At 44.3% G+C, this 288,358-nt stretch overlaps 2 protein-coding genes across 4 annotated transcripts; one reads left to right on the top strand and one right to left on the bottom strand.

Annotated features, from left to right (window-relative positions):
• Positions 1–77,734: 77,734 nt before the first annotated feature.
• Positions 77,735–202,310, top strand: Fhip1a (FHF complex subunit HOOK interacting protein 1A). 3 transcript variants are annotated; one of them, XM_051157388.1, is made up of 12 exons: positions 77,735–77,821; positions 116,744–116,967; positions 129,411–130,037; positions 140,213–140,371; positions 142,188–142,274; positions 175,094–175,261; positions 179,548–179,627; positions 186,878–187,068; positions 189,669–190,838; positions 196,793–196,971; positions 197,292–197,430; positions 201,757–202,310. In XM_051157388.1, the coding sequence occupies exons 2-12, from the start codon at positions 116,863–116,865 to the stop codon at positions 202,008–202,010; spliced, it is 3,159 nt and encodes a 1,052-aa protein (XP_051013345.1). In that variant the 5' UTR covers positions 77,735–77,821; positions 116,744–116,862; the 3' UTR covers positions 202,011–202,310. The 3 variants fall into 3 exon arrangements, with proteins under 3 accessions (XP_051013345.1, XP_051013344.1, XP_051013343.1); XM_051157386.1 differs by lacking the exons at positions 196,793–196,971; positions 197,292–197,430; positions 201,757–202,310 and adding an exon at positions 105,332–105,445 and having other exon boundaries at positions 77,744–77,821; positions 189,669–190,928; XM_051157387.1 differs by lacking the exons at positions 116,744–116,967; positions 196,793–196,971; positions 197,292–197,430; positions 201,757–202,310 and having other exon boundaries at positions 77,743–77,821; positions 189,669–190,931.
• Positions 202,311–208,913: 6,603 nt separating this feature from the next.
• Positions 208,914–285,107, bottom strand: Gatb (glutamyl-tRNA amidotransferase subunit B). The gene is made up of 13 exons (XM_051157389.1): positions 284,902–285,107; positions 283,270–283,420; positions 255,964–256,077; positions 253,289–253,487; positions 252,749–252,871; positions 245,048–245,161; positions 242,711–242,795; positions 240,867–240,911; positions 238,816–239,005; positions 227,556–227,689; positions 221,929–222,007; positions 210,634–210,768; positions 208,914–209,305 (listed from the first exon to the last, which is right to left on the bottom strand). Exons 1-13 carry the CDS (start codon positions 285,075–285,077, stop codon positions 209,177–209,179), a joined length of 1,674 nt encoding a protein of 557 aa, XP_051013346.1. The 5' UTR covers positions 285,078–285,107; the 3' UTR covers positions 208,914–209,176.
• Between the last annotated feature and the right edge of the window lie 3,251 nt (positions 285,108–288,358).

The following is a 288,358-nucleotide window of genomic DNA, read 5'->3' as shown; positions in this document are numbered from 1 at the left end:
GCCAGCCGGTGTTCTAGATGCCGAGGGTGTGACTGAGAGCAAGGCTAGCACAGTCTTGTACTCACTGTGTAAGTGTATCTACTTTGAAGGAGAGAAGCAGTACGCAAAACAATGAGAAAAGACTAACCCATGCAAAGAAGCAAGATGGACTGTAGGCGGTGACTGGCTGGGGATGCGTCTGATGGCAGAGATGCCCTGGAGGAGGCAGGAGAATAAACTGTAAGCTACGTCATGATTCTACGGCGAGACTGAAGTGGACTTGGTGCTGTGGGGGAAAGCCTGCGATGTCCTTGCGAAGATACTGAAGGATGACACCAAACATTGAGCTGACGGGACTAGGGAGGATGGAAACTGAGAGAGCAGTATGAAATCTGGGCTACCCAGGAGAGAGATGGAAAGATGTGATGCTTATACTCTGCTGCAGTGAGAACCCTGAGGTCGTGAAGGCAGCTGGAGGAAGGAAGCAGCTGCTTCCCAGGAGAGAACTAAGGGACTCTTCCTGGGTGTGGTGACATTTAAAGTTGGCCATTGACTTTCAGAGATGGAGGTGGAGCCTGTATCCCCGCAATGGTATTACTACGAGCAAATGTGGATAGATACAGCTTATTTTGAGATGAGTGGACTGATGTAAAGGTGATAGCTCAAGGTGCCAGAGGGAAAAGGCCACTGGGAAGTATGGACTCAAATAGCTACTTGCTTCAGGAGTGCAGGAAGAACTCAAGTAGGCACGTGGGGAAGCTGAGATAGTTATAGCGTTAGAACTTTATTCCGATAGCGTCTTACAAATAAATTGGAATGGAAGACAGAGGTAGCCCAAGGGAACTGTGGAGGCTTTTGTCATGATCCTGAGGGACTGGAGCCCTGTTCTGGCATACAGATGGTGACCTTGGGGTAAGAACGGACATAGTGGGATTGCTGAGGAGGTAGAAGTGAAAAACAGATCGGATCAGGCATGGGAAGAGAGGAAAGAGAAGACAGAGACTCCCACACAGCATATAAAGCCGCTCTGTGTCCCTATTCACTTGTTCGGACACCATTGGGAAATTTTGTTGTTGTTCATTTGTTTGTTTGTTTTTGGCTTTTCAAGACAGAGACAGGGCTTCTTTTTGTAGCCCTGGCTGTACTGGAACTTGCTCTGTAGACAACAGTGGCCTCAAGCTCATAGACCCACCTGCCTCTGCTCCCTAAATGCTGGTATTAAAGGCGTGCACCAGCACAGCCTGGCAGGGAAGTCTTTTGAATCTCATCTTGGATGCCATCTCCTAGAACAGCTAGAGGAAATACCTTTGCATACTTTGAGGAGGGCAAATGCTCATTCCTGATGGAACATCATAAGCAACTGTGCTTACACACTCACCCTGACTTACTACGAAGCAGAGCCTCAAATTCATTCTTGAACTGTAATTGTGTAGGGGTTGAGCCTTATGGTCTCCATATTTGAATTCTATTCCAACTTTTCATATTCTCCCTGGAGCCTTTTTTTCTACTCTAATTTATACTCTCCTTGATCGCAAATTTTAATTTTCCACCCAAATGCATGCATTTATTTTAAGCTGTCTATAGTCAGCTTAGGGCCAGTAAATATAGTATTTCCTATGACATATTATTAGAACATTATTATGGTGGGATATAGGGATATGTGGAATGTGGTGGGATTATGGGTATGTCCCCTGTGGTCTTGGGCATTTGAACCCCAGTTGGTGGTGCTGTTTGGGGAACTTCGGTGTGACTGGGCGTTGAGATGAAAAGCCTAGAGCTGCTGCTAGTTTTCTCTCCCTGCTTCATCCCTGTGGTTGAGGATGTGCGCTGTCAGCTTCATGCTCTTGCTGTATGCCTGATGTTTGCTGCTGTGCCTCCCCCCGCCCCCCACTGTGAGGGACACAGACTCTTCTGGAATCACACACCCAACAAACTTTCTTCCTTACAGTGCCTTGCTTATGGTGTTCTGTCAGAAAAGTAACAGATGCAGATACAGATCAGTCTGTTAACACACGACTCATCATTTAGGTGTGTGTATTGTATTTTCCACGATCTTTGTCTTAACTGCTTGTTTTCATAGGTAGGTTTTGAGAAAGTGGCATATAGAACCCTGGACTGTAAAAGCTAAGTGAAAGATGATGCAACTCGAGGGCCAAGTTCATGGGTAAATATTTGCACACTGACCTAAGCCACTCTGTCTCTTGGTCAGTTTACATTCTCTAGGTATATTACTCTTTGCAAAAAGAACTGAAAAAAGAAAAACCATTCATTCACAAGTGTTAGTAGTGGCTCCATTTGGAAACTTAAAGTTCATGTTGTTTATGGCTAGGAGCTAATCCTTAGAGGTGAGCTAGCTCAACTTGGTTTTTTTTTGTTTTTTGTTTTTTTGGTTTTTTTTTCATTTCTAGTAAGTTTATGCAGACTTGCCTTAGCAAACCAGAGAGAGTTTTAGCATTGTTTACTCCTGCCTGCTTAGTAGGCTGCTGGCCAGTAAGTAGGATCGCTTTCTTGCTGCCCAGACTCTGCTGTATAAAGAGAGGTCTCTCTTTTTTTTAAACACTTTCTTTTGGTGGTCAGATGATAAAATAGATACCATTATAACAAATATATTTTTTAATTAAAATAGCCTAAGAGGTAAGTAGTTAAATACTTAAGCATATTAAATACTTAATATCCAAATAAATAGTTGTGATGGCTAGGTTAATTCTGTTCACTCTCCTGCAATCTCAACCACTCTTTCAGGTCAGGTTTTTGTTGTTGTTGTTGTTGTTTTGTTTTGTTTTTGAGACAGGGTTTCTCTGAGTAGCCCTGGCTGTCCTGGACTCCCTCTGTAGACTAGGTTGGCCTCAAACTCAGAGACCCGCCTGCCTCTGCCTCCCAAGTGCTGGGACTAAGGTGGATGAAGTCTGGAATGGAGAGACAGTTTAGCAGTTATGGACAGTGGCTGCTCTTCCATAGGATCCGGGTTGGATTCCCAGTGCATAGTGTAAAAATAAAACTTCCTAAATTGAATATACTTTGCTTTAGGTTGGTGACCTATTTTCTGTTTCTATGGAGGGCCCCCGGAGCTTTTGTGATTTACTTGATATGCGAAGGAGTGAGTTCCGTTCAACAACACACTGGCCTTCTCAGGCCCCAGCTAAGTCTGATCCCAGCTGGAGAGCTGCAGTTGTTTGGAAGGGGTCAGCAGTGCTGCGGTGTCTTCTGTGTGGGTGGCACACACAGGGAGCTGAGTGCTCTCCTGATTGTGTGTGCGTTGAGTGGCCTGTTTTAAAACTGTAACTTCTCATAGCCATGAAAACTGGTTTGGTGTGGAAGCTATCTGCAGGATTTTTTTTTTTTTTATTATAACATTATCAGAATCCTCTATTATGAAGCGCAGGAACAATTTCTCTCTGATCTCAGTATCAAAAATAGTTGCCCTTTCTCCAGATCAACTGGTTTATTTTTACCCCGAGGACATGCATACTCGAGCAGCTCACATATCTGTTTGCATGCAGACTGCAGCAAAAGCCCAGAGCTCTTCCCTGTTACACTTTGTTCCTGCACAGGTGTTTTCTATTGTTCTTGGCTCTCTACTCTTGGGGCCGCAGGTGGTGGGGTACCTGCCTTCCCTCACTTTCTTAAAATCTGCTTGAGGACGGCGCCTCCACTAGTTATAATTCTTTGAAGTGCTTTGCAGACATTTGACACCTTGACACTGGCTGGATGAGTATTTGGAAGCTGTTTAAAAATAGTTCTGTGGCTGGGGGCTTAGCACAGACCTTGCCCAGGGCTCAGTTCCCCAGCACTGTCCAAAAAGGTTCTACCAGCGAAGCTTTGGAAACATGCCATCGATCATAGGATTTATGTTGGCGAGAATATGGTGTGGGGCTGGGGATGCAACTCAGTTGTTGGTGTGCTTGTGTAGCACGCATGTAGCCCTGGGTGTGAGCCCTAGCACTTGCAGAAGCCAGGCGTGGTGGCTTTTGGGAGACAAAAGCAGAGGAAGGGGAAGTTCATTGTCATCCCCGGCTACATAAGGAGTTAGAAGCTATGTTGGGCTAGAGACGTTGCCTCACACTCTGCACACCATAAACAAATACCTCAAAACACAACAACAACAACAACAAAACAGTGAAACTATTAGAAGTGTTGACTACAAGACCTAAGTGAAGCACTAACAATAGAGTTGGCTTGGGGGTGGTAGTGAGGTGATTGGGTTCAGTATTCCTGAGAGGAACAACTGTCTGGCACGAAATAAGTGCAGCATAAGAATCTGCTGCTCGCTATATTATTGCTGTTACATAGCTCATGCCCATTATTTGCGTAGTTAAAACCTTTTTATTACCTTACCTGCAAAAGGACTTGACCTTCTACCTTTGAAGAAGTTTCTGGAAAGCTGGAGTCTTGGGTCTCCCTTCCACTCTCAGCCCTCTTCTGCTCTAAGATAAATCATTTAAATTTTGTGTGTCTCCTTTTCTCGTATGTAGGGTGCTGTCTTTCATGTTGACAGTTCTTCAAGGAGAGGCTTAAGTCCCAACTGTTCGGCACTCCTTTGATCTTGCCTTGGCTGAAGCGCAGGAGGGCTGGGGGATGCTTCTTTCTGACTCTTTGATCTAGGATGGTAGAATTCCAGATCTGGAAGGGACATGGACCAATCACACCACTCCTGGGGACGCTTCTTTTGCTTAGTCATAGTGTTTTTCTTCTTTTGATGCAACTTCTGTGTTCTTTTAAAGCATTTTTGCACGCTATATAATGCCTTAGTCTCTCTCCCCCTGCCTGAACCGTTTGACAAATGAAGGGATCTTTGTCTTTTGTTTCAAGTGCCTAACATACAATAGGTGGATGTAGGGGCTCAACTCTATTTTTGGATGGTCAAATATATGGACATTTATTTATTTATTTGATTTTTCGAGACAGGGTTTCTCTCTGTAGCCTTGGCTGTCCTGCACTTGCTTTGTAGATCAGGCTGGCCTCAAACTCACAGCGATCCACCTGCCTCTGCCTCCTCAGTGCTGGGATTAAATAGATGATGTGGAATGGATATTTCTGGTAGTTTCTCATGTTTATTATCTTCTAAAATAATTTGTTTTTTTCTGATTTCCACCAGTGACACCATCTCCATGTTACCCATCAGGCGCAGACACCTGAATAAGCAAATTAGTTGAATTTTCAGGAGGATGTGGACAGTCATATGGTTCTAGATGCAGACACAGTTGGTAGCATTTTTCTCATACAAGGAAGATGGAGCTGTCCTCTCAAACAGAACCTTGAGGACGATCACACGAGGCAGCTGGACTCTAGTTCAGATCACCAGAATTTGTTACCAAGCTCCCAGCATCTTCTGGGTTCTCCTGGTACGCTGCCCATGTCATAGGAATTCCACCGGAGACTTTTGGGCTTTGCGGTCTGAGCTCCACAGCTGGTGTTCGTTCAGTGCTACCCCCAGAGCGTTTCCATTGTGTCTCACACTCGTGCCCTCTGCTGCCCAGGCAGGTGCCTCCTGAAGCGGTCTGCTGCTCTGCTGCCCAGGCAGGTGCCCCCTGAAGCCTTCTGCTGCTCTGCTGCCCAGGCAGGTACCTCCTGAAGCGGTCTCCATCCTGCTCTTTTCACTGTGGTGGTGTTCCCTACACCCATCTGTCTTACTCAACTAAAGAAAAATTTCATCTCTCACTTGCCCAAAGCCCTCAGATAACGCCTGTGGTGCTCCCTAAACAGCCATCGTCCTTAAATATTCTCGTTTATTACTTATAATATTATTATATCATAATGCTTATTGTTTTCCCTACTGTGACTGCCGTTTGAGGGACATGGAGTAATGGGAGTGGGGAGCAGAAAATGAGTCATGAGTCACAGCTGGGATGAAACCCAGTAAACTGGGCTACAAAGCTGACCTGATGCCAATGCCTTTCTTCTGGGCCATAGAGTTTCAAGGGGGTTAGAAAATGCTGATATCATGCCCTTCCTACTTTTGGGGGGGCATTAAAGTATCTTTTAAAAAATTACATGATTGTTAAAGTATCTAACGGCAGTAATGGCTTCAAAGGAATTGTCTTTGCTTGGAAAACCAGGAAATTGGCAATTCAGCCGATCAAGTATATGGGTGCTTTTCACACTCACCCACCGCGTTTCTTCCTTCCTTACCCCCAAGCCTCTCATCCTGGCACCCTCAGCTGTAGTTATCAGTCTAGCACACTTGGGAGGAGGGAACCTCGGCTGAACAATTGCCTTAGCCAGATTAGCTAATTTGCTAATTGGTATTGGAGGGCAGGGCCCAGCCCACTGTGGGCAGTGCCATCCTGGGGCGGGTGGCCTGAGCTGTGTGAGAAAGGGAGCTGTGAATGCCAGAGGAAGCAAGCCACTATGCAGGGTTCTTCCTTTGGTTTCTGTTTCAAGCTCCTGCTCCTGAGTTCCTGTCTTGGCTTACCCTCCATAATGAAACCTGTAAGCCCTTCCCTCTCCCAAGCTGCTCTTGGTCAGTGTTTTATCCCAGCAACAAGGAAGCAGATTAGAACATTCCTCCTCATGTATATTTAAAGTAATTTGCTGCTCTAGGAAACTAGAGTCCAAATGGCTGCTAATTCCAGCCGCATGCCTCCAATGTCTTTACTCTGTTCAGCCATTTTTCAGGGTCTTTTAGACATTGGCTCAAGATTCTTGGGCTATGGTTTGACTGTGCTTATCCAGCCAGGAGAGGAATGGATGTAACCTTTCCCATATGCAAAGGTGTCACCTTCCTATATGCAAAAGAGTTTCTTCCTTTCTTGAGCTTCCAAGAATATGTTTCTTTTCTTGTTCGGTGCAGGTTAATCTAGACAGTGACGGCCTGTGCCCTTTTAAAGTAAATCAGCTTTATGCAGGTCACCAGAAGAGAAACTTTGCCCAGCTCTCTAACTTTTCAGCTGATTAAAGAACTCATCAAGGATACAGAAGACACTAATTTGCTCATTTTCTTTCTAAAGCTCAAACTATTTGTTCTCCCGTCCCCTATTGTAAGGCAAGTTAACATTCTTCTCTTCTTAATTGTTCCACAATTTCAAGTTTTCATTGAACATTTCATCAAATGCACTGTATATTTACTGTTGGATTTTGACATGCTAATTATTAGGAGTGTTTGATCACATAATTCTAATGATGTTCAACAGTATCACACAGCTCCCATTTGTACAAAATGCTGTCAGAGTGACAGGCAGCAGGAGCCAAGACTGTGCTGTCAGTGCACAGCTGCTGAGCGGAGTGTCTATAGGAGATGTGTGCTGTTAGTGTTTTAAAGAACAGATGGCCAGTCAAGGTAAAAAAATAAATAAAAAAAATAAAAAAAATAAAGGCGGGGTTCAGCCCCCAAACTCAATGACACCAGCAGTCCCCATTTGGAACATGCGTAGGCTAGCAAGTCAGGAGTTCTCTTTCCTGCCCACCCCACTTCATATTCTGCTTCTTTGTTGGCTCTTCTTTCAAGTTGTCTACATCTGGTGACACCCCATAATCTTTTGGTTTCAGGCACTAACGACCTTGATTTTCATAAGTACAATTCTCCGAACAATTTGATGGACTCAACCAGAGGATTGGTACCCTGAGTGGGCTAGCCACCCTGGTTTAGGGATCTTCTTGGGGGGCTGGTACAGGGAGAGCTTTACAAGACTGAAATTGGGCAGCTTTGAGTTGGGTCTTATGGCTCCTGCCTGGGCTCTTGGTTATTAATCTGTTCTTTCATATGTCCCGTCCTTTTTATTTTTATGTTTCACACTTTGAGAACTAACTGCCTTTGTAGTACTTTTTGAATTTTTATTTTGGCAATCATACTTTATTGTTGTCCACAATCATTTTATGTTGTCATGTTTTAATCTCACTTAATGGCTGCAGTGTCTTGAGTCTCTGTGGTTAGTAAGTTCTTTTTAAAGCGTTCTTGTGTGTGCAGAATTAACTGCGCAGTGAAGATCTGCTTCTCCCCCTCCTCCCCGCCCCCACTCCCTGTTACTGGTTTTCGTGGGTCGCCTGTTCATAATTAAACATGAAGTACCGGGGCTGTGTGTGTGTGTGTGTGTGTGTGTGTGTGTGTGTGTGTGTGTGTGTGTGTGAGATCAGTGTAATGCTTGCTGTGCAAACAGAAGGACTTGAGTTTGATCCCCAGCGCTCATGTGAAAAGCCAGCTCCAGGACATAGGAACGGTTGGCTCCCTAGCCAGACGATCCTTTAAATTTTTTCTCCTGCTGTACCTTTCCCTCTAATTGGAACTGTGTGTGTGTGTGTGTGTGTGTGTGTGTGTGTGTGTGTATGTGTGTGTGTATCTTTGGTATAGTACTGGAATATATGATAGCCAGCTTTGGTGTGTGTATGTGTCTCTGTGTGTGTGTGTGTCTGTGTCTGTGTCTTTGGTATAGTACTGGAATATGTGATAGTTGGCTTTGGTGTGTGTGTGTGGGTGTGTGTGTGTGTGTGTGTCTTTGGTATAGTACTGGAATATGTGATAGCCAGCTTTGCTTCTCTCTCCAGATGCCCCAAGGATGAAGGATTTATTTTGAGTTCCAAAATTTGTATCACAACCCACAGCTCAGTCCCTGCTGCACAGTTGGTTTGGTTTCTTTAGACATGAGTGCTGACATGTTTGGTCTGTCAGGGCGCACGCAGGCTTTGTTTGGGAGAGGGGGAAGATGGTGGGAATGTTAATACTCAATGACTTCAACCCTCTTTCCTGTCCTGCATGGTTCTCCCCTCCTCACCATGGACACCTGTTGGCTAGCATGGAGCTCCCTGGGACTCAGCCAAGCAAGTTATGACCTCCACAGCCTTGGGCAGCAGCTTGCTCCTATATTACCTGTCAGCACATTCCCACCCTCACTTTCATTTTCCAGATATTTATTGAGATCTTTTGTCCATTGAAAATTCTCTTTTGGGTCAGTGAGATGGCTTAGTAGGTAGAGCTTTTTGCTGCCAAGCCTAACAAGCCGAGTTCAAGACTGACATGGTGGAAATAAGGGACCATCTCCCCAACTTATCCTCTGACCGTCACCTATGAGCTGTGGCATATGCTTTCCCAATTAGTAAATAAATAAATAAATAAATAAATAAATAAATAAATAAATAAATGTACGTAAAAACTTCAAGTTCTCTGGCAACATCCTCTGTCAATCCTATGGAATTCTTCTTCTGTGGTATTTGATGCTTTTATTTTATTAGGCACTCAGAAGGGACAAGCAGGCCACCACTAGGTGGTTCCAACGAAAAGTAGCACCTGATATTGGCTTCTAAGATGTTGTATACGTATTTTGCGTGTGTGTGTGTGTGTGTGTGTGTGTGTGTGTGTGTGTGTATGTGTGTGTGCGTGTGCGCGCGCGCGCATGCACGCACTCATGCGATGGAGTACTTGTGGAGGTCAGAGGACAACTTTTGGAAGTTTCTCTTCCACCCTCTAAGGCTTGAACTCAGGTTGTCAGCCTCACTAGCAAGTCCCTTACCAACTGAGCCACCTTGCCAGCCACATTTTGTTTTTTAAACTGAGAACCATGCATATACATACACTAAAGTGAAAGCCTAGCTGGATGCAGTGCTCTATGCCTCTATCCTGGCACCCGGGAGGCAGAGGCAGGAGGATTGCTGTGAGTTTGAGGACAGCAGGGTTAAAGAGCCTCAAAGCAAAGCAAAGCACCAGCACCACCAAACGCCGCCGCAAATAAAGGTACTTGCATCCTTACAGAAAAGTAGTGAAAGGAGCCCAGTCCCTATCCCCATAGTGTAGGAAATGGAGTTCTCTGTTAGCATACTGAGGCGCTCTTATGTTTCCTCTTGTGGATATCACCTCTTATCTATGTCGCCTCCTGTGATTACCATTAGCATATGTTTTTTCAGTCATTCTGTTGACAATTTTTCTTTCTTTAGAAAATGGATTTGCCTCTGTGTGTTGCTTCCAAACAATATAATGTTTAATTTTAGTTGTCTTTTTCTCCCTCTGCAAATAGACTCACAAAGCCTGCTTTGCTGTTTAGGTTATGTTTTGAGGTTCACAATTTATTCATGCAGCTGTGTTTTTAATCTAATTTTGCTACTACTTACTGCTGCACTGTAAGCAGTTACCTATGCTGCAAATTTAAAAGAGGCATTGTTTGAGAATTCCGTGTTTAAGTACTGTATTTACATCGCTCTCCTCTTCTCATTCCTTCCTCATCCCCTCCCCATTTCCTCTTAAATTCATGGCTGCTGCTCCTTTAATTATAATTGCTACGGATATGTATGTAAGTTCATAAGTGTAAGCTTCTGAGATTATTTACTGTCGGCCACCTGCGTTTAGGGCTGACCTCTTAGGAGCTCTTACTCAGCAATGGCTGATTTCTTCCTCTGACAGATGAGACTGTACGTACTTATGGGCCAGGGAGATGGCTCATGTGGTAACATGCTCACCCTACAAATATGAGGATCTAAGTTTGATCCCCAGAACACATGAAAATACTGGGTGTGGTGGCAGGTATACTTTTACAATTTCAGCTCTAGGGAGGCAGAGACAGGCAGATCCCTGGAGCTCCTTAGCCAGCTGGAGACGCCATCTTTAAAAAAAAAAAGAAATGTGGTGGAGCCAGTGTCTGAGGATAATTCCCGAAGCTATCAGGGCCCTACATACGTGCACACTTATACATACCCATGCACCTGCAAGGACATGTAGCATACATGAAAACTTACATGTACTTACGTGTATAGCATGATATTGTGAAGTTTATGCATAATGTGAGATGGTTGAGTTTTCATATGCATTACCTTACATAGATTTTTGTGCAAATGCACTTTTAGCATATTCCTTTCCATGTTTTCTATTTGCAGTGCTGGGGGTGCCACCACGGCCTCATGAACTCTAGCTAAACCCTTGTCTTTGATATACCCTCAGCCCAGCACTTATTGAGGACACAATATTAGTTATTGTCATCATGTCACACAACAGATCTCTTGAACTCAACTGTCCTAATTGAAATCTTTATCCTTTGACCAAATCTCACTAAGTCTCTTTTTAAAAGAGGATACATTTCTTCCCATATGGACCCAGAATGATGCAATCCAGTTCTTACGCAGTTCTTGGTATACGTCCTGTAGTTTTAACTTGTTCCCTGTTCCAAGCGCCTGGAGTCATTGCAGACCTCCAGGTTGAGGGGTCGGTACTACAAGAGTGCTCTTATTTCAAATGCCAGTTGCAGGTAACAGGCCACCAGGTTACCAACGACTTCTGCCCAACTTCGCTATAGTCAGGGATCCAGGGGGGAAAGCTGACTATGGCCAGCTTCTTACAAACCGTGTGTAAAGTGTACAAAACCAGTATCCAGATGACACTGGTGAAGTCTGGAAGGGTCTGAGCTTAGGAGTGTCTCTCTATTCTGCTGGATTTGTGCTTTCTCCCCAGTCTCTGTCTTTTGGACACGTTCTTGTTCACATGTGAGGAAACTACTCTCCAGACACTTTTGTTTAATGTTTTTTACTGCATGTGCTTGATTAGGTCATTGGCCAGGTTTGGTTTTTGTTTTTGTTGAGACAGTCTTGCTATGTACACAGCTCAGATTGTCTTTGAACTCAAGACCCTGTTTCTGCAGCCTCTTGAGAGCCACCATGCCTATATTGATGTCCTGTCTCCTGCCTCTCTTCCATCCCAAGAGGTCATGGATTGGAGTATGGGAGGGTTGGGGTAGAGGAATGGGGGAAAAATTGTAACTCAGTAATTGGTCACGTCCTCCATCCTCCAAGGGTCCCTCAGCTCATCACAGAAGCATGCAAGATACCTCTCTCACCGTTTCCTTTAGAATCCCAGAGGTTCTAGGAATTACGTGCAAGGAAATCTGGGAGGAAGTGCAAATGTGTCTTTTCTGCTTTATAAATGATCACAGCTGTGTGCTGCGGATGGCTATCTGTGTTGGCATGGCGTTGTATTCTCACGAGGTAGATTGCTATGGACAACTTTTCTGCCGGATCTGGACCCCAGTAGTTTCTTCAGTGTATCACCTCGGAGTGCAGTTATTTCTGTTTGTTAACTGGTGGCAACCCTCTGCTAGTGTAGTTACGTCAGGTTGGGTGCAGTTTCCTGCCATTCCTCCTCATCCCAGATAGCATGCGCTGTGGCTATACTTTAAGAGGCCGGCTTGCCGTCCTAGTTCTTTTGCTGCTGTGATAAACGCCACAACTGAAAACAGCTTGTTGGGGGAAAGAGTTTGTCTGGTTTGCAGCTTTCAATCCATCACTGAGGGAAGCCAAGGCAGGGACCTGGAGGGAGCAAGCAAGCAGAGCCATGAGGAAACAACAGTGCTTACCACTTGCTTACCTTCAGGCTCACACTCATCTACCCTTTTCATATAGCCCAAGCCCAGCTGCCTAGGGATGCCACTGCCTACAGTGAGCTGGGCCCACTGACACCAATTAGCATACAAGAAAGTGGGCTCAGGAAAAGATGGCTCAGAGGTTAAGAGCACTGGCTGCTCTTCCAGAGGACCAACGTTCAATTTCCAGCACCCACATGGCAGCTCGCAACTGCATGTAGTTATAGAAGGGATCCAATGCCCCCTTCTGGCTTCTGTGGGCACAAGTCACATGTGGTGCACAGACATATATTTAGGCAAAGCATCTATACATATATATGTGTAAGTATGTGTCTATGTATGTATATGTATATATGTGAAAAAGCATGCCCTAAAGACATGTCTGCAGGTATCTGATGGTGGAAATTCTTCAACTGATATTCTGTCTTCTTGGGTGTATCAAGGTGATTGTAAAAACTAACCAGGATGCCTGTGGGTATAAAATAATTTCTTAGTGCGTGTTTTTAAACTTGAAATGTAATTTATCTGTAGTAAAATTTATCCTTTCACCACTTTAATTTTTATGTATCTGCTTATTAATGAGGTGAAGAATATGCTGTCATGTGGCTCTTAAGTTTTCCTCTGTCTCTTTCTTGTAATGTTGCCATGTCATCCCAGCGAGCTTTCCATACACATTCTTAGTGTTAGGGATTTTTAGTTTGGATGGGCAGGACCCATCGCACCAGGGGAGAAAGAAGTTGTGCTCATGTCTTTGGCTTTCTACAAACCTGAATATGGCACCCTTCCTTTTCTGGTGGTTAACCTGAGATTCAGTTAGGAAGTAATTTTGGCAGTGTTCAAGCTGCAGTCTTTTCCCTTTCACGCCCTGCCCCCTACAGTCTTCTACCCCCTGTGTGAAACAGTTCTAGATGAGAAAGTGTCTTTGATATTTAGTAACTTAGAATGTTTTTGTTGACGTGCATATATTGGAAGTGTGGTACAAATTTATTCTTTACTATTTTTGACAGAGAGAGAGAGAGAGAGAGAGAGAGAGAGAGAGAGAGAGAGAGAGAGAGAGAGAGAGAGAGAGCATGTGAGCATGTGACTGGAAGTGCCTTTGAAGGCTAGAGGTGTCAGATCTCCCAGACCTGGAGTTGTAAGTGGTTGTGAGCCATCTGACCTGGGTGCTGGGAATTGAACTGGAGGTATAGTATGTGCTTTTAATCTTCAAGCTGCTCATCTCATGACTATATTTTAAAGATGGTTCTTTGGGTATAGACATTAAGTTTGGGCAGGTGAAGTCACTTGCTCAGGATTAAGTAAGTTAATAAATGTTAGTGATGACAGCTTAAAAATTGATTTAATTTAATTATTTTAATTGTGTGCATGTACCTGTAGAAGCCAGAGATGTTGGGTTGCCTGGAACTGGGAGGTACAAGTGCTTGGTGGGTCCTGGGAACTGGTTCTCTGGAAGGGCAGTGCTTGCTAACTGCTATGTCATCTTTCCAGCCTTTGGAAGTGGCATCTTCAGATCCATTATGGCTGGGTGTTTTGGTGCATGCCTGTAATACCAGCACTCACGGAGGCAGAGGCAGGGGGATCACTGTCAGTTCAAGGCCAGCCTGGTTTACAAAGTCCAAGACAATCAAGGCTACACCGAGAAACCCTGTCTTGAAAAAAAAGATTAATTTATGTTTGCTGTGGACATGCTGTGGCCTTGAAATATGTTTAAATGCTACTAAGTAATGTTGCATGCTCATTTTTGCTTTTGATGAAGTTATTATCTATAAAAGTTTTCTCTAGACATATTTTCTGGGACAAAGCCTTGCTGTTTAGCTTAGTGTGGCTTCAGATTCGCTTGGCAGCTCAAGTTAGTCTCCACAGTGCTAAGATTACAGGTAGACACCACATGCTTGCTCCATGATATATTTTTAAAATGTGTTTTTCTGTGATGATTTTTAAAATGCTCTGTATTTGTGGATTTTGCACCCTTAGTGTCAACCAACCTCAGGCTAATTATAGTGAAAGGAGAAAAAGCTGTGTCTGTCTGGAGCTTGTGCAGACTTCCTTCCTCATCATTACTCTAAAGGCCACGTCATAGGAAGCATCTATGCAGTACTTCTCTGTGTTGTGTATTGTGTGTTCTCTAGAGGAGACAAAGTGCACTGCATGACGTGTGCCCCCGCCTCACAGTGTCACATAAGGGAACAGAGAGCATCTGTTGAATTCTGTCTTCAGGGGCTTCTGGAACCAGTTGCCTTTACTCTAAAGTCCTTCCAAATTTGGAGTTTTCTAAGTTGGAAGTACTTTGATTGTGTTGCTGACATGATGCTGAGCAGGCATCTCGTAAAAGGTTTAGATGTGTTTGTTGACTGGTGATAGGAGACCCACGAGTGGCTTTTGAATATGTGGGCATGTACTTATTTCGTATGTAGCCCACTATGTAGTCCAGCCTGGCCTGAGACCTGCCATGTAGCCCAGGTTGCTTTAAATGTGTAATCCTCTTGCTCCACCATAGCTGGCTTGAAACAAAGTTGTCGGATTAAAAACAGTGTCTATACATTGTAAGAAGTCCAAAAGTATGGAAGTATATAAAATGAAAATGAAACCTCATTTCATACTTGAGTTTAATAGTTTGTACATATTCTTGTTATCTATTTTTTTCATTTAATCAGATAAGATCATATATTCAAATTTTCTTTTAGTGATGTCTTTTGGCTATTCTCCTTGACAGCACACATAGGTCTGACATGTATGTGTATGTGTGTGATGTATAAACACATGTATTGGGTTTTAAACATATTTATTGGCTATTTAGATTTTTACATTTGTACCATTTGCCCACTTTCCTTTGCTGTTTTAAAAAATTTCTTTTTCATGTTGACTTGTAATTTCTCTTCACTTGTTTTTATTTTGGGGGTTCTGAAGATTGAGCGCCAAGCCTTTCATATGCTGGGCAAATACTCTTTTCCCCAGCTCTGTTATCTTTTTATATTAATAACATTTACATTATACACTTTAAATATTTCCCAGAGTCTCTTTCAGCTTTATTTTTGCTTAAACTTAAAATGTATGTATATGTTCATGTGTGTATGTGCCCATATCTATTCAGATGCACATGTGTGCATGTGAGCACATGCATATGGACCTCAGAACAGGTTCCTCTGTGGTCTTCTAACTTTTCCTGTGAGGCAGTCTCTATTTGGCGTGGGGCTTCAGCAGTCGATAAGCCTAGCTGACTGAGGCTAGCTCCCGGGGCTTCTCGCTGGGATTGCATGTGTGCTGTCCTGCTGGTATACAGGTGTGCTGTCCTCGCTGGGATTACAGGTGTGCTGTCCTCGCTGGGATTACAGGTGTGCTGTCCCTGGGATTACAGGTGTGCACACATGCCCAGCTTTCCTGTGGATTCTAGGAATGTGGATTCAGTTTCTTGTACTTCCAGGCCAAGTACACTGCTGACTGATCATCTCTCTAGCGCCTACCGTTTTGTGGGGTGGGATGCAGCAGTCCTGGGGATTTTAGCCTACTTGTGTTTTCTTCTCGTGTTTGTTTTTATGATGCTTCCTTAACCTTTGAATTTTGCTTAGTGAGGAAAATTTATAAGCAATGCTTAGACATTTGAACTATGATTTTAAATAGGAGGTTGGGTCTAATGAATCTACTATTCTTTCTGACTTTCTGGTCTTTGCTGGGACAGTGCTCTTTTCCAGAGCATTCTACCTCCCCCGCTCTTTGTATAAGTAACCTATGAAAATATAGCCAAGCAGCTGGCTTCTTCCTTCCAGCCTGTCGATTGTCCGTAACTGGCTGATTTTCTTTCCTGATGCCAGCAGGGCAGCATGTGTATTGAGAACTTTAATCCCAACAAAATTCAAGTGCACCAGATGACCTTTCTATAACAGATTCATTTTCTTTCCAGTTAGATGTATTTTTAAGTCAAACCTCACAGGGCCTCTTTTATTAGTGAGTTTCATGGAGATCAGTGTGTGGATCTGACTAACGATGTTCTTACGGGAGAGTTCATTAAATGTGAAGCTTGAAGATGTTGCTTTATGTCAACACTCATCTGAAAAACGCCGCGGTTTTCAGTGTGGCTTTTGCCAGGCCAGTATGAGTGAGCTTGGGCAGTGTGAGCATGTTAATGAAAGGAAGTCGGCCTCCAGGCCTTCACCAAGCTTTTCAGTTTCTAAACACATTTTTTTTTTCTGGTTATAAAAGTAATGCATATACATTCTAGAACCATCTTGAATACTTAGAAAGACATTTTTTAAAACTGTCCCCCAAAACGACTCTACTCTCATCAACTAGATGAATTACCACGCTTTTCTTTGTAGCGTTTACTTTTCTTCTGTGTCTGTAGACAGACACTGAAACACGTATATGCACACAAACACGCATAGCTACTTTATAAAGCCAGAATGTAATCAAACATTTCTATTTGCTATTATAGCAGAAGGGTTTTTTTTTTTCCCACGCCACTCAGTATTGGTCTATGCAAGTCTACAACTTAGCTGTGCAGTTTCGGAGACTCACGTAGCCTCTCTGTGCCTTACTGTTCTTTTTGTGACCAGAGCAGTAATACTAATGACAATGACACCTACCTCAAAAATTTGTAAGCACTAAGGTAATGCTTACAATGAATTTGTTAATGTATTTAAAATACTCAGAACAGGCTTGACCTATTCTGAGTGCTGAGGATCCTTCCCTCTTTTAATTTCTTTTGTCTGAGGTAAGGCCTTGGTCTAAACTAACAATCCTCCTGAGGTTGCAGGTGTGCATCACATGCCCAGCAGGTCAGTGCTATTCTTACTTAATAACGTGGTGTATAATTGTTCTGCATTATTTCATCATGTGAATGTACAGTAATATATTTAGCACCTGTTTACTGGACACCTTTTACATTTGCAGATAATTCTTTGGGGACTGCACTTCTCGGGAATGCTGTAGAACTGGGGATCCAGGCTTTCGGGTATGATGCAATGGCCTTTTTATTTTGTTGTGGGCAGGTGATAAGATTTGGTCTTTTAATTGCTGCTGGTCAAACCAGTTGCTTCCCAGAGGGGTTTCTATAGCATTAGACTGCCTCTTGATTCGGGCACTTTGCCTTCGAGGCATGTCAGCAGCCACTGCAGTTATGGATGGGGAAGGCTGCCATCTCCTGACTTCTCTTTGGCTGAGGCTTTGTCCTAGAAGGTGACAGTGGGCCTGAAGATGTCCTAAGGACCCTGGAGGTCAGAATGTAGCACCCTGCAGATTGAAGCAGGCTCTCTGAAGATTGAGGAGGCTGGCGGGCTGTGGCGGGCTGTGGCGGGCTGTGGCAGGCTGTGGCGGGCTGTGGCAGGCTGTGGCGGGCTGTGGCGGGCTGACTGCCGTTCCTTCCCTGTGTCATATGGCTGTGTAGTTGTGGCTATGTTTGTTTTAAACAATCATGGACTTGGAAATTATAGTCTAGGGAAGGAAACTGAACAAGGTTTAGGCAAATCAGGCCTCCGGAATCTGAAGCAGCATTTATACTCAAACACAAAGAACCCTGGGAAGCACACAGGTGTTTCCCTGAGGGCATTTTTGAAATTGCAGATTGATCTTGCTGTTGCATTACCACTGCTCGAAAGATTAGTCACAGAAGTTGGATTAGAAATACCCATGAATACGTCCCTCAATTTCTAGCTTGTATGTGAACATGCAAGAGGCTACATGTTTTTATTTCTTCTTCTCACTTGTATGGTTTACCCTCACCCCAACAGCAATTCTTCAGGCTAAGGCTGGCAAACCACAAATCATCCTTTTCTGTGTTTTGGCACAGAAAGAGCTGCTGGGTTTCATCGGGTCAAATCCCAGACACCCTGGACTCCTCCCACCAGCCACTCCAAACCCTAATTTGTACAGATGACAACTTGATCTTTAAGCCACTCAGTTTGCTAATTAGAAGTTCACCGTGTTAAGGAAACAGCAGCAGGAGCATCACAGGATCTAGTAAAATTAATTTTACACACACATCTCATATTTTTCTTTATGTAATTTGTATGCCAACTGGTTTGAGGTTTCACAGAAATATAATTAGAGCTATTGAAGCCAAAGATGTTTCCCCTGTTATTAGCTAGTCTTCAGCATCACTGTGATAATAGCATCTTGTCTAAAAAGACTGGAAGCCCTGCCAGGCCTTCATGGGTGCTATAAACCGAGACAGCCACAACTGTCATTAAAGGAGGTCAGGTCATCGCCGGGCAGGGTTAGCTACTCCTCCTGCCTTGCCACGTTTGCTGGCTTAATTCTCTCTGGAATAGTAAAACTGGGTGTTCCAGTTTCATTTCTGTTGCTGTGATAAAGTACCCTGACAAAAAGCAGCCAAGGGAAGAAAGGGCTTATTTTAGTTCACAGTTCCTGTTTATGGCCCACCATTGTGGGCCAGTCCCTCAGAAGGAGCTTGAGACAGCTGGTTGCGTTGTGTCCATAGTCAGAGACAAAGAGAGATGAGTGCATACAAGCTCCCTTGGCTTGCTCGCTTGTGCTAAGCTGGACTTTTCTACCCTTGAGACAGTTCAGGAGCCCCCTGCCTAGGGAATGGTGCCGCCCTCCGTGGGCTGGTTCTTCCCACATCCACTGGTTAATTAAGGCAATCCCTCAGGGACATGCCCACAGGCCAACCCAATGCAGAGAGTCCTTCACTAAGTCTCTCCTCACGGGGGATTCTAGGTCATGCCAAGCTGGCAGTCGAAGCCGACCACCACAGAGAGAAATTGTGTGCCTGTGACCATTGCACAGAGGTAGCATGCCTGTACCAGGAGCAATGGAGGGAGCAGACATGGATTACAAAATGCTACTCTTCCAGATGCATGCCTCCTCTTCATGGAGCTAGTCAGAAAGTGCTTTCTCTTCCTCTCAAGCCATAGTGAGTGTGTTCTGTGAGTCCCACCAGGGGACACACACCTACCGTGTTATTGTACAGACCACAGCATTGCTTCTAAAAGCAGAGCAACAGAGGGCTGGGCTCACTGTACTGCCCATTAATTAGCTGGCGAGTTGTGTTATGTTTAACAAACAGATATCACAGTTTTACTGTGGGTTGGAAGCAGAGTTCTGTAGAGACAGGTAAAACAAACATAAAACACAATTCCTGTTGAGAGCAACCTGGACGTCTAGACGGAAGCATGAGGCACTGAACAGCCCCACCTGGCAGCACAAAGGGCCATTGTCTGATTCAGAGCTTAGTTCTGGGGAATGTGGGGACCACCCTTGTCACACACATACCCCCAGAAGTGGAAGCAAGGCAAGCAGAGGGTGATTACCGGGTGGGGAGCCTATTTCGGCACAAATACTCTCAACTCCTCACTTCTTAGTGGCCCTCTGGGAAGTGCACCCGGGTTCTCTAAGCGTGGCCAAGCACATTATTGCTTAAAATGCATACATAAACATTTTCCACCTCAGGATGAAGCTACTACCTCCACAGAGCAGAGGGCACAAAAGAGAGCTGGACCTAACGTTACAGGCCTGAAATGCAGCAGCAGGAGAAACTGAGGCTGGAGGATCCCAAGGTTGAACCCCTTCTCTGACTATAGAGTGAGTTCAAGGACAGATTGGGCAACATAGTGACACCTGTCTCAACATTAGGAAATAAAAATTTAGAAAGAGGACTGGGGCTGCGGCTCAGAGCTGGAGCACCCATCCAGCATGTTTGAGGCCTTGGGTTCAATCCCAGTACTACCCAAGCCAACAGGTTAGTAAGCGAGCCATTTATTATCAGGCCACCTGGAAAGAACCAGCATTCCGCCCTCACTGTTTTTTAGTGTTTGGAAGTGAATGGCATTATTTATATTTTAATGTGATGATCGAGCCGGAAGCCAGGTGGTAGCCTTTATCCTTGAGTCTTACCTTCAGCACTTATTCCATTTTAAAGAAAATGATTCCAGGACTGAGTAAATGGCTCTTTCTGCACAAACCTAAGTTTGCATCCCTAGACCCCACATAAAAGTTGGTCTCAGTAGTGTTGGCTTCCATAATCTTTGTCTGCCCCTACCAGAAGGTTGGATGTAGAGAAAGGAAAATGGGAGACAGAGACAGAAAGAAAGGATAACTGCTTTCAAAGTTGTCTTCTGATCTCCACACATGTGCGCCCATCTACCACAGAGAGAGAGAGGGGGAGAGAGAGAGAGAGAGAGAGAGAGAGAGAGAGAGAGAGAGAGAGAGAGAGAGAGAGAGAGAGAATATGTTTTTAATGAGTAGATTTTAAGAAATGATGGAAGAGATGGAGAAAATGTCTTGTGATTGTCTCACTTCAGGCTTCCTCTATTGCCCAGGTGTGGGATTACAGGTGTGCATCATGAGGAAAGTTAATGTGTGATATGCATCAATGTCAGCAGTAGGAAGGTATCTTGATAGGCTTTCTGGTGTTTTCTGCAGTTCTTTTTCAAGAACTGATAAATGTTAAGATGACATTTATATGTATTCCCCCCACCTTTTTTGTTTGTTTGTTTGTTTGTTGAGACAGTGTTTCTCTGTATAGATTTGGCTGTCCTAGGACTTGCTCTCTAGATCAGGCTTGCCTGTCTCTGCCTCCTGAGTACTGGAATTACAGGAGTGTACCACCCAAAGACGGAGAGACCTTAGAACACTCACCCCTACATGGGATGTCTCCATCAAATGACTCCACTCAGGGGTGAGGGAACCCTGTGGAAGAGGAGAGGGATGGAGGACACTAAGGAAACAAGGCCTCTAAGTCAACAGGATTGATGCACATACAAACTCACAGAGACAGCATGCACAGGGCCTACTTGGGTCTGTACCAGGTGGGATCCTAGAGCAGTAGACACATGGCCTCATTCCTGACCTAGAAGCTATGTCCAGTCCATAGTCGCTTGAAAGTGGAAAGTTAGTTTTCTCCAAGGGAGTCTCACTGGGAAAACTACTCTTAAGGGTGGGCTGCGGGCCCAGCAGTTGGTGGTTAAAGGAAAACAAACTCAACAGCATCATTGGAGGGTTCTTGTTTCATACTGTTTTGTCAGGGCTTTGCTTATTTTTGTTTTAAGTTCATTCTATCTATCTATCTATCTATCTATCTATCTATCTATCTATCTGTCTATCTATCTATCTGTCTATGAAAAATATGTTTACCCTATAAGACCTTTGCATATGCGTTACAGCTTCCAGTTCAGTGTTTTTATGGGATTCTCAAGTGTTGGAATGAGTGAGTTTCTGTATCTTAGTATCCTTTAGAAGTCTGGTTATTTTTAATAAGAGACAGAAAGGGGGTGGATCCAGATGGGAGGGGAGGTGGGAAGGAACTGGGAGGAGTAGAGGAAGGGGAAACTGTAATCAAGAGAATAAAATCTATTTTCAATAAAAGGAAAAATGTGAACATGGTAAATAAACATCAACCTCCCCCCAAACAAACAAACAAACAAAAAAGGAGTACACATAATGCCTGGCTTATATGTGTTTCTTAATTATTCATTTTGTCTTTCCATCACTAATGGAGATCTGTATAGGCTAAATTAATAATAGGCCTATATTAAGAAGCAGGCTACCTAGTTTCCTGGCATGCGCAAAGTCAGTGAGTTTAACACTGCGACCATCTATAGGTATTCTGGAAAGAGTGCTCCCTGTGTAATTCCAGAAAATGGGAGACAGAGACAGAACAATTGTCAGGCAGCCAAACTGGTATAAACAGCAGCAGACAATCTCAAACATCTGTTTTAGAGGAAGAAACCACGTCATGGCCAGGTCTGATGGGAAGGTCAAGTTCTGGAAAATTCTTCCTCAGGTGTTTTAGGAAGCAATTCCTTTGGTAGGGAGGAAGTAAAGAAAGCAATAGTTCCCATAGGGTGCGGAAGAGGTGTGTGGGGCATGACCAGCACATAGGAGTGGAAAATCAGACCAAATAGGAGTTTTTTTATATTTCATTTTTAATTTATATGCTCATTTTACATCTTGATCATAGCCTTCTCCCTCCTTTCCCCTCAGTTCTTCCTTCCCAGCTTCTTCCTCTTCCCTCTTCCTTCTGTCTTCAGAAAAGGGACCCCCCCCCCAACCCACACCAGCACATCAAATTGCATGAGGACTGAGCTCCTCCTCATCGCCTGAGGCCAGGCAAGGCAGCCAAGTTAGGGCAAAGTGATCAAAGCAGGCAACAGAGGCCATGTCATAGGCAGTACACACTTAACTTACAAGGGAACCACATGAAAATCAAACAGCCCATCGGTTACATATGTGTAGGGGGCCTAGGTACAGTCCATGCATGCTTTTTGGTTGGTGTATCCATCTCTGTAAGCCCCCCATGGGTCTATGTTAGTTGACTCTGTTGGTCTTCTTGCAATGTTCTTGTCCCCTCTGGGTCCTTCTATCCTTCCATCCCACTCTTCCACAGGACTCTCAGAGCTCCACCTAATGTTTGCCTGTGAGTCTCAGCATCTGATTCGATCAGCTGCTGAGTGGAGTTTCTCAGAGGTCGGTTATGCTAGGCTCCTGTCTGCAAGCATAGCAGAGTATTAATGGTGTCAGAGGTTGGCTCTCTCCCATGGGGTAGGCCTCAGGTTGGGCCAGGCATTGGTTGGTCATTCCCTTACTCTCTTCTCTTTATTTTATTTTTTTATTACACTTATTATTATTATTTTTTTAATTTATCCACTTTAATGTTCCGATTGTAGCCCCTTCCCTCCTGGTCCTACTCTCCCTCCATATTCCCTCCTCCCCACCTTCACCTAGTCCTCAGAAAGGGGGAGTCCTCCTCCTCTACCATCTGATCACAGCCTATCAAGTCTATCAGGACCGCCTGCATCCTCTTCCTCTGTGGGCTGGCATGGCCACCCCACCAAGGGGTAGTGGTCAGTGAGTGGGCACCAGGGTCCATGTCAGAGGCAGCCTCTACCTGCCCCCCCTGCCCATATTATGGGGCTCACATGGAAACTGTGCTGCCCCCTCAGTCTCTTTTCTATCTTTATCTCTGCACATCTTGTAGGCAGGGCAAACTCTGGTGTGACGGTTCTGCAGTTGGCTTGGTGTTCCCCTCCCACCACTACAGGTCCTACCTGGCTAGAAGGCCAGCCCAAATGGCAGTTTTGAAGCAGCCTGTAACGTAGTTTTGGCAGATGGAAGCAAGCTTTGCATGGCTATTTTGTGCTTGGTTCCTTAACTGAGTATGAGGAAACTATCTAGAGCTGACGAATAAAGATCTAAAATGTGTGGGGGGTCTGAGATTTAATACAGGGCTTCCTGTTTCAGTAAACTTTAAAGCTAAATGAAGCTTTAGTCAGATGCTTTTGTCTGGTCTGTCTCCCCGGCTGTCTCCTACTCCACGCAGCCAGCTGAGTGGCTTTTCTGGGGCATAGTGGATCTCTATCTGGAGCTGGCCTTTCCCATGCCATTCAGGAGAGCGAGCCCCAGGAAGAGTGTCTCCTCTTAAACCCGCACTTGTTGGACTCAGCAGGGCCTCCGGAATGGTCCTCCTGTTAACATTGCACCTTTAACAGATACCTGGCTGACTTGGGTATCCAGGTTCTCAAAGCCTCTCTGTCCTGGGGGCTTCAGGATGAGGACATGGAAAGAGAACTCAGACTGCTGCCAGCGGGCTGCCTGGGGCTGAACCCTAGGATCAGCTGCCTCAAGGAGACCCTGCCTGCACAGCCTTACAGAGTTTAAAAGAACCGGGATGAAAAAAAAAATGCTACACACACACACACACACACACACACACACACACACACACACACACTATCTTGACTAAAAAAAAAAAGTGAATTTACCACAAAAGTATATGAGAAGGCAAAACTGATGGAATTTGCTTTCTGCTGCCTAAAGGCTTTAACATAAGCAAAAAGAAGGGAGGAGGCAAGAAATCTAATCCTGCTGGAAGCTGGTGAGGGTGGGGACAAAAATAGAAAAGGAGCGGCTCCAGGGAAGCCTTTCTGTTGATTGTTCCATTGGTTTGAATGATCATTTTCTTAGAAGCCACAAGACAAACTGGTCCAGTTTGTTTTCAGAGCTGGAAGTAGATGGTTCTGTAGCCAGCTCCCGGCTCTGCGGCGTTTCCACCTGGAATATCATTTAGGAATTTGCCTAGATCTCAGTGATTTGTGTTTAGCAAATAAGATTATCTCCAGCTTCCTATTGTGAAGGAGCAAATGGTTTGGGGTTTAGTTGCAGCTTTTCGGCCTTTTCTAATTGCTTCTTCAAGGTAACACTCTGTTAATCTCCGTGACTTATCTCCAGCATCGACTTGCAGTGGTGGTTTTCTAAAGCGCTAAGTGGAACAGCGGTTGATGCAGGATGGCTTACAGTATTAATACCTTTGTTGTTGGGCGACCCCAAGCCACAGCTGGTTAGGGAGCCAGGAGGAATGTTTTCATACACTTGGAATTAGCATCTTACATCTTTTTGCACATTAAGACCAATTATTGTTTGTTTCATGGATGCTATGAGATAAATGGAATCTAAAGGTAGCTATTTTAAACTCAAAAGTTTTTGTATCTTAAGAGTTTAATTTTCTCCTAATATAGGGACATATTTATTTTTGAAGTAATTTACTTTTGAAGAACTGCAGAGAAGTACATTTCTTCTGGGAGTTGAGGATATATCATCACGGCAGTATGATTATTGATGCTATCGTAATTGGGTTCACTTAAAGATATGTAAGCTTGCTATTGTTATGAATCATATATAAATATCTGTTTTCTGATGGTCTTAGGTAACCCCACATGAGAGGGTGCTTAGGCCCCCAAAAAGTCACAACCCACAGCTTGACAACCACTGTCTTAGGCTAATGGTCATCTTAGGCCTAATTTTGTGAGAGATGAACACTTTGGTAAAGAAATGACTATTCTAGAAGTTGAAAAAAATTATTTCAGAGCACACAGTGCAGGAGTTCTATAGGTCATATATTTGGTAGTCTGCAGATAAAACAGGTGCTCACATCTAGTGAGTAAATCTTTGCTTCACTGCTAACCATGGCTACCTTTCACTAAATGTTGAAGTGAAAGCCTCTTCCTAAACTACCCCATATTTTTCATTTTGTCCCTGGTATACAGTATCAACCAAACAAAAGATAACGTATAGCTAGCGGTCACTCTGACTCTCAGCTCCGTCAGCTATTTTGAATCTAGCTCTCAAACTGTTTGTGATATCTTGGCAGCCAGCCATGCAGCTGTCATTTTGTCCCATTACTTAAGTCTAGTCCTGTTAAGACCAGGTTTGCTAGTCCTTTTTTTTTTTAATTGCCTGCTTAATATTTTTTATTTCCAGGATCAGCTGAAGAATTTATGCTGGTGATAACTGAGGACTGAGGGCAGAAGTAAAAGCCGTGAACAGATAGAGCTCAGTGGAGGAGGCAAATGAAGAGATGATGATTTCAAGGCTCCTGGGGGAGGAATGGAAGGTTCCTGAAGCATTGGTAGCCAGGAAAACAGGGCAGGGATTAGACTGTGTAGTTATATGGAAATATGTTGAAGGTTGTGTGACTGGTATAAGTAGTTTTCTTTGTGCAGTTTTGCATTTAAACATGACAAACTGTCTTCCAGGGAATGGAGGCCAGGTCTTAAGATGTTGGAAGGTTGATTAAAAATGGGTGGACTATGGGAAAGGACAGAAAATGGCTGTATTATCAGTAAAAATGATCTGTGCTAGTATGTTAGCTGGAGAAAAGCTGAGCTTCCGGTCCAGAGAGGAGCAGAGATAAGAAGTTGAAGTTGCCTCCTCTCCTCCCCTTCCCTCCCCTCCCCTGTTCTCCCCTTCCCTCTCCTCCCCTCCCTCCCCTGTTCTCCCCTTCCCTCCCTTGTTCTCCCCTCCCCTCCCCTCCCCTCCCCCTTTCATCCCCTTCCCTCTCTTCTCCTCTCCTCTCCTTTCCTCCCACCCCAGCCCTTGAGGTATTCTGGGACTCTGTGGAGCTCAATTTGCAAACCACAGTTCTGGAGCCATGAAGGGATTTCTAAGTGGGTGAGTAAATCCTCAGAGCGCCGATTTGCTATCTATTGTTTCCTGGGGGTGAAAACTTAATACAAAAGTCACTCCATATCTGTTCTCTGTATCTGTGGCGAGGATTTCCAGCAGCTTACTGTGTTGTGTGCCTTGAATATCCAGGCTAACCAACAATGCCACAGTGGGTACCACCATTGAGAGAGAGGCTGGTTTGGATGATAGAGCGGGCACTGCTAGCTTTTTAAATTTACCTTGCTCGCTGGGTGGTGCTGTGGAAGCACTTGAGGGGTTAAAATAGTCAGAGGTGGGCTCCAATTGTATAGGTTGGTGTCATGGCCAATGTTAATTGTTAACTTGATAGGGCCTGGGATCACCTGGACAGGCCTCTGGGCACACCTGTGGGTGTCATCTAGCAAGGGCTGGTCTTTCAGAATAGCCATGAGGAATGGTCTTGACTGGGTTGGTGACGTCGGAGGAGCCGTCTTACCTGTGGGTGGGACCATGCCCACTGTAGAAACCCAGGACTGTACAGCGTGGAGAGGTTGAGCTGTGTCCTGCTGCTCATTTCTCTATGCTCTCTTACTATGGAGTCACTGTCACCATCTGCCCCAAGCTCCTGCTGCCTCAAATCCCTGCTGTGATGAACAGTGAACCGAAATAAACCCTTTCTTCCACGGGTTGCTTTTGCCAGGTTGCTTCACTGCAGCAACGAAAGCAAACTAAAGACACAGAAAAGGAAAGGAAACTGTGACATTTGGTGGTTCTCAAAGTGTAGGATCCAGGAATACCAGCGCCAGGCTGCCTTAGAACCTGTCACAGTGCTGGTACCCAGAGCTGCTGAATCAGAAACTGTGAGGGTGGAGCCCAAGCCTAGCAATTTGCATTTAATAAGCTAGCTGATTCTGTTGCACACAGAAGCTTAAGAAGGACTTGTTTCAGCCGGGCGGTGGTGGTGCACACCTTTAATCCCAGCACTCGGGAGGCAGAGGCAGGCATATTGCTGTGAGTTCGAGGCCAGCCTGGTCTACAAAGTGAATCCAGGATAGTCAAGGCCTCACAGAGAAACCTTGTCTCAAAAAACCAAAAAAAAAAAAAAAAAAAAAAAAAAAAAGAAGGACTAGTTTCAGTGATCCCAGTGATGGTGCTAAGAGCCAGCCTGGGGTTCCTCATCTTTTTTCCCTCCTCTAACATGCTTCTTGGGTTACTGTGAAAATTAAAAATTGGAAAAAAAAAAAAAATCTAACAAAGCTCAAGCAACTTTAGACTCATACAAATCCAATAGCTCAGGCCTCTAGTTTGGTTGTTCCCTTGGGCCGTGTTAGGTAGAGAATGCTGAAGCTGTTACTGGGTGTGCATAAACATGGATTCCTAGGTGATGCCTTAGTTGGGGAGCCTGCTTTTCAAAGGAAGTGGCTTTTGTGTTTGCTATATGAGGTCCTAATTTGCTTGAAATCTGCCTTGGATCCCTAGGACTTTCAGCTTTATGTCTGCAGCGGGGTCTGATGGAGGGGGCCCTCAGCATATAGCCTGTGTGACCACTGTCATCTTAGCTAGGAGACTTTTATAAGCCTATTTTTTTTTCTTTATGGCTAATCAGGCAGCCACTCAGTAGGCTATGGCTGAGGATTCCTAGCTCGTGGTTGCAAGCGCCAACCTGATAACAGAAAAATAAGCTTTAGCACTGGGAGCGTAGCTCAGTAGTAGAGCGTATCTACTGTATTTGAGAGAGAGAGAGAGTGTGTGTGTGTAGTGTAGTGTACATGTGCGCATGCGTGCATAGATGATGTGTCTACTGGAAAGGATCTACGACTCTGCACTCCCTACATCCCATCCCCCACCCCCCAAAAAAGAAGCAGGTTGGCTATTTCTTCAGTATCACTGTTTTAAAAAGTTTTCCGAAGCCCCCCGTGGTTCAGAGGTGGGGGCCCCATTTTCAGTCCTGACCACTCGAGAGTTGCTGTATACATGAAGTAGAGCAAGGCCAGCTCAACACTGGTACGATCTTGCTTTTGCACTCAGGGTATTTGGGAAGGATGCACAGTTGTCGCGGCCATGTTCATTACTGCATTGGATGGTGCGTCCTGATATATGTAATCATTTATGCTAAAGTTTTAAGTACTTTTTAAAAAAAAGAATTTCATAGATGAGTATACTGTGCTTACGTCATTTCTATCCCCTTCTTTTCTTCCTCCAACTTCTCCTGTGTCTTGTCTCGCTCCCTCTGGAATTCATGATTTCTATAATTGTTGTTACTGCACACACATATATACATATGGATACATATATACACACACATACATATATACACACACACACACACACACACACATACACACACACATACACACACACACACACATATATATACCTCTGGAGACCATTGGTTTTCATTGTACTTGTGTTTAGGGCTGACCACTTGGCACTGGATAGCGTATCAGGGACTTGTTCCTGGAGAACACGGATTCTCTTCCTCATAGCAGCCATTGACCATCTGCAACTCTTCACCTAGAAGTGGAACCTTGCAAGATTCCCCACCCATATTGTTGAGGTTTTGTGGGTGTAGCATCCCTGTCTTGCGGTTGGAGTCCCACACTTATCTCTGGGTATGGGATAAGTGCTCACTACGCAATCGGAAGCTATATCGACTTAGGAAAATGGCAGTAGTATCTCCTCTAGGGTCTGTGGTCCCTCCAGCAGTGGGTAGGTGGCTAGCTTTAGGTAAAGTAGTTTTGTTTGTCTGTATGCTTGCTTTTGTTGTTGTTTGGTTGTTTGTTTTTTGTTTGTTTGAGACAGAGTTTCTCTGTAGCTCTTGCTGTTATGTATGTATGTGCACCATGTTTGTGCCTAGCATCTGCAGAAGCCGAAAGATGGCGTGGCAGTCACTGGAGCTTGACTTACACATATGGTTGTGAGCTGCCATGTGGATCTGGGAATCAAACCTGGTCCTCTGGAACAGCAGCAAAGTGCCTTTAACCTCCAGTCCGCCTGTCCTGCTCCCAAGGTTTATTTTTAAAGTTCGGTCTTGTGGGGTGAACAGAGCAGAGGAGACTGCCTGTGTTTATAGACTGTGCTCTGAGGCCGACAGTAAGAGGGAAGCAGCGTGGCCAGGGTTGCTTACTGTGTTTGCCCACAGCTTTGCCTGGCTATGCCTACTAGGCTCAGGCTCTAGTTTGTCTAAATGGTCTAAGCTGTTGTTGAGTCTGGGGAGGGCAGGGAGCTCAGCGGTGGTGTGCATAGTATGTGCAAGGCTCCAAGTCTCATTGCTAGAAAGGGAAGGGCGAATGCCTAGAAAAGTCTCAGAAGTTCACTGTGTCTGAGACTGAGTGCTTCTCAGCGTGGGGAGTCATTACGATCTATAGCAGCAGTTCTGAACCTGGGGGTCGAATGACCCTTTCCCGTTGGGAAGCACTGTTGTTTACATTTGCGATTCATAACAGTAGCCAAGGTTACAGTTGAAAACTAGCATAATCTTATGGTTGGGGCTCACCGCAGCCCGAGGGGCCGTATTAAAGGGTTGCAGCGATAGGAAGGTTGAGAGCCAGGCATCTAGAGCAAGTGCATCATCTTAAAATGTGTATTCTATTTCTGCTATCTCTTACTTAATGCTTTTTAAAAGAGCAAAACGCTGTAGATTTAATGTCCCAGTAAAAGCTGGCTCTTGCCTCTCTTCTTTTGTCCTCTTTCAGAGTCCGGCCTCTCCTGTATTTTTTTATTTTATTTTATTTTTTAGCCTGTTAGGTCAGGAGGGGCAAACCCCCAGCAGCTGGGATCGTCACCTCAGTCTCATCCTTCTTCAGGTTTCAGAGACTAGTGCCCTTGTGATGTACGTTGCACGGCCCTAAAGTTGCACATAAAAGTTTGCCGCGGAAGATAAATTGGGAAGGTGAAGGGAAAACTGTGTTAAGAGCGTCTCCTAAATGAATTCTCACCATAAAAGCGCAGTGCTTTCTCCAAGTGACAGATGCACTCGAGCCTTGTGCTTTGCATTTTTAAATAATGTGCGGCAGCGGCAGGGTAAGTCCATTTGTGCTTAAGCCGGAGGTTAAAGCCTCGGCTTCCCTTCACTTGTGCTTCGGCTTAATAGCGTAGGAAAGGGAGCTGCGAGGGTAGGCATTGCTTTAGCTTCTAGATGAACAAGGTCGGGCCAGAACATTTTCCAGGAGGAATAGCGTGCTTAGTTGTCTGGTAAAGGCTCCCATTCCGGCTTGAATTACTTTCACTTGGCAGGGGCACTGGAAAGGACATCTCGATGTCAGCCGTTTGTTTTAGTTCCCCGTTAGTTGGCGGGTAGGATATGTATTTGTGTGGGTGGTGGTCTCTCCCTGGCCCTCAAGAGGTTCAGTAACTCTGAGCTAGGTGATCACGTGAGAGCTCCTGTATTTGTCCAGTCACTGGTGTCCGTATTATGAGTTTAGACTGGATAATTGATGGTACTATCTGTGCCCTCTGCGTTCCACTAAGGTTTTTGCGTCCCTTCTTTTGGCCCATGGCCATCTCGTTTTTGCTCTAGGAATTTACTCTGTGGCGAAGAGACAACGGACTTGATGTTCACTAATTGCCCCAAAGGCCAGCTGGTGCGGACTTGACCTTTCTGGGTTGGAGCATGATGCCAAAGGTCACAGTTTCACTTGAACGAGGCTTTGTTGGTTTACTCTGGGCGCGTGGGGGGTGCAGCCCATGGAGAGCTGTGAGCAGAGCTGTAGAGGGGTCACTGGTGAAGGCAAAGCTCGTGCTCAGGGGCTGCAGGGCCCTATGCCAGCCAATCGCCCAGCCAGCGTCGGGAGGGAGCCTGAATCAAAGGTGGCTCTGGAGTCCCCTGAGGTTTTCTTTCATGGTCTGGCATTCACTATGTAGGCCCAGGCTGGCCTAAAAAAAAAAAAAAGAAAAAAAAATTCAAACGGAGAAGTCCTCCTGCCTCTACTTACCCAGTTATAGGTGTGAGCTACCCCTGACCACCTCTGAAGTTCTATTAACTCTGGATCCTTCCTGGTGACCAATATCTTTTTTTCTTTAAAAATTTTTGAATTTATTTTTATTTTTTCCAACAGGAAAACAAAGCCAAAACAGACCTCTAAATCTCTGCTTTATGTGGTGAAAGCTGGTATGATAGAATCGATTTGCATCTAAATAGAAAAGGTAAATCCAGCTACTCTAGCGACTATGACATGACAGGAGGAGCTAGTGGTGTTTTTGTTTTTTTGTTTTTGTTTTTTGTTTTTTGTTTTTTTGTCAGCTGACACAAGCTAGAGGCATCTGAGAAGCAGAAACCTCAATTGAGAAAATGTCCCCATCAGATTGGCCTGTAGGCAAACCTATGGGGTATTTTCTTGATTCTTAATGGAGCTGGGAAGGGCAAGCCCACTGTGGGCGGTGCGGTTCCTGCTTCAGTACCTTTCTCCAGTTTCCTGCCTTGAGCTGCTGCTCTCACGACTTCTGTCACTGTCACAGTAAAGTGACATAGACCCTTCCTTCCCCAAGTTGCTTTTGGTCATAGTGTTTATCACAGCACTAGAGAGCAAGCTAAGACAATCTGCGATTTCGTTCGTTCGTTTGTTTGAAAGGATTTATATTTATTTATTCACATGTATATGTGTCTGTGTAAGTGCATGTCGTATGTGGGCAAGAAGTGCATGTCAGATCTCCTGAAGTAAGAGTTACAGGCCGTTGCAAGCCTCCTGATGTGCATGCTGGAGCCAGACCCAGGCCTCTGGAAGAGTAGGGAGTGCTCTGAACCACTGACCCATCGTTCCGACACCTGGTTTTTGTTTTCAAGCTTTTATTTACTTTGATAATTTCATACACAAATTCCATATTTACATCATTTTCATTTCTCCTTCTCCCTCTTTCATCTTTCTGGGTCTCTCTTCCCTTACACTCTCTCATGCTCATGACTTCTTTTTTATTATTTAAAAGATTATATTTTGGGGTGGGGTGGGGTTAACAGCTTGTCTTCATCACTTTAATGTTTTCTGAGTTAGAGATTGCATTTGACAGTTGGGATTTTGTCAGCCACTTACAGCTGTGAACATCTCCTGCTTTCATGATTCCAAGGCACTGATGGATGTGGTTTGTTAGGATTATAAAATAGCACATTCAGCTGGGTGTGGTGGCACACGCCTTTAATCCCAGCCCTCGGGAGACAGCAGCAGAGGCAGGCGGATCTCTGTGAGTTCGAGGCCAGCCTGGTCTACAAAGTGAGTCCAGGACAGCCAAGGTTACACAGAGAAACCCTGTCTCGGAAAAAAAAAATAGATATGCACAGGGTACTTTTGAGTGTTGCAGTGATTCTTCCAACCATGTTGCTTCTGTAAGTCTGTGGCATGCACAGCCACAGCTATCCTCACAGTTGGCCGTATATTGCATGTGTTTCCTTTCTTGTAGTATGATTTACCTCTCTCCCCTCCAAAAAGCCCAACCCAAAGAAAGGGCACGTGCACTATTCTTTTCTTTGAAGTTTCCTAAAACACAGATTCCCTCTGTAGTTCTCATTGCTAAAACCTGCTCCCAGTCTGTGAATGATAATAACAATCTCTTTTCCTCCGATAAAGGTAAATGAGGGACAAACTAGATGATGTTTATAATGTCTAGAACTCTTAGATAAAGGACAAAATGATAATATTAATCAAGATGGGAAAACGACTTTCTGTATTAAGCTCTGTCTTCCCTCCCCACCCCCCGGCCCCCGCCCCTTCCCCATTCCCCTCTCCCATCTCTGTGTCAAGTAGCTTCAAGGTGTCACATAGCCCAGGTTGGCCTTGAACTCCCCACGGAGCTGGGGATGACCATGACCGTGATTTCCTGCCTCTGCCTTCTAAGTGATGGGATAACAGGTGTGCACGCCCACAGCTGGTGTATGTGGTGCTGGGAATCGAACCCAGGGCTTTGTGAAAGCTAGGCAATTGTTCTACCACCGGAGCTACACTGCTGAAGTAACAAGCTGAGTTTCATGAAGGTTTTTCTCAATTTCTTTTTAAACAAAATTTAAGACTAGCCTTCATTTAAAAAAAAAAAAAAAAAAAAAAAGCAATTGCTGTTTAGGTTCCCTACTTCCCAATGCTAAGGTATTTCTGACTTGGTGTCATTGTCATATCCCCTAATTTAATGAAGTATGACATCTTTAATATGTTACTTTAAAAATTAATTGTTGGCCCATTAAATGTAAAAAAATGGGAGTTGACTTTAATAATCTTTTAAAATTTTGAGTTAAGTGCTAGAAAATAATTTTTTATGGTGAAATTTAAAAACCTTAGGTCTTGGTTTTCTGTTGTCATCTTACACAAACCTAAAAAACAAACACACCTGATGGCATGCCACACTTATACAGAAAGATCCTTTTGTTCCTCACCGACAGAATGGCTTGAGAGAATGGGAAGTTGCTGGGTGCTCGGGAATCTGCTCCCTGGTGAACATCTGTGGCACACAGCGGGTAAAAGGCTAAGGGACAGGAGCTTACTCTGGCTTTGACCAAGGTGAGAATTTGAGGGGCTCCGCAGAGGCGGTGTTTAGTCACGTGGCCAACCTTCAGTTTTGTTACCTGCCATTGGAATGGAAGATTAAGTGAAGGTGATGTAATTTCACAGCTCACAACGCAGCTCTAAAACAGGTTTTCTTTTGGTTGATGCATTTTAAGTAATTGGATATATTTCCCATTAATTTTACTGCCTTCCATTTACCTTTGAATAGAAGCCAGTAAGGAGAAACTATTAAAAGAGTCTTTTTGTGGTTTTTTGTCGAGTGAGTGCCAGCAGAAAAACTACTATAATTTGATAGTGAAATGTTAGAAAATGATATATTTACTGTTTAGAAATACTACAAATGGGCCATGCCTTTTAAATTCATGGGCTCGCATATTTAGCTATGCCTCACTGCTCAGTCTCTGCTTATTATTATTTATATCGATGGAATTAAATGTGACATGTAGCCATGTTGCATCAGCTGTGCAGTTCTACAATATGGAGTTTGATTAAATCCTGGAAACGAACTGAAGATACCTCTAATATCAAGCTTGGAAATTTGTGCAACTTTGTTTTTAGTCTGAAGCTGCTTTGTGGAAAGAATTAAGGAAACAAAAACAAAAGCCAAAAAAAAAAAAAAAAAAAAACAAAACACCCTAGAAGGGTACCTGGTTCTAACTTGGCTGTTGGAACCAAAACAAAGTCAACTCTGAGAGAGTTAGTAGTTTATTAAGGGTCAGGCCCTTGTTGGCCGGGAGGTAGCTAGGTAAGTCTCCTGGGAAGCAGAAGTTCTAGCATGTGGTTCAGCAACAGTGAGCATGTTTCTCGGTCTCTTGGTCCTAAAATATCCACTTCTATCTCTCGGATGTTTAAGTCCATGCCTGGATGCTCTCAGCGTTATGCTATGCTGCTTGCTATGATGGTCACGGCTGTTGGGAAGAAAGCCAACCTAACACGATGCCTATCATTTCCAGGAGGCCTTTGGAAACATCTACTGATGGGTTTTTCCTCACTCGTACATGGCCTGTCTGCCCAGCTTTGCTCTGACTTTTGGTCAGTGATGCGTTTTTTTTTTTTTTTTTTTTTTTGGTATGGCCGTTTCTATATGACTTATCACCACGCATCATTTGTTTTGATGGTTAAGGGAAGGAAATGGAGAGTTAGACTACAGATGCAGTTGCAGCTTCGCCTCTGCAGGGTTTTAGCAAGTTTTTTAAAGCTTAAGGATCTTCATTCATTCTCTTTTATTGGTGCATGCAATGAATACTAAGCTTCTTTTTTGTTTTTTTTAAAGCGTTGGGCTTGTTCTTCATGCTGGGAAGCTAGGGGCAAGGGACAAATCAGGTAAAATGTATCTTTCCCTGGGGCTTGTTTTCTGCTGGGCACAATGCAGTCTGGTGATGGATACACATTCCACCAGTGAACACATGGTAGATGGTGACACAGCTGAAGACACACTGAGCCGGAGTGAGGGTAGTGTGTAACACGACTGGAAGGTGTTTGTGTGGTGCAGGCAGGAAAGGCTTCTGCAAAGAGGCCACGTGTGAACCGAGTCATAAAGAGGAATGTTGTGGGGGCATCTGGGGACAGTCAGGGCACAGTGTGCATGACAGGTGCAGCTTACTCTCTGAGCCAAGAGAAGTCTTGGCATATGAGGAAGCCAGTGTGGCTGGCTATGGGGCCGAGTATGCAGGATAGGAGGACCCAGTCTAAGGGTTGCTTAGGAAACTGAGTAAGATAACATTTTAAACATGTACTTTGTATACTTATAAAGAAATAAAGATCCAAAGCAAGTGAAGTTTAATAATGCAAGAAAATATACTATAAAATTTATTAATGATATTATAACATATTATATTATATTATATTTTTTGTGGTTTTTCGAGACAAGGTCTCTCTGTGTTAGTCTTGGTTGTCCTGGATATTATCTTTTATTATAATAGAAAACTTGATTACTTTTTCTGATAGCGGCATTTGATAAAACTCAGTGTTTATTGTTGAATTTTTTTTTTAAAAAAGAAACACTCGAAACATCATAGGAAAATATTCCAGAAATATAAGTTATGCTCATTCTAACCCCTAAAGCATTTCAGACTTACAAAAAAGTTTGAGAATATTACTATTAGATTTATGACCACTTAAGGGTAATCCAGTATCTCCACCATTCTCGAGTGTTTTAGAACTGCAAAAAAATGCCTCTAGACAACCAAAAAATAGTTAAAAAGTAAAAAAAAAAAAAAAAAAAAAAAAAAAAGATAAATAATTACTACTTGCAAATAATAGAATATAAGATTCTAACAGAATCAAGTGAAAGACTAATTATAAAGAACAAAACAATAAAAGTCCTTGCTGGCAAGTGATGTGTCAACATCCGTAGCTTCCAAATAATACTAACAACAGCCAGTTAGAAGACTGAAGAAGTAAGACCATTATCATTAAGAAGAATAAAATGCTTAAGGGGGCGTGTAAGGGGGACCAGTGAGATGGCCCTGCAGGAAGAGGTGCTGCCATGGCAGCCTGGCAGCCTGTGTGCAATATCTGGGTCACCGAAGGATGGAAGGAGAGACCTGACTCCACTCAATTGTCTTCTGACATCTACATATATGTTGTGACATGTGCAGACACACACACACACACACACACACACACACACACACACACACACACCGGGGAATAATCTTAAGCAATATGTATGCTGTATATGAAGGCATTCGTAATGCACCTGAGAGTTCCACAGAGCTATGAAAAGTTAGAAAGGTTTCCATATTCCTGGATGTGAAGATGTCAGTTTTCATTAAATATCTGTATGTTTTATGTCAGGTTAGTTAAAAAAAGAAATCAGGAAGGTTTACTTGGAGTGTCCAACAAGCTATTCTGTGTCCAGTTTGGAAAATGAATACAAACAGCTAGGAACAATCTGAGAGACTGAAATCTGGCTTCAGTTATGGTAATTGAAACACTGGTGTTATCACATGCTTTATTTGCTGTAGGTTAAAGGTGGGATTGCACGTTTGTGGGGAAAAATGTTCTACTGAATAAACAGTAGTGGGATCATCAGGTTACTGTCCAGTGGAAAAGTACTGTTAGGAGCAGTGGCCTCAAATGTTCATCCCAAGTCAATCCATATTCAATAGGAAATTGAAAAATTAGTTAGATTAGAGAAGATTGGGAAATTACTTTATAATCTTAGAGTACATATGGGCCTTTCTCATAAAGTTGAGAAATGTATTTGATTATACTTATAAAAACCCAACACAATGGAGCTGGAGAGATGGCTCAGCAGTTAAGAGCACTGGACCTGGGTTCAATTCTCAGCACCCACATGGCATCTCACAACTGTCTCTAACTCCAGTTCCATGGATCTGACACCCTCACAGAGACATGCATGCAGGTAAAATACCAATGCACATAAAATAAAAATAAACATTAAAACCCCAGCACAACAAACTTTGAACCAATTCAACATCAGTCAGGAATTAAAAGAAAAAAAAAAAGCCAGAGACAATATTTGCTTTTCATTTCATATCTGAAGGAGCCAGGTTTTAGAATAAAGAGCTCCTACAGCTATATAAGAAAAATGTAAGAGTCTGGTGGAAAAATGAACAGAAGACACACAAATAGTCTATAGGAAAGGAACAGCAGTACTTTTTAAATGTATGGAGAAATGAATAACTTTACTCATTCTAGAAGGTGTGTGTGTTGTAATTTTATGGAGGGACTGTTCACTATGGTTAAACAAACAGTTATTAAGGTTTTACAATATTTGTAGAGAGAGCGTGAGTGCAAAACAGTAGCATCTCTTTAGCAGACAGTTTGGCAAAATTTACAATATAAAAAATGGCATATTTCTTAGGCGAGGAGTTTCCATTTTAGAAATTTATTCTAGGAACAAATTGTCCTAGATATACCTACATTAATATAGTCTGTCAAAATAATTCACATATATACATATTACATGCCTGATAAAATGATTTATATAAGAGGATACTCATTGTAGAAGTGTTAATAGTGGCTAAGGATTGGAAACAACTCAGGTGTTCAGGTGTGGGTTGCCCAGTAAATTCATTATGTTACAGATGAACGTTAGAAAGGGCAGAGTCATAAAATAGCACTGAACATCTTTAGTAGTAACTTGTAAGTAATGCCGATATATGTTGCTTGCCAAAAATGTGAGGTATAGAACATTGTGTGTAGAAAGCTTATTTGTGTAAAAGTGTACATACAAGATTTATTTGTTTGGAGACAAGGTCTCACTATGGAGCCAGGCTAACCACAAAACTGGGTTAATGTGTGTGCCACCATACCTGGACCCAGACAAGATTTTTTTTTTTACACAGGGCTAGTGACAGCTTCTGGGGAGAATAATTTGCTGGCTGAAGACAGTCCTATCCTCCTTAGGTGGAAAAGGTGGTAACTTTTCATTTAACCACAAGGTTCCTTGCCTCCCATGTAGAAGAGGAAGGCTGTTTGACTATAAATACTGCCTAATGGGAGTCACACTCAGGTTATTCATGCAGGAATATACTTCCTGAAGTGTTTCCTGGTGGCTGACAATACAGGTTCTGCAAATAAAAGCCTCCTGAAACATTGGGACTGGGTTGAACAAAACTAGGCCATTTTTCCTGTACCTTACAGGAAGCATATACAAAACAGAGCATTTTCAAAATTCATTTGATCATAGATTTTAAACATTAACGTAAAAGAAAGCTTAATTTATACGTACAGGTGTTTTGCCTGCATGTATGTCTATGCACTGTGTGCCTACCAGTGCTTGAGATCCCTGAGACTGGAATTACAGATAGTTGTGAGTGGCTGCGTGCGTGCTGGAAATGGAACCCAGTTTCTCTGGAAGAGCACCCGATACTCCTAAGAGCAGAGCCAGCCTGAACCAGTAACTTTTAAAAACGAACATGAGTAGCTGTCACATTGTAAATATTTCTTTAATAGTTGAATTTTGTTTTTATTTTTAATAAATAAGTATGCTTGTACTGTTTTGTTTTTTTGTAAACTTGACACAAGCTGGGGTCATTCAGGAAGAGGGAACCCCAACTGAGAAAATGCCCCTATCAGACTGGCTAGTAGGAAAGTCTGTGGAGGCCATTTTCTTGATTAATGATTGATGTGTGAGAGCCCAACCCACTGAGGATGGTGTCACTGCTGGGCAGGTGTTTGCGAGTGTTATAAAACAAACAAGCAAGCAAGCAAATAAACAGATTGAATGAGCCATGGAGAGCAAACTAGTAAGTAGTGTTTCCCTGTAGTCTCCACTTCAATTCCTGCCTTTGGGTTCCTACCTTTCCCGAGGTCCTGTCGTGGCTTCCTTCAATGATAAATTATAATGTGGACATATAAACCAAACAAACTCTTCCCTTCCCACGTTGCTTTGGTCATGCTGTTTTGTTTGTTTGCTTGTTTTCACAGCAATAGGAAGCAAACTAGGACAATGCTTTTTATTGTAATAAATCACCAATGAAATATAAGCTATTCTGAATGAGTAAATGGCACACAGAACTCTATTTTCTCTGTAGCAACATCATTTTATAAATGACCTATAAATCAGTGCATTTGATTTATTATTTTATTTTTGTATAGCATTTTAATTGATTATTTAGAAATTTCACATAATACACCCCCATCACATTCACTTCTCAGACCTCCCAGGTCAGTCCCCACCTTTGTGGCCTTCCCCAAAACAAACAAACAAACAAAAATGCCAAGTCCAAATTGTGTTGTCCATATACTCACTGGAACATGGCCAAACTCCCAACGGCCAGCCTCTTAAAGAGGACTGAGTCCTTTCTCACCTCCCATTTCATGAGAAGTCATCAATTATGAAGGGCTACAACTCAACATCTGTATCCTAATTTTTAAGAGTACTCTTCAATGGCTTCCTGTCTAGATGGTCTCTTTTTGGGGGGTCAGTAGGGGAGAGAGGTTGTCACGGAGGCCTTCTATGTGTCATTCTCAACTATGAGTCTGCCGTCATTGATGCCACTGCAAAGAAGCTTGCTTGTCTTTTATAGTCAGCAGCAGCACAGATCATGGACTTCCACATGTTTTTGACTACTGCACGGGACATAGACATCAACATGGATTCATAAATCTCCATGGACGTTAGTAGTAACATGGGCCATGGACACCAATGTGGCCCCTGGCAGATTACAGATATCACCATGGTCTCTGGTGGCAGTATAGCCCATGGACATCAACATGGCCTCAGACAACAGTATGGGTCACAGACATCAACATGGCCTTCAGTGGTAACACAGACCACTATCACCAACATGGCCTCCAGTGGGAGCACAGACCACAGACATCAATGCGGCCCCCAGTCACAACACAGGCCATGGTCATTGACATGGATTCAGGTGGCAGCACAAGCCACAGACATTCCCATGGCCTTTGGTGGTGACACGGACCACAGATATCAACATGGCCCTTGGCTGCAGCAAGGCCACAGACACCGACCTGGCCTTCAGGAGCAGCATAAAGTATGGCCATTGAATGATTTGTTTTAAGATGCTGTGATCTCTCCTTTTTCTCACATCCTTCAACTTACTAGTTGGTCGTGTAATTGAGACTTCCTCAGAGTCGTAAGTTTGCACTAACAGGACATTACATCCTATGGATCTGGAGTAACAGGTGGTTGTGAGCTGCCCATTGCAGATTCTGGGAGCAAACCCAGGTCAGATTATATGAAAGTTTCTTGGCTAAAAAAGAGAATTCTGTATTATTAATAGGATGTTTCAGGGAAAGCATTAAAAAGGATTGCTGGTCATGGGAGGAGTGAGAGGAAAGGAACAGGTGATTGTTGAGGAATCTTGACCTTTCTTAGACCTAGCGTAAGTATGGGAGGCCAACGATAGGGCTCCTGGCCTGTGTTCACCATTTTCCCTCTGCTGGCATTTGGACATTTTATCAGGCCACTTAGTTGCCCAGGCTGCAGTTTTATCATTCAGAGACTGGATTTTGGAGACCAGTGCGGGTTCATGTATTTAAGACTTTATGGTATTACTAGGGTGTTCAGTGGAAGTCAGTGAGGATTGTATGTCTGTGTAAAGTTTCCACATGTGAATAGCATCTATCACCTGCCCCAGTGCAGCTATTTTGGAAAAAGAAATTAGTCAATAATGAGCTTGTAGCCACCTTCAGGTAACGAGAACTTGTTGAATTGTTTGACAGTTTTCTCGGTGTTGGTTGATTTCTTAATGACCCTTTGGGAGAGCATTTGTTGATGTCACAGTTTTATTAAAACAGTGCTATGGGTGAATCGGGGCATCCTGAGTCAGTACCCTGTATGCGTGTTTCTCATACGTAGGTGGAAACTCATGATGTGGCTGTGAGCCAGCGCCAGTGTTCATTTGGTGATTTTCCTGTCTTCCTGTGAATCCCCTGCCTGTTAGCAGATTTTCTAACTGGCACAGTTAAGGTCTTAATTCATTGGATTTATGCCACCTGGAAATGAGCTTTAAATTTTGTTCCTGTGTTGAAATTAGGGGTGTGACATAGCTATTATAAGGGACGGCTGTGAGCCCGAGTTTGATTTTGTTATGTGGAGGTTAGGATGCTTTGTTGGAAGGAAAGAGCTTGCCTGGGGAGAGATCTGAGTGTGACTGAACTGTTAAACTGCCCTCTTCCTCCCCCCCCCCTTTTTTTTTATTTTTTTATTTTTATAGCAGGAGACATATTTTGTTTTTAAATGAGATGACAAGCGAGAGAAATTGTCAAGACCCAGTGAATTTTAAGAATCTCCTTTTCAATTTTTTTCCCAAGTTCCATTTAACCTTGCTTCTGATATTATTCTGTACATTACTGTCAAAAGACCAGCTGCCTTTGAAGTCGGGAAGCCTCGCTGCTGCCAGAGTCATGATGGTAAAAGATAAGCAAGGCTTTCGGGAAAGTCCTCGCTAATACACAGCGATGCCTCATTACCTGTGTAAGAGCATGCGCGTGTGCTCGCGCACCTAAAGACCCGGAGTGCGTGCAGCGGATGTGTGATAACGGGCACCGAGAGGGAGGACTCGTCTCATGAATTAGGCATGCGCTTTCATAATTCATGAGCTGCAGGCCGAAGGAAGACGTGAAATCACCTGAAAAGCATCTGGAAGCAATTTGTAATTTTTAAGAGGCAGCCAAAGAGCCTGGATCTCTCCAGTACATGATGATAAAATTGTTTGTGTGGTATTATGGGGAGGAGGGGGGTGGGGAGGCACTTGTTACCAGCTAAACGTCTCACCATTAAGTGCCCCGGGATTTGATTGAGGTGTTGCTGTCTGTTCCTGGGCACTTAGTAAGCGAATATTTGATTAAAGTGAAGAAGTGGGTTAGGATTTCTTTATTGGCACATGAAACCTATTTTTACTCTCATATTCAAACATGAATGCTACTGGTTACTACCAAAGTGTGTCCAGTTTTGGATTAAAAGTCATGACCAAAGTTATAACTAAAGACACTACATTCCAAACCCTGAATCTATCTATCTATAGATTAAACACAGAATCTCTTTTAGTAAGTTCTAGGAAAGCATCTTTTACGTTGGACTATTGCAGAAAATCGTGGTATCAGTGAGTGGTTTAGCATCTGATCTGGGTCTTGGGAAATTCTCAGGATACAAGGCTATGGAAAGGACGCATTTGTTCTCTGGCTTGAATTCTTAGTTTAACCTGCTAGAGATGGAAAACAGTAAACTCAATACCAAGACAAATTTGCTTTCTTTCCCTGCATTGTTTATGATTATGAGTAGCTGTGGTCATGTGTGATTACAGCCCAAAAACCATCTTGAGCTGCCTCCCTCTCTCCCTCCCTCTCGCTCCTCCCTCCTTCCCTGCCTCCCTCCCTCCCTCCCTTCCCTCCTGTGTAGCCCAGGCTGACTTTCAACTCATGCGCTTCCTGCCTCAGCCTCTCCTAGTGCCAGAATTAAAGGCATGCGCCACCAGGACTGTCATTTCTTTCTGCTCCATAGCATTAATGTCATTTACTCGTCTCATTATAAACTCATAAAACTTAAAAATAGCCAACAGAATTATGTGAAATAAATCATTGTAACAAATTTACTTGGCTGTATCTCTGACACTGGGCATTTAAATGTTTTCCATTATTAGATTTATAGCACTTTCTATTTTCTTAAAATTTGTTTTCCTTGCAAAAATTTTTCCAGCTTTTCACCCATTGTGATGTTGAATAATAGTTTGTGTTTGTTTTTACCTTTCATACCTCTAAGCATCTGGGGCTAGTCATTTTAGATAGTCTTATTTCTGCCTGGATACCTCCAGCTTATTTTATTGCGCTATAGGAGGGAGTCATGTGTCTGTGTTGTAAAACTCACATTGTTTGCAGGGCCTGATGCTAGGAGACAATGTCTAAGGACAAAGCAGACTGGCCAGGGGAGACCAACAACTAAACTTTCCATTTTTTCATCTCTAGATAGGGACTAGTGGACATTTTGGGAGTATAGCACATTTTTAAAAAAAGTTTTTCAGAAAAGTTATTCTGACCCCCTTTTTACTTAACATTATCATGTAAATGATACTGTTTTACAGTGTGGATTTATTTAGCATCATATATTTTTATTCTCTTCTGAAATCAATATATTATTATTTTATAACACTTGGGCACAACAGAGTTGGTGAAATGGCTCAGTGGCTAAGAGCACTTGGCTATTCTTGCAGAGGACTTGAGTTGGGTTCCGAGCACCCACCTCGAGGAATCTCACAAGCACCTGTAATTCCAGCTCCAGGAGACTCAGAGCCCACTTCTGGCCTCTGTGGTCACTGCATGCATGTGACTTTCTCTCACATAGACATATAAATAAAAATAATAAAAATAATAAAAATAATCTTAAAGAAGACAGAAGTATCCTTTGCCACTTCCTGCTGCCCAGCAAGATTTACTTATTTTTGGCTAGATTCAGATTTCAAAATAAAAATTTTCTTTTCACTTACTTAAAAATTAAAAAATATGGGCTGGAGAGATGGCTCAGAGGTTAAGAGCACTGGCTGTTCTTCCAGAGGTCCTGAGTTCAATTCCCAGCAACCACAGGGAGGCTCATAACCATCAATAATGAGATCTGGTGCCCTCTTCTGGCAGGCAGGCACACATGCAGGCAGAGCACTATATACATAATAAATAAGTAAATCTTTAAAAAATTATTTACCTTAAAAATTTAAAAAATATTTATTTTGGATCATTTCATATATGCATATAATATACTTTGATCACATTCACCACCCCTTTACCCTCTCTTATACTCCCCTCCCCATAAATTATTTTTCCTTCCTGTCAAGTCCCTACCTACCTTCATGACTTAAAACAATTTATTAGGGTCGCTTCTATGAGTGTGGGCGTGGGGTTGTTTACTGGACAGAGACCTTAGTAGTGGCTATACCACTAAAGAAATGTCCCCAGCAGCCATTAATTGCCCAGAGCTCCTATGTTGTGGGTGGGGCCTATGAGCCCTTATTCATCTATGATGGAATATTGAGGATTCAATTTTTTTTGCAAGTCTTGTATAGGCAATCACAGCTTCTGTGATTTCATGAGTGCAACAGTCATGTCATGTCTAAGAGATAGCATTTCATAGAACTTCTTTGCATCTACATAATTTTGCCCCTTCATCTAAGATGTTCTCTGAGCCCTTGATGGGGGTGATGTGGATGGCTCATGTAGGGTGAAGCACTCAACAGTCATTATCAGCTGTTTTACCAGTTATGAGTCTCTGCATTAACCATTGACCATTATAAAAAGAAGCTTCTCTGATGCATGGATGTTGTAATGGCTAATCTTAGTTATCAGCTTGATCTAAAGTCACCCAAGAGAGATACCTCTGGTGTTGCCCTTGGGGATTTTTTTGACTGAGTACATTGATGGGCACCATTCCCTGGACTGAGGATTTTAGATTATAAGAAGACAGCAAGAGCCGGGCATGGTGGTGCATCCTGTAGTACCAGAACTCATGGAGGCAGAGGCAGGCAGATCCCTGTGAGTTCGAGGCCAGTCTGGTCTACAAAGGGAGTCTAGGACAGCCAAGACACACAGAAACCCTGTCTAAAAAGACAAAACAAATCAAAAATCCCCCCAAACACACACACACACACACACACACACACACACACACAGTGAGAAAACAGTCATTACTTTCTGTTTTTTGACTATGGATGCAGTGTTACCATTGGCCTCTGATTACTGCTCTGTGACTTCCTGCCATAATGCACTAAACCCTGGAACTGTAAGCCAAAATAAAACCCTTTCTTCTTTAGGTTGCTTTTGTCAGGATATTTTTTATCATAGCATCAAGAAAAAGTAAGAAAGACAGGTATAAATATAAATATTTGAAGACCATTTGACAGCATATTCATTTAGTTAAAAAAAAAATAATAATGTGTTCCCCTACTAAGCCTATTGACTAGATTTTTGACTAGGTTTGCATTACCAGGCATAAATTTTCTTCTGTGGAGTGGGTCTCTAATCCAATTAGAGAGCATTGGTTACCTTCATAACAACTGTGCCACTATTGTACCAGTGAGCATATCTTATTGGCAGGTACACCGGCTTCACCACTGGGTAAGATTATTGATGACTTTACCTTAGTGGCCTGCATAGCACTATGAAAGACAGCCATCGGGGAAGAAGCTTGTAGCTCAGTTCCAGCTTAATTTCTCCATGCCCTGCAATCAAAGGGTGTGGTGTCTTCAGCAATAAGGTCTCACCGTTTAGCTCAGGTGAGCCACCAAGAACAAGGGCAATGTCTCTGAGACCACCTCTGTGGTGTGTGTGTGTGTGTGTGTGTGTGTGTGTGTGTGTGTGTGTGTGTGTGTGTATGTAGTATGTATGTATGTATGTATGTATGTATGTATGTATGTGATGAAGACAAATATGACCCGAGGACAACTCAGCACCCAGTACACAAATGGGAGAAATGTAGATTGGGATTTGCAATTTATTAGTGAGATAAGGCATTTTCATTCCTTTCTATAGATTTTGAGTCTTCTGTGGGCTTCGTGACAGAACCAAGGGTTACGTAAGTCCTTTTCATTCCTCTGAAAGGCAAAGTGAGAAAATCTGACCCAACAGTAAGTATGCTACTGAAGAAAGCTTTCACGGGTCACGTCTTTCTCACTGTGCTTGCCAGTGTGTGTCAGTTGGGAAGAGGGAACCTCAGTTAAGGAACTGCTTTCATCAAACCAGACTTGCCTGTCAGGACTTTTTTTTTTCTTTTTTCTTTCTTTTTCTTTTTTAATTACTGATTGGTGTGGCAATGCCCAGCCTACTGTTGTTGGTTCCATCCTTCATGGGTGGTCCATAGCCAGCCATGGAGCAGATGAGTAAGCAATGTTTTTCTGTGGTCTCTGCTTTAGTTTCTGCCTCTAGGTTCCTGCCTTGGCTTCTCTCAAATGATGGGTTGTGAGCTGTGAGGTAAAATAAAACTTTTTCTCCTCACATGGCCTTTTCGTCATGGTGTTTATTGTAGCAACAGAAAGCAAACTAGGATATTTACGTGTTACTATTGGTATGTATAAATAATCTTTAATAAACTAGTTTTCAAATCAAGCATACTTAAACATATCTACATATCTAGATGAACTCTATCATGTTTAAAACAGAGCATTTGAGAATGTATACTCTATTTTCTACTCAAATGAATCCTGGACCCCTAGTGGCATTCTTTTAAGCATTCTGTTTTCTGTGGAGGCGTCTGTCAGCACTGTGACATTGTATTTGAGACACAAAGTAAATGCCTTTGGAGTGGGATAAGTAGAAACACTATTACATTGACCAAAACCAAAAGGAAGAAATAATATAAGGCACCTAGTTTTTCTCTTTGTTGTCTGTATATGTAGTTGAATCCCAGGAAGAGAATGTGTGTTTAAACAATGATAGTTTGCTAAAATAAGTGATTAGACTTTGCCATTTACAGAGAAACATTATTTATTTGGCTTATAAATATTGTTGCTTTTTCTTATTAAGATCAATCAATCTGTCATGGTTATAGAAATGCTCCTGTGTTAATCAGGTTAAATGAAATAACATCCAAACTCTCTTATGCTGTATACCTCTCAGGCTTTTTAATTTGCCCCTTATGAATGACTCCCCGCAGGTGTTTTGGAATGTTTATCAAAGTGTTATCAGAGTGCTTGTTATAAAAATTTCACATCACAGGCATGGTAGTAGAGAGCATGCTTAGCATGCGGGAGGCTCTGGATTTAATCCTTCACACGCTTACAATTCAGGTGATTAGATTCCTGTCATGTCAGCATCAGAATGGTATGGGACAGGGCTGGGAATCTGTATTTCATGAGTGTCCCCAAATATTGACACTTTGTAAAGAATAAAACCAAAGTTCTACTTGATATTTGTATGTATGTATGTATGTATGTATGTATGTAGGTATGTACGTATGCTAGTATGTAGTTTGTATCTATGTATGCATGTATATATATATGTGAGAGTATATATATCCAGACATATATATACCCACACACATTTGTTTTATAATTGTTTACTTGACTTTTGCCTTCAATGCAGTAATTTATTATGCTATTTTGACAAAGGATTGTATTTCCAAGCAGCTTATAAGATCAAATTGAAGATATAATTGAATAAAATAGTTGAACTCTATAGCTACATTTGAAAGTGAAATGTTTTTCCTTGGATGTAAATGGGTGTCTACTTTTTCTCATCTAGATGCAGCACACTAAGTTGGAAACATCTGCTTTTCAAATGTCCCAATAAAACTAGGACAAAGAACAACAGGACAGTGTCAGGGGCCCTTGGAATCCATGCTGCAGCACATCCAGCATCCAAGCAGCACCTCTCAGCGTGCTGCAGGCTGTGCTGTGCAGCGCTTCTCAGTGTGCTGCAGGCTGTGCAGCGCTTTTCAGTATGCTGCAGGTTGTGCCACGCAGTGCCTCTCAGCATGCTGCAGGCTGTGCTGTGCAGTGCTTCTCAGCGTGCTGCAGGTTGTGCTGTGCAGTGCTTCTCAGTGTGCTGCAGGCTGTGCCGTGCAGTGTTTCTCAGCATGCTGCAGGTTGTGCCATGCAGTGCCTCTCAGCATGCTGCAGGCTGTGCTGTACAGCGCTTCTCAGTGTGCTGCAGGCTGTGCTGTGCAGTGTTTATCAGGGTGCTGCAGTCTGTGTTGTGCAGCATTTCTCAGTGTGCTGCAGGCTGTGCTGTGCAGCGCTTCTCAATGTGCTGCAGGCTGTGCTGTGCAGCATTTCTCAGTGTGCTGCAGGTTGTGCCATGCAGTGCCTCTCAGCATGCTGCAGGCTGTGCTGTGCAGCGCTTCTCAGCGTGCTGCTGGCTGTGCTGTGCAGCGCTTCTCAGTGTGCTGCAGGCTGTGCTGTGCAGCGCCTCCTAGTGTGCTGCAGGCTGTGCTGTGCGGCGTTTATCAGGGTGCTGCAGTCTGTGTTGTGCAGCATTTCTCAGCGTGCTGCAGGCTATGCTGTGCGTATGCTTTGGAAAGACACAATGCTTTTTTCCTGCTGCACTGAGATCTTGTCAGTGTTTCAAACCCTCCAAATGAAAGCCAATACTAACATGAGACAAGGCAGCTGTTTTGACAGGAAGCTCTCTTCATTATATTTCTGTAAGTCTAAGTTCTATGATGCTTCTATGTTTTAGGAAGCACTAGTTTCCAGGGCCCAAGTGAAGTCAACATTGTGACAGTAAGGAATGGCCACTAAGGAATCCTACCAAAGTCTGCAGCCATCTCCATCTGGTCACCTTCATAGATGCTGTTTGGGACCTGTTCTTGCCTCTTTACTCCAGTAGCCAGTGTTTGTTGATAGGATGATTCTTAACAGTGTTTTGTTTTGTTATTTTGTTTGTTTTAACACTCATAGAAATGAAGTGTTTTGTTTTATTTTCTGCTGAAGGGCAGGAGGACATAAGGAGGGCCGTAGACAATATGAAAGCAAATATTATAGCAAATGCACTTATGTAAGGATAAAGTCTGAGTAGGGATACCTAGAGGACGGAGCAGTGTGTGCGTGTGTGCGTGCGTGTGTGTGTGTGTGTGTGTGTGTGTGTGTGTGTGTGTGTGAAGTAGAAGTGACTTGGTTAAAGAAGGGATCTAACAATCAGAGGTATCATTGTCTTGGGAGGAAAAGATAACAGACACTAAAGGAGCACAGCAGGAACCACAAATAAAAATGGATTTGTAAATGGGCTTTACAGCATCCGAGCCAGTACGGCATGAAGCATGCGTGGTCGCCCTGAGGAACTGCTGTCGGCGGAATGCATCTGGTATGAATTTGGATGTTCTCGGAACAGTAAGACAAATAGCAGGTAGACAGAGGCAATTACAGATATTCCGAGCTGTTGAGAGAGAATTATGGGTCTGAATATACTATTTCAGGGTTAAGAGCTGTCTGTGTAAGAGAGTAGCTGTTATAGCAGCGTTAGAAGGCAGCCTTTGTGGTAGAGTGCTGGGGATGTGAGTGCCGCTACACAGTGGCTCAGTGATGGGACCTCCTCTGCGGCCCCTCAGGCTCTGTGTGGAACCAGTGGGAGGCCGTCTTAACAGAAATCTATTCTCAAGAGTTTCTTGGGACTAGGGTTTTCTAAGTAAATAGCACCAAAGGATCTTCCAAAATGAGTTAGAGTTGGATAGTCAAAGAGCTGAAGTTAATTTTTTTTTTTTTTTTTTTTTTTTTTTTTTGCACAGACCTGTTCTTAATCTCACAGGTTTGAATCTATATCTACTTTCTTTTGTGCATGTAGTGCTTTTGTTTCTTTAGCTACTTTTGTCTTTTTATACAGTTCATGACCTTCGTAATTTTATTCTGTCCTGTTTGGTTTGTTTCCAGCATTTCATGTCACTTCTAATAGACTTGAATAGTTTAGACTATTTATTTATAGTTTGGTCATGTGTCCTGTTGTTTCGGTTGTTTTCTTGTTTGTTTTGAGACAGGATTTCACTCAGTAGCACAGAGTAGCCTTGAACTCATGAAACTTTATGTTGCTTCAGCCTCCCAAGTCCTGGGATTACAGGTGTGAGCCACCGTACCTGGCTCCTGCCTTGTTTTCAGCATAGTTTTTGAAATACCTTATCTTTTTGGTATTTAAGTGCTCGGGTCACCCTCCGAGAACAACATCTCTACTGGCTCCAATAACTCCATGACAGGAGTTCTTTAAAAGTGGGTCTCAGAGGAGCCTGTCAGCCTTACAGGGAGCTTGTTAGAAGTGCACATTTGGGGTTCAATCAGAACCCCTGAGGGCAGAACCTGGTCTGTGTTTAAGGAGCTGTCCTGTGGATCCCAGGGCAGGCTGGACTCCGACAACTACTCTAGGCATATTTCTTGGATAGCTATGAACTGCTATTGTTAAAGTCACATTCCATAGCCCTTCATCTCCTGAGCAGTACGTTAGTTAGGGCTCTCAACCTTTCTGATCTTGTTCACAAACAACCAAGTCACCCCCTCAAACAAAAACAAGACACCAAATCCAGCAAACAAAACAAAAACTTCCCCTCACACAACCTCAGGAAGGAATAGCCTTCTGAGCTCGCTCTATCGGCTGTTTCGTTGATCTCGGATGACCCAGTTGTCTGCAGTTCAGTCAGCTCTTCAAACTAGTTCACATAGCTGTGGTCTACAGTAGGTGGCCATCTCTCCCCCAGAGCCAGTGTGGCTTAAATGGCTTCCTTGGGCTTGCTAACCAAAACCTCCAGGCCAGAACTTTATTTGCTAACTGCAATTTGAATTATTTTTTTCACAAAAGTCAAATATGTTCTGATTTCCTTCCTTGAAAAATCTGATTTTTTTCTTATTTATTCAGATAACTCTGGCTTGTTTGCTTGTTTTGTGTTTCTGAGACTTATTCTTACTATGAAAAGAGCTTTTTAACCCTTGTAAACTTGGGATTTCCTGAGCACTTGCTCTAGGTGGTTCATAGAAATGTTTAGACAGTGGCTCTAGGGAATGTCACTCACTGCTCACTGCCCCAGCTCTGGGTGGAGTCTCCTGAGCAAGCAGTGCTCGTGAGTCATGCTTCCTTCCTCTCAGTATTATTTACCTTTTGAAAAAGTTTTAAAGTATATTTTTGTTAGGATTGACATTTGCATGCCTTTCTCTTGTCTTTTCAGTCTTTTCCCTCAATCCATTCCTTGACTAGAGGAACTTCCTAAACTTTTTTCTTTTTCAGTACTGTGGACAGAATCCAGGGCTCCGCACACGCTTAGAGTGCATTCCACTATTGACCTAGGCTCCCAGCCCCTAAGCCTTTTCTCTATGTTTCGCCTACAGAAACTTCCAAGTTCTTCCATGGTGCCCATTTCCTTGTGTCTGCTCGATTTTCCCTCAGATGCCACCTTAACACTAGTCTTTATCAAGGTGTGTCCCGTTCCCACAACTCTGTCCTTACTGACTCCATTGTTAGCCACCTACTAGATGCTCTGATCTAAAGGCACCTCCAAACCTAAATCTACCACTGTCCCCTCCATCTGTGCCCCTTTCAGTTTCCCGATCTCAGCAAGTGGCACCTGTCACCTCAGCGGAGTGTTTCCGGCCTTTTCTCGGCATTTCCCACACTTCAAGCCCGTGCTCAGGAGCTTTCAGGCCGTCCTTCTGGACGTGCCAAGATAGATTCTGTTGTTCTTGCTGTTACTCTTCCAGAGGGTGGGGCTGCAGGAACCAGAGTGCATACAAGCCCAGCCGTGTTTGCGACGCCTCAAAACTAAGCCAGACTGCCTTTATGCGGAGCACACGGTCCTAAATGCTGAGCTCTCCTTCTTTCCTAAGGTGCTGCCCTAGTTTGGGTCACCATGGCTGTGATGAACTCTGTGACCAAAAGCAACCTGGAGAGGAGAGGGTGTATTTGGCTTAGGCTTGCACATCACAGTCCATCACTGAAGGACGTCAGGACAGGAACTCAAACAGGGCAGGAACCTGGAGGCAGGAGCTGATGCAGGGGCCATGCAGGGGCCCTCATGGCTTGCTAGACCTGCTTTCTTAGAGAACCCAAGACTACCACCAGGAGTAGCCACACCCACACTGGACTGGGCCCTCCCCCATAAATCACTACTTAGGAAAATGCCTTATAGGCTTGTCCGCAGCCAGATCTATGAAGACATTTTCTCAATTGAGTTTCTCTCCTCTCAGATGGCTCCAGCTTGTGCCAAGTTGGTGTAAAAGCAGCCAGCACTGGTGACAAGGCTAGAAATCCATGATCACTCTTTACCCTTCGCTTTCCTGCTTGGCTGGTTGAGCCTTTTGACTCCATCTTCCTTAAAATGTGTCCCCATCTCTGCATTACATTGTAAGGATTCTAGATTGAGTCTCCGTTGTCACTGCCTCTGCCACTATACTTAATGGCTCGTCATTCATGCCCCACTCTCTTTTTAAATAGCCAGAGTGTTATTTTTCTTGGTGTTCAATGTGATCTGAACACATTGGTTTTTGTTGTTGTTGTTGTTGCTGTTTGTTTGTTTGTTTGTTTGTTTTTTAAAGTATCCCAGCTCTTGTACTGTCGGTTACCCACAAGGCAGCCCTTCTCTAGAGTCCCCCTCACTGTTCAGAAAGCCCTACCAATTTTGGGGAACAGTGTGCTCTGGATGGTTAAACAATGACAGCATAAGGCAGATAGCTGCAAGACAGTCAGTAATACTTTAGTGATACCGGGACACTTTGAAGGGTAGAGAGTTAAAGATAAGTGATGGGTTTTGATTAGTCTTCGCCCATTTTGCTCCTTATTGTGACAAAGTCATAGCTGAGGAAACCGTCCATCCTTTCTGTGGGACCCAGAAGAAGGATGCTCCATTCCACTCCACTGCCTGATATGTTTCAGCCTCTGTAATTGACTTTGCCTTCCTGAAGTACATCACCGTCCCTCTCCTCCCGCTGTGGGATGCATGTATACTTCTGCTTAGTGGATACTCTTCTTTCAGGAGCCTGCTAAACACCCCCGCCTCATCGCTCAGGTTCCAAACTAAATTCCCCATCACCCTGGACGGCCATCTCAGATCCCATTGACTTCCTTCACATTTGGGTGAACCATTTTTTTTTTTTTTGGACGTGCTGCCAGGATCCCATTCTTTCCATGTCCTAGGACTTGTTAGACTTTGCTTTAATTGTCTAGTAGTCTCTTTTAGACTTGGTGCCGGGTCTTATTTCTTTCTGTGTTTTTGTCACCCGGTACAGATGCTCAATAGTTATCGATTGTATGAAAGAGCCAGTGAGTATTTAAATGACCCAAACAATGACTGCCACTTACGTATGCTTTTATCTTACTAAAGTGCCTAGCAGGCAACGTGTCGGGCTAGGGTTAGGTTCACCTGTAAGTAACCGTCAGAATCAATAACCAAATAAATTAGAGGACTATTTTTCTTCGAAGTAAAATAAGAATGGAGCCAGGCTCTGCTTGGAGTAGAGCACGTCTTCGTCAGGCTCTGCTGCCCCCAGCTCTCTGCTCTGCTGTGCTGGGATGTGATTCTTGTCCTTATACCGGATTCTGGACATGAATGGCAGAACCCTGGCTGACTGTAGGCTCTCCTTCTGGTAAAGAAGAGAAAGACCAAAACGCCAGTGCTTGCCAGCCTTCTGTCACTACCTGTCCCCCACCCCCTCTTAAGAGCTTTCCTCAAAGGTCTTTCAGGAGAGCCCGGCTTTTATTTACCCATCAGGCTTGTCATGGCTTCACTGCTAGCTGCCAGAGGAACTAGGAGGTTGGGGTTTTGCCTGCTTGTCATTGGAGTGGAGTTAACGGTTGGGCAGAATAGATGGTAACCGCTGTCCGTGTCACATAGGGTAATGTGACTTCCCCTCAGTGATCATAGGCAGCTTGTGTGAGTAGCTTGCAGAGCTGACCTCCTCCTTCCCTCCTACTTACTCCCCCTTCCCTTCCCTTCCTCTTCCCTCAGGTCTACCCACTTTCCCTCTTCAGTCCTTTCCTTTCTTTTGCAACACAGGGGTTTGAACTAGGTAAGCATTCTCTCACAGAGCCACGCCCCTTTCCTCTTTCAATGCCTGTGCACTATGTGTAATGATCAGATTTGGTAACTAGTATATCTGTCATCTTAAACATTTGTCATGGCTGTTCCTTGGTTGTCAACTTGACTACATCTAGCATTAACAAGAACCCAAGCAGCTCAGCACGCCAGTGAGGGACTTTTTTTTTTTTCTTAATTAAATCACTTGAAGTAGGAAGACCCACTTTTAATCTGGATCTTTTGGGGTGAAGATCCATCTTTAGCCGGGGCCACGCCTTCTGCTGGCAGCCTCTATGAAGACATGGAAGAAGGAAGCTTTCCCTCTTTCCCTGTTTGCTCTCACCTCACTGGCAAGTCCGTCCCTCCACTGACATTAGAGCCTACTACATCTTTCAGGACACCTCTGTCATATTCTGAAGACGAGTGAGACATCCAGCCTTGTGAACTGAATGACTACTGGATTCTCGAAGCTTCCTTTAGGTGACAGCCATTGTTGGATTAGCTGGACTGCATCCTGTAAGCCATTCTAACACGCCCCACCTCCATTCCTTCTGTAAGTTCTGTTCCTATAGAGAACTCTGACTAATACACAAAAGACTGCAAAGAATTATCATAACCCTAAGCTGAAAAGAAAATCTGAAATCTTAAAAGCAGTTCATCCTTTGTGGTGCAGGGTGATTTTTTTTTTTTTTTTTTTTTTTTTTTTTTGTATCATGTTTTATGATTTCTGTACTTTTTCTGCTGTGGCTGTTGTTAAAAAGAGAATGTTTATTAGTGAGCAGCTGTTGCTTTGCATTTTTATGTGAAAGTTTTTGTTTGTACTTGAGACAAAGTTATCTTCTGTGGTCCAGGCTAGTGAAGAGACCCTTAACTAGCTCAGGTTGCAGTGCTCATCTTACCTCAGCCTCCCTAGTACGTGGGACGGCAGGTAGGAGCTCTTAGCTGTGTGCTCACGTCTTTAACCCCAACAGTTGGGAGGCAGAGGCAAGTGGATTGCTGTAAGTTTGAGACCTGGCTGGTGTACATGGAGATATATAAGGCTAGCCAGAAATATCTCTATCTCTATCTTTATCTATCTATCTATATAATACACACCTGCATGCACAGAATGTAGTTCTTTTTGTACTGTGCAGTCTAGCCTTGAACTTTGGGTCCCAAGTATTCTTGTCTTTTTGCTTCATCCTCCTGAGTAGCTGGGATTATAGATGTGAGCCTTTGTATCTAACAAAATTGAGATTTTGATGTTGATATTTTATCAAAGAGTACATGTGTGGGAGTAAAAGTCTGTGGCTTGTGACTTATATATTAGACATTTGCCCTGCATTTATTAAGAGATTCTTTTCTCCTACTAATTTAGTTGTCACCTTTTGAAACCCAGTAACTCGAAATTTTAAGAATTGTCTGTGACCCTTTTTACTTTGTTGTTGAGGTCTCTCTTGAAGCTATTGGACATAACTATGAAGTTTAAATTTTCACATTCAGTAGTGGTGTTTTATACACCCTTTACCAGGCTTACCATGTCACAATTTCCAGGGTAATCTTATTAATATATAAATATGTAATTGTCTTAGAGGCAAAGCTGATGGTGTGAGTTTCATGTGAGACTGTAAAAGCAGATATGCTGTTCCAGTGACCTACTTCATACGGTCTGTTGCCAGGAATAGATACACTTTAGAGATGTAATACAGAATGTGAGATAAGGAAAGAGAGCATGAAACATTCTAAATATAACCCCAAATACTGTCGTTAGTTAAAAAGAAAAACAACAACACTCCACCCCAACAAAATTTATGTGGCAGTTTGGAGAACTAGGAAGAAGAATGCAAGGTTTGGGGCATAGCCAGGGGGAAAAGGAAGATTTGTGCGAACCTTTTAGAGACCTTCCTCACAGGCTGTTTGAAAAGGACACTATTATGTTGAATTATTGCCCAGAGGCCAGCCACCTATTTAATTTCCTTCCTTCCTTCCTTCCTTCCTTCCTTCCTTCCTTCTTCACATTTTTTTTTTTTTTTTTGAGACAAGGTTTCTCTATGTAGCTTTGGCTGTCTTGGACTAGCTTTGTAGACCAGGCTGGCCTCAAACTCAGAAATCTGCCTGCTTCTGCCTCCCGAGTGCTGGGAGGCCTGAACCACCGCACCTGGCTCCTATTTAGGTTTCAATGATGTAGCAACTGAGAAGACTAAAGCATGGAGGTTGTATACTGTAGAAACTGAGATATTTCCTCTCCGTCTCTGTATGGAGAAAGTCTGTTAGCCCCTTCTAAAGCAGGGTATTTGGCAATGTGTTCAGACGTCTTTCGCTGTCATAATGTGCATTTGTGTTTGTGTGTGCTAGTGAAAGCGGCTATTGTACAATAAACAAAATGACCCCCCCCACACACACACACAGGAAAGAATTATTTGTTCTAAAATGTTGAGAGAGGCTCTCCTTGACTGAACTCTGTGCTCCCCTGAGCCCTTTCCTTGACTTGCCTTAGTGGCTAATCTCTCTCATCTCGGTTTCAGGCCAGCCAAGTTCTAGCAAGACTCCTGCTGAATCAGTTTAGTGAAACTCCTTCTCCCCCTTGGTGTTTGATCAAATTTCTCATTTTTGCCCTTGATATCTGATCACTCTGGCCTATTTTCAGTCAGAGTCCTGTTAGGTCTTTTCGTCAAGAATCCTTACCCTCAATGTCTCCTCTGTCGTTTTCCATCTACCCCTTTATTCTCTCTCCGCCTTTCCCCATTCCCCTCTCCTCCCCTCTTTTTTTCCCTCCTCTCCCCACAGTTTCTCCTCCACTTCTCCACTTACCTGCAATAAATAATCTTGAGACCTATTTTGTTTGTTCTAAGAAAATCTTTTTCCTTACCATTTAAGAATAATTTTTCTTGCTGGCCATGGTGATGCATGTTGTACTTCAGCATTCGGAGGTGGAGACAGGATATTTATGAGTTCAAGGTCAGCCTAGGCTATGTTGTGAGTTCCTGGCCAACCTAGTCAACACAGATCCCTTTATTTCAAAAAGCCAAAAAGCCAAAAAAAAAAAAAAAAAAAAAAAAAAAAAAAAAAAAAAAAGAAAGAAAAAGGAATACAAAAGTTTTTCTCTTCTCAGTGTCAATAGTTCAGAGGCTTAGAAATCCTGGGCTAAAATAATGTTTGGGGGCTGGAGAGATGGCTCAGCAGTTAAGACGGCCTGGGTCCAGTTTCTGTCACTCACATGGTGACTCACAACTGTCTGGACTCCAAGTCCAGGGGATCCACATCCTCCTCTGGCCTCTGTAGACACTGCACACATGTGGTGCATATATGTACATGCAGGCAAAACACTCACACAGATAAAACTAACTAAATGTTTAAAAGACAAGTAATAATGTTCTGCTGACATGATACGTTTGTCCAGCGGCTTTCTTCCTTTTAGGAGCCACACTGTTCAGTGGGGTAGGGGTGGGGCCTGCACAAACATGTTGTACTTGGAAAAGTCCATTTGCAAAGACATTCTACTCAGAGCTTGAGTGTAGCTCAGTGACCAGCATGCAGCATACACAGGACAGAAACTCAGTCTCTAACACCTGGCCCCAGGGGAAGGCATTTCCTTCCGAGAGTGCCAGGGTAGGACAGTCCAGATAGGACGAGTGTGGTGTGTTTGGCCCTGGCCCTCCTCTCTGATATTCTTAAAAGTAAAATAATGTGGACAGTCTCAGGCTTTCATTATCAGCTTTCTCTCATCTCCAACATTTTCCTCCTGCTGGTGATTTCTTTACAAGATGGGCTCCTGTGATCTCTAATTCAAAATAAAATGCTAAAAGGTAAAAATATGAAGTCTTTTGGATGGGTTTAGTTATTAAGCAATAAATAGGAGAGAGAATGGTAACACATCTGCTGCTCGCTTGGTGTGGCTCGAGAGAACAGGAGTGCCCATGGAGCCTAAGAACATGCATTTTGGGATGGAAGTAAAGGTGAGAGCTCTTCACTGATGGTCCAGACGAGATGGTGTACACCTGTGATCTCAGCACACTCAGGCAAGAGAATTCCAAATTTGAGGAGAAGGCGTCTGAACAGAAAACAAATAAAAGAGGTCTTCGTTGGTAGAGGAGAGGCAAGAGAAAGCAAAAGACAAGGTGGGCACTTTCAGAGTCTCCCTCCATCGCCCTGGGCCTGCACTTCCTCTGCCTGCTTTCCTCCTGAGACCAAGAGCCCTGGCAGGTCTTCTGTCAGTGTAGGTTCTGAGCGGCACTTCCTTCTCGGCACAGAGCTCCATCCTGTGGCTTGCCTAAGTGACCTCACTTCTCTTCCAGACCACGTGCACTCAGTACAAGCTCAGCCCTTGGACCACTACAGTGGCTGGCTCTGCATCTGTGCTTTTCTTTACTGTCCTTCATAAAGTAAGAAGAATTACTGATGGCCAGTGTCCTGTGCATGTTGCATAGAATGTGACTCTGCCTTCCCTTCCATTTTTTTTTTCCTGGACTTCCATTTTCTTCATTTTGATTGATTGGAAATCATTAGAGCAGCTCCTGCTTCTGTTTATAGCCTTTCTGCTATTTTAGGTGGCAGAAGGGACATTATGGTCACTATGAGGCCATTACGAGAGGCAGTTTTAATGACTTGTATTTGCCAGGGTAGAAAATGGCCAGAGGACATGGAGAAATTTAAAAATTTACACAGAGAAGGGAAAGAACCACACAGAACATTTTAATTATTAACAACGGGAACCTGGTGGCCAGTTTTTACTTTTTCTAGGCCTCCAGAAGACCATTTTTGATTTGACAGCGACTAAATAAAACAACTGCTGAGTAATTGGGTAGAGCCTGCTAATTTATATTTGTTATTAAGTTGCTAGACATAGAAAAATATGTTTCCCCTCTCTTGAATTGGACTGAAGTCATTTATTTCACTCAAGTAAAAAATCTTCCACCTTAAACAAAAATTAAAGTATTTAGAGTGTCATATGTAATGCTGCAAAAGCAAGGCTCACTTGGGAGACGGTCTGCTCGGGTTAAATCCTCGTTCCTTCTTTTGTCATTTGGAGCAAGTTATTTAACCTCTGTGCCTCAGTTTCCTCAACTATAAACTGGGAAATAATGGTATATTCTCTCATATACCATAGTGAGCGAGGAGTGGCTGGTTTACATGTAGAGTACGCAAGCTGTTGTAACTACGACTGGAGCCTTATCTGTTATTACTTATTTTATTGTTTATTGTGGCCTTGGAGTTAAGGACTTAATCTTGCTTATGGTATCATCAAGGTATTCAAGGCAGTATATTCAGACATTTCCAAATCTAAGCCTATTTCTATGATGTATTGTTAGTCATAAGATGACTAAAATCACAGGAGACACTACATATTTTTCAGTAGATTGTCCATCATGGATACAGCTTATATTTAAAAGCTTTTTGTAGCTGGCAGATTGCCGTGGCACTGGAAAGCAATGCCATCTTTGCCCTCAGGATCTCAGTGATATGGGCAGAAATGACAGCAAGTTGAAGTCAAGTTTTCACTATGCAAATATGGATTTGTAACTATGAAGAGCATAGAAGTGAAGGTCCCTGTGGGCCTTAGATTTGGTGTAGGAAGCGAAGTACATAGGATTTAAACTTCAGTGACAGAAGCAATTTAAACAGCCAAATTCATGCCCCGTCATGGGGGCGGGGCTTTCCCTACTTTGGACTGTAAATATGAATATAGATGCTTAAACACTTGTAAGAAGTCTGTCTTTGCTATTTTGCTATAGAGAACATTTCCAAATGAAGTGGCCTTGCCTAGAACACCAAAGGCAGTTACTAAAGCTTTGCATTCTAAGTGTCCTGTATATCTTGTATGTGTTTTATAGTCAAGTGTACCTGTGTTACTATGCACATGTATACATGTAAAATAATATAATTATGCTGAAAACATATTGTGGGTTTATTTGGGGTTTTTTCTTAAGATTTCTTTATTTTATTTTATGTGTATGGATTTTCCTGCATGAATGTCTGTGCAGCACATACATGCCTGGTGCCCACAGAGGCCAGATGAGGGAATCATATCTCTTGGAGCTGGAGTTTCACATGGTTATGACTAGCCATGTGGGTTCTGGGGACAGGTTTTCACCCTCTGAGCCATTTTTCCAGGGCTGAATTTATTTTTTTAATACTTTTTATGTTTTTACATATACATTTATATTATTACACATAAATAAAATAAACTACACACAGCAAGAGAACCATGAAACAATCAGAAATTATATTAATGTTGCATTCATAGTGTTTTGGCTATTTGTATTTGGCAGCCTTGAAGAAAACATCTTTCCTATCTTGGTGAGTCTAAAATTCTGAATGTAAATTAATATCTATCATATCTCATCTCTGTCAACTTAAAACATCTATCTAGACCTAAAAACATCTTAACCCCTAAACAACTAGGCTTAATTGTAAGACTAAGCTACCTGGTCTTCAATCCCATCAGAGATTTGAGAAGGAATAAAATTAATTACCTGAGTAAACAGGAAGGGTAGTTTGATAGCTTCCAAAGTGAAAAAAATGACAGAGAGTTTGCTGCCTGAACACCCAAAACTCTCTATAAAGTTGGAGCATCATCTTCAGCCTTCAGGCCCCGTGTATCTGACAGACATATTTGTGAGGCAGGAACTATTGAGGACTTGCTCACCCTGTCTTGGCAGAGTTTGGCCATTGACTCTGCCTGCAAATAAATGAAGCTCCTTTCTTTGAAAGTTGTTTTTAAGCACCCACAAAAACTGTGAACAGCGCTGTCAGTTAATGTTCTGTTCTGTTTTGTGTATTTTGGTGCTGACAGTCCGACCTCTGGCCTCACACTTGCTGAGCAAGTGCTCTAGGCTTACACCTCCAGCCCTTACTAGTCAATTTTCCTGAAGGGAGAAACAAATACTCCATTGATCTTTGATGCAGCCCTTTGGTTAGCTGGTTTTCTACACCAGCAGAAGGAATTTGATTAATTGCTGTGAATTTTGACAAAGCCCATGGGTAATGAAATTTTTTGGTCTATCTATTTTTTTTTTCCTCCTTTATTCAAGCAAATTGATGAAACAGTCTGTCAGAACACTGTAGCAAATAAATATGTGTTCTGTAAAAGTACAGGACCACAGTGCTGCCCAGTGCTCACTTGGGATGTAGAGAAGCAGTGTCCTGCCATTGCTGGCATGGTCTGAATCCTGAAAGCCGCTCTCCTGGGACCTTCTGTTACTGAGGTACTTTACTGAGGTGCTTGCTTAGGCTTAGACCTGCAATCTGTCATCATTAACACCAAGGAGGATGTGAACCCAACCCAAGATTAAACCTTTTACTTAGATTTCAGTAACTCTCAGCTTTCTAGTTACCCAGGACATAGGTATTAAATGACTGCTTCTTAAATGGAGACAGCGAAAGAATTTGATGTGCAAATAGCATATTTTTTCCTCACGTGATTTAATGCTATCTGGGCAGACAATCGTCAGTTATAAAGCTAAATAACTGGGCAGTGCTATTAAATAGTACGTGATGTAACAGGACCCCAGCCCCGTCCCTTCCAAGCCCAAATAAATGTATTCTTTCTTTTATTTGGGGGGAGTAGCGGGTTGAGACAAGGTTTCTCTGTGATGTCTGGCTGTCCTGGAGCACACTCCATAGAGCAGGCTGGCCTCGAACTCAGAGATTTGCCTTCTGCTGCCTCCATAGTCTGCACTTGGGGAGGATTAAAGGTGTGTACCACCCTGCCTGGCTTCCAGATAACTTTCTTATCCCTTTAGACCACATCCATCTTTTTTTCTGTCTGTCTTCCTTCCTTCCTTCTTTCCTTCTTTCTTTTGAGCCTAAGCAGGGCTCACAACTTGGGGTAACAGCACCCTCTTGCCTTAGACTTCCAAGTAGCTTGTGCCTTTACAGATCCACATGTTTTTGTCCACACTGTTGGATTCTGTTTACTAATATTTTCTTGAGGATTTTTTTTTCTATTTTTGTTTGTAAAAAGATGCTGGTATGTAGTTTTCTGTCTTTGTTTGGTAATGCTGACCTCATAGAAGATTAGAAGCATTGTCTCTGCTGTTTTCTGGGAGAGGTTATAGAGAATTGGCATGACTTCTTCCTCCAGTGTCTATAGAATTCACCAGTGAACCTGTCTATAATTGCTCCTTGCTGGTATGCAAGGTTGCTGGACATTGCTTTTCTTTACTTGGATCATCTTCTTTCTTTATGTGAGTTTTTGTAGAATTTGTTAGAAGGACTTTGTTCATTTCACTCAAGCTATTAAATCTACAGACATAAAGTTGATAACACCATCCCTTGATTATTTTCTCAGGGTTTGAGGGATCAGAAGTGATGGCCTAACCTTCATTTCTGTTATCGATAATTTGTGTTCTCTATCTTTTTGTCTTAGTTAATGGGGCTGAGCTAAGGATTATCAATTTTATTGATTATGCCAAAAGGCAGCAGCTGGCTTAGTTGACGTTCTCTATTGTTTTCCGATTTTCAGTTTCATGGATTTCTGTTGTTTTTTTTTATTATTATTATTTTCCCCCTTCTGCTTATATAACCCTGAGTTTTAGGTTATCTCCTTCCTATTCACTGCTGTAATTTTCTCCAAAGCACTACTCCTGCACCTTGCAGGTTTTTTTTTTTTTCCATTTAGTTCAGAATCTTTAAACTTTCCTTTTGAGGTTTCTTCTTTGACCTATGTGGTTTTGGAACTGTGTTGTCTAACCTTATAATATACTTTTTTGTGCATTAACACGCTCATGCATTTTCCCAAAGTGCAATTAGAGAATTGTTTCTACTGATAAAAAATTGTGTACATTTAGCTTTTAATGGAGAGGCAGGCTGCAAAGTGAGAAAGGAAGAAAAAGTTACTGAGTCTTTTTTTTTTTTTTTTTTCCTGGTCTCAACTGTGCTTGTTTATATATTGGACTTAGGCCAATAGTAAAACACCCATTTAATTGAACCACTATTAAAATGATAGAATTCTGTGGTAAAAGGAGAGAATAATTACATCAGAGGCTAGCCCCGAGCTCCCCGTGGTTTTAGAGGGACAGGTGAATTTGCTCAGGGGTTGAAATACTTTGTTCTTGCAGAGGGCCCAGCTTTGATTCCTAGCACAACATGGCAGCTTACAACCATCTGTCACCTGAGTCCCAGGGGATCCAATTTTTTTTTTTTTTTTTTTTTTTTTACCTCTGTGGGCAGCAAGCATGCATGTGGTACATAAGCATACATGCAGGCAAGACACATACATAGAGTAATAGAATCTTAAACAATTAAATAAAAGTAGATGCCAAAAAAAGAGAAAGCTATAAACAGGAGATAGTTTCAGATTAAGGTTTTGGTAAGCACTGTAATCACTGAAGGAAAATTGATGCAGTATTTTGGTAAGGAAACTTACAGAATTTATTTGAAAGATCATTACCTCGGTGGCAGGTCATTCTTAGCATTGCGCAGAGGGCTACTGCTGTTAAACCTGGAAAGAGGTCTTTCTCTCTCAGTTCAGGTCTGTAAGATGACAGTCGTTTTCATTTCCCCATCGTTTCTATTTCACCATGTACCTGTTCCCTCGAGAAGATGCTGTGATAGGTCAGTAGGTTTCCTGTACCTGGATGTGCTGTGGACATAAACTTGTAGTCATTCAATGGATGCAGAAGCTGGAGAGCCAGGATCCTGGGGGGCCCGAGCCCCACTAAACCGGAGGCACCTGACAAGCCTCGGCGTCCAGCACTGACGGTTTCCTCCAGTCTGCTGCAGCTGCCTGACTTAGTGTGCTGATTCTTTGTGGTTCCTCTTTTCTTCTCAGTTCAAATACAGGAGAAGGAAGGCATCATCCTGACTCCACTCTTTTCTAACTCAGGCCATCTGCGGCACAGTTGGCTGGGTGTCCCGTGTGTGTTTTCCCAGAAAGGTCAGCTGCTCAGCTCTTGGAAGGTGACAGGTCCAAGGTCTTGGTGCTTAATCTAGAGGTTGGAGCAAAGTGAGCGAGCAGAACAGATTCCAAGGAAACCTGTGACGTGACCGTTTACATGCCACACAGAGCCTTTTGCATAGTAGTCGTCAAGGAAGTCTTTTAGGAGTTGAGGCCTGGGAGAAGTTCATGCCTGTGATTGTCTGGCAGTGGGAATCAGAAAGATGCTCCAGTCTCTGCAAGAATGGTTTACACATAGCTGCTACCGTTAATGTCCCCGAGTCCAATCCAAGCACAGGGAGAGTGAAGTTTAGCAGAAGTGAACTTACCTGAACGTGTGGCACTGAGGGTATCTGAAGCTCTGGCGTTTAGGGCTCATTTAGAGATGTGGCTTCAGTGACATCAGTGCTCTTCCTTATAGACACAGGTAGACGCTCACATGGTATACAGTTAGCTACTTCAAATGGCAAATGCAGTGGCACTGAATGTGCAACCACTGCCTTTCTAACTTCAGACTTCCTATTAACCCCTCAAGAACCTTCTGTAGCCATTGAATGGCTATTCTCCATTCAGTCTTCCCCCAGTCCTCTCCCAGCTCGAAGTCTGCTTTCCCTGTGATTATAATGGTCTGTTTTGGATGTTTCCTATACAATACTCAGTAAGTGACCATGTGTGTGCTTCTTTTACTCATCATCATTTTTGAAGCTTATTTAGAAGTTCATTCATTATTTTATTCTTGTTTATGGTTGAATAATATTTTACTGTATACACATATCACAATCTGTTTATGTGTTGATGAAATAACTTTGGGATATTTCTGCCTTTCGGTTACCATGAGTTGTGATTCTGTGAGCGTTCATGTTTGGATAACTGTATAGCTGGAATTACTTATTAATTTGTAACTAGAGAACATGGCAATTTCATTAGCTCGTTAAGAAGCCACCAAACTTTTCATGGAAGCTATACCATGATATATTTCTACTAATCATATATGATGGCTTCATTTTTCTGTATCCTTACCAACAGTCGTTACAGGCTTATATTTTAAATTGTTGTTCTTTTATGATAGTCTTTCTGTTAGGTGTGGAATGGTTTCTCATTGTGTTTTCCACTTGTGTTGTGTTGTTAATCAATCATGTATTTGATTATCTACTTTAAAGAAAATTCTATTGAGTTCTTTGCTCATTTTTGAATTGGATAATTTTGTTTTGTTTTGTTTTTGAGACAGGGTTTCTTTGTGTATCCTTGGTTTTCCTGGACTTTCTTTACTAGGCTGGCCTTGAACTCAGGGACATCTGCCTGCCTCTGCTCCCCGAGTGCTGGGATTACAGTTGTGTGCCATCTCGCCCAGCTGAATTGGATCAATTTTGTTGTTGTTGTTGAATTTTAAGAATTATTTATATATTTTGGATACTAAGACAGCTCTTAAGAAAAAAAAAATGCACGTAAAGAAATAGTGCATTATGATCCATTCATAGAAACAGAAGAAAGTGACAGAAACAGTAAGTTGGAATTCATAATAGTTAAAAAACTTTAGTGTATCAGAGATGATGAGGGAGGAGAAATCATGATTAGAAAATATTATATGAAAGCAAAAAATATATTTTCAATACAACAAGTCAAGTTAGGGGAAAAAAAAGATGAGTGAAGAGGTTGGAATGTTGGAACCTGTTGAGTTGGAATTACATAGTCTTGTGAGCTGCCATGTGGGTGTTAAGAATTGGACCCTGGGACCTCTGGGAGAGTAGCCAGTGCTGCTAACTGCTGAGTCATCTTTGCAGCCCCATAGCCAGCTGTTTTGACCACTGAACCACCCTCCGGCCCCTCCATAAAATCTTTTAAATGACCACTGTATAAGCAACTATTAATTTTTAAATGATTTTAGTATTTTTAGCACGCAGTACATCTGTGACTAAAAATGTGAAGATCTGTGTGTGTCTGGAATTTTTTTCTAGGGGAGCAGGCACTTTTGAGGTAGAGTTCATGAAACCCAGGCTGGTCTCAAACTCCTATGTAATTGAGGGTGACTTTGGACTTACAGTTCTCATATTTCCATCTTCCAAATTCTGGGATGATAGGCATGCACCACCATGCCCAGTTTACAAAGTGCTGCCAATGGAATTTACAGCTTTTTGTCCATTAGGTAAGCATTCTGAATTGAGTTACACCTCTAGCCTGTATGTCTGACAGCATGGAAAAGTATGTAGAGATGAAGACATGTAAGCGTACTATAAGCAAAGTAACCAATAAGTGTGTTTTGTGTACAATGTACGTTGTATCTAGATTTTTTAAACATAGAGATACAAAATTGGGCAATAATTTTTTTTATATTTCTAAACAAAACAAAACTTTAGTGTATGTCTTAGTCAGTGTTCTATTGTTATGAAGAGACACCACGCCCATGGCCATTCTTATAAAAGAAAGCATTTAATTGGGGGCATTCTTACACTCAGAGGTTTAGTCCACTAGTCCTAGTGACACACTTCCTCCAACAAGGCCGCACCTCCTAAAGCGCCATTCCCTGGTGACCAAGCATTCAAATATATGAGCCAATGAGGGCTGTTCTTAGTCAATCCACCACAGTGTATCAAGAGATATCAAAGTGAGAGGACAACCAATCAAATGGGGGTGGGCATTTACAAATCATATATTTGCTAATATAGATGTTTCCTTAAGTGCCTTTTGTGTCTGGGCTGATAATACAACCCTCAGGAACCATAGACTATGTAACAAAAAAACCAATTCCAGGCATAAAAAGCTCCCTTGTGCATTATTGGTCAGGGGAGTCCCAGACATTACAGGCTATTGCTGCTGCCCTTGGTTGCCTCGCAGAGGTCGAAGAAAAGGCTGTATCACTGACGACACCATGTGCCTCAGACCCAGGACCCAGAGGACCTGAACTCAGTTTGATCTGAAAGCTTCCTCCATGATAACTAGCTTTCATGGTACTAGAAGGTGCCATCCAAGCTTCCAGGGGGCAGTCCACCAACAGCCCTACCTGGCTATCACGCTTATGAACTAAAAAAACAACCAGCATGGCAAGCTAATGCTGAGGTTGTGGTAGCCATGTGCATATCTTGGCAGTAAGCAACCAACAGCTGTCTAATCAGACTTAAGGCCCATTCAACAAGAGAGAAATCACTCCTGGTGCTAGAAAGCTAGCCAACTACCTGGGGCCATGGATCCAAGAGGACAGTCTACCATCACCACTTTATTCAGCAAGAATAATCCCTGACTGTATTCTAAGTATTTATCACCATACTTACAGGTAAGCGTAGCTCTCATGTCTTATCAAAACCGAATCTGTTTGCAAGAGATGGCGAGCGTTACAGAAAAGCATAGCCGATCACACTACAGAGAGCAAGTCATCATGTGCTCAGCCTCAGCTGGGGCACCTATAAGAACCCTAGTACTGAAGGCTCAGGGAAATCATGGTAGAGGGGCTGGACAAAATTTAAGAGGCAGAGGAACAGGAAGTCAGCTGTGAGATTGTGTCTCCTAGACATGCCATGAAGTGTCAATGACAGCCTAACAAGATCTGATCAATGGCTACATAGCAAGACACATATTAACATCCATGGCGGAGATCTTCCCCAGGACCAACCCCAGAGAGAAAACCAGGCAACTAAGAAATGCTGAAATAGTCTTCCTCAGGGAAGAACCCCCAATACAAAATGGTCAGTCATACACAATGAAGACTGAACAGACATTTATATATTTAGGAATAGATGTACACTCTCTCTCTCTCTCTCTCTCTCTCTCTCTCTCTCTCTCTCTCTCTCTCTCTCAAAGAAAAAGAGGCCATGAATTTGAGATAAAGTGAGGGGAGGTGCATGGAAGGAGTTGGAGGGAGGAAAGAAAGGGCTGCAATAATATAATTATGTTTTAATTAAAAAACTAATAGAAATGAAAAATTTTCATTTGCTTATTGAGAATTTCATGCATGGTTACTAATTTGCATCGTTTCCTCCCTCTCTCCAACTCCTGCATCCCCTGCCTCCTTCTCAAATTCATGGCCTTTGATTGCTACACACATGCACACTCGTGTAAGTTTATAAACACAGCCTACTGAGTTCACTTTGTGTTGCTCATGTGTATATTTGTTTAAGACTGGCCACTTGAGATCGGGGTCACTCCTCAGGGGTTCATCCCTGGAGAAGACTGACTCCTCCTCACTCATCAATCATTCATTGCCATAGCACTTAGTCGGGGTGGGGCCTTGCGGGTTTTCCCTATGTTGATGTGTTGGTTGGTGTTACCATGTTACATACAGGTCTTGTTTAGGCGTCTGTATTGTAGTTTCACAGATACTGCTTCCCTGTCATATATAGGAGACACTATCCTTGCGGCAGATGCCGTGGTCCTCTGGCTCTTAAAATATTCCCACAACCCTTTCCCACAAGGTTCCTTGAATCTTAGGTCTAGGGCTTGTATGTCGATGAACTAATTGGTGTGTGGCAAAGCTGTGGTCAGTTGTTCTCTGCCTTTTGTCCAATGTGTCTTTCTGTAATGACCTCCACCTGCTGCCATGAAAACAGCCTCTTTGATGAGGAAGGAGAACTACATTTACCCAACAGAGGCAGCATGGGAACTCAAATAACTGAGTTTCACAATCAATGCAGCTCTGTTTTTTCAAGAACATTGCCCACAGCGTTCTGGGATGTCAGCCACCTGCCTGAAGAAGTAGACCTTTCCAGAACTTCTCTGGTTGGGCCTTATACTCATAGCAGTAAGCTTTGTGTGTATCTGTGCAAAAATTACTTAATAATAGTATAAGTTAACAGTTTGGCTAAGTGTATATAAACCAATTAAATAGGAGAGCAAAGGGCAGTCAGTCAGATCTCTATGAGTTCAAGGCCACCCTGGTCTGCAAAGCAAATCCACGACAGCCAGGGCTATTACACAGAGAAACCCTGCCTTGAAAAAACAAAACAAAACAAAAAGAAGTTTCTCGGCAAACAAAGTTTAATCCTTTAGAAAAACTTCCTGAAGACGTGCTAACAAAAATTGCTTTTTAATTGTTTGTGGATGATCCAGCCATAAGCTGCTCTGAAACCTGTAGGAACTTTACAAAGATTCTGCACTCACGTTGTGCTAAAGGCTTTGTAATCTACATTAAAGTTACCCGTCTGTTAAAAGACACCAAACTGTAAGCTATGAAATGTATATTGTATGTCAGAAAGATGATATCAATACCGATCGCCAGGGTCTCAGGCACAAAACAACTCCCTATGTTGAAATGAATGTAACTTTTACAGAATTTTTATAGCACCATTGAGGAATCAGCTTTTTAACTTCGTTATGAACTGTCCACTGTGGTCATTCTGGCTATAGATTTTTGGCACATGTGTCATCACAAAGTCTGAGCACTCCGTCCCCAACTCATTAACTTAAAGGACACTGTGTTTCGCAACAGGTACGTCTATGCTAGATTTTAGGGCGGCCTGGCTCCACTGTCATAAGGAAGTACCTTCTCCTTCCTCCTGGCTTCCACACGGTTCTCTTAGGCTGGTCCCTGACTGAACCCCAAAGTGACTGCTGTATGTTCAGGGGTAGAAGAAGGTCTATCCATTCTTTGGAACTTAAAGGCTTTCCCCGGAACCCTCTCTGCAGATGCCACGTTTCATCGTCTGAAATGAGTCACTCTTAACCTGTCCCAACAAGAGCCCATTGGCCTTTAATCCTGAGAGTAGAGTAAGACTTGAGTCATTTGAGGCAGCATGAGTTCCTTGATAAAGCCTGTCCTGGTTAGGGGTTTTGTTTTGTTTGTTTGTTTCTTTGTTTTTTGTTATCTTGTCACAAACAGATTCACATGGGAAGAGAGAAACTCAACTGAGAAAATGCCTTCATCAGATTGGTCTGTAGGCAAAGCTGTGAGATTATTTTCTTGATGAATGCTTGATGTGGGAGGGTCCAGGCACCTGCCACCACTGAACGGCTGGCTGGTCCTGGTGGCTACGAGAAAGGTAGCTGGACATGAGTCTGGAGGGCAAGCCAGTAAGTAGCAGTCCTCCATGGCGTCTGCTTTACTTCTTGCCTTCAGATGCCTTTCCTGCTTGAGTTCCTACCTCGGCTTTCCTAAGTGATGGACTGGGGTCAGGATATAGACCCCATGTTGCTTTCGGCCTTGTCTTTATCACGGTAACAGTAAGAAAGCTAGGACAAAACCAAAATTTGTTAACAGGAAGCCAAGGACAAGCTTGGCGGTAGAATGGCAGCCATTTTTACAGTGACAGATCTTTCATGCAATGCACTTTCCTTTAAGCTTTTGATAAGAGCTGAGCAGTAGCGAAACTAAGGCTATGTCTGTGAGCATCTACAGTGCGACCACATGGTGCTGTTGTTCAGGAATGTATTTACTTCACAATAGGTACTCGCTGCGAGGGGCAGGTTGCCTTGCCCTTCTGAAAAATGGTATAAAGTCTAGCAGTCACACCCGAATAGATGGCCTTGCCACCTCGGCGTGGAAAGGTCAGTGGCAATCTCGAGTTGCGGATGATTGTGGCGGTTCAGAGAGTTTCGCTCTCATTGTCACTTAGTCCCCTTTTCACTGGGGACTTCTTTCCCATTTCACGTGGCTTTGGAGGAGAAAATAATTGTGCTCATCTATAACCTATTTCTTTCCTCTTATTCTTAGCCATGAGAATAGCATGTGATTTAAGCCCCGCTAGTCAGGGGCCCTATTTTCCAGGCTGCAGCCATGTCTTCAGGGAAGGTGTGGGATACAGGTAGAGTTATGAGAGCCATTCTTGGGAATTTTCTTTATGAGATAGTGCTTGAAATGTTTATGGTCTTCGGATGGAAATGAAGGCCAAACGATAGCTTATTTCTGAGGTCACTGAGGGGGAAGGCTTCCTATGGTGTGGAAGAAAAAAAAAAAGCACCTGTAGGCAAAAAAGCCATGATAAGTAGAGGGTATGTTGCAGATGTGTAAGAGCAAATGAATTTGGGGCACCACAATCCCAAGACCAGTTATCTTCTGTGTGGTGAGTCACCTCGATGTCCTTCTGTCTGGATGAACTAAAATTCTTCCTGCTTTGTTTATGTGACTGTGAGTTGGGGTCCTGTCACCTGTAGCTTCTAACATCCTGATTAATTAGAGGATGTATCTGAGAGGATATGTGAGGACAGTGCTGTGATATTTCTTAGAAGGTTCACTTTAATACTTAGTATGCTTAATGAAACCCGTGGTCCATGCCGAAGGGCCCACTTATGTTCAATTTAACTCATGGCCATAGGAAAAATAATCTCAACCTGGAAATGGTCAGTGATCAGTTTAAATACTGAAGTTTGTTTCCAATAAATGCTTCTGGGTAAGTGAGTGGAGAGATTATCTTTTTCTGAGCGAGGCATACATGATATATGTTTTTAAAATATCTGAGGATGCTTACTAGATTGAGTGGAATAGTTTTTAAATAGTTGGACTTGAGGTTGGTGAGACTCACTTGATATCACTAGTTGCCTGTCTGGGATACTCATGGTTGATGAAATACAACCCTAAAAAAGCTGGGCAAGGCTAGCATAGCAAGGGATCAGAACACTCACTGCCAAACATTGGGGGGAAGTTAGGGAGTCTTGTGAAAGAGTCGGGGGAAGGATAGAAGGGCCTGGAGGGGACAGGAGCCCCACAAGAAGACCAACAGAACCAACTAACCAGGGCCCAGATGGGCACATGGAGTCTAAAGCACCAACCAGGGACCATGCGTGGACTAGACCTAGGCCCCCTTCACATATGTACCCGACGGGCAGCTCAAGCTTCATGGGGATCCCCTAGTAAGGGGAGCAAGAGCTGTCTCTGGCAAGGACTCTGTTGTATGCTTTTTGGTCACTTTCTCTTGGCAAGGCTGTGTGGCCAGGCCACTGAGGAAGAAGACGCGCTCAGCCTTGTGTGACTTGATGTGCTGGGGTCGGGGTGGGGCTGCTCTCTTCTGAGGGAAGGAGGAACAAAAAACGAGAGGAGGGAGGGAGGGGACTATGATTGAGATGTAAAGTGAACAACCTAATTATTTTTAAAAAGACAAAGAAGCTAGATGAAGATTACTGTGAACCGCTAAAAAAACAAAAAGAAAAAGAAAAAGCTGGACAATGGTGGTGTATGCCTTTAATTCCTGTACTCAAGAGGCAGAGTCAGGCAGATCTCTGAATTTGAGGCCAGCCCGCTCTACAGAGCTAAGTCCCAGGATAGCCAGGGCTATCTCTGTGTAGAGAGACACTGTCTCAAAAATGAAACAAAACCAAAACTAAAATCAAGAAAGAAAAATAAAATAAAAGGAAAGAAAAGAGAAGAAAAAGAAAAGGAAAAAAAAGAAAAAGAAAAAGAAAAAGAAAAAAAGAGCATAGTACACACTTACTTTTAGGTCCTTTAAATCTGAGATTCACATGTTTTACACTGAAAGCAAATCTGAGTAGAATTTTAATTTATAAATATGGAGGATAAGAGCAGAATTGATTAGGGATCTGAGAATGTAGGTGTCTGAGCCCAGAGGCCCCCTGTGTCTAGCATTGCCACAGTAAAGTAGTTTGAACTGTGGACCAGGGACACTCGCGGGGAAGCTCAGTTAAATGGAACCTGGGTTGGATAAGTGTGTCAGAAGAACTCAGCTTTTTTCCCCATTGTCTAAGATTTTAGTAAAGTTACAACTTTTACTTGTTTCTTCAAAGACAAATAAGGGACAAGTGCAGAGTGACAGAACAGGCCTGGTCCAATTTTAGGACGAAAATGTGAAGTTAACGTAGTGAAACAAATGTTTCAGTGTAGCAGCCTTTAAATTCTTTAACTGTATTGAAAAACGTGGGGCCCAACACCAACCGTGTAATGACTGTATTAAGACAGGGAAATGACCCTGCTCCAGCACGGCCTGGTGTGCACCCAATGGGGTGTGTTAGTTGTCCCAGCGTGCTGTGGACCGACAACAAAATTGTATGTTGTTCAAGGGCATTGATAATAAACTGAGTGGTCACAAATAAAACTGTCCTTTCGTGCTCTGTGACTAGCACTGAATAATTTGGGGTTTCTAAAAACAGGAAGCCATTTGATAATCTTCCGAGCTCTGGACCATCTGCAAGCCAATTTCCCTGGCTTAGAGTCCGATATGGAAAGAACCAGGAGTCAGACTTGAAAAGGCTCTTTTGACAAAGTGGGACAGATGACGCTACACCCAAGAGAATGACCGTCTGCCAAGACTTGGCCAACGGCTTTTCTTTAAGCATGTCTTGCCATATGGTCTCCTCCAAAAGCTAAAGATCAGGTTTCAAAGTCTACACATTCACATTAATAAATCATGTTCTTGAACTAAGGGCAGGCACTACCTGTGTCTGGGAGGTAGAATTCAAATGGGGCTGTGGGAGGTGGAGGAAGGGATTGACCTGGGCCGTGAGTAGATGGAGAAGGCAGTGTGTATTAGGAAGGATGTCTAATATAATATTTACCAGGACCATAAGGCTCTAGTGAGTTTTCTATGACCTCTGTCAGGGAAGTGTTTTCACCAACTAAGAAAAGACACCCCTCTAAGAGTGCTGAATTTCAGAGGTAAAAACAGTGAAACCAGTTGGGAAAACATTTGAAACAATCATTTTTAAAACTTATTTACAAGCCAACTTTGCTTCTTAGGACAGAAGGCACATCTTCCCATCTTTCCAAAGGAGAAATCTGTTGTGACAGTTTATTAGCATTTAAGGCAGGACTGAGACTCTTCTACAGCATCGTGTGAGAGCCAGATGATTCTAGCTGAGGTCTCCTACCCAGGGCAGCTCCCAGTGCTCACAGCTTCCTCATGCTGGGGCAGCTACACGTGCCTTGTCAAGGGAAGGTGTGCTGTGAGAAAGAGACCAGCTATTATAGAAGATAATCTTAAAAAGTTAGAATACCACATTTAATATTTTAAACTCTGGTTATCTGTTTATTACCTTCTTCCATACAATATGTATTTATTAGAACTTGATGGTGATTAGGCTGGCCGTAGATCCTGAATCCAAGCAGCCTTTCAAGTGTCTGAGACTACAAGTGTGTGGCACGGTTTCCAGCTTTTAAATAAGCCCATGGTATTGATAAACAAACGGGCATCTATGACTATTGATTAACCAGTTGATTTTGGGGGCTAGAAGAGAAACCAAGGACTTTGTGCACACTAGGCAGATGTGCTATCAGCCCTGGTGTTTATTGATTCTGAAGGCTCCAATGGCTCACAGGCAAGCTCTGCTGTTGCTCTCTCGGGAGTCTGAGAACACTGAGAACTAGTCTTGCCTCTGAGAGACAGAGGCCTTCATGGATCTAGAGGGCATCTTGAACTGAAAAGCAAGGTACAGGCTAGTAGTCATCAGAGAGACCATAATATATTATTTAAGCAGAAGATAGCTCTTGCAGATCTTGGACATGGGAGTAGTATTGAACTCAGAGTTTTTTCTTTTTTTCCTCCCTGAGGTATTTTGAGTCTGAAAAAGTCAAAGGAAGACAGAATCTAGAAATAAAACCTGAAGGAACTGTTTTGAGACGAAGCTTGGAGGAGGCGGTATAGGAGGGCCAAGTGGGGAGAGGAAGTAGGGGCTGTGTAACAAACAGCATTTCCTCGTTCTGATACACTGTGCTTCATTTAAACGTACTATTGGAATAACTCAGAGATGCAGCATTTACAAATGAAAAACGACCTCTCAGAAACTTAAGACATGGGGAAGACAAAGCCAGGGGCGGTGACCCTGGGGCCTGCTTTCATGCACAGTCTACTGCCATTAAGTGTACTGAGGTCTGGCCATTGCCCAGCATTGTGCCTCCTTTGGAGGCCTTAGCCTTTTGCCAGGATCTGGCAGTCTAGGTTCCTGAAAGCGAGTTGCTGTTGCCCTGGCCCCAGGCTGGAGCTTGGGTGGGAAAGGACGTGCTGCCTTGTAGACTGTCTCTAGGTGATCCGCAGCATGCTGTTGATTCAGAGCCTTTGACTGAAGCAGAAACTCAACAGTGAACTAGGTAGAGAGGCTCTCAGGAACACTAATTGATCTATGTACCCTTGAAAGGCTTAGCATCCTGGGCTCACCCCAGATTAGTAATTTGGAATCAGGACCCACAGCGTTCTATAACAAAGTAAGAGCTGACTCTATGGGTTGGCCTGGGAAATTCAAATGATGGAAAGGTCTGTTTCTCCACCAGTCTGCTCTTATAGACTCGCTTGTAGACCTCTATACGCCCTCCCCATGGGCTCTCTCTAGACATTATCCATGACTTTGGAGGACTAGTCCTTTTGATATATCTGCCCCCAGCCCCAGGCAAATGCAGGCAATGCTTACAACATTTTCTCCTCTGGAGTTCTAGGGAAGTCTTCTCTTAGGGCGGTACACGTATTTAGCATTATTTAGAAAGAATGTAGACATCATTAGCATAGGCCCAACCTTGTACAGATGAATGCTTAATAAACATTACCTGAGGAAAGCAGATGAGCTGAGAAGAAAGCTGACTCTAGCTGTTGCTGTCACTGGGAGCATTTATTAAACTCTTTACCTTCATGGGGCACTGAGCCAGGCATGGTACAAAATACATTAGCAGATGTGGCTTGTGCCTTTGGAGACCCAGGGCAACATTTGCAAGCTCATTCTGGTGTGAAGTGTGAAATTTACCTCTGTTGTCGTTCTCAGCTGACAAACTCGTAAATAGTGGTTGGGGCAAGAGTAATGGTGGCCAATGGAAGGCTGGTACGCAGGTAGACTGCACCCAGGGCACTCTGTTATTACTCCATGCCCCTGGAAGCACTTCCCAATGCTGTGTGGTGGTATACTGTACTCCTAGGTATCGTAGCATGTTGTATTGTACACTTAGGCTTACTCCTAAGGTTTTTGTGTTTGTAGGTATAAATGCATTTTTAAAAAGATTTATTTTTGGTATGTTGTTTGTCTCTGCCAGGAATATTAAGGTCTGGATTGGCCAGAGAATGATTTACCTTTCTTTGCAGGTCAGGGGTCTTTGGGGAGGTCCAAGAATTTCCTTACAGTGGGAAGTATTGTAAAGCCTGACTGGTCCTTGACGAGGTTGGGGACCAGAAGCTGAGGTTTGTTCTTTCTCCTCAGGCCTCTGCTGTTCCATGTTTCTAAATACAGTTGGCTTCCCCAGTTTTCTTTTTTCACATGTGGCCCAGGCTCCTGCCTTTGTCAGTGATAGAAACATTCCCTTATTTTGAGGTGATTTTAGGTCTGTAGTAAATCTGCTAAAACCATATGGAGAATTCTCATATACACACTCTAACCAGCTCCAGTTGATGCTGACCTCCTCTGTTCTAGGGGCCTTGCTGCTCACAGGATGATGGGCACATGACCTTCCTCTGATTTCCAAGGACCCTCCAACTGGGTAGTGGATTTTAGTTTTTAGGATTTAATGTTTTGGCTTTTCATGAGACATTTGATACTTTAAAATGTTCTAATTATAGCAGTAGGGAACTCTAAGGTGGTTGGTGTTCATGGTTGCATTTCAGCTATGTAGCATTGAGTGAAAGGAGAATTTTGACTTGAGAGTCCTTGCCTGGGGGTCTCGAAGTACTGTTTATTGATCTGTCTGTTTACTTAACATTTAGTGACTACCCCATAAGTGCCAAATAGCATGCTAATCTCTCGAGACGCCAAGTTGAACTTCAAGTTGGGTGGTTTTGGTCAACAGTGTACAGATGCTGCGGTGCAGGTACACCCAGTGTGCTGTGGAGAGCATGGTGCCCCTCCCTGATGCTGCAGTCTTCCCTCCGCAGCAACAGCTGGAAGGAACGCTCACGTCAGATGGACATAATCTGTTCTGTTTAGTCCACACTTAGACTTACGGTGGCTTAGGTAGATTCAGGGAGCTGGCAGTGCTTTGTCATCTTACCAGTAGGTGAATACAGTGTTCCCCTTGAGGAGAGTTAAAACAGTCATTAAATGTGGTGAAAGGCTGATTGGATTTATCTTCCCAGTGCTACCCGCTGTTTTCCTTTACCAGACACATCACAGTTTACAACCATTATTTATTCAATTACTCTTCAGTCACAATAAGGCAATGGCATAGCAATTTAACAGTTATCTTTTGCTTTTTTATATAAAAATTAGAGCAGACACTCATACTTTCTAGAAAATGATTGCATATAGATAGACCCTTTTAAAAATGCATCCCACTGTATTGTTTAAGTGACATTACTTGGGGAAAATGTACCTCTGGACTTGTTCCTTACGGATGCCAATCTACAGCTCTGCTTGGTGTAAAGCATGGGGTTTTGTCATTGGTATTTGTGTTTCTGCATTCATACACCCTTAGGGCACATGGACACTACTTTGTTCCTTAGTGTCCCATTGATTCATCAGTTAGCCCTTTTTGGAGGCTTAACAGTAGATGGCGTGGCTGTGCCTTTCTCTGTGGACCTTGTGGAAGATGTTCTGGAAATGGGGGAATATCATCACAACAGACTGGAAACTCCAAGTCCATACCAACAGTTTCAGTGGAGACTTTCCTCGTAATTAGGGCTTTCTGCTGTGCTTGCATCTGTTAAGAAACACAGACAATTTTTTTTTTTCGAGACAGGGTTTCTCTGTGTAGCCTTGGCCATCCTGGACTCACTTTGTAGACCAGGCTGGCCTCGAACTCACAGCGATCCACCTGCCTCTGCCTCCCGAGTGCTGGGATTAAAGGCGTGCGCCACCACGCCTGGCTTAAAAGATTTATTTATTTATTTATTTATTTATTTATTTATTTATTTATTATGATGTATACAGTGCTCTGCCTGCATGTACACCTGCAGGCCAGAAGAGGGCATCAGATCACATTACAGATGGTTGTGAGCCACCATGTGGTTGTTGGGAATTGAACTCAGGACCTTTGGAAGAGCAGGAGGCACACTTAACCACTGAGCCATCTCTCCAGCCCTTTGAAACACAGACAATTTTTAACGTCTCTCTATAAACTCAGATGTATATCTCTCCATGTTAAGTATTAGTTGGTTGAGAGTGAGTTCCCATGAACACAACTCAAAATAGAGGAATAGAAACAATCGAAATGGTAGGTAGACAGGTTTGAAAACTGTGAGGGTTCTGTACCTTTGTAACCAGCAGTAGGCAACCTGATGCCATACACCATGGTGTTTAGCACACACTGTGTTGGGATCAGAGTCTTGCTTCCAGGTAGAGATTCAAGATAAGAGGCATAGAAAGTGATCGGCAGACATAGTGATCAGCCAGATACAAATCTATGATCTATCTAAACACTCATGACATACTAAATTATCCAACAGTCTAATACTAGCAGCGGGCTTGGCAGTTAAGATGCCATATGGTTTTCAATGTGGAGAATTTCCTCCTGATGAGTCAAAAGCTTTGATTGATTCCTCTTCAGTGAAATAGAATCTATTTTTCATTTCAGTATTGCAGTGGCTGACCCTCGTTCTGCAATTTCCACTGCATGTTCAGTTTGTTGAGACCTGTTGTGAGTGCTTCAGACGGTGACATCACCAAACCAGTGGTGAAACAGGTAAGAACCCAGATCTCACTCTTCCTCATCCATTCCTCTGTTGTTGGGCATCTGTGTTGGTTCCATGACATACTGTGAAGAGTGCTGACAGCAAAACGCTGCCGTGCAAGAATATCTGCTGTAGGTTGACTCAGAGTCCTTGGGCAAATTCCTAGGGATGATGTAGTGGATCAGCTGGTAGATCTAAGGTTAGTTTTTCTGAGAAACCTCCACACTGATTTCCATAGCGGATGAACGTGCGGACCATCTCATCAGCAGCATGTCAGAGTTCCTTGTAGTCGGCACTCTTGCTAGCATTTGTCATTTGTTTTCCTAATGACTGCCATTCTGACTGGCGTGAGAGGGAATTTCAGTGCAGTTTTATTTTCCAATCTCCGCTGCCAGTTAGTGAGGGCGAGTGTTTTTTCATGTTCGTTGCCCATTTATATTTCATCTTTTGAGAACTGTTTGTAGCTCCTTTATTGACTATTATGCTATTTGACTTCAAGTTTAGTTTTTGTCTTGTTTTTCACTCTTTGTTCTGGAACTGAATCTTCTGTTGGCTATCAAAGCTTTCCTCCTGCTCTGTAAGCTGTCCCTTCACCTGATTAGCTATTTCCATCAGTGCTGGAGTGTTTTAATTTCAGGAGAAGCCATCTAGTTGCTGTTGGCCGTATTTCCTAAGCAGCAGGAACCCCTACCCACCCCCACCCACTTGTGTTTTGAAGCTCTTGACTCTAGTTCTGGAACTTGCTTCTTCATTTTTCTTTTTCTTTTTCTTTTCCTTAAGATTTATTTATTTATTTATTTATTTATTTATTTATTTATTTATTTAGTATACAGTGTTCTGCCTGCACATACTTCTGCAGGCCAGAAGAGGGCACCAGATCTCATTATAGATGTGAGCCACCATGTGGTTGCTGGGAATTGAACTCAGAACCTTTGGAAGAGCAGACAGTGCTCTTAACCTCTGAGCCATCTCTCCAGCCCTACTTCTTCATTTTTCTTAAGTCCATCTTCAGTGAACATTTCCATGTTGGTGTCGTACTTGCTAATCATCGTCTAGCTCTGTAAGCTGCTGAGAAGCCTTTACCCATATCATTTTTCATTTGTTTTCCACCAACGAAGGAAGCAAACCTTTGTAGTTTTATCACTTATATTCTCATTTGGATTACCTGTCGAGTTAGTTTTTGTGAATGGGGTGGTTGTGGTCAAGGTTCATGTTTCTAGTTATTCTGTGAACATTTATTGAATTTATTCTTCTTTATGTGTTGTATTATGCTAATGACTTTGTGACAGTCATGAGTTTGTATGAGGAGGTCTGTTTTGGGGACACTCTATTCTGTTCCATGGTAGTTCTTTGATGGTCTTGTACCATTTATAAAAATATTGTTGTGTGCATGTTTGTGTGTATAATGCATGCGTGTGAGTGTGTGTGTAGGTCAGAATACAACTTCCAGGAGTCGATTCTCTCTTTCCACTGTTGTACCCACTGATCCATTTTTTTTTACTTGGACCATTTTTAATAGTTGTTATCATACAGGTGGGTGTTCCATAAGTCACATGGAATCACAAATTTGAAGTTTTATAATTTTGCTGTTAAAAGCAATAGTGTGCCTATATAGCTATTGATATTTGAAAAGAAGTAACTTATATACAAAATCCAAGGCAAATATTTGTAAGTACAATGCTACTATTTAGCTTTATGTAATCAGTCTAATTTTTATTTCTTCAGCAAATGAGAGCACCTGCTCTCATATTTACAAGAGAGTAGAAGAAATGCTGTGATCAGTGCCCATGACGCTCTTGCCATCTGGGAGAGGGCAGTTTATTTTGCTTTTGGCTAGTCAGCTTTCTGTCTCTGTAATGAAATAAATGATAAATGTAACTTATGCAGAGAAAAACATTTATCAAAGGTTTGTTTTCTTTTCTGGTTCCAGAGATTTAAGGCCAAGGTTGGGTGGATCCATTACTTCAGGCATCTGGTTTCTACTGGATGCTGGGTGGGCAAAAGTGGGGGGCTACCACTGATGACTGGTGCTGATGGCTTGCATCTGGAGGCAGGAATCCAAGCTAGAGGTGGAGAGCTCCCTGGCTCCCCTGAAGTGCATGCTCCCAATGACCTATGGCTTTTCATAAGACCCTACCTCTTAAAGGTTTTACTGCCTATCCTGGGGACCAAGCCTTTAATATATTGGCCTTTAGGGACACCTTTTAAAGCCATAGAAGCTTTTATATATATCATTTTTATATTGTTTCTTTTATACACCAACCAAAGTTGTTAGAGAATTATAAAAACCAAAATCTTCAATGGAGGACTTTCCTAAAACTTACTATTCTCCATGGGTCTCATGATAATATATATATTTACATGCATGCCAGCTGACTGATAATAAGAGGTGAGTATTTGCCCAGTTGTCTAAAGGCATTCACTCAATTATAGAAACAGAACAATGGCCATAACTCACGCTGTGTGTGCTGTCAGATGTGAAAGGTATCTGTCTTAAGCTTTTTTATATGCTAATCAGAAAGCCATTTAGTTCTGTAAATGATCCCTGAGGTACATGCTCTTATTTTATGTGGGTATATACATAAAATTATAGCGCTGTGTGAAGTGTTTGTAAATGTTTAGCAGTTTTATGTGATCATTTATTCACTTAGAGGAGCCATTTGCTGTGGAAAGGCCACACTAGATCTCATTTTAAGTATTGTGTTGCTTTTCTTGGGGTAGATGGGTTTTAAGGGAGAAGCTGTTATTTTTGGCAAATGCTTAATATTTTTAAATGTCTTTTTCTGTATTAACAGTAAAATAATTGTATATCATGAAGTTTTAATATGATTTCTTATGTTTACTATAACAAAGTTAATATCTGTGATAGACTACTGGTCTGGAAACTACAGATTTTATAAATTATTTCGTCATCCCTACAGTATAATCAAAGCCTGATAGTTCCAACTTGTGCTAATCTACATATTAGCACACAGGATGCAGAGGGCAGAACACAGGAAGCTGTGTAAGAATAGCTTTTGTAGACCTTACATATGCCTTTTAATTTGTCAGTGAGTTAGAGACTTTCTTTGTCGGCCATGTCAGTTATTGTAACCAAGTAAAAATTCTTTTTTTTTAAACTTTATTTGACTATTATCTAGTGTAAATAGATGAGAATTGTTTGGAGAACCACTCTCTTTTATTCTTTTATTCTTTCTTTTTTTCCTATTGGGTGGCATGAAAACAAAAACAAAACAGAAAAAAAAAAAAAAAAAAAAAACAAACCAACAACAACCACCACCACCCCATAACACAGATGGAAAAGCTTTCATTCTGGCCTCAGTGCTGGCTCCATCTTTCAATGCTGACGGTTTCTGGGTCCCTGTGGGTACCAGGCATGAGGACCACTCTAAAACGAGCCCAACTCAGGCTAATTCATGAGATACTTTAAGATAGAACTGGTAGGTTTTGTTGCATTGGCCTTCACATTCTAAGCTATGTTCCACTGTGCCTGGATACTCTGGACTTAGCCTAATCTTTTTCTGGTTCTGATGATAGAAACATTTTTTTCCTTTTATCAAGGCAGTGGCAGGAACCGTTCTGAGGTTCTCTTGAGAAATCTCTTAGGGAAGTCAGTGGAGATGTGACCAAGTTGACAGGAGAATAGTCACAGCTCGCTGCTGGCCACCGTGTATTCCCTCAGTCACCGAGTCTCCTTTTTTCCTAATGGGAAATAACCCAGAAAATAAGCCAGAACCAAACCCCAAACCAAGGTAGAGAAGATTAACTTAAAATGAATTTCATCCTCTGGCTCTCCGTGTCATAGTATCATTCTGTTTTCAGTAACTTTTGATAAAAGGTGTATGAACAGTTAATGTGTTTTTCCCTCCCGAGTGTAATTGTAAACCAGAAGCTTAAAACTGAGAGTTTCTCCTCTGTCCCTTCACACTGCACTCTGTAACGTCACCCTCAAGGAGGGTGTGTTCGTTTTGTGATCAACTTTCTGTTTGGTGCTTGAGAGTTTGGTCAGGCCTGACTCTGCTGCTAGTGAACACGTTCGTTGTATACTGTGCCACTGTAGTACAGGCATATTAAATAGCTGACTGGGCTGTGTCAGGTAGAGAGCGGCAACTGCATTCCTTTCGTTGCTATGGTGATGCTTTTGGTTAAGGGGCCTGTCCGTCATTTGTACCACATGGATGTGACACGTGAGGTAATTGTGGTTGGTGTGGTGGCAGGAGAGGATCAGCGTAGGAAGAGGTGGCATTTGAAGCAAACGAAGATGCTTGGGCAAACTTGTGGGATGACTTACACTGTCCCATTAAAAGCTTCATCTCAGGTAATGCGTCAGCGTGGAGAGCAGGGGAAGTGACAGGCTTGTTTGCTTTGATCGTGGTAGCATTTGATCACTTACTGTTTACACTCTTCCGTCTGTCATCTTAGGAGGGCTTCCAGTAAGTGGAATTGATGCTGTCTTTAGTAGAGGTTCTGAGGGGAAGGATATTTCTTTTATCCTTTGTTAAAAGCAAAATCTCCAAGCTGTTAGAGGAAGTCATTTTGTCTATGTACTGTCCCAGCAAATAGTCACTGAGCAGTCAGCAGGGGTCCTGGAAGGCTGAGGGGCAAGGGCACAAAGCAGATGCAGTCCCCCCCATACTGGTTAGTCTCTAGTTGTCAGGATCTGTTGACCTTTACCTCTTCCCTTTTAGTGCTATCCCCTGACTTGAAGAGGACTTTCTTACTGTGTGTGTGTGTGTGTACACATACATGTTTATATAGGTGCATGGAGAGGCCCGTGGACAACCATGGATACTGTTCATCAGATGCTGTCTATACATCTTTTTTTAATGAGACAGTGCCTTTTGTTGACCAGTAGCTCACCAAGTAGGCTAGACTGGCCGACCAGTGAGCCCTGAGGATTCACCTGCTTTCCACATGCATAGGGCTGGGACTACGAGTGTAGCATGGCACTCCACTCAGATTTTCAATGTGGGTCGTGGAGGTGGGATTCAGGTCTCAGGCTTCAGCATACTACAGCTGAGTGACCACCTTTGCCTCCAGTAGTTATAACAAGCAGCATGCAAACGTCACTGACATAAGTGGGACTTTTGATCTGCACCTTTCCTGTCACTGAGCCAGCTAAGTCCAGAGCAATCTCTTTTGGGTATTTTACTCAACTAGATTCCAATACAGTTTTTCTGATTATGTTTTTTCCCCTTAAATTCTATTAATTAATCTTATGTGTGTTCTTATTATTCATGGTAGAAGTGTTGGGGAAGGAAAAAAAAAGTTGAAACTTAGTAGAGAGGCCCTAGCATATCATTTTTTTTTTAATGTTCTCATTCACAAAGTCTGTCTTCTTTGCTCTTGAAGGAACCACCCACTCCTCCTTAAGGACCCCCATTAAGGCCAAAGTCTGGGAAAAGTTGGCCTACCCAGTCCTCCCCCTTAAGGACTCCCATTAAGGGCCAAAGCATGTAAATTTCTGGAGAGTCCAGCTTGACTCAAGGATAGCCAGTTTGTATTACAGCTTGTGTTTAAAATTTTCCACTACCTCAAAATTGTACTTACCCCTCCCCAACTAAGAAAGTCCCAATGCTGGTCTATTAATGAATCAAGTTTCTCTGCTAAGTTCTGCTTCTCTAAAGGGTATAAAAAGCCCATGCTTCTACTCCTTGGAGTCTCCAGCTCGAAAGAATTGGCAGACCCCGTTGTGGCAGCTCAATAAATTCCTATGCATTTGCATTGACAATGGACTCTGTCTCTCATTGGGGACTCCAGGTGTAAACTGGAGATCTCTCTGGAGATCTGAGTCTTGCAGGTCTCCTTGGGCCATTTCTGAAAGGAGGCACCAGCAAGTGCCATCCTGTCATCTTGGAGTGTAAATTCATGTGACACTGAACAGTAAACAAGAGTACAGACACCGGTCTGACTGTGAGTTTAGGCATATTTGGCTATGGCAGTGCCGGGGTAATACACGGCTAATGTACATAGCGCTTACTGGGAGTTTAGTTGTGATACAACAGAAAGTCGAGAACCACTATGGGATTCTGAGAAGCTTAACATGAACAGCTTGCCCTTGAGTTTGGGGACAAGGAGGTCAGCTAGAAGTGCCCTTGGAAGTGTTAAGTATCTGGCATGTAAAAACTCAAGGCCATTTGGTTTTTGATCTGAGAAACTCTAATAAATAGCTGACAGAAATAGGAATAGTTTCAAATGGCAGGCCGGCTTCATCCCTTTTGATCCAAGTAGGCTTCTGGCTGGCTCTGAGCTTCGATGGTTATCTTATGTTCATATTCTGAAGAGTCACTCAGTACTGCAGAACCTCTGCATTCAATAGAAAGAGAAATACACCAGAAGGACTCTGGAATTCAGGCACAGCTAGAGCTCTGCAGGAATGGCCGTGACAGCTCCCTGGCTTGTAGGCCACAGTGCTAAACCAACCTTCGCTAGGTGTCCGTCGCTGAAGCAAGGAGAAAAGCATGGATGGCATTTTCTGATCTGATTTAAATGTCTGGGTGAGGAGTTTGACTGGACCAGCTTCTCTGTGGTCCAGTCAGCAAGGGTGAGAGGCAGGCAGGCTCATGGGATGCCTTGGTGGGCAGCCGTTAGGCTCCATCTCTGGGTGGAGGCACTGTTGGGCAGAGAAGGTAACCTAGACAGATGCTTCTAACAAATCGAAACTTCCCAACTTTAGGCTTGCACAGATTCCACAAGGAGCACTTGCCACTGGTTGAAATGGATTTTTGAAATCTCCTTGTGGCACAAGGAATTAATTGTATTCTGTCCGTCTTATTAGCTATGTCAGAGAAAAGCAATTCAAATACACAACTGTCTGTTGAAAGCTGGTGCTTTCTGTTCACCTCGGTGCTCTTGGAAATTGAGCGGCTGCTGTGATTGTTGCATTTCTTCCTGCAGCACAAGTGTCATGAAATGGAAAAAAAAAATCTCCAATGCCCAAACAATTAGAATGTAGTTTCTTATGTAACAGGAAATTTTTGTTCATCATAAACCATATTTCTTTTTATTGAGTTTGTACCGTTCACACAATGAAGTTTGGAAGCAACCTTGAGCTGCTGAGATGTAGAAGGATTGCTAGCTTTAAAAACAAGTATTCTGTTTGTCGGCTGGAAAAACAAGAACAGAAAAAGGCTCTCCTTTGAAGTCTGCTGTGATTTACTGCTTACCACCTTGAGCTCTTGCCGTTCAGTGCCAGGAAGGCATTGAATCTTAGCCGGAAAATAGAGTAAACACTGGAGCTGCAAACAGCGGGCTCGAGTGCTGTTCCACCAGGTGTTTCTCATAGCGTGTTGAGCAGCAGGCCCAGGCCAGTGGCTTTGGGTGTGAACTTTTCTGCCCAGCCCAAGGCCATTGAGAGGCAAATACCTAGTTCATATACAGCAGCTGCTTTTGAACCTGGTCCTTTTGGGGACTGCAGGAAAAGCTAATGCGAACAACTGACCTTGGGCCTGGCTCAGTAGTGGTCCTGACAAAAAGTAAATGGAGATAAATTATGCTTCAGCCTACTAGAGCACCCCTGTCTCCGTCTCTGGGCTTGATTTATGCAGGCGTGCTTACTGCTGCCTTTGAACATACAGCAAACAAACTTTCTCTATTATATGCAGATTTGAGGAAGGCACTGAAGCAAGGTGCATTGCGTGTGCATCCAGGGTGCTTGGAGAAACCCACCATCCATTCTGCGGCAATAAGGAACTCACATATTTAAATCAGAAAGCATGAAATGGAACAAACTGGACTATAAGCCAGGCACTACGGTAACTGCTAAGTGGGAAGGGACCTCAAAGTGCTCTAGGAGAACTGGTGTGGTACTAGAGACGGGACCGAGAGGTGGGCACTGTGACCCATGTCAGAACTGGGGAGTGTGCCATTTTGACTGTCATTTAAAAAAAAAATGATTTGTGTGGAGATTGTGGGAAGTGTTGCTTTTAAGTTTGGGTGTTGTTCGGGGAGTTGTTTCATGGATGTCTGGCAGTGTTTATATTTTCATTCCTTAATCAAAATTTATCATAAAGATAAGACCAGCAAAATATGGCTTTGTTTCTATCTCAGGAATTACTCCTGTATGTTATGGAATTTCTTCCTCCTCCTCCTCCTCCTCTTCTTCTTCTTCTTCTATTATTATTATTATTATTATTATTATTATTATTATTATTATTATTATTATTATTATTAACCTTTTGGACATAGTCCCATTTAGTTCAGTCTGGCCTCAAACTCACTGTGTTGCTGAGGAAGACGTTGAACTTGAGATCCTCCTGCCTCCACTTCCTAAGTGGTGAGATTATAGGCTTATGGTACCACCTACTTTATGTGGGGCTGTGCCTACTGTGCAAGCGCTCTGCCTACCAAGACACATCTTCAGCCCTTCCTGGAACTTCCTAAAGATGCCATTCATTCATAAGGGATGGTTTGCACCCCTCTCCGCCACACAGATCAGATGGTTCTTATGGCAGACTGTCTGTGGGAGGCATCTTTAGCCTTTTTCAATGGAAGGACTCAGTCTCGCCCTCTCTGCCCAGCCTATTCAGTGAGGTTTAACAAATAATGCTAGTGACTGCGTCCTTGTGGCCTGTTTCCCAGGTGGGCGTAGGCTTCCCACGCACCTTGTCTCTGGTCACAGAGAACAGAGAGAGCATTCTGTGACCCAGATAGTAGGCAGCTCATTGTAAGATCCTAGGCAAAGGCAGCAGCAGGCTTTGGGAAAGGCAAGGACTGAGGGGAACTGGATACCCAGCGGCTGGAATCAAAGGCTGTTGGATCCCTGAAAGTTCACCAGACACAGCTGCCACTCCTCACTGAACCCAGTTCCTTTCCAAGCTGCCATTCTGTCTCAGGCTTATCGGCTTCATTGCCTGCTACCAGGGCTCTTCACCACTTAGCTTTGAACTAGGCATGTCAATGGCGAAGCTAACGGCTCATCATCTGATAGTCAAGCATAGCGTAGATTGGTGGCCAATTTAGAGTTGCATCGGATCAGATTCCCACGCTGGTTTTCTCTGGTTGTGTTCCATTTGGCAGGCAGGTTGATGGTGTTGTTTGTGGTTGGTGTTGGTGTGTGTGTGTGTGTGTGTGTGTGTGTGTGTGTGTGTGAGAGAGAGAGAGAGAGAGAGAGAGAGAGAGAGAGAGAGAGAGAGAGAGAGAGAGAGAGAGAGAGAGAGAGAGACTGCACCGCTTTAGTGCAGGAAAGCATTGTTTAAGGCTGACCCCAAGCAGTGGCTAGACATATTACTAGTGCCTTTCAGAAGGGGCCATGGCAGGACATTACATGGCCTCGTGAGGCGCAGACTGTCATGCCCACAAGGTTGTTATCTCCATTATGAAACTGCAGTTATTGGGGCCACAGAAGGTTAAGTGCGTTGCCTGAAGCTACAGACTTAGTAGGGTGCAGAGCTGGAATTTAAGGCCAGATTTATTTGACTTCACTCGATTATAATGTGTTTTTTAGACACTGGCAGAGCAGGGCTGGGTGGAAGCATCAATTTAACACTGGATCTTTCTGCTCCTGGAGGGCCGCGCCCTACCGTCGCGGAGCCCTTGTCAGTGGCTGACTACTGAGATGGTGTTTCGTTTCCTCATCTCTGGGAAAAGCCCTTCTCAGGAAGATTTCACGTTTCCTGTTGTTGAAAAGAAATGGTTAAGACTCAGGGCTTTTGGAGTGGCTGTGCTCTCACTCTGTCACAGCTGGATTAGGGTCAGAGGGGGAGCTCTCCATCTGGGAAGTCTCAGTCTATAGGCAGGTGTTCTGGTGGCCCCAGTCCTCTGTGACAGGCTCTCTTTCTCACTTAGGGTGCTTTTTGGCACACAGGCACCTGGCGGCCAGGGCAGCACTTTGGGCCGTGACACAGAGCAGGCATGCGGTACATGTTTGAATAACTAGGTAGAAGTGTGCACCCTGTGGTTCCCCCAAGAGCAGCTTTGGTGAATCACCATCTCCTCAGGCCTCAGTCTTGCTTACTGTCCGTTGTTCAGGTGCCACAGCCCTGAGTGAGTCCTTTTTATCCGATGCCTGTTTACCTGTCACTCATGGGTCAGCATTCATCTTGCGTGGTCTCTGCCTTTCATTTTTCACATTATGCTCTGGGAAGGTGCGCAGTGGACAGCCCGTCCTCCCTTTCGCCCCTGCTCTCTTTTAACAAAAGCTCTTTGGTGGCACTGTACTGAATAGGGGTGTAGGTTTTGGAGCCAGATGGACCTGGCCAGTCCTCTGCCCTATGGAGTTTGAGCTGGGGAACCTATGTAACTTACTGCCCCAGAGCGTGAAGTGATGTAAAGAGGCACTTACTGCAGTGTGTGACTCAAGAAAGCTCCGATGTCGCCAATATCACTGCAATAATCTCACTGCTCTCCTTTCCCTAGCCTGTGGCTGCTCCCTACTCCCAAAGGGGGAGCTCTTAGCTTTGGTCCGCAGTGGTATAGTGCTGGACCGCAGCCTTAATTCATGGACTTTTTTGTTTATATTCTGTTGTCACCTTAGGATTTGAAGCACTTCAAGTGTTATAAAGCAAATTTTGTATGAAGATAATTATCATGCCTCTAATGTGGAGGGGAGCTGAGGTGCTTTAATTAATGATGTGCCAGGCACCCTTTCAAATAGGGTGAAGTATAATTTTAAGGCCTTCATCTACTTGGCCATAATTAGGGACATTTGGAGCATGCCAACATAATGTCTGCTGATTTGCACACTTTCATTAAGCAATCAGGATTGAGTGACCCAGTGGCCAGACTTGGATGGGATCAGGTTCCAGCTTTTGAGGTGGAAAAGCCTGCTATGCTTTCTCTTCTCCCGGGCCTGCTTGGTAGTAACCTCTACCCATGTTCCTTGTCCATCTGAAATAATGCTGTACACTTTTTTTCCCTTTTGGCACCCTGGTTTTGCTTTGTCTTTTATAGACTCTCACCATTGTGTCTTCCTGTCTATATTCTGATCTGGTTTGGCTATATCCAGCTGAGTGTGTAGTGCATGCCTGGGCTCCCTGCTCTAGAGGCTGGATTAGGAGAATTGTGAGTTCAATGCCAGCCTGGGCTATACACTGAGACCCTGCCTTCAAAAAATAAAGTATTAAACTCTTTATATGATACATAAATGTGATATACACACACACACAAACACACACACACATACATAGTTTTTCTTATTGTCACAAAAATAATTTAAGGGAGGGAGACCTTGAGGGCCACAGGCTGTTGTTGTAGGTAAGACAATCAGGAAGCAGCAGCAGCAGCAGCAGCAGCAGCAGCAGCAGCAGCAGCAGAGAGAGAGAGAGAGAGAGAGAGAGAGAGAGAGAGAGAGAGAGAGAGGCGCTCAGCTCACTTCCTCCTTTTTTTTTTTTAATCTGGTCTGGAAACTCAGTCCATGGCTGGTGCTGTTTGCATTTGGAGTGGACACTCCCTCCCCAGTCACACACATACACACACACACACACACACACACACACACACACCACACACACACACACTCAGGGGTGGTGTGTCTGTGGTGACTTCACTAAGGTAACAATGAGGAGTAGCCATCACATATGGCAGTGGTTATTTTGAGGGGATTAGACGTAATTAGTAATGGAAATTGGAAACGTGAAGCCAGAGCCATAAAAATGAGAAGAAAAGGAATAGTGAGTTAAAACTTGGGAACTAGAATGGACCATTGATATCATATCTAACCCTTCATTTTAGACTGAGCCCAATAAGAACAGGAGCAACCTGTGGCCTTTTCAGTACCGTATTCCTTGTACCTGTTACCGTACCTAAGTTGATGAGCAATTGGCACACTGATCCCTGTGTAAGGGATGGAACCTGGATTCCCATGGACTGGTAGGAGATGTATTAGGAAGGAAGGAAGGAAGATAAAGGAAGCATGAATTTGGAGGAATAAAAGTCAGCATAAGGATACTTAAGGAATGTTGCGAATTAGGAAGTGTGAACTTCCCTCCCTAGTGATTCATACGGAAGAAACAAAGTGTGCAGACACACGTGGCATCACAGAAAGCAGTGCCATGTGACTGCTTTAAAAAAGAGGCCTCTCAGGTCTGAGAGGGCTCCCTGAGTACGGTGCACTGCAAAGCCCGATGACCGGAGTTCTGTCCCTGGGACACACACAGAGGTGGAAGGAGCCCAGCGCCACAGAGCTGTCCTCTGACCAGCACATGTGCACCATGGCATGCTTATGCCTCACCCCAATAAAAATATACCAAAGATTTTTTAAATAGCCAATTTACAGTTTTCCCCTGTCAGATCTCGGTTTTCTTCTTGGTTTTGTCATTTTATTGCTTAAACTGGGGTGGCTTCTCAGGCTCAAAATCTTCATTAATTTTCTCCTTATTCTCCCTTAGGTTTATAATTCCTGTCCTGAATTCCATTAATTTTTTTAAAAAAATCTTTTTCCTTGCTGTTAGTTTAGATTATGCAATTTTAAATTCATTTCCATCCATCAAATCCCATCTGTCATGTGAACTTAAAGGAGTGTCTCAGGTATCTTCTGTTCATCAGCTTTGATTGCTTCCTACTCTCCCACCTCCCATAGGCCAGGTGGGCAAGTTCGCTCTAACAAGGATAGCAGGGCGCCCTCCCCCACAGCAGTGGGGAGAATGAGCAAACCACTTGCTAAAGTGCTGGACCATTTAGGCTAAAGGGCTGGACTGTTTTATATGAAAGAGTCAACGTCAAGTCTCTTTAGGGGTCTGTAGGATGCATTTCCTTTAGCTCCCTGAAACATATACCAGGACTTCCAATTATGTGGGTGTCTAGAAAAATTAGTTTTGAAAACCTCTGAAGTACGCCTGCAGATATATTTACCAATCCACTGTAATTATTTATTGATCACATGCCACGTGACCAGGCCTGACCAGCCCCTGCTCAGATAGAATAGTAAAATTTGGCCTAGGGTTTCCTGCCTGTCATTCCGTTTGTGATTTACATTATTACAGAAATCCCATTTCTGCTGAAATCAAGACGGATTGCCGATGGGGTTCTGAGTGGAAATTCATCTGTTTTCACTGTCACTTTAGAGGCTGTGCTGCACTTGTACCTTCTGCGGCGGATTATGCACAATCAACAGTGATGAACATATGAGGGCTTTTAATTAGTCTTCATGCCCTCTGTCTAATGCAATCAGAACCCCTGTACCAGAGCCGGGATTTACAATCAGTCGTTCATCATCTTCCGAGGTAGAGAGAAACCCACTTGCTCTTAGCCTGCAACTTAAAATACCTGCCTTATGTAACCAGGCAGACATCTACAAACCGAGTATATTTTTGAGCATGTAGACTTAAGTCTCAGATTGCAGATTGCTTTGATTAAGTGTAATTGAGAGAATTAAGCTGTCTCTGGCTCCCAGTCATCAGGTGGAAAGCTCTCAACTGGCAGCACAGCACCAGAGAAAGAGCTTGAGGCCACCATGAAGGCTCTCTGGGTTCTAGGCCCAGCTCCGCAAACCTCATTTTCCTTATTCTGGAAGTGAAAAGAATATTGCAACAGTCGCTGTGGGCATCACCATCATACTATGCTGAAGGTTTTCTGGGTATTATGGATGTATTCTAGGTGCACTAATGGTGAACCAGGCCTCCCACACTGTCCCATTTGTACCCACGTTCCCATATGAGGTGGCTACTGCTAAAAGGCATGTCTGTCCTTATACAGTTCTTGCTGGGGAGGCTGACTGAGACAATATTGGAGACATGAATCCATAAATATTTTCAGAATAAACATCACTGAATTGAGAAAAAATTCCTACAGAGGTGATGGGAAAACACACATCTGAGGAGATCTGGCTGAATTCTGCTATTTAAATAAAATTGACAATTTTTAAAAATGTAATTGAAAAACATGTACATTTTGATCTACTGTTAGAAACAATTTCCCCTTCAACAGTAGACTTCTAGAAAATGCAAAAGCATGTTAATCCCCTGTTAATTCGTAGCATGAGCAGGCACTGCTAGAAAGCATCATAAACTGCTGGGGTATTAGTGCAGCTTTTGGGAGCCCAGAAGCCTTACATGTGTATGCCCTTTGATACAAAATTTGTACTTCTGGGATTTTTTTTTCTTTTAAACTGAAAGACAAAATCATGACTATGCTTAGATATCTACTTAGAAGACTATTCTTTGCATACTGAACTTTCACACAGAAAACCAGGAAGCAAACCGTATGTCCAACCATTATCAGATTAGTTGACTGAATATATTTAATGTTACTATAGTTGTGCCATCAGGGTAGAATATATTAATAAGGAGGAAGAGTTCCATATTGATCTGCCTTTTTCTTCTCCACAGATAAGCTAACTAATACAATTATGTAAAACGCACATATAATCTCACTTCCTAGAAGTTACCACTATTTATATTTTGGGTTATATCTTACAGAATTTTAGATTGTCTGCACTGTACATCGGTGTATGTTTTTGTGTGTATCCACATCTGTGTGTATGCATATGTAAGTGTATTTGTAATTAGACATAGAGAGATATAAATGTTGGCTTATTTGCACCTAGTTGGTCAGACTGAACATTTTAATGCGCACAGAGATCTAGCTTTATTTGGCATGTTAAAGATCCTAGGGCAAAGCCAGGCAGGGCGACTTATGCCTTTAATCCCAGGTCTTGGGAAGCAGAAACAGGCAGAGTTCTATGAATTTGAGGCCAGCCTGGTTTATGTAGTAAGTTCCAGGACAACCAGGGCTACATAGTGAGACCCTGTGTGTTGTTGTTGTTGTTGTTTGTTATTTAAATAAAATAAAACCCTAGTGTAGAACAGTGCTGACACACAGTAGGAACTGAATAAGTATTAGTGAGACAGCTGAGTGTTTCTGGACCATCACTTCAGGTCAACTGTTACTTACTTGGTTATCTTGATGTCTGGCTAGTACCTGGCACTGTGAACAGGCCTCATCTTTTTTTTTTTTTTTTTTTTTTTTTTCTTTTCTGAATCTGTAATGGCCACTGCTAAAATAAATGCTCTTGTCACTAAATGCTTGACACATGATAGATTATTAATTAAAATTTCTAGATACAATTAATTATTTTTAGGATTCAAAGAAGCACTCTTGGCAAAGGTTATGTATACTTTTCCACTTTTGATAGCATTGCCAATGCCACTGGTAAGGGCACCCTACATCCAAGTGAAAAGCATGCGGGATCTGGTATTGCCTAATACACTTGGGAGCATGGCCTTTTCTTTTTCTGTTGGGGTTTTTATTGAGGCAGTTGTAGGTCCACATGTAAGGACCGATACCAAGAGATCCCTCATACTCTTTATGCAGTTTTCTCCAACTAGCATGATGTCTTTTGAGAATTCTTTAGGGCATTGTGGGCATGCTCTTAAAGAAGATATTGGGCCCCTTTCCAGGCTCCCCACTTTGTCTGCTTCCTGGCTGCCAAGAGGTGAATGGTGGCATCTCTCCATCGTGTGTTTCCAGGTATGGTGTACTGCCTCGCCTCGGCATAGACGGAAACCTCTGCAACTGTGCAGCAGGATAAACCATTGCTGCTTGTCTCTGGTGTGTTGTCACAGTGACAGAAAGCTGAGCCATATGTCAGGATTTTTTTTCTTACTCTATGCTTTGTTTTTAAAATTTTTAAATCACATTTTCCCTTTCCTCTCCCTCACTGCCATCTCTCCTTTCTCCCCCTGCCTCTCTTCCTTCCTTTCTTTTTGAGGCGGGTCCTGCTATGCAGTGCAGGCTGATCCTGAGTTTTCCATGTAGCCTATGATGGCCATAACTTGTCTTACTCCTTTCTTAGCCTTCCAAGTTCTGGGATTTCAGTTATGTGCCACCATACCTGGCTGGCTTTTAGAAATATTCCTCATAAAGACTTTTACAAAGCAAAAAAATTTTAATTCTGGTGAGGTTCGGCTTATCAGCTTTCCGTCTGGTGGGTCATGCTTTTGCTGTCATGTCCGAGGACCTTGCCTGGCTGGCGTGGGCTCTTGACTTCTTAGGAGACTCTCTCTCATTTTGATCCTAATTTTGTAGTGTTAGATAGGAAATGGGGTTGGAATATCCTTAGCTTAATCAAGACTTGTTATCTTTTCCATTCTCCTATCTTGAGTTGGGATAGAAAGGAACGATTTTATTTCATGCTGTCAGAGTTTTTATGTTTATATGTTTATAAAATGTCGAATCTCGCTTCCGAATGGAATGGGGCTGCGAGTCTAGACATTCACCCTTGTTCTTTCTCGGTTTCTCTACTTGTGAAGTGTACGGTCCATCCTTACCACGAAGGTGGTGATGAATGTGACGGTGGAAATACTCCAGTAGAGGGCTTTACCTTGAGTTTGTGTTTAACAGGCTCTCAGAGGCCCCTATAGTATAGAACACAGGAGTATGGCTGACTGAACTGTTCATGGAGAGGGCCTGGCTTTTCATCCTGGCTCCTCCCCTTCCTAGCTTTATAGACACAGTTGCTTTTCTTAACCCTTCCCTTCAATTGTTTCATTTGCACAGAGGGGGAAAATTGTTAGTTCCTACCTTGTAGGATTGTTCCAAGGGTTAAGTCACTGTGTGAAAAGTACTTGAAGGAGGGTCTTATGGCCTATCACCTTGAGTACTGTGGAACACAGATTCCTGGGTCTCCAGTCTCACACTTACAGACTCAGAAACTGAAGGGATTGGCTCCCAAGGATATGTGTCTCAGCAAGACTGCCCATCTTGTTTTTATGAATGCAATTAAATGATTGTGCATGCGTGTGATGTGGTGTGTGTGTGTGTGTGTGTGTGTGTGTGTGTGTGTGTGTGTGTGTGTGTGTAGAGGGCCACAAGATGCATGTGTTTGCATGTGGAGATCAGAAGGCAACTTTGTAGAGTTGGTTTGTTTTCCTTCCACCTTTATATGGGTTCTGGGGCTCAAGCTCAGCTTGCTAGGCTTGTGCAGCAAGCTCCTTTGCCAGCTGAGCCGCCTCAGTGGCCCTAAAGATTTTTAGTAGCCACTTTTGGTACTTCTAAGTCATACCTGTTTCTCCATGGAAGGTGAACTTCAGCATTTCGATAGTGATGATGTAGATATTTCTGTTAATGTGAATATGCCTAGTGTTGCAAGGTTATATAGTTTCTATACAAAATGAAACTGTACTGGTACTGTGCATGCAGCCAGAGCACGGCCCTTGGGTCAGGGCATCACAGGGATGGTGGGGGTCAGTAACAAACAGGTTATAGTTACTGTTCCCAAAGGTCACTCAATACAAATGAAAGTAAAACAAAGTATACCCGTAGGCTGTATCCAGTATTCTGTCTGCCTATTTGTAGCATCTTTAAGAATGCTCAGAACAGACTTAGGAGGAAGGCTGCATTTGCAAGTCTCTCTGTGGCAATATTCTTGTTCTATCCTGTAATTTTTCTGCCAGCCTGTCTATTAGGGATTATCCCCCAGTGTAACTGCTATGAATTAAACTCTCAGGATGATCTCAAGGTCTGTGGGAAGCGGTACATTCTTCCCTTCCCGGAAAGAACTCCGTGACACTTCCCCCCTGAGCAGTGTGGCAGAAAGGCCAAATTTCCTTTCCTCAAGGGCTCAACTCACATTTCCTCTGAAGGAAAACCATAACTGTCTTTTCTGTATAATATAATGGATATTTTCTCAGCGCACTGGGGCAGTAACCGATCGCCAGTGCTTTCCATTCCCACTGGAAACACCTCAACTTAAGGAGGCACACTCCCTGCAGAATGACCTGTCTGGATGGCTGTTTGTCATGAACTCTCAAAGCTGCAATTCCCTCTATTGCTGATCTGTGTGCAGTGTTGCAGTGATCACATGATTTCACTCAATAACTCACAAATGGACTCTGTGTGTGTGTGTGTGTGTGTGTGTGTGTGTGTGTGTGTGTGTGTATGTGTATGTGTATGAAGGGAATTACTTACTTCCATGAAGTTGTTCTCTGGAAAGAACAGAGGCAAGTGGCTACACGACATTGCAGCTGTCATATTCGATATAGAAGAGACAACTCTAAGTGGTTGAGAAAGATGCTTAAAATATGGAAAAGGGGTTCAGTGGTAGTGTGCAAGGCTTTGGCTTCAGTTTCCAGCACCACAATAGCAAGCAAGTGAACAAAACAGAAAGGTTTTACACTGAGAAAGGTTTTACAGTAAGATTGATTCTCACTGAGTCTTCCCAGCCTCAGGCATCCCAAGTAGGGCATCATTGGTTATACCTTTTATGAGTATAGTTTGTGAAAGAAAGACAAATGTCAATCAATAGACCTGTGGTTGAGGAAGCATCATTGGTGTTTGAAATAACATTGAAAATATCTTTGCTTTTTTAATTTTTCATGATAAAACACTTAAGCTATATATATGTGGGTTTTTTTTTTTTTATGATTTTCTGTCTTACGTGACAGTTTATTAACCTACTGACCACCATCTCCTTGTAGTGGGATTTCTGTAAAGGTTCTACCCTTTACAGAGTTGTATGCTAAAAAATTGAACAGTTAACCAGCAGCAGTGTTTATAAATATGTTAAGCACATGATCACTGAAATTTTGTTTGATTCTTTCACTTTATACCATAGTTACATCTATAGTATAAGATGAATAGTTTTAATATTTTAAATACAAGTAATTATGCATGTAGTAAAATGGAAAATTTATCTCATTTTATACTGTATTACTTCTATAGTGTAAAATGAATAGTTACTGTTTTATGTACTTAAACACAAGTAATTATACATTTAGTAAAATGGAAAGTTTCGCGTTTTCTATCCCCATGAAAACTTTCTCCTATAAATGATGCCTCCTGTTTGAAATTGGGTCGTATAGAAGGACTCATGTTTCAAGTTTAGGGGTTTTTAAAATACTCAAGAGTCATAAAATTGAGACAACAAACTATTATTACCTAGACATGAGCTGATAGTTTTACAAAGTGTCTTGGTGGTGAGAACAGAGCTTTACTAAGTGAACGACGGTCCTAGTGCACTGGCACCTCTGCTCTACACTGCTGTGCGCTTTGCCTGCGTCTTCACTTTCACACTAGAGACAGAGGCCTGGCTGATGCGGCCGGTCTGCCCCCACCATCACCCTGGCCTTGCCTCAATCCAGGGCTTTGTGAGCAGGGCTCCCTGGGTCTCTCTGGCCCAGCTTCCCTCCAGGCAGTTAATGTTGCAATCAAAGCAGGCAAAACAATTTGGATGAACAATCATTTATAAGATTTTCTTCATACCATATTTTCTTTGGCCTGAGTGCATGAAAGACACACAGATGAATAACATTCTCCCTGAAAGAGAATACCTGCTTTTGGGTAGCTAGTCACCCCTAAAGGTACCCAGTGGGTGGGCTACCTACCCCTTGTGCGCAGCGGGGTTAGATGGAGCTTTTTGTCATTTTTTTCTTGTCTCTAGATGCTTTTCCCATTAAGGCTCTCCCATACAAACTGGTTTTAAGACTCTCTTGCACCACCAGCAAAAGACTAGATAATCCTTTATTACCTGTGAATAGTAAATGCCCAGGAATATTTGTTGACTGAACGAAGCACTTTGCCTGTCTCCACAGACCTGTATTTGCTAATAACACTGACTGAAGAGAGGCATCGTCAGGTCTGTTAATAAAGCAAGAAGTGCAGAGTAGGGATGCTAATGCTGGCATAATGTAGTGAAATCGCCAGCCCGAGCTGGTAATTGGACGTTAGCCACTGCACATACATTTTTATAGCCCTTTACATTTCCTCCTTTCCACTACGAGAACACATTCTTTTGAGACTTGTGCCTGTGTCATCACCATCCAGTAATATTCATTAAGTTCCTCCATGCTGCGGACTGTCGGGTTTCATCCTTTTAATGAATGTGGATGTTGAAGCCAAGGGATAGGCTTTTATGTAGCTTCTCTTTGTCCTGGAAGGAGTCATCTTGGAGTGCCCATGATTTGGGCCCACTGTTTTCCTCAGTTCAGAGCACTAATTAAATCAATCACATATTTTTTGTTGGCAAGCTAAGGCTGCTGCTTTAAAACAAGAGGCAAGTCAGCTGGTCTGGGTGCTGGGAAATGTTAAAAGGCAGGCTCTTTGTCAGTGCTAGCCATTAGGCAGTTTTTATTCCCTACTTTGTAAACAGCTCCTTTTCACACAGTGGATGTCTCTGCACCTCCATCTGCTCTGCTCTTTGGTCGCTTGTTGAAGTCCACTTGAGCACACACTGGGCTTTACTTGAGTGGAACGTTGGCTTAGTTGGTGCTTTGTTTTGATTTACTGCTAGGCCTAAGTGAAGTATTTTCAAATTAAGCAATGGCATAAAACATTGGACAAAATGGGCAGGAATCAAAATGGAAGGGCACTTAGCCCTCGGTGGATTGTGAGATGAGACTGCCCTCCCCTCCCTCTCCCTCCCAGCATTAGGTGTTTGTAACTTCTCTTAGTTTCCCCTTCAAAACTTGTTGGTTGGTTTGTTTGTTGGTTGGTTTTCCCCATCCCTCAGTGACATTTCTCTGTCTGGATTCCTTATGCAGAATAAGTTAGTACTTGCTAAAGGCCAGCCTGTATTTTACAAAGTGACTTGATTATAATTACTGCGTGTTATTGTTGAGAATTTGGAATATGGAAACACCAAAGAAGAAAATAAATACTTTTAGAGATAACTGCTCCTCACAGTTTACCTGTTCCTTAAGTCTCTTTTGTAATACATATGCACAATACATAGTTATGAACACTCATGTATTTTATTTTTCACTTGCCTAAAAGTGTGAGAGTTTTCCTTTATCATTAAATAACATTCTAAATTAAAACAATGTGAACAGTTTAACTGCTTAATTTATAAAGACCATATTGCTTATTTTCAATTTTGCAATGACTGCAAATATTTTTGTAGTGAAATACTTGCAAGGTTCTAGTTGTTAAAAGACTTCTGATAGCCATGTAAAGTTACCTTTCAAATAGTTCAATCAGTTTATCCCTGTCTCTGAAGTAGGGAGACTCTAGAGTAGTTCTCAGCTTTTGTTGACCTTTTTAATTTTTACAAGTCTTTTCTAATGGTAGGCATGGGCCACCATTTGAATTGCAATGAGCCAGAGGTACCATGAGTGATAACATATGGTACTCTTTGAGTGTGGCATGCTCGATTTTAAGCAGGGATGTGATAGGCCTTATAAAATAAAGTTTTTGTGTTATGCTTTATCCATGAGCCTATTGGGGGTAGAAAGCAGAACGTGTTGGTTTGAATGAAAAACATCCTCCATGGGTCAGGTGTTTGAACACTTGGTTTCTAGATGGAGGCACTCTCAGGGGAGGTTATGAAGCCTGTCTGGAGGAAGTGTATGCCCAAAGATGTGCTTTGAGAGATTTTGGTCTTACCCCACTTCTAGTTCATTCTCTCTGCTTCATGACTGTGGTGGAAGATAAGATTTTTCATCATCCTACTTTGGCCTCCTGCTGCTATGCCTCCCCCACCATTAGAGATTCTTCCTCTGGAACCATAATTCAAAACAAGATCTTTCTTCTATAAGTCGCTTTTGGTTATGGTCTTTTATCACAATAACAGAAAAGGAGCTAATAGAGAAAACAAAGTAGGACAGAAACTGGTACCAGGGTGTTACTGCAAGGAACCCAACTGCATTGTCTTTTGAAGGCAGGAGCTATATATACTTTTATTTTTATTTGGCAGAACCAGGCATGGGTTCTGAGACCTCACACGTTTTAGGTAAGCACTCCGTCCTTGAGTTTTACCCCAGCCCCTAGCCCTGCATTTTGAAGGCAAAAAAGACACAGAGAGCTTTAGTGACTTAGGAACAATGTGACAGTAAAAACCCAGTGACTGAAAACTGAAAACCAAATATTTGTTCTACCCCTAGGTCTTCTAGGTTACTAAGTTTTTTACTATGTCACATTTCTTATTTATGTTAATACAATCACATAACTGGCTGGCTTCACTTACATGAAACATGGCTAGCCAAACTTGGAGGTTCAGCTTATGACCATAGAATGAAATAGCCAAAGCTTTCTTTGACCTCCTCAGGACTAAGGTAAAGGGATTCACAGTAAATTAATCTGGTAATCCAACTCTGTCACAATTTAAATCCTCTTTTCCCTGTATAGGGCTCCCTACATAGAGTGTCGATTTTTAACAGATCACAGGGCAGGAGTGTGGAACCTGAAATGCCACTGCCCCTCAGACAGAGGTATGGGCACCCCTTAGAGTATTCACTGCTTCTCTTTGTACATTTCTTTGTGGCATGGAGGCAGACATTGGAGATGGACTCAGCTTGATTCTTCCCTGTCTTGGAGAAGTTCTCTGAGCCATCCCTGCTTTGTAGACTCAGAAGGGTAGGGGAAGTGCTTCCCCGGGAAGGTCTGCACAGCATGAACAGATATTTATGTATTACTAACATAGGATGAAAAGCTAATGCAATGACTCAGATGTCCACTATATCCGTGGTATTGTGACAATCATAAGCCATTATAAGGATAGCCATTTCAAGGCTGGAAACATGTTAAATTTATATTTCACCTTTATTACCAATCAAAGTGACTGAAAATGTAGAGGCAAAATATTGCTTTGCTCTTTTCAGTCTCTGCTTAGAGTGGATTATTTCTATTCAGGAGCCAGGAGAGTGGGATGTTGGACGTGCCTTCATAAATGGGGCATTGATTAGCTCTGTTTTGTCTTCTGAAGAGTTGTCATCAAGAACAGTAGGCCCTTGGCTCCATTCTGTACAAGAGGCGGGATAGCCACAGGTACAGCTCTTCTCTAATATTTAGCTCCACTGGCTTAGTTTGTTACTCTTTGTTCTTGATGCTATTGCTATTCACGTATTTATGAATTAGCCAAACTAATTTTTTAGCCTAACATGAAGGATGAATGCCTTCCAAATGGAAATATAAATATGCAGGGCTTTACGTGACACAAAACTTGTGTTACTTCCTGAGGTAGTTTGGTAGTCAACTGGAACTCTAAAGGGCCCAGTGTTAGAAAACGTCAGTTGAGCATACTGAAGCAGGCTTCAGTTGGATTTGCCAGTTTTCTTAGCAGAGGTGGAGATGGCTCCATGTTTGAAGGCTTGTATCATTTAAAATAATATTTAAAACCTTTCCCTTCCCATCCTTAGAAACCTCAGAGGTATTGTTTCTTAGATGATTGATGTAGACTCTAAGGTGGGTTTTTGTAGTTAGGAAGTGTGCTCTGATTCTATCCCTGGCCTGAGCAGAAGGCATTTATTACCAGCCACAAAGTCTCGAGACCTGGGATGGCCCTTCAGAATGCTGGGATGGTGGTGGTCTCTCAGAGATGCTCGGAATAGGGACTATCATGCATCTTAACCATGGGTATGGGCTGCCCTCACGTATTCAATAGAGGGAAGAGGGCTGGTAGCAGCAGTGCTCCTCCCAACTGAGAGAAGAAATCCTTCAGTCCCAAGGAGACAGGGCCAGCTGCTCACACATCCATAGCAAAGCTATTGACTCTCAATCTTCAGTAAAAGGGGAGAGGAGGAGAATCCCCTGTGTGTGCACCAAAACATTTCTCCCAACTATGTATTAACACACATAGTAAGTGTTAGAACTAACCAAGGAGCTGCTTTTGGTGAAGCCATTCAAAGCTCTTTCTCTCAATTACAGCTGCAGACTGATTCTTGACTTCTCTTTTGCCATCTTCCCAACTGACCTGTATCCTGCCAGCAGTGTGACTTCCTTAAACGTTAGGAAAGGCAGCCCCCATCTTACCGGGTGGCTGTAAAGATGAACCGACAGTGCCTGGTGGTGTCTGGCATGGAGCAAGTGCCCAGTGAATGGCATTGCTACCATATGCTGGGGCGAACACTTCCCCGACGTCTCAGTTACTGTTAGTTATTGTTCTATTGCTGTGAAGAGACACTGCGGCTAGGGCGTGGAATCAACTCAGGAGCAATGGAAGATAAGCTCCCCACCTTCCAAAAGACCTGAGTCAAGTTCTGAAGAACTGTACCACAGCCTGTGTTGCCATGGGGAGACATAGCTAACTTAAGAGGCTTAGAAAAGAAAGATGTCCATGGTGTAAGTGGGCAGGCTGAAGAAGCTGCCATGCAGTAGGCACATAAGCTCAGCACAGTGTTGCCCGGCTTGGCCAACAGGTGGATGCTTTGCTGAAATTATAATGGGCAATGTTCTATTTTTTATTTTACCACTTCCTTCTCTGTGTGTCTCTTTCTCTGTGTACGTGTGTATATGTGTATGTCTATATATATATACACACACACACACACACTCTCACACACTCACACACACGTATGTGTAGGGGCCAAGGTCGGTTGATATCTTTCTCTGTTGTTCTCCGCCTTATTGTTTGAGACAAAATCTTTCACTGAATCTGGAGTTTGTACTTTTAGCTATGCTATTTGGCCTGTGTGCCCCTGGGTCTACCATCATGTGCTCTTCAACACAAAGGTTACAGGCTCAGGCCACTATGTGCAGTTTTACCTGGTGCTGGCGACCTGAAATCAAGTCCTCGAGTTTATGCAGCGAGCACATACCCAGTGGACCATCTCTCAAGGCCTCCCATTTGAACTTTTAATGACAGCTGGTTCTTTGAATCATATGTGGGACAGGAATGTAACAATCTCCTTTAGTCCAAACAAGTAGAATTAGATTTTAAGATATCAGTTAAATGTGTCCAGTTACTTCTAATAAGACTGTAACTGTGTTCTGAGGATGTTATGGTACCGAGCAGATAATTTTATATACCTACTCATAGTCAGCGCATGGAACGGATTTGAACAGTTTTGCTTTTTTTTTAAAACTTTCATTATATAGTTTTCCTACTTAATGATTTTGAAAAGATTCTTTTTCCAGGGATAGAACCAGACTAGAATTAATTATTTTTAATCACATTTTTGTGGATAGCACATTCTGCTTTCTGGTTCTCCCACAACTGCATAAGCTAGATTGAGGAGAGGAGTCACAGGGGATCTGTTCAGACGCTTACTTGTTTGAAGCCCCCAGAGGCACTGGCTCTTTGATCTCCTTATGGAGTGACTCTGATCTTTTATTCTGTAAGGTGTTTGTGTGTCTGTGTGATAGATGTTTTCACTGACCCTAGTAAATGGAAGAAAATTTTCCCTAGCCTTTAAAGATATTGCTTTCCTCGCTCTTTCCAAGATACAACTCTCCTTTGGTAAGAACACTTTAGAGACATTTGGCACCAAATCAACATGACTGTGGCCTTTAATGGACTTTGAAGTTCTGAGAAGTGGTTTGATTGATAAGAACCCATTTTTGTTTCCTTTTCCTCAACTTCATTCCTCAAATCTGGGAACAAACACAACCCCTCTCTTCTTCCTCATCCCTCACTCACTGCCCCTCCCCCCAAACAAGAGCATCAGATTTCATTGAATTTGGTACCTTAGCGAGTGTCCTCACGTTCCTTTCTTTCCTTGGAGGGAAGAACAAGCTCATAGGTGTACAGAGTAAATTAAATTATTAAGAAGACGGTCTGTGAGCCAAACAAGACCAGCCAAGGTTTGGGAACAGACCTGGAAGGAGTGCTGTAATATTGTGAGTGTCTAATCCATGATTCAGAAAATGTTACGATGTTGACAGACCACTGATTTGACTAATTACTCCATAGGCTGGGTGGCTGATTCAGTCACTCAAGTCACCTAGTAATTTTGATCAAATCAAAGAGTAATTATGGGTTTTTTTTTTTTTGCAGGCAATAAATATAGAATGCTGATTATATTAGATGAAGCATGTTACTGTGATAGAAGCATGTAAAATATTTCCAGCAGTTTCTTTTCCTTCCTTTCCCTCATCTTATGGATGAAACTCTCATAATGGATAGTAGAAAAAAAATCTGTGCAATTTTTGAAGACAGTCTCTCAATTCTTTCAATAAACAACATATACGATGCTAACTAAATATTCAGCCTCTATCCATCTTTAGCTATGATAAATATAGTTTTGGAAGCCCAAAGGCCCAAACATGGCCAGATTTGAAATAAAAATTCTCTTTATTATCTCTCACAGAAGGAAGCTATAGACTAGCTGGAATTTAATCACTGCTGGTTTCCCTGCTCATTTATTAGATGGATACCAGTACCTGAAACCCAGATGCTTGTATTTGCTTTGTTTCTGTTCTATGATTAGCCTTTCTCTTTCTTTTGAAAAATATGTATCACTAGAGCACCCTGTTTATTGCTGAATTCCTAACTGCCAGTGTTTTCAATACTATGTTTGTGTCAGCGGATTTAAAATATCCTAGAAACAGAGACATGTTTACTTAATGGGAAAGTCTGTCCTTTAGTTTTATCTGAGCTGCACCTTGGCTGCCTTGCCTGCTTTAGAGTCTCATGTATGACACGGAGACGGGGAGTATGTGCATGTGTGAGGTACGTGGAACATGGTGGTGATTTTGTTGTGTAGAATTCCTGTTTGTGAAGCTTCTCCCGGGCGGCTGCTGTGAAAGCGTCTTGTGAAGTCCATTGTGCATGTCCTTGGTTCCCTATTTCTCCCCCTCAAAAAGCAGCAAAACAAGCCCAGAGGTGGAGGAAGAAGAAAGGATGGTGATTTCTGAGGTTCAGGCTGTTGTGAGTATATTCTTGAGGATCTGTAAATGTCCACAAGCTGTGTCCTTGCCTGGGTGCAGTTTCTACCTACCGTCTCACCGTGCTGAAAGTAATTCTTGCATCCAGTGGCATGCATTACTTTGTACATCCTGACCCATGCACTTACTGCTTTGTGGGGTTTTCAACTGTTTATCCACCTCAACGAGAACTATGTTGGTTTCTTTAAAGTGCCTTGCTGCATGGATACTTGGTCATAATCCTGAGTATTTTCATGCCTTGCTTTTTGTGCTGCTGTAACCTAACTCCCAGAGGAGCTGCAGGCATGCATGCGTTCTAGTAGTACCAGGTCTGGTCATCAACTGTGAGCAATTCTCTACGGCAGATGGGGTGAATAGGCTGATATTATATAGAAGTATTTTGGGAAAAAAAAAGAAGAAGTCCTAGGTTTCCTTTTTGTTTCCATGTTCTGTTCACAATGTCTTTGATTTATAAATTTTATTTATTCATTTCTGTGGTGCTGGTGGGGGGGGGGTCAAACCCAGGGCCTTATTTCTGCTGGGCAGGAGCCCTGCATCTGAGCTGCATTCCAGGCCTCCTTTGCTTTTGAAAGCTAATTGAGTCTAAGGCGCAGATCCCTTTGTAGTGGAAACAGGAGCCCTGCCTGTTCCTATGCCTGCTTCTACCTCCAGCTCCAACTCTAAGAAGAGAGAAGGGACCAGTGTGAAACCCGACTCAAGCGCAACTTAATTTAGAACATAGTCTTTGATTTTTTTCTTTTCTTGTTCCTCCCTCCTAATAAAGACATTTCCACACATGTATTAATTTGGTGAAGTTTAATTAAAGAAATATAGGTAGCCAGAAACCATGCAGTCCATGCCAATTGCTGCAGAGGCAAGAGTATACAACCCGAGGCAGATGTAGGATAGCTGCCACCTCCGGTTGCTTCGGGCCTTTCTCCTCACGAGGCCAGCCTTCTTGCAGGTCTGCTTGGCAGGTGGCAGTGGCAGCCAGCCAGCCAGCCAGTCTTACTGTGACAGAGGAATTTCTTAATATAAGTCATTTTAGCATTTGCTATTATTTCTTGCAGAAGTAGGAGGCCTAAATTCTGGACCCGGAAACGGACGTTGGAGCCTCCATTACTGCTCACAGCAAATTAAACAAGGCTTCTTCTGTTGTCAGGTCTCTGAAAAGTCAGCAACAGGTGGCTAGCCCTCATCTATGTGTGCTGAGCGAGGTGTGCACGTGTGTGCAGGCATGTAACTGGGCACGCGGGTCTATGCGCTTCACTCTGGCGTAGCACCACACTATGAAGGGATAACCAATCTCTTGCCAAATTCTGCCTCAGAATTCCACAAAATGATGCCTGTGGCAGAAAGAAGCCACCCTTCAAAGCAGTCAGCTCTGCTCTTAATGACAGAGTGTTTTGAAAACAGAATGCTTAAGAAACATTCAGGATCGGCAGGGATGGCTCAGTGGTTAAGTAATAGCACTGGCAGTAGCCTACCCACATGGCAACTCACAACTCTTTGAAACTCTAGTTCCAGGGAATCCAGTGCTCTCTTCCGGCATCTCTGGGTGCCAGGCACACGGAACACAGACATGTAGGCAGGCAAAGCCACGCACTCACATAAAGGAAAAGAAACATAGTGGTAGGTCATGATATTTGACTTTTTATCAAGTTTTGGTCTTTAAAAAAGTATCCAGATTTTATAAAAGTCTTACAAAATCCCTTAAGAAAGTCCAAAGAGGGAGAGTTGGGAAGACAGTGTTAAAGCCACTGCAATGTTAGTGTGGGAAGCCACAGTGCAGACTCTTGTCTGTTGGGAGACACTTTTGTAGTGAGCTATATTTATATTGACTCACTTTGATTTTTCCTTTCCTTCTCTCTTTCTTTCTTTAAAAAAAAAATATTTTTTTTGGAGTCAGCATCTCACTATGTAGTCCAGGCTGCATTTGAACTCACAATGCTCTTGCCTCTGCCTTCTAAGTGCAGGGATTACAGGCAGGTGCCACTGACCCCAGGTTTATTTTCATCCCTCTTAAAAAGAGAGCCTTGAAAAAAATCCAAGAGTCTCTAGAAGTCATTCTGGGGAACCTCAAAACTGTTATTTGGAGACCCACTGATCTGTTTGACAGAAAGCTTGACAAAGCATCAACTTCTTGATTACCAGAGCCGTGCATGCCATAGACTGAAAATAAGCTGCGTAAAATTAATTCTGCTGGTGTTATTGCACAGTAATATTAAAGTAGCCATTAAAACCAGTGCTCTGTAAAACTGAAATCACCTCTCTTCTGAGCCCTTTCCTTTTTCCCAACATGTGAGTTTTGTCTGTGTTTATCCTGCTGGACTTTAACTGTGCAGACCTCTTAGCAGGTCCACACCCACAGATTCAGCTAACTACAGATGGAAAATACTCAAGGGAAACAAATGTTGCATCAGTGTTGAACGCATACAAACTTTTTCTCCTTGTCTTTGTTCCCTTGACGACACAGTGGCTTGACTATCCACATGGCTTTATGACTCTAGAGATGATCTGTGTGTCAGGAGGGTTCGGCTTGGACATCTACAGATTTTGGTCATGGCCCCAGTCCCCTGAGCGCTGAGGAACAGCAGAAGTTGGTTTTCCTTTGTAGGTGTTTGTTTTAAATGTCCTTTGAGCATTTTGTGGCCAGCAAGCATACTGTATTAAGCTACTCAATTTCCCAGCAGACAGCTGTCATTGTGTGGTCGCTCTGATTTTCTCCAAGGACTCAGAAGAGATGGAAGACCGTTATTATTATGGCTGTACTTCAGTTGGACTTGGGAACTTTCCCTTTTGTTTTGGATGTTCTTTTGCTATTTCCGTTTGCTTGTTAAATTAAGAACAGCTCAATGAATAGGAGTGCTTGTCTCATAAGCCTGACAAGCTGAGCTGGATTCCTGGAGCTCACCTGAACGTGGGTAGAAAAAAACCAACTCTATCTAGCTCTCTTCTGACTGTCATACATGTACCATGGCACACCCTCTCCAACACACACACACACACACACACACACACACACACACACACACACACAGACACATGATTACCTTTGCTAGGTGGAAGTTCCTTTTCACATTGCTGTGATGATAGAATATATGGCGGAAACAACTTGAGGGGAAAAGGTTTGTGGGATGCAGCCCCTCATGTTGGGGAGAGATGGCAACAGAGTGGCTTGTGCCTGTAGAGGCAGAAGCGCGGGCTAACTGGTTACATGGTAGAGAGCTTGGCCTGGAACCAGAGCCAGGTTAGACCATGAGATCTCGGCCCCACTCCCATGTGACCCCCTTCTCTATGACTTCTCAAAACACTGCCACTCATTGCAGAGAAACAACTGTTCAGACACACAAGTCCATAGTCCATGGAAGACATTTCACCTTCAACCATAACATTTTGCCCCTGACCTCCATAGCTGTGTGTATGGCCACCTCATACTGTAAAGTACATTCTGCATAACTTTAAAAGTCCCCAATCAACTCTAGCACTGTTCAAAGTCTCCTCCATAACTCAAAGTAATCTTTTAACTATAACCCCCTGTAAAATCAAAGGCAAAGATCTGCACTTCCAGTTTTCAGTGGCAAAGAGTCACTGCTCTCATTCTAAATGGGAGGAATGGGGCCATAACAAGAAAGAGACTGGATCTAAACAAAACCCAAAGCCAGCAGGGCAAACACCAAATCCTGCAGCTTCGTGACACCTAGAATTCAAGATGACATCATCAGGGTCAACAGCTGAGTGGCCCCGCTCTTACAGCTCTGATTTCTGTAGCAAATTCTGACTTCTTGTTGGGTCAGTTCCACCTGGAATGTCGCAGTGGATATGCCGCTGTGCTAGCATCTAAGACATCTGGAGTTCCTATTGAGACTTGGGCTTCAGTGCTGTGCCTTTATACACACTCCCACTGAGGAGCCCCATATAGGGAACACCACCGAGGTACACAGTGCCTAGCTTCAACAACTTGGTAGAAGCCTTCGCAACACCATAAATCTCATATTCTATGGTTTTGCTACCAGCTTGTGATACAATCTGGGGCCAGTGGTCTTTGAGCGTTGAGCCAGTAAAGACATTTCCTTTGCCAGTCTACACAAGGCTATCCTGGAACTGTACTTTCTCAGGTGCTGTCTATTTTGTCCTTTCAGGAGAATGTGTGGTTTTATACAGAAGATGGTTGGAGTCTTGCCATCCAGAGGCCTTCCCCGCCATCCCAGTATAGAGCAGGAAGTTTCTCTTTAATTGCACTCAGTCTCTCAACAATAACAACCATTTTGTCTATGTCCTTACACTTACTTACACTCTTTCCCCTACCAAGCTATGCATTTTCACATCTTTCTTTTCTGTGTTCTGTGCTCTTTCATGTAAATCCGATTAAGAGCAGTGAACAGTAATCTGAATGCTATACTGTATTAAAATTTTCTCCAACAAGCAAGAGCTCTTATAGCCCTCTAATATGGCACCAACATAAATGTTACAGTGCATTTGCATTGGCATTGCGGTCTTCTGAGCTCCCAGGAGCATTCTAGGACTTCTGTCCCCTGAAGCCCCAAACTCTTCCACATTCCTCCTGCTAACTACAATACCCTTCAAACCACATGGTTATATATTTTTTCACAACAAAAACCTATTCAGTGATATCAGTTTTCTACCTTAGTTGCTTTTCACAGCTCTGTGACAGAATATCTGACAGAAATACTTAAAGAAAGATTATTCTGGTTCATGGTCCTGGAGACTTGGTGTATTGTGGCAATGATGAGAGGCTTGAGGCTGGGTGGCTGGATGGCTGGGGTGTGGTCAGGATGCAGTGTTGAGCCAGAACCTGGCATGGGCTGTCACCAACTACTTCTGCTTCTCAGCAGGTCACTTCCTCCAGCTGACCCAAACACTCAAGGTTCCCAGCCTTTCTGAGTCACACACCTCCTGGAGAGCAAGTGTGCAGATCTGTGAGGCTGTGAGTGACAATTCGCGTTGAAACTATAGTATTCGTTCATGAGTTAAAAAGTGAAAGGGTCTATAGTGAAACTGTCTCCTTCCCATTGTAGTCCCCTGGCCACCTAAGGCTCGACATCCTTCAGTCCCCGTGAGTCTTCACAGAGACCGTTTCAGGTTTTTAGGCATATGGAAGAATGCACTGCTTGTCCCCCCTAAAGTATGGCATTCTACACACACACACACACACACACACACACACACACACACACACACACACTTTAAGAACTACCTCTTTAAAAAATTAGGGCATTGTGTTCGCTGTATGGAAATACCATACTTTTTAAGAACGAGACCGTGTTGATGAATATGCAAGGTCTTCCCAATTGCTTGCTACTTAAACAGAGCTACCGAGTATGTTACTGAAGTTAGCGAGACTGTAGTGATTACAGACATGTCTGAGGCCTGAATTAGACAAGTTCACTCTCTGTTTGTATAGGTCTTTGTTATCAGAAGTCACAAAACCCACGATTATCACCGAAGTCATAGCTTTAGGATTGGCACTATTAGGCTCTTTTGAACTCTACATAATTTTTACAATGAATAAATCTTTGAAGTGGCTCTTAAACTTTATTGAAGGAGAACAGCCGATATATTTGGTGTCAAGTCCCAAACCAAATTTCAGGTATGAATTTACACATTCACTTAGATTTTTTTTCTTTTGCCTTTGATTCTGCTTATCACTGAGTTATAGGGACCTTGGATGTGACCTCATTGGAAGGAAGCCTGTTCTTGTGAAATTAATGTGTAAAACATAGTGGGATTATCCCTTGGTTTATTAACAGTGCTCTGCAATCTTGTTAACGGTTCCAAAGCTTGCATTTATCACAGCTTGAAGCCATTTGGAATGTGTGTGTTGAGAGAGTTTTCTTTGTGCATGTTCTGTATATTCAGCAATGACCTGCTAGGTAGCAGAATAAAAGTTAGTTCCTTGCTGAAATGATGGCCACGGAGCAGTGAGTGGGTCAGAGTCAGACCCTGGCAAGTTGAGGCAAGCACGCAAGAACCTGGGGCCTGCTCTGTTTCTCGCAGTCTAGCATTGCCGTGCAGTACTCTGAGAGACGCAAGGGGTGGACTGGGCCAGAGGATTAAAGCATGGGGCAGTTTTCAATTTAATAAGGTTTTGTTAGACTCTAAGAAGAGGTTGTTTGAAGTAGTTGGCTCCAAAATAATGCCCCCCTCTGCTATTAGTTATAATTGAGGGCAACGAGTTCACCTCTCTTCAGGTGTTCCCAATATTTGAAGAGTCGTCACCCTTAGATAGAATTTTATGTGGTAAGCACATTTACGGTAATAGACTTTTTATGTATTTAGTAGCAACCAATTTAGGGCATTCCAAATGTGTATTTTAAGACAATGAGTTTTTCTACTGACAGTTGCTCAGAACAAGGCCAAAGCAATGATCGCCAATCACAGAATTACCACTGAGTGGTTGGTTTTTAGGCTGCAGATTCCTTAAAGGAATTGTGTGTTGATAGTAGAGACAATATAGTTATAGCTAAGACTTTTTTGTTTTTCAAGAAAGTATTTCTCTGTGTAGCCTTGGCTGTCTTGGACTTGCTTTGTAGACCAGGCTGGTCTCGAACTCACAGTGATCCACCTGCCTCTGCCTCCTGGGTGCTGGGATTAAAGGCGTGCGCTACCACGCTTGGCTCACAGCTAGGACTTTTTATAAAGATTGCTGTCCAGGGGCCTTTATCGTTCTTTAGTGGTTATCTGATTGTAACAGCTGTGATAAAGTACATGGAATATTTATTTGAGGTGGAAGAGACCTAAGGAACAAAGATTGAGCCCTAGACCTTTGCCTAAATGGTTTTTACAGGGAGACCTCCTCCCTTTGCCCCTTGGGGTCTCCCAGCTCTCAGAGGCAGAGCTAGAGCCCCGTGTCCCATCTGCGTGATCCAAGGCCAAGTTCTGAAGTTGAGACGCAATGCTTTTAGCCCCCAGGCTTTGGAACAGCACTGGCCTCATGGCTCTTACCTTCTCTGCACAGCAGCAGAGCTGTCGGTTGGAAATGAGATGGAAAAGGAAAGGGAGCCAGCCTGCCCCACGTTTCCTAAAGTTTCAGGCAGGGCTCTGACCTGGTAACACTAGAAGATGCAGCTCTGCATGCTCTTTCTCTCTGGGAGTCTCCAGCCTGTGTTCCTGACCTATCTGTCTTCTGCTCCTTTTGGTTCATTGAAACCCTTTGTCATATATTGTCATATATTTTCCACATATTCTAAATAAGCTTGCAAATATGGGTAAGTTTCCCCTTAATAAAAAACTTACCTTGGCTCTGCTTTTCTTAAGGGTAGCCATCTCTTTGCTTTGCTTTTTTTTTTTTTTAAAATAATTCATTATGAGAAGTTATTTTTAAAAGATAAAAGAAGCAAAGAACAGTATAAGGTTGTATGTGACTAACTACCAAAACACTCATGGTTATATTATGTCTGCTAGTGAGAAAGTGATAATGTCAAAAATAATTACTGGAACTTCTTGAAAGACACGTGATTTTTGACTTATGCCTAACTTTACTGAGTGTTGTAGCCTCCGAAAAATAGGAAACCAGGCTGCCTGGCATGAGGTAGAAGCAATTTCATGTTGGAACAGAGTGTAATTGGGGAAACAACAGAATCTCAGCTCATTCCCCCCCCTTAAGTTAGCTTACAAGGGCTAGAGAGATGACTCAGTAACTAAGAGCACTGTTTACTCTTCCAGAGGTCCTGAGTTCAATTCCCAGCAACCACATGGTGGCTCACAACCATCTGTAATGAGATCTGGTGCCCTCTTCTGGCCTGAACGTGTACATGCAAGCAAAATACTGTATACATAATAATAAATAAATCTTTAAAAAAAAAAGTTAGCTTACAAAGCACCTGACTTCGTTGTGACATTTTTATACATGCATGTATGCATATGTATATACATATATGTGTATATGTATGCATGCATCTTTGTTCTTATTCATCCAGTTTTCTTGATGGTCTGCTTCTGAGGATGTAGGGAAAGGAACCTTAGGACCTCTTCTTTAAGGATTATGTCTCATGTTGTATAATTTTGTGATATAGAACATATGTTTATTTTTCATAAACAAATACTAAAACATATAGCCATTCAAAAAGGGCCAATAAAATCACATATGATTCTTATGCTGCTAGTCCTGTCACCATTAATAGTTAATATAAATTTTGTTTCCATGTTGATGAGATAAAATATTCCCATACATAATATTAAAGGTAGAAATGTAGCCAATCAGTAATGTCTTTGGAAATAATATAGATGGTTCTGTCTTTGTTGTGAAAAATTTGTGTTGAAATACTAGGCTGTTATAACTGTATTTTGACAAGCTATTTCTTTCCTGTCTTTATTTGTTTTTTCTTGTTTGGTTTTTCAAGACAGGGTCTCTCTGTGTTAGTCTTGGCTGTCCTGAACTTGTTTTGTAGACCAGGCTGGCCTCAAACTCACAGCAATCCACCTGCCTCTGCCTCCCAAGTGCTGGGATTAAAGGCGTGAGCCACCACCACCCAGTACTTTCCTATCTTTAATCTTCCAAATAAAGACTTTAGGAACTATACATGGAAGCCTGTGTGTGTTATCACTGGTACAAACAGTATTCCTGGACTCCTCTCTCTCTCTCTCTTTCTCTCTCTCTCTCTCTCTCTCTCTCTCTCTCTCTCTCTCTCTCTCTCTCTCTCTCTCTCTCGTGTGTGTGTGTGTGTGTGTGTGTGTGTGTGTGTGTGTGTGTGTGTGTGTGTTGGTGGTGGTTTGTCTGAAGAAAGAAAAAACAATCACTTGTTAAGGTCAGAGAATTCTGTGGCGCTCTCTCAAGCATGAGATTTGAGTTGCCAGGCATATATATATATATATATAATTTACGGGAAGTGTTTGGCTACGACTGGAGAGTGACAAGTGTCACCGTAGCTCTCCCAATACCACATAGCTTAGCCTGAAGAGAAGAGAGGGCCCAGAAGGAGAAAGGACTACCTTGCTTGTGACTCACACGAGCTAGTGACCGTCCACCCATTTCTAGCTTTGTGTTTACCTTTTATTCTTCATTTGTTTCCTTTGGTCCTGATCTGGAAATACAATAAAATGATGAGAATAACTACAAGCAACGGGAAAAGTACAGGAAAACGTAGACAGTGTATCAGGAAACTTTGGCAGTCAAGGAAGTGTGTGTCCAGATATATCTTTCAAAACTACGGAGCTGTCTCTGTCAGCTTTATATTGCCGCAGAGATTGCCAGGGCTTTAATCCTCTAGTGCTAGACAATAGAAAAGCAATGGCAGCATGCGGCTTCTTGGCGCTTGGTATATCTTGTACTGTGCTGGTGGGTGTGTTGGGGAATCTTCTGGCACAGATTTCCCGGCCTCCAATTTAGGTGATCTAACTTGCTTCATTTCTTTTTTTTTTTCTCTCAAGGTTTCTTTATGCTGTTGTTTCTTTAGGCTCTTGACACGTCTTGAATCTTTGGGCGCCTGTCTCAGAAAGTGTGGTTGGAAAAGCATAAACCCAAAGAGATGCTTTTTTTTCCCCCTAGAAAAGATAGATTCCTTGAGGGAGTGGGGCCAGGGACTGTACTGTAGCCTGAAAGAAGAACATAACTTAGAAAGGGTTGTGGACTTGGGAGCCAGCAGCTTAACGCTTTGTTTCTATCAGACAGGTATGTCCTCCTCTGAAATGCATTCTTCCATCTCCAAGAAGACTAAATGTACTTTTTTCCCCCTGAGAACCGAATTAAATCATTTTAGAAAACAGCTTACTTCCCTTTTTTCCTTTTTCTTTACTTGGAGGCAGTTAGCGGGATGTATGTTCTTCTTTGCTTTGAAGAAGAGTTTTAAAATCCTGGAGTTGGAAAGTATCTTAAGAAGTCTTGCAGTTTTTCAACCCCTGGGATAAACTTTGATTGTCTTCTTTATCACTGCATCCTCTGGATAAAGGTATTGCTGGTGTCTTAGACATATAATGCTTAGGGCAGTGAGGAAGTTGACTCATAATCTGGTTTTATAACCTAACACACAGCTGCAAACTTAAACACTGATAAGCCCTAGCCAGGTGATCTAGGCCAAGTAAAGAGACCAGGAGCTGAGGTCATAGGGAACAGGAGAATCTATGCTCTGCAAATATTGGATTGCTGTTATTTAAAACATTGGCTTGGGGATGGAGAGATGGCTCAGTGGTTAAGAGCACTGGCTGCTCATCCAAAGGTCATGAGTTCAATTCCCAGCAACCACATGGTGGCTCACAACCATCTATAATGAGATCTGGTGCCTCTTCTAGTCTGAAAGCATAACATAGAGGCAAAACATTGTGTACTAAAATAAATCTTTAAAAAAAAAATCAGCTTGATCCAGTAAAGTAGGGCCATGGCTATTGGTGGACAGTGTTCATTGAGAACACCCATTTGTATTATTAGGAAATACAGGTTGGGGAATTCATATATTTACAGTAAACACAACTATAGAAGTTCTCACAGGCTGTTTTTCTCAGGTATGTGATGTGTGGTCCCTATGGGCCTTCCTTTCTGCACATCACAGTAGTATACTTTCTAGTCCTCTTTGGAAGCACACTCAAAATTATTTATTCTTGCAAGTTGTCCATCCTTAGGACTAACCCCTTTTTGAAAATTCTTTCTTTTTGGATTGTCCTCCCGCCTATAGAAGTACTTGTTTTTGGATGTTTCATTTTTATTTTTATTTTTTTACCCATAAATCCAACTTGAATTCACACCAGATCTGTCCTCACATTTTATGGTTGGTGGAAAGGAGTAATTGATCATTGTTTCCCTTGTGACAGCCTTCATGTAAGTTGAAAATAACCAGCTCCCCCGAACTTGCAGAAGTCTCTGGTTATTTTTATATCTATCTATCTATCTATCTATCTATCTATCTATCTATCTATCTATCTTCTTCTTCATCATCACTATCATCTTTCTATGTGTATGTGCATGTGTACAAGCACACTCACACATGTGCATGCCATCTAATGTGTACATGCACACATGTGCGTGCCGTGGCACGTGTGAAGAGGTCAGAAGATAGTTCCCAGGGCTGATTCTCTCCTGCAGCCCTGTGGGTTCTGAGTATTGAACTCAGGTTGTCTGGCTTGGGAACAAGTGCCTTCCTGCTGAGCCATCATGCAGGCCCAGTCTGACGACTCTTGTCATCGGCTGTTCCCCGGTGCTCTGATAATTGTAATTACTTTCTTCTGGACTCTATCCAATCTGTACACCAAAAGAACTAATATTCTGAGCTCTACCCAGTCCTTCTCTGGGACGATTGAACTGGCTACAATCTTATTACTCTTGTCAAAGACCCCTACATATTCAGGGTACAGTCTGTGATCTCATTTTTTTTTTCAATGATAGTATTGTTATAGCTAGGATATCTTCATATTTTATCCACACAATTCATTTTTTATGTCTAATTTTGTTGCCTCTCTTTCACAGCTGATAAGACCCTGTCTTGTTTCTGATGGGCCGTTCCTAACCGATTTGTCAGAGTTACTTGGAATCCTATTATACTTTAGAAAAACTAAAAAACTTCACATAATATATAGCCAAAAAAATAAAAGGAGAGAGAGAGATTAAGAATCAATCTTCCATCCTTCTTTCTTTCCTTTCTTTTTTTTTCCCCATAGGGTCTCATGTAGCTGAATGTTCTCAATTTCATTTTAAAGTCATTGAGAAACACTAAAGCAGCAAAACTCAACTTTATGGGCCAAGGAGTCTGGATGAGTGTGTTTGTGTGTGTGTGTGTGTATACCTGTGAATATGGTGCACATGTGTGTTCAAGTTCACATGTGTGCATGCATATGTGTGCTGGTATGCGTGCCTATGTGTGAGTGCATGTGGAAGTGAGAGGGTGGTGTCAGGTGTCTTCCTTGGCCACCCTCTGCTTTTATTAGCTGAGGTAGGGCCTCTCATTTGAAACCGGAAGTCACTCTTTTGGCTAGTCTGGCTAGCCAGTTTGCACTGGGCTATCCCATCTTTTCTTCCTGAGTGCTGGATAAGAGGCCCCGGGACCCGCCAAGCTCTTCTGTAGGTTTGGAATCTGCATCACAGTTTTCACATGTGTACAGCATACACTATGAATTCTGACCTCTGGAGTTCATCCCAGGGGTTCTTAAGCCATCTTTTCCTGTGACTGTTAATACACAGTTTTCTTATTACTAGGTGTTTCTTAAAATTCTATGAAAGTCAATAGCACAGTTTTTTATACTAAACTTGGGATTTGGCACAATAACTTGTGGGTAGTGAATGCTGTTATTAGTGAGAAGAAACGTGTAATTGTTAAATGCATGCATATAGCTTAGCAGCACTCTAGTTTACGATTTTTCAGTAACAAGGTGAGTGAATAAGAAAAGCTTTAAATTGAGTGTAAATAATATGGTCTAACTATCATATCGCTATGGTCTGCATTTGAGGATGTCTAGCCTTTTACCTAAAACTTTAATAACCACTGTCCTGTTTAATATATGAACATACGATGCCTTTTTAATTATTGTCATTACAGGTTTTGGAAAGTGACCATGAGGACTGAGAAAGTTACATTTTTAACATGATACTTGAAGTTAATGACTGCCTGCAATACTTTCTTGAAAATTAAATATGACTTAGAAGCGTTGAAGGCTTATGATGTCATCGGTTTCGACAGAAAGCAAACCCCAGCAGGCTGTGAGCCTGAAGGGAGCTGACCCAGAAACATGCATGATTGTGTTTAAGAACCACTGGGCGCAGGTAACGTATGAGCTCCACTTTGTCTGCAGTAGGCCGCTCTCCTCCAACCCCCAACCCCCAGCCTCTGTCACACTGAGGCAAGGTTTCCTACTCGGTGACAGCTAGCTGGCTTTTCCATCTAGAGGGAAGCAGCTTTCTCCTCCTGATCTCCTATAGTATATATCTGATTAAAAACGCAGTTTTCACAAAGGACTTGCTTATGAAGCATTTACTAAGTACTGGTTTCTCCAGAAACCAATAAGGTTGTTGGTTGGTAGGGAATGGAGACTTACACAGGCCAAATGACCATCTGCAGGTTCTGCGGCCAGTGAGTTACCGAGCCAGACCATGTTACTCAGGCTCAGGCTCTTGAGTCCAAAGCCCACAGCTCTGACCTCAGTATTCAGCCCTTGTCAGGCCTGTGGATCCCATGCAATGCAAGGAAAGCTGTCTGGCTGTGTCTGAACCCTCGTCTTTACTAAGCACATTAGTTCCTATGGACACTTCGTTTTGACTTCTCCATGGCTTTTCTCTAATCTATTGGTGTGAATAATTAAGGGTTGAATGGGTTTTCTTGTTGTTGTTGTTCTGTTTTTCCAAGACAGGGTTTCTCTCTGTAGCCTTGGCTGTCCTGGAACTCAGGCTGTAGACCAGGCTGGCCTCGAACTCACAGAGATCCACCTGCCTCTGCCTCCCGAGTGCTGGGATTAAAGGTGTGCACCACCACTGCCTGGAAGGGTGGAATGTTTAGAAAAATGTCTCGGCCTGCTCTTTCCTCGGGGAGCTTGCAGGTAGTAAAATAAACAAAATCGGTATTTCTTTACTGCCTTCCCACCACTATACTCCCCGGGGGAGCTGGTCCGTGGCTGTTTATGTGACAGTTTTTTAATAACTACCAGGTACCTTCCTGTGTCCGGAAACGGCACATGGGTTAAAGCCCTGAGCCTGTAAATCACAGCAATTATAGGGGACATGGTTTAGATCAAAAGGGAACAAAATCAATTCTGCTTCTAGATTGTTCACATCGTGTAGTTGCTTTTCACCATCCAATGTAAAGCCTCCATGACTTTTTTTTTTTTTTTTGGTGCTTTTCCATTACTCTGAGTTATTGTTCAAATTTTAATGGATTTACTGTGGGCATTGAGGACACCTCTACTATAGTGAAGGAAAGAAAGTAATTCAGGGCTATTCTTGATAGTTAGATAATTTCCTTTCGCTCTGCACTTTTTAAAGCATTTTAATGCAGTGGCCCCCCTGTAGGCTAGTGAAACCTGAAAGATGTGGCCAGCAGTCTGCAGGAGGCCTGCTTCTATCTTTATCTGTTTGAACCTTTTACCATTTTGTCCTTATGTCATACGGAATACATCTTTGTATTACTACATGCTTATTTATTGATTTACATAAATGGTCATGCCCACTTTTAGACTAGGTGACCACACTGATGGAATTTTGAGCCTACCATCCATTGGACTGGTGAAGTCTACCTTTCTAACGTGAATTCTTTCCTCCGAGGCCCACTGTGTTTGCGTATGATACATTTGACTATGTATGCATTCCTTCTGAGGTTACTGTGATGGCATCCGTTTGGCTTTCTGTGCTGTCCTTAGAGACACAGATTGTCACTGACCTCCTAGCTGTGTGTAGGTAGATCATCTGCCCTGCTCAATCCCATCTCTTTCTCTAAAGCAGCTGGAATGCTGCTAGAATGTCCTGTGTCAGAATTGTGTCTATTTTTTCACATTGTTGAGAGTAAGTGTTGGTCCTAGAATCCTATTCCATATGCAGTGTGAGTCAGCACTGTAAGACGTTGTGGGTTACCTGAAGCACAGTGCAGGGTTATAGTACCCTCCTGTTGAAATATGTGGAGCAGAAGGTGAGAATATCTTGTCAGAGTAGAGGCTCCTCGTTAAACAATTTCCTTCTTAAAGTGTGAGCTTGCCTTATGATGGTTCAGCCATTTTTAACTTTGGAAACTTTCTTTACAAACAAAAGAACAGACCATTTTATTAATCTGTTAATATCTGGCTTTTCCTTCTAAATAAATCTGCCCTCAGTCTCTGTCTACAGAGGCTCTGTGGACCTTCTTAAACTGTATGAGTGAAAATACTGGTTGAGAAATCAATTCAGGTGAGTGACTAAATGGCTATTTTCCCTTAGAAGCTGGGTTAGCCGACAGTTGGAGCACATCCCTGGTGGGATGACTACAGGAGTTAAATCAAGAGAAGGGACTGTTACAGGTGGGAGTGGCGAAGAAAGTCATAGTTTGGGCAGTTTGACTGTTGAAAAAGTTTTGATGTCAGAAGAAGGGAACATTTTAAGAGGAATATTGGTAATAAATGCTGCTTTGACGTTTTTTTTGGTGAAAAAGAAGGTTGGGAAGGCAAACTCAAGGGCAAGGCAGAGCTGTGGGTGGGGCAAGGCAGAGTTGTGGGCAAGGATGAGTCCTTCAGCTATCAAGCCTGGTTGCTGTGCACTCATCTCAGGGCTTGCATATCTTGGCTCTTCACTGTGGCTTCTCCTGCTGGGGTGAATAAAGGCCACCTCGGGGGAAACATGCTAAACTCTGACATGTTACCTCTGTACCTGCTATGACTATAGCTTCCAACTCGGCTGAGGCAACCAAGACAACCTGAAAGGCCTCTAGGAAATGTGGCACAGTCAGGACTGAACAGCCACATTTTATTTACTGGAGTGTGCCATTAACTGCTCAGTACAATGCTTTTGTGTACCATAAATTAAGAAAAATGAAGGCAGCAGAAGTCTGTGCTATCTAGAATTCATCTCTGTTAGAATACTTCAGTGTAAATCCGACATAACTGACGCGCCTTTGACAGGCTCTGCTGTACTATTTATGAGTTGCTGCTACTGCAAGGCTTGAGTTACAAAGCTAACATGGATGAACAGGGAAGCATGGCTTCTCTCTGTCTTGGCCTCTATTGTCAAGGGCAGCTCGTTCTACAGTGAGCTCAGCTCATGTCCAAGGCAGTCCATCACTCAGTGATGAGGCCTTGAGTGGCCTAGTAGTGCACGTGAATCTCCAAAATGCCCCTGAGCATGATATCATGGCAAAAGAGTGCTCTGTAGACTCCTTCCTAATGGTGACACCATGGCAACCGAGGCCTAGGAAGTTGTCCCTGGCCTAAAGTCCAGATCTACTTTTCTTATGCCTCCAGTTGGCCGTTTCAGTGGTGTGTGGCCACCCACAGGCCAGGTCGGCACAGACAGGTCCTTAGAGCTGAGCTTCTGTGACTCCAGAGTTGAAGTTGCTTGCCATTTGTGTCCACCATCATCCTTGGCAGATGTCCTGTCATCCCACGCCTCTGTGCTGCTTCTCGTTCTACTTGAATGTTCATCCATGCAGTTAAGTGCTGCTGTCTACAGGGCTCCTCTGGGGCGTGGCTTCCCTGCTCTCTCTCTCTCTCTCTCTCTCTCATGCTTTCACTCTGTGTCTCCATTTCACCCCAATCTTTTCTTTTGCTGCCCCGTCAGTCACATTATATCACAGTGGTATTTATAACCTCTGCCTCCCAAAGCCACTGTGAAACTCCTCAATATCAGAGGCTGTCTGTGATGACTCTCTTGTATTTCCTGTGCTATACCAGGGATTGTGACGCATTGCAGATGCTCAATACATGGTTGGAGAGCAAGGCAGGGAATGAGAAACACAACTTTAGCAGGCCCAGGCAGTCCAGGAGGCCAGTTTAAACAGGCACTAATTTTAAGCCACGTTATAATACGCTCCCAGGAGGATCTTTGGACTTGGCCTTCAGCGATAAGGAAGAACATGTGCCTGTGCCGGATTTTTATAGTCATTTACAAGAACAATATATAATATGGCAGGTTATTGCTTTTATCTCCTCTGTGTCTTTGAATTTTCTGGATGGAAGAGGGTCCAAATAGAAGGAAGCACTGACCTATCAGTTAACGAATTGCTCAGGTATACTGGCAGGTGAGCTAAGCCACCCACCATGGTTACCTTCCATGATGTGCTTATACTTTGTGACTCCGTGGACCACGTAGTATTTATTTGTGTCCTTACTTTTCCTTTCTAACTTCGTGGACCACATAGTATTTATTTGTGTCCTTACTTTTCCGAGCATGAGAACGGAGGAAGTGGAGTGGGATGACAACCAGAGGAAGCTAGGCTAGGTTGTGTATGTCTTTATTTCTAGTGCTTTTTGTAGTAGAAACAGGAAGAACAAGAGTTCAGAGTCAGACTAGGCTATTTAGTGAGTTCCAGGCTAACCTGGTCTACATAGCAAGATCCTGTCTCAAAAAACTAAACAAAACAAGACCAAAAAAAAAAAAAAAAAAAAAAAAAAAATCCCAACAACAATAGAAAAATGCATTTCTACCCATCTAATAGATAGTCTAGGTCTCCTTTTTACCCAAACTTTTATATTTCAAAAAATATTTTTAAAGTTTTTTTGTTTTCTAGTATAGTTATACTTTGTAACTATATGGACCTTGCTCTATGCTTTGTACATGGAGGAAATGAGTTTTTAAAAACTGGAGAAGCACTCGGGAGGCAGAGGCAGGCAGATCGATGTGAGTTCGAGGCCAGGCTGATCTACAGAGTGAGTCCAGGACAGCCAAGGCTACACAGAGAAACCTTGCCTCGATAAACTAAAAACCAAAACCAAAACAAACAAACATTGGAGAAAGCTAAGTATGGTGGTCCATTTCTGTAATGCTAGCCCCTGAGTGGCTGAGGCAGGAGGATCATGAGTTTAAGGACAGCCTGGACTAAAAGTGAGGCCCAGTACAAAGAGTAAGGAAGTGAGAAAGAGAAAGTCAGGACCGCATTACAGTGAAGATGCTTGAGGAAGAAAGCACAGCGGGTTTCCTTTATCATCGCAGAGGAGCTGGCGGCAAGAAGAAAAGGCGTGCACACTGCTTATATCACACACCTTCCATGGCAGTGTAAACTAGAGGCAGGTTTTATGTCTACTATGTAGTGTAGAGCTCCGAGTGCCCTAAACCTGTTAAAGAAACATAGAACATGATGCCTGGATTTGACATGCGGGTTTGTGTCTTACTTCCTTGCTCTGTTTAGCTTTGCTTTTGGTATGCGCCTTGTCACAGACTAAATGGCAGTGAACACTGAAAGCTCTGGGGGTGGCGTGGGGTGGGGACAGAAAGTTTAGAAGGTTTAGAAATCCCTGAATAATTTTCTGGATATCTTAGAAAATTGGGGTTTGCTAGCATTGTAAACGCTTATATCTCTTTCCAGCTTTACGAGTGACTCTAAACTTGACAGCTGAAAGAAAAGTAGACAAAAGCCATGTATCTTAAGAGAGGGCCTATCTATCAGCCGGGCGTGGTGGTGCACGCCTTTAATCCCAGCACTTGGGAGGCAGAGGCAGGTGGATCGCTGTGAGTTCGAGGCCAGCCTGGTCTACAAAGTGAGTCTAGGATGGCCAAGGCTACACAGAGAAACCCTGTCTCGAAAAACCAAAAAAAAAAAAAAAAAAAAAAAAAGAGGGCCTATCAGCTGGTGCTTCTAGGAGACCCGGAGAGGCTGGGCCTGCTGCAGTGTCAGCAGCTCTCCTGCTGCCTGTTCACCAACCCCATTGGGCTGGGGCTGAAGCTGATGCACAGTTTAGTGGTGTTTTTACTTGGCTCTTTCTTCCTTATCTATCTTTCCAAAGGGCTTTTATTAGCAGGTATCCTGGCTAGGTTATTGTGAACTTGACACAAGCTAGAGGGAGAGGGGCTAGGTTATTGTGAACTTGACAAAAGCTAGAGGAAGAGGGGCTCACAAGGGGAAAATGCCTCCATAGACCTTTTATTTATTTATTTATTTATTTATTTATTTATTTATTTATTTATTTATTTTTTGGTGGTCAATTCTGTAGTGCCCTTTCTTAATTGGTGACTAATGTCAGAAGACTTAGCCCATGGTGGGTGGTGTCACCTCTGGGCAGATGGCCCTGGGTGCTATAAGAAAGCAGGCTGAGCAAACTATTAGGAGCAAGTCAGTAAGCAGTGTCCTTCCATGGCCTCAGCTTCAGTTCCTGCCTCCAAATTCCTGTCTTCGGGTCTTTCCCTAACTTTGGATTCTGCACTACCAATTGTAAGATGAAGTAAACCTCCGCCCCCCGCCCCCCCACCCCTCACTCCCACCCCATGTTCCCACCCCCCAGCTGCACCCCCACCCTTCACCCCCACCACCTACTCCCACCCCCCATTCACACCCCCTCCCATCCCCACCCCCACCCCATGTTCCCACCCCGTCCCACCCTGCCCCCACCCCCCCACCCGCTCCCACCCCCCATTCCCATCCCCTCTCACACCCCACTCCCACCCCCGTCAGCAAGTTGCTCATAGTCACGATGTTTTATCACAGCAACAGAAACCCCAACTAAGACAGTATGTATTAATTATACCTAATAATGAGTTTCATTATGGTATCTCATAATGTTATATCATGTATTTTTATCATATTCACCTCCCACTCCTATTGACCCCCAGAAAAAAGAAACCTCTTTGAATAAAACTGACAGAGTGGCATAAACAAATGATTAGAAAGCATTGGCAGGCATCTTATGTCCACTTAGCAACACAACAGTAATAGTTTCCCCGGTAGCCTGTGTCTTCAGCCCCTTTTTGGTTTTGAACAGTCTCATGTAGCTCACATTGGTTTTGAGTGCTTGGTTCTCCTGCCTCTCCCTCCTAAGCCTTGGGATTAGAGGTGTGCACCACCACACCCTGCCTTTATCACATCTTAGAATCCCAGATTCAGACAAGTCTGTGTGGCTTCTGACTAGAGGTGCTGTTGTGCAAGCGTAGTAAGTAAGCACATTTTACAAGGGTTTTATCATTTTAATAGTAGAAGTAATAAGGCCAGGCATGGTGGCACATGCTTGCGCTTCCATCCACTTAAGGAAACTGTGAACTCAAGATCGGCTTGGACTGCATAACACCATCCCAGGTGACTCAGATTCTGTCTCAAAAGCTACAACAAACAGAAGCAACAACAAAACAAACAGTAGATAGAGGTTGTAGTGTTAGTGCTATAGCAGTTGCCAGTGCAAGGCAAGGCCCTGGCTTCAATCTCCAGTCCTGTGCAAGGCAAGGCCCTGGCTTCAATCTCCAGTCCTGTGCAAGGCAAGGCCCTGGCTTCAATCTCCAGTCCTGTGCAAGGCAAGGCCCTGGCTTCAATCTCCAGTCCTGAAAGCAAGGGAAGGCAGGCAGGTAGGCAGACAAGAAAGGGAGTAGGTGATGGAGGGAGGAAGGATGGATGAAAGGAAAGGAAAGAAGGAAGGGAGGGAGGGAGGGAGGAAAAGAAGGAAGGAAGTGAGAGAGGCAGGCAGGCATCTGGCTTATGGCCCTGGTAAGACCCTGTAGACACAGGTACTCAAAGAATGGCCCGAGTGGAAAGACTCAGCCATTGAGTAACGAGCAGGACACAGTTGTTTGGTATATAAAGTGTAATTTGGCCCATGACAGTGAAATCCTCCCCTTCTGTGCAGTGGAAAATGTTGCTTGGTAACTTAAGTTTTTCCACAATTGCCACTTTAAATTAGCGTTCCAAAGGGTTTGGAACTGCAAATTTTCTTCATGTGGCTCTCTCGAAATAAGCAAGCTGCAGCTGAAGCACCACAATCGCCCGTGTGTGGAAAGGCTTAGACCAAGAGTAGGGCTGCATGGAAGCAGGTCCCTGGCAGAGAAGCGCTTGTATTTATCACAAAGGACAATCAGTTGCTAGCTTGAGGTAAAATTATGTGATTAATGTGAACCTTTCCTTTGTTTCCTATTTAGAATTTATCGCCCTTTAATATCCAGGCCCATTAACACTGACTGATGGGACCATATTAGGGACCAAGGGTAGGAATGTCTGATATTCCTTATGAAAGAAATAGGCTATTTTAAGATTTTTATCCTTAACCGGCACTCATATCAAAAGGTCAAATGGCTTTGAAAATAGGTTAAATTAAGCTGTTTTGATCTGATGGTAATTTGAAAGCCATGTTCACACTGTTCATTTTGTGTTTGCTTTTAAATTATGTTAATTTAAACGGAGAGTTAGATAGGATCCAGGCTTATCACTGTGCCCCCCCTTACACACACACACACACACACACACACACACACACACACACACACACACACACGCCCTCTAGAGATGAAGAAGGTGTTTGGTTTTGATCACCACATCTATTATTTTTAACTGACCTGGCTGGCTTCACAAGTGTGGGCTTTTATCAAGTGCTGGTTAGTTTATTAAATATTATTTTTGGTTTAGTAAAGTGAACTTCTTTTGTAAAGGAAATGTTTACAAACTCTGTGTTGTTCGCTTTTACTCTCTCTCTCCTACTGTGACTTCTCCAGCCTTTTTAGCTGAGTTCCCCACCCCCCACCCCCAGAGCAGACTCTGCACAGCTGACAGTACACAGCTAAGAAAAGGCTTGCTTGATATGATGTAGCAGGCAGTCACAGCAAGGGCCAAGCCTGCGGAAAGCACCATACGCGGTGGATCTCACTACCCACCAGTCTAGAAGGCCAGAGTCAGTTTAGCAGGTAAAATTAGGCAGCAGGCAGAGGAAACAGAAACAAGAGCATGGCAGTGATGGCATGTGATGGCAGTAATATAAAGATAGGGAACAAAAGGAAAAGAGAAGGCAAGTCCAAGTGACATCAGAAGTTCGTCCGCAGCCGCTGAGAGGACCATGGACCATTGGGATAGAAGCTCTTTGGCATCTTAGCACAGACTGAGCTCTAGCCAGGAAGCTTAGAGGCTCCTCCTAGGGTAGGAGCCAGTCCCAAGGTGTGGCCTCAGAGCCAACTTACAAAACAGGTCACAGTATGTCTGCTGGCAGGGACAGAGGGAGAGGGAGCCTGGGAAAGTCCTGCTGAGAAGCAAGGCTCAGGATTTGTAACAACATGGGCACAAAAGCAGTCAGCGCTTGCTAAACTTGGGTGCTCTGTGACAGCCTTGGTTACAACACACCCATCGCCCAGGGAATAAAACTGCGAAGGGGTGGGGTGGGGTGGGAGTGAGTAAAGGGCATCGGAGGCGTCTGCTCCCTTCCAGGTCAGCAATCCTTTAGCCTCTGTGGATTATTTAAACTCTGCTCTCAGATTTCTCTGCTCACTTACCCCGGAGGTTGTAGAGAGCAGCTGCCCTAAGGAAAGCCAGCTTACTTTAGTTTAGAAACTGCTAACCAGGGCCAGAGTGGGCCCAGTGTTTGAAGGAGCATGCTGCCCTTGCACAGGACCAGAGTTCAGGTCCAGCAGTGCACAGGTGCCTGTAGCTTCAGCTCTAGGAGATTTGGCGCCCTCTGACCTCCAGAAGCACCTGCACCTGCTGGAACATTCACACACCCACACAGAGACACATAGTTTGAAAACTAAATTTAAGAAATGAAAAGAGGCTGCACAGTTTCCATTCTGTTATAGAGTTCTCTGTCTGCTTCTTTCCTTCTTTGTGCCCTCTTTCCTTCCCTTACAGAAACAGGGTCTCACTTATGTAGCCCTTGCTAGTTTGGAGCTCACGGTCTAGACCACGCCAGCCTTGAACACACTGAGATCTGCCTGCCTTTGCCTCCAAAGTGCCAGGATTAAAGGTGCGCAGCTCAATTATCTCTTAAAGATGTCTCCTAATGGGACTGGCAGTGTGGCTCAGTGGTAGAGCTCTTGAGCTGGAAGCAATAACACACACCAGCACAGGCTGGTTAGTGAGAAGAAAGTGATTTGTGGTTGTATGACATTTGCTGTTTATTACACACACACATGTCAGATACACAAAAATATTTGCTTAAATATGTGTGGCATAAGTGTATATCCCTATTTATAAGTTTATATTGATTAGGCATTCCAGAGAATGGGATTTTCAATAATTGTTTCATCTCAGTGTTTTCCTCCGCCTTTTAGATATTACTACAAAATAACCTCTTTTACTTTTATTTTTAAATTTATATTATGAACTCACAGCAACTTACAGGAAAGAACGAATTGACCTTAAAATCTCGTTAGTCTTTGTTCTCTCCTCTCCCTTCCTTCCCTCTCTGATTTGTTAGACAGGGTCTCACTACATAATCCATGCCGCCCTGAATATGGGGTCATCTCTCCAGGTGTCGGCGTTGTGGGCATGTACTATTATGCCCAGCTTTGTTTGCTTTCCTTACATTTTTTTAAACATTTATTTAGTGCATACGTGTGCTAGCCTGCGTGGATGGATGTGCATTGTATGTTTGCCATGTACCTGCATAGGCCAGAAAAAGGTTCTGATCTCCTGGAACTGGAGTTACAGACAACTGTGAGCTACTATGTCGGTTTGGGAAACTGAGTCTGGATCCTTTGCAAGAGCAGCTAGTGCTCTTCACTGCTGAGCCATCTCTCCGGCCTCTTTAGCAAATTATTCCATGTATATTATATATAATTTATGTGCAATAGTATGATTAACTTACATAGCAGTAGTTATATTGTGTGGTGATATATTTTGGATATAATTCTCTTATTCTTGACCATCTGGGTCAATACTATTTTTTTTTTTCTGTCATTATTGGAAAAGAGCACTGACACACACAGGCTAGGCGTCTTCCCTCAAGTCAGATTAACAAGTCACGGGGCAAGAACAGTTTCACAACTGTTGCTGTACATTGCCAGATTACTTTTCAGAAAGACTGAAGTGTTCTGGCATTGCCGCTACCCATGTATAAAACAATATCCAGTGTAGGCAGTTTACACGGTGAGCAGCGTGAGAAGTGCAAATTGCACTTTACCTGGAGGCCTAGCTGTAAATGCTCTCCCAAGCTCTCACCAGCGTAGTCAACATTTGGACTTCAAAATCATAACAGAGACAAAGCACTAGCTGATTTGTCCTTCAGAATGTAGAACCTTCAAGCTAGGGACTTTGGGGGCTGAGGGGATGGGTGGCGGGTGATGGTGAAGAAAAACCTCTTTAGGACCAGAGTGTTGCTGTGATTCTCCCTGTGGAGGTTTTCAAAAACCTACAGCCGCAGTGTGCTCAGTAGGCTTGCAGAGGGTTCTGCAGCACCCAGGAAGATGTAGGGTAGCACGTGCTCTCTGGGAGTCCATGGCAAAGAGGGTGCCTAGTGGCTGCCTTGAGGCCACCGGTCAGTGGGCCATATAGCAGTTGGGTAGCTGCTCAAGAAATGTCCTTCCTCATGAAAATGTCAACTCAAAAATGCTGGGACACTCTTTTTTTTTTTTTCCCCCTTTGGGACACAGTGACAGAAATTAGCAGAGGTCACAGGCAGTGTGGAAATGCATTTCCTCTGTCAGGATATGTCCAGCTGGTCCATAAAGATCCTTTTCCCTTTCTTTGATGGGGGAGCAACGCAAACCTTTCCCTGAGAAAGACTCTCCCTGATTGCTCAGGCATGCTGACATGGCATTGTCTATGCGCCAGCTTCCCCCAACGACTCAAAGAAACTGTCACCTAAATTCAGAACATGTAAAACACATCATAGAGCTGGGCTAGGACGGAACCGCCTAAGGCAAGCATGGCACTAGGTGCCGTTCCGAAGGGCAAGGAGAAGCAAAGTCAGAGCCACTAGTAAAATGTCAGGTGGCTTTTTAAAAAAGTACCAAGTGGAGTATTTTAAAGGGAGTAAATTGGATGGGATTATCATGGATATCTTATGTCACCAAGGTAAATGAAATTTAAGATGTAAAAATTGTTTAAATTTCCGGGCACCCAAGTAGAACTATCAGTGGGCAGACAGCGGTCAGAGCTTCAGAGTCCAGCAGTGGGAGGAAGGGAAGCCAAGGATGTGGCATGACGCATAGCGACACTGAACAAAATGTATTTACCTCAGCCCTGTGTTAGGTGCTGTCTGGTTTTCTTTCAGTAGCTACTGTGTCCAAAGCCTTTGTATCCCTCCAAACTTCAGGAGTTTATTTTGTAAACGATTCTTTTGGAGAGGTTTCTGTTTGTTTACTTATTTTTGGCTTAAGGAATGAGATGGCCAAACACTTCAGAGCTTAGGCCTTGTGTCTCTGCCTTCCGTTAGACTCCATCCTACCTGTGCTAGCCCTGCAGCTGCTCGCTTTCCATTTATTGTTTCTCTTGCTGTGTTGTGTGTAGTTGGAGAGGACGCCCCTCCAAGTGGAGAAGCAAGGCATGGTGTTTGTGGAGGGCATGTAAGGAGTTATGTTGCTTCCCTGAAGAAGTCTTCAGAACAACTGCATTTACGGGGCAATGTGCGTAGCCATGGTTCCTTTTAGTTGTCTAGTGCAGTTGACACTTAAAGGGCCATGTTGTGTTAGAGATAGGTTAGGGGGAAAGTTACTTGTTATTTCTTTGTATATTAAAGAAATGATTACTTTTGCATTTTTCTTTTCTAAACCTTTACACTATTGGCATATTTGATGAATATAGATATTTTGTATCCAGTAGCACCTGTGTTTTTGTGCCAGTTTGGTAAATCTAGTGGTGGTGTGTTTTGGGAGTTATGGTAAATATCAATGGATGACAGGTGCTTGCTATGTTGCAGGTTGTGAAAATCTTAGAGAAACATGACCCCTTGAAGAACACCCAGGCAAAATATGGGTCCATCCCCCCCGACGAGGCCAGTGCCGTGCAGAACTACGTGGAACACATGCTCTTCCTGCTAATCGAAGAGCAAGCCAAGGATGCCGCCATGGGGCCCATCCTGGAATTTGTGGTCTGTGAGAACATCATGGAGAAGCTCTTCCTTTGGAGCTTGAGACGAGAATTCACCGATGAAACCAAAATTGAGCAGCTAAAGATGTACGAGATGTTGGTCACCCAGTCATACCAGCCTCTGCTGCACCATAAGCCCATCCTGAAGCCCCTGATGATGCTGCTGAGCTCCTGTTCGGGGACAGCCACCCCAGCTGTGGAGGCGAAGCTAGTTGTTCTGCTCAACCAGCTCTGCTCCATCCTTGCCAAAGACCCATCCATCCTGGAACTCTTCTTCCACACAAGTGAGGACCAAGGGGCCACCAACTTCCTCATCTTCTCTCTTCTGATACCCTTCATTCATCGCGAGGGCACAGTAGGCCAGCAAGCTCGGGATGCTTTGCTGTTCATCATGTCTCTCTCTGCGGAGAACAGCATGGTGGCCAACCACATTGTGGAGAATACCTACTTCTGTCCAGTAAGTCTCTCTCCTGGGTGTGCTTTCCTCCCACCCCGCCCCTCCCCTCTCCTGTGCCAATAGTAAATGCTTCTGCTCCTTTTGTTCCAAGTTGGACCTTCTGTAGCAGGATGCTTGGAGGCGGCAGAGCTATTCAAGTTTCAGTGCTAAAATTTGGCTGAATAGTGGCAGCCCAACATACAGCTCCAGGCTCGCTACCATTTCTCAGCTCGTTTTTGTGTTATGCAGAGAGGCTGGTGAAACTTGCTTGTTTAAAATTCACAGCCTTCCAGGTTGACTTTGCTCCACTGAACCAAGGCATGAGTTAAGATAGCTAGTTTCACAAGCTAACTTGTTTCTCAGCAAGATAATGACTGTTAGTTGTAGGTCAAACACATTGATTTTATTTTTTTTTAATGGATACATATTTGCAAAGTTCTCTGCTTTGTATACTTTTTAGTCGGTGGTGCGGAAGCAATGTGGTATGCATTGGAGAAACCAAGGCCCAGTCATCACCAGGAAAAGATGGAAGCAGGACGGGCTTTTCAGGGGTTCATAGGTCTCTGAGTGGTTTGGCTGTTACACTGGTTGGGCAATAGCTATCAATACTTCTTAAGCTTGGTGAGCACTTCTATTGCCTATTGTTTTTATTAGTCTTTCTAATGTAGCCTTAAATATGTGGGGTAGTTTGGAGGTTCCTGATGAGGTGTTGGAGAAAGTGAATAAGTTGTTATGGGGAGATAAGGTTTGCTGGTGCTGGTGGTGGTGCTGGTACTGCTGCTGCTGCTGCTGCTGCTGCTGCTGCTGGTGGTGGTGGTGGTGGTGCTGCTGCTGCTGGTGGTGGTGCTGCTGCTGCTGCTGCTGCTGGTGGTGGTGGTGGTGGTGCTGCTGCTGCTGGTGGTGGTGCTGGTGCTGGTGCTGGTGCTGGTGGTGGTCGTGCTGGTGCTGGTGTTGTTGTTCTTGGTGCTGGTGGTGGTGGTGGTGCTGCTGCTGCTGCTGCTGCTGCTGCTGCTGGTGGTGGTGCTGGTGCTGGTGGTGCTGCTGCTGCTGCTGGTGCTGGTGGTGGTGCTGGTGCTGGTGTTGTTGTTCTTGGTGGTGGTGGTGCTGGTGGTGGTTGACACCACATGGGTGATTTTAGATCAGGAGAAGACCACTCCCTAGAGGACATTTAGAAACATGGATGTGTGTGGGTGTGTCTGTTTTCATGGGGTATGAGATCAGGAAGGAGGGGGCACCAGCTGTCAATGTTCACAGACTATACTAACAGTAGCTAGTATGGGCAAGGATGTGGGAATAGGAATTCATCGTAATTACTACTGGGAATGCAAATTGGTGCAGCCCCTTTGGAAGACAGTTTGGTAGTTTTTATGTGTATAGGTATCTTGCATGCATGTATGTAATGCCTGTGGAGGTAGAAAGAGGGCACTTCAGTTCCAGAGGGTTGTGAATCACCCTGTGGGTTCTGGGAATCGAACCCAGGTCCTCTGGAAGAGCATTCAATGTTTGTAACCACCAAGCCATCTTTTTTTTTTTTTTATTAATTTATTCTTGTTACAACTCAATGTTTATCCCATCCCTTATATCCTCCCATTCCTCCCCCCCCCCCATTTTCCCATTATTCCCCTCCCCTATGACTGTTCCTGAGGGGGATTACCTCCCCCTATATATTCTCATAGGGTATCAAGTCTCTTCTTGGCTACCTGCTGTCCTTCCTCTGAGTGCCACCAGGTCTCCCCCTCCAGGGGACATGGTCAAATGTGAGGCACCAGAGTCGTATCACACTCTCCACTCAACTGTGGCGAATATTCTGACCATTGGCTAGATCTGGGAAGGGGCTTAAAGTTTACCTCCTGTATTGTCCTTGGCTGGTGCCTTAGTTTGAGCGGGACCCCTGGGCCCAAATCTACCTATCATATTGTTCTACTTGTAGATTTCTAGGACCCTCTGGATCCTTTTATTTTGCTGTTCTCCCATGCGTCTCTCATTTAGAGTCCCAATAGGATGCCTTCCCCTCTGTCCCAGTTTCCTGGTAAGTGAAGGCTTTCGTGGGACATGCCCCTTGGGCTAGTATGCAGATATAAGTGAGTATATACCATTTGATTCTTTCTGCTTCTGGGTTAACTCACTCATTATGATCATTTCTAGCTCAATCCATTTATCCACAAATTTCGGGAATTCCTTGTTTTTAATAGCTGAGTAATATTCCATAGTGTATATGTACCACAGTTTCTTTATCCACTCTTCTACTGAGGGACACTTAGGCTGTTTCCATGTTCTGGCTATTATGAATAAGGCTGCTATGAACATGGTTGAGCAAATTTTCTTGTTGTGTGCTGGAGCATCTTCTGGGTATATTCCAAGGAGTGGAATAGCTGGGTCTTGAGGAAGCCCTATTCCCATTTTTCTGAGATAGCACCAGATAGATTTCCAAAGTGGCTGTACTAGTTTGCATTCCCACCAGCAATGAAGGAGTGTTCCTCTCTCCCCACATCCTCGCCAGCATGTGGTGTCGCTTGAATTTTTGATCTTAGCCATTCTGATGGGTGTAAGATGGAATCTCAGAGTTGTTTTGATTTGCATTTCCCTGATGACTAAGGAGGTTGAGCATTTCTTTAAGTGTTTCTCAGCCATTTGATATTCCTCTGTTGAGAATTCTCTGTTTAGTTCCAAGCCCCATTTCTCAATTGGGTTATTCGGTTTGGTGGTGTTTAATTTCTTGAGTTCTTTATATATTTTGGATATTAGACCTTTGTCAGATGTAGGGTTGGTGAAGATTTTTTCCCAGTCTGTAGGCTGTCGCTTTGTTCTCTTGACAGTGTCTCCTGCCTTACAGAAGCTTCTCAGCCTCATGAGGTCCCATTTATTAATGGTTGACATTAAGGCCTGGGCCATTGGTGTTCTGTTCAGGAAGTTGTCTCCTGTGCCAATATGTTCCAGGCTCTTTCCCACTTTTTCTTCTAAGTCACCAAGCCATCTTTCTAGCCCCACAATTTTGTATAAAACATGCTTTTACCAGGGCTGGGCGGTGGTGGTGCACACCTTTAATCCCAGCACTTGGGAGGCAGAGGCAGGCGTATCACTGTGAGTTCGAGGCCAGCCTGGTGTACAAAGTGAGTCCAGGACAGCCAGGGCTACATAGAGAAATCCTATCTTGAAAAAAAAAATGCTCTTACCAAATGGCCCATCACTTGCTTTCTTTGGTATTATGCAAAGCAATTAAAACTTATATCCACACAAAAGCCTGAACATGGATGTTTCTAGCTTCTTCATATTATTTTAACTGTGGAAGCAACCAAGACGTCCTTTAGGAGGTGAATAAAAATGGATCTATCCAGATATTGAAAATACTACCCAACTAAAATAAATGAGCTCTCAAGTCATGAAAAGACCACAGGAGCCTTAACCACACACTACCAAGTTGAAAGCAGACAATCTATCTGAAAAGGCTGCATGCTGTCTGATTCCCCTAGATGACACATCAGGAAGAAAAGGTCTATGCTACAGTCAGAAGATCAGCCTCTTCTAAAGTAGCCAGGCAAAGCATGGGGGGGCTTGGCTTTTAGGGTAGTGGAAATACTCTCTGTGGTGCTATTAAATGTGCGTACATGCCACTGTATGTCTATGCAAGGCCACAGAATGTACAGCTTGGAGTTCGGGTGACTAGAATGTGCTCACGTGTTTCAAGATGTGGAAGAGACAAACAGACATATTAACTGAGGAAAGCAACATATGTGTGTGTGTACACACCATATATATAGATATGGTTACTGACATCAAATATTTGCATGCTTTCTGGCCCTGAAGCTTTATTATAAACATTGGCACAAGGATAGGAGAGTCATTCAGCTGAACAGTTATTTAAAGAAAATAAAAGTTGAAATATATGAAACCAAAGATAATTAGACGATGGTACTGTGTATTAGCATGTATCTACACCTGTGTGCATGAAGGCCAACATATCTAAAATCAGGTTGCATAATGAATAAGTAGCAATGTGCTATCTACCATGTTAGCATTTACATAAAATTTATATAAAGCTTTAGAGTGGTGCCTACCATTTTTTAGATACACACATATAGTTAAAGCAAAAAAAAAAAAAAAAAAAAAAGGTTAAAGTAAGCAAACAAACAAACAAACAAACCCCAAGAACAAGAGTATTACGGATTAACTTCAAGACTGTAGTCAGACTTGAGAGTGAAAAGTGGAAGAGAGTGGTCATGGGAGTGGAGTAGAATTTGTCTGTTTTGTTGGCGCTGCGGACTGACTGAACCCAGATCCTCACCCACGCACTCCACCACTCAGCCCCACATCCCAGCTGATGCTGCATCAGGTTTTGAAAACCACATAGAATACTTTGAAGAGACTACACCAAATTTATAAAATCTGGTAAGTATTGCTGATGGTTTCCAATTCTGTTATTTTATGCTTGTCTGTAGTATTTCATAACTTGAAACTTCAAATGTATTGGGAGAAGAATGTAGTACGATCTTGGTGTTTAAATTTCCTTTAACTGTGTTTAAGCTGATTCCGCTAATTGTTGCTTTTATTAAAATGCATTTTAAAACATTGTACAGTTCATTAAAATCGGAGGGAACACAGCATTGCCAGCTGACCTCATTTGCTAGAGTGGAAGGCAAGTTTCTTGTGTTAGATTGCCCCTCAGGATAGATACCATAATCTCATGTATACTCGGCTTTCCGTTATTACATCTGACAACATAATTAAAATAAAAAAGGCCCCTTTATGTTGCAGACAAAAGCATATCCTATTAACCAACCAGCTAAGGGCCACAGTTGAGAAAAAGCTTTCTCTAATTGGTATGATTGTCGGTGTGTGTGAGCATCAGGCTGTTGGAAGAGTGATGATTCTCTTAGCCTGATGGACCTCTTTTGGAAACCTTAGTCTTCAGAGTTGATAGAAAGCTGGCTGCTTCTGCTCTCTCTTCTCCTCATTCTCAAGGAGGAGAATACGGCAGTCTGGTACCGACAAATGGTTGGGCACTGCATGATCCTGCCTTTCTTTTTGCCTTCTGTTTTTAAAATCCAAATGTTGATGGTTACACTTACACTGTTTTTTTCACATGTTGGCAAAGTCTCGTTTATATAAATCAAGCAAGGCAGATCAGAGCAGCTGACCTTTAGGTACAGAGCCCAGGTAGGAAGTTATTTATCCCATAGCCAATGTTTTTGAGGCTCTTATTTTGGCAAGTTATATCAAACGGTCTCTACCAGGTGTTTTGCTGCTAGCTTCCAACCAAAGCCATCTGCTGAAAATCTTGCTTTCTGCCACCATGGGATGTTTAAAGGTTGGCCTTAATTGCTCAGTGCTGTATACATGGCTTGTCCGTTCTCCACTACCATGTGTAAACCATTGCACCAGTCTTGCACGTCTTATTTTCTTTAATCTTTATAATAGCTCACCTCATTTAAGTTTAGAGAGTTTAATCAGAATCTGGCCCAAAACCACATTTGTCTGATACTAAAACTGCTTGTTGTAGCATTACCACACCAGGCTGTTAAGGAGTTAATTGCTTTTCACTGTTCTTATTTCTGATGGCCCTTAATGGTGAACTGTGCCTCTCTCCCTCCCTCTCTCCCCCTTCTTCCCTCCCTCCCTCCCTCCCCCCTCCCGCTCTTCCTTCCTTCCTTTCTTTTTCCTGGTGCATATGTGCGTGTATGTGTTTCCATGTGTACAGGTACATACATACATGCATACATACATACATACACACACACTTGGGTGCCTGTATGAGTGTGCGTATGTATATGGATGTGTTCCCATGTGTGAAGGTACATACATACATACATACATACATACATACATACATACATACACATATACACACATATTTGGGTGCCTGTATATGTGTGTGCATGTGTGTGTTTCCATATGTGGAGATACACACACATACATACATACACACACACACACACACACACACACACACACACACACATGCACAGACATGCGCACCTAAGGCTGATGTCAGATTTCTTCCCTGATCACTGTACGGTATGCACTGAGACACTCTTTCACTTGAAGCTATGTAGTGCCACTTTGGCTAGTCCAGCTGCCTAGCTTGTCTGGGGACCCACGTCTCCACTTTCTGAGCCCTGGGATCACAGCTGCCACACCCCTTGGCTTTTATGTGGGAGCTGGGATCAGGATTCTAGTCTCCTGCCTGTGCAGCAAGAACTCTACTTGCTGAGCCATCTCCCCAGCCTGTGATGATCTCATTTAAGGATACTTTTGGGAGATGATAAGTGAAAACTACTTGGTTAATATTTAATGTATTGAGAATAAACATAATGTTTTCCAGTTTTGTGGTTTGAATCAATAAAAGGCTAAAGGAGTAGATGGGTATTTTACTTTTAATTAGCTGTTAAATGCAGATACATGTGCCCCTTTTATAATTTAGTATTCAAGTTACACAGTGAAATTTAAAAGTAAATCATTTTTGATGTTCATTCTGGGACCTAAAAACCAAACCAAACCAAACCAAACCAAACCACCAAACAACCAAACAACCAACCAACCACCACTTCCATGTCTCCATTTGCCTCCCCTTGTCCCCGTCTGCTCCCTTGGCGCTGTCTGTATTCTTGAGGGCAGCGGTGCCCTTCTTGTGATCATTAACTTGGAGGCTGGCCTTTCCATCTCTCCTGGCTTGGCCTGTTCCCTCTGTAAGCACCAACGTTGCCTACGCATGGCCCACACCCCATGCTCTGGAACTGTGTGTAATCCGAGCAAATGAATCTGGACTCAGAACCTTGGAAGGGAGTACAGTTGTCAACAGCTGGGAAGCCTCAAAATTCCTGTCTCTAGGGATGTGTAAAGCTTTTTATTTTGCAGAACATTTTTTCTCATATTCTTCTTGCCACTCTGAGGGAAGTACTGGGCTATTTATTACCTAGCCTTATCTGAGAGTGGCAGGATCATGGTGGCACACCCTGCCCTACCAGCTGTTACTTCTGCATGGGGCATGTCTTCTGTCTGAGCATGTTACCTTCTGTTCACATCCTATCCATGCCATTTTAGAATACTCACTTAAAAAGTGAATATTAGGTATGTGTTATTTTTAATTACCGTCACTGATGTATGTAATTTGAAAATTAATGTTGCTGTAATTATATTGATATACTGAATAGTTATTCCCAGCTTTTTAGTCAGACAAATTAAGCTTGTCTTTATGAATTCATCTTCAGAGCCTCAGAGTGGTTAAGGAACCAGGAGAACACAGAATTAAAGGCTTTGTTCTGTGGTTAATTTAGCATGAGTTAGCAAATGTAATTGATTTTTAAAATGTAGCATCAAGATTACACTTCACTTCTAGGAGGACTTTTGGCTCCATATGCTTTTGCCAGGGGTTTCTAATTTATAACAGACAACTCATTTGGGTCACATTCAAAACCAGTATTAAAGTGATTTGTATAGATATGTTGACAGGGAATTAAGTACTTTAAATAGAGGACATCTTCCTTGGGGACCACAGGTGCCCTGATTTTTAAAGAGATAAAGGATCAATCTTACTTATTGTTTTGTTTCTCATACTTAGCACCTGACCTGAAATTAAGCAGTCAGGGTTGGGTTTTTTGTTTGTTTTTTGTTTTTTGTTTTTTTTTAATGAGTGAGTTAATGTATGGATGATGAAGGTTACTAAGAAATATAATGAAGATCTATCTATCCATCTATCCATCTATCTATGTATCTATCATTTATCAATCTATCATCTCTCTATTATCTATCTATCCTCTGTCATCTATCTATCTATCTATCTATCTATCTATCTATCTATCTATCTATCTATCGTCTATCTCTCTTTGTCTCTAGTGTTGGTGTGGTTCATCTGTTTTACTGTCCTTTATTGGACAACTCCGGCTCCTGTGTCTTCCCAGCTCTTCTCAGTTTTTCCTATGGCTTCCTCTGGTTTCTTGATGTTAAGACCTCTCAGCTCTGTACTTTCTTATCACTGAATTCATTCTGTTACTCTTGGTCACATTTGAGACTCAACGCACTTGACTTCATCAATTATTCACATCTCCACTGCGTATTGATGTGACCAAGTCAAATCAGGAGTGATGGGGAAGACAGACAGTAACCTAGCGTATACCAGAGTTAACTGTGGTACCAAGAGGGGGGAGGACAGGAGGAAGGAGAGGTAACAGGAGGTCTGTGGAAAAACTTTCCCCTGGAATTTAGCATTCCTGGCTCCAAGGCCTCTGTCTCTGTGTTCCTCACACCGGGCTCCATAGATTATTTCTCTCTGTCTTACTTTTCAGTCTTCCTTTCCTCATCCTTTTAGGTTTGTATGTTCAGGTGCCACCTCCACATGGATGGCCACTTCTAGCCCAGAGCACTCTCCGGGGAATCAGACCCATACAGCTGTCCATAGGGCTCTACAAGCTTTCTGTGTAGGGCCCTAGAGCCCTGTAGGATGTGGCTCGTACTTACCTCTTTGTTATGTGGTCAGTCCATTCTGCTCTGACAGCACTGGGCTTCTCAGTCCTGGAGGAGACCATCTCTTCTTTCTCCTTTCAGCTCTTGTACAGGCTTCCCTCTGCTTGAAATATTTCCCCTTCCACCACTCATTTTCTGTCTAACTCCTGTTTACTCTACAGTAGCCTAGACAGCACTCTGAGACCAGTTCCCGTTTTTCACCCCCACCCTCACAGCTGAGCGAAGTTATCACCAGCATCTTAAATCTCCTAGTGTGTGTCTTGAATGTTTCTAATGCTACTGTAATTCCTTGTTTGTCTTCTGACGGACTGGGAGATCAAGGAAGTATGTCACTGTTTCTCTTCTGGGCCCAACTCAGAATACTTTCTTGAATGTTTCCATTCATTTGAGTAACTTCAGGATCTATGCTAGAATGGCGTCTTCTGTAGCTGGCTCTTTTCTTTCAATTTATTTGCTTATTTAGTGTAGGCCTGTGAGTGTGTATGTGTGGGCACGCACATGCTGTGGTGTGGTGTAGAGGTCAGGCAATAACTTGAAAGGGTCAGTTTTTCTTCGTCTACTGTGTGGGTCCCAGGAATCAAGTTCAGGTGATCGGGATTAGGGCACCTTACCTCTGAGCCATCTTGCTGGCCCTATAGCTAACTTCTCGTGTTCAATCAATCTATGCCATCCTGTAGATTTGCTAAGTCAGGATGTCCAAGATGGCTGCAGAACTAGCATCCCTTTCCAAGTCGGAAGCCCCTGGCCTTGGGAAATTCACTGCTTTCACCATCTCCTGTCCTGTAGGCACTTGGCATGAACAGTGATCCTTTCCCACACATCTCTTTTAAAGCGTGTATTCATGATGACTAAGCTGGAGACCTGACAGTTTGAAGTTCTTAACCTCACTTGCCAGGGCCAGATATTGTCAGCATGGTTTTAAGAATTGGGTGCAAAAGGGGAAAAGTAGATGCCAGGTTTTGGCTTAAAGCCAGATGTCTTGCTTAGGTCATCCTCATCCGTTTTGCATGTGAGACTCCACTGACACTTTAGTGTAGACTCCCACTAGGCTGTTTAAACTTTTGTTACTGTGTCTCAGTGAACTCTACCCTTCCTCCGCCCCAGTCCTTTCTTCCTGTTACACTGTTTGTGATGGTTGAAAGAAATAATATACACGAAAGTATTTCCTAACATGTAAACTTGCTAGTGTCAATCAGGACCCTTAACATGTGAGGAGCCTTTCTCATAAAACTACTCAGAGCCTTATTTATACAGTCTCCTCTCCTGGACCACCTCCATCCAAGGCTGCCTCCAATACACTGGAGCATTTGCATTGGCATACTTTCCTATTAGCCCACACCACATTGTACTGAACTGTGTTTCTTATGAGTTCGTCCCTTCTCTGAGCTTCTTGGGTATGGACTCGGATTTCATTTGTCTTTGTGTTTTGCCTTCTCACTTGCTGGACTCCCAGTTCCTTATGATGCCTGACATAAAACACGAGTCACGCTCACCAACCCCTTGGCTGCCCGCTCTGGTTTCTGCCCTGTTGTCTGCTGGGATGGCCTTCCTCTCCTAGCCACCTGTTTAGCCCATCCCAGCTAGTTGCTTCCTTCTCCCATTATTAATCCCTTGCTGCTCAGAGATCAGTCTGTGGACCAGTGGTCTTTGGGCCAGTAACATGGGCACCCTTGTGAGCTGTTAGGTGGGAAACAGGAGCTTCAGACAAGACTGTTTTGCTTTTTTATTTCTGAATGCAGGTACTTGCAACGGGACTCAGTGGCCTCTACTCTTCCTTGCCCACAAAACTGGAAGAAAAGGGTGAAGAGTGGCACTGCCTTCTGAAGGATGACTGGCTCCTGCTACCTTCCCTCGTGCAGTTCATGAACTCGCTGGAGTTCTGTAACGCGGTCATCCAGGTACTGCGGCAGCGCAAGCTGTCCATGGGCCAGAGTCCGCCCGAAGCTCAGCCCTCGCTGGGCATTAGCTTGCATAGCACCCTTCATTATTCAGATTTCTTCACATATTAACCATTTGTTAATCTCAAGACGTTCCTATGGAATAATGATGCTTTCCTTGAATCCCATTGGATAGCCTCAAACGAGCGGACAGTGTTTGGTAGGCTTCTGAGAAGTTTCAATTGAGAGCAAATGAAAGGATTTTATTTTCTCTATAAAAAGTGTTACTCTGTTTTGATTATCCACTTACCCATCAAAAATAAGTTCAGTGGCTGGCTCATTAGATAGATATTTTTAGGCTGCTTAAGTACTCCAAATTACAACACTTTTACTTCAAGGTCTTCCTGGGAGCTTACAAAGGAAAACACTTTATTTTGCTTAATGGTGCAAACTACATAAAGAATATTGTTATCCCAATTGAATTTGGAAGAAGTTAACAATCTTCTTAGCTACACAAATTAAATTTGCTTTGAAATTGGCTCGCTTCAGGGGAAAAACAGCCACGGAACTCTTGTGTATCTACCTTTTTGATTAGATATTTTTACCTTTGGATTTCTTGGTACTGTTTTCAATAAAAATCCAATTTTATATATGTTTAAGGGTGTACTAAGTTTTCATCAAAAATTTCTTTTATGTAGCATAAATATTACCTTCATATTGGATTTATTAAGAAATCAGGTTTGCTTTATGGTGATTTTTTTAGGGTGAAAAATATCAGTTATAATCTGTTTATCTACTAAATAAAGAAACAGCTTCTGAAGGAAAGTGAAAGTAAATTGTGTTAGTTCCCATCTCATTTTTATTGCTAAGTCAAAGGAAGTTTTATTTGTATTTAAGATAAGTGGATTACATTTTAAAATTATTTCCCTTTAATATTATAGTCTATCAACATTTTATGCAGAAATGTATGGAAGTGAAAATGATGGAACTACTATTAGCCCCTCTTCAGATGTACAGAGAAGGATTGCCAGTAATTTAAGCAGCTGCCTTACTTCCCTAGAAACTGCTTTTTACTTTATGTTTGATTGACTCTCTCTCTTTCAAGAGAAGTAAAGCTTATGGGCATGGTGCTGAACAGAGAAACTACACACTTATTTGAAATTAAGGGCAAACATCTAAAAACAAAGTGTTTTTAATTAAAACAGTATTTTATTTAAGTGAAAATTATTTTGTTTAAATAAAAAAAAAATAGGTAAAAATATTAGCAAAGGTTTGTCCATGTTGTCTGTGTTTTGAAAACCAAATTTGGGAAGTGCCCCAGCAATGTTTTGTGCTGTTGATCAGCAACCCACTTTTTATGAGACCACTCCACAGATCTTCTCCTCCCTAATGTAAATATCAGAAAACACATCTTCAAAGTTCTCTGTTAGCAAAATAAATGCATTTAATTATCCTTTCTGTAGTGGCACTCCTTAAAAAGGTAGTCCCAGGTATATTTGGAGCCTAGAGGGAGTTAAGGGGAAAAATTATACTTCAAAATGTATTCATTTTAACTTATAAATATTTATGCATATTCAGTCTATTCATTGTCTGTCTTTTTCAAGTCAACTTTAAAATTAACTCTTTTTTTTCCCCCTATATTTGGAAGTATAACTTTAGCTACTTATGCTGTAAAAGATATTTGAAAAAAGTCACATCATTGTATGGTCTAAGCTATTATTTAGCAACTGAAACATGGCCCAAATTTAGGGTTCCTCTTTGAATGTAAGACGTGCACAGAACTGTCTGGCTTTAAGGCACCCCAGAGGGTGAACCCTGTCATCTGCTTCTGTCTCAGGTGGCTCATCCCTTGATCCGCACTCAGCTCGTCAGCTACATTTACAATGGATTTTTGGTACCAGTATTGGCTCCTGCCCTCCATAAGGTCAGTGGTTGTCTAAGGCCGTCTTCTATCTGCTCATAGTATGAGGGAAACCGAGGGAGGTAAGCACAGTGTAAGTGGATGCAACCTCACTTTTCTTCTCGTTCCACGCAAAGCTCTTAGCAGTCTTAAAACAGCCATGGTGGAAGTTGTATGGGTCCATTCAGTGTCGTGGGATGTCAAGCAGGACGAACTATAGGAGAGGTGACGCACGGTCTCCCACTCTGAGGTTGATGTCAGGTCATGGGTGGGTTGCCGTGAACGTTCAGCTAAGCTGTCCTATGAGGCGTGTCTTTCACAAAGAGTGTGTGGGCTGCTGTGGGCGAGGGGAGGGTAGAGGGAGCACGGGTGCCACAGCTTTACCGTCTCCTTAATAGAACACGATTTTCTATTATAACAATTTTGTGATGGCAGAAATTAAAGTGAAGCCTTGTTAAGGTTCCATCGAAGGTTGACTGTTTCATTAGCGCCACTCTGAATTCCTTATGATTCTCATTTTATATTTAATAAATCAACTGGTATCTTTTCCATTGTGAGTTATTATGAGACACCCATGGAACTAGAATTCTAATTTTAGGGAGGTTTTTTTGTTTTCCTCCCCTGATTGGGAGAAATACAGGAATTAATTCACAATGTGGCTTAGATGAAGTGGCCTTCTTTCTATACATTTAAATTACATTTTATTTGTTCTTATTTTATGAACAGAAACTCTGGACTCTAGCAGTGCTGTGGGCTTATAGTATGTGCTGGTGAGGTGTCTGGCGCAGAGCAGCCAGTCCCAGTGGAGCTGTTTCTCTTTTGCTGTTCAGTACCCTTCGAGCTTAGTGGACACATTTTGTGAAACAAGCTGTAGTTGGTCTGATATGGATTTCCTCAAGTTACTTTAGTGTTTTATAGACACAAAGAGGCCAAGTCTGTGGAATTAGGGGTGTCTTGGGAAATGCAGGGCATACCATCGGAGTGCACACGCCTTCTGTGTCGCTGTGCTGTCCTTCTGTTAGCCAGCATTCTGCGGTTCAGGGATGGGCGGGTGTCTGGCTTTGGCGATCTCTAAGTCTGCGTGGGGAAGGACTTCGCTTTTTAGCGGGATGCAGTAGTACTACTGAAAGTCTGTAGTAATTGCAAATGCCCTCGCGTAGGCTTCCTTCTTCCTTTACTCCTAAGCTTTCCCTCACTGACTTACTGACACTAAATAATGTTATTTATCACTATTATAGTTTTCACAGTACTATAATTAATATACTTTAGTGTTATGAATGTTGATGGAAATTGTTTTTGCATATCAATGGGGTATCAAGTGGTGTTTTGACCCACATATCTATATCAACATAACACTGAAATCAAGTTAAACGTATTTATCTTCCCAAACATTTGTCATTTCTTTATGATGCAAGCAGTAAACATCCTACTGTGGACTGGCACAGCAGAGCATCTTGCTGTGATCTCACTACAGCTTAGCACAGTGAGTTCTGTACAGGGATGAGGTCCAACTCACAGAGCTGTCAATGGACCATTCTGGCTCAGTACTTCACAGCACTGAGGAATGAAGGAGGAATTCAGGCATGAGCCAGGCATGTTCAACATCCGAATCCACAGAGCTAAGCAAGTTCAGGGGTGGGGGAGGGCTCCTGTGCGTTTTCTCTTCTGGGGTATGTCCACTGTGAAGTGTGCACATGTCCTTAGACTTAAAAAGTTTGGAAAACCAAATCAATCAACCCACAGAAAAGGAGACAAATGGCACACAATGGAATATTTACGAACGCACAGGTACAACGCTGGCATGAGAAATACAAGCAACCCAGGAAGCCCTGAACAAGAGAATATTTTTGTTTGATTGTTTGTTTGTTTTTAATCAACTCATTTGGCATAGCACATAAGCTCTGCTGAATGCACTTGGTGTCTGGTCCTACCTACAGCATCTCAAAGTTGTTGGTTTTAACCTAGTCATGTTAATATTTGTATGCTCTGTGGAGAAAATATCAATATATCTGACTTAGGTTGCTCAACCAGACCTTCTGAGGATTTTATATAAAACATAGCAAGTAAACACATCATTCTTCTAAAAGTTTTAAATTCCCAAATACATAACAGCCTCCAGAGCTTGGAATAAGAGATGGCAGACCTACTTCGGACATTTTGGAAAAGGGTTAATTTTCACAAGTGGTTGGAATCATGCTTTTGCTAAAGTCATATTAAAGAAAATGATATTGGTGGGTGAAATGAACAATTAAATTCAGCTGCAGACACATTTGTAGGCATTCCAGACTGGTTTGTTCCTTTCTTCAGATTAAAGGGTACCTTACACACAGGGAAAGCTATTACTCTTGTGACTATTTGGTTAATTTGTCCGAGCTAGTATTTCAAAGCTGAATGCTCATTGGTTGGTTGCACTAGCCTGCATTCTCAGAAACACAGAAGCCAAGGAAAGATTCAACAAGCAGGGATTTTATTTCAAGGAGCAAGACAGGAGATCAGATTGACAAAACTGGCACCACTGGAGCTTACATCACCTGTCACGGTGTCAGAGGGAGAGACGTGTAGCTTTTATCTGAAAGTGACACATGTCTTTCTATTCCCACTTCACCCTCTGAAGGTAAGCAGGGCCTCAGGCCACATCCTCCCTCAGAGAGAAGCATGGCTCTCCTGCTTTATCAGAAGGAATGTCTAGGGTGTGAATATTTGCCCTAATGGCTGTCATTCATTTTGTGTCAGGGTCCCAGCAGGAATGGTAGGCCTCAGATTACGCTGTGAAGGAAGCTGAAGAAGTAGGTAGTTTTGAGAGGGTGATGCTTCTGTGCCTTAGTGCTGCCTTAGAAACCATCCTCAGAGCTGGTGGCTTACAGCAGCCATTGGTTGTCAGTGTCAGTCACCACCTGTGTGGTGTCTCAGATGATGGCTCTAAGGCCAAAGGGCATTTGTGTCTACTGTAATCAGGGCAGAGGGAGTGCATGTATGGGGCCCAGGGAAGGCCTGACAGTAACAAGACAATGAATTGTGGGCTGGAATTCTGAGAGGTGTGGAGGAGAACAGGAAAAAAACCCAGAAATCTAGGTGTGGTAGCACTAGCCTGTCATCCCAGTATTGAGGAAGCTGAGGCAGGAGGATTGCACATGAGTTCAAGGCTAGCCTACATTATATAGTGAGTTTCAGCTCAGCATAGGTTTTATGTTAGTCTGTGTCTCACTCCCTCCCCACTCAGAAAAAGAGAATCGCTTTACCACCGCTCTGCAATGCTTCCCACTCCCTGGACTGAGTCACCCCAGACTTGAACTCTCCTTGCTGTCTTTGCATCCGTCTGCTACATTGGCTGACTTGCTCCTCTTGAATGCTGGCACATACTGAATGAATTGGCCCTCTGCTGATGGGCTCCTGGGATTACCGAGCAGCTCTGCACAGATGGGCAGACGGCTAGTGGGTCTGAGAGTTCAGCCACTGGTTTGATTCAGTTCCCATAAATGGACTATAAAAGTCCAACGTTTTAGCACACCTTTCTTTGTTCCTGGGCCATCTTTTTGTGGTTAATAGAGGTTTTCCCAGCTTCTCTGAACTTTTCTATTATATTCTCTCTCTCTCTCTCTCTCTCTCTCTCTCTCTCTCTCTCTCTCTCTCTCTCTCTCTCTCTCTCCATAATCTACTTTTTATTTCTTCTCCCAAAAATATCACCTTAAGTGTCCATCTCTACACATCTTGACCAGGGTTAGTTTTTACTGCTGCAATGTCTTTTGCCATTTTCTCACACACTGATGGATTCAGGTTTATAAACACCTTAAAGTATGTCACCCTTCTCCTGTCACCCTAGGTAGCTCTGTTTCTCTTAGTGTCAGACTCCCTGGTGTGCTGAGCCCTCCCAAGCCTGCCTGCACTCAAGCTGGCCTTGGCTGGCTCTCTTCCTTTGTCTTCTAGGGCCATGCCAGCTCAACTCCCACACTTCCTACTCTCTGTAACTTTAGAGGGTCTAGGCTTCTTGTTATCTAGAGATTTTGAACTCCCAGGATCTGTCTTGAATTGTCATTGCTGAACACACATCTCTCTCTAATGTCGGGAACATATTGTTTTGGACCCTGCCAGTCCTCTGTCCTGAAAATGCTTAGATCTCTGGTTCCCAAGCTATGTGCCCAGGAGCCCCAGGGTTCTGAATTTATGAGGGAAATACAGTGACACCTGTTGGATGCTAGGGGAAACACTAGTCAAATGATTTGCAGTTTCAGCACTAAGCCATGTGCATTCCTTTCATGTGATAGGATGAAAACTTGGTGGGTGCTATACTTCAGAGGAAGTGGCTCATAACACCCAGGGTGGAACAGGAAAGGAGTTTGTTTGCAAGTTCCAAGAGCTTGCCCAGATCCAGGGTGTCTACCAGGTTGTTAGACACTGACTAACTGTTATGGCGTTTCAACTTAAATATTTAATGATTAGCATGACTGGGTGGGTGTTCTTTTTGGCTTGGGTGTGCCATAAAAAATTGTGATGTACATGGATCTTTGGGGCTAAGATATTGCAACCTCTGCTCTAGGTTTTTGTTTGCTTGCTTGCTTAAATTCATTTGCCTCTAGAGCAAGGCTTAACAAACTGGAATTCAAAGACCTACTTTAGCTTATGGCCTTTTTTATATATCTCCAAATTTGCAATGGTGTTTATATGTATTAATAGAGTAGTGGATAAGCAAAATATGGTAAATGCAAGCAAATATTATTCAGCCATTTAGAAAAAAAGGAAACTCTCACATACTACAGCACAATGAACATTGAAGGACACACACACACACACACACACACACACACACACACATATGTGTGTGTTGTACTACAATTTTAAAAGATGGAGTAGTGTTTTACATTTTTCCAAGTTTTTTTTTTTTTTTTTAATGCTAAAATATATAGGTCAGACTGTGACCCCGCTCTAAACCCTAAAATACGTCTGGAGCTAGGCCTATAACGTAGTGGTGCATGACTTGCTTGGGTTGTATGAGGCCCTGGGTTCTACCCCTAGCAATAGTAGCGGCAGCAGCAGCAGCAGCAGCAGCAGCAGCATAAAAGAACTTAGCTATCTGGATCTTTATAGAAAAAGTTTGCACACCCCTGTGTAGGGGCAGCATGGTGTCCTGTATATTTTAGGTGAGTAGCAAATGTTTGGATATGACGGTAGTGGAAGAAAGTCCTCAAGCAGTAGTAGGAAGAGGCATTGAGAAAAGGTTACTAGTGAGTTTTCTCTGAATGCAGCCATCAGGACCAGGAGCAGAGGACCCAAGTGAGGCTGCCTGACTGGCTGTCACCAGCCTAGACTCTCCGCTGGTCTAGGTGTTATTGGCGGTCCTGTGATAGCAGGAGAGCAGGAGCTAGGCAGTATGCCATAGGAGACAACGCTGACTTTGGAACTTGGCCTGGTCTCTAGCAGGATCAGGAGCAGGGTTGGTAGGGAGTCCGGGTGGGGAAGGATTGTCTAAGCAACACCCTGGAGCACTTGCAGGGTTTCCAGAAGTGACTTTGGGTACTCCTTGTTTTGGAGGCTGCTGTGGGTCCATCCCTCACAGGCCTTAGGAAATAAGGGAAGAAACTTGGGACTGTCTCTGTTTGAGGGAGCTGAAGACCTTGAGGGCTGTGTGCTAAGGGCAGCCAGTGGTGGCAAGAGAATCAGTCACACACGTCCTTTCTGCATGCAGCGCACAGGCATTAGCCATGGAAACTCTGACCTCAAAGCCCGTGCCTCTGGTTTTGCCGAAGAACAGCCAGCTATATTTCCTTTCCTGTAAGTGTGCTTGGAAAACAGAAGCAAGAAACCCACCAGAAACAAACAAACAACTCAAAAGACAATTTCCCGCCATCATCCGTGTGCTAAAACTGTGCTTCTACATGGGTAGGCTAATTTCAGGCATTCCCGAAAGGGCGTGTGTGTTGGCCTCCTGTAAGCCACCGAGGAGCTCATTTGTTTTACAGTCTTGCCTTCCAAACACATACATACATATTCATGATCTACAACCTGCAAGCTCAATAATTCATGGTTTATTGACTTAAGTTGATGGATGGAAGTTTTTGGGTGATTGAAAAGGAAAGATGGAAATTCCAAGGGGCCTGGCACGGCCACGCGGGAGTTGCCCACTTACCAATAATGTTCTTCGTAGGTGGGGTGGGGCAAGGACTTTAGTACAGCCCAGTTTGGTTCTCCAGGCTCAGCATACTCGGGACCTTAATGGCCAGTGCAAGTCATGACTGGAAACTTTTTTAAACAATGTAATAGCATCTTCAGATTATCATCATTATGAAATATTAACGGGCCTCAGCTGGGTGCCGAGCTTACTAGAGGAGCAGTTTGCCTCACCCCATCCAGTTCTGCCTCCCTCTTATCTTGTTTCCTGGTCTGGGTGACAGGAGGGGAAGGCTAAGGGTGGGGGGAGGGCAAACAGGTCCCCTTGCTTGCTCTTCTGGAACACTTGTTTCTGTAGTTTTTGGTTGTGTGGCATGTTTGGGTCCTTTGTCCTTCTGTTGCCGTCTCTGCTGCTTCCTGGCGGAAAGCACTCTGATACTTTGTGTCTGGTTTCCAATAATGCAGTGGAATTTCACTGGGGAAAAAAATGCCTTCAGTACAGAATTGTAAGAAAGGATTCCAAGCATGGAATTAGATGCAGCTATGCTCATCATCAGTGCGTCCAAAGCATGGGATTTGTGTAGGGTGTTGCCTGTGGAACCTGGGGTTTTTCTTTTTCTTTTAAACTTAGTGGTTCTCTGCTGTGCCTTTTTTTTTTTTTTTTTTTTTTTTTTTTTTTTTTTTTTTTTGGCTTCCCTTGAGTTATTTTGTCACCAAATGAGACTCTGGCTCTGCAGTGAACCATAATGAAAGTTTTAGAATGGTGGTGTTGCTGCTTTTTACGTTTTGTAGTTTTACCTACATATTTCAGTGATTTGCTTTATAAAGTCCGTTGTCTGTATTGGTGACCGCGGCTTTTAATTTCTAAAGGTTCCTGAATATTGTCTTATTTTTGCTAGGTACTCTTTTCTTTTTCTGTAATAATGTTGCGGTCTAATTATTTTTGTTAACTTCCTCCCCCACCCCACCCTTTTGACTCAGTGAAGATTCTGTCCCTAGAGCAAACTTGCTGTTCACATTGGCCACTAGTGTAGTGCGAGGCAAGGCAGCCTACAGGCAGCCTGAGAAAACAACCACATTCCTTGAAGAAGTTACTGCTAGGGCCAGCTCGGGCTAGCTCCAGGACAGGCAGGTGTCTCCTGCATCATTTTCTAGAAACTGGGGAAACTGTAAGCTGTGGGTGCCTGAGCGTGGCAGGACAGCTTGTAGCATCTGTTGCGATGGCCCAGGCAGGTTGTTATCATGTCTGTGTGCAGCACTGGGGCTGTGACCACAGGTAAGGAGGCTGGCTCAGCTGCTGTCTTGGCTTCTTTTCCTGTTGCTGGTGATAAAAATCCTCTGACATAAACATCTTGAAGGAGGAAGGTCTCATTTTGCCTTACACTTCCAGGGTGTCACACATCACCACAGGGAAGTCACAGTGGCAGGGGGTCAAGGAAAACAAGGAACATCATATACACAGTCAAAGTGCAGAGAGAGGAGTGTGTTAGTGTTCCAGTCACGTGCTCCCTTTTATACAGTCCAGAATCCCTTGCCCAAGGAATGGTCCCTCCTCCAAACTCATGTGGCTCTTCCCTCCTTAATTAACATATTCAAGATAATCCCTCACAGGCATGCATAGAGGCCTATCTTCGTAGGGATTCTAGATTCTGCCAAGCTGACAAATAAACAGTTGACCAATAACAGTTGCAGTGTGAGGGGAGGGGTCCAAGTGGTTGCTCTATCTTAAACAATCCCGTGAAAGTGGAGGGCCAGTTGTAAAGATTACCAACATGGGCAGTGAGTGCAGGTGAACGAGATGAGGAGAGGGCCCTGAGAAACTTACATTCAGCAAGGCGGCTGTGGACAGACTAACCAATGGCTCTGTCCAGCTAGCTGAATAGACCCAGAAGAGTTTACTGGCAAATATAAGAGGCTCTGTCTTGGAAATACCTGATTTATTAATTGAAAACTATGACTATGTATTGCCTAATACATTCATTCAGGAGTTGGCAGAAGCGATGTAGATTCATGTAAAATATACCTCGGAGTGGGCTTAGGGATTAGTCAGTTCTTGGTTTGCAGGCTGGTCCCCGGCTACTTTAATCAGCTCTGACTGTGGGAGCATCCTTACCCATGTGTGTACACAAAATGATACACACCTCCTCGGGATTCTGTGAGGACTAAATACATATTATATTTGAAGTAATTATTACTGTCACTGATACTTAGCCCTAAATACATACCACCTGTTGTTATTCATGAAGGTAACCAACCGACTTTCTAAAAGGAGACGTTGTCACATGATGTGGTGTCACCACCCAGTAACTCTTGCCCCATTTTAGCCGGTAGGACAGTTTGAGCTGACACAATATACTTCATAGTTCTTACTATACTCCTGGTTCATGAAAAGCTTTAGGTTTTCTCTTCCCCTGTTTTTTGTGGGATATGGTATCAATTCTGCTGTCCTATATTTACTCTATTTATTCCGATTCTCAAAAACAGTTATATTGGGTATAAAGACTCTTAATCTGTGGGGGTTCTGATTTGGCAGGACGGTAGAATTCTGAGAGATTGGACCCCCAGCCACCACCTAAGCTTCCAAGGACCACACTTGGATGAACACTGACCCGTGCCCTGACAGCACTTTATAATTTGTGTCATTTCATTGAACTAAGAATCAGAAGACAATATGGTGGTTGATGTTAACGCTCAACTTGATAGACTCCAGAGTCACCTAGCTGTGCCTTTGGGCGTATCTGTGGGCCATAGGCTTGACTTTGTTCATTGAGGTGGGGAGGACTGCTCACTGCAGTCAGCGCTGTTCCCTGGCTGAGATCCTGGACTGTGGGGGACGAGAGTGGACATCAGGCATTCGTTGCTCTCTGCCTTCTGATTGTGGGGTGACGTCACCAGCTGCTTCAAGCTCCTGTTACCTTGACTTCCTCTTTGTGAGCCAGGACAAGTCCCTCCTCCTTCAAGATACTGCTTTTTGTCAGTATCTTACCACGGTGATAAGGAAGTGGCTGAGACACCCAGGCTTTAGTTTTATGTGTAATCTCCAGGGGTTTTAACTCAGTTATGGACTGACCTCACCCTGCATATATCACTCCCCAATAAGATGACAGTGATTTGTGAAATGAATTGTTAGAATGGGTAAGGTCCTCTTGTCTCCCTATGACAGGTCAAAGTATTCTGCTTCATTTAAGGCCACAGTAGTTGTACTAGCAGTTGTAGTTGTAGTTAAAGATGTGTGGTAAAAGGAGATGGTTGGCTCCAGAAAGGTGTTTCTTCTCTAATGTGTGCGAGGACTGATGGGGTCCCTCCCTTTGTTGAGGATGGTGGCAAGTTTCCACTCCTTGCTGTATGAAGTCAACTCTGCTCTACTGTGTGGTGCTGTTTAGGTATGTGTGCAGTGTTGTCAGTACCATGGACACTTCTCTCAAAAGTAAATAGTATCAGCCAACGATGATGGTGGTGGCTACTCACTGATGTTACGGATATCGCAGAATATGGTAAGGTTTCAACCATTCCCACCAGATGGCTGTGGTGCTGTGAGAATAGAGAAATGTGTGCTTCTTTTAATGTGACTTCATAATAAAGGGGGCCAGAAGAGTTCAGTTGTCACTATCACTGTTTTGTTTTTTACTTCTGATATTTCATGTGATTGTGTGGAAAGATGACACACACACAGATGTCCAGACCCACGTAAAGCACACACTTCCCTTCAGCAATACATACAAAAACTTAACAGTCCATTCTGTGTCCTCCATTACCACTTGTGGGCCAACTGTGAAACATAAATGATTAATGTTTATTGGGAAAAGCCTTTAGGAATATGGAAATGATGATAATAGAAGCCGTTGGAGTATTTGCTTCCTTCTTTTAAAAAAAGAAAATATTGTAATTAATATCTAAGGTCTTGTTGCTGAGTTTCTAGACTAATTAAGTACCATATTGTTGAGTATCTGTTAGTCAAGGCAGCTCCATCGAAGGCCACTGGCACATCCTCAGCTGAGAGTAGATATATTATTCAGGTACTGGAAGCCTAAAGCTTTCCACTCATATTTTATTTTTACAGAATAATAGTGAACTGATTCAATTATAGCCATCTGTGATCATAGAGTCAATGGTCTCAGTGTGGACCAACTTCACGATATCTTGGAGGCATCCCAATTCCTATAATGCTTGGTCTAATAACAAGCTTAGCAAAAATAAATAAAACTGGCAAAAATAAATAGAATTAAAATAGAGAGTGAAGAGGCAGAACATTAATTTATATGGATGACTGGAACTCAAATGAGATAACTCTTAATTGTGCAAACCCAAAAGAAAGTCAGATATAAGATAGATATTCCTTTAAAAAAAACATGAGGGAAGACACAAATTTTCTAGGGAGAAGGAAAATGATCATGTACAGTATTACTAAAGAAGCACTGACAGCTGAAAAAAATCATACTTGGAACATGTCCTCTGCATGCAGAAACAAATATTTGCTTAAGGTGAACTTTACTGCACTGGGTTTGAAGTGCCTGTAAAATAGTAAGGGTAACTGGCAGCATGCTGTTGCCATGGTTGTTTGTCAAGATATTAACTATCTGAATAAGCCCTGTGATATTTACCTTTGTGTCAAATGCTTTAATATAACCATAAATTGATCATCTCTAATCCCCAAGCTCCAAATGCTTTGAAACCTCGGGCTGCAGTTTGGCTGTGTGACACTCGATGCGTGGTAGGCTTACCTCTCCAGCTTCCTTCTGAGTGTGAGAATCTAGGAGTTTAGAACTCTCGCGTCCCAGTGCTTAGTGCCTAGGTATTCTGGGAGATTTTTGTTCTTTTTGACTTTAGTAAATGGATTAATAAGGTCTCAGTGTTTAAGCTTTTCTCAGAGAGCACAGACCTGTGCTTCCAGCTACTTGAGAAATTGTTAAGGTAGGAGGATTGCAAGCTTAAGGCTATCCTGGGCCACAGAGTGAGTTCAAAGCCAGCCTGGACAGCATAGTGAAGCCCCGTCACAAAGCAATAAGTAAACACTGGGCTGGGGATATGACTCAGTGGCAGAGCTTGCCGAGTGTGTGTGATGCCCTGGGTTCCATCCTCAGTCCTACAAAGGAAACAGCATGTGTGGACTTCATGAAGCGTTCTTTGTGTTTAAAGTTCTTGTTGAATCTGAATAGAGTAAATTAGAAATAGAGATGTAACATGTTACGAACACTTACAGAATTTTAGTAGTGGGCATAACTCCAGAGACTGTGTGTAACTCCATCAAAGGCACCGAAGACCAAAGAGGGGAGGGGCCTTGACCATGTTTATTTACGCCCATGTTACTGATTAATCTTGAGCCAAACTCAACTCTTTAGCGCTGTCCTTATATATTAGCTTTTTTTTTTCCCCTTAAAGTAAATCTTAGGTTCATGGGCCCTTCCATGACATAAGTTTAATTTCTGAGTCCCCAAAGCAGAATTTAGAGAAAGTCCTCCTTCCTGTTCTCAAACACAAAATAGATTTTCCAGGCTCTAGTACAATGCAGGGAGTTGCTTGGATGTGCCAATATTACTTTTTAAAGTCCTTTTCTCTAAAAGGAGAGTTTGCGCCACCTAGTGGATTGGAGAAGAGGCTTTTGGGGTGAAGGTTTTGGTGGGGCCCTCCCCTAAAGAGAAGAAAGGAACTCTGTTTTAGCTCAGGAATCTCCACTCTCTCCCATGGAAACCTTTGTGTCTTCGAAGTGGTGTGTTCATAGCCCAGCATACATGTCGGGTCACTTTGTACCCCCACTGGGCTAAAAATAAAGCACATGGTGCTTTGTGGTAGAGGAAAGAGGTGACACAGTAGGGACTACCCCAGCCCTATTTGTCCTCCCACTCTCTCTTGTCTGGATTTTTTTCACTCGTTAATTTAAGAATTCTATAATGGGCTTTCTCAGCATTGTTGGGAATCAATTAAGTCTGTTCTTCCCAGGAATTCCCCGATGGCTCTTTTGGACAATTATTCAGGATTGTACAGTATTCCAGGTTTTGGATGCTTCCAAATTGCTCCTTTGTTGTCCTTCAGGAGAGATGCTCAGTCTTCCCGAAGCTCTGGGGAAAATTGGTTTTGAGTGGCAAGTGGTAGAAGGTAGCATCCATCTGCAGGACAACTTGAAGACTGAATGGCCAGGACAGGGCCGTGTTTCTCCATACTGATTTCCCTATGATTGGGGGTGCCTTTTGTCCTCTTGCACTGAATATTTTCCTTGAGAAGGATACTTGGTCCTCTTTATAGGTAAGAGTACAGCTCTGCAAAAATCAGATTTCTAAACCTTTTTTTTTTTTTTTTTTTTTGCCTACCAGCAGAAGTGCCTTCATGGTATGGCAGTGTCTGGGAAGTTTAGAGGCCTGAAGGTCAGAAGGACCATGTGGCCTTATAGTGGTACAGGTGACAATCAGAACCAAGAAGAGAGTAGCCTAGCAGGAAGGCTACCCCAGCAGGAGGGTTAGCCTCACAGACAGGCTGACGTAGCTGGGTCAGGATGGTTCATAAGCAAGGGTGTCTTTGGGAGAGTCAAAGGTGGAAGTGACAGTGAGAACCACCACCAAGTTCTTACCCAAGTGTTTAGGGTAAATGCCTGGGCTCTGGTAGCCCCAACAAGTGAAGTTCCATCACCTGTCACCAGCACGCTCATTAAAGAGAGTACTTTTGAAAAGCAGAGAAAGGTTGTTTATTAGGTATGGCCACATTGGGGGGAACAACAAATAAAGGTCCGGTAACACCCAGTTAGGATGTGGGCATGAGGTTTAGACTTACACAGAGGGCGAGAGCTTGGCAGAATGGAATAGTATTGGTCAAGTCCTATCTTTGGTCTCCACTTCCTGTCTGTTCTGTGCCAATATCCTACAATACTTTGCTAAGAATGGAGCTTTGCCTTCGTAGTTAACTGGCCTCCTCTGAGTTGGCCTTGGAAGCTTTGTTTTTCCTGGAATTGAAGGTAATGCAACAGGAAAAGTTAAGGACAATTACTTACCTCTGTGATGTCTGCCAAAAGACAGACACAAACTGAAGGCAGAGATGCCCGGTGCTCATCCTGTCTTCAGTTATCCTGTGGGCTGAAGTGAGGAGCCCATGTTTGTTAGCAGAATCCGCTTCTAAGTGCCAGTTTCAGTATGATGGCCTTAAAAATGGGCTGTGAATCACTGGAGTCCAAGTTTGCTGGCCTCTAAGACTTTTAAATTATGTGCACATTGGAGATCCCTCTCCGAGGGCTGGGGCAGGGCAGGACTGCGCCAATGTTTGCATGCTACTGTTGGGATTGCGGATAGAGGGCTCCACGTTTACTTCTAGGAGAGGAGCTTCTGGGGTAGGCTCTGAGTCTGACCTGGGTCTGAGGGATGAGTATGAGGGTCAAAGATGTCTCCCTGGGAGTGTGTTGTTGGCATTGTCCTTGACTGAGAGAGCTCATTTGATACTGTTGGTCCTGTCCCAGTGACTGTAGGGATGTGGGTGTCTCACAAAAAGCTTTGGTTCCTTCTGTTGGTTTAACACCAAGGTTCAGCTTTACCAAGAATTCCAAAGGTAGTGTGCCCAGCCAGTTTTTGGAAGAAGCTTCTGGAGTAGAGGCCTGATATGACACTTGGAGCTGTTTTCTTTGGCCTGGGGGAAAAAAAAAAGGTTGATTTGCAACTTTATCACAGAAGATCTTGTCCATCTACCTGGTCCAAGCAGTCGATACAAAGGTTCAGGTCTAAGGATTTTTGTTCTGTTTTCAGAAGAGACGTTAGAATGTTGTCCTGACTTCTTCTCAAATAATATAAAGAATATGAAGCATTGAATCTGGTCTCTTCAGCTTCTTGTGTATTGTGGGGGGAGCAAATTTATTTTGAGTCTCAGTTTTCCTACTAATTACCTTTAAGGACCGAGGACCAATACTGAAGTACCTAACACGTTATCGACAAAGAGCTGGGACTCTGTGAACAGTAGTCATTTGGGGAGCTATCAAATCATGTATAATTAATGAAGATGATAATTAACAACAGCATTCCTTTCTTCTTTTGGAAATAGCAGCTCCGTGGCCTGTGTGTAGTTGTTGTCTCGTAGGGATGACAAAATGGTCTTGGTAGAGCCTCCCCCCAAGGAGGGCGTCCTCAGAATGTCCCTCCCCACAGAGTCAGCACATAACTGCCCACCATGTCATCACCCAGCAAGTCCCTAACATGCAATTACCTGAATTAGTCACTTTTATTGAGGAGGCAGAATGTTTGAGTAAACAAAGTGGGGAAGGGTGCATCTTGCTTCAGGGTTTTAGTCCATGGTCACATTGGCCCCATTGATTCTTGGCCCTTGGTGAGGTAGACCATCTTGGTGGGAAGCATGTGGCTAAGGGAGAGAAGCTGAGCTGTGGGAAAGGATTGGGCAGAGCAGGCAGGCAGGATCTAAGAATAAGATACACCCTCAGGGGCTGGAGAGAGCTCAGCGGTTCATAGCATTTAGACCCAGATCCAGTTCCCAGTACCCACATGGCAGCTCACAGGAGTCTATAACTCCAGTTTCCAAGTATCTGATGTCCTCTTGGGACCTCCATGGGCACTGTATATGCACATGGTAAACATATATATTTATTTATGTGTAGGCAAAATAGTTGTATAAATAAATAAAGAAGAAAGATAGGCCTTTCATGCCTCCAGTGACCTACTTCCTCCATCCAGGCTGGTTCCCAATCGCAGTCACCTATGAACGCCTCAGTGGATTAGCTCATTGATGAGTTCCACTGGTGACGCTAGTTGTCCACAGGATCCAATCACCTCCCAAAAGTGTCACCAGCTGGGGCATCAACACCATAGAGCCTTTAGGGGACATTTTATATTAAGCCATGGTGTTCCCTAAGAGAATCAATTTTACTGTTCAGTCATCTTGTTAGGGCCATTTGGAAAGCTAAGAAGCAGAGTGGTGAGGGCCCCAGTTTTGGGTTCTGTGTAGACTCCCTCTTGGGGTCGCCTGTGTTCTGTCATGAGCCTGTCTTGCTGCTGTCATTCACCATGACTTAGCAGTATGTGGAGGACAGTGATGCCCTCGGCATGACAGTAAAAAGCATCTGTGTGGATCAGTGTTAATGGAGTTTGCAGTCAAAGCAACCTGAAATAAAGGCAAAGTCAGTATAGTCTGAGTCGTGGGTCTTCCTTACTTGTGTTCTGAGAAAAATGGGAAATAGGAAAAATCAGTCAGGCAGGTGGATCACCAAATCGCATCTTCATTGCTGGTAAAATCACGCTGGAGAATAGGGCTTTCTTCTTGTACATGGTATTTCCTGATGTTAGGAATTAGACACGCCACAGAAGCTGTGGCAGGAGGAGCACAGAAGAACCGTGCTTCCTGCCAGAGGCCTAGCTTCCCAAGAAAAGAGTGGGAGGGATGGACTCAGCCTCTTATCATTTCCTGGGGAGAAAGGCTGGAAGAGGCAGCCGGAAGCACTCTGCCAGGAGACCATGAGTGTCAGAGAAGCCTTAGGACTTCACTGTCCTGTGCGCAGTCTTCAAAAGGCTCAGCTCCCTTAGTTCTAACAGTTTAAAGGTGGTAATACACATTTTTAAAATTGCCTATTATTTGTTTCCCCCATCCCAAAGGACACTTGATGGGCCCCGTTACCTGCAGAAGACAGTCTGGACTCCTATGCCTGGCTTTGCAAACTGCATCTAACCTGGCCCCATCCGGCTTGCTGCTCTGTAATTTCCAAATGGAAATCTTAAGTCAGAGGTGTCACCCTCTGCAGAGTCTCTGCTTGTTCTTGTGTTCCTGCTGGGTTGTCCCTTCTACCTCCTGCCTGCCCACCCAGAGTGCATTCATTTAAGCCCCAACGCAAGCCCCACACTGCAACAAGCGTTGCACTTGAGCACACATTGATTTCTGTCATCTCTAAACCACCTCTGAACAGCCATATGAGTCAAGAGTCTGGGCTTAGCCCTCCTGTCCTTGTATGAGCTTTGTCAGCCAGTGCACATGTACCTCCAAGGATAGACGCGTTTTGTCCTTCTGTGTATCGTAGCTGCATGTGTGTGTGTGCAGTTCACTCAATAAGTTCACAATTGGCTGAAGAAATGGAGCAGAGGAAGTGGTGGGTTCCCTCTCACGACGCTGGCTGTGTGTTTCGTACGCTGGGAAGTAAGACAGACAGAGAACTCACATTAGCTCTGAGTCTCATGTCAAACTGACACAGAATGAGAGACTCTCAGGCCTTCAGAGCTCAGGTTGCACTCCTCTAGGCCAGCACCAGCTGTTCACCGCTGAGGGTAGTTGTGAGAGGAACAAGGCGTCTTACTGGTTGTAGACCATCTGTCAATCTTTGGCCTTAGATCAGCCATCGAAGGGTTAGCTGTCAGCTTTATGTTTGCACTAGGTTGATCCTGTGAGCATTCCAGAGTATGTTTCTGTTATCTACCAAGCCTGTTGCTTACGGTTCTGCCAAATTCTGTGGTGGGAGGCACTACATGGGTGCTTCTGCCACACCCCACTGTTGCCCGTGCTTTATTCTGTGTGTGAATCTACTGTGGAGGACTCCAGAGTGTATAAACTTGCTCTATACCTGTAGCCGCCAAGACAACAAAAAGAGACTTGCCTTGCCTGTGGCCCCAGACCCTAAGTGCAGGCCATTTTGTACTACCCCAGGATGCTCTTAGCTACCTTACATTGTCACCCAAAGTCCCTGGGAAAGAAAGCTCATTGGCATTCGCTGATCAGCCAAGATCAAGAGGACTTACCACAGTACTTAGTCACCAGGGCAGGCCATGAGGAAGTAAGCTCCTCAGGGCAGCAGCTTGGATGAGTGCTGAGAGAGGAGGAAGTTCTTTGCCCATATGGACCAACCCCAGGAGCTGGGATAGGAGGAAGGGGAAAGCTGGCTAGCCAGCTCCCAGCACCTGTATGCTGGGGGAAGGCATCTTCACTTGTGTAGTGGAGTGTTGTGTTGTGAGTGTAGTGTGGTGTTATGTAACGTAGTGTTGTATAGTGTACTGTTGTGTAGTGTACTGTTGTGTGCTTTCACGTCCTTAGTGATCACGTTTATCTTTTATAGGGAAATTCCAATCACAGCTAAGCATGCTGTTTTGGTTATTTGTGCCACTGTTCCTTTTCATTAAATTTAGAACTTTTTAGAATTCTAACTAAGAAATTAAATGTTAGTGTTGGCACTTATTTGTTAGCAGCAGAAAAGTCAGTAGAGAAGGCTATATAGACACATAAGTTGTAAATGGAGTTTTTAGACACTGAGTCATCATGGTAATGAGTTATAAAGTAAGCTTGGTAGGTCATGATTAGCATTTAAAATAGAATCAAATAATAACTATCGGAATGCACTGTTCTTAGCCCTGATGAGCACCGTGCGCTGTTCCATGTGCGTTTTTTGATGAGTCATGGTGTAATTAATCTTGGAAGCACTGCTGTCATGCGTTGGAGGATTATTTGGAGGCGGGGTCACAGCAGCCATTCTATTTCTGCTTTATTACAAACTGTCAGTGTTGGCTGCTCTTCTCTTATTATGAAACATTTATTAATTATTTCAACACATTTATTTTGAGCATCCAGTATATGCCAGGCTCTTCCCTAAATGCCAGGGAAGAGAGCTCTGTTAACATTTACAATGCAAATCATCTTAGTTTCAGAGAAAGCCCTGTGTTGGTCTGCAAGATGAATCTGTAGATCACAGAACTCTCCCTTCCCCTCTCCTCACGTGGATTTCACTCACAGTTTCTTGATCAGGACATAGGTAGCCACAACTAGATCAAAAGGAAACTTTTTTTTTTTTTTTAACTACAAAGTCAGAGTTTCTTCCAAAGCAGGGGGAATGCCCACAGGGAAGACATTTCCTAGTGTCTCCTGTAAACTCAGAGCTTCTTAGGCATTAACAACTGTTTCTCTTGTTGGGATGCTGCAAGTGTCTGTGATTGTAATTACAGGAAAGACCCAGGCTCTGCAGAGCCGCAGCTTGGAGGTGTGCAGGTTGTCCACTGCACAAGAGCAGCCTGCTGCACTGCAGGTAGGGATGAGCTCACGTTTTGCCTGCCAGACTTCATGCCTTGTCGAGGGGCTATGTCCACAGACAGCAGAGGCAAATCTTCAAAGGATAAAATGCACATTCTACTCTGGCCAGACCATCAGCCAAGCAAACCATGTGCCAAGGAGAGCTACCCCTACCCAAAGAGACCCTTTCACTAATTGCGGAAATGCCCCGTGAGGGCTACTGTTGGCTCAGAGACGGGTCTCAGGAAGCCTACAGGTGGCCTTAAGCAATTGCCCCTAGATGTGCCTGATTCTGTCCCTCCGGCTCCACTCTTCTTGCCTGCTTTTACTGTTTTTATCATCATAGCAGTGAGGTGACCACACAGATGGGCACGGAGCTCCATTTTAGCGCCTGAAGCAGGTTCTGTGGCAGCATTATTTGCTGGCCTCTCTCTGTCCCGCCTCATGTCTCCTCACTCCCATTGGAGGAGAAGAAATCAGGCTGCTAAATTAAGCTTCTAGTTACTTCTGATTTGAAGTGGGAAATTAGATTTCTCTCTTTAATTCCGACAAGCACACAGAGGGGCCCACCCTCCCTCGCACAAAAGACAAAAAACATAGCTCAACACAAAGCCTCGCCTTGTCTCTGGAAACCAGGTGGTGTTCACCTCAGAAACAAGTGCGGACACAAGAGGGAAAATGCGGTCTGAAGTTTAGTGTGAATCAGTTTTTCTTCCTCATGCGTCACTCAAAATTGATCAGCAGAAAACGCCCTGTGAGTTACTCTTCAGGCGGGTTGTAAGAAAGCTGTAGGCTCAGGGGCCCAGCAGAGAGGGTGCTCGCTACCATCTTGCTATGGTTGTCTCTTGCCCCACGTAGGCTTCCGGTAAGAAACACTGCCTCTTGTTTCTGTCTGACTTGCACTGTGATGAGATGCCGTGGCTTTGCAGTGCCAGATGATGAGCAGGTTCGTGAATAAGGGAAGCAACGACCACAATGACTAGAATTATTGAATTTGTTGTGACAGACACCTGTGTGGTTTGTCCCACCACTGTGTGGAGATTTCCTTGGCGCTCATGGAAAACAAGCCAGGAGTGAAATCTGTCCTTTGTCATCGGAGCCTGCTCTTGTTATAGCTTTCATGCCTGGGGAAAATTGGCATAAATATAAATTCCACCCCAAAACGATACACTTAGCCCGGCAGGCAGATGGAGTCTCCTGGGTGAGCGCAGACAGGAGACGTGACCCATGCCTTCCTGTAGTCAGCTGCTAGCTGAGACTCTAACCCATGCATTTCCCTTCCACTCTTGGGTTGGAAGTTAGCCTTACCAGAATTGACTAGGACTGTTGTGTTCATCTGGAGGAGAAATGAAGGGAAAGCCCGAGGAAGCAGTTCTTTTCCCAAGTGGGTCGCTTTTCTTAGTTGCTCTGATTCAAGAGCGTGGCCTGAGTCAGGCTCTGTATTTTCAACGAAGTGTTATTCACTGTAAATGGAAATTTTCCTGTTACTCATATACCTGCAGATGGGTGTAGCTACCCTGCCAACAAGGCATCCCCCAACATGGAAATCAAGTTTTATTTCCTTTTCTTCGTTTATAACAGGCTCCCCATGTCCGTCTCGGTCTATTTATCGATTATGCTTTGAGCACGTGACAGTGCACCATGACCTTTGAGAATCGGCTCAGGAGGTCAGATGTGCATGATTCTGCAGAAAGTCTGCAGTCATACAGGAAGGCTAAACACATGAAGAAAGCAGAGAAATGACACTGACCTGGACAGAAAAACGGAAGTGGTGAAGATTAGTCTAAGAGTAAAGTTGCATTTGGGCTACACTTGTTTTTCATTGCTACCTCTGCATCTTGTTGTTCTTCATTTCCACGTTTTCTTTCTTTTATTTTAAAAAGAAAATACTTATTTATTCATGTATTTTATGTATGCGAGTGCTCTGTCCTTGTGTGCACCAGAAGAGGGCGTCAGATCACATTACAGATGGTTGTGAGCCACCACGTGGTTGCTGGGAATTGAACTCAGGACCTTGGGAAGAGCAGGAGGCGCTCTTAAACATTGCACCATCTCTCCAGCCCCCAAATTTTTATTTATTTATTTTATGTATGAGTTCTCTATGTGCATGTACATCTGCATACCAGAGGAGAGCATCAGACTCCAGTATAGATGGTTGTGAGCCACCACGTGGTTGCTGGGAATTGAACTCAGGACCTTTGGAAGAGCAGGCAGTGCTCTTAACCATTGAGCCATCTCTCCAGCCACCCCCCTCCCCACATACCCCATCCCTTCTTAAGGTGATGGCAGGGCAGGGGACACTGAAATGCATCCATAGGGTTCCCCTTGAGACCATACTGTGTGTCCAGAGATGGTCGTCTGGTTTCCGAGTTTGGAGGAGGCTTTCGCAGGATCTGTGACTTGGTGGTCCAGCCTCAGACTGCCTTTCTTCTCTCATCCTGTTCCTAGAGGAACTGTCTTTCTAGGAGGGACTTTTTCTGTCTCAGTTGTGGGAAGTCAGGTCTCATAAGATTCCATGGATGCCACAGACAGCAATAATATGTGTAGCAGAGTCCTTAAGTACACAGGGGAGATTCAGCAACTGATGGATAATGATGCTTGTGTCATTTTTTTTTCATGTTGCAAACAATAAATTTAAGTCCAAAAGCAACAGTATTTCTCAAACAATGAGTAAACAAGAAAGGAGTTGAAGTTATTATCTTTGAGATATTTCTCCCATCTTTGCTTTTGAGTTCCTCCCACCCCAGTTACCTCACTAATCCTGGCCTGAGAGTTCTCCCGTGATGTTCACTCTTATATACTATCCGGGGTATGCCCTCCCTCCCTCCTTCCTCTTCCTGTTTAGCATGTATAGGCAGGCCTAGATTGCTGTTCAGCCCAGGCTAGCCTCCTTGAACTCCAGTCCTCTGCCTTGGCCTCCCACATGCTAGAATTACAGGCATGGATCACCATTCTCGGCTTGGGGTATCTCAGTAGCCAAACTCTATTAGATGAAGTTTAATTATACTGAATCACTTATTAAATTATAGTCTGCAAATCAAATTTATGAAGCTAGGGGATGCAAATAATATGCATACAATTCAGGACAAGAAGCTTTAGAAGTAGCCCTCTGCTAATTCCTCCAGAGAGGTGGAGGAGGTGGGGTTGTGCTTTGTGATGGGCAAGAGAAGAAAAAAAGAAAACATCTTGGTATCATAAGAAGAGTGATTTCAACTTGACTAAGTCTGATGTCAGCAGAGGCCTCTTGGAAATGGTCATTTTTTTTTTTTTTTTTTTTTTTTTTTTTTTGGCAATAACATCATTATTTCTTCTCTAAAGCATTGTTTAGCTAGTCCTGTGGAGTTAGAATATTATTTAAATGGATGACCATGGCAAACAGAAAAAAGATGTTTCAGAGAACCCAGTGACCCCTGTAAGTCCATCCTATCCTAGGACACATTTACTCTTCGGAGTCCCCAGTCTCTTCTGTTGTAGCTATCACAGTCCCTCCTAATTCTGCGAATGCTGATAAGGGGGCAAGGGAGAGGAGGAGAAACAGAAGGGCTCTCTGCTGTACTTTCCCTCCACATCCCAAAGTGTATTTAGACGAGCATTTTGTTCCATCTGTTACCAGTACCCCTGCTCACCCCATGTTCATTTAGATTATTTTAAATGGACACCCCCGAAATCAGAATATAATAGTCATTTTTCTTGTTAGTCCCATCTGTGCATTGAGATGTATATTCATTGTTTTTAATTCTCAAAGAAAATTTAACTCTCAAGAGAATCTCCATTTTACAGAGGAGGAAGCAGCTCAGAGGGATTAGGTGGCCCAGTGCAGTCCATACGGCAAAAACTGTTAGGTTTAAAGCCAAGTCTGCCCACCTAACAGTCCTGTGCTCTTTCTGGAGGCCACTGTCTGTTCAGGGCTGGCAACTGTGCTCTCTGGGGCTCGAGTGACTCCCTAACTCCCTAAGTCCAGGTCTTAGAATTCCCCAGTTCTTTGGCCTTGGTGTACAAAAACAAACACTTAGAATAGTGTTTCAGCTGGCCTTCCACCCCCGTCACTAAGTGCTCAGTCTTCAATGTGCTCAGCAAACGTTTGTTAAAGAGGACCATTCCTTAAATGTGGGTACAGTTAGGAACCACGGAAAGTGCAGTCTCTATGTTGGTCAGCAGCATGTATGGCAGGCCATCTCCATGTATGCTGAAGACAGAATGGGGTGTAGAGAAAAGGCTGATCAAATCCCAAACAACCCAGGTGCATGTGGGGCAGAGGTGGTCAGAAATGACAGTGTTAATCCTTGTGCCTTGGGCCAGCTGAGGACAGAAGTGCCCCAGTGAGGAAGCCTCCAGCCTTGAAAGTACCACACTGTCCCCGGAGTGTGTCTTAGTGCCCACTTTCCTGGTCAACCCCAGCCACACTTTCCACTGGGTGCATGGGGAGGTAATCATCACCCAGAGGCTGCTTTCCTCTTCTGCCAGGTGTTATGTTTACACACACATACACACACACACACACACACACACACACACACACACACTCATACATACATACACATACATACATACACACATACATACATGCACACGTATACACATACATACATACATACACACACACACAGAGGGGGAGGAAGGGAGAGAGAGAGGTGCACACACTTATTTATTACATTTATTTATTTGTGGGTGAATGCGCACACATGCATACCATGTTCCACATGTAGAGGCCAGAGAACAATTTGCAGGAGTCAGTTCTACCATGCGGGATTCTGGGATCAAACTCAAGCTGTCAGGCTTGGGAGCAAGTACCTTTCCTCGCTGAGCCATCGCCGTCTCTGCTTACGTATTTAATGTATCACGGATCCACTGAAGACGTGTGGGGAGCAGGAGCCTGAGACTGGCTTTCATTTTTAAAGCATTTTCCTTAGAACATGTTGCAGACACCCTCGCTGTAGCCATCCTTTTCCTTTCCCGCTTTGAAACACAGTTCGGGAATAAGTAACTCAATAGCTTTGAATGTCACCTCATCCTTCCCAGGCTGCCTCTGGCAGTGGCGTCAGTACACGGTGTGGCCTTAAGGTGGAGGAGCAGAAGGGAGCCAGCAGGGGGCCTGATTTCATCTACTGCAGACTATTTTCAGACCTTGAGTAATTGGATGTTTTCTTCCCTGAAGTTTTTGGCTGGAGTGTGGGGCTGGCCACCGTCTGGGAGCCAGGGTATCTGTCCTCCTTGAACGTGTTTCTGGGTGGTCTGTGTTCTTAGAAGGAAGAGGTGCCTGTGAAGGACCCATCTGGCTGCCGCCCTTGGCTGCCCACAGTGGACAAGCCTCCAGCCGTTGGCTTGTTTCTCTGGCCACAGCTGGCAGGCTCCTGTGTGGGTTCAGGAAAGGCCTTCTTACTCCTGGTTCCTGAGATGCAGCAGGTCTCCCCTCTCCCTCGGCTGGGCCTACTGTTTCTCCACACTGGCTAGCACCAGGAAGTGGATGAACTCACCATTAGACCTGTGAGACCAGCTAGTTGGTTTTGTTCCATGACGTCAGAGATAAAGAAAGATACAAGGCAAAGAAAGGTGGCTTCTTGTATCTTCTAGGGGATGTATGTCACAGTCACCTGACCCCCACTGCCTGCCACCTACCTGAGTGACAGAAGGTAGGATCCATCTGTTTGCTCCAATGTGACTGGATCACAAAGAAACAGTTAGCAGATGGAAAATTTATTTTTCAAGACACATATAAACCTGCCGTCACAGGGAGGACTCTGGTGCTAATTTAGATGCAAATGGAGTCACCCAACTAGAGCTGATTACAGAAGGGTCAAGGAGTCTATATGCTCAATTTCACTCCTACGTATCAAGTTAATGTGCTGCTGCAATTGTGGGCACCGAGGCTGGGCTTTTTTTTTTTTTTTTTTTTTTTTTTTTTTTTTTTGACTTTGTAGAAGTAGAATATGACACTTATCCACCTCCCTTTTAAAAGAAAACTAGCTGTCTAGTTGGTCCATTTCTGAAAAGCTTGAAATTCTAATGTAAACAAACAAACAAAAAGGAACACTTCTAGAGCTTTTAGACCAAGATAAAGAGAAGTGGGATGGCTGAGAATTCGGTTGGCATCCTGCTCAGAAAGCCAGGGTCAAGTCTGTGCTCTTTGCTGAGTTGTACAGCTGTGGAAAGCTGGTGGGTGCTGGGCTGGCACAAGTGACTTTGAACTGTCGGGTTCAGAAATGTGTCAATGTGGTGTTTGTTGGACGACTGTACTTCTTAGTCAGGTTTTTGTGCCCTGGCATATTATATTTCCTGGGCATACCCTCAAAGCACCCACACATAAAGCATTGCAATCTGTATGTGTTTCTAGCAAAATATATACACCTAAGTTCCACAGAACTGAACTTGCCCTTCCTACATGCGGGCTACACTAACATTTTCTATTTGAAAATGGTCGAAACCATTAGTGAACCAGCAAATTGAATTCACTCACCCAGCCTCAAGCCATATTTTTTTAGAAAACACAACTTTAATGGGCTGGCAAAAGCGGTTGGCATGAAGAAAGAATCAAGCAAGGGCTGGAGGAAGCTGGAGAAAGTAGGTAGAGAAGGATTTGCTTCAAAGGGTGAACCGAATTAGACTGACGAGCAATAAAAGCAAGTACCCAAGGCAGGCTTCCATCCCAGCACTTGGACTGGGGAGCAAGCAGGGAGAGTGCCTAGGCAGCAGGGCCACCCTCAGGGTTAGAGCTGTGTTTTTCTTATCAAGGGTAATTTTGGGAGCAGGTCTGATCTGAGTTATCACTCAGCTACTCCAGATACTGTGGCCCACCCTTACTATGAAATAACAGACCTAAGCCGCACTATGTATCAACAGTGTTGATTTGAATGACAAGGTAATTTGTGTGGCCTGCCATCATCTATAGAACAAGGTCGACCCTGATAATCTTATGAGACAAAGGGCCCTCCCTCCTTAGGTCACAGCTCCTTGTCCTTCATCATTGACTTTGTGTGTTTTTTTGCTAACGCCACTCTGGGGCCCTGGGAGAAGGCCCCATTTTACATTTCTCAGGCTGAATGTCTTTTCCTCTGTGGTTATCGTTAGCTTTCAAGTGATCACACTTGGGCTCTTAGTCTTATCCTCATTAAGGACGTTGCCTATTTGGGAGGATTAGAAGAAGTTTCTGAAAGTATGATAATAGGGCAGGAAAAGATTTTCTGGGATAAAAGGCTTCTGAAGGATACAGTGCAGAGAAGAGTTGGAAGAAGGGAGCTACGTTTCCCTGGTTGGGGTATTAGTTTAAGGTAAGTGTGACCTCCATCTATAAAGAGTTTGCAACTGATATTTAATGGGATTGGTTTTTTAATATTTATAGCATGTTATGTAAATGCTGCCCCCCAAGTGCTTCCTTAAATCCTCTTAGCTTGTTAATGACAGCTTTGATTTCTAAAAAGAAATAAAATCTTTCCATTTATCCAGTCTCAGAGTAGTAAACAATAGCTTCTCAATGCCCCTCTTTCATGTTGGCCCCTGGGGACAGACTTGGATTCTAGCAGTTGATTGCTGGGCTTTTGAGCTTATTAGGGTCACGTGCAACCCAGTGGGGGAAAGCTGGGTGCAACACCACTGCTGAAAAAGCAGCTTCTGGGGTGTTCAAGACATGTCAGGTCAGCCGTGCTCAGGAAAGCATCAAAGAAGCTACCATTTAGCCAGTTGAAGCGATTTCACTCTCTACTTTTTCTATTTAGATTTTTTTTTCCGTGATCATTTTAGTTGAGGTTTCCACCGAGCGACCCCACTGTTGTGCAGTCAAGTGGATGTGAACAGTGGAATGGCATGTTTGTGGTCGAGCATCACTTCCTGTTTAGCTTTGTTTAATGGCATTAATTATTCTGGAGCTCTTCACTAAAAATGTACCCACAGTCGTGTGTGGTGGTGTTCATGCTTTGGAGACGGAAGCAGGATTACAGTTAGAGGTCAGCACTTGGGAGGCGAGTCAGGCAGATGATTAGTTAGGGTTTGCCTGGTTTACACATGGAGGCCTGTGTCAAAGCTAAGAGACAAGAGTGCAGCACAGTGGATGATGCTAGAATTACACACACACACACACACACACACACACACGGGGCGGGGGAACAAAAGGAAGGGCGGACAGGGCAGAAGGCCATCCATTTCCTATGCCTGTGGGGCACATGTAGAGCAAGGCTTCTTAGATTTTTTTTCTAGTTGGAATCCTTTTTGCCTGAGAAGTTTTACCTGACCCTAGGTATACAAGCGTATGTCTTCCTTTTCTCATTGTGGTCACCAAATATCCAACAAGAAGCCACTAGAAGAAAGAAGTGCTTATTTTGGCTTTTAGTTTAGGACCAGACACAGCCCACCATGGTGGGGAAGTGGGGCATGCAGAAGAGACAGTCAGTCTCTTAATATCTGCAGAAAGGAAGGAGACCGAAGGTAGGAGTCAGGGCTGGCTCTACACTTTCACGGCCTGCCGTCAGTGAATGACTCTTCTGGGATGGCTCGCCCTCCTAAGCAGCACCTCAAACACATGAGTCTATGGGGGACATTTCACATTAAACCACAATAGGTATATAAAATAGATAGGCAAATCAAACAACTATATTAATCATGAATTTATTTTCAAACAATTATTTGTTTCACATACAATTTTACCATTTATTAGGATGTGAAACCAAAGTTGCATGCTGATGAGTGTACCTACATAATTTTCCATAAAAATAATTCTTGACTGAATATTTGTTGCTACAGGAGGTAGAACATTTTCAGTGTGTTTCAGGGTTGACTGGTGCTTTGATTTTTATAATTGTCAGTTCTGAGAACACCACTTCAAATAACTGCACAGTACAAAGTGCTAGCACTATGATTTAGGATCATTTCAGAAACTGTTGGAAATTCTGAGCTAATTCCAATTAAAAATTTATTTAGCAATTTTTCTATGAAACTCAACAACTCAAGCAGCAGTGTTTACAAGTTGGCATTGTAATGTACCGTAATCCAAAGATATAGTAATTCCATACTTACATATTAAGGAATGACAATGGGAAATATTGAAAGTCTCTCCATGAGACAAACTGTTCTGTTTCTGTATGGGCAGAAGCAAAACCACCACTATTCATCCCATATGACAGTCTAGAATCTGAGCCAATGTGTTCCAAAGCAGAGTTTCTTAGTGTTGTGTGGCATGACAGTATGCACAGTGCACATGCAAGTTTTCAAAACCAAGGCTGCACGAGATACAACACAGGCGAGTAGTGCCAGAAACACCTCAGAGTCACTATAGATTTTATTTTAAGGTAATTTTTACTAGCTATGTATTCAGAGACTCTTTTATTAGTCCATTTTTCCCACAATCTCCATATTTATATATGGGTTCCCAACCCACAGTTTACAAAGGTGGGGTATAGAGGATGTGGAAGAATTAAGTTATGCTCAACTCTGGCAGATATCAGTTTCTGGGTCTTTGGGGGGTAGCTGCCATTCACCCATGAGAAACTCTGTATGCCCAGCTTTGTGTGCTCTAGTGGGGTGACTCGATATGAACCTCCAGGCTAGAGCAGCTAGCTGCAGAAGTAGGGTGGCTTATGAGATGCACTTTTCTCAGTGTAATTTATTTGCCCAATGTTGACCTTTCTCGTTTCCGCTTCCTTTCCTATGTTTGGGCTGTGGAGAGCTCATGAGAGTGATCAGAAATGAAAGGGGAGACATAACAACAGACAATGAGGAATCCAAAGAATCATTAGGTCTAACTTCAAAAGCCTATATGCCACAGCATTTGAAAATCTAAATGAAATGGACAATTTTCTTGATAGATTCCACTTACCAAAGTGGAATCAAGATCAAGTAAACAAATTAAATAATCCTATATCTCCTGCAGAAATAGTAGCAGTCATCAAAAGTCTCCCAACAACAACAACAAAAAGCCCAGGGCCAGATGGCTTCAGCACAGAATTCTACCAAACCTTCAAAGAAAAGCTAATACTAATGCTTTTCAAAGTAAGTAGTCCAGAAAATAGAAATGGAAAGAACATTACTAAACTAAATCTATGAGGCCACAATCACCTTGATACCAAAACCGCACAAAGACTCAACAAAGAAAGAGAATTTCAGACCAATTTCTCTTATGAACATTGATGCAAAAATACTCAATAAAATACTTTCAAACTGAATCCAAGAACACATCAAAGATCTCATTTGCCATGACCAAGTAAACTTCATCCAAGCATGCAGGGATGGTTCAATATATGGAAAACCATTAATGTAATCTACCATATAAACAAATTAAAAGAAAAAAAAACCCACATAATCATCTCCTTAGATGCCAAAAAAGCATTTGACAAAATCCAACACCCATTCATGTTTAAAGTCTTGGAGAGATAGGGATACAAGGCATATACCTAAACATAATAAAGGCTATATATAGCAAGCTGATAGCCAAATTAAATTGAGATAAACTCAAAGAAATTCCACTAAAATCAGGGACTAGACAAGGCTGGCCACTCTCTCCATATCTTTCAATATAGTACTTGAAGTTCTAGCTAGAGCAATAAGACAGCAAAAGGAGAACAAGAGGATCCACATCAGAAAGGAGGAAGTCAAAGTATAACTATTCTTAGATGACAAGATAGTGTACATAAGTGATCCCAAAAATCCCACCAAAGAACTCCTACAGCTGATAAACACCTTGGTAAAGTGACTGGATACAAGTTTAATTTTTAAAAAATCAGTAGCCCTCCTATATACAAATGACAAACAGGCTGAGAAAGAAATTAGGGAAATTGCTTCCTTCACAATAGCCACAAATAATATGAAGTATCTTGGTGTAACTCTAAACAAGCAAGTAAAAGACTTGTATGAAAAACAAAAACAAAACTTCAAGTCTCTGAGGGAAGAAATTGAAGAAGATATCAGGAGATGGAAAGATCTCCCATGCTCATGGATCAGGAGAATCAACATAGTAAAAATGGCCATCGTACCAAAAGCAATCCCTATCAAAATACCCACACAATTCTTTACAGACCTTGAAAGATCAATTCTCAACTTCATATGGAAAAACAGAAAATCTAGAATAGCTAAAACAATCCTGTAGAATAAAAGATCCTCCAGAAGAATCTCCATCCCAGATATCAAGCTGTACTATAGAGAAACAGTAATAAAAACATGGTATTGGCATAGAATTAGGCTGGTTGATCAATGGGATTGAATCAAAGACCCAGAAAAAAACCCCACACATATATGGACACTTGATTTTTGACAAAGAAGCCAAATCCATACAATGAGGAAAAGGTAGCATCTTCAACAAATGGTGCTGGTCTAACTGGATGTCTACATGTAGAAAAATGCAAATAGATCCATATTTATCACCCTGCACAAGACTCAAGTCCAAGTGGATTAAAAACCTCAACATAAAACCAGATACACAACGCCTGTTAGAAAAAAATGTGGGCAAAGAACCTTGAACTTACTGGCACAGGAGAAAACTTCCTGAGTAGAACACCAATAGCTCAGGCTCTAAGATCAACAGTTAACAAATGGGACCTCATGAAACTGAAAAGCTTCTGTAAGGCAAAGGACACTATCAGCAGAACTAAATGACAGCCTACAGAGTATGAGAAGATCTTCACCAATCCTATTTGCAACAAAAGGCTAATATCCAAAATATATATATTTAAAAACCTCAAGAAATTAAACACTGCCAGACCAAATTATCCAGCTAAAAAATGGGGTACAGAGCTAAACAGAATTTTCAACAGAGGAACATTAAATGGCTGAGAAACACCTAAAGGAATGTTCAATGTCCTTAGCTATCAGGAAAATACAAATCAAAATGACTCTTTGAGATTCCATCTTATACCTACCAGAATGGCTAAGATCAAACACTCAAGTGACAGCACATGCTGGCGAGCATGTGCAGAAAGGGAACACTCCTCCATTGTTGGTGGGAGTGTAAACTTAATACAACCATTTTGGAAATCAATCTGGCGCTTTCTCAGAAAATTGAGAATAGTGCTACCTCAAGACCTAGCTATTCTACTCCTTGGCATATACCCAAAAGATGCTCTACCATACAACAAAGACATTTGTTCAACTATGCTTATAGCAACTTTATTCATAATAGCCAGACTCTGGAACAACCTAGATGTCCCTCAACTGAAGAATGGATAAAGAAACTGTGGTACATTTACACAATGGAATACTACTCAGCCAATAACCACAAAGAAATCTTGAAATTTGTAGGCAAATGGATGGAACTAGAAATGATTGTCATAAGTAAGGTACCCCAGATCCAGAAAGACATGCATGGTATATACTCACTTATAAGTAAATATCAGCCCAACATAGATGTCCTCTGAAAGACTTCACCCTGCAGGGATAATAGGGAGAGATGGTGGGACTTGCTTCTGGACTCTGGGCAGAGCACTGAGTGGTATAGAAGAATTCAGGGATGGAAGGACCCAGAAGGTTCAGGACCCCTCCAAGGAGACCATCAAGGCTGGTGGATCTGGACCCAGGGAGGCCTGTACAAACTGTTGCACCAACCAAGGACAATGCACGCAGTGAACCTAGACCCCCTGTTCAGATCTACCCAATAGACAGCTCATTCTCCACGGTTGTAGGGAGAGCAGGGACTGCCTCTGACATGAACTCTAGTGCCCCAATTTGATCATTTCCTCTTGGTGGGGTAGCCCAGCTGGGCACACAGAGGAAGGGGAAGCAGGCTATCTAGATGAGACCTGATAAGCTGGGGTCATATGGTAGAGGAGGAGGTCCCTTTCTGTCAGAGGTCTAGGGGAGGGGAATGGGGTAAAAGAGGGAGGGAGGGTGGTAAAGGGAAGATAAAAGTGAGGGGATAACAATCAGGATGTAATCTGAATAATTTATAATAAAATAAGATTAAAAAAAAAAAAGAAAAGACCACATGTGCAACATATTTTAAAAACAAAAATAAAGTTGAAGAAGAATTAAGAAAGAAAGAGAAAGAAAGTGATCAGATGACATCATGTGATATTATGAATGCTTGAGTGCTCAGACTGCTGTAGCCACTCAGAAAAACATCAGGGGCATTCCAGTAGATTCCGAAAGAGTAAAATCAAATGGAGTTTGTTGTCATAAAGTCCATTGCTTATTAGCATAAAGAAAGGAGACAGCTGATTTATAATATTTTACCCACCAGACTCATCTAATCCACAACACAGCAGAGCCACCAAGAACCTATAAACAGAAACTCAAACCGCCAAAGCGATAGCACCAAGCCTGTTTCCACAGACACAGCCATTCATGGCTTATCTACTCGTGTCTCGAGGCTCTGGGCATCCTCTTTCTAAACTCATCTGTGGGGTTTTTAAAGCTGGAAAGGAAAAAGAAAAGAGGGATGTAATATAAAAGGAATGGCCCTGGGAATGGTACGCTTACAGTGACAGTGAGCACTGCTAAAGGAAAGGAGAAATAACACAGAAGCTGGAAAGGAGGAGATGTCCTCATTCAGAAAGTATCGCCATCTGCTTCATTTAGAGTGGCGTGCTCTGGGTGAGGTGAGACATTTGCAGGGTGTGGCGCTGCAGAGCTTGAGCTGTGTGCATTGGATGGTTTCCATGCACTCAGGGGCAGATGTTTCTGTGCCCAGTGGAGACTAACAACCTGGTGATGAACTTTAGCTAGAAAGATCTGCATTCTGCCTTAGGAGAAAAGGGAGCATATAGTAGCTTTTAGCATCAATGTGTTTAAGGTTGAGGGGCTGAGGACGTGGCTTGGTGAGGAAAGTGCCTGCCGTGCAAGCACAAGGACCCAAGTTCAGATCCCTACCATCCATGTAAAAATGCTGTGTAGCAGTGTGCATCTGTACCCCTTGGCGTGGGTAGCAGACACAGGCAGATCCCTGAGGGGCTACTGACCATCCTAGTGGAATAAGTGAGCTCCGGGCTCAGTGAGATCGCCCCCCTCCGACAAAGAACCCCACAAGGTTTAGAGTGATCGAGGGATACACCTGACATTGACCTCTAGCCGCCACAAACACAGCCACACCTGCTCCCATTCGCGCATGTCTAAGGTTACAGTTTTGACACTGTAAGCCTCTGATCCTCAGCTCTGTGAAAAACCTAATTCCAGTCTGATTCACTGAAAGACTGACTGTCTTTTCTTTTTCAATAGGAAAAGCACATAGGTAGAAAAATCTTAATTTGTATTATAAAAAAGTCACCATTACTCTATTAAGCAGTGAGTTCTTATGGCACCTTATAAATAATGCTTTATGTGCCGTACTTATTTATAAAAATGTTGGCTTGCTGCTCTCCAGAAGCGCATCTGAGTGAACATCTGTAGCACTCCATGACTGCACCTCTCTTTTACAATTTATTATATTATCATTTAACTTTCTATAGCTCACTCAGTTTCCTGAACATAAAGTATGTTGTTACGTTTACAGCTCCTTGTACATAAAGGAACCCAGTAAATGTTTATTGAATGACTAATAATGCGACGAATTATACCAAACTTTTTAATTAATCTTTATTAACCATATAAATACCTTTCATACTCTCCTGCACTATTTTTGAGTGTGTACTAAAACATTTATGGGGCTTAAACTGCACTTGACTCGAGCTGTCAGAGCATATGGGTGCCTTCCCTGTGGCGTTGCCTTCCCTTCCTGAGCCACAGGGCAGGAGCAGCGATCCATGGACATGCTGTTGGCTTCAGCTAACAGTTTTCATGGCAGTGTCCCTGTGCCGAGGTGGGGTGTTGGGGTGAGTCTCTGGCGGTCTTGAGAAGATGGTGACCTGTGCTCACTCTGCCATTGGTCTTAGGTGACGGTGGAGGAGGTCATGACCACAACTGCATACCTGGACCTTTTCCTGCGCAGCATCTCTGAGCCAGCACTCCTGGAGATCTTCCTGCGTTTCATCCTCCTACACCAGCATGAAAATGTCCACATCCTGGACACTCTCACCAGCCGGATCAACACCCCTTTTCGGGTAAGGAGGGCTTCTGGGGAAAGAGGCATTCAACTCAGATTCCAGAGAGCTGTTGGGGGATGAAATTATGCCTATTTCCCTCCCTCCATTTCCATTTTCCCTGCAGCTGTCATCCTCTTTCCATTTGGATAGAGATAATTTGATAACGTTTTTCTTATCAGGTGTCCCTTTGTTAGGGAGGTGGCATTGCCCCTCACCCTCTATTTATTCTCAATTCTATGTCCATGCTTTCTTCTGTTTAACTGGCAAAATGTACTTCTGAAGGAGCAAATTCTAAGGACATAAGACTTAAGTGCAGGGAAGGCCAAGGAACCCGAGTAATCAGAGCACGAGGGAGCAGACCTCTGTCCGTTGTGTTCTGGAGTGGAAGTCAGGCAAGCTGTGGCCTTAGGCGTTTATTCTTTCACTTGGAGCCCCACTCAACTTGGAAGATCCATTACGTACTATGGGTGCCACCTGCTGCAGCCCCTCCTCAAAGACTGTATCTATTTCATTGCAAACATTGTTTTAAAAGGAAAAGATAAAATCTAGCAGTATATCTTTTTAGTTAATAGCGTGTATGTGTGTGCTACATGCTTAAAAATAATACCAGAGAGAGGAAGAAGAGAGAACAGAACTATGTGGGAATAATATTTCTGTAATTTATTCAAAGTAATTTAGGGTTAAGTCTGAGCAGAGCCTAATAAATTTACTGGAAGAACAAAAGCATATATATTAGTATTATACATAAATACATATGTATTTATAGCCAGGAGGCAGGCATGGTGGCACAGGTCTGTAATCCAGCATTTAGGATACTGAGGCCGAGAGTTTGTAAACCTTAGGCTAACCTGGACTACATAGCTGGGCCCTGTCCCAATAAAGATAAAAAAATCAAGGAAATGAAAGTATTATATTATAAAAACAAACTTTAACATTGCACCTGGTAGCAGCCTTCTCCAAGGCAGACCACAGGCCAAACCAACAGCAAGGCTCAGTAGATTTAAAAGGATCGGCATCCAGGCAGTGTAGGTTGTCTGCTTACAACAAGTTTAAATTAAAAACAACATTGACAGAACCTGAGAAATATCCACACTAATAAATACCTAGAAAAGCAAGGAGCTACAGGGAAAGGAGACATTGCTTTGGGATGTTACAGCCTGGATGAACCGTGAAGACATTACAGTAAGTAGCAAAAGGATATTACGGCCAGTAACCAAAACACGAACTGCTTGATTGCATTTGTCTGAGGCAGATAGGAAAATTAATCAAGCTCACAAAACCATTTCCGGAGACAAGGAGCCGTGACTAGTGGGGATGTCCTTAAGCTGAGGTAGGAGCTACGAAAACTCAGAACTGAAGCTTAAAAGGCAGTGTTCCCTTAAGAGAAGGAGTAAGGCTGTCCTTGCCAATTATTTAAGCGTAGTGCTTCTGTTCATATAATTAAGCAAACAAAGACCTAGATTAAAATTAAAGCTGCCAGCTTTTTAGATGACATGATCTTATATGGGAGAAAAAAAAAAAAACCTCTGAGGAATACGCTAAAAAGAACCATTAGAACTCATAATGAGTTCAGCAAGGCTGCAAAAATACAATTTCATGTGCAAAATCAATTTCATTTTTATATTTCGGTATTGTAACACTTCTTTTCCAGTTGCTGTGATAAAATTTTCTGACAGTTACTTAAAGGAAGAAGAGTCTGCTTTAGCTTACATTTCAAAGTGGAGTCTATCCTGGTAGGAATTGCAGGCAGCAGGAGCCTGGAGCAGCTGTGACATCACGTCCACATGAGGAACAGAGCGGGATGGCTGCGTGGATGTTGAGGCTAGGTTCCTTTGTGTAGGGGGACAACTAGGGTGGGTTCTCCAACATCAACCAAGCTTACTAAGATAACGGCCCACACGCATGCCCAGAGGTCTGTCTCCCAGGAGATTTTAGATTCGATCAAGTTGGCAATTAACACTAACGTTCACCATGAGCCATCTAAAAATCAAGTCAAGTCAGTCACATCAAAAATAATAAAATAATTGGGAAGAATTTTCACAAAAGAAGTATAAAGCACACTGCAAAACTACAATTTTGTTGTTGTTGTTGTTGGTTTTAGTTTTTTGAGACAGAGTTTTTCTACGTAGCCTTGGCTGTCCTGGACTCCTTTGAAGACCAGGCTGGCCTCGAACTCACAAAGATCCACCTGCCTCTGCCTCGCCAATTTCTGGGATTACAGGTCTGCACCACCACACCCAGTTTACAGATGCCTTGCAAAGAAATCAAAGAACTAAGTAAATGGAAAGCCATTCTCTGTTCATAGGCCAGAAGACTTGCTATTGCTACTATAAAAATATACTCAAATTGATCTGCAGACTCAATGCGTTCAGTATAAAACTTATTGGCCTTTGTTGATATTGATAGGCTGATTCTAAAATTCACACAGAAATGCAAAATCCCCAAAATAGCCAAAACAAACTTGAAAAAGAGACAACTGGGCATCAATATATGAAAGATTGGCCCTGGGATCACATACATAAAACATTACACGGACTGAACAGGTTATATGTGTGTGTGTATATATAAAACAACAATTAAATAAAAAGAGGCAATGAGAAAAAAATGAAATTTAACTACTAACACACAATAAACAAACATTAACTAAAATGAATCAAAGACTTAAAGTTAAAAAAAAAAAAAGAAGAGAAAATCTTCGTAGTCTTTCTAAGACGACACCAAAAATCTGAACAAGAACAACAACAAAAAAAAATTGGACAAACTGGGCGTACTCAAGATGAAGGTCTTTGGTGTTTTAGGGTACTAAGGAATGGGGACCAAGTGTGGTGGGTACTGTGAGTCTATGAGCCTAGAATTCTGCGAACTAAGGCAGGAGTCTCACAAGTTGGAAGCTATCCTGGGTTACATAGCCAGTCCATATTTCAAAAATAGATGTAAATTAAGGTCCAGTGAGATGCTTCAGTGGGTAAAGTCTCTTGCTGTGCAAAGCTGGTTATCTGAGCTCAGTCCGTGGGACCGACATAAAGGTGGCAGGCTAAGACTGCCTCTGACCTCCACACGTGTGCACACTGGAATGTGTGCCCACACACATCGTGCGTACATACGCAACAGTAATAGTTTCAAATAAGAAAGAAATAAACAAAATCTTAAAAACTGGAAAGACATCCCACAGAATAGCTGGGAAGTTTTAAATCATATAAAACACGTGTACATAGAATAAAGAACTCCTACAATTCAGTTATTAAAAGAAACACACACCTTGCCAAGCATCTTTACAGTGATTGACAGGGGTTACTATGGCGATGATAAGCAGGGTACCTATCTGAGACTGGAAAAGTGTTGGGTGGCTCTATTGTGAGAAGGAACAGAGGGGCAATGCCAGGCTAAGTCTCAGGGTACAGGAAAAGCATCCTAGGTAGGGGGAGCATGTCAGTGACAGGATTGGAGAGGGTGTGCTCTTTCTGACTACCTGTCACCTCCCTGAGCAAAGGTGTCTGGTGCCAGGACAAAGACAGCTATTTTCTTATAATACCTTTGTTGGTTTAAGTTCATCCTGCCTAGCATACAAACTTCCATTTGCCCTCCTCTACAGAGAACAAAGAGTCTAAACTACTTAAATGGCCTGGCAGGTTGATAACAGCCTATAGAGCAGAAGCTACAGCATTTTTAAAAATTGGATGCTTCCCCTGTTTGGTAGTTAATTGTTCCCTTTCAGGAATTAGAGATCAAAAGAATTCATGTGTTTGTAAAGAATATTTTATTTAATTTATTAATTATTTTTGGAATGAACTACTTAAGGAAGTAGATTTTTACTCTCAGAACTCTATAGGAATTGGAACCAAAGGAGGAAAATTGCCCCAACACCAAGAGAGAAACCGAGGCTTGGAACTGCAAGCTCTGAGGGGTGCTGGCCAGGTTATAAGCAGGTGCCGTCTCCTGTAAGCCGTCTCTTGTAAATAGCCAGTGTCATATGTGATGACACCTTAGAAAAAAAAGTTGTCTGGAGCAGAAGTCAGGAAGATTGTATGTGTGTCAGGAGTTGAAGGGGAGACTTTTGCTAGCAGGGTCTTTGAAGGCTCGCAGTGTGAGCAGTAGCATTTCCCAGCCAGGCCTGGGTGTCCAGCAAACTGTTCTCCTGGAGGACCTGGTATACTGAATGTGTATTTCCTAGCAGCACCTGTGTGGTTTATGAAAACTGCTAGGAGAGGCCATTTTGTTCTGTGATTCTGGTTTATTTCGCACCTGACGGGGGTGGAGTTATCAGCCTGACACCTGACCCAGCACATGTGTTGATTGTTCCCCAGCTTTGTGTGGTGTCCCTGGCGCTGTTCAGAACTCTCATCGGTTTACATTGTGAAGACGTGATGTTACAACTAGTTTTAAGGTGAGTGACCATTGTTTTGTCCTCTTTAAAGAAAGGTTTCCTCTGTAGTATTGCTGTTTTGTTTTACTTTGATATGTAAATGAAGTAAGGACCTTGCCTCTGAGGAAGAAAATTATTAAGAGAGCCAATTTAATTTTTTTTTTTTTTTTGGTGTTCTTTGTTACAGTTAATTTTGTTTTATTATGAAAAGTTTTTAGTGGAGGGCATTTGTACTGTATTATGGATGTGTTCCTGAAAACAATAATGAGAATGTTGGGAAAAGTAAGTATTAAAGCTCTTTGGGGTCATGGCCGAACTGCATTCTCCTGGGGTACCCTTTGGGGTTTGCCCTCTTAAGGGACCTTTGTTATTAAAAAACAACTTTTTCTAATATAAACCTCTTGAATACAATCGTCAGCCTTTTCTTTAGTAACATTGCACTGTGACCATCCAGGCTATGTGCCCTGATTGTGAGGACAGCATGGGACAGATAGCCAGGGCTCAACAGGGATGGCAAAGCCATCCTTCAGTATCGTGGGGAGTCTCTGATGACGCTGCTGTCATGGTTTGGTAATTAGGCAGCAGGCTCCGCAGTCCCCAGTCCTGCCTTGCCCTGCCCCGCCCCCCGCCCCACACACAAACTCATGGGAACCCTGCTTCTGTGAAGGGCCATGACCATGCTTCATTGCTAACATGGGGTTCAGTCCAAAGCCCAGTGCAGAACCCCAGAATCAGGCTAGTCCCCTGGGATTGTCTTTCTGCCTTTTTGATGAACCCAAGTCCTAAATCTTGGAATGCACTCCTCCAGTGAGGCCCACCCTGGCACAAACTGTGAGGTGTATTAAGGGGACCGTAGAGAGACTGCTGTGGCAAAGGTATCTGACCCTCTCCTCTGTAACTGCTATGTGCAAAGCAGAGCCAGGCCTGTAAAGAAATCACTTCCCATAGAGATGTGTTCGTTTGTCTGTTCTGTCATCTTCTCTTACATGGACCCGTATATAGACACAGAGCTCTGCTTTCGGGGTGGGGTGGGGGGATAGGGGATAGAAGAGTGGAATTCTTTGGGAACAGAAGTAAGCAAGGCTGACCTGAGGGACTCTGCTCTGTGAAAGGGGTGGCCAGTAATTGCAGTACAAGAGGGCCACCAGGACACCCTTGAGTGTACCCCGCTTTCCATAGCGGGAATAAGGACGCTGAAGCTGAGAACAGTGTAGAGGGAAGCCTGGGCTTTCTCTAGTCCACCGCTGGGTTTTGATATGACTTGAGTTGGTAGTACTGGGGGAGGGGCTAGGAACGCAGCTCATTTGATAAAGAGCTTGCCACACAAGCACAAGGGCCTGAGTTTGATTCCCAGAACCCATTTTAAAAATAGCTGAGTGGAGTAGTATATGCTTGTAATCCCAGGGCCAAAGCGCCAGAAACAGGATCTCTGGAGTTCACTGGCCAGTCAGGCTAGGGGTCATAGTTGAGTCCCAGGGCTAGTGAGAGGCCATGTCTCAACATAAACAAGCTAGATGGTGCCTGAGGAATGAGAGATGAAGTTGACCTCTGACCTCTACCTGTATGTACGTATGTGCACACACACACGTGCACACACACACACACACACAGATACACACAGAGTGGAGGGGTTGGGGGAGACAGACAGATGGACGGATGGATGGACAGATGGACAGACAACCAATTGGGAGATTATTGAGATGAATCCATGATCACTGGCATGATAGGTAGCTCTGCAGAAGCCAGGGGATATGAAAGTGCCATTGGGACTTGTGCCATTGGGACTTGGGTGTGGTCATTGCCTGGGACTGGTCAGAAATGCAGATTCTGCCAGAACTTGATAGACCAGAAGCCCTGGAGATGGGGCCTGTGAGCTGTGTCTTAACAGACACTCTAGAGCAGCGATTCTCAACCTATCCTGCATATCACATATTTACATTACAACCTATAACAGCAGCAAAATCACAGTTATGAAATAGCAACAAAATAACTTTATGGCTGTGGGTCACCACAACATGAGGGGTTGCAGCATTAGGAAGGCTGAGAACCACTGCTCCAGAAGTCCTGGCATACCGCCGGAGTTGGGGTGTCACTGGCTGGAGGGATAGTTGGTGAGAGGAGAGCATCCCGCAAAGGGGGAACTAAACCCCAAGTCCTGGAAAACTGATAGCACACTGTGTAGGGCCTTCCAGATTGTTGCTTTCCGGGAGACTATCATGTATAAGATTTTTAAGTAAAACAGCGTTTTTTGAACTTTTAGGGTTTAAATCAGGTCATCAGTAACTAATCTTAAGGCATTAGCAGAGAACAAATCCGATCATAAGGACACAGCTGGTAGTCTGTTTTAAAAGGATTACTTCAGCTCCCCTGCAAGTCTCTACCGACAGGACAGACCGCATTAGCGGGGCCTGAATGAAATCCTGCAGAACAACTTGGCAAAGCATTTTATTGCTCAGAAGCAGGCTCTTGCTCAAGGTGGGCAAAGCTTGATTGCATTTGAATGTTAAATTCCTAAATGCTTTGCTGATGTCAGGGAAAACAGGTGTGTGTGTGTGTGTGTGTGTGTGTGTGTGTGTGTGTGTGTGTGTGTGTGTGTGTGTGTGTCTAAGTCTAACTAACCAGGTCTGAGGCTTATGTGTGTGTGTGTGTGTCTCTAACTAACCAGGTCTGAGGCTTATGGCTTCCATACTGTGGGTCACCAAGGTCTGGCAAGGCCAGAGTGGCAGGTTGGCTTGCTGAACATCTGGTGACCTTTACAAGATGAGCTCTGATCACCTCTTTGTCTGCTCACAGAACTCAAATCTGTCCTCGGCATCTGAGAGCCAGGCCTAGCCCTTATGAGCATGAGAAATGAGCTTTTGTGTGAATGCGCACGTGTTTAGGTTCTGTGGCTCTAGGGCCAGCTGATTCTGTGGTGTCTGAGAAGGTGCCTGCACGCTATCAAGCTATTACAAGATCCGAGTGGGAGGAGGAGGAGGAGAGACCAGGCCTGAGGTTCCAGGCACGTGGCCCTAGGTACTCTGGCTGGCTGCTTTGTCCATGGGGATGGTGCAGGAGACCTGTAGCTTCTCCAACTGCCCCCCAAGCTGTAGGTTTACTTGTTCGGCTTCTGGAACATGCTACCTCATAGGATTATTGAGAAGAGCAATTGTGGTGATATCCACAAAAATACCATGTGGTGTTATATACGCTTAAGGGATGGGGACTCATACAAATAATGTCTTTTCTGATTTAGAGTCTGTCCCTGAAGCAAGGAGAACAAAAACCTTTATTCTTCTAGTCATTTAAGCTTTGTTGGAAAGAATATAAAAATAGATTATAATCTACCCCTTTCATTTTTGCCCGCTGTGTAGTTGTTTCACTGCACATGACAAAGCCTTGGAGGTCTGAGAGCCCGTGAGCAGCACGGGTTGTGTGGATCCCTCCTAATGGAGCTGTTATGTGGTAAATCAATCACCGTCTCTCTGTCTGTCACAACCCAAGCGCTCTTAAATATTAATACTTCAAGTAGTGTCCTATTTGAGTATTGATGCAAGTTTCTTCTTTGGCAAAGTGTCAGAAGGGTACAATGAAATGAGAGATTCCCAAAGAGAGGATAGGCCATGAAGCAGAAAATCCAGGAGGATGTGCCCACTTCCCGTGTGTGCTGCCGAGAGACTCCAAGCGCCACAGAGCCCTCTGCTCCGGGAATTTCCCAGTTCTGGGAAAGATCAATTGCTTACGCCTTGGTGGCCATTTCTAAATGTTCCTCTTAGGGTGTTTTAGTTTAGTTTAGTTTAGTTTTGAATCATGTTTGTGGATTCCATTGACTGTTATGTTCAGACAGGGGCACTTTTGCTTGAAGAGAGGCTACGTGTACATAACTCAGGAGCGCTTCTGTCTTGCCAGGGAGGCGGGGGTGGGGGGGGTGGGGGGTGGGCAGTGGCAGAGGTGGACAGCCAGCGCAGGGAGGGGTGGAGAGGAGAAGCATGGGCAGCTCTGGGGAACAGTGACGATCTTTTGAAGCTCACCAGCTCTGCTCCCGGGTTTATGTCTGTGAGTGCATGCTCCGGCTCCTCAGCCTTGCATTTTGATTTGGCCGTTTCCTTGTCGGTGTGTCAGTAAGCACTGTGTGCTCTTTGTCACCAGCTGCTACTCACTGATGTCAGTTTGAATGGTGGCTTAGTTTTTAAAAATCGATTCTTTGCAGATTTCATACATGAATATAATGTGTTTGGATCACATCTCCGTCCCATTCCATGTCCTTCTCGGAAGTTCTTATCATTTTTTGTGTGTGGTGGCTTACTCCAATAAATGATACCCAGTGAAAGGTTATAGAGGGTCGAGGAAGTAATGGAAATGTGTGTGTGCATGTTTGTGTGTGTGTGCATGTTTGTGTGCATGCTTGTGTGTGTGTACATTGTGTGTGCCTGTGCACATGGATGTGTGCATGTGCATGTGTGCCTGTGTGAGTGCATGTGTGTGTACATGCATGTGTGTGTGAATGTGTGTTTAATATGGACAACATTTTTTTTATTCCTGTTATATTGGGGAATGACCTAATCTGGACATTTGAACACAGTCTGTCCTCATCTGTGAGCTGTGCGTGGTGGGACAGACCTATAATCCCAGTACTCATGAAGCAGAAGCAGACGAGTGACAGACTTGAGGACAGACTGGGCTCCATGGCGATTTCAGGCCACCCCGAGAAATGCAACATTTCTACCAGTTAGTCAACACACGCAGAGCTCTGCAACTATCACTGCCTGATTTAAATAAAATCTCCAAACAAAATTAAGTATCATATAGTCAAACTCTGGCTTCGTGAGAAGTACCTGTACTTACTAAGTGCCTCCGTGATTTTCCCTGCTAGCAACAACCACACCGTCTTCATGGTTATTGTCTGAAAAGCTTTTAGCAAATATTCTGTTCCTGGTCATTCTCTCAAACAGGTAGAAAGACGCAGGGCTAAGGTGCCATCTTGTCTTCTCACCCTTGGTTAAAACCCAACAGAATAGTGGCTGGGAATCCCAGGGTCACTCACTGGGGCAGCTGCCCCCCATTTCCATGCCATAGAACCTCTGGTTAAACCAACGGGGGTCTCCCTTCGTTTGACATATTTAAAAGAAAAGCCTTGGCTTCGGCTGAGAACAGGCATTTTCAGTGTCGGCTTGGTCAACTCTTTCTACTGGTGAGATTTGATAAAGAGCTTTATTAGCTCGGATCCAGCGTTGCATTTTTAAATACTTCAAACAAAGAGTAGAGGCGTGCATATCAATTTAAGTCATGACAGTTGGTTGGTTTGAGTTGCGAGCAGGCATTGGGTCCATGCAGTCTGTAGAAACACTGAGGCCATTGATGCTGAGAGTGGCCAGTGATGCAAGGGAGGGTCCATGAGCCCTGTGCAGTCCGAGTTGCTGGAGGCCTCACCAGGCTGGGAAAAGCAGAGTTCACGGCAGAGCTATGGGATAGTTCCCTTGATGTCACTGTTGCCTTTCCCTCCCCAGACAGGAATGTGACTTTCTCCCACTGTTGTCATGTGATCATGTGGTGTCTGCTGTGGTACTGTCCCGCTCTTTTTCTGAGTGCTGCCTTATTTCCATTATATCCTCGTCACTGGCTGCCTGTGACTGCCTTCCTCTGTTATTCCCTCTGTCCCTGAGGTGCAGGGGCAACTGGATTACCTGTGATTCTGAGTTCCAGTTGGGCTATGTTCAGACAGCAGTGGGGCATGCTTCTGTCCCTCTTGTCATCCCGATCACCAAGGCGTCTCAGTTGAGAGAGCCATTATGAGAAAGGATGTCTTTATTTTCCGCCCACACCATCCATCCTCCCTCTTTAAGGTTCAGACACAGGTCTCCAAGGAGTCTGAACACACCCGTCTCCTTCCCTGTTCTCCCCTTCCTCTCTCTGCCTTTGTTCTTGTTGCTTTCAAGAAACAGCGTATGAAAGTAGACGCCGTCACACCAGAGGTGACTGATGGGGTGAATCCGGCTCTTAAAAACGTCAGTGTGTGTGCCCACAAGGGTGGAAGGCATGAGGGAGAGACAGACCCTTGCACCCACCGAGCTGCACCAGGAAGTTAAAGCACTCAAGACATGGCTTCATGTGGCGAGAGTGGCACGTTTGTATGTCATACCTGCATAGTGCTCTCGAAGTGATCACTTAGAATGGGTGGGGGGGGGGTCGGGTGGGGGGATTGAATGCTTCTCTCCCTGACTCAGGCTCCTTGCAGCTGATGGGCCATTAGGACAAGCTTAGCCTTTCTTCACTGGAATCATCGGGAGATGTGGGCACGTGTTTTTTATCTTTTACACAGGATCCTTAATCACAGCTTGTTTTCCTTTTTGACGCCTCTTTCTCAGGAGCTGAATCACGAAGAAGAACACATTCTGGTTTCTTAAAGGTTGTGGTTGCTCAGCTGGGAGCTTAGGCTTCTGGGAAATTGGCTCCGGCTTCGGGCCCTTCATTGGTCCGTCCTTGTTGAAATGACTGGTGAGGTGGTTCTTTTTAGAACAGGCAGCCACTAAACAGACCCATCCTGGCCCACAAAGCCCACTAATGTGCTTAGCTGTGTCTGAAACACGATCGGATTTTCTCTTCCCTGGGTTCATGTTAACGTGGAGATGCTTTCAGTTACCAGCCAACCTGTGCAGGGTGGGGGGACAGGGCTCCCCACTGAGCTGTTAGGTACCATTTCCCATCCTGGTCATGGAGAACAGAGGGTGCCGTGGAGGGATTTGCCACCTTCATTTACAGCTTACTGTGACTCAGAGTTTTTGGGATCGTAAGACAAAACTGCTGAGGCAGTCCTTGCTCTGGTAGCACATATGCTGAGGGGAGAAGATTAGAAATATTTGTGATGCGAGAATAATAATGCTTCCGCGTACACACAGAGAAGGGAGAGGGGCACTCTCTGCCTTGGAGCAAGCAGCTGGAAAGCCTCCCCACAGAATGTGGTGCTTCCACAGTAAGGAGCTGTCAGGCGGAGAAGGGAGAAGGTTCACTGAGACTGCAGTGGGTTTAAAGAAATGATAGTAAAGAGGGGAATGAGATGAAGAGGGTTGTGGAGAGGGCTAGAAATATACTGAAGAGAACAGTTCTGTCAGACGGAAGACGCTCTTGGCATGCTCTTAAGCAAGGCAATGAATAGCCGGTGGCCATGCGCAGGGTGGCCTGTGGCTGGGGAGAAGATGAGTCTGGCCCTGCTCATGGCTGCCTTATACTATCATTTCTGGTAGTGGTGCTAGGGCGCTGTGGAGACATTGAATGCTGGCTCTTTGTCGTTCCAGGTATCTGATCCCCTGCAATCACATGATGCTGAGTCAAAGGTGGGCTGTGAAGGAGAGAGACTGTTACTCCGTGTCCGCGGCCAAGCTGCTTGCCTTGACCCCTGTGTGTTGTGCCAGTGGCATCACTCTGACACTCGGGAACCACGAAAGGGATTATATCCTCTGGTCAAAGTGTACGCACGATGGCTCAGGTGGGAATGTGTTAGGAGTAACCTTTAAATATGATGCCATGTCCCCATGCCCTGGCATGATATGTCTCTTTGGGTAGACAGAATGGTTGGAGCCCTTTCCTGCACTATAAGGAATTAGAGCTCATAAATGTACCTGCCTTCACTTAGTCTTTTTTTTTTTTTAACATATTTTTATTTTTACAAGTCCTTTCTAGCAGTATCTTCAGAGTCCAAATATGAAAACATATACTAACATGTCTTCTAAAACCGAATGGGTTATAGGTATTGGGTCTATAGCCAAGACAGACCTGCTTTCTAATTTCCATATTTCCAAATTGAGATTAAGCGTATTTTCCATAGTTTCCAGCTACTCCTTCTGAGCAATCATATCTAAGGATGTGTGCGAAGCAGCGGAGCCGACTCAGGGTCAGCTTGTTCAAGGTTGTGCAACAGGCAGCTTTTCTGACTGCCATCTCCCGTGTTGTTCTACATCCAGCCCCTGGAGTTACAACAGACATGTGCCCCAAGGGGTGGATGACGTAGCCAGCTGGCAGAGTTGCTGCGCCAGTTACCAGCTAGGATTCTGACCTTGGCTTTACCACCTTTTAGGGAAAAATTCTTAATCATTCCAAGGTTCCTGCCCCCCTTCTTTTTGTGAAATAGTACCTACCTCAAAGGACTGCTCCAAGGATATGTGAGTTCAGACATACAGGGCTCAGAAGCCTTGCCCGGAACATAGCCACTGCTCAGGAAACATTCCTAGGAGTAGTTTGATGTCTTTTTATTTGAAGGGTATAAGAAAAGTGACACTAACCTTCTAACAGCAGAATGGTAAACAATGTGTCTATTTTACTGGGCTACATATATATACTCCTAAAGGCTCAAGCTTGACCCAGTCTGGTCTGGTAGAGACTCCATTATGAAAGGGCACAGAGCTCACAAAGATGTGGCATGGAGTGTGGAGAGGGTCCAGAACAGGCCAGCGCTTGCGTCATCCATGGTCCTGCCGCAGCTAGGGTGGAGGTTCTTCCATGTATGGGCAAGTAAGGAAGACAGCATCCGTTATGAAGGATCATTAACGTCCATGTCAGTACTCTAGATGTTTAAGCAATGGTAGAAGGCCTGCTCTCCTCCAAGCCAGTCTTTTATAAAAATGTCCTTTGCTGGGAAATTACAAACCAAGAGCAGTTTTCACAACTGTTTCAGGATGATGTTGGAACTTGTAACTTTATGTCAGTTGCCTTTAAGCACGTGACACCTTCTCAGGTCTAGATGACTGCTTTGGTTTGACTGTGACTTGACTTCAGGAGACCATTTGCTGTGTGTCAACATCCTCATTGTTGCCGACAAGGTGGAATGAGCTAATTGCTGTTTCTAGAAACCCGGGATTTTTCTGCCAGAAAACCTGGCCCTCAAATTCATGAGTCACCAGCCTTCCACTTTATTATCAAAATTAAAATTAAAATACTTTTAAGTCATTATTCACTGCGGCAGACCCCACACTGGGAACATCACTGTCATCTCTGCATCCTGGGAAGTGGCCCTCATTAGCTCTTGTTTCTCTAATGACAAATTTAGAGGGAAGTCGGGGTTCCCTCCTCCTGGGTTCTTCGGCTTGTTAGCGGATGAATTTAGGAATGGACTCAGAAGGAAACTTAAAGACAATTTTATTAACTTTTGACAGAGAAACACCAGGGCAGGCAAACTGTAAGTCTTGGCAGTTTTCAGGAAGAGAGAGATGAGGAAGAGGAAGAGAGAGGCTGTGCCTCATGTCTTTCCAGTTAGGGTCCAGAAGCCAAATAGATTCCGTGGTAGATGAGCACCGCCTACGTGGAGGACAAGCAGGGCATGGCACAAGGGGTGGGTGGCGGCCAGGGCCTTTAGAGAAAGAGTAAGGGAGCCCAGAGTCAGAGGGAAGGTGAGCCTAGGTTTTTAGTCAGTGTCCAAAAGAAAAAAAAAGGGGGGCAGAAAAGAAGAAGGAAAAGTGAATTTTCTAAACAATTCAGAGAAGCTGGGATGCTCCGTGGCAGAGGCTCTGTAAGAGGGGCACAAGGGAGGGGCTTCTGGGAAGGCGCAATGCATTGTCTCTTTAAGAGGGTAGGTATTCGTCTCATCTCCTCAGCACATCTTCAGATGAATTAGCTTCCCTGCCGTGGTGGACTCAAGGCTGGTGATTGACAGGCCCAACTAGATTAACTCTCAGGGGAGGAAGCATACTATGTAAAGTTCTGGTCTCTGAAGCAGATCAGAAGGCCGTGTCTCTACCTGGGACCTGAGACATTTAAATGCTTTGACCAGGAGTCCTGACCCTTCTAGTGTTGCCAGGAAATGGGAGGTGGGCTCCAAAGCTGACCATGATGGAGGAGACCATCCTGACGGGCCTCTGAGGCTGTCTGGTCACCTCACGGCATCACTCAGCAGTTTCCTGGCTATAGGCAGCACCTGGCCATTTGGTTCTGTCTCTCCTGTGAGGTTGGAGTTTCTGTCACTGTCATTCCTTCTTAATGCAGCTCTTATTATTCAGAAATAATTTAGCCAGCCATCACTAGACTAAACTGGTCCCAGTTCCCTGGGTGCACTCATCCGCACCTCCCTTTCTGATGCTATCTGTTCCTGCACAGGGCCTGAGGAGCAGAAGCTGCCAGAAGCACCCTGCCCACCTGCCCCACCTGCCCCACCTGCCCCACCTGCCCCGCCTGCTCCTCCTGCCCCACCTGCCCCACCTGCCCCGGCAGCCTGCATTGTGGAGTACGGGAAGGCCCTGGACATCAGCTACCTGCAGTATCTGTGGGAGGCCCACGCCAACATCCTCCACTGCATGAGGGACTGCAGGGTGTGGTCAGCTCTCTATGATGGGGACTCGCCTGACCCCGAGACCTTTCTTCAGAACCTGCCAGAGGAGAGCCGAGAAAACTCAGCCCACCCAGAGGCCAGGCTCCCACAGCAGCGTACTAGGACACCAGGGCAAACTAAGGCCAAGAGCCAGTCGGAGCTGGAATGGGATGACAGCTATGACACTGGCATCTCGTCAGGGGCTGACGTGGGCTCCCCTGGGCCTTATGACGATGCAGAGACCCCACCAGCACCCATTGACCCTCCCAAACACATCCAAGAGATGAAGAGGAATGCCATCCTCCTCTTCAAGGGATCCTACATTGAAGAGTCGGACTTCCAGGATGATGTAATGGTGTACAGGCTGTGTGCTGAGAAGGACTCTGAGGACACCAGGGAGCCACAGGGGGACACCGCAGACACACCAGCTGAGGCCCAGCCTGAAGCCCAGAGTTCCCCCGTAAGCAATGGACCTCTCTTTAGCCCCGATCATGAGGCAGAGTCACAACCCAGCAGGGAGAGTTCAGACCTGTGTCCGAACACATTGTCAGAAGCCAAGCCAGAGAAGGAACCTGACAAAGCCTTGGACTCAGAGTTGGCAGCCCCCACGTTGGAGGCAGAACCCCAGTCAGACCTGGCAGCTGTCAACTCAGAGAGTGAAGATTTCATTGCACAGTACAACCAAATCATTCAAGAGCTGGATTCCGGCACTGAGGGCTTGCCAGACCAGAGCATCCTTGGGTCTGACCCCTTGCTTCTTGCACACCAGGAAGAAAGGAGTGAAGGATCCAAGCGAGAGGAGGAGAAGGAGGAGGAGGAGGAGGAGGAGGAGGATGACTTTGACTCCCTCATGGCAGAAACTCCTGCTGTGGAGACTGGGCCGGCCCCATTTGGTGTTGGAGATGACGTGGCCTTAAAGAGTCGCCATCCTGTGAGGACTCAGAGCACCCCGTTCACAGGTGACAGCCTCAGGTGGCTTTGTGGTTGCAGCTTTTGAGGGTGCTTGTGCTATGGCAAGAGGGAAGTGGGGAAGCAGAAGGTAAGGCAAGTCCATTTACCTCACAGGAGTGACATATCTCGGTGTGTGTATCTCGGTTATCAGAGGGCGTGCTCCATGATGGTGAGACATTTGTTTTGTGTTCTGTTCCCAGTGGCCAAGCAGTGGTGTCATGCTTGGCAACACTTTCAGGATGACAGTTGGATGAGAGGGCCTTTGACACTAGTTGGGCTTTTGCTCCTAAGGAAAGCCTCGACACCTCAAAATAAGACTAGATCCACATACACTGACTGCTTTCCCAAGTGCACGTGTTCCATGCTAACAGGGAGAATCTATGTAAGAGGCAAATGGCTGGGCTAGGATATACAATGAGTGGGTCAGCCAAGACTGTATGGTAGAAAACGCCATTAACTATTAAGCGGAAACGTCTATATTCAAAAATAGTAGCACAGAGGGAATTCCCACAGGTAAGAATTCGGTGGACTAAGGGAAGGCTGGAGTGGAAAGCCTGGGTGGTATCTGATAGCAAACAGAGGTACTAGAAGAAGCCAGTGACCAAAGGGACAGACAGTAGCCTTGGAGTCACACTCTAGGTGTACCCTGGCTTTAGCTACTTAACCAGGTCTGGGGCTTTGGTATCCCCGTGCCTGCAGAGCCCCAGTGAGGGATGACTGAGGTAGAAGGCTGGGCACTGCTCTTGTTCCCACTGGAGGCCCCTCAAACTCAATTGAGAATTCTTCCCAGACAGTGCGGCATACCTTGGTCAGGAAGGATGCTGTCCCCACCTTCCGGGATCCCCTTGGACAGATAGAGGAAAAAAAAAAAGATTGCATTCTGGCCCAGTCAAGGAGATCTGCTGTGATTTCAAGGGGGCTCCCCATTCCTCACTCCCAATGTTTATTCATTTATTTACTGATGCCTGAAGATGTATTTAAACAGGGAGAAAGCTTTTAATTTCACAATTATCGGGCTTGAGCTTCTAGCTGAGATAACATTTCAGTGTGAACAAATTTTAATTAAAATTCAACCAGTCAGTCAATCATAAGTTAAAAGGATTAGATCATCTTAGGTTTCCCAGTTGATGGGGGAAGGGATGGAGTTGGGGGAGCTGAGTGAGGGAAAGGGGCCGACTAAGCTGCTGTCCTCTTGGCACACCCGGCAGGCAGAAGCCCCAGTGTCCTGCAACCATTTTGTTGGCATCAGGACTGAGTCTTGAGTAATGAAGGCTGCCTGCCGTTTAGGGTGCCAGCTTTCTGACAAAATCGTTCCATCCCTGGGAAATATGTAAATTGAGGGAAAAGTAGCTTCTCTTGGGGGAAAGCATAGGAAACAATGCTTTATTGCTAACATCGGTCATGTATGCGTCGCCAGCTGCGAGGTGATGAAATGCAAGTTCCTTGGTACACATAGGCCACCATGACGAAAGCCTTGCCTTTTCCCTTACTCTTTCTGGACCGTGCACACAGTGTCAGGAAATACATCTTTCTGCGCGTGACTCCTGTGGTTTCCGAACTCCCAAGTATGGGCTGAGGCGCTAGCCCACCTTCCCTCCCTCCACGGACTCATCAGGGATCAGCAGCAGAAAGTAATTCCGCTGAGGGGAATTTACTTCCTAGAAAAGTCATAGTATTCCATATCTGTAATTTCATGTACTCATGAATCCAACAATTTTTTTTATTGAGCCTGTAATATTTGGCGAACTCTCTGCGTAGGATCTAGAGACACATAATGTACACTCATTCACAGAGACACCCGCAAAGGACTTGGTTCTTAGTGATAAGCGGTGTCCACCATTGTGTCTCAGGTTGGAGGGGCGAGCCTGGTGGAGGGAGGAGGAAATGTCACACAACAGGGGCTCCCATGGTGAATCTGAGAGCCAAGCAGCATTGTGCGACTTTTCCTGGGGACACATGATTAAATGCCTGTTACCCCTAGCCAGGGCACTAAGGACAGACTAAAGAAATAAACCTAAGTCTAGAGTGTTGAACAGTAGAGTTTGTCAGGACTCCTCCCACAAGCATGTATGAAGGGTTATTTACACCAGCATGGAGGAGTCAAAGGAAGCTGCATTCGCAGGAAGCCCACCCCAGCACGGTCAGTGAGTCACATAAGTGGCATTCCTGGAGGTCTCTGTAGAAAGGACCATCATTCATGTGTGTGTGTGTGTGTGTGTACACATACATATGTGTGTGTTCATACATATATGTGTGTGTGTGTGTGTGTGTGTGTGTGTGTGTGTGTGTATGTGTATATATCTTTGAGATGAGGCCTTAGGAGTCTTGCAGGCTCATTAGTTTTCTGAGCCTCGTAACTTTAGCTGCCTTCTAAGTCTTAGGAGCCTCCTCCTCCCTCCAGAAGGAAATGGCTACACACTGAGCTGGCAGTGTCTAGCTCTGTGAAGAGTATGCATCTCACAGGCAAAGAGGTGGAAGAGGAAGCTCAGGAGTAGATGGTGTCTGCTCATCGGGGGGGGGGGGGGGCGTCTCTGGGCCAAGCCAAAGAAGGGGACCTTGTACCCCAACCTAAGCATTAACGTTGGAGTGTGGCACGACAGGATCTGAAGAAGCCAGGCTTGATAGTGTTGTGGGGTTGGAGAGGTGGCGGGAGGAACAAGAGGGAGACGTGTTTATTATATCAGAATGTGGGCGGTGCCACTGCTCACGTGGCTGTTCTGCTTCTAGAGCCATGTCCACAGGTGTATTCATACTGCTGTGCAATACACATCCATCCATCCATCTGTACATGTACACGTACACATATGTCCACACTCACAGTCACACATGCGTGCATGCGCATACACACACACACACACATACCTGGGAATCAAGATAATATGCTGGCTAACAGCCCTAGCATAGGTGGTCCAAATTAATTCTGACTCCATTATTTACGAGTTATGTGCACTTAGCATTCTGCCTTATTTTTAAATGGGATAAATAATTAACATACTTCCTAGGCTGATTTTACCAAGTGAGTCAGTACAGGAAAAGTACTTGGAATTCTGTCTTCTGTATAGGAGTGCTTAATAAATGTTTTCAACAATAATTCAGATATCACACATATACACATGTATATATATATTTCTGTAATATACTAAGATTTGTTACAAAGGTTTCTTTCCAGGAGGTGGCTTGTTTTTCACTTTATACCTTTATACTGTTTTAAAGGTGTGTGTGTGTGTGTGTGTGTGTGTGTGTGTCTGTGTGTGTGTTTATATGTATACATTGTTAATCTCTGTTAGGAAGACTATTGCTTGATTCCTGACAGGATGTGAAAAGCCTCTGTCTAAGGCAGAGATACAGAGGTGGAGGTCAGGGTGCACATTTAGATGTTTCCAAGGTTGGATTTATGAACTGAGCTGAGCTACAGAATCGATGACAACTTTGTTTTCAGAATTGAGAAACACAGGGAACAGACTGAATACAGACCAGAGGCTGAGAATTTGAAGGAAAGGAGGTGAATGGGGGTGGGTAGTAGTGAGGCCAGAGTCTTTCTGAAGATTTGAATAGTCCCTGGGTGTTCTATCCATCGCCTTTGTGGGCGTGCGATACAATGTCTGAGGTCCTCTGCTCTATTTTGTCTCACTGTTTCAGGGGATTCAGTCCTCGCCCCGTTGCCTTGGGTCCTGGGGTAGGTAGCACAGCACGGAAGGTAGTGTGTGACCCAGGAGCCCATCTCGTGGTATGATGGGAACAAAAAGGGACAAGAAAGGTGAGGTTCCTCCTCAGGGGCATGCCTTTCCTTTCCGAGGCTCCGCTTCCTAACGTTCATGCCACGAGGAGACCAAGCCTTTTCAATAGATACATGGACCTTCGGGAGACAGTCATGATCTAACTAATGGGCAAGGAACTTATTGTCCTCCCAGGAGTAGAGGGGAAAGGATTCAGCCTCCGCTCCTAACACGGCCTGTGGCTTTCTGAGAGTATCTCCGTCTTCTGATTTTCAGATGTTTACGGTTCCCCTGGCAACTGCTCTTTGCTAAGTAGCTTTCTTTGATGTGCTAGATGCCAGCTAAAAATAAAGTCCGAATTTAAAGAGTTTAATGTGTATATGTTTTATTGCCCACACCTGAGAATATACAGTTAGCATCATTGGTGGATTATGACGGGAATCTTCTGACTCTGACTCAGTGTACTGAGACACCGATGGCATAACCTTATTCTCCACCATGCATAGGACTTGAGCTTTTTCATGCCCCTGTAGTAGTGCTGATCCATACCGGTCTACCCTAGTCACCAAAGGCCAGCAATACTCTTAAGTAGGATGGCTGGATACAGACAAGAATATTCTGGGGTCAGGGAAAGTAAGTCAGAAGGTCATTTTAGGAACATGTTTTGATAAAGGCTCCACCTACTTGATTATGACTTTACCAAGCACTTTTCATTTTTCATATGTAAGGAAATAGACAAGCAATCAGAGATATCAGTGGTTTGGGGTGGACTGGGGGTATGACAGACAGACAGAGAAAATTGGTCCAGAGTAGAAGAGGGTAAGGAAAGCAATTTGGAAAGCCAGACTGTGCTGTGGTGACTTAAGAACCCCAGTGATATGTTGGGGGTTCTTAAAAGGACAATCACTAGTTGCTTTCAGACTGAGATTTCAGTCTGTGGGGTCTCTGGCATGTTTGGCAGACCCTACCCGGTTTGTTTGCAAATTCCCCAGGGCTCATCCATCCCATTAGCATAGAAAAGGGTGAAGAACTCTGCTACCCTTCCCTGGAGGCTGTGGGTGAAGGGATAGACCCACTGGGGTATACAGAGGTCCTGACAGAGGGTCACTGCATGGCCCACCTCCCCATGTCTGTGCTTGGCGTACTCATCTGCTGTCGTTTCTCAGAGGCCTTGCTTCCTTGTGAGGGACTTGCTGCTGGCAGACTTCTGCATAAAGCATCTCTGGGGAAGTGTGTTTGTGTTGGACTCACACTAAGTAGTGGTGAAGTCCTCATAAGGAGTGTTTCTCAAGGGTTATCTATGAGTGTTATAAATATGCCCAGGTTTAGTGGCATCATCAACAGCTCTACTGGGGGAAATACAGAATTCTCATCGATCTTGCTTAATGGAACACTTTTATGGCAAAAATTTAAAACATCTTCAAGCAATGTTATTAATTCCAGATTTATTATATTTTGTTTTCCTTGCCCTCAGTAAACTAACTCATAAACCATATTAACTTGCGATCAACCTGAAGCTAGAACAGCTTCTTTTTGTATGCATATATATATGTATATATGCATATATATGTGTATATATATATTCATAACCTGCTTTTGTAATCGTAGGGCTTTGTATTTTGATACCTCTGTGTCACACTGGGCCACATTTCCTGAGCCTGACCCCTTCTTTCTCCCTGGTCTGAAACAGAAGGTGCAGGTACTGAGTGGTCAGCTCTCCTCCATCCAGCCTCTTCATTCATGCATTCTCTCTTTCCCATCCTTCCACGTTATGACGTTATGACACTAACTGGGGCAGAACCTCTCTCAGGTGCGTGTACAGGAAGAAAGTACCTGTTCACATGTCGCTGGTTGGTAAACATTGCTCAAACATGTTTGGTATTCTCTACAGACACAAAGGCTTGTTGCTATGACACTTTCGGTGGCCTCTGACATCTGCGTGCAGTTCGCAGCACGAAGACACAGTGAACTGCACATTGTGAACACTGGCAGAACAGAGCAGAAAAGCAATTTTTCATCTTTAAAAATAGTTTTCTGAGACTCTCAAAGCTCTTTATGGCTTTCAAAGTATTACAGGTGGCTGTGGGGGGTCAGGGTGTCAGCTCTCATGGAGAAGCAGATGTGTGTCATCTCTGACCACACCCTGGGCCCAGAGTGGTTTGTGACTGTGGCCACAGGGCCTTCACGGCTCTCAGGAGACTCATCCCACGTGCCCAGTGGTGCCTGACTCTGTGCCCTCCCTGTAGGTCCATTCATCAGCGTGGTCCTGTCAAAGCTGGAGAACATGCTGGAGAACTCCCTACACGTCAACTTGCTTCTTATTGGCATCATCACCCAGCTGGCCAGCTACCCGCAGCCACTGCTGCGCTCCTTCCTCCTCAACACCAACATGGTCTTCCAGCCTAGCGTCCGCTCCCTCTACCAGGTACGTCATAGCCACGCTGTTTCCTTCTCTCCTTCCCGCCCTCTCGTGCCTTTGTTAGTGTTCAAAATTCCTGAGCCCCAGTCAACTTGCTTCCCTTCCCTGCTCTATGAAGCTGGTTGGGTAGATTATTCTAGACAAACTGGGAAGCTTCATTTAGCTTGATGTTTTGAGAGTCCCTTACCAGGAACACAGCAGTTAAAAACGAGCAAACGTCCAATACCATAACGGTCCCCATAATGAGGGCTGGACCTGAAAGATGCATTGATAACTGGGAGCGGAATTGCAGCGTGGAGCAATAGCATCATGTGGTTTTTTGACAGGTCCTTGCATCAGTGAAAAACAAGATCGAGCAGTTCGCTTCTGTGGAGAGAGACTTCCCAGGCCTCCTCATCCAAGCCCAGCAGTACCTGCTCTTCAGGGTGGACATGTCTGACGTGAGCCTTGGAACACCTACCAAAGGTCAGCCAGCTTTGTCCACCGTGCCTGTGGAGAAAGACCACTCCCAGCCCCCCCCCCCCCCACATGCTGGTTTGTGTTGGCAGGTGTTCTTGGCATCTAAACCCTGCAAGCATCAAAGAGTATTTTTAATCTGTGTCCATCTTAGAACAACTTCTTCCTAGTGTTCTTAAATCTGAAGGAAGGGCTTCCAGGCCTGTACTGGCCTGTGCCCTCCATGGAGGATCTGGCTGACTATCCGCTTTCCTAGCTGGGGTGGTTTGGGGAGGATGTGTGAGATGTGTGAGATGTGCTGATGGGTGGGACGTTGTCAAACTCCAATAAAGCATGGCACCTGTGGACCACAGGGAGGCGCTATGTGGACTTCTGGAACCACCTTTTGGCCATCCCTGCCCTGCAGATGGCATCTGTTCTCTTTATTGTATTTTTAGAGCAACTTACACCAAAAAACTAAATGTGCTTCAGGATTCTAGGAGGAGGACAGTGTCTGTTAGGGTGAGAAGTGACACTTATCCTCGGCAGCTCCTGCTTCACTCAGCTATAGGGGACAGAGAGGGTGGGTGGCAGGGAATGGTGGAGGGGGCTAGCTGAGATAGTCTTAGGCCCAGGGAGCAAGGCTGCTTGGCCTCACTTCTGGTTAGACAAATCTGATGGCCATTGTCTCCTGTCTCCTGAGCTGTGACATAGGCCCTGGTGACGACAAATAACCAAATGTCCAAAATTGCTCAGGGTTACCTCAGTACGGTTGCCCAGGTGTGGGACAAGCCTTCAAGGAGGTGGGTGAACACTGGCGAAGACTTGGGCTAAGGGCTAAGGCAGTGGCCAGAAACAAGGCTGGGAACGAGAGGCAGAGGCACAACTCGGAGAGAAATCTACACCTATAAAAGAAGCTGAAAGAGCCCAGAACTCCGTGCAGCTACTGGGTCCCGACTGCGTGTCTGTGGTTTGATCTTGGTCACATCGCTTCATTGGGTCTTGTGTCCCTAAGTCCTGTGGAGGTGAGGCTAGGCATGAAACTCAGGGCTTCCAGCACGTGATGCCCACACGCTACCACTCTCAGCAGTCTCTGCTCCTCTCTTGACTTTTAAAGGCAGGATTAGTCCCTCTCTCAGGTACCCTCTGGCCACAGCAAGAACTCTGGTTGTGGTAGGCTACTGGGCTACTACAAGGCAGATTTTAAAAGAGAGTTGGGCTAGGTACCACTGGTAAAATGATGGGTCAGGATTTAGCTTGTTAGACTTCAGAAAGAGAAGGCAAGGCCATTGTGGGAGGGAAAGGCTTCTCTGTGGGTGGTCGGTGGGTCTCCAGAGTCTGTGCAGTGCCATGTGCCCAGCCCTGCTGCCAGGAGAGGAGCAGACAATGTTTTTCCTGCTCAGCTTCTGAAATCCTCTGGTAGTCTGGAATACCTTGCGCAGCAGCTTTTCAGACTCAGGGCACCATTCCAGAACATAGCGCTGGCCGTGATGTTGATTTGCACGCCTTTCTCCTGGCCTTTCCCTTTCGGTGCTGCGCATGCTTGTTGGGCCCTTTTCATCACTCAGGTACCTGAGGCCAGAGCCACTCCACCACTCAGTCTCTGTATTCCCTTCACTTCCTGTTGTCCCTTCAGAAAAGCCAACTGCCTCGTGGATGCATCCAGCGGCAGCAGTTAAAACAACCGCTGCCCTCAGGGCAGAATGATGACTTTCGATGCTGGTTTTTCAGTCAAGATCATTGGCTACTGAGGGTTAGCTACTTTTTCAGCTAGACAGACAGAGAAAGAAAGTCTACTCAAATACGTAAAAAACTATCCAATAATAGTGCCATACCTCAGCTTACACTTAAAGGTCCTTTAACTGAGCTCTGATTCTAGACAGGTGCCTAGACATTACCCCATACAGAGAAGGAAACAGACCTGGTGAGCCAGGTCAGGGTCATCACTCTAATCTGCTTATTGTGACACACTGAAAGGCCATTTCCTGGTGGTAAGCCTGCTTGGGTCCACCCCAGCGGCTTGCTGGAACAGCCTGAAGGGTGTCCCTGCAAGGCTCAGGGGCCTTCACTGCTCTTCTGCCTCATTCGAAGATTTGTGGATTCAAGCTGGGCAGACAAACCTTAGCAGTGGTGTTTCTAATTCACAAGTCACACTACATAAGAATCCACAAAAAGCCTGGTTTAGAGAAGAGGGGTGAAAGAGAAAGGTGGACATGAAGAGAGGAGTGGTAGTGTGGAGGAAAGCAGGCCATTTTCCCACTGTGCAAAGCATTGTTGGCCTCTGTGAATAGACTGGCCAGAGGCTGTAAGACACACTCTCAGGTGGACTTGACCCTTGGAGAGACTGAGGTACCGCACAAGTGAGGAGTAAGGCGTGGCTGACAAACTGTGCCAGCCTTCAGTAAGTAGGCCAGGAGCCAGAGCAGGGAGGAGCACCAGGGATTGTGGAACAGGAGCTGCAGGGGCCCCTGTGTACTTGACACCCAGTGACTCACTTGATCCTTACAGTAATTCTTTTGAGAGCCAGAGGAAGTGGTAGTACAGAGAGGTGAAGCCACCACCCTGGAAGTAACCCAGATGGCAGGTGACAATCTGTGCTCTTAGCTATAGTCCCAGTGCCTCTGAAGCTTAGCAAGATGTGGGTGAACAGAAACATAGAAATGGGATTCCAGGAAGCAGCGAGCACAGCATAGACTCTGGGCTGAGCAGGATGCCTGGGAGTATCCTGATCCCCAGGGGCATCCAGGCCAACTTCCTCAGCGAGCTGTAATGGACCACTGGAGAGCTGTAGTGCCTGAGGACCAATGTGGATGGTGGCATCACCGAGGCTGATTTTTGACATCAACACTTTTTTTTTGACGTCGACATTGTCCACACTTGTTCTTACTCTTGCCAGGGCATGTGAGGGAATTCTGATAAGAGGTAGTGGGAGACAGAGTTTCAACAATTTTTTCTAGTTCTCTATGACACGAACCGTGATATGCTTTAATCCAAAAGGATATTTCAAGCAGCAAAGTGGAGGATTTTTTTTTTTTAACACTAAAGACTATAGTAGTGAGATGTGGAAAGTACTATAAATGTCAAGAATTTTTAGTGCTGTCGTTAAGCAACATTCTGGAAAGTGTTGAAAAATGGGGTTGAATTCTAAAAAGCAGCCAAAATAATGAAGAGCTTGAATACAGTGATTTAGAAGGAGTAATGAGATCATTTGGGGAGGGGGCAGAAGGTGGCATAAATAATTCCTACAAATATATGAGGGCTGGAGAGCTCAGGAATGAAAGAGTCAGGCACATTGAACCATTTTAGTTAGGAGAGCTGGTGTGTATAAATATGCAGACCAGTTGTGTACGTTAGACCCTGGGCTCGTGTCATCCTGGACTTAGGTTGTTAAAGCTACGCTGTACGCCTCTGGCAGCCGTCTCTAGGTGGTGCCGTCCAAGCCCTTTGCTGCCCCAGATCCCAGGGGCTGCATGAAATTCTTAGCCTGGCCCTCGTCATTATTTCCGGTGATCTGGCGGAATCTCCACTCTTGTGTTTTGGAGGCTGTAGGATCCAGCCAGAAGGGGCTGAGGTTTCTGGGGAGCCCTGCAGGCAGAGCAACAGCTGCACAGTACAGCAGCTTATGGAGCTGCACCTGGTGACCAGGCTGCCCTGGAAGGAGGAGTTGGCTCAGCACTGGGTTTCAGGAGAGCAGAGGGGCCACAGGTGTCCTTGGTAGATTTCCCATGAGCCCAGTCTACACTCAGCTGACACCAGTTGTAACAGGTGCTATTGCAGTGTAGCAGGCCAGCCTATCTGCCTGCCCACTAGCTGTCCTTCCTACCCTCCCACCAATCCACGCACCCACCCATCCAGTCACCCACCCACCCACCCACCCATCCATTCATCCACCCATCCTCTTATCTACCCACCCACCCACCTACTCACCTACCCATCCATTCATCCACCCACCCATTAGTCCACCCACCCAGCCATCCAGCCAGGGTTTTGCTCTGTTGCCCAAGCTGATCTTTAACTACTGAGCTCACACATGATCCTCCTTCCTTGGCCTCCAGATAGCCAGGACTTCAGGGTGCCAGCACAGTGTATGGCTGGGTTTCTTGTCAAACCTGCATTCCTGCCATAGTTTATGCATGAGGTTCCCTGTATAGGCTTTTAGGTGGACAGTCCTGTATTACAAGCTGAGAGTTAGCTATTATCTGCTGGACAAGCGTGTCACGAGCACTAAAGGGCTGTCTTCAGGATCCACTCAGCTGAGGAACTGCACCCAGGGCCCTTCCCTCCAGTAACCCACTTGCCCCTCACACACATACTTGCTATCGGAGACTCCCAGAACTATCTTCTTTCTGCTTTCAGATCCTACTCAGGAGGTCTCCAGGACAGAGAGTGACAAGACCCTTATGGACGGCCCTCCACGAGTACTTCAGCCCTTCCTGGGCAACCGAGCCAAGGTGGCCAGGGCACCCCCAAACCTGCCTCTGCCAGTGAGGAACACCATGCTGGCTGCTGCTCTCTTCCCAGAGTTTCTGAAGGAGCTGGCAGCCTTGGCCCAAGAACACTCCATTCTGTGTTACAAGATCCTGGGGGACTTTGAGGACTCCTGCTGTTAGTTTTTTATACTATTAGTTTACTTGAGGTTTGGTTTTATAAGGTTATAGTGTCTTGACTGAATGTTAAGTGCAAAGCTGCTTATCAAAGCACGTCTACTTTGATATTTCCTGACAATACTTGATTTGTAGGGAGGGTTATTTTTGTGCAGCTCCTCTCTCTAGCCGGGTCTCCGTCGTCATAGAGAATGTACGTCTTGCGAGCTGGCCATCCCTTGGCAGGTCCTTTCTGCTCAGTTTGTCCTCTTCACATGTTCTCCCATGCCTTGGAGCGGAGACATTCAGCTTGTAGCTTGGACAGCATGGAGCGTACCCGCAAGCGCTCTCTCTCTCTCTCTCTCTCTCTCTCTCTCTCTCTCTCTCTGAAGCACTATAATCTCTGGACAACCGTGGCGGGGTCAGCTCTTCAGTGCCAGCAAGGAAGCTCCTCCGCAGCCGCACGCATGCCTGCCACCCACACGCTCTGTAAACTGCAAGAACAACACGGAGCGCCTTCTGCTGCACAGGGACACATCATCTGCCACTCCAAATTTGACTTCTGGACTTGCAGTCTCTCCACATACCTATTGCCTTATGTTATGGGAAAACCCCCAAGCCCCAGATGTCTGCCCCAGAAATTCACACGGGAAGAATCTGGGATGCAGGAATGTTTTTTCTTGTTGCTTGGGAGCTGCTCTTATCACTCAAATGAGACCAAAACACAAGACAGCCTTAATTTAGTGCACTTTGCACAAAATGAAGCACACCTATGCAAACTTTGGATCTTAGGCATTTGGTCAGATGAAACGAAATGTGGTATCATATACTTATGCAAAAAACCAACCCTGACTCTAAGTGTTTTATGAAAGCAAACATTTGCTTGTGAAGCTATAGAGGGTTTGTTGTTGGGGTGGGGCAGAGTTTGGAATGAGTGCAAAAGATAAAATTATGCTAACTGCAACTTGTAAAGTCACTGTTTGTTATTTTATTTTACTAAATATGCTGCACTTTGTAGAGAAATGAGCACTTTTCAGGCCATGTTGGTTCCTGGATGGAAATGCACATGGGTCCCAGGGAGCCTGTGAAGCCAGGTGCCTGCAGGTGACTCCCGCCTCATGGCTGTGGTGCATGCCAAGTATCCAGCTGTGGACGGTGACCCAGTGGGGATACACTGGTATCTCGGGCTACTTGCCAGCCTGCTCCCAGCAGCATGGATATACTTTAGTCATAGCCTTATAAACACACACACACACACACACACACACACACACACACAGAGAGAGAGAGAGAGAGAGAGAGAGAGAGAGAGAGAGAGAGAGAGAGAGAGAGAGAGAGAGAGAGGACAAACAATTGGTATTTATAAATATTAAAGACCCTTATGTTTTGGGTCTAAAGTGAAAACAGCTCCCCAGTGGAGGGATGCAGGCCTAGCTCTCTCTCTTCTTTGTGGGCATCCCTGCTGAGCCCCAAGGGTGATGCCCCAGTTCCATTGATTGTGCCTCAGGGACACTAGTTTGCCAGTCAGGCCTCTGGAACAGGGTAACAATGGAATAATAACTGTATCTGAGGCATTGCAGGCCTTTGTAGGATCTTGAAGCAGGTTTAGACTGAGGAGACTGGGGAGCCAGCCCAAGAGACAGATGCCCAAGGAGATCTGGCCTGGGCTGAGTGAGCTGGTAGGAAGCACTGTATCACTGGCTAAACCCTGATGCCTGTTCATGGGACACTGCTGACTTTACATTTGTCTTTAAAGTCAGTTTTCCAAGCCGTGATGCAGCAGCCAGCATGTTGGAAGCACAGTAAATTGGCCTGCTCTTGCCTGCCTGAAGCATGTCCACAAGTCTCATTAGAACAAAAGAGTAGCTTCAGCTGGAGAGAGGGCAACAGCTGAAGGAACCATTTGGTACTCCTTCCAACCCTGTTACTCGGGGTTGGTTACTTGTGCTTGCACGTCACTGAATGCTCAAGGTCTACCTGCAAATGGTGGTCTTTAGCCTTGTGCTTTTATGCCCATCTCCATTTTCTGGGATCGATACTGGTCCTTCTCAAGTCCATATTTCTTTTCCCTTTTCTTTCTTTCTTTTTTCTTTTTTTTACTATGCTAGGTAAGCATTCTGCTACTTAGCTATACTCCATAGCCATCCCACATATTTTTTATCTACCCCAGAGTCCCCTTGGTGCCTATTGGGAGAGACTACCCCCAGCCCACCCCAGAAGGCACTGCTGTTGGCTTGGGTTAAAAGAGGGCAAGGCTGACTGACAGGAGTCTTGGGTGAAGGGTCGGGAAATCCGACTACATGGGGTAGAATGTTGATAGCAACCTCAACTTAACAACTCTTCTCTGATTGCATTTGTCCCTGAATCCTGTTTTCCCTCAGAGAGCCTGCTGGGAGTAGAGCACGGAGCACCTCCAAGCCCTTGCAGCTGAGCTAAGTAGCCGGGAATGGTATGAATACGCCAAGAGCAAACCTGGGCTATAGACAGGAGAGCAGGTCCTGATGGTTTGAAAGAGTGAACACTGCTCCAGGCGAACAGGTGACACAGGAGCTCTTTGTGGGAACATAATAGTTTTGAGGTAGGTTACCTTAGTCCTCAAGGTCACAGGTGAATGGAAGCCTATTTTTTTGTAATACATTTTGGGAAAGAATGTTTAGAGACTTGACATGTTTAAAACCTGCTCCAGGGACTATGTCCATTCCCCAGGACAGGTGTCATATCAGCTGCCATGTCTGAGGAGCAACCATAGATACTATTTCGTTTGCACAGACCCTGGATTGGCGTCACTGTGTCTAGCCTGATGGACCTCAACAGGGGTGTGGAGTGGAGGGTTCCTGGAACATCACAACATTAACCTGAATCCATAATTCAGCATCTGATTTAGAGGTCTAGACGGAGTGAGTTTTATGGTTCAAAATACATGAGCACACAGGGATAGTTAAAATTGATTTTGAAAATAGCCAGGTAAATGTAAAAATCTTAACAAAGAAAATCCAGTGTAGTTTCAGCCTAAAACACAATTTCATGGGATGAATTTACAGTCTCCCGGATCGGAAGTGCAGTTGCAGGAAGAACTAATTAAAGGTGGTTTATTATTGAACCTTCTCTTTTTCTGGCAGAGCCATTGTAAGATTGTCCCCATTTGGTTTGGCATTGTTGTGGAAAGTGCTGCGACATGCTGAGAGTGGAGCTGATGTCTGTTGTGTGACAAGGGTGTACCTTCAGTGCTTTGCAGGTCCTTAGCAGGTGGCTTCCATTTAGGTTGTATGTAGTTGTTGATTTTCTGCCCATTAGTACATCCTGAGGTGGGGTGTTGTCAGCAAAGCATCCTCCTGTAAACAGAATCTAGAAATCGGATCTGTGGATGTTTGCGTTGCTCTTGTTTGGGCAGCCAGTCATACTGAGGGCTGGCAGTTGTTTGCCTCTCTGCAGTAGTCATTGTGGATTCCAGATCTTCTGAGAGGTCTAAAGTTGTGATGTCTGGCCAGCATGGTGGGGTATGTCACAGACATGTCACATATGACTGTGCTCCAATTCTCATTTAAGGGCAGTCTAGTTCAATTGCTAATTAGCAGCCGTATGTTTGTAGCAATGGCTGTCAAGCCTGCCATCTTTAGGAAATGCTTTATTGCAGGACAGCTATTATTGCACATGCCACTTCAAGTCACTGGCCTGGGACGGCCTAATGTACAGTTTGCTGCATACTTCAAGCCATCTCTGCAGTTAGCTTTTCCTGAGGCAGCAGTTCCTCCGGCAGCTGAGGCCACAATGACTTTAGACCATTAGGGAGCTATCTTAGCCACTTTCCACTTCAGCTATCAGCCTGTGCATCGCAGGACACTACTTTGCCATCACATAACGGCTTAGAACACCCTGTCAAGAGTGTGTACTCCACCTTAAGCCTGTCAAGGGAGGAGCCATTCCAAGAGAACGGAGCTGGCTTTTTCTTTTAGAATGAGCATCATAAACCCAATGCTTCATGAAAAGCTCTTGGAGACCTCAGAGTGGCTTCTGGGATCATTTTACCTCAGCAGGTCCCCTCTATACCAGGCATTTATTAGTCCATCCCTTGTTTTGGAGGACAGATTATCCCCACAACTCATTAACTGGATAAACAGGGCTTTGGCAAGACATTCTCTGTGAGGCTCTTTAGGGAAAAGGATCATGGGAGGGAGAGGAAGGCTCGGTGGGAAGGTGTCTGTGGATTCTCATCCTCAGAACCCTCACACTGATGGTTTTAGCTGGGACTGCTCACAGCAGGTTGTGTTGTCTTTGAAGCTGTGAGTTAACCCAGGTCACTGTCACCCACACAAACCGGACCACAGAATTTTGTCCCCGTGTACTCAGTTTTCATTTCAGGGTCCTTTTATGGAGTTTAAATGAACTGTGTCACTTCAGAACTTGAAAAGGTGACAGAGTACTCAGGCAAGATTATAAATTTTACTGAGTGGAGGTTGTACAAGTCTGTCCTCCTTAATATGTCAAGTGACATCTTTCTTGGACAAGTCTATGAGAGGAAGAACCACCAAAAGCCAGACTTCTTTTGCCCTGCGGACATTTTACAGAAGTGACATGGTGCTGACGACCTTGCTTAAATGACTTCTGCCTAGCCATGACGTGGGAGCCGGTGAAAGAGGACTCGACATGCATGCCTTCTACCTCACTGTCCACAGGTCAGCTCTGTTGAAAGCACTCCCCAGGTACATTTGTCTAGAATGGGCCGAAACAGCACTGTGGCTACACGCACACTGCTTCTGTCAATGGGCAAATTACATGGCCTTCTAGGTAGAGTGTTTTTCCTCGTTACTCTTTTAGAGTCCTTGAAATGATAACAACTAAACTCAATCTAATTGAGAGATAAAATATAAGTTGTGGGCCATGCCATAGGCTGTTAATACTGAAACGACCAACTTGAAGAGGTGCAAGCCTTTCACGGTGCAATTCCAGATTAGCAATAATTCTGTTAAGGGGGGTGGGGCAGGGATGGCACTTACTTCGGTAGAATAATGATAGTTGTTCTAGCTGACACTCCACTCATGCACGAGCCCAGTAGATGCAGAAAGCTGGCTTTCTGGACAGAGATGCCCCAGAATGTACAATCTTGGTGGTTAGCAGCCCGGCTTACGAGGGGAGGGGATGCAGGAAGCTGTCTGGGCATTTGTTCCTTACGTTAGATGAACTTATACCTCTTGTGTTAGCGTCTCACGAGGACCATCAACCAGTCATGAAGTAGCAGTGTACAGGGTTTGGGCCTGAGCAGGTAGAGCTGCCTCGGGGTGGAAGTGGGGATGGAGCTGAGAAATCATCAGTTTCCAGAACTTTCCCCCGACCAGCCACTGGTTCTGAGTCACACATCCAGCTACAGGTGTGTGGATTTTATTGGCAGACGGCAGCGGTTTTAGCTATGGTGCCAACTCATAGTGAGATTTCCCCTAAGTGGTACAAACATGTAAAGTCTTTCACTGAGGCCCGGGTACCACCATACTTTGTGCATTTTTAAAAGGTGTTATGTAAACAGGTCTTTCAAATGTGGTCAGGTCCCAGTCTGAGCTGGTCTTGGATTTTCCCCTCTCAAATCCTGCTCTAAGGGTTCAAGGTAACAAAGAGAATGAGTTGGTTGTCAGAGCTAGCTGGGAAGAGCCTGGGGAAGACTGCCTGCTGACGGCATCTCCTCTGGGAAGACTTGGTCATACGCGCTTCTCCGTCGACAAAATAGGCTTTAGAAGCTGCTTCTGCCAAGCTGCAGTGCCTACTGAGGTAAGGCCAGGACCTCAGCTTCATGAGTGCTGTCTGCAAGGCTTTATGACCAAGCCAGAACTTTTGGTAAAAATGGAGGTCCTAAGATTGAAACCTGCTGTCTTTTATGAAATAAAGGCTCTGCTGGATTAGAGTCTAAGTGGCTCTGGCCACTGGAATTCAGGCTTGTGGAGCAACAGGAACCTTTCTTTCCTGTGGGGAGGCTGGTGGAAATCATTGGAGCAGCCAGTTTCACTAGGGCAATGCGACGTGGGCCTGTGGGTCCCTGGCTGAGGTAACGTTGATGTCACCTCCTCCTGCTTGTCTGAACAGACCACAGGGCTGGTGTCCACTCTTCTGAGCTTTTGGCTGGGTGATGGGTTGCTTTCTTTCACTCTGCTCGGCCACTGTCTAGTGATGGATGTGGAGTGTCCACTCCTCCCATCCCTCAGCTGCCCCAGGAACGATGGCCCCAGCACTGTTCTTACACGCCTGAGAATCTGCTCTAAGGTGAGGGTCTCCAAGGGGTTTCCTCTTTGCTATCAGTTTGAAAAATACTAAAAAACATTTGCAAAACTAGTTGCTACAGTGTGGTTTGTTTGAGGCATATGAAAAGGGGGTACCCAGGACGCCAGCAAGGAATGGATAACTTCACAGGAACACGGACAGAGGCAATTGGCCGTCACCACCATTGTCAGCTGTACCTCAAGACACTTAGAACCAAGATTCTGATTTATTAGTTTATAATCTTATTCTTCCCAGGTACAACTTGATTCTTCAGCTATTTTCTTTTTTACCTAAGCACTGTGTGGGGGAGGGGTGCAAGCTATGTGGTCTTTTAAGCAGAAGTTAACTTTTATGTGCTATTTCAGTGTGCATTTTATTCATTAAATTTACCTGAGACCGTCTGTGTCACTTTACTTCCCTGGGAACTGAGCAGGCGGCAGCACCTACACTCAGCAGGTGAGTGCCAACACCCCCTCCCCTCCCTTTGCCTGAACAAGGTGTTACGTGGCATCAGCTTCTTCTATTGCACCTTCCTTCATCTTCACTAGCTCACTTTAGGCCTGAATATGCTACATTCATCCTCATCCTATTGCCCCTCTCCCAGTGGCCTTTAGATGGGGAGTGCTGGTCGGCTCTTAGGACGCACTCATGGCATCTGAGGTGGAAACAAGAGCTTGATTGTGTTAGAGTCACTATTTCCTACCAACGGCTGCCACCATCATGGACCGTTTCTATTCAGTGAGGCTGGTGCTCCAGCTACTGGTCTTCCGTGATGCCTGCCTCAGGTCATGGGGTCGCAGAAGACACACACGTGTAAAATGTTACCTCCCAGGAGGTTTAGCTTGGGTAGGGACTGAGAGAGAACGTGTACATCACTTGAGTGCCCGCCCTCAGGGGCCTCTCTTCTCAAGGCCACAGTGTCCTCCCTCAGATAGAGGGACCCCAACACTTCATAATGACATCTTCTTCTCCAGTATTTCCTTTATCACAGTCGGGTCTGCTCGGCTGAGGCTTGCTTTCCGGACCAACCCAATGAGCTTATTTATGGCTTTGGGGTTTTTTTCCTTTATATCCACCACCTGTAAAGACAGAAGTCAGGAGGTGAAAATAGAGACTCATACCATTGTCCTCAGGGTTTCCACTGATTGCAAATTAAATTCAGGCACTTTCTTCCCTTTACGTAACATGTAAAATGAGGAGGGAAAAGAGAGGAGGGGATTAACTTCTGAGAGGTTTCTAGGTTCCTGTCAAAGGGGATTTGGCTCCTTTGCCTTCTGATTCAAATGAACAAGGGAACGGTGAGGGATGAGATGTGACTGCTGACAGCCACAAAGCTGGCATGCAGGACCACAGCACTGTCCTCTGGGGCCACAGGATGCAGTCCCTGTGAATCATCTCCGTGATGAGCATTGGGTCTAATAGGCAGGGGTGCCTCTTAGATTCTCTAGTGCCACTCAGCAGGCACCCCTGCTCCCTGCCAGCCAGAACTGCTCCTTAGAAAACAAACCTTCAGGATGGCAGCTCGCTCAGCCAGGGCTGTGGCAGGTAAGGGCTAGTAAAGGCAGGAGGGGCTGAGCGCCACCAAATAACCGCAGTGCTGACTTCCCTCTGCAAGTGTCTGATTGGCAGTTAGTGTGCTTGAGTGCCGCAGGACCACTCTGAAACCAAGTGTGTTCTTATCAGGCACAGCAGATAGGGCAAGAAGATGGAGCCTGCTGGGAGGGCGTGGGCTCATTTTCCTTATCAAGGGCTCTTTCCAGAGCTGTCGGTGTCCCTGCACACTGATGGGGTGTGCATTATTCTGAAAGAGATACTAGTAATTTTTTCCCCACTGAAAAATATCTCTAGACAGTATGATTAGACCCGGGGTGGGTGAGGAGGTGGGGAGCCCTGCAACTTGGCATGCTTTTCTATCTTGTGCTAGGCTAAGAACACAAAGCGACTTGGTTTTCAGCCATGTTTCTGTCAAAGGATTTTCTCGGTAATTTACAGATCATTTTCTTCTCTGCATTTTCCCTCCTCGCAAAGGCCATAAAACTGAAGCATTTCCAGGTCTTTTCCCTCCTTGCGGCAGATCTTCCTGAAGTAGCGGTAGGCACAAAGAATGTAAATGACAACTCTGGGAGAGAGTGACAACTCTCCAGTTAAAATCGGGGCTTGGGGACTTGATAAAGCCCTTTAAATGGACTCCACAGAGAGCGCACACTAGCAAAGAGCTTTCCTCGGAGGAACATGAGGCTGTGCTTTTCATCTGAGGCACGTGTCTTTGGACATTAAATGCTGCCACGTGAGTAGGGATTGACCAGGCTGGGCCAGCCCTCCTAGGGAAGGGTCTGTGGCTGCAGCAGGAATGGCGGCCCTCAGTCCTGCTGCCCAGGAAGACCTTGTGCCTATTGGAGATAGTCACCACTTGGGGGTGTCCATCGATGGTGGCCTGGCAGAGCTCTTCCAGGGCTTCTCGATCCTGCATCAGCTCCAGCTGCTGTGCTGACACGATCTGTGCTGCTGTCTTCCCCTCCCCCTTCCACAGCTCCTCAAACACCTGCAGGAGAAGAGAGAGAGAGAAGAAGAGTGTGAAGACTTGGTGCTTCTGCCACCTCCACGTGCCTCTGTGGTAACATGGAGCACAGAGAAGGGGCAGTGAATCAATTAGCAGCTCAGGTCACCCAGGGAGACTAGAAACCACGGCAGGGATTGGTATCATGACTCAAGAGGCACATGCCTCTGTCCAGCTGGTCACACTCCTGCCCCAATGGGCCCAGGATGCATCTGAGGTGAGTCTCACTGAGTGCTTCATGGGCACCTCTGTAGCCACCTCTACCTGTCCTGGTGGTCTAGGAAAAACTGAAGAAATATGAACCACAGGCCTTCAAATAACATAAGATGTTCAGTAAAAATATGGAACACAGATCTTCAAATCTATTCATAAGAAAACACACCTGACCAGGAGAGGGGTGTGTGTGGGGGGGGGTATTGGAGAGTAGTAAGGACTCCTCTGTGTGTTTGAGTATCCCCACCTGGAGCCCAAGGAAAGCTTCTGGTGTGCTTTATCTGCACATGTGCTGGAAGTCTGGGGAGCTTTCCTGCCCTACCTCTGATAGATTTGGCTTAACTAAGACTATAGGGGTCAGGGGTATGGCTCAGTGGGTAACAGAGCCTGCTCTGTAAGTATGGGGACCTGAGCTTAGGCCCAACACTGGGCAGGTGGGCACAGGAGGATGCCTGCAGCTTGCTGGACAGCTAGTCTAGTCAGATAGAGCTGCAGATTTTGTGGGGTCCTTGTCTCAAAAACTAAGGTAGAGGGCCCTAGAGGAATGTGCCCAGCCTTCCTACTACAGAAGCTCTTGCTTATATTAATGAAAAAGCTACTGTCTATCAGCTCTATTTATACAGCTTGGTGAAGTTAACTCCCGTCCTTCAGGGCCATCTGCGCACACCCCTAAAGAAGGTCTCAGCTCAAACACCCAAAGTCAGAAGAGAAGACGGTCCTCAAGGCCAGCTCAGAACACCCTGTGGGTGGCTCCCTGCATCATTTTGTCCTGGAGACATGCAAGGCAGTCATTTCCAGAGCTGCTTAGCAGACATGGAGGAGCAGCCCATCCTGGGGTCACTGGGTTACTCCTGAGCCCAGGGGACCCTGAAGAGACTCACAAAAGAGTCTTTCCCTGCCTGGGACTCAAGGCTCAAATGCTGGTTGGCACTGCGTTGGGTGCCGCGAGCCATAGCACCTGGATGGGCAGGAGGGCTTCCTAGGACAGGTGCCTCTAAATGTCAGGGCTGCTGCTCTGGAGAAGGCTGGCAGTACAGAGTGACATGGTTCAATGGCTCCAGCAGCCACTGGCAGCCTCTCCCTCTGAGTTAGAACCCACTGTCGTCCACTTCACAGATTAGTGGCTACCACAGCACAGACCTAGCTTTGGGGCTGATACAGCTGACCCCAGTTTCCTATCCTTTGTTCTTTCCTGGTTAAGGAAGGACTAGGAGGTCTGTCCTGGTGGGAGCCCAGGCAGGAGGAAAGCACTGAGGGGGCCTAGCCCTGCGCTCATTGCAGTGTGTGTCTGTTTACACTCTGGGATGTGCTGTCTCAGGGCCATTGCTTCAGGCCAGGCACACGACTCCCAGGGCTGTACAGGAATGGGGAACACAAGCCACAAAGCCCTGGTCACACACACACGAGCCAGGAGCCACAGACAGGTCAGAAATAGCCTGTGTTCCTAGAGACAGAATCCATACTCTTCTTTAACTGCTGTCCAACTATGAGACAAAGTACACAGGCCCCTCACCTGCCACTGCCAGCCTGGGCTTCTGAGTCAGGCTAGGAAGGAAAGGCCTGTTCAAGGGAAGGAGTCACGTGTCATGTGACAGTGTCAGCACATGGTACATTGTAAGGTTCCTGCATTTAAAAGCTTCTGGTGTTCTCTCTCTTAGGCTCACTCCAGAGCACACAGAGGACGTTGGCTTAAACGGCACTCTGAGTATGTTAACTGTGGCTTTGTCTTTATGGATGTGGCCTGGTCCCACTGGAAGCTGTAACTGGACAGAGCTCAGGAGCCATGGCACTGCACACTTCCATCTCTACATCCATGAAGAAACCCAGCACACCCAGCACCATTTCCCCTCAGCTGGGGCTTGGCCAGAAGCTGGGATGGCGCCTGGGCCTCCTGGGACTAAATGCAGGTTAGCTGAAGCTGGTGGCTCTGGAGTCTGGTGTGTCCCAGCCCTGTCTTTAGCGAGAAGAGGTCATGAGAACGCCACCTGCCACCTGCCACTTCAATCCGCAGACCCGGCTCCTGAAAGAGGGCCACAGGGTGCTTTGTCTACAGTGGCCAGGAGGTTGCGCATTATGGCACAGTCTTCAGGTTTCTATTTCTGACAAATAGGACTGCTTCACAGTGGACACCTCTTACTGCCCTGGCCCCAGGGTGCCGAGGGAGTAAGGCTGTAAGCCTCAGAAGTCCCACTGAGACACCTGAGAGGAGGAAGCGGTGACATAAGAAAGGGATAGAACTAATTGGCGACAATGTCAGCAAGCGGCAGGCAGAGAGAGGATTAATAACAAATTATGACACAAAGGAGGGGATTCTCTGGAATTCAGAACGTTCTCAGGACAGGGTGAATCTTTGTGCACAGCCTTTACCACCAGTCAGCCATGCGGTCAACAAATCATCTCTGTGGGCTCTCCTGTACTGTCAGAAACAATGCCAATACTGCCTAAAACCTAAGCTATACTTTGTTGGAATCCTCTGTTAATACATTAAAATGAATTGCAACACAGTTTTTCTTTTTATTTATTAAAGAATATATAAATAAGATGCAAAAAGGCATCTATTTAACACAGCTAGTTGTTAGAGAAAGCCATCTCCAGCCAGTGAGATAACACCTCACATTCAGGTGTGAGTGTCGTAAGTCATGTGTGGTGGTGAGGCCTATAAACCTAGCACTCAGGAGGCAGCGGCAGGAGCGCTCTGTAAGTCTGGGGTCTACACAGTCAGTTACAGGCACTGGCTATACAGACAGAAATCACAGAGCAGAATGCACTGCCGCCGCTTAACTAAGCCAGTGTAGCTCCTACCTGCATTCTAAGTGCATATTCCTACAGAAAAGTGTAGCTCTCACCCTCATCAAAGAAGCTTCTCTTGGGAGTAGACAGACCAATACAAAAACCCCAGATGATCAAGATTGAAGGCACAACTGATTTGGGTGTGGTCAGCCCCACTGACACATCTACAATACAACCCCACAGGCAGGGCTCAGGGAACATGGCCAGAGGACCAAAGAGTCTGTTACAAAACTGGATCTCCCAGAAACGACAGGGAATCCTCACCTATGAGATCCCAACAGTATGGCTGCATAGACAAGACCTTAACCATGACAACGCCAAGACATGCTGTCGTAGAAGGGGCGTTTCACAGGTCCCCAGGCCTAGACAGAAGCTACAGGCTATTAGAGATTGCTGAGAGAGGGGGAATTAGTTGTCGGCAGGAATGAACCCCTAACTGGTTATCCAATAGCAAGTCATCCCTGAAACATACACATTCAAGAAACTACCTTAAGGAGAGACTCAGTGGGTTCGTGTGTGTGTGTGTGTGTGTGTGTGTGTGTGTGTGTGTGTGTGTGTGTGTGTGTGTGTGTGTGTGTGTGTGTGTGTATGCGCGCGTGCGCGTATATGCATGTATGTGTGCATGTATTCACACGTGTTTGTGTGTGTGTATGCGTATATGTGTATATGCGTGCATGCATGTGCTCGTGTGTGTGTTTATGTGTATATAAATAGCAGTAACAAAGAAAGGGAGGTCATGCGTTTGAGAGAGTGTGAGGCATGGGGGTCATAGGAGGGGCTGGAGGGAGGAGAGAAAGTGATAATAGGTATGTTTTTTTGTTTTGTTTTGTTTGTTTTTTGAGGCAGGGTTTCTCTGTGCAGCCTTGGCTGTCGTGGACTCACTTTGTAGACCAAGCTGGCCTCCAACTCACAGAGATCCACCTGCCTCTGGCTCCCGAGTGCTGGGATTAAAAGTATGCGCCACCACACCTGGTCCAATATGTTTAATTTTTTAAAATCACAAAAGTAAAAAAAAAAAAAAAAAATCCACACTATCACATTTTGGCAAGAATGTGGAGGAGCTGGAGCCTCTCCACTCTATAGATGGTACAGCGACTTGGGATAACAGTCATACATTCCAGAAGTGCCACTTCTGTCTACCCAAGAACCTTGAAAACATGCTCCTTAAAGAAGTTACACATGAATTTCAAAGCTGCATCATTTATAAAAAGTGGAAACAACTGTCTATCAGCTGGAGCATAAAATGTGGTATATCAGTAAAATGGAATGTTATTTAGCCATAAAAATGAAGAAGTGAGGCCGAGCAGATGCTCGGTGGATAAAGTGCTTGCTGTGGGGACCTGACTTTGGATCTCCAGACCCACATGAACACAAGTATAGCAGCATGCACCTGTAAGCCCAGTGCGGGCCTCTGTGACCTCAGTGCTCTGTCTCCCAGAGAATTCCTAGAAGCCTTCCAGAAGCTTGCCTGGTAAACATGGAGAGCAAGAGGCCCTATCCCAAATGAGGTAGAAAGCTACAACTGACACCTGACACTGTCCTCTGACCTCCACACCTGTCCCGTGGGATGCTCATGCGTGCCAAAGTCAAACAAATGCACACACACAACAGCACAGAGATACTAGATAACATTTAAGCTCTAGCAACCATCACCATGTGCATGGGCTCTGAGATCACTGTGAGGGGTGAGACACAAGGGTCCCATACTGTAAGAGGCCTTCCAGACTGGAAGGCGGCCACAGGCAAATCCACACAGACAAGACTGGCAGAAATCCAGGGCAGGGAAGAAATGCAACTAGCGAGTACATCAGGGTTTCTGCTGAAGTGACAAAAACTGCTGGGACAGAGTGATGACGGCTGTCCAACTTTGTGAGCAGGACTTTTCAGGAGGCATGAAGCACTCACTTCCTCCCCTACAAAGAAGTGCTAAGCAAGAGGAGGCTTCTGCATTTTGAGGTGAGTGACTCAAGAATGGTGGGAAGCAGAAGAGCAAAGTGAGGCCTTGTAAGATACAGAGGCAGGGGGCAGCAGCATAGGGAGAAATACCTGGTCCGCTGCCTTCGCTCCGCAGCCAGGGATGAGGCAGCTCTGCAGATGAGGGAGAAGGGAGGGTCTCTGCGAAGGTTAGTGGAGGCGCAGGCAATCCTAGCCTCTGGCAAGTTTCACAAACTCACAGGCCCCAAATCTGCCCAGCTACCTTGCTGTGGAAAGGGATAGCACTTCATCTCCCAGCAGACCCTGGGATGCTGTCGTCACGGTCCAAGAATGGAGTCGTGCGAGGAGAATTCTGGGTGCCTCTGAGAAAATTCCAAGGAAACAAGAGGCTTGTAACCTCAGTTTCTTCAAAACATGCAACTGTTCTTGGATTATACGTTAATGCCCCTCCCAGCTGTAGCAGATGGAAGTGAGTTGACCTCAGATCACTCATCACAGCTGGGTATTGTTATTTGTTTATGTGCCTCTGTGGGGGAAACATGTTTTTGCCATGTGTGGCTTGTCCTTGTGAGAGCAGCTTAGTCATGTGACGCTTCTTAACCCTCAGAGTATAAACTGTTTGGTGTTCTGACTAAGGTTGGCTATTGCATGAGACTTTAGTCCGCCTCAGGTTTTAGGCCCCGCTCTCCCAGATTCACGCCGCCACCTGGAGCAGTAAACAAGGAGCCACCTTAGGAGGGACCCAGTGTGTAACCTGTGCTGCTCTAGGAGCCAGGAACTCTGGCTCACTCCTAACTCTGGGATCCCCCTGGAAACCCCACTGTCCTGGCCCAGCAGGCAGCTGCCTTATGAACGAGACCTGCACAAGTAGAGTGACTGTGACTTAAACCCATGAGTATCCTACACAACAGGGGACAAGTATGATGACACAGGGAAGGGAAGGTGCCATCCCCAAAAGCAGAGCAATGGGAGTGCCTCACTAAGACCAGGAGGCCCATGGATTCATACCTGTGCTAGGTCTGAAGGCAGTCACTCATGCACTTCTGCCATACTGTCAGCAGGGTCCTCCTGGCTCCTCACGAAGAGGGTGGCCATGACCTACCGAGGTCTGGAAAAAAACCTTGCCAGACAGCAGCAGCTTGCCATGCCTGTGTGCTACCATGGGCAGTTAAGCTGAGTTTTCGGAGAAAAGTCCCGGTTGTCACCTCGTCCTCAGCCACACACACAGGGGAGCCTCTGAGGGGAGTTTTGCCCCTCAGGCTAGATGGGACTTTCTTGTCCTTTCAGCACTGTAGCTGAAAAGAGTTGTGGAAAGAAAAGCTCCAGCCATTGCCTTAACTCCTGTCCCCACGCCCCGAGAGCTTCCTTCTAGGTGGACATTACCTCAGTAGCTGCCATTATCCCCATCTGGTTCCCACTGTTGGCCACTAGGAGCTGTCTAGCTGTGTACTGCTGTTAGGACTGACTGCTATGGGGCGTGTGTGTGTGTGTATGTGTATGTATGTGTGTATTGTTCTTGTCCCCACTTTTCCCTGTCAAGTACCTATCCTAGACCCCTGTCTCCTCAGAAATCAGGTGCTCTGGGCCTCTGATTCCTGCTGGTTCAGCCAGCGCTACACACCCTTACACTAAGATCTGACATAAACAGTGTCGGGGAAATCCTTGTTTCCTGATAAGAACAACAGCTTCCAAATGTAGCCATACAGTGGGTTCCCCAAACGCCACGCTATCTACACTGTGCCTGTTTGAACTGCTTTGAATAATTAAAAAAATAAAATAAAAACACCAGTGAGAATAAAGATGAACAGGTAAATGAAATTAGGAAGCGCATGGATGACAGGAATGAGAAATTGTCAGAAATGGAGACTTGAAAAAAGAACAAACAGAAACCCTAGAAATGAAGAGTTCGTAAGTCAAATAAAGAAATTCAGCCAACAGTCTGAGTCTGTAATGGAGTAGAGTAACAGGCAGAGTAACTAGGCTGGAAGACGGGTCCTTGGAAGTATCAGTCCAACAGAAAAGGGAAAAGGAAAAAGAAGCAGCATTCACAATTGCAGCCTGTGAAACTGGCCGATCTGAGGGCAGGCAGCAAAGGCTGAGTGCACTGTGATGACGCAATGCAGCCGGCGCCTCTGATGTTGGAAGACACATAGGAACCCAAGTATAGGAGACCACGGCCCTAAACAGATATGACCAGAAAAGATCTCCACCATAGTATTATAATCAAGCTGTCAAGAGTATAGGGCCAAGAAAGTACTGAGTTAAAAGTGACCCTGTTAGAACTACAGCAGATTTTTCACTGGAAACCTTATAGGCCAGGGAGAAGCAGAATGAAAAATTTCAAGTCCTTAAAAAACAAAAACAAAAACAAAAACAAAAAAACCCAAACGAGATTATTGAGATTATTATACTTAGCACATCTGACCTTCAAGGTGAAAGACAAAGACCCCGCAGGACAAGTGAAAACCAACCAACCCAATGATGTGTCCAGAAGTGAAAGAGAGCTACCATCACAATATTTTAACATTAGCAGAGTAGGTATTCACACAAAGGAGAAACAGGAAAGAATCAAACATTACCAATACAACAAACAAGCATAAAGGTGAACAAAGGAAAAATAAAGAATATTCATCTGCAAGAAAATCAACAGAATGGGAGGCTTAAAGCCATACTCTTCAATAGTCTTTACAAATGTAATAATATTGAATATAAGTGAGCTAAATTTCTAATTAAAATATGCAGATTGAGCCAGGTGGTGGTGGCCCACACCTTTAATCCCAGCACTTGGGAGGGAGAGGCAGGTGGATCAATGTGAGTTTGAAGCCAGCTTGATCTACAAAGTGAGTTCCAGGACAGCCAAGGCTACACAGAGAGACCCTGTCTCAACAAAACAAAACAAAACAACAAAACAGATTAGTGGAATGAATTAAAAGAACTCAAGAACCAATAACATAATCATTAAGAGATCATTTAATAAAAAAGAATCAACGTTATAAATCAATATGTACCCAATGTTGTAACATCCAGTTACAGAAAACACCTGATCAGGCTACACAGAGAAACCATGTCTCCAAACAAACAAAAGAGAGAGATAGATAGAGAAATACACCTACAGATTGGCTAAGATAAAAAACTCAAGTGACAGCACATGCTGGTAAGGATGTGGAGAAAGGGGAACACTCCTCCATTGCTGGTGGGAGTGTAAACTTGTACAACCACTTTGGAAATCAATCTGGCACTTTCTCAGAAAATTGGGAGTAGTGCTACCTCAAGACCAGCTATATGACACCTGGGTATATACCCAAAAGATGCTCCACCATACAACAAGGACATTTGCTCAACTATATTCATAGCAGCTTTATTCATAATAGAATCTGGAAACAACCTAGATGTTCCTCAATGGAAGAATGGATTAAAAAAACTGTGGTACATTTACACTATGGACTACTACTCAGATATTAAAAAGAAAGAAATCTTGAAATTCGCAGGCAAATAGATGGAACTAGAAACGATCATCCTAAGTGAGGTAATCCAGACCCAGAAAGACACCCATGGTACATACTCACTTATAAGTAAATATTAGCCCAACATAGATGTTCTCTGAGAGACTTCACCTAGCAGGGGATTGGGACAGATGCTGAGACTCACAACCAGACTCTGGGTGGAGTGCTGAGAGTGGTATGGAAGAGTGGGAGGGAAGATGGAAGGACCGAGAGGGTTCAGGAGCCCCACAGGGAGACCATCAAGGCCAGCAGATCTGAACACAGGGGGCCTGGCACAAACTGTTGCGTCATCCAAGACAGTGCATGCAGCAAAGCTAGACTCCATATTCAGATATAGCCAGTGGACAGCTCATTCTCCCCAGCTGTGGGGAGAGTGGGAACTGCCTCTGACATGAACTCTGGTGCCCCCGATCTGATCACTCTTCCTTGGTGGGGAGGCACGGCAGGCACACAGAGGAAGGGGAAGCAGGCTGTCCAGATGAGACCTGATAGGCTGTGGTCAGATGGTGGGGGAGGAGGACCCCTCTGTCAGAGGTCTAGGGGAGGGGATCGGGTGAAAAAGGGAAGGAGGGGGGACGGGAAGATACAAGCGAGAGGACAGCAATCGGGATGTAATCTGAGTAAATAATAATAAACTAAAAAATAAAAAAATTTAAAAAAAGAAAGAAAACAAAACAAAAACAAACAAACAAAAAAACCAAGCCATGTAAATCCCAGCACCCTAAGTCTGAGACAGCAGGATAACAAGTCTGTTGACAGCCAGAGCGACACAGAAAGACTATCTCAAAAAATAAAAACAGAAAAAATAAAAACCGAACATGAGAAAGGAGGCATTACCACCAATATCATGGAAATACAAATGATTATAGGTTATTTTAGAAAGTGCTATCTTAACATACTAAAAAAATACTTAGTAGTAAGTAAAAAAAAAATCAAACTACACGTAATAAAAACTAATTAAATTACAGCTTCTTTTTTGCAGTCTTCATCCCTCTGGGTTTGTGTCTGGCTGCCGTGGGCCCCACCTCCCTCCTTTCCTCATTCCTTGAACATACATGAGTAGAGTCCCAAAATGATGCTCCCCCAACAGCCACGACATCTATTTCCAGGGTAGTGTTTGAGGATCTACACATGTAGTGCATTACTGAAGGCTTCTGTCTGTCTGCCGGCTGCAAGCAGGGACTCCCAGCTCAGCATGGCCATGAACTCACTGTGTAGCTCAGGCTGACTTGGAAGTCTGGACCCCTCTGCCTTAGTCTCCTGAGAACTGGTGTTATAGCCTTGTATCACCATGAACGGCTACTTAAGTCCTTTATAATCAATAAACACAATATTCATTATTCTGCTCAGAAAAAAATCAATGGTTTTCTTACAAACAGAAAACTAAGAGCAGAAAATACAAGACAACGTCTCCAAGGCCCTGGTCTGTCAGGGAGACCCCCGAGTAGCGCACATTCAACACTTTGCAGGCCAGGTCTTTATTTCCATTTCCCTGCCTCACAGAAGCCAGGATTCACCCGCTCCTTTAGACATGTTGGAAGTTGATAAAATCAAACGTGTCTCTATGGGCGGCTGTCAGCATCTTCCGGCCCTTTCTATTTTTCCCTGCTGGAACTGCCTTGCTTGGTGCACACTGGTTGTATTTTTGTGGGGCAGGGTGGGTAGGAAGAGCAAGGGGAAGGTTTTCCTTCTTTCATTTCATCTGCTTTTATGTGTGTAAGTAGTTTTTCTGCCCCCAGGCCATCCACTCTTCCCACAACTGCTCAGCACTGTCATGAACATTTGTAATCCTCTGACACCTGGGCAAGCCAAAGCTCCTCCTAAGTGCTGGGTCCCTGCTGCTGACAGCTCACACAGGTGGCTCACAGAGCCTTCCCTGGTCCCCGTCTCCAGCTGCACAGAAGAGAGATTGGAGGACGCTCAGTGGTGTCTCATAATTAACCAAAAGCGGCTGCTTCCCCCAAAGCCTCACTTTGTAACCTGCCACCACTGTCAGAGTGTGTAAATATTAAATGCAAAAGGCACCATTAAAATAACATTAGGTTTTTGGCTGACGCGCTGACAGCTGCGCAATCTCTGAAGTTGAGACGAGGCAGCCGCTAGGTGTTCTTTATCTTTCTGGTACTCGTCTGTAGAGATTTCTGAATTCTACGAAGCACTCACCCACCTAGCCTTGTTAGTGGGGGTGGTTAGGGAGGCAGTCACTTTACATGATGCTCCTTTTCCTCTATCTCCAAACCCACGTGCGCATGTAAACTATCACCTTCTATGCATGTAGGAGGACCCCAGCCTCCTGACTGAGCGTCAGCTCCCTAAGGGCAGGCCTGTGACGGGAACAGAGGAACAGAGACAGCCTTGGAGCCCATGGTGAGGACAGGCGAGGAGTGGGTGGCCTAGGGGCCAAGCTGTGGCTGCCTGGCCATGACACTGGGGAGGCGTGGTCAGCAGCATTTGGGGCAGACACTCAGGGCACAATACCTAGTTCTCCCAATAAGCTAAGACCAGAAGCTGAATCCCTGTGTTTCGTCCCTGTGCTGCGCTAGGCTGGCTCTCTACCTTTGCCAAATGAAATCTTCCAGCATTCAGACTCATGGGCACTTAAGACTTCGGTAATGAAATTCACTTAGTGATGCCATTTGGGTTTTACAGAAAATAATAACCAGATTGTGGAGCAATGAGAAGCCTTCTGGGAATGTGCACATACCTGCTTAGCTGCTGATGAAGAAATTGCTTTACTGTCCAGCAGGTCGAGGAGCTCAGCAAGCGCAGTGGGTGTGACAGGACTAGCAGCCCCCAGAAAAGAGAGAAAAAGTCAACATTTTACATCATCACAGTGTCCACAGGCTACCAGAACCCAAACTCTCACTCTTGTATGTTTAAATAATTAACCATACCCAAGGATGGACATAATAGGCTAACAGGCTTTGTTATTTTCTGTTTAGAATTATGAGTTTTTATACTAGTGTGCTTTTTAAAATTATTTTACCACCCAACAATAACAGCTGCTTGGCAGCAGCTGCAGCCATAAACAGCTGTTCAGTGCAATTAGTTCAAAAAAGGAGGTGACTGCAAAATTCACGAACCACAAAGAAAAGGGGACAATAAAATCTAGTAATTAAATCTTTTTTACTGAAAGATGAACCTGAAAATTACTTCAAACAAAACAGCTAACAAAACTACTTTCCTGAGTGTTTTTATGCAGGTATAAACTCCCTGTCCACCAGACATTCACCTGCCCTCACAGGCCTTCTACATGCATTGTCCTTGCATACCTGCAGGTTCACATGCCTTTCTGGACACAGATGGGCCTAGAAACTGACAATATTTCCACTTATATTATGTGACTTATTAGCACGACACTGTGACACAGAAAGTTCGGGAAAGTAACACTAGGTGTTACTAACTCACATTCAGAGAAGAGCGGCCTGCACTCAGATTGCCGAGAAGGCAGCCTCATGGGCCACATCTTCACAAATGCATGCTCCAGGATTTGTAAATATACACAGTACCTGGGGCACTGAAATGACTATCTGAGGTCATCGGGGTCTAGTTAAGACTGGAACTGTTTATAAATAGCACATAAGTATGCCAGTGTTAAAAGGCTGAAGCACTCGATACAGCCGGAAAACACCTTCTGACTTTGGTTCCTGTCATTCGCTATTTGTGTATTTAGAAACTTGTAGGTAACAGGCAGGGAGCTCCAGCTTACCCATCCCCAGTCTCTAGGAGCTCCAAACTGCTAACGTTCAAGTTCACCGTGCTTTGATTCAAGTGCCTTATTAGGGCTGCTCGTTCAATCTAAGGAAGCCCATCACCCTTAAACTACTATTTATCCCCAAGCATGGGCACAAGGTAAGTCTGAGTGGAAATCAGCAGTTGTACCAAATCCGTCCTCAGAAGGTCTATGAACTATCTTGATGAAAGCCTAAAAAGGAGTGAGGCAAAAGGCTGCAAAGCAAACCATAGCCTTTTCTAGCTTCCCATCTTTACTGGCAAGAAGTAAGAATCAGCTGGTTTTCAAAATGTACGCTGCTTGGGTGTTCTACAATCCACGAAATACAGCCACCATTTATCTTGTACCGTAGACCATGTAGAGAACTGTACTAAGCACTGAGGCTGCATTAGGTTTCTAGAGCGTGCAAAGAGGTCACCATTCATAAACCAAGGGCTGTCATGGTCCATCTCAGCTGCTGCAACAGAATACCATAGGTGGAGTGCTTACAGACAGAAACACTATCCCTCACAGTTCTCAAGACCGGAAATAGAAGAACAAGATGCCGTAACACCTGTATTTAGTGAGTTCCTGCCTTCTTTTCCTGGTACCTTCTCGATGTGTCCTCACATGAGTTAAAGGGCAAGCTAGCTCTCCAAGACCTCTTGCATAACAGCACTTATCTGATTTTTAAAAGTTCCATATTCATGACTAACACCCAAGATTCTGATTTCTAGGATCATAATATATGAATTTGAAGCAGACACAAAAATTCATACAATGATGCTATAAAAGATGAGGGGTAGAGAGGGAAAGAGAAAGAATGTAAGGTCACTTAAGAATGTTGCCTTGCCTTATTCATAATAGCCAGAACATGGAAACAGCCTAAGTGTCCCTCAGTAGAAGAGTGGATAAAGAAACTGTGGTACATATACACTATGGAATACTACTCAGCTATTAAAAACAAGGAATTCCCGAAATTTGTGGATAAATGGATTGAGCTAGAAATGATCATAATGAGTGAGTTAACCCAGAAGCAGAAAGACTCAAATGGTATATACTCACTTATATCTGCATACTAGCCCAAGGGGCATGTCCCACGAAAGCCTTCACTTACCAGGAAACTGGGACAGAGGGGAAGGCATCCTATTGGGACTCTAAATGAGAGACGCATGGGAGAACAGCAAAATAAAAGGATCCAGAGGGTCCTAGAAATCTACAAGTAGAACAATATGATAGGCAGATTTGGGCCCAGGGGTCCCGCTCAAACTAAGGCACCAGCCAAGGACAATACAGGAGGTAAACTTTAAACCCCTTCCCAGATCTAGCCAATGGTCAGAATATTCTCCACAGTTGAGTGGAGAGTGTGATACGACTTTCTCACATACTCTGGTGCCTCACATTTGACCATGTCCCCTGGAGGGGGAGACCTGGTGGCACTCAGAGGAAGGACAGCAAGTAGCCAAGAAGAGACTTGATACCCTATGAGAATATATAGGGGGACGTAATCCCCCTCAGGAACAGTCATAGGGGAGGGGAATAATGGGAAAATGGGGGGGGAGGAATGGGAGGATACAAGGGATGGGATAAACATTGAGATGTAACAAGAATAAATTAATAAAAAAAAAAAAAAAAAAAAAAAAAAAAAAAAAAAAGAATGTTGCCTTACAGGAATCATCACATGACCTCATTGATTACTTTGGTTATAAATTTCTTCTATAGATTTCTCGACTGACCTAATAGCAGATGGGACTTCCCTGTACAGTTTTGCTCTCACAATGCATGACATACAATAGGCAAATAATTCCCGTGTCTCCAGGCTTCTCACAAACTTGGACAACTGGCACACTGCTGCTCTAGCCGGGCACACTATCCCATGGATACTGACACCTGCAGATGCTCATGTTTTCTGCACACGGCGACACAGTCTTCATCAAGAACCTGTGCTCACCCTTCCCCATGCTTGCATCATTCCTTGAGTGCCTACCTAACATGATATGGGTGGTATGTAAACAGTTGTTACATGTGTTGGTTAGGAAATACTGATAAAACCCGAATCTGTACACGGTCATTACTGATGCAATTTTTCAAAGATGTTTTCAATCTGCAGTTGGCTGAACCCCAGCTATGGAAGGCTGGCTGCAAACTGCAGCTACACCAGGACTAAACTTGACAAAGATCAGTACCTGTCACACTGATCCTGAGAGACACCTCTCATCAGTTAAATAAATAAACCATCAGAATTCAGGCTCAGTGGTGGCAGCCACGCAGCCTACTAATTTGCTGCTGTCAGATAATCTCGGATTCTGGACAGCTAATGTGTCTCCATGAAAGAAGAGCCTGACACCTCAAGGTTAAGCTTCCTGTACTTGACTCTTCCCATTATTCTGAAGGCAGGGTATCCAGGAAGAATGGATTGGGATCTTTAAGTCTTCCAATTTCATTCAGTCCCATCCAGCCCTTTTAAGATCACAACTCCATCTCCAGCTTGGATCCCGAGAACAGACTGTGCTCTGGACACTATGCTCCACCCCATGAAATGGTGCCCCGTGTCAATCCTACACTTACCCTAGCCTTCATATTCCTCTTCTACTCAAAAGGCCCTGGAAGGGATGCAGAGGTAGCCCTGCAGGTGGTACATGCCGGTCACTGATCCTTTCGTTCTCTTAGTTTCTGGGTCCTGTTCTCAGGCATGCATGCCCTTAGCTGTTTCCTAAGACCATCAGCGGGGAGGGGGCTTTCTAGATGCCCTCTGCCTTCCCCATTGCAGCTGGTCATTCCTCCAGCAGCCCTGAACCCATCAGCCTCCTCAAGTCTTCCTGGGATGCTTAACCACTGTGCTGCAGCTTTAGCTTTGCCCCTTGGACATGCTCACACATTCCCTGCTGGGAAACACTGCAACTGGTCCTGCTTCTGAGAGAGGCACGGAGCGATCCTCAGCCACCTCAGGACAGTCTCTGCAGGGACTCTTCACTGCACATGCTGTGTATGCACCATTTACTCCACAGCGCCATGTGACTCTGGGTCTCGCTTCTACATTTCCAAGAGTGTCCCAGGTCAGGACCACTCACCCTGTGACCATCTGACTAGCCCTGCGTGTTCTCAGCTCAGGCCTTAGCTGGGGTGCCTCCTCCCCTCTCCCAGCCCCTCTTTGCTGCTTCCTTGTGACTGGCTTCTCTCAGAGAAGTGCCTGTGCTTGTCCTGTGGCTGCTCTTCTGTTACTGCAGAATGAACAAGTGAGAGCTCCTATGTGCACCTCCTAGACAGTCCTGTCAGCGGTGGGTCCACATGCCTTGACGGCTGCACACTCCACGGCAGGAGTCTGTTATACCAGCAGTTCAACTCCTCAGAACATCCTTCCCAGACCCTTTGCCTTCACTTTTCCTTCAGCTCGACCTCAAAAGACAGCCATCTATTTCACCTCGGTGCCCAAGTAAGAAATGTAGAAGCTGGGCAAGTATGAGAGAATGATTCCTTTCTTGGTCTAGCTCATGTCAGCCAGGCCACTGTTCCCTACTCACCGTCCCCTATCAAGGGCACTGCTCATCAGCAGTCTCAAGAGATGCTCCCTACTGGCCATCTTGACTGCACCCTTACTTTGCTAAGGACCGAATTGTGCCCACCCCAACAATACACATACCGAAGCTCTAAGCATCTGATGTTGATGTGATGGTGTTAGGAAGTAAGCTCTTCAGAGTGTATGGTGGGATAAAGCGATGAGGGTGGGACCTTGCAATGGGATTAGGAACTTTGTAAGAAGACACCAAACAACCTTTCCTCCCTATTCCTCCAGCACTCCACCATGAGAGGAGAGAGGAAGCCGATGGCCATCTGAAGTCCAGCAAGTAACAGATCAGCTGGTGTCCTGATTATGCCGTTTTTCTCAGCCTGTAGAAACCAATGTCTATTTAAGGGACTCATCCGGGATATTTTGTTATAAGTGCCAGGCTATTAATATATGCCGTAATCCTCCGGTATGAAATTGGAGTGTCTCTGTGATCCACAGTTTGGCCTGAAAATCCTCCAGGTGGCATCTGGTCATCTCTCCAGCCTGCTACCCACCTCTCCAGCCAGCCTAGCTCAGCAGCCCAGAGCCTTGGGTTTTCAGAGCTCCTGCGACCGCTTATTATGGAACTTGCAGATGTTTGTACCTATACCCCCACTCACTCAGTAACTCCAAAGTTCTTCCGGCTTGGCTCCCGAATCGGTTCCTGAGGAAGGCCTCGGGTGGTCTCCCCGGGCCCTACAAAGATCCCAGTTTTGTGCCTTACAGTGCCACATGCATGCCTCTAGCACACCAGGCCCAGACTGAGGAGACTGCCTTTCGTGGGTTTATATTGACCACAGGTGAGCCAATTCCTTGTCTTGTCCATCCTTGAGCTACTAACCCTAACCCAGTACCGCAGACACAGGGCACTGTCAGGGGTTTGAGCACAGAGTGAACTTTCAGATGGGCTGGAGGATATTTTTAGAATGTGGAATTCAAAGGGGACATTTGTTGTCTTGTTGGGGGACCCTGAGGGAGAACAAGCAGAGTAAAATATTCGCCCTGCCCTATTTCAATTGCCTCTAGACACAGTTCATGATGCAGAAAGAAAGAAATCCCAGACCTCACTCACCTTTCACTGACTGCAAGATTCTGCTGCTTTAAATAGCACAGAAAAGTGTTCAGGACCCAGTTAGTCACCTTTTTTGGCTCTGCCCTAGTTTCTTTTATCACATTTTGGAAGAACTCCAGTAGGCCAACTTCATTCTGTTAAAAAAAAAAAAAGAAAGAAAAAGCATATATCTATATCTCTCATCTCTCTATATCTCTATATATATAGTGTATGTGTACATATGTACACACACACACACACACACACACACACACACACACACACACACACACACACACACAACACACAAATACCTACATACATCTCCTTCCCAAACCGAAAGGCCCACATTCGGAAGGCAACTTGAAGCCACTGCCTTCTGCCTCCACAAGACTTCTACTCTTTCCTTCTGAAACCCCGAGCTGTCACCAGAGCAATCTGTTCATTTTCAGCAAATATAAAGATCCTTCTACTGCCACTCTGAACACACACACACAGCATTTTTTCAAAGAACCTGAGGAGAGTGAAATTCACCATCCTCCACACTTGCCTGCCACTCAGGCCCCTGCCAGCTGAAAGTCCTGGGTGGTGAAGTGGGCTTGCACGGCTTGACTTTGATGCCCTTTCTCTCTTCTGGCCTGTGCCTTCCTTGACATGCTGGTGACCACAGGCAAAGGAGGTAACAAATGGAACACAGCCACCAGTCTTCTTCCTCCTGTTGTCCTGAGAAGTAGGCAATGGTGCTGGGATGGTCTAAACCAAGCCAGAAAGCGTACATGTGCAACCCAGTGAGACCAGCTCCACAGTGGGTGGAGAAAGCATCTGACTCCAGGCCTTGCCTCTGTTCACGGCCATGATATAAATATCCGTGGGCTGGTCCATGAGTGACCTGTTCCATGGGCTTTCCTGTTTGTTCCCCCTGGACTAAGGCATGTGAGGGCCATGCTCTTCCTGCTCACTCTGCCCTCTGCTAAATACAGCCAACTTAGTCCTGACCACATTAGATTCTTGCGAAGAACCAGTGGATGGGATCAGGGTTTCTGTCACATGCGAACACATGTCCTTTGTTGTGCCACATTCACCTTTTAATACTAGGGATTGCCACAATTTTGCATGAGAGTAGCCTTGGCACTCATCAAGTTATATACTGTAGCTACTCAGAGTGACTGAGTACTTCTGTAAGAAAAATAAAACATGTTCTATTTGTAGTAGAGGTTTAAACCTCCAAGTGCAGATGGTATGTTTTTAAAGGTTTAATATATGCATCGGGTGTTGGGGGGTGTAATATACATGTGAGTGCAGGTATCCATGGAGGCCAGAGGTGGTGTAGTCCTTGGAGCTGGTGGTTGTTCCAATGGTCTATTTTTAAGCAGCATATTTTTCCTTACCCATTGAAATTCAAACTAAACATTATCCTCAAAATATTCTTATGTTCACTCTGCAGCTAAACCTCCAACCTTTCCCCCTTTCATAGAATCCTTCATTAATCAAAAGAACAATCTAGAAAAACAAGATACTAAGAAGTGAGACATACCAAAAGTGCACTCAAACTTTAGCTACTATGCAAGTTTTGAAATGTACAGGGGCACTCAGCTGCTAAGGTAGAAATTCCATATTAAAAAGTATCTTTGTGGCCTTTGTAACAGATAAATTCTCTGGTGACAAGCCTACTGACTAATCCCACAATCACCGCGTGCATCTCCTTTTGAGCTACTATTATTATTCTGCTCATGCTAAACTAGGGCAAAGGGTACCTCAGCAGCCCAAACTTGACTAGATAAAGGCAATGCAGACAGCTTGAAGGGGAAGGGTTGCTTAACTTCTGGAAAGTCTTCACACTTTCCCACTGGTTCATGAGTCTGAGGAGGGAAGGAAGGGCTATGCAGCCCACACTGGGCAGACAGAGGCTTCCTGTCCTCTCCCACACGCTGGCCCATTGGTGGAATGAGCTGTCAGGAGAACTTGCTGCTTTGCAAGGAGAGCGCTCCAAAATCCACCTAGAAGTAGTACACTCAGGCTGCAGGCTTGGCCGAGTGGCTGTGACGTGACGGATAGCTTCTCCTTTACTCTTGGGTGGTTTTATTATTGGATGGATAACGCTGCGAGTCAGACTTCTGTTTGTCTTCTCCTGCCAGTGCTGTGAGGATGCCTCTCTGAGCTGGATCTCTACTGCACTGGGGGATGCAGGGTTTCAGCGCACAGTTCAGCAAGGAGATGAAGCTTGCAATGGCAACAGGGAGGGAGGCTGCAGGAGGCTGTGCCTGCTGCTGCTGCCACAGCTGCCCCTAGAGAGTGACTGCAGAGGGACTGCCTGCTCTGCTCTTCAAAACAGTAGTCCACTTTCCAAGGATACCAACACACACACACACACACACACACACACACACACACACACACACACACACACACGTCTGCTGCTTTTCACAGTTTTCTTAGTTCTATGAGATTGGCAAATGCTAATAAGCTTGGCACAGATCTCTGCAGTCTCTGATGAACATGGCAGCTCAGCCATCTGGTTTTGTCAGGAAAACAGTGGACTGATAATTCTTATACAAAAATCCTATGAGAGCAGTACAGCAAGGCCACTGCATTAGTTAGGCCTTTAATATCTTTCCCCAAACAACAAGCCCCGATCTATCCAAAGCTCAGCCACACAGCAAGTCAGTCTCCTGGCTGATGGCTAAAGCAGCAAGGACCACAGACCCTGTCCTGTGTATAATACTGGGCAGCCTTCGAGTGGAAAGCATCTTTTTAGTCTCATTTCTCAAAGCATTCAATGATATACAGAGCCAATGTCAGGTCAGTTGCTTAGGCACTAGCAGGAACCCTCAGTTACTGATGGACTTGCCGGCTAACCCATGCTGATGAGAGGCAAAACAGAGGCTAAGCTTGCTTTGCTGCTGGAAGAAGCATCAGTTTACCCTTGCCTGGGCTCTGGAAGTGATGCGCTCCTGCACTGTTTTTTGTAGTCCACCTTGAGAGATGATGAAACGGAGGAAGCCCATCCAGCTGAAACAGGCCGAGGGCTCACTTCGCATCTCCATGTCTTGCTCTAAGTCACACATTCTGTGATGCTGATTCTGGTCCAGAAACATGGCTGAGCTGCATTTACAGTAGAAAGAGACCTGATGCAGACAGCTGTCCAGTGGTAGTCAGGAAGAGGCCCAGGAGACACTAGCTAAGCAACAAACAGCTGCCTATGTGATGGGGAGTGCCCTTGGCTGCCGTTTGGGACCTTGGATTAGTAATTCAAGGCTGGTCAAGGGCTCTTCAGAGTATTTGCTAAATATGGTGTCTGTGCTACAGTTTACCACGATCAGATTCCAAGAGCAGCAGTAATGTCAGAACCTCAGCTAGTGCTAAGCCCTACACTTTTCCCTACCTATGCATACCCATGATGCTTAATTTATTAATCAGACATGGTAGCGACTAAGAACAACAAAACAACAGCCAGAATATACTGTGGCAGAAGTTTTTTTAACTTATAAATTGTTTTGTTTTTCTAGAATTTTCCATTTGCCATTTGGACCACAGGTGACTTTAACTCAAACCTTGAGACTATGGATTAGGTGGGATACAACTACTGAGCCTGTTTGACACAGACAACAGCAGTGGACTTAGTAGGCAGCTGCACATGGCTGCCACTGCTAATGACAATAATGCAGGTACCCTCAGGTTCCTGGTTCCTCTGTTAACGCTGTTCCATCATCCTTATACGCGTGTGGCCAGGGCTTCTGCAGATGAGGACACTGAGGCACCCCTGCGCTTGAGGTCACCCAGCCAGATAGCAGCAGAGCTCTGCAGGCTGGGCGCTCTCATCTCTGTGACACTGCCTGTGAGGACAGAGGCAGTCTGCTGCCTTTCTGAGGACTGAAAATGAACACCTATCAGTGCTGGCACAATGTGAGCCTCATCCACTGAACAGATGTTCCCAGCACTTCTATACTATTCTATGTCTGCCAGCTGTTCAAAAGTTCCTGACATATTAAAGATGTTACAGATGCCCCCAACCAGTCAGTTTAGAAACCAGAAGAAGGAGGTGGCAAGCTTACTGTCTGTCTTTGTTTAGGTATACCCACCCAGACCATGTGGATGAGCACACATCTATCCCCAGGTCAGGAAGGAAGGCAGTGGCATACCTGCCATCCATGCTACTCTGGGCCCCAGAGGACAATGGGTGGCCAGAAAGTCCATGTACTTCTCTTCTGCCAACACTAGTACCTCCTGGTATGTCAATACCGATCCCAATCTCTTTCATTAGTTTGTATATTAAGCATACTCAATTACTGCACTCTAGTTCTCTTACTGCAGGTAAGTCAGGTGGCGGGCTTATGGCTACCTGGGCAGCTCATATCTGATGGGAAGAGCTGACTACCCAGAAGGCCCTGCACCTACCCTACATGAGCAGCAAAGGTTACTTCAACTGGGTAAGGCTCTAACATATCACTATGTGGCACTTTGTGGAATTCAAAGTGGACTTTGGACTCTTGGTGGCAAGGGTGTAAGGAGCAAATCTGTGCAGATGTTTAAGGGGCCCATCACCTGTATATTCACAGAGACTTGGTTGTGCCTTCATTAAACCAGTGGCTCTGGTTATTCTTATAAAGTGAGAAAAACAGAACTCAAATGCAACAACTTTATAAACCATGGCCATGAGACTAAAACCAAATGCTAGTGCCTGGGGTGGAGCTGGAATGGGGGACAATAGCAACGCTTTTAGGCCAGCAAGTGGAACTGCTTAGCACTCACGTCTACGATGTGAACGTGTTGTCTCTGGGGTCACAATCTTTGCCGAAAGCTCCTGTGAGGGGGAAAGTTACTGATGCAGCCAGGTTTCTTCAAGAGGAAAAGAAGTGACCTGGCCATGCGAGGCTGTCCTAGGATACAGGGTGCTGCCTGGGAAGACAAAAGAAAGCCAGAGAACCCCGAACCACGGTTCCAGCTGCAAGCCCAGGAGGGTCCACAGAAGCTCCGAGTCACCACCACAAGCCCCGGCTGTGCTCCTCAGGCCTTGCGAGGCACAGACAACTGTAGCTCTGCCTTCTCTTCTGGTCCTCACAGGTCCTACCTAGTGTTGCTTCTACCAGGTGTGAGAGCTTCTAAAATCTGAGCAAAACTCTCAACAAAGTCACCTGAGCTGTGTGCTCAGCAAAGCCTGCAAGTACACATAGCCTAAGCTGAACCTAGGCAGCAGCTTTGCGCAGAGTGCCTTTAAACTAATGTAAAACTTACTTTGGTTCTTGGAGATATATTTACTCTAGGAGAGAATTTGCAGGAAATCAGTGTGGGAACACACATTTCCCTTGAATAACCAAAATATAAATAATTAAGGTAATAAAAGTTGACAGCAGAAACTATATCTGCAAGAATGGGGCTCACAAAGTACACTGCCAAGAAATCAATTCTAGCTACAGTCACATTTCAGCTAGTCCAACCCAAGAGAACCTGGTTCGCTCGGCAGGAGCTCTGTGCTGCAGCGCAAAGGCAGGATGGCGCAGGAAGGCTGTATAGAGCAGTATGGATACTATTTCCACACTTCGCTTGCTTGAAGCCTGAAATAAATCTTTTATATGTTCCCAAAGCATATTATTCCACAAACAGGAAAGCAAGCATCGGAATGGGGCAGAGACCAAGGCCCCTGAGAGTCCCCAAGTGGCACTAGGACATCCCCCCTCTCCCTGCAGTTTCTCCTCAATAGACAAGCACATGGGTCAAACGCCTTCAAGCCCAGAACACCCCTCTTTGGAAGTTCTTTTGTCACTTGCATCTCTGAGGAATGAAGCTGTGTTTTGCAGTAGAGTTAGAAGATCTGTCTTTTCTATTCTACTTTTCCAGAAGAAAGTTTTGGCAATTTTCTTTTCCAGAGCACAGAGTAACTGCAAAGTACCTTTAAGCCGGCAACCTCAGATGCAGTTTATTAAAAAAAAAAAAAAAAAAAAAAAAAAGTGTGGAGCTGAAAGATGGCACGTTGACCAAATGAATGTTTCTTCAGCAGTAGTTAAAAGACAACAACTTTGCACGATGAGAGCCTAGATAGTCAAAACCCAGTCAATATGGTTCCAGATACAATTTCAAACTGTTAGCTTTAGAGCAGTACCTCATGTGGGACATACAGAAATTTGACATGGAGACTGTTTTATGGGCAATTCATCCAGAAAGCAAACCAGGCTCTTTCTAACCTATAAGAAACCTTAAAGTAAAAGCTTCAAAAACAGTTCATTTAACAACCAACTGGTACTTTCTCTTTCTTTGTCCTTGGGAGACATCTTAACCTTTTCTATGATGTTAGAATCAAAGGATCATTACTTTCAATGGAGAAGAACCAGCTGCAGAAATGAAGCTGTCCAAATAAGATGACAAGTCTTGAGGCTGAATACAAAGCCCAATGCACACAAATGGTAGCTTACTGACTGGAGGGCAGTGGGGGTGACGGCGTGTTTTCCTACAGGCTCACGGGGCCAGGCTGGGTTTTTATACACTTCTGCTTAGCACGGCTGCCATTGAGCCTCGTTGGCATGTTGCCTCACACCACGGCTCCTTTCCCTGAAAGCATACCCCAAAGTCCACAGAGCTCTCTTCAGAGTCTTTGACATCAAGGACGATTCTGCGGTGTACCATCTTTGGGGTGTGAGTCATCCCCTCCTCTTGCAGCTGGGAAGGGGGAGCTCGAATTGCCCATGTCAGATGTGAGAGCTTTCGTGGGCACAGCAACTCCACAGAGAGAAGTCATTTCTCGCCTGCTGTTCACATGCGCAGCAGGCTGCACGAGAGCTCGTCCTGACCAGGCTCAACACCACAGAGCCTCAAGAAAACACTCCCACAAACCTCACCAACTTCCTAGGTAGGAGCACTTCTCAATGACTCAGCCAAAGGACCCATGTGCCTCCAGCAGAAAATTAAGAAACAAAATAAATGTAGATGCAGAAGACAGCTCATGTGACCTCTCTGACTTAATTTTTCCACTTGGAAAATCGGCACTACTTGTGCTGTTCATTTTCTATTGCAGTTGACTGATTTTCACAAAGTTTAGTAAACAGAATTTTATGTTTATTTATAGGACAGTCTGGCATCTTTGAAACTAGTAAGAATGGCTAAAAGCTTTCAATATATGTGTTCTTTCTGATTGAGCTTCATAAAAGAATCAAGGGACTGTAATAAGCATTAAGTTTTAGCAAAAATAAAAACTCAATTTCCTCCCCTAATGAAACAAAGGCAATCAAAACCAGTCATTACCTAAAAGCATTGTACGTCCACTTGGCATGGCAGCAGATCGTACATGCAAGCACATAGTGGAGCTCAGGACATAAGCACAGTCCAATATGAGTTTCCTCACCTGTAACAGGAGAGTAATCACCCCTCGAGGTTGTCTGAAGCAAGTATGGTAAACAGTAGAGCATGCTGTAAGCAAACTGACTTTAAATAAGCTACTGCCTGGGCAAGAAGCTTCCATTTGTGCTCCCTGAATGAAAGGAGACACTCAGATTAGGAAGTAACAGTCCTGTGAATAGCAGCCTAGGAAAAGTTTTGCTTAAAAACAAAACAAAACAAAACAAACAAACAAACAAACAAAAAACCAAAAAAACCAAACCAAAGCAACTCATGCATATAATTCTAACAATTCCTCCAAGGGGTCGCTCCACCACCAGATTCTCTGCTTCTCCACAGCCCTAATCCCCAGATCTCAGTGTCCACATTTCTACATTCATATTTACAAATGAGATCAGAAATTACAGCAATTTGACTAAGAGCGGAGAACAAGGTCAGCTTAATAACCTGTGGGGCAAGATCTGAATGTGGGTAAAGAAAAGCAGTGTATGGGTTTCCTTTTGAGGAGGGACTCTCAGTACGGTCTAGGAGGGAAATCCAGACTCAGAGTAATCTGAGAATAAAGCAGAGCTGGAACATGAGACCCGAGAGCAGGGGACATGAGACAAGGCCCGAGTGCGGCAGCCACTTGAGTCTTCCCAGGGTTCAGGGCTGGGTTGTCAAGAGTGGCTTGTGTATGTCTCTGGTCTTTGGAAACTTCCAGGGACACTTTTCTAAGGATGGCTATGTGCAATGCGATGGCATCCCATTCGTGCAGCCATCTGTCTGTCCAGACTAGGACCTACTATGTGCCTGGTAAGACAGTAGATGCTAAGGGGTACCAGCAAGAGCTCTCTGTAAACATCAAACACTAACAAAACGTAACTCATTGTTTACTGCACAGGAAAATGGCAAGATAAATGAAAAGTAAGTGAAATTCTGAAGTTTTTTATATGTAGGGAATGGGTGTGGGGTGGGGTGTACGCACTCCTTAATTAAATAAGAAGTCCGAGTGCAGTGCGCTGCAGCAAAGCCCTGACGGCACACCTCCACCACTGCCATTTATTTAATGAATACTCCTGGGCACTCTTTAAATTGAAAGATGGTTCATTAGATCTGTGCATCTGCCCTTCTCGGCAATCTGTTGTGCTTCTCATGAAGGCAGAAAACATGAACATATCATTTTCGGGAATGCGATGAGTAACTCAGCTCCCAGTGATTATGGAGTCATAAAGGGCTCAGGCTGCCTAATTTCGGGAAACAATTTGTCTGAATCATTCTCTGTCTGCTCCAATCTCGTATACTCATCCATCCTGGAAATCTCAAGGACAAACCTTTTATTTTTTTAAAGTCACCTAATACATTATCTTCCATCTATAAATATTATATTATATCTTAAGGGTACTAAGAAAAATAAATCTTTAAAAGGTAAAAACAATAACAAAAGTAAAAAAACTCCACCTCCTTCCTGAAGTGTTCAGCACCTCCTCTGGGCTGCAATCTCCCAGAGAGCTGGCCAGCCACAGTGTCAGAGAAGAACATAAACACTATGCAGGAGGGGAGCAATTGCTCCCCCCACCCCAGCCCGCAGTGCCTGCTACTTTGGAGAGTTAATTTTCCCCAAACAGGCCCACAAACTGTTCAAACAGATTCCCTCATCTGCTACTGTCCTTGACAGCACTTGTTTAAGGCCTGCTGGGGTTGGGCCCAGAGAAGACTAGGACAGAAACATACATATGAATGCCCTAACTTTATAGTTTATGTTCAGCAAAGTGAGGTGGACACATCCCAGGGGCAAGTGTAGCAATCTCAAAAGTTGCTTTTTGAGGATGTGAAATAGCTGTGTTCTTAAATTTTTAAGAGGTCTTTTCTCCCTCCCTATGGAAAGGGCTGACACACAACAACAATTCTTAATGTCACTTTTGGTGGATTCTTTTTGGAAATCAGGCTAGAATGGTGTGGTTCTCAACCTGTGAGTTGAGACCCCCTTTGAGGGGTTGCACATCAGATATTTATAATTCATAACAGTGGCAAAAATATATTTATAAAGTAGCAATGGACTAAATTTATGGTTGGGGTCACTACAACATGAGGAATTGCATCAAAGGGTCTCAGCATTAGGAGGTTGAGAACCAGAGGGCTAGAGCAAAGAAATGGCCAAGAAACTTCAGTGTACTACAAACTACTTCAAAGGGTTGACTTGAACCCAGCTGTTCAAAGGCCAGATGTATCAAAGGCCAGATGCAGAGATGGCACTGATGTCTTTGAAGCCAAAGATCCTTGGTCCCCTCCTTCCTTCCCTGAGGTGAGTGGAAGCATGCTAATGAGACGTGGCTCTGTAATTCAGTGTTGAATTCAAATGGAAAAGGTGACGGGAAGGTGGGTGAAGATTAAGACTGGTTTGTTACAACAACTGTGCTGGCTGGTTTTATGTCACCTTGATATAAGCTAGAGTCACCAGAGAGGAAGGTGCCCCAACTGAGAAAATGCGTCCATAAGAGTGTAGATAATCCTGTAGGGCATTTTGATCCGTGAGGTGCCATCCCTGGGCTGGTGGTCCCGGGTTCTGTCAGAAAGCAGCTGGGCAAGCCACGGAGAGCAAGCCAGTGAGCAGCACCCCTCCACGGCCTTTTCATCAGCTCCAGCCCCCAGGTTCCTGCCCTGCTTGAGTTCCTGCCCTGACTTCCTTTAGTGATGAGTAAGCCAAATAAACCATTTCCTTCCCAAGTTGCTTTTGGTCATGGTGTTTCATCACTGCAATAGTGACCCAACTACGACAGAAATGGAGGGAACACATGAGTTGTAAGGGGCTCAGATTTTCTGTGCAGGATGCTGATCATCTGAGTTCTTCAAATATCTGCTGATGGCTCAGCAGTCTGTATGACAGGAAGACCGGAACTGAACTTTCTTTTAGGACACTGGTCAACACAAATGACAGTTGTTACATGTGTATGGCTAAGACAGCACCCCATCAGAGGCCGTGATCAAGTCAACCTGGGGTATCCGAACAATAGCACACTGTGCTTATTTACAGCTGGTCAGAAAACAGGAGTTCTCATATAAGGTCTGTTTGCTTCTCAAAGTAGCTGACTTACCGAAGACAAGAAAAACCATTCAGCCAGCAGTAGGCTGCTTAGTGCACTATAAACCATTACACTACAGTTATTGAGTATTTAAACACACACACACACACACACACACACACACACAAACACACTCACATTAGTACAATATCCCTATATATTTATTATTGATCTTTTAAATATCAAGAATCCAGTTTCCACAGGTTTTGTTGCTCTTGAAGATGATAGGAGTTCAAAGCCAGCCTAGGTTACATGATACCCCATCTCAAAAAATATCTAAAATCACAAAACAACTTCCCACTTTCTCTTGTTGACAAGAAGATGACAACTGTGACAGAATGCCACCCTCACTGATGCTGCATCACTTTACTGTTGCCATGACAAAGAGATCCACAGAGCCCAAAGTAGTTCTGAAAAGGATGGAAAGTCCCTAAGCTACCTCAAGGGCATCAGATGCTCTAACAGCCGGAAGGAGGCATCCTGAAGCCTCATGGGATGAAGATGTCTAGGAAGCCTGCAACATTATACAGGCTAAATGTTTTCTGACTTTGGGAGACCTAACACCCTGTCATGGCTCAGTACTATTAAGACATCTAGAAACCCTAGGCATTGTTGTTTTCCCTGCAGACACATGGGAACACATAACATCTGAACGAGCTTCCAAGTCTCCATGGCTCCTGTGGGCAGCCAGAAGTCCTGCTTCGTTTTCTGGTGTGCTGAGGAGCAGGCAAGCACATATTCTCAAGGGCAGCAAGTGAGGACAGTGCCTTACCCCTCTCAGAGCTGTCTGGGGGAGGAGTGGAGAAGTGTGCTTGACAGTACAAACAGGGGCCTCTGTGGAGCATCATCCAGTCTGCTGAGCTGGCTTAATTTCCAATGCAATCGACACTTACCACTAACGCAAAGCTGTGCTCTGGCAGCATCCCATACTGCTGGACAAGCCTTTCTCTGGTTGCACTGGGGAGCTCGGGGAGCATTTCTCGAAGCTGGTCAATGTTGATCACCTGCTGAGAGACTGCACCTGGAGGCAGAGACGTGGCATCATAGAGGACTAAGGGAGGCAGGTTGGGCTCTGGCATAAACCTAAACAAAGAGAAGAGACGAGTCCTGATTCTGGGTGTCTGAGCCAGTTAGGACCACAAATCGAACACTGATGGGAATACTTCTGTGGCAGGTCCAGGGCCATAATGCTTGCAAAGGTTTCTGAATGTCCCAGTGGAAGTCCCATTTTTTCCCCATTATGGAAAAATGACAGGCGACTGAGTAACATGGAATTAGCCCACATTCTGGTTTATACTAGTGAGGGAAGTGTCAAAGAGGCTGGAAACTGAAGGACCAATGAGACTAACATACTTGTGAGGAAGAAAGATGACTTTAATTTTCTATTTTTAATAGTACTGTACAATAAATAAAAGTCAAAGGGGGAAGAGGCTCTTCCCTTCCTGAGAAGCAGAACAAAACAGACTTTGCCTAAATGACATGTAGAAGCTAGTGGGGTAGGCGAGGGTGAGCAGGTGGAGCCTGTCACACTAGTGGGGAAGGATGAGGGTGAGGAGGTGGAGCCTGTCGCACTATCAGAGGGTTAGTAGGTGGTGCCTGTCATACTATCAGGGCAGTGAGCCTGCCCTGTGTAACAGCCGCTTCATGCCACTAGACAAATGCCAGACCCACAGAGTCAACAGAAGAGAATGAGGGAATTTCAGTGTAAAGGATGGATTTCGGTGAATAGTAAGCAGCAATATAGGCTCATTCTTGTAGTAAAGCACATAAAGTGAGTGCTCGACTGGAAGAGAGTGCATAAAACAACACTTCCCACTAAAAGCTGCTCTAGAAAGTCAGTCGTTAATAATCAGATGGGCTGTATCACTGCAGTAATTTATGAAAAAAAATCCCTCTGTTCTGCCGTGTTCTGCACTGCTTCCCCTATGCCCACCAGAGCCAGGGGACTTATGTAAAAGCAGGGTGGTGCTCAGCAAATGCAGGGAGGGACTGGATTAGAACTGTAGGTAGTTCCTCAGTGCAGTGCCACAGCTCAGCTGTGGGCCAGTCTGCCCTCGAAAGCTAAGCAAACCCAAAGGGAGCCAGTGCTGTCTAACTTGGGCTCGGAAGCAGAAGACCCCAGTGAGTCAAAAAGCAAACTCCATGCTCAGTAAGAAATTACAGGAATAGCCACACGGGAGAATGAAGAAGGTCTTGTGGGAAAGTCTGCACCCAGAAGACCACTCTAACAGAAAGTCCCTGCCCTTGATGGGCTCATGACAAGAGTGTGTCAGGGAAGGTATATCACACATCACAAAGGAAGGCCATGTCAATTTCAAAACTTTGTTGCCAAAGCTTCCATCTTTATAATCTGCTGAACTCTATGAGAAAAAGTAAAAGGTTCAATTTATCTTAGGCCTATCCCTATGCTTTGTTTTATGTGAACGTCTCCTGTTATGGCACAGCACCCCTGGGTTAGGACTGGGACCGAGAGCCTCCACTGATAGATAGGTGAGTGCTCTACTGATAACCTAGTGGCTCCTAATTTGCTTCTCTTGGCAATGAAATAGCATCACGTGAGCTTTGAAGAGACCCTCCGCTGAGAAACCGATCTCTTTTTGACATCCTCCAAAGGATTCCAATGTAGTACAGAATTTACTACCAGTTGTAAGCCTAGGCCCATCCTAGCCTGCCATCCTCTTGGTTGGACCATAGCATCTTTGTTATATAAGTCTATGAACAGGTATCTGCCAGAAATTGAATCCTATCAAACAAGGAACTCTGCAGCTACCAAGTCAAGAAAATACCTCCTGTAGTTTACATGTAACATACAGTAAGAAATACTGATTCCTATCATGTAATAACAGGTAGTTTCCAAAATCCTCCAGCATCATTATGCTGACTTTCAAATGAGTTTGAAATAGACCCTCAAATGTATGTTGGTGCTCTGCATGGGGCTAATTACCTGTAGTCTTGTTTCCCTTCTTTGTCTCTCATTGGCATGGTGCACCTGCAATGGTCAGAGAAGACAGCACTAAGCAAACTGCATATACTCCTGGCTAGACATGCGCAGGGAGGGGCCTTACTACAGGCTGGAGCTCAATCATCCCCGAGGCCATATGTTATTTAAACACTTGGTCCTATTAAGAAGAGGAGAAACTTGAGACGTGTTAGAAAGAGAGGGAGCCCAATGGAAGGCCTTTGCGTCATTAGAATATGCCCTCAAAGGGGACAGTGGAACCCTGGTCTTTCCTGGATTTTGTTTTCTAGTATGTTACTTTCTTTACTCTTAAAAAAAATACCTGGTAAAAACAACTTAAGAGGGAAAACACATATGTATTTTAGTTTGTAGCTTCAGAAGTGTTACTCCATCTTGGTGGGAAAGTATGGCACAGCACACAAAGAAACGGGAATGCAGGAACAGAGTAAGACCCAAGGACGGCCCCCAGGAACCCAGTCCTCTTAGCAGGCCTCACCCCCTAGTAATGCCATAATATGACCCCATGAAGGGATTAGTCATTCATTAAGCTGGGGTTTAACGGTCTAACGCTCTCTGGAAACAGCATCAGACATACCCAGAGGTATGCTTCACTAATCAAGCTACTATTCAAGACTGATCAGCCAGCACCCTGACCTGAGGTAAGCAGTTTAGCTCAGCCATGTGCTTGCAATGTGCCACTTCAGGCCAAATCAATCACAGACTGAGGCCTATGAAACTGGGAACCAAAATTAACCTTTTCTCTTTATAAGTTGAATGGCTCAAATATTTGTGATAGTAACAGCTACCTGGCATAGGGTTTCCTCAATCAATGACAGGCAAATTCAAGTTCTTCAAATTTCCATAGCAGATATTTACATAAATACAAACATGATAACAAAGGAAAGAGAATGCTCAGAAGGATAATTTCATGTAAAACAAACAAACAAAACCCGAAACTGCTTCAGTATTTCATGTGTGTATAACAAGGGATTAGATCAGGGCTTTAAAGCATTCCCAGCAAGCACTCTGTTGCTGAGCCACACCCCAGCTGGCTTTCAGTCAGCATAAACTCTAGGCTTTAGAGTATTCTTTAGTATTTTAAAGTACAAAATTCTTAAAATTCAGAATGAGAAAAATTAGGGTTCAAAAAAAAAGTGTCTGTGTTGTTTTGAATGAGAAATGTCCCCTAGAGGCTCTGGCACTTGAACACTTGGTCCCCAGCTGGCAGTGCTATTGGGGGTGTGAGCACAGTCTTGCTAGAGGAAGTATGTCACTGAGGTGGGTGGGCTTTGAGAGCTCATAGACTTGCTCCACAGCGTGACCTCTCAGCTTTGTGTCTGTGACTAAGAAAATGGGAGGGAGGGAAGAATGGGGGATACAAGGGATGGGATAACCATTGAGACGTAACAAGAACAAATTAATAAAACAAACAAACAAACAAAGAGTCAGTCTCAGTTTCCTGCTCTAGCCACTTGCAGCTTTGCCTCCCTGGCCAGTATGGATGCTGCCTCTGGGATCACAGGCTGAAGTAAACTCTTCATGGGCTGCTTTTGATCAGTGTTTTATCACAGCAACACTGACACCGTACCCTTCATTACCAGCCCTCAGGCCTTTTTTACACCAAGCTTGGGCTCTGAGAGGTCTGACAGATTATTCTAGGGAATAAAATGTCTTGCCACAAAGCAGGCGAGCTGGAAGCAAGGGGAACCCTATGGGGTTCAGGGGTCTTTTTTCTTATGGCTACAGACAAGCTCAGGATTTTGTTAAAGGGTCCAGGGCTAAGCCCCAACCTCCTAGCTGTGCCAACAGGCATACAGATACAAACTCACCCCAGCTTATAATCAAATGAACGAGTTTCATTCAGAATTTCACCTCCACTCTCAAGTTCAGTGATTTGCCTCTGAATTTCATAGTCTACGAAAAACATAGCAAGTTAGTATATCTTGAATACCTTTCATCCCTGCAGGCAATATTTAGAAACCACTCTCAATCCTTAAGTTAAAAAAATAAAAATCAAGGAGCTTGCCTACAATGTCATTCCCTTGCAGGGTGCATTTTCTTCTCACGACTGGGAAGGGCCCTGAGAAGCTTGTCTCCCCCCCTGCCCCCCACCATCTCTTTTTCAGACACCTCAGTTCAGATTGATTAACAACTAGTGCAGACTACATGGTAGGAGGGCTGGGACTAATGTGTAGGTCTAGTGACTGCAGATCTAGGATTGTGGCCTATTAGAATTCCTTACCCTGGGGCAGCAGATGGGACACAAGGAGCCCTGGTGGCCCTCCAAAATGATACGCAAAAATATAGGTGAAAATGTATGTACACAGGGCTCTCATTTATTTTCCAATCAAAACTGCTGAATAGAATCAAACCCCAGCACATGGTAAGCTCCTCTGAGAAAGGAAGCCTTCCCCAACTCCCCGCCCCGCGGTCCCTGCTCAGATCCAAGCCCTTTAATCTGACCTGCTAAAAGGTAGCAACTCCAAGCTCGTCCATTTGTATCCCACCTCTTTCACCTCAACGTCTGCCTTGACTGACATGAAATGGTGGCTAAAAAGTCTAACATGATTTGAAAAAAACCTCATGGGAAAATTGCAGGCTTGGAGAATTAAGCCCGTGGTGGCAAAGGTTTGCTTCTGCTAGACTGTTTGAATACAGGTAGAATTCTGACCATCGCTCCAGAGGGCACTTATACAACAAGAGGTTAGGGCCAAGTGAAAAATACCAAGGGCTCCTCTGTCCAGCATTACAGACAAGACATGAGCTCTGGTTGCCTGCCTTTTGTTTGATCACTGTAGCTGTCTCTTAGATCAATGCAGCCCTGAACACTGCATGCCCACTGCACTTGCCCCAAGCTCCTTCACAAACCCAGGCTGCAAGCATGAGCCTCCCCTTTCACCTCTTTGACAGCTTGAGAAAACTGACTGTGCCCCTTTCAGAGACAAGAGTCACTCCTTAACCTTATCCTGCTGTCCTGTGAGCTATCCCTTGAATCATTTTAATGCCTTTTCTCTAAAAATATGTCCCTTCAAGTGTCATGATTGGGCTGGCTAATCATTTTGGGTTTGGGACACAGGATTTTACACAGACGGTAACAGCCTCTTCTGAACTGTGTTCCTCCTTCCCCAGAACCTCAGTCCCCACCCACTAACCCTCTTGGCTGCAGCACACAAACATGTACTTTAGCAGGCTTGCTCTCTGTGTACCTGACAGGGTTCACTTTTAAACCACCCCTCCCTCCTCTATGGTGTCTCTGGCTTTATAAGGACTCTTGAGTCTTCTGAGATGTCCTCCCTTCAGACCTAGTTTCTAACTTCTGCAAGACTGCCCTTAGTGCTAGCTTGCGCTACATTAGCTACCATCAAACAGTTGTCATTGGTGAAACCCCCACTGTATGCTCCCAGAAAACTAGCCTTGACTTCATGGCACATGCAATCTATTAGCTGGGAATGGTAAAAAGTAGAAAAACCTACTAAGTGGACTATAGTTAGTCTAATGAATGAACTTGACTTCATAAAGCCTATGACAGATGGTAGGACATAGGCACCATAGTTTGTAAATCTTCCTAACGCAGGTAGAGTCTATTTCCCTTCCCTTAGGTCTGGTTTGAACTTAAGTTGCTTTGAGAAAAAAAAAAAATGTCTGTGAGTGGAGCTCTAGTAATAATGGTTCAGTGGACTTTTGAGGCTTCTGCCTCTACCTTCCTGGGACCCTCCACTGGCAAATACAAAGGCCTGGGGCAGACAAGGGAGGGACAAAAGACCACGTGGATAGGGAATGGAGAGGCCTCAAGTCACAGGGCCCCATGTGACTGAGGCCAGCTCAGATATTCACTTCTGCTGCCCCAACAGTTTCCAGAGCTGCAGGCATGAGTGGAGGCAGGAGCAGAACCACTGCCTGGTCCACAGATGGTGGCCCACAGATGGAAGGAGCCAGCGAGCACTGTTGCCCACTACAGTCAGGGGTCAATGGATGCGCAGAGGAGCCCAGTAGGAGCCCACACCCAGTAGGAGCCCACACCCAGCAGGAGCCCACACCCAGCAGGAGCCCACACCCAGCAGGAGCCCACACCCAGTAGGAGCCCATACCCAGCAGGAGCCCACACCCAGCAGGAGCCCATACCCAGCAGGAGCCCATACCCAGCAGGAGCCCACGTGGACATTCACCTATGGCTTTGGCCAAGAACCTGAGGCTGTTGAGATTCTTCACTTCAGTCCGGATGCCCAGGGGTGCCCCGGGGTGATGCACGGATATGTTGGCGTCTACTCTCAGCTGACCCTCTGGAAGGAAAAAACATAAAGACCCCATGGAAATTCTTTGAAGCAATATGGCTCGTAGGGTGGTAAGGTCAAGGTAAGTAGTATCTGACTTGATGTCTGTCTAGTTAGAGCAACCTAGCTTAGCAAGCAGAACTGCCTGTGACACATGGCCAGCCAGAGTCCTGAGGTGTGTGTAAATATGCTTGTTCTTGCACACTCACAGACATTCCAGATGCACCAGCTGGTAGAATCTATCTAGTGTCTGCGTGCTAAATGATAGTAAGGTTATTAAAATAGAGGTCCACTCTGTAATTTTACTCTGCAGATATCTTCAAAGCCTCTGAGCTGGGTTTGGGGGACGCCTCAAAAATGATTATGTGAAACCCCTCTGGTGCTCTCCAGTGAAACAGGGATCTGTGTGGTTTCCAGAGATTTATAAGACAGTCCTTGAGAATTTACAGCTCAAGGGCAGGAGCGGAAACCTGAGCTGTTTCCCTCCCCTTCGCAGGCACTGTAATGATTTTCCTTCTATAAACAGGAGTCTGAAGCCTTCCTGGTTGCCATGAGGATTTGCTGAAACAGGGAGACTGTGTAGTGGGAAGGGTAGAGGGATGAGAGGGAGAGCTGGCCCCATCCTTGCAGGACCCTCTCTGCCCCGGAAAGCCCCTTGGCTTAGGAAACATAACCCTAAAGAAGCCGGTGATTTGTGGAAAGGACTAAAGGCTTCTAAGAGATGGAGAGAGGCAAAAATCCCATGACAGATATGAAGACAAGAAATAATCACATCTTGTATCTTACAAAGTAAAGCCCGAGTTCCAGTCTGCAATTTTATGTGCAATATCAACAAGATGGGAGAAAGCATGTTGCTCTTATTTCTTTTGTGAGAGAGTCTCGCTGTGGTGCCTGGCTAGCCTTGAATTCACCCTTCTCCTACAATGGCTTCCTAAGGAGCTGGAGCTACAGGTGTGAGCTGCTGCTCCTGCTTCTTGGGTAGATTTTAAGTGGAAGATGTTAATCTGTTGAACCTGATGATGGGCCAAGTATATTCATTTCCCAAATGTTCCACAACAACAATATATTAAAGCTAAAAGCACAAATAAATTCGGTGCCAGAAAAAGGAGGACTCTTTGTCACTCCCCAACCTCTGAGCTGTGGCACTAATCCTACACCAGCCCAGACACTGCTCAGCTGCTGTGGCCCCTCCAAAAGACCCTCAGGTCATGGAACTCGCTCGCCCACTCTCTGCCTCTCAGCTCAAGGGTGGCTCTCACTACTTTGCCTGCTCTGACTTCTCAACAACTGCACACAAATCCTACAGCTGCTTATCTTTAAATCAGCTTTTCAACAAGCCATGCTCTTCTGAATTTTGAGATGTGCTCCCTGCTTAGGAGGCTTGATGTCACCTTCTACTTCCTACTTTCTTTGTCCCTGACCTCTAAACTATCACTTAGACCTTCTCAGGCCCCTTCAGACACCTTCAGATTTGTCACATCCCTTCATTCTGCCACTGTCACCTTTGTCTGAGACCACATGCCGTCTCAACACACAGGCCTCGTGTCCGGTCCCCAGCACTGGAGCTAAGACTTTCTTTCGTGCTGGTGCAGTGTGGCTTTGTTATTCCCCTTGCTCACCAGAGCACAGCAGTCCCACTATGTCATCTCCTCCACTTCACCATCTAAGAGCTCTGGTCTTATTCACACCACTCATCCCACAGGAAAGCTCTCCCAGCTCCAGTCAGGCGAGCATACTGCAGTCACCTGTTTACTCCACTGGAACGTTTGTTATTTTTACTTTTGGAAAGGATCAGGGTGTTGGGACAAGGTCTCATGTAATTCAGGCTGGCCTTAAACTTTCCATGTAACTGAGGCTGGCCTTGACCTTTTGGTCCTCCTACCTAGAGTTCTGGGATTACAGATGCATGCCCCCATATCTAGCTTCCATTGGAACTAATCAGTGTTACTGTGCCTCTCTGCCTCCTCTTAGGCTCCACCTCTGAGACTACATGTAAATGTTCCTTCTCTCTCCTAGACATTCTCATCAGGGCCTCCCTGTAGAGGTCCTGCCGTTTTTCAGAATACAAGGAATCCAAGCCACATTAAAGAGCAGGTGACTGATGTCTACTGTGAACTAACCTCTTTGCCAAGACCAGAATGAAAAAGCCCTTGAGGATGGGCCCAATTTTCAATCCTTTCTTGCCTTCCAAGGACACGGAACTCACAAATCCTCTCTCTTCCATACACACTATGAATCTCTCTCCGCACTCTCTCTGGTATACACACATGTAATAGTATTTATTTCTCACTAAGAAAACAAACAGAAGCCTCAAACCTATTCCCATGAGCCCAATTTTCACACCATCAGTCACCAGCCATCTCTCTGCTCTCTCTCTAGGCAAATGCTCTCCAACAACAGAGCATATACTGTTTTCACTCTCACTTTGTCCCCAGATCTCTGAAGATGCTGTTTGTCAAGGGTGCCACAGCCACCTTGGTGCCAAGTTGAATAGAAAAAGACACATCCTGTTCTTACCTTACTGTGACCTATCAATTAATCCTTCCTTTTTTCCCCCCTGTCTTTTGAGACAGGGCCTTATTATACAGCTGAGGGTGGACTTAAATTTGCTATGCAGCACAAGCTGGCCTGGAACTCACAATTCTCCTGTGAGCCAGGATTTCCTGGTTTCCTTCCTTCTTGAAACATCATCTTGCATCAGTGTAGGTGGCTTAATGCTATCGTGATTTTCCTGAACACTCAACTTCCACTTAATTTGCTGTGTCCCTTCTCCTGTGAAAACATGGGGCTCTTTTTTCCCACTCATATGTTCTCCATGGCATGCAGTTTTAAGTATCATCAGTGTGCTCATGATGCTAAATCTCCGCTGTCAGACTTCTCCTCTGAGCCCTACTCCAGGCCTGACAGGTAGTCCAATTTCCAGATCCAAGTCGTGACTTGCCATTTTGCAAAGTCAGTCTCATCCTTATCTCCTTGTCTCAGCTAGCCCTACGGCCAATCTCTTCAAACCTCCTCAAAGCCACCTTTGCTTTCTTCCTGTCTCTGATCTTTCACAAACTCTTCCTAAGCACCATCTTGAATCTACCCATCTCTCCATCATCTGTGCCACCATCACAGTCAAGCAGCGGCATCTTGTGCCTGGTCCCTCATCCTCAAGTGGGCTCATGCTTCTCTTCTTGACCTGAAACCCACTGTCCACGGCAGCTACGGTGGCTCTAAACTATAAGTCAGACTAAGTTGTTCTCTCCCTTCAGTCTTTCCATGCTACCCACACCGCCTGCAAGATCCGCACATGTGACTACCGCCAAACACTTCTCCAAGTACCTACAGTCTGTCATCTTGGTCATCTTGGTGGTATTTACTGAGCTCTTTGTCAGGCCAGGCTCTTTGCCTTAGCTATTTCCTGAAAGCTCATCGACCTTATTCTAGGCTGGTTAGGGCCTGGAATCATTCTTCAGTTCTTAACTAAGTATCAATTCTACTGAGTGGCCTCGAAAGCAGTATTGCCACTTCCAAAGTTATTCTGGCACTGACCTTCATTTATTTCCTTGCAACAATAATCATAATTATTATTATTTTTAAAATATATTTTACTAATTTATTCCTATTACATCTAAATTGTTATCCCATCCCTTGTATCCTCCCATTCCTCCCTCCCTCCCATTTTCCCCTTACTCCTCTCCCCTAATCATAATTATTTTTGCTTTGCTTCTTGATGTGTTCCCTCACAAGGGTAAGATCCTCATGGCATGAACAAGGCCTTTCCCAGAATCTAGACCAGGTTTGACCTACTGTTGTTATCCAATGAATTAAACTCTATTGAACAATGAGTCCCAACTGGTGTTTTCTTGAGCGATAAGCAAGCAGATTGGTCTCTGTCTCACAATAGGTCCTGGTCAGATCTACAGTTCTGCCCAACTAGAACTAACCTACAATTGGAATAATGAGAAAGGCCCATTACGCTCAAAAGAAAATTGCTCAAGTATGCTGAGCTCTGCATGGCCAAACCTCAGCGCTTGGGAGACAGTTAAAAAAATAAAAATCTCGGGGAACCCTGAGTTACTACTCACTTTTAAAGATGACACTCTCTTTCATGATTTAAAATTCCAATTTGGAAACGGAATAAAGGCATGAATTTTAGTCTCTCCCAGAGAATACCACACTACATAAATGTCTGAAGAGAATCACTTAGTATCCTGCCGTGTTGAAAGAGAGCGTACTAGCCTGGATTCAGACATCGTATCAGACATTAACAAAAGACATTCCGCCTCATGAAGACAAAAAGCCTTTTAAACAAATGAAGTTAAATTATCAAGTGCAGGAGAGCCCCACCGGCCGGGGTTCCCTCTGTGCATCCCACTGAGGGGCTTCGTCCACAGAAGAATGTCATCAAGTTCAGTTTCCAGCCTCTCCAAGTAGGTATCTGTAACCCTAACCTACGAACTGTATCCCTGAGCGCAGGGATGCAGCAGCCGGGGGCTTCTTTTGAAGCACATCACACCCCAAGAATAGAACACTGGGATAGAAACCGGTGTACGCAATCCGTGGGGTCCGAGGCTTGACTGGGGAGGTGTGTGGACATGGTCATTCTGGCTCCTGAGTAATCTCAGGACCTTCAGGAACAGAACGTGGGCACAGGAGTGACTGACACCTTTGCAGTGCTGGGCCAGAACTCAGCCTCTCACATGCTACACGGGCTCAACCGCCGAGCTACGTCCCCAGGCAAAAGTGATCAGGTTTTATTAAACGTGACTCATAAGACACACTCATCCAAACGAGTGGAGACTGTGGAAGCAGTCCTCCCTACTACTGTTGCTGAAAGCGTGCACGGCGTCCACCCAGCACAGGCCTCCTGTCAGGGCGCTGCTTACAGCCACTGTTACACCCCCTCTCTGAAGACAGCACTAACCGCAAAGGCACTTGGGACGTTCCTGTGGCATTTCAAACCATCTCCCTACCAGAACCCCACACTCCTACAAAGCCACTCCTCTCATCACCAGTGACTCCTGGCTGCTTCCTTTTCTGTTTCTTTATTTCCGCACACAGCTATTTGAGAGCGCCTCTTAAAAAGCGCTAGAAGCCACAGGCTTGGACTCTGATGCAGACCCGGGCTCAGCCCACACTCACGCTTTGCTGCCTACCTCGCTGCGCTGCTGTCTCCGGCAGCCTGACACTGGCAACCCCTGGAGAGTGACACCGTGTAGAAAGAAAGGAGGCAGCGCATGTGCAGGCAGCTGCAGTGCAGGCACTTCTAACGTGTCTTGGACAAAGAGCCTCACTTGCCTTCCTTGTAAACATGTATATCACCATCACCAGGAATGCTGAAATGTTTAAGTCACAGCATAAACTGTTTCAGTAATAAACCTCCCACATGCTGAACACACCAACTAGTAGACAGTGTCCCTGCTGAAGTACTTAGTAGGTCTACTTCCATTTCCATTCAGATCCACACACTGCTTTGGGAGCTCTCTTAACAGCAGCAAGATGGTGACCATGAGGAGAAAATGACTCAGAAGCTGGGCTACGGTGGTCACTGCTCATTAGCAAAACTACCACGAACTCACTAAATGGAGCCCAGACCAGCTCACACTTCGGTCCGTAAGCACCAAGTCTACCGCTCTCCTCAAGATAGCCTTCAGGTCCAAGTGCAGCCTCCAGTGTTGGCACAATGCTCTCACAGTGGCGAGGTGACAAAAATGAGCAAAGGCAGTTAGGCTGAGAATATGCTAATGGACCGAGAAGCCAGACTCTTGAAGGCTCCAGGCAGGCCTCGGCACTCCAGAGCACTTCAGAACTAGAATTGCTAGGCTACTGTGTGGAAGCAAAGCTGCTGGATTTGTGCTGGAAAGAAACGCATATGAAGGTACAGAAAGCATCACAAGTGTGATGCAATGGACGTGTTCAGCTGCCACTGACCCGTGAACCTTTGCCATTGTGACCAAGGGGGGACTCCTCCTCAGCTAACAGGTGGTCATATTGTTCCGTAGGTTTGAAGGAGGCAGTGATTTTGAGAATATCTAAAAACTTTAAAAGCATGATAGAGAATCAATGCTTAGCGCATTAATGGCTAACCATACAACCTGCCCATATTTCATTTATGTCCTATGGGCAGAAAAAGCAGCATAAGTGATAAATGGAAAATGGAGAATTCCCTTATTCCTTCACAGTCTATCCTTTATGCTACTCAACTCATGGGAGCTATTTCCCCAGCCTTTAGTTTAAAGATGAGAGCAAATAAGCAAGCTTGGTTTCAAGTCTCATTTGTAGCAGGACTTTTAAAGTTGTAATTTATCATTTGTAAGATGTCCTCTGTGACAAGCATGACATTAACACTTCAGAAGGCCCTGTGACATGAAGACATGTGATGTGATCAGGGTGTCCCAGCACTCAGCACCAGCAGGGAGATGGACATCGTCATCACGATACATCCTAAGCGTGCACTGTGGCCACTTTAATGTGGATGCTATGGAAACAGGACGTAAATGCAAAGCTTGTATTCTGTCTGGAAGGGCCTGGATGGTGTGAGAGTTTGTATACAGCCCCTGGAAAGGGAAAATGGGGGAAACCATGCGAGAGGTTCACTCTCAGCGATTTAAGGGACTTCAAAGGAATACTGGGCAAGGGCCAAGAAAAAGCTTCCTTGAAGAAACAGATGCCAATGGACCCATGACTTACTTTAAATGTGCTGGATGTGCTTCACTGTGACAGTGTCACTCATGTATACGATGTGACTTCATCACATTCCAGACCCAAGAGAGCAAGGGCCTCTCGGCTTCAACGTAAAGGTCAAGGCAGTTTGATACAGTCTTTTTCTTTTTGTAGTGCTAGGAACTGAACCTAGGCCTCATATATGCCAGGTAAACACTCCACTGAGCTGCATCTCTGGCCTGTGTAATCACAACATTTGTTTACAGCCAATAAACTGGCTTTACCTGCACATACATAATAACGTTTACTCAAGTTTTAAACTTATTGGGTTATTGCTGTTTCTTGAGACAGGCCACTGTTTGGCCTTGACTGGCCTCAGACTTTCTCTGTAGACCAGGCTGGTCTTGAACCCACAGAGATCTACCTGCCTCTGTCTGCTGGGTGCTAGAATTAAAGGTGCTTTAATTGTACAAATGAATGGGAAACAATTTGATATTTTGCTATTGGCATCCACATACCTGTGTATGTATATATACATACTGTGTAATAATCAAATCAGGGTAGTTCACAGTCTAAGATGGATGAAAATTTTACATAAAAAAGAGAAATAGATCTTCCAAAACTAGCGACTGGCTATGTATACAGAACTCATAAACTAAGAATTATCCTTTATGAACAGTGTCCTCTTCTGAGGTCTGACCTGTACACGCCTCCTGAACCCTCTCAGCCATCATGTGGCAGCTGTGTCTCCTGACTCCTACGCTCATGCTCTGGCTCAGTGTGCATGCAGTGCTGCTGCTTCTTATTGTTTGTTTGGGGCTCATGAAAAGAGTACGAGGGAAATTCTAGGGGGGAAAAGGAGTGGGGTACAAAGGGCTAAATACAGAATGTGCTGGAAGCGAGAAGGAGAAGCTGTAGAGCAGGGATGCTCCCTGTGCAGCCTTCTACCTGACATGTTGGCTTGGCTGGTCCCCAGGGCTTGAAGGATCAGCTGCAGTTCCCTGACAGCTAGGGCTGCCTCTTCTCCACAGCACAGGTCAGGCTCCAGGACTACCTCGAGAAGGCCAACTCCTACGGAAGAGAGGAGAGTCAGCCTGGCTTGGGTTTGGATCTTAGGAAGACCTGGCATTAATGCAGGACCCTCAAAGCAACCCCCTCCCTCCTTCCCCCACATCTGGAGCTTGTCGATTTTAAACTCTGGCTCATTTCCTTCACTATCTGCTTGGGGCTATCCAGCTGTGGGGCTGTGACAAGGCGGATAGGCCTGTCTGATGTTAGGGTGAGTAACTGGCAAGCCTAGCAGTGAGCATGGTTCAAGCTGTGCTCTCTCACCAGCTCTGCCAATACCAACACAGATATTTTGATCTCTGTCAGTCAGGCTCCTGTGTCTGCCTTCTCAATTGGTTTGAGAAAAGTCTAGAAGGGAGGAGAAGTGCCTAAGACCCCAGAGCAGAGAGAGTTGGAAGGAGGAGGGCAGACCCAGCCTACCGGCTCTATTCAAGTCGATGAGAGTCTGCGACCTCAGGTCATCATGGAGGCTTTTGCCGCTGTCCTGCTCCAGCTGGATCTGCTTGATCCTCACCGTCTTGGTGGTTACCTGGCTCCGCTTCTTCCCTAGGTAGACACTGTATGTCAAGTGCCCATTGGCAGCAATCGGGAGCCTCTGCTGGGTGATCTGGTAGCCTGCCTGCTCGCAAACAAACATGAAGCACAGTCACTAGTCCAGAACTGAAAGCTGGGATCCGCTTCACTTTGAGTTTCACATCATAAAGGTTTGCTTGAAACAGACCCAAAGAACAGGAGAAACAGGAGGCAAAAAGAAAAAAGAAAAAAAAAAAAGAGCTTATATATAGCTGTCTTCTTTAGCCTGTCTTTTTCTGGCTTTTCCCATCACCCCATTCCCACCCAAAGTCTCTTGCCCCCAATAACAATGCAATTAGCAACACAAACCCCACCTTGCATGCTGGAGTGCCATTTTTGGGAATAACAGTAATCTCATTGTCGGAGGCCCCTAAGAAAAGAATTTATTGTTTTCATTTAGCTCATTAGCCTAAACTCTGCATCTCATCACCGGGCTCCTGCTGAGCCCTTATTAGAGAGTGCTGGCTAAGCAGCTAGCCATGCAACATGGCTTACGGCAACCGCCATCACATTTTAGCTTGTTTGGGCTCTGTTTTCAGGTAGGCAATCATGCCAACTGTCCTTCCCTTGTTCCTCTGGCCAGAAAGTGTTGTGATATGCTGGATAGCATATAGCATGGAAAAAATAAATATATGATGGCTGTTGCAAGGGTGCTTGCCTCTCCTTCTAAATCAATGGTTCTCAACTTGCAGGTCATGACTCCTTAAGAGGTTGAATGGTCCTTTTACAGGGGTAGCCTAAGACCACTGGAAAACTCAGATATTTATATTACAATTCATAGTGGTAACAAAATTACAGTTATGAAGTAGTAACAAACATAATGTGACGGCTGGGGGTCAGCACAGCATGAGGAACTGTGTTAAAGGGTCACAGTGTTAGGAAGGCTGAGGAGCTCTGCTGTAAATGGAAAATAAGAATTACTTTCACGCACATGCTGAGAGTGCAGGGCAATGGAAAGACTGGAGATAAACAGAAAACAATCATAGCTAAGGCATCCGCAATGCTTGCTGGACACTGCCGCCCTCATTCAATCCTACCAGCCTATGAAGTACAGGTGAGAGGGGGTCAAGGGTCATCCCGAAGCCACACACAGATGCAGGACCTCCAGGCTGCGGTGGCCCAAGTCTGTACTTCTCCCCACTAGGCAGTGAAAGGTTTTTAACATTTTTACTGCCTCAGACAATCAAGTGGACACGTCAGACAGAAGCATGTTTAATGGCAACTTCAAGGTTTCTGATGCAGGAGGCCTAAAGCAAGGTTGGAAAAGGTATAATCCTAACACAGCTCTGGGACACTGACACTGGGGACCGTGGGATCACACTTGGGGAACTGTGCAGAAGGCCAACTCCCTGTCTATGCTCAGGTAGGAGGTCCTCACCTATAAACCTGAATTCTGGTCCAGGTTGCTGGACAAAACCCCAGGGCACTTCGCTAGCTCTAAGTCTCAGGTAGACAGCAAGTGTGCTGCAGCATAGGCATGTCCTATGCATGTCATGACCGTCTGTTCTGGATCTGCTCAGCTGCCCGGCCAAGGAGAACAGGCAAAGCCTCTCCAGGGCAGAGTGGGAGTCGGGCGGTTCAGAGCTCATCTGGCATGTGCACGGCCCGAGGTTCCAGCCTCAGTACTGAAAAGGCAAACATTTCTGTTGAATTTATACAGCACAGGAGAGCTTGTGACTGGGGCTATGGGGAAGCTACAGGCTCCTCCGTGCCTTATGTTTTGTTTATGTCTGCTTATGCCCTCACCAGTGAAACCCAACTCTTCCACATCTTCAGTTCCAGGAGAACGAAGCTCCACAAAGTGTATTGCCATTGTTTTTCAAAATCATAGCTATTAGAACGTCTGATTAAATGACACAGTACTTCCAGAAATCCATTCAACATTTCAGTTTTGTTCCAGTACAATACTATGAGAAATTGGCTCTCACTCACACTGACACCACATTCAGAAAGAAACGTTCTAAATTTAGGGGGAAAGCAGGTAAATATTGAGTTTGCTGCTCAACTAATTACTATTGTTTGTGCTCATTCTGGCTTACACTTCTGCCTCCTATTGTCCAGTGACTGGGTCCTTGGGTGATGACAGGATGTCTCTGAAAGAGCTAGTCTTCTTATTAGGAAAGTCTATATAAAAGAGACACGTTCTTCCAATGCTTGCAGGGACAGTGGGCACCAACAGCAGCGTCAGCTACAGGACTAGCCTTTGTCCTAACAGGCAATTAGCGCCAAACACCATGGCTGGGAGGACCTGACAAGCACTGGCCTCTCTAGGTCCCTGTTCAATTATGAGTGAAGCAACAGAAGCAAGGCGTAAGCAAGGAGTCAGCGATCAGGACAGTCACATCCCATCTAGTAAACACCAGGGGGCTCTGCCTTCATTAGTACGGGCAGGATGGCCTGCTGCAATGGACAGAGGGCTGATTGAGAACAGGAGTGGCTCAGCCCTGGGACTTTGCTTCCATCCCTGAAGGCAGGCCCCAAGGGCTGAGGGTGTGTAAGGGCAGATCACATAGCATACTTACAGGAAGGTCTGCATAGAAGTAGTGCTTCCTGTCAAACAAGGACTTCCTGTTTACGTGGCAGTTCAGTGCCAGGCCAGTCATCACTGCAGCTTCCACACACCTCCTGTTGAGAACCTTTACAAACACCACACAAGCTTCTTTTAGAACCACAGGCCAAACAAATGCTTTGCTCCTATCTGACTTCGTCTGTAAATATTCAGCTGCGCCCTCAACAGGTGTTATCTCTGGCTCTCTGTGTGGTTAGCTTTGCTTCACAAGCCAAGGGTGTATCAGAAAGAATATTAAAAGAAATGAATGTGAGCTGGGTGGTGGTGGCACATGACTTTAATCTCAGCACTTAGGAGGCAGAAGCAGGCAGATAACTATGAGTTCAAGGCCAGCCTGGTCTACAAGGTGAGTCCAGGATAGTCAAGGCTACACAGAGAAACTCTGTCTCAAAAAAACCAAAAACAAAAAACAAAAAAAATCGCAAACAAACAAAAGAAATGAACACAACAGTGGGTTCCACTGGGCGCCGTAAACTGCCATCCCAGGGCCCCTCCCCAGTATACAGCATCAGAGAAGAGTCAAATGCTCAGAAGAGCAGCTACTGCAGGCTCTAAATGCCCTCTTCCGCTCTGCAAACCGAATCAGCAGTTACGCAGGGTCTATGTGAGGCAGTGATTTGTGAGAGCAGGTGGTGAAGTGTGCCGAGGACAGACACAGAGGGGATCCAAGAGGCTGATGGCGTGGCTGCAGTGGCAGGAAAACAAAACAAAACAAAAAACTTCTAAGAACAAAATGGATCTCTACAGCCATGGGAAGGTCTGTGAGCTGCTGAACTTGAGGATAAGATAAAGTTCTGTGTTCTGACGGAAGATCTGTGGTATTCTCTGGTGCAGCTGTCATTTCTCTATAATATTATATTGAGCATATGGCATAGTATTTATATTCTAGGTTAGTGTAGGTAATGCTTCCCAGTGAGGTTCTATATAGTTTTACTTCAGCCTTTACAGCAGCCCTGGAAAGAAGAAACTTAGTACTGTCCCAGGATTTCAGGTACAGAAAAGCCAAGCCCCTCCTGAGAGATCTGAGAGACTGGCCAAGGAGCCCAGTGATATGTAAAGGCAGCTCTGAGGCCAGCATGCACTCCCTGTGTGGCGGCCGAATTCCTGAGGCTTGCAGACTGGCTTTCTCAGCTGAGATGATGGAAACTGACTGGACGAGCAGACTGGAAAGTAAACTGTGTAACAGAACAGAGATGCATCTCTAATGACGGCAATGTCTAAGCCCCCAAAGGAAACCCAACAGATTCCTCCTGGACACATCCTTACCCCTCGTTCTTGAAATCTAAGAAAGTCAGCGATGGAGACATCTCCCGGCATTTCCAAGTTCTTCATTGTGGGTCTCTTAATATTGTCAGCTCTGTAATAATATTGGCTTTCAAGGAAAGCTGTGCGTGGGGACCAGGATGATCTAATTATCAGTGCTTTCACTTGCCAGGGTTTGACATCTCGTGGAAGCATTGTTATTGCAATACTGATGGAGCTGGTAGAGAGTTCTGCCCACCCTGAGCCTGGTGACCGGGGTCAAGGCACATAGGCTATAATGTTGGAGCCCTGGCCCCGAGCTGAGCTCTTGCTGAGCCTAGGACACAGCCTGCCTGCTAGTACAGTCTCCACTGCTCTGGTCTACATCTCATCTGCTGGCAGCCGCCCAGCGGTTTCCCAACATCTACTTTCTTTTACACTTGGGCCCAGCATGCTTCCTCCCCTAGGCATGGAGAGAACACAGGCCATTCTGTTCTGAGCATGCACAGTAAGTTGCTTGTTCCTGGCACCAGCAGAGAGTCTGGAGCTGTGGGTGACCACATCTTCTCACTGTTCTTATCAAGTACACAGGCACTTGATAAGCCATCAATTTCCAAAGAAGAATGCAGTAAAACACACAAACATTACAGTGATACTGAATATACTTTAATCTTTTTCTGATGATTTAGGAGCCTTGAAGTGCTTCAGGGTCAGAATTATAAACATCAATCGTCACCGCACTACAGCTGCACAGAGGGGCTAGTAAACAGAGTGCCAGCTAAAAGAATGCCAAGAAAAGAGAATTTATTATCATCTTAGTCAAGCTGCTTGTGACAGATGGAAGGCCAGGTCAACATGTTCTGAGGATAGAGCAAAAAATGAAAAATTCAAAATATTTCCTGAATGTCTATAATGTACCAAACATCAGGGACACAGAGACAAATAGGACTTTGTCCCTGTGTCTGCCCTTGGATAACCTGTGGGGATGAGACAACCCTGCCTTTTTCACCACCGGGGTGGATCCTGTTAAATATGTACCTTGTCATACTTTGTTACCTAGTCTCTCAGTGGTACATATACCCCCACGATCAAAGACCAAGCTCTGGCACGTTCCAGCTACTTCCTAGATCTCCACTCTCATGTTTTATTAGGCCCTGCCCTTATGGGTCAAGTCCTCTACACACTTACAGAATCCACTCTCACTCTGCCCTGAAAATCTTACTGAGGCACCACCACTCTGCACAGTGGTCACTGTCCTTCCTAGGCACCAACCTTGTCTTCTATGTATTCCATTTGCACTTGCAGCATATTGGATTGAATCTGTTCCCTACACTTCTACAGAACCACAAATCTCCTGAGAATGGGAACTCCTTCTATCCCTAGACTCTGTGCAGAGTGTGAAGAGAGGCGCTCAGTTCACGTCAGTGAACTCAAGTGAGGACGAGGGTAACAGGACAGTCTCACAGAGGCAGTGATATCTGAGTCTCTTTCAAAGTGTTACCTGCCACCTTCTGGCTTTTGAAGTTGTTTCTAGAAATTCTCTAAGTGACAAAGAGATTATATACGGCATGATCAAAGGAATAACCTGAGAATTCAAACAACCAACTTGTCTTGAAGAAAGCATGTTCCAGAATTTTCTTTCAGTAGAAACAATTTCAGTGACTACAAAGATGATAGGGTGAGTCCTAGCAACTCTCATGTGGAAGTAAGTCGAAGACCCTGGTACTCAGACACAGGGACACACCTTTCTCAGCTGAGCCTTCAGAGCCTCCCCTTTGGTGTCAGGCATGACCCACAGCAAGAACTCACTGTGCACTGGTGGTAGGACAGGAGGGATGAATGCTGTGTGTATCATGTAAATTTGTCATGCTATCCTCGTAGTAATCTGAAGGTGGACACTGTCATGGTCTCCCTGCGGATACTGAAGGGAGGCATCAGGACGAGGGAATGTGGTGCACACAGAAGCAGAACAAGAAGTCGGGCTCCAAAACCCAGACTCTTGACCACTATACTCAACTCTGAACCTTCAAAGACGAAAGCAAGTTGTTTTCAGATCTTGAAACTGCCAACACCTACCACCGCTTCAGAGCAGCACCCCCAAACAACTTCATCCTAGACCATTTAAGGCAGCTCCTGCCTCTGATGTTCCATTCCTTACCAGCTTCTAGCTCTACAGGTCTGTTTCCAGATGTTCCACTCCATGGTGCTTTGTGCACCTTTCTGAACACTCAGTATACAGTGAGTATCCAGTGGCACATGGGAGGTTTGGTGACAGGTGGGCCTGTGGATTTCATAAATCAGCAGAGAATGTCCCACTGGTAGATTTCTGACAAAGGAACTCACACTAGGACTTCTCAAGCAGGAAGTTAATTCTTTCACGGGAAGATAAGGAAGCTGCGGCAGGTAGAGTGGAGGATGAAATAGACAGTGGATGGACAGTCAGCAAGTTTCATGACTAAAAGGCTGGGAGGACCTGAGTCTGGAAAAGGAAATCAGGGGTACTGAATGCTTCTTAGAACTGCTTATTTGGCTTGTGCGAAACACGAGCAGCACTGTAACCATCATTTTTTACAAACTAAAATATACCCATGTCACAAGGCACAATAATAAACAACCCAGTAACATACCTGGGACCTCCAAGGAGAGATGACCCCAATGTGATAAACAGTGTTCTAGTTTGGAAGTCCATTTAGCTTAACTAAACAAGCAAGTCTTGCTCCTGAGTACAACGCACTTCACCTGTTGCAATGCCAGGTACACGCTAAACAAGCACCGAATTGTTTTATTATCCTGATCTCCCTCCTGTATCTTCTAGTAATCCAGGACTCCAGCCAAACCCCATGCTCTTCCACCAAGACTTCTCCCCTTCACCTAGCCAGAGGCCACCTCGACTCCCCTCCAGGAGCCTTTGTTAGAACCAGCGTGTTCAGATACTTCCTCGGCTTAAAGCTCCGCTTCCCTGCTCCCATCAGCCGCGGGACTGCTGCTTAGAGACCCCTCAAGCCCCAAATGACCCAGCTGAATCACGCTCTGGCCCCTCTTGGTCCAATACACCCACTCAGCACTCTGCATCCGGCCACACTAATGTGTTCCTCTGTGCACACTGCTGCTTCCGAGAAGACCCCTGGATGTGCACGATCTGACCCGTCACTGCTCCAATACAAGCACTCTTTCCTGTCTTCCTCAGCCCTCGGGGAAGTACCAGCCCCTTCACAGACCGAATTCTCAGGGGACAATCAAATCATTCTGCTTGGTTCTTCTTTTGCCCCATCACCTAAATATAATACCAAACTGATTAAACATTTGCTAAGATAATGAATAATTTAACATTCCCTTTATCAACATCCCAACGATGATAGCTATGAGATAAAAGCAGAGCTATTCTAGAAAAGCATCAGTCAGGAAAAAGGAAATATTCTTAGCATGTGAAACAGAACAAATCATGAGCAAAGACTTCACTGCACAGATGACAGAAGGGTGGAAATGTCAAAGAGGGCACAGTGAGGCAACTAGGGGGAATCTCCTCAGCAAAAGCCACCCCTTATCTAGGGCTGCAGGGACGGGGGGAAAGGGGGACTACTGGAGAACACTGGGAACACGATGGAGCTGCACCCCAAAAGCTGGAGAGCTGCAGTCAGAAAGACCTATAGCACACATACACACACATACAGAGCCGGGGGGGGGGGAGATATGCTGGTGAAGGGGGGCGGTAAGAGGTGCTGGCAAAGGCCTAGAAAAAAGCAGAAGCAATGCTTTGCTTCCTTCATCCTGGCTGCCATTTTCAGCACAGCACCTTGTTGGCCAAACCCAGCCAAGAGCCGGGGATCAGGGAAATGGGAGGCATGGATCTGTGTGCTGGCCTCGACTGTAACAGCAAGCACACACATTTCTCCAGCCTCTTCTAAAATTTTACTCTTTTAATAAGTAAATAATAAGCTGCATTCTCAGGTCTATCTGCCCAGCATGAAATTCTGGAATTTTCACATTCTGGAAGCAGGAATGGTGAAATGATGCTACTAATTAAGGAATGTAGGTAATTACTCCACATAACTTGAACTAAATGAACTCTGGGTCTGCATCTAGGAGTTTTAAGCAAACTGACAGAATAAAGGTTCACAACCTACTCAAGTTAATTCTCTAGGATTTGAGCATTTTTATGGTATGTTAATTATAAATACAGTTCATTAAAACCATCTCTAGGACCTATCCTGGTAAATATCTGGGTATATTTCAAAGGAAAAATGATGTCTTTCAAAGCAGTCTGCAACTCAAATCATTCTTCTGTTGGTACCACTCTGCCTTTACCTGGTGAGCCTATGACGCTATGTCACTCCTAGGCCAATGAGAACCATCAGTACATCCTATGAAAGTTGAGGCAACACAGCACGACTGTGTCTCCACTGAAACTCCATCTACTAAAGCACTAAAACAAAGACTATAAGGTGATGTTTCCCCCCAAAAGCCCAAATGGCAATTATTCTGTGAAATTTATACTATAGCTGACAAATCTGATAATTAGGATATAGCATGGTAAATGTTTTAATTTATAGAGAGAAGTAATTAAAATTTAGTAAGTGAAAATAAGGCAGTAAAAGAGGCCTTTATCTTACTGCTAGCCATAAATTTGTCTCAAAGCATGATCCCTGATGCGTATTCAAAGCAAGCTGCCACACGACACATTTCACTACCATAGAGAAACCAGTTCCTCATTTCCTCACCCTAAACTTTTCGTCATCATTGAGCCCTTTCATCAACCCCCTAAACAACCGCAAAAACTCTGTTACCATAAGTAACTTGCCAAACTGCTCATTCAGTGAAGAGAATTAATTGGGAATTTCAGTCACTGGATGGAAACACGGACACACACACACACACACACGGACACGGACACACACACACGGACACTCACACAACTTATACATGTTCTTCATGTTAGCACAGGGAAGGACAAGATGCATACTACAATTCCTCTGTTTAAGTCCCCCTTTTAACCACGGCACAAAAAAAAAAAAAAAATCACATATTCATCACATAGGCAAGAAGATGGTGTGATGGGGAGTTCCAATGGTCCAGCTCCACTGCGCCCTCTGTTTCTAGCCATCTTGTACTAGCTCCACTTCCAGTAGTCAAGATGAGGGTAAGAGCCCTGCCTTGGTCTAAAGCACCAGAAGCCTTACATTTCTGTCTCTGCCAGCTAGGAAGCTCAGGTAGCTCACAGCCAGCTCACATCACTGCCAGCAAGCTCAACTGGGGGCACTGGAGACACTCTCCTGCTCTTTCCTGGGTTACAGGATACCAAAGAGCAATCCTATGGCCTCTGTCAGCACTGGACCTGCTCCCAACTTGGGAGGTGGGGAGACAGAGAGAGAGAGAGAGATGGGGGTGGGGAACATTGTGTTCTTCCACAACACTGCCTGGTTATTTTGATCTCATGTCGGAAGTCATTGATATAGTCTCATTCTTGGTTCTGAGGGACAACATGCCCTCAAGGTTCAAGTCAAAATTTGCTTTCTTCCATACACAGAAGATTAGATCAGCATTAAGTTGAAAGATTTGATTATGGTTGAGAAAGAGATAACTGGCTTGAGCCAGACAGAAATCTAAGTTAAAAAAAGAAAAAAAGGCAGCTGTGTACTCACTGTTACGTGTCATGAGTATGGAACTGAGGGGAGAAAAGCCTGTGAATATCAGAAGCAAATAGACGTGCACGCCTTCCTATCAACAACTGCACCTGAGCTGTTAGCAGCCCGGGATGTCCCCAGGGATGTTCTGAGAAGTGAGGCGTTGGAAGAGTCTCACATCTCTTCAGATGCTTCCTGGGAAGACACAAAAAATCATGGAAATTTGAAGGGGAAGAGAATGTGCATGTGTGTGCACATACCAAGCTGCCTGTAGGCAATAATCTGTATAATTATGGATGCTTCAACAATATATAATAAAATTAAATAGATGGCCTGGACATGTGTTTAAAATATCAGTTTTGAAGGGTAAATGAAAAAAGACAAAGGAAAAAGTGAAAAGGGGAAAGAAAAAGAAAAAGAAAACAAAATAAACAGGACTATAGAAATATGACAACTAAATGCAATGTACAATCTTTGACTCAATTCTAGAATGGAAAAACAAAACATACCCTTGAATATGAACTATGTCAAATGATGACACCGTGTCAAGGCTAGTTCTTCTGAGTGTAACATTAACAGGAATCTACATATGAGAATGCCATCCCCCCACCAGGTGACAGATACTGAAATATTTAGGAATAAAGTTCTATGTTATGTGTAACTTATTCTCAAGTGGCTCACCTAAATGGGGGCAATCTAAGGGCAAAGAGAATATTCAGTTCTCCTAGTTTTTCTATAAATGTGAATGATTTCTGAATAAAAATGTAGGGGAGGAACGATGGTGAGATGTGATAAGATGCCACAGAAAAGAGAGAGGGAGGCAGAGCTGGAGCAGAGGGGGCTGTTTGCCTGGATGCTAACTTGTAAGTCACTTGGCACCTGAAGCGTCTATTCACTAAACAGTTGCTGTTCGCTAAAAACAAGTTTTCTAAGTGAAAGCATCATATATACTAACTGTATCAAGACCTTCCTATGTTATAGATTCAGTTAATATAGGCTATATTAAGATCCCTATATAGGCGATGAAGTATGGTGCAACTCTCAGTAAAATGAAACAAAGAATATCTGTGCACAGAGGATTCCACAATATCTATAGATAACCTAAAAATACTATACATAGGTAGCCACGCTCACTTTTAGAGTACAAAAAGATTCATTATTTTACAATGCTTTATTTAATGGTCACTCTTGCATATCTATGTGGACTAAACTCACCCCATTCCTCCCCCTCCCATTCTATTTTTACCAGTTACATCTTTTTTTAGTTGAAAATACGTTCATGAAAGTTGGGAAGCTGGAGATGGCTCAACCATTAAGAGTGTGTACTGCTCTTGCAGAGGACCTGAGTCTTGATCCTAGCAACAATGTAAGGAGACTCACAAGCACTTGGAACCCCGGCTGGGGAGCGAGGGGCGGGGCAGGGGCGGGGCAGGGATGGGGGATCTGACTGATGCCTCTGGCTCCAAGGGCACCTGAACTGTTGTGCACATACTCATACAAATACAAAAGCACGCACACACAATGGAAAACAAAAGCTCTCATTCTGTTGCTTCACTATGGAAATATGTGTGCACACGGTCCAATTTGTGCTTCTCTAAAGGAAAGGGGCTAGGATTTCTGTTATTCAAATTTTAGTACTAACTATTACTCAGATTACTGTGCCATCGAAGTTATTTCAGGAGATTGGTAGCTATTTACCACCACCATCCTATTTGCCATAATAAAATGAATACTATATAATATGACGACAAAATGAATGCTATAATAATACCAAATAAAGTCTCTATAAAACGATAAAGTGAATACCAGATAAAATCTCTGTGGGCCTTGAGAGTCTAGGAGATGCTTTCCCAGACATGAACTTCTCTGCACAGACGTAAAACTGGAAGGTGAAAAGAACCAAGGTAAGGAAGGCACCTGACTGCGGTGACAAGCAAAGGTGAAGAATGGCTGCGGGCATTCTAAAGGCTTACAAAGGCTGTAAAGAAAAATTCACCGTTACATTTTGTTGGAAGTGAACAAGCAGCAAATACTACAGAAGGCAACAGTCTGGTGCTTTCCACTAAGACTGGCAGCAAGGCAGTTCTCACCCGTGTTTGTAGGTAGGTTGCTGGCTTCCCTGAGTCACTGGCTAAATCAAGCCCTCAGCAGCCTCTCCGAGGTGGGGTTGGAGCCCCTGACCCTGCTCACCGGGTGGTAAGAGAGCCTGACAATCCCAGATTCCCACCTGTCTGGCAGAGCATGAGTGAGAAAGGTCCTTGATTATGATTGCTGCTTCTATGCCTGTGATGTAGGAGGTTCAAACAACAAAGTGTGGACTGCCTTAGGCCTCCCGGAAACATCGTGTATTTTCATTCCCATCTATTGTTCCTGCCAGCTCTAGTCTTTTCTCTAAGGATGTGGCTGGATGCAGAAGGCCGAGAGGCACCAGGCTCACTAGCATGAGGAACAGAATGCTCTTTGAGGAGCACAGCCCGCTTACCTAACTCTGCCAGAATCATCTCGCCCACGTTTGCCATCTCTAGATGCCAAGGCAAAATGACTTCCTAGCTTTGCCAAGATTCTAAAAAGAGACGAGGGAAAACATTGTCCAAGATGCCATAGTATAGAAGGTGGCCAGATCTTCTCCCGCCCCCCAGTGCTAAACATGGAACTAAAAGTACCTAACAGTGTCCACCTTACAAAGGTCTGTCCAGAGGCCTCAGACCAACCACAACGACATACGTGTAGCGTGAACACAGAATTCCCCAAAACCCACCCTAATGTCTCACATCTTCTGCCAGGTATGCCACAGATGCTAAAATAGCCTCATGTCAGAGTCCAGGTGATCTCCATTCCCTTGTCCCCTATATACAAGACCTTTCTACCCCATACCCTTCTGTGCCCCCAAAGAGTCCCTTTTCTGACAAGTGAGTTGAAAAACTGAACTGGTCATGTATGGACTGGCTGTAGAGGAACAGCACTCCCATCACAGGCTCCTTGTCTAAATCCTCAGAACAAAGCCAGAAGGAGCTCCTTTGGATGAGTGGCCCACACAGCCACTCTAACCATGTGATGATCGGTTGGCAGACGCAGGTTCTTCCACACAGTGGGGAGGCATGCAGTTTGAGGAAGCTGAGGTCAACTTGGCAGAAAGCATTAGAAGCCATTTGGCTACATATCAAGTGTATGTATCAATCAAGCAATCATCAATAATGAGGCTGATATGAGTTCTCCACTTGTCCAACTGCAGTTCTCACTGGGCAGAGGGAGTTTGATTTGTATTAAGCCCTTAAAATCGTGCTACATATTCTAGGAAACTCTTGCTAGTTCTGATAAAAATCTATCTAGAACCAGGCCACTCTCAGCATCACAAGGACACCCTGAGGTACAAGAAGTCCAAGTGGCAGCCACCAAGGCCAGGCACGCACCGGGACGGAAGTGCTTTCCCAGGTCTGCTGCAAGGTTTTAGTTCCAGAGCTGCCCATGGGAAAATGAATGGTGCCCAGCAGCATGACTTCAGGCTGCATTTATTACAGGCTTCTGTATAAATCACCAGAACAAAGCCGGTGCGAGCTACCAGAATGTCAAACAGAAATAGTGTCACAGAACACTGTTAGGGACTTTTTTAACTACTACATATTTATATCACCAAAAGACCCCTAAGCTTTGTGCTCCCAGCATCTTTGGTAATGTGCTCATATTTCTATATGCCCTTACCACCTTTTTTAGTATTACAGACTTTTTTGTGCTGTGTAGACAGAGTTCATCTGAAACAATCCAGACTTCTAAGGGTAGAACTGGCCCTTCTAACAAGGGCTCTTGAACCCCTATCTTGTTGGAGGACATATTCCAGGAGAAAAAGAAACCAGTAAGAGAGAATATGAAAATGGGACAAAAGCTTTTCCCTAGACACAATACCTATAGTTTCTTGTTCAAAACTGAGCCTGGAGAGGCAAGCCTGCTGCCCAGAAACAGGGCATGGCCACAAAGGAGCAGGCTCCTGAAACCCTGAGGGGCCTGTGGCTGCTCTGTAGACCCAGGGGGCATACCCAGGACAAGGATGTCAAGGTCCCTGCAGGTTCTCAGGGTGAGGACAGAGGAGCAAATGAACCCCAAGTCTTCATAGCTGCTCCCACTAGAGCAGCTGCTCCGCTCAGTGCTACCCTATTATTGTCTTCTGTCCCTCTTTCAGGGAATGAGGTGACCTCATTTCCACCAGCCGTTAAGGGACTGATTCATTAAGGATGAGATAAGAAAGACCACTGCAACCATTTATATGTAAAGTGTCCTGCAAAGGTCTGTGTGCAGTTCCCACCTTAGTGAAATCTTGGCTTGAGTTTGATGTTGGCAGGAGCCAGCCCTAAGGAATAACAGGCTGCTCTCAAACAAGCCCAGGTCAAATTTTCTAACTCTGTGCTCCAGGAATCCTCAAACCAAGAGACAAATGAAGTGTACCTTAGACGGGAGCACTGGACTACAGCTAATAAAGTGGTTCTCTAAAGACTCGCTCAAGCAAACCACTAATGTATCTCTATCCCAGCCCTTCGTCAACTAAACTTACAAGACACACAAGGTAATCACTGACCTTTAGCCAGAATCATTAAAAAATAATAATATGGAATTTCTGTTGCTGTTGAAGTCTAGCCTTAGACCATGGTGATCTGATAAGATACAAGGTATTATTTCAATCTTCTTGTATCTGTTGAGGTTTGCTTCGTGACCAACTATGTGATCAATTTTAGAGAACGTTCCACTATGGAATACTACTCAGCTATTAAAAACAAGGAATTTCCGAAATTTGTGGACAAATGGATTGAACTAGAAATTATCATAATGAGTGAGTTCACCCAGAAGCAAAAAGAGTTAAATGGTATATACTCACTTATATCGAGACACTAGTCCAAGGGGTACGTCCCCATGAAAAACTTTACCTACCAGGAAAGTGGGTCAGAGGGGAGGACATCCCATTGAGACTTTAGGTGTGAGAAGCCTGGGAGAATGAGGAAATAGAAGGATCCAGAGGGTCCTGGAAAACTACAGGCGGGTCTGGGCCCTGGGGTCCTCCTCAAACTATGGCACCAGCCAAAGAAAATATAAGCAGTAAACGTCGAACCCCTACGCAGACTAGCCGATGGACAGGGCATTCTCCACTGTTAAGTGGAGAAGGAGATCTGACTTTCACACAAACTCTGGTGCCCCATAGTTGACCATGTCCCTTGGATGGGGACGCCTGGTGGCACTCAGAGGAAGGATAATAGGTCACCAAGAAGAGACTCAATACCCTATGAGCATATACAGGAAGAAGAGGTCCCCCTCAGTCACAGACATAGGGGAGGGGAATAGGGGGTAAGCGGGAGGGAGGGAGGAATGGGAGGATACAAGGGATGGGCTAACAACTGAGATGTAATTTGAATAAATTAATAATAAAAAAGGAAAAAAATAATAATAAAGCAGAGTAAGATCACCCAGGTGCTTTCAGGTAGTATAATTACTAAACATAGTAATAAATATTTAAAATTCTTGAAAAAAATCAAAATTCTAATATATTAAGAAGGAAACCATTTTCAGGAAAACAAGATACTTGAAGATAATTAAATTTCCATGAATGATACTTTCATAGTAAAAAATTTTTAAAAAGAAAAATCAGACATAATAAAGAAAAAATCAATGATCTAGGAGAGAGTATATAGAAAATTATCCAAAATGGAACAAAATTTAAAAGTCTAAAATAAATCCATTACTGTCATGATTTGAATGGTGAAACTGGCATGCTGAAGTCACAGCCGCACTCAGCACACAGGCCATGGACTCTGTGGTTAGTTTCTTGTCTCTCCTTTCTTCTAAGCACACTTCTTTTCTCTCTCTCTCTGGGTTTAAAATCTCATACCCAGAGGCCATCAGATATGGCACATACAAGCAATAGTAATGTCAATGCTGGGCAAGCAGTGCCCTATATGTATATAGCAAGCAGCTCTGTTAATAGTATTCATGTTTAAGATACATATTTATATATCACACATTTATCTATCTATAAGATAATAGCCACCTACATAAATCAAAGTTCTTGAAATTCCAATTATAGAAGAGCACGGATTGGAAGCTGGAACGGTTGATCTTGGTTGTCAGCATGATTGGAACCATAATCAACTAAATGACCTCTGGGTAGGTTTATAGAGTGTTTCCTGAAGTATCATCTGCTGGGGCAGGGAGGGGGTGGTCCCCAGAGTGAGTAGCACTTCCCATGGCAGCCCAGCTCGGCACACATATGAAGAGGTCTGAGGAACAGTAGTGCTGCTCCTACTTGGCCACATTTACTCCTTGCTGGTGAGTACATCTACCTTGTTGCTGCTACTGCTACCATTCTTAACTGACGTCACAACACAGCTTCTTCCAGCGTCCAACATGGACTCAAGACCAATGGCTCTGCAGGAACCATCTAGGCCTTCAGTGCCAGACTACACGTGCTGGGGCATCCAGCCTTACGGCCTGAGCAGCCACCAGTGCCTCACAACTGGACTACCTAGCTCCAACTATGCAAGCCAATCTAATACATCTCCTTTACAGATATATTCACTCTATTAGAGTTCTGCTCCTCTAGTGAACTCTAATACAGAACCTGGTTATTAAACTGAGAGTAACGCTGGTTCTGAGTGGGTAAGTGGCTGTGCGACCACGGATGGGCACGCCAGTCACAACAGCATTTTCTTCACCTGTACATTAGAAAGACTAGACCGAATGATTTATGCATTTCTTCCTACTCTGGTCTCATGAGCGTCAACAATGTTTTTTTTTTTTTTTTTTTTTTTTGCACTGTCTGCATATTTTACTTGTCGGACAAAGCTCTATGCAGAGCTTTATGTAATGATCTGGCTTTCTAGACTGGTGGAGATCAGAAATAAGAATCCATAGGTGGAAAATGAGCAAGAAATGGCTTCCAGAGTCAAATACACTGACAGTAGCTTAAAAAAAAAGAAGAAGGGTGGGAGGTAATGGCTACAAACACAAGGAGAAACATTGTGCTGTGAAGTCTAAAAAGAATAGGCTATTGCTGCCATTTACTGTATGATCAGATAGCTTTGCACACCTCAGTAGCTCTGCAAGGAACCATTATATTACAACTCTAGCAGTAACTGATGCTTCTGATAACCTTAAGCAATCAAGTAAAGATTACCTTATGTTCAAGATACTCTATTTAAAAGTTGGGAAAGCACCTAATACATTTTAGAAAGAGACCCATAAACAGGTTAAAAAAAATATCAAGTTTTAGATGCTTGTAAAATTCTTTCATATCTTTTCCTATTTTTGTGTGTATACTCTTTTCATTTATGTGTATACGTAAAATTTAAATATTATTTCTATATATATATGTGTGTGTGTGTGTATAAATAAATAATAAGGGTGTGATATCCATGCTTAGTTAGGGTTCTATTGCTGTGAAGACACACCATGACCGAGCCAACTCTTTTAAAGGAAAACATTTAATTAGGGCTGGCTTATAGTTTCAGAAGTTCAGTCCATTATCATCACAGTGGGAAGCATGGCGGCGTGCAGGCAGACGTGGTCCTGGAGAGTTCTATATCATGATGTGAGAACAGCCAGGAGTAGGCTGGAATCCACATTGGGCAGAGCTTGAGCATAGGAGACCTCAAAGCCCACCTCCACAGTGACACACTTCCTCAAGCAAGGCCACACCTACTCCAACAAGGCCACACCTTCTAATAGTTCCATCCCCCATGGACCAAGCATTCAAACGCATGCGTCTAGGGGCTAAACCTATTCAAACTACGACATTCTACTCCCTGGTCCCCATAGGCTTACAGCTATAACAATGCAAAATGCATTTGGTCCAACTTCAAAAGTCCCCATAGTCTAAAACAGTCTCAACAATGTGTAAAAGTACAAAGTCTCTTCTGAGATTCATGCAATCTCTTGACTGCAATCCCCTGTAAAATTAAAATTAAAATAAAAAAGCAGATCACATACTTCCAATATATCATGGCACCGGACATACATTTCTGTTCCAAAATGTAGGGAAGGGAGTACAGTGAGGAAACACTGGACCTAAGCAGAACTGAAAACCCAGTGGGCAAACTCCAAACTCTGCATCTCCATGTCTGATGTCAAATGTTCTTCAGCTTTGCAACTCCTTTCAGCTGTGTTTACTGTAACACTCTACTTCTTCCTGGGCTGGTTCCACTCCCTGCTAGCGGCTCTCCTCGGCAGGCATCCCATGGCTTTTGCATCTTTAACTCTTGTGGTCTCCAAGGCAACTTCAACTTCACGGTTTCATACAGATCAAAGGCTCTCGGAGCCTCCATGAAGGAACACCCCTGCCACATACTTGGTCTCAGAAACTTTCCTTAGTCATGGAGGGAGATTCTATAACCTTTTCTGTTCTTGACTAAAGCCAGAGCCACATGGCCAGAGCTGCCACGTTCTGCTGCTTGCTGGGCTGGAACATGGCCCCCTTATTCCAGTACATCTTCACCAGCTTCCTGTTTTCAATGATTTCCTTCATTGCCCAAGCATGGCTGTCCTGGAACTTGCTCTGCAGATTGACCTTGAACTTGGAGATTTGCAGGCCTCTGTCTCCTGAGTGCTGGGATAAAAGGGGTGTACTAGCACACCTGGACCTAAGCTTTTCTTCACCTGAAACTTGCTCTGTAGACCAGGTTGGCACTGAACACAGACATCTGCATGCCTTTGTCTCCTAACTGTTGGGATTAAAGGTGTGTGCCAACATACCTGGACTTAAGCTTTTCTTTAAGTCCTTTTCCTCATAAGCATGGCCACTATGCCTCAAGATCTAGATCAAAGGCAAGTAGTGTCAATCTGGATCAAAATCCTGTGTCTTCCAGACTCAAGATCCAGATCTTGTTGTCCTGCCTCAAGACCTGGATCACAGGTGTGCCCTCCATTTGTGGGTTGTAGTTCATTGCAGAAATAGTCAAGTTGACAGTGAAGAACAGACATCACATCCATGTTTCAAGCAATGTTCTATCAAGTTGCCCCAGAAGACCCATGAACTGCTTTTTCAGAGCTTAAGCAGAAATCTTTCTAAACAACACACAAAGGGATCAGCTGCATGAAACCAACACATTGGTAAGGTCAACACATTGGTAAAGTCAACACAATGGTAAGGTCAAGGAATTGGTAAGGTCAACGAATTGGTAAGGTCTACGCATTGGTAAGGTCAACGCATTGGTAAGGTCAACACATTGGTAAGGTCAACACATTGGTAAGGTCATTGGCATAAATACAGTTAGAGCACATGCAGCAATTTCTAGATGAAGACTGGCTGAGTGGTAGGGGGTGAAAGTGGTTATGAAGGGGAAAGCTTCCAAGAACCTACTGAGAAGTGGGGAAAGCCTAGAACAAGGAAGAAGTCAAATGTTCCTCCACGCACGGAGGGAAGTCATCCAGCCCAACGGGGTCAAAGTCCATCAACATGAGACAGCCATCGGGAAGGTGTGGATCACTGAAGAGAGTCCTCCACTCACGTAAGCCTGTGCTCACACACACCTGCTTTAAACAGGAAGGGAGACAAGCAAAACTCGCCATCCCTGGAATGCCATATTTTAAAAAGCAAGAGTACAACTGTAACAGGGACTCAGAGTGACTGGCAAGAATAAAGTCTGAAGACACCGTATAATTATAACTTCCACAGACGTCATTAAAGCAAATCACAGAAATGGTAAAAAAAAAAAAAAAGTTAACAGAGCACTGTCACATTTGGTCTTCTAACTTAGCCAGATAAACATCACCTAAGTTTGAATGGACACAGAACCAGATGGAATTACGGTGTGTACCCACAGACACATTTCCCCAGGATTTTCCTGACTTGCTATTTTGTGTCTCGGTTTTAAGAACAACTTTGTGATTACGTTCAGAACTAAGGGTCGGAAGGCCTATCTGTCTATCCTCTCTAGACCTACTGAAGCATTTCTACCTGACGAGGCCCTTCAAAACAAGTTACTGGCGATATCAGCTATGTTTAGAGAGCAGAAATATTGCTGACTTACCTAACTTTAAATAAATGTCATAAGGATTTCAAAAATAAATTAAGTCCAAAATACTTTACAAAAGCATTCGCATCATCATTTTTAGAGAAGCAAGACCTCTTCCGTGTAGTCTGCAGCCTTGGGCTCAAGAGCAAAAATCCAGCACGTGCGCTGCGTGCCCACTGCACTGTGAGCACATCCCTAGATGGTGGGCACCACAATGTATTTATTCTTCTTTACATGTGCTTTGTTCTTAATAGTATATACTCTTATGAATAGAAATTCCGTAAAATGTGGCAAACAACATTCCAGTTTCATTGCACAGCTGCCAGGGCCAATTCTACACACCTCTGTATGGAAAGCCCCAAATACTTCTTTAGACATACTAGTAGAGGAGAGTTCTTTTGCATATATATGGGAAAAAGAAATTGCTTTTATTGTCTTTGGCCAGTTTTGGGGGGGGGGGGAAGGCCTTGTGTTTGTTTGCTAGGGGGGTTGGTGTTACATACACGTAAGAACTTCCAGACAAGGAAAACAAGAGCAAGTCACTGGTCTCAAGTAATTTCATCAATGGCACAAGCTGATCATCAGGGGAGTTTATCTACTGAGCCACACTGAGCACAGCTACCCATCGGGGCAGTGAGGGCAAGTGTCCTCTCTCCTTTTCCTACTTAGGTAATGAACCAGGAAGGCTTGGGCAGTTGAAATCACAATGCAGTCATGTGCATGTGTATGTGAGCATGCAGGTTTGCAGATATATATATTTCAAACAAACCTGATGCCTTGATAAAATCTCACTATTCCTGGAAACATTATTTGGCCAATTATGGACTTGTATGTCCTTATGTATGTCTGTATGAACAGACTTGTAAATCCTATGACATTTTAGCAAACAAACATATTTTGTTTCTAATTTTCTTCCTATCTCACATCCAGAGTATTTCAACAAGAGAAACTGGGATGATATTGATAAACAGGGAAGAATCGATTCTCAGCCAATAATCTGGGATCCAGTTTATACTTCTGTAGGCCAATAATTATTAATAGTTTAACGGAATCTGCACCATAGTAGGAAGTTTTACTAGGTCAAAAAAATAAATGAGGCTGCAGCCTTGCTAATAAAAACAAAGAGCGCCGTACTTGGTTTGGCTGTAATCCTGCCATAAGCAGCAAAATGGGCTGACTGACCTTCTCAGTCTGAAAATTCATGATGGAATTCCATAAATCCTGAAACTAAGGTAAAATCAGACGACAAAATGTCTGTGCTCCTGACAACCACTCAGAAGGGTCACTAGTTCAGAACCAGAAGGGATGTTTTCCCAGAGGTCAGGACGGCAGCCCTGACAGAGCAGACATGGCGCAGGCACTCAGTGAACGTGAAATTCAAGAAGGGAAGGCATTACGCTTATACATACATGCATTTGTACATGTTGATGTTTATAACTGCACACACATGCGCGAGCATACATCTAATAAACAACAGTCAAGCTCGACTGCAAGAAACTGGGGCCAAAGTTTAAGGCCACGTAGTGCCCATTGGAAGGCACAAGCACCAGGGCAGCTCAGGGACAAGGGCACGAGGCCTGAAGCCACACTATTGGATTTAGTCCTGGCTTCTCTACTTACCTTCTAATTGCAGTAACCATAGTAACTACCTCACTGGGTTGTTAGGAGGTTAAAGGAAGCTAATCTGCCACAAACCAAGCACTCTGTTAGTAGACCACTGTTGTGAATGCAGCTGAAAACTCCAGCTGTGGGCAACAGAAAACACCCTGCAGCAGAAGGCAAGACTCTGAGCCCATAAAAGCAAAGCTCTCGAGTAGCTCCCTGAAGAAAGCTTTAAGGCACAACTCCTGGGCCGGTCAGGAAATCTGCCATCATCTGGAAGCAGATGTGGAGACGGCACCCACCTCAGGTCATGGGTGAGACAACTTTGAGAAGGCCGAGTCCCTGACCTTGGGTCTGGCTCCAGTGCACGGCAGCACTCTGGTACCATCTATGCTGCAGGAGTTTGAGAAATGAATGCAGACACTGTTTACCCAATAAAGACCAAGGGGCCCTGGCAGAAGCTGTCATGAATTCATCCTAGGGACATCTCCATAGTACAGGGTCCAGGCAAGTTGAAAACCACACTGAGCACAGAGGAGACCCGATGATAACAAACACACACCAGAAACCATCATTGCTAACGCTTCCAGAGAGAACAAATTACCTACAGAGCCACAGACTCCTCATCAGCAGTAACAGATGCCCGAGGTTAGTGGAATCGCATCTTCAAAGTGCTGAGGGGAAATAAAAGTCAGCATGGAATTCTACACTATCATTCAAGACTGAGGAAGAGGCACAAACAACTGCAAGTGAGCAGGAACTGAGAGTTCATCACCCCACACACAGAACACAGGCGACACTAACATCGAGAGAGCTCGGGACACAGAACCGTGTTTGCTAGAAGAGGACAACATGATGAGGGCCTCTTCAGCTTTGCATGTCCAAACCTACCAAATGCATTTGTGCTTACATGGGGAAAGTCCCATCTTCCCCTTGGGCTACTGGCAAGTGGGGGTGGAGGTGAGGGGAGCTGGGGGGGGGGGAGGGGGGTTGGGGGGAGGGTGTCTTTCACCTTGTGCTCGGAAGACATCTGTTTTTTAAAGATGCTTAGTCTGTGAAGTCCTGACACTTGTCTTTACTCACTGAACTTCAGTTCCTAATACTTTGCTAATGAACAGCCGTGGTGCTCCACCCCTCCCCTAGACACCCAGTTCTGTTCTTGGAGGCAGCCACCTGCAGATCTTTGGGCAGTCTCATCTGGTATTTTTCTTCCTATTTTTAAGTAATACTCTGTGCCTGGAAACCTATGGAAAAACCCATCACCGGCTGGTGAAGGCAAAGGCTGTTTGGCCATTTGCCATGTGACAGGCCTTCCTGAGACTTGACAGAAGGACAGGCTTGGTACGCTCTTACAAGGAATGACACAGTGCATGTTTTTAGAACTTGGAGCCACAAGAGGTGGCTCACTTCATTTGCAGAGTGAGAGAACACCACAGGAAATATTCCCAGCATTTTATGTAACTCCATCACAAGGACTGACTTATTACTTTATAGCTGTTAAAAACAGAATATGCCCACTCCTGGGAGCTGCCCCTCACGATGAGCTGGGTATCATGGAAGTCCATCAAGTCAGGCTGCTAGGATGGCAGTTCATTACGGCAAGGGACAGGGGCTCCAGCACCCCAGGAGCTTGAGTGTGGGTGAGGGTTGTAAGGAGGGAGGAATAAAGGGTCTACATTGTTTGGACTTTGGGAATAAAAAAGATATTAAACAGTACAGGAAAGTGACTTAATTTTATTTTGCACATAAAAGAAAGACATGGTGGGAAAAAAAATCCCTGTAAGTAAAAGTCTGTCTCTTAGGTGCTCTAAATCATGGACTTACTGCCCACTCAAAGATGTAAACAACAAAACAATAGTAACCCACTCCTACTCCTCTTCTACAAGAAACAAAACAAAACCCAAGCTACTAACTAGAAGTCTAGAAACAAGGAGGGTAGGAGGCTCTTATAAGAGGCCAAAGCTGTTCCTGAGGAAAACCAACCTATCTATCTATCTATCTATCTATCTATCTATCTATCTATCTATCTATCTATCTCCTCTATGTCTCTGTCTCTCTTTCTCTCTCTGTCTGCCTCTCTGTCTCTCTCTCTCTCTCTCTCTCCCTCTCTGTCTCTCTCTCTCTCTCTCTCTCCCTCTCTCTCTCTCTCTGAGTTTAGAATGTGACTCTCACTTATACTACATACAATTTAGTTCTGCTCCACTACTCCCTCATATCTGGTTGTGTTGTAGATTCTGTTAAATGGAGAGATGTCGCTTCTATTATTTCTTAAGTATGCTCTCTACTGGGGGGTTCCTCTCTAGACCACCCATCTTCTTGTAGGTGACATGCCTTTCATTAGCTTCTTTGTGCATGCTTGGTGCTCACTCTCCTTAGAGAGCCCCACTTACAGTCAGTTGTTGCTCACACCGCCCATCTTCCCCAGTCCTCCACCATGGTGAGGCTGCTGTCCTCCTCCCCCTGCCCGCTGCAGGGGCTGCTGCAGAGCTGGCTACCTACACCTCCCATCTTCCGCAGTCCTCCATGGTGAGGCTGCCATCCTCCTCTCCCTGCCAGCTGCAGGGGCTGCTGCAGAGCAGGCTACCTGGAGCCCTTCATTCCTCCAGGAACCTGGGTAACAGGAGTGAATCTGAAGAAGCTGCCTGTTCAAAACTAACACTATTCTACCAGCACACTGGATTGACAGTGTGGGGCAGGATTCTAGGTTGGAATGATTTATTTTCTGCTAAGAATATTTAGTGAAAACTAAATATACTAGTGTAGGTATTTAGTGGACGCTCTGTTCCACGCTCCTCCAGATGCGAGTGCTACTGCTGACAGTCCACCTTCTCTCTGATCCCCATCCTCGGCACATGGCCAGCCCTTTAGTTCCCTCAGCTGCTTCAGCATCTTCTTCTTGAGCCCCAGTGTTCACGAACCTCATGCCATGCCTGCATCTGAGGCTGCTTTCACTCTTTGTGCTGAGTGGCTGGCAGGCCCTTGCCATCCAGAGATACATGAGCTTCGATTCTAGGAAATGCAACTGTACTGGCTGTGTGAGAGCTTCCTCACACTCCGATTCTAGGAAATGCATCTATCCTGGCTGTGTGAGAGCCTCTCACGCCTATTTTCTCTCCATCAGACAGCCTCTCATTTTCTTCTCTTGTTCAACTCACTTGATTATCTGTTTTGTCTTTGGGAAAGGTTTTTGTTGACCTTCTTCTAACTCTTTTGGAGTTTGTGGTTTTGGGGGGGGGGGCAGGGGAGGCAAAGGCATCATAATTTTAATTTCTAAGAGCTCATTTTTATTCTTATACCTTAGAGGATATTTACTAAAGCTTTTAAGCACTTCTTAAACCTGTCTATCTTTTACCATTATCTACTGCCTCCTAGCTCATTCAACTTTTGTTTTTATTAAGGACTGTCCATCATGTACTATCTGGTGGCTTGTGGCTGTCAAGCTACATTTTAAAGTGAGTTAGTCAAGTGCTCATTAAATATTCTGTGTGTATCGCCAGGGCCTGCTGACTAGAGGCCTCCCACATCAGGCAGGCAGGAGGCTATGTAGCTTTTGTACAGAGAGACCCCCACTCATGTGCAAAGTCCTCCCTGGCACACCGTCTCCACAGCCTTCCTTGAAGGTTCTTGTTTAGGGAAGGAAGGGAAGAGAAAGACAGGAAAACCAGGTCATCTGACCTGGGAAAACAGGCAGCCATAAGGCAGGTTAGAGCACGAGGTTAGAAGGCAGACACCAGTGCCTGTTCCCTGCTGCTGGCATATCCAACGGTTTCTGATCCCTAGTGCTAGTCACACCCTGGCTTTCTTCTGGCTATTTGTCTTAGTTATGGTTAGTATCGCTGTGAGAAGACACCATGAGCAAAAGCAGCTTGGGAAGGAAAGGGATTTTTTGACTCACATGTCCTGAATCCACTGAAGGCAGCCAGGCCAGGAACTCAAACCAGGCAGGGACCTGGAGGCAGGAGGGGATGCCACGCAGGCATGAGGCTTGCTCCTCAGGGCTTTCTCAGCCTGCTGTCTTACAGATCCCAGGACCACCAGCACAATACCATCCCGAACCGGCTGGGCCCTCCCCCATCAAGCACTGATTAAGGAAATGTTCTCCAGGCTTGCCTAGAGCCCAATCTGAAGGAGACATTTTCTCCACCAGGTTCCCACCTCTCAGATGACGCGAGCTGGTGTAAGTGGCAGCACTCCTGTGGACATCCCACTTACTTTTTGTTGCCACATGTATAGCAGGTACTATCACAGTGTGCTTGGTCGCTCCGTGAGGCCTAGCTGTCCGGGCTCACAGCTGTCTCTCTAGAGCTAATACGGGGCCAGCACTTGGTAGAGAGAATGCATGCCACCTGAGTAAAAGACTGAAGGCAGCACAGAGGGAAGAACACATAATGATTTAAGGAGAAGTCTGGTTTGTACTAAATTAGGAGGCAAGACCATGCACTTTGAATGCACTCAGTAAGTGTTTACTGACTGATCCTGAAATATTTTAAAGCACCGCTTCTCTTACAGCCACTCAGAGCTTCTGTTATCAGGCACCTCTTTCAGGTCAGCAGGCAAAATAAATCACACACAGACCCAATGTGTCCTACAGAAAAAGACTTCAATCTCAGAGAAACAACACATCCCTACTGTTTGAACAAAGCAAATCTCTTCTATTAAGAACACATTAAAATAAAACCTAGCAGCCTTCTATGTTGCAAATGAAGTAAGTATTTTTTACTGAGAAATATACTGTAGCTCACATTATTTTCACTGTATCTATAGTGATGGAGGTATTGGGTTATTTTGTGGTCTAGAACACTCAACTGATAAAATGCAAATAAATATACTAACTGTTAAGTGTAGCAGTTACTTTTGCTTTCACTGGCAAAAAAAATGTGCTTAATAAATCAAAGGAAACTTTATAAAGATGAAAGTCATCAGTCATTATGTATTAATACTAATAGGTTAGATTTATAAAGCACTTACTACTTGCAGTGACTAGGCATTTTAAAAGAGTTTATTCATTTAATTCTCATAAAAATCCAATGAGTCTAATATATTACCCTCACTTTGCAAGTTAGAAACTGAGGCAAAAGATTAAATGATCTGTCTACACATATATTCTATTCATCTCAATGAAGTTTTTATCTTTAGCATTTTCTTATGCCACTAAAACATCTTCATAAGCAATATTAGTGGCTCCACTGTATACATTTATCACAACTTATTCAATCATTCCCCTCACCACTGGGAAGTTCTGGTTGCTTCCAATCTGATTATTACAAACAGTCCTGCTGTGGACAGCTCTGTAGAGAAGTCTTTAACCATTCTTTTCATTGTTTTTCTATAACAAACTTCTAATCAGTATGTCAATAAATACTTGTTGGATGACTAAAATAAACTAACCAATATAATTTTGCCTTATAAAAGTCTCTTCTTAAGAACATTGTGATGGGTGGATCTGGGCCCAGGATTCCTGCTCAAACTATGGCACCAGCCAAGGACAATACGTGCAGTAAACTTCGAACCCCCACCCAGATCTAGCCAATGGACAGGACATTCTCCACAGATGAGTGGAGAGTGGGGACTGACTTTCACACGAACTCTGGAGCCCCATATTTGACCATGTCCCCTGGATGGGGAGACCTGGTGGCACTCAGAGGAAGGATAGCAGGCTACCAAGAAGAGACTTGATACCCTATGATCATATACAGGGGGAGGAGGTCCCCCTCAGTCACAGGCATAGGGGAGGGGAGTAGGGGCAAAGCAGGAGGGAGGGAGGAATGGGAAGATACAGGGGATGGGATAACAATTGAGATGTAATATGAATAAATTAATAAAACATTTTTTTAAAAGAAGTATCTTCTTGGGGCTGGAGAGATGGCTCAGAGGTTAAGAGCGCTGGCTGTTCTTCCAAAGGTTCTGAGTTCAATTCCCAGCAACCACATGGTGGTGCATAACCATCTATAATGAGATCTAGTGCCCTCTTCTGGCCTGCTGGGTCATATGCAAGCAGAACAGTATATGCATAATAAATAAATCTTTTTTAAAAACTTATTTTAAAAAGTTGCTTCTTACTCTTATGTCTTCCCATATCAAGAGCAAGTTAGTGTTCTCTGGGGGGTTTCTTTTTCTGTGGTTTAATTCTACATATAACTTGTAAATGTGTATATCCACACATATCATATATATATATACACAAAGTTTTATGCATGAGTTGTATATTTTTTTCTCTAAATAGATAATTAATCTTTCCAAAACCATCAGTTAGGTAAATCATTCTTTTCTCAGTGATTTTTTTCATATGTGTGTGTGTGTGTGTGTGTGTATTTGTGCATCTGTGTGTGTGGTGTGTGCATGTATGTATATATGTATACGTGTATGTATTTGTGCATCTGTGTGTGTGGTGTGTGCATGTATGTATATATGTATACGTGTATGTCATATATAAACTCCCATGTACACATTCCTTCTTTTAACATCTATTTCTGAGCAGATAATTTCCCCTGATGGTTGACTTATTTGGGGGAGGGGGAGAGTAACAGGCTCAATAAAGACGTGCTGTATTTTTGTATGTTGATGAATCATTTGGTAGAAATAGATAAAACATTAGAAATATGGATTGATATCTAGACAAGAGAAAGGAGCCTATCTGAAGGCAAACTACTTCTCAGGAAAGCAAGTAAAACAGAAGTGAGATCTGAGGAGCAGAGCGTGTGAAACCAAGACTTAAGAGCTGGTAGAGAAGAGCAGCCCTGTGAGGAGCATCAATGAGTCAGAGGCAGGAGAGGATGCAGGAAGGAAGGAAAGTGTGTAAAGGTTGCAAGCATCACTACGAATTACCCATACACGGCACAGTTATAGAACAACATGCCATTTGACTCCAATCTTCAAAGGCCATCTCTCAAGTTCTTCATTTGTTACAATTACCAAATGCAGAGTAAAAATATCAGAATACTGGGCCCATGGGCCTCAGAGAAGTGTTCTAGACCATTTTAGGCTAAATGACAGGCAACGAAGAGAGGAATGAAATGCTTTACGTAATGTCTTAGTCTGAGATTTTCATATTCCTCAGCTTACAGGCTCTTTAAAAAGGACCTGTTTGAAGAGGAGGCTGATCAGAACCACCGAGAGAGCAGCCATGGCGACTACTGCAGTGCTGCTGGCGCTGATGAGGAAAAATAAACTCCTTGCTTAGGGAAACTCTAATTGTGGCCTTTTCTGCCACCCCAATCCAATGTTCACATGTTTTCAATGCACTCACTGTTTTACTGGCCAATGTGCTGCCCTGCGAGTTATTGTGATCTGGCTCCAATACTTGATTGTATTTAGGCACAACCGAAGAATCTGTTATCTGTTTACAGAAAATGTCCCTATATGCAAAAATGTTTCTAAATGTACCCTCAGTGCTCTGCTAGATGTCACATTCCCAACTGAGGAAAACAAAACTTGAAAAAATTCAGAAGTTTATATCTAGACTCTTGATTGTCAAGTACAATGTAAGGGAAAAAAAAGGTACTCGGCTCAGAAGGAAAAAGGCAGAAGTGTGGTAAAAACTCACTTCTACTGGACTTGTCTGAGAAAATATTATGTCTCCTATCTGTATATCTTCACCCAAAAAAGCCCCAGGTTTAACCAAAAGGGTGTGTCTTTTCCTACGTAGGTGACACTTCAGGGTAGAAAGACAACCTGAGAGGACGGGAGCGAGTGTGCACAGCAGAAGTCTCTGTATCTCACTTCCTTCAGAGAGAACCAAGAGGAAACAAGCAGTGGCCAGGGATGTGGTTAGGATGGATGGCATTCCTCACAACAAAAAGCACAAGTAAAAACAGAATTCTAAGCCTGAGATGCTGCCTTAATCCAATCAAAGCTCTGAGCAAAACAGACATACGCAAGACACTGCCAACAGCCTGGGCAGTTCAATCAGCTTTCACTTGTATTTAAACGTCAAGAGCGTACAGAACACATTCCTGACAGTGCCGGCCTGTGACACACCCATCGTCACCTGGTCTATGCGTCCTCCTAAAGATGGAAGCTCCATTCCCACGTGACAGTATCAGGTTCCCAAAGAGAATGTGAGCCACACATTAGCTAAATGTTTACATGGCTCCTTCCAGCTTATTCTTCAAAATGCTACTCATTACATAAAAACAGCACGCCAGAAGTCGTGTTGATGGCTACACTGGCTCAGTCACTCCTTAGGATCAAGTGAAAATAAGTAGCTAAATCAATAATCGGCTCCCTTTTATACTGCAGCTGTCTCTTTTCTCCATTACTGACTGCTTCTTAGCTTCTAATAACCAAAATCACTATTGCTCTTAGACTGTAAAATCACACAACACATATTCTCTTCTTTGACTCCTCCCCACTCCCTCACGCAGCGGTTCTACCTGGCTTCTCAAATATTGTGGCTAGCGCTTTTCTCCAGCCACGCCCCCCTTAACTAAACATGCCACTACCACTTCTTACAACAGGACTTCCTCTTGCTCAGTTTCACGCCCCTCCTGTGGGTTCCAAAACCACCCTTTGCCCATTGCTTTCAGAAGAATCGCCATACTATACTCTACTTGTTTGTATGCAAAGATCTTTAAACTCCTTTTAACAACGGATCTTTGCTCATCCGTATTAGAGCGTTCCTATCAGCATCTGGTGTTTGATGGGCATTTACAAATGCTTCTGAAATGAGTGAAGAGATGCTATGAACACATTCAGATTTAGAAACAAAACTCCAGAGACAAAATTCCCTAAGCAAGTATTTTCTCATTCATGTTCACTATGACATAAACATTTTCTAATGAAAACGGACAATGTAAAACACCTTACCGGCAAAGTTCCAGGCAGAGATGCATCAAAAAAAGAAACCAGAGAATTCGGAGGAGCTGCAAAGCACACTTGCGCTCCGGAGAAGAGCTTAGAGTTAGAGGCAATCTGTGCATGAATTTCCAATCCCACTACAGCTGCCCATTCGTGTTCACTACAAGGAAAGAAAAAAATGGTTAAAAAGTTACACTTGTTGCCATATATAAATTTTTATAAACCTACATTTCAAATAATAGTATCTTATTTGTGTTTTTAACTAAAGTTGGATATGCTTACATTTTAAAATGTTTCATTTTGTTGGTGAATAAATTAGCTGTACCTTATTAGTTGGTAAACACTCAGTAAATGATAAAAGCTTATTTTCTCATAATTATTTAGGTTTAATACAAATGCCAGGAGTCTAGGACGAGATCATACTACCATAGACCATCATGACATGGCATTTCTGAAAATTTATGAAAAAAAAAAAAACAGTAAACCATCAGAAATTTTTTTTCATCCTCTGAGTCACATCCAGCTCGAGATCTAATTTTAAATTCTTTCATTAGCCCATAGTTGACTGATAACAAATCTTAGTAAATGCTATAAAATGCTATACTAACGTCTCTTATCTGACCATTCCTACTGTGGTGAGCCAATACTCAATTCTCTTTGGAGAATTAAAATTCCCTATTCCACACAAAAATCTATGTATCTTCCTATTCTGCACTTCTCCTGAGCAACTTTCTATATGCAAATATTTATTCATGTACATTCAGTTTTAAGCATTTCAATAGATAAGGGTCTACATCGAATGAAAAAAGAGTAATTCCTTCTTTTTAAAATTTGAAAACAAACCTTGTGAGATGAAATAAACTAAGAAATTCAGAAGCTCTGCATCCTCTAATTACTAATCAAAGTATTTCTGCTGTTTCATTGCATGGAAAGAAAATGGTCTAACTTATGAAACAAATAGAAATGAAATGCTTTTGGACATTTTCCTCTCTTCTTCACTGAAATACTAAAAAGAATGCCAACCTCAACAGAACCAAATATTAAATTTTTGCCTTGTTTCTGTATTTTAAAGGGAGCTTTAAACCACATACACTGGAGCAACCAACAGCTGCTCAGGATAAGCAAATCTTTACATAATGGGGGAGACCACATCAGTTGACTACATCCTCCTAGGTCTAGACGCACACGCTCATCGTAAAACCAGACAGCTAGTGTTTCCTAACAAAACTAGTAATGCTCTACTATCTGGGGCTTTGTACAAAGGCTTTTCCCCCCTCCCATCTTTAGATTATTGCTGGCCTGTAGTAACGCTAAATGTCCGCTATATAAGCGCCAGAGTCTAGTGTCCCAGACCCGATGCACCCCCGTCCCCCCTCCCATCCAGTCTTCTGTCTGCAAAGACTACTGGAGAAAACGCTATTTTACCATCCACGCGTTATCCAAATATGCCTACTTTAGGACAGGAGTTTAAGTGTGAGGGTGGAGGTGGCAGGCCTGCTTTTGTGTTTTCATTTAGGTTCAGTTACCCATGTTATACAAGTGACCCCCCTCCAGCTCACTAAAACCCTCAGCCTGGGCTACCGGAGCCATCCCTTCGTTCCGCACTTTCACTAGACAGGCAAAGGTATGAAGAAAATATACCCTTTCCTCGGCTTCTGAGCCGTGTGGAGGGAAGGCTGAGCCACTGAACTCTGTCCCCTAGCCCATTTTGATGTGGGCCTATTCTGAGTCCCACTTCGGTGGCGGGAACCTCCGTCTATCCACGCTGAAGCCCAGCGTCTTCCACAGTAGCCCAAGCGCAGCACGGGCGCCGCCATGGCATCACAGCAGTCCCGGTCAGGTGATCCAGCCCTCCTCGGCCACGAGGCTCCCTGGGAAATGTAGTCCTGGCTATGCTCCAGAATGCTGTAGGCTTGGACCGGAAGACTACTATTCCCGGCAACGCAATGCAAAGGCTGCCGGAAGTCTGTTGGAGAGGGGCGGGAAAGAGAACCAGAGAAGTGGGAGGGTTTCTGGGGTCTGTGTGACTCCTCCTAGCGGGAGGAGTTGTGGCCGAAAGACCATGTGTGTGTGTTTAACAGCTTGCTGAGGGAGCCGAAGCCAGGAAGCCTCACCAACAATTTTATAGCCCAATTAAGCCCGTGAGTTGAAACAAATGACTGACATCACCATGAAGATTTCCTGGACCCCTAAACGGATTTATTTTCTGTCAGCTCGCACAGTTCGTACGCTAATTTGTTCATTATTTCAACCGATACTTATTTGCATGCCTGCTGTATAGATCTAGTCCAATTCTTAGGCATCAGTGGCATAGTACAAAGCAAGACTTTATAGCTGTTATTTTATAGAATTTTCATTTTAGGGAGAGGAACATACAGAAAATAAGTTTAAAAAATAAGTTGCTTCCATGTAAACAAAAAAAGCACTATATTTAAACAGAGGTACTTGGAGACAGATCTAGATTCAACTATCATGAGCTTTTTCACTTACTATTTTTCTTAGCCACTATCTGAAACTTTTTTTTTTTAAGTTAGAAAGCCTTGATAGAAAAAAGAATCACCTCAATGGATTCCTTTTGTCGTTTGACTTCAGAACTCAACCTGAGCTGGCGATATCGCTCAGTAGTACAGCATTTGCCTAGCATATAGAAGACAAATGCGTTCCACCCTCAGCAAAACCAAACCAGAGTCCTTCATCTTCCTTCTTGAAATTGCAGGTGATTTTTTTTTCTTTGTTTTGAAAACAGTCTATAGTAGTCCTCACTTTTATCATCCGATTTTAACTGCTTACATAGCACCTAACAGCTATCAAATGCTTATCTTCGATTTCGACGGATCCCTGTTTGGTATTCAGCACAGAATTTCCAAAGTACAGAGTAGGCACCTTGAGAGTGTTTGAAATAGTCCAGTGCGGAGGATGAATTTGACAAGAGGCCGTGGGGGCTGCTGAGAGAGGGTATGTTCTTTAGAAAAGAGATAATAATGAATTGGGGTAGCAATGAAGGTTGAAGTAAAACATCTGTTTCTGGCAGATGTGTAAGGGGAGACTGAAGGACCTGATGAAGAGTATGAGAAGTTGGGGCTAACTTCCGGGTTCCTGACTTACGTATCTGAGTGTTTAATGTAAGGAAAGGAAGCCAGAAAAGGAACTCATTTTCTGTTCAAACTTAGGTGCTTGGTTGCCTTGGAGATTTCCAAGAGGAGCAATCCAGCAGCAGTCATGGATGCCTGAGTATATAGAGAGAAAAGATTTGTGCTTGCCACGCTTCCCACTAATGGGTTTTCAGTTATTGCTCACCAGCCTACAGATTAGACAGCTACAATTTATGATCTGCTTCCATCAATATTTACAGGAAGTTATGGTATTGCGTATTATAGTTCCTCCATTTGGGAAAAAATAAAATCTAAACTGGACTGGACAGATAAGTTAGTGGTTAAGAGCACTTTCTGTTCTTCCAGGGGACCTGAGTGTGGTTCCCAGCACTCAATAGTGACTCCACATGTCTGTAACTCTGACTCCAGAACATCTGAGGCCACTGCCTGCTTCCTGCAGACATTACACACAGCACTCCCCCAATCATGCCTCCCACATACATACATACATACATACATACACGTATGCATACATGCATATAAAAATAAGCTTCAAACATTATCATCATTTACTTTTTCTATATTTTCTACTTTTTGATCTGTTTCCAGTGAATGATCTGAAATACTACAGCAGAAACGCTTTCATATAACTAAAACTAAATGTGGAAGAAATGAAAGTAGCTGGAACACAAAGGTGGAAAGTTGTTCCAAAAATTTATTTCTAATTAGTTCGTTTTTTATCGTGCCCTTATCGCTCTTCCGGGTCTTGATATATTTGTTCTTGATATGTCTGTTCTGAGCTCCCTTGCTTCCTACCTTTGCTCTGTATGGATTTGCTTTGCCTTCTCACGTAGCTCCTCGGGTGGCTCTTCTGCTCAGTAGAGTTGCTTGTGTGGTCTCACCTTTAATAGGACTGCAGAGGAGGAAGGAAAGACAGCGCCTTCCCACCTCACCCCTAGACAACATAATTAGGAGAGAGTTCACTACCTCACACGGAGTGTGGGAAGGAGTGTAAGCTTTGTCACAGGTGAAAGCAGTGTTGCCGGGCTTTGCCCTTGGACACACCGTGGATACTTCCTGAGATTAACCTTGAGATAGACTGGGTGGAGCCATCCTGGGCCTGGAATTCAGGAACGGACCTGGGGACTCCACTGGACTATTGTGTTTCTAATCGACCCTCGAAGGGAGGAGGAGACGGGGCCCTTGCATGTGAGAGACAGGCAAGCAGAGAGGATGAGAGGGGCAGGCCCTCGAAGGGAGGAGGAGACGGGGCCCTTGCATGTGAGAGACAGGCAAGCAGAGAGGATGAGAGGGGCAGCAGGTTCAGACCTGGCTTGAGCTTACGTGGATCCAGAAAAGGATCAACGAACAGGCCGGACCAGCGCCCAGGCCAGAGTCACCTAAGGACCCGTCCCATGGAGTGGATACCGGAAGGTTCACTCTTTTTTTCCCTTTAACCCTTTTTTCCCTCTTATAAAGTTTAATTGTTAAAAAACAGAGCCAACATGAGTGTTAGTAGAGTTTCTGAGATTGCTACAGAGAATGTACAGAGAAGATGCCTAGAGAACAGCCTACTTTTTGTACAAGGCACAGGGCAAGGGAACCCCGTCGTGGTTTATGCAGCAGTGTTATACAATGACATGCTCTCCACTCGAAGGCCTCCACCCCGCCACTAGAGGGAGAGAAACTCCTATGCATGTGAACGTGTTTGCTTCCTTGAACAAGTGAGAACCTTCCAGGATGGTACATTTTATGTCTAACAATGTCCTTTCAAAGGCCTGTAACAGCTAATGGTGGAAGTAGGGACTTAGCACCCATTTTTTCTGGCTTTGTTTTCTATCAGAATTATCTCTCCTTTCCAGAAATGCCTGTTGGTCTCTTGGTGGTGTCTAGGAGGGGCAGTGTTTTCCAGACATCCCTTGCTCTCCGGGGAGGGCAGTTCTACCGAACCTTCTTTCTTGAGACCATTTCTTGGCTTCTTTTTGAATGCCAAATGTGTATCCGTC

The sequence above is a fragment of the Acomys russatus genome, chromosome 15, assembly GCF_903995435.1.
Source record: "Acomys russatus chromosome 15, mAcoRus1.1, whole genome shotgun sequence".
Lineage (NCBI taxonomy): Eukaryota > Metazoa > Chordata > Mammalia > Rodentia > Muridae > Acomys > Acomys russatus.
This window is presented reverse-complemented; position numbering and strand designations above follow the sequence as displayed.

Excerpts from the sequence above, each read along its gene's own strand:
- Fhip1a (XM_051157388.1), top strand. The coding sequence starts at position 116,863 with ATGATGTCATCGGTTTCGACAGAAAGCAAACCCCAGCAGGCTGTGAGC. Across the intron at positions 175,262-179,547 it reads GGATCAACACCCCTTTTCGG|CTTTGTGTGGTGTCCCTGGC; the intron begins GTAAGGAGGGCT and ends ATTGTTCCCCAG. Across the intron at positions 197,431-201,756 it reads CCTTGGAACACCTACCAAAG|ATCCTACTCAGGAGGTCTCC; the intron begins GTCAGCCAGCTT and ends TTCTGCTTTCAG.
- Gatb (XM_051157389.1), bottom strand. The coding sequence starts at position 285,077 with ATGGCGGCGCCCGTGCTGCGCTTGGGCTACTGTGGAAGACGCTGGGCT. Across the intron at positions 252,872-253,288 it reads CATCGACTTGAATAGAGCCG|GAGTTGGCCTTCTCGAGGTA; the intron begins GTAGGCTGGGTC and ends TCTCTTCCGTAG. Across the intron at positions 245,162-252,748 it reads CAGCCAAGCCAACATGTCAG|AGGGTCAGCTGAGAGTAGAC; the intron begins GTAGAAGGCTGC and ends TTTTCCTTCCAG.